We start from the raw sequence: 288,358 nt of genomic DNA, 5'->3' as shown, positions 1-288,358 counted from the left end.
ATCAAGCTACTGCTATATAGCTAAGTTCCTCAATGTCCCAAGAGGACTCGGCGTTTCAGATATTTTATACTTTGAAGGAATAGGCAGCATTTTAAGTGCAATGCGTCGCGTAGCTTTAACCTTTCTGGCTTAGTTAGAAGCGTTACGAACGATTATTAAACCCTCATCTTTTTCCTTCTTACTCTTTCATGCGTGACATATTAGTTTCGCCTGGTGTCCTCACAGAACTAGAGGACGCAGCTTCGTTATGTTTTGTGACTGTAAGGACGAGTTAATGGGTGATGTGGAGGTGAAGTTCAAAACAGATGTGTAACTGGGGCTTTACGCAGAAAATTACGTATGCAATCACTCTAGAGTGTTATGGGCGCGTCTAATGAATGGGGAAGAATTGCGCCCGCTGCCCTGGCAGACCTATAAAAGCCGCCAAGAACAAATTTAGCGAAAATCGGTGGTACACTATAGAAACTGCCTATGCGAAGTTAGATGCGGTTGAATAAAACACAGCCTACGTGAAAAATTTCTTATTCAAGCGTTAGAGCGTTTGATATGATCGCTATCAGCTATGATTCCCAGTGTCCCGACATAGCGATACTTTACATGAGGTTAATATTTCATGAAAAGGGCAGGGGGTAGATGGTAACTGCTATGTGCAACAAAATTTTTATGTTCCTGGTCAGGTTATAAACGTTGAACATAATTAATGAGCCGTTGTTCTTTCTTTAGCTATTTTCGGGCGCTATAACACGTTCCGTCTTACTTTCAGCGATGTCCTCAGTGAACTAAACAAGACGTTTTGTTCATATTTGACGAAAACAAAGGGCGCGTTATAGGCACTATGTAGGTAAACTTCAAAAATAGGGGGCTAATTATGCCATTTGTAGTAAATTACGCATGTAAGCTATCCGGAGCTTTATGAATGTGTTTTGCGAGCAAAGCATTTATCCCGTTGCCCAGGAAGAACTGTGAACTCAAGAGATATAAGTTCTAGCGGAAATTGATAGGCGGGGGGGGGGGGGGGGGGGGGGTAGTTGTAAAGCAATAAAGTAATGCATGCCCCCACCAGTAGTTGTAGTGCCGGTTTTCAACAGATTCGCTGCGCATCCATTGCCGCAGGACCAGTCTGGCGAGTCAATATTTTCTTTTGTGTGTGTGTATGAATATTGTACGTAAATTATGTTGATTGTACGTCGTTGCGTATAGCCTCGACAATATTGTTACCTAACCTAGCGATACATTTATGCTGTAGACTTAAACAGCAAGTACAATTCTTTGTTGAAGTTTTCGAATTCTTTGTAGGAAATTCAGATTCAGTGCAAATTCAAATAAATTTTCGGGTGGCCATGGTTCACCATGTGTGATTGATAAATAGGTCCCTGTCTGTTACATATATATATATATATATATATATATATATATATATATATATATATATATATGCGTGTGTGTGTGTGTGTGTGTGTGTGTGTGTGTGTGTGTGTGTGTGTGTGTGTGTGTGTGTGTGTGTGTGTGTGTGTGTGTGTAACTTTGTATTCTCGAATATTCCGCACGACGACGTCAAAGAAGCCGCGGCTACTATGTTGATATGTACATATGAGGAAGATCCGAAGCGATTATTGCGCTCACAGTATATGTGTCTGTATACATACAGAAAGAGAGAGCGAGAGGTCAGATCGGCTGCGGTGTGCTCTTGACAACCCCCCTTCCCCCCCCCCCCCCAAAAAAAGAACTCTAGAAAAAAAGAAATAATTATGGGGCAGGAAGCAAAGCGGAGGTATACCGCAAAATTTTTTTCAGGGTGTATTTTGTTCTCATGCGGAATACACTAGGTGGCATACTATTGAAACAGGCAGGTGCATAGTATTGACGTATGCGCTTTCCGTACCGGGTTGAGGAGCAAGGAATGCGGCAACGGTATTTTGGTCTTAAATCACGTGCAGGAACATATGGAATGGTGAACTGACTGTAACAGAAATCTTTAAGCACAATAGTTTCTGTTAACAAAGCGTTAAAACTTGTAAGCTTTAATCTTCTAAATTATCAATGTTATTACCAATGGACAGGTCGTAGGCAATATTTTTTAAAAGTAAACGCAGAAGCGAATTCACCCTGCGCTGCCAGCGAACCGTGCAGTGAACGTAAGCAGTGATTCCGTATCTAAGCACACTATAGGCTAGAGCGTGTGTAACACATTTACGGACAGAAAAAGGCACAAAATATCTAATATTATACAGGACGCAAGATACAGCACAAAATCTTTGGCAAACAAAAGAAAAGTGTGAGTTCCAAGAGAGATCACTGTCGAAGATCAGGCCAAGATATTTGACCGAATGCGCATATTTTACTGGTACACAGTTACAATGAAAACAGGAGGAAGTGTGCAAATAAACAGGGTGACTCAACTCAAATTTTAGCTTTGTCTTAGGATATCTCACTTTGAGAGACAAGGCGTAACGATGTATTTTCTTTATTGTTGCGATAGCTGTCCCTTTTAAGGTTGCTAGGCCTAACAAAATACTCCATTAATGCCGCGAATGGGCTTGCGTCCTCATCTACTAGGTGACGCCACGGCGTGGTGGCCATGCGTTGGCGGTGCGGAAAAGTCTATGCTATAAGTAGCCTCCTCGGTGACTTGCGTATAGGCGGGCCGCGGCCTTGATTGCCTACGTGCGCTGAAGTGGCCGCAAATGCTAAAACTGTATATTGCTGACGTTAAAGGAGCACGCACGATGCGACAGTAAGGAGGCAAGACAAAAAGAGCTAAGACTGACCGTCGTTCTGCCACAGCTAGCAGCGACCGCTGGTGTAAGGTCGACCGGTTTAAACCGCGCGAAAGACCCACCCGCATGCGCTAGTCATCTGTATTCCGTGTTTACGTCCTCGGATGCGCGCTTTCTTTTCCAAGACGAGCATCGTTATTCAAGCCACATCGTTGTGCCTGCAGCGCACTGAGAAAGTGCACCGTCTGGTTACTTGACAGTCGGTTTCCCGCCTATGTTGCGCTTGGAGTAATGCACGTATTGCAGCTTGCGTGGGGAAACGGCGGGGCTCCTCTATAGATGATTGCACGGTATCATCTATTTTCCCAATATCGCAGCTAAATTTAAGTCCATCTTTGCCATCGTCTTATCTCTGCCCCGGAGACGCCCACGTGGAGCAGGTGCAGCGACCGACCCGTGAGCGCCGTTGAACTTGCACGATGTTTGTAGAAGGGAAGGGGGGGGGGGGGGTTGAAAGCGGAACTTGCGCGCCAAAATTAAGAAAGAGAACAGCGAATGCGCCAGAGCATAGACGTTCGTCTGTCGCTACAAATCAGCCACTGTAAAGCCTTTGAGCAGATGTATTTTTACGTATGGCAAATAGTGACCTGCAATGAAATGTGCCGGACACTAGCAGACAGCACTGACGTCACCTGGTCACTTGTTATTCCTCAGAACGAACGTTCTCCTGCGCACGGACCTCCGCCGTACCCGTCAACGCTTCCAAAAACACCGGGGTACTGTATGTGGCGTGCTCTCATGAACGAAATTAATTCATGAAACCTGCTTCGGCGAAATCGCCTCTAACTACAGGAGCAGCTGCCAGAAACTGGCTGCGGCCTAGAGAGAACAAAATGCAGGGTGGCAATGTTATCTGCAGTTCGAAGACCCCATCATCGCTAACGGTGTAATGTTGCATGATTCATCTGCCGCCGGGCGCCTCCCTCTGGATCCGGCAGTGCTGCTGACAAGATGTTCCTGTGTTTGATTACTGCCACTGTGATGGTGGGGAAGATAGCAGCTTTGAGCAAAACAGGGCAAAATGCGGGACAGCCCGGATGGCAAACAGGCACACAGAGCGCTGTGTGTGTTTGGTTGCCTATTGCTGTGTCTCCTCGTTTGCGCTGTTTTGTTCAAAGATGTTTCCTCGCCAACTAACTCGGATTCAGTCCTTAGTGGAAAAGCTACAGTCACCTTTCAGTTGTTTCTCATTTACAAGCTTCACATTTGATCGGACGTCCCACCCTGAAGTGCATCGTATGTATCAAATTATATAAAGAGTAGGGGTGCGCGAATTTTCTAAATTTCGTGTACGAATCGAGGATGGACGGAGGGACGGACGGACGGACGGACGGACGGACGGACGGACGGATAGATAGATAGATAGATAGATAGATAGATAGATAGATAGATAGATAGATAGATAGATAGATAGATAGATAGATAGATAGATAGATAGATAGATAGATAGATAGATAGATAGATAGATAGATAGGCAGGCAGGCAGGCAGGCTAGGGTCAATGTGCGTGGGCCATGCTGGTGTACGTAGTACGTATACAAGGCCGCTTATACGTATACGTACGTAGTATACGTATACGTACGTAGTATACGTATACGTAGTACGTATACTTAGCGCCATCAACTATAGCCCCATGCCTACATCTACAATGCACAGAGTCCACCACTCGCTGTTGCCTAGCTCGCTTTGATCAGAGCAAATCATTTTCGAGAGCTGACCACATAAGCCATCGCAGCTGAGGGCACCGAAGGCACTGGTACAGTTTTTTAGGGACAACGGACCTGCACAAGTGGTTGTAGCCCCAATTGATGTTGGCTGCGCTGGGATTGAACCATGATCTGTGATTGCCTGCGGTGATAGTGATCAGCTGTGATCGTGTGCCCGTGCTGTATTTCTCTCTATTTTCTTGTGGGCGTTCCACCTCTAACTTTCCCCAGCATACCGCAGCAAACGGTTTTTTTTTTCGTTCTCGTTAACATTCCTGTCTTTCCCTTTCTTTTTTTCTCTTTCTCTCGCTGGTGAACTGCTGACCTTTATATTGCTTCATTACTGTCACTGTCATCATGTCATGTCATTATTTTTCGCCTTACATTTCCGAGCTTCTCAGCTGACCTGTCATTCAGTAAGTAACGCCTTTGGATATAGAAGATTAGACATAAAAAACTTACATTGCCTAACAGATTCTGCGGCACTTCTATATTTCACTCAGTTTAGAAATTCCGAATAGTCGATATTCGAAGGACTGTTTTCTCGAATATTTGAGTTCAATTTGATTCGTAAATATTGCTATTCGTGTACGCCTAGAACAAAAGCCTTTTTTTTTTTTTAACCAAGCGGGCTCGGTATGGGCATGGGCTCGGTATGGGCCATTCTATAGATATTGGAAGGTCGCGTTTCTCGAATATTCATCCTCGATTCAATTCTGAAATTCGGCTCTCAGGATGCCCTCAGTTTTCAGATTTACTCTCTCTGAAATGAGCGCGTATTCTTCAGCCTAAACTTATGGATAAAATCTTTATTTTTGAGAGCATTATTTTTTCCCGCTTCAGTTAACGCGGTCAAAGGGCTCTGAACATGTGGCGCGCTCTGTGGGAAAGCACGGCAAATACTCCTTTTAGAGCATGGCCTCTGAGATTGGCTGGTGTGCGCACGCGATCATCAGTGCGCTCTTGGGGAGACATCTCCAAGCCTCAGCGGCGCTATGCTTGTCAATTTTAAATATCTAAGAAATACTGTTAAGTAAGACTGAGTGATATCACCTCCGTGTTCGCGTAGTGCAGAGAGCTCGGTCTGCCTCGGCGGGCAGCGCGAAAATCAACGTGTCGCCACCTAGCAAATGTTCATGTATAACCTCAATACATATTCAAATACATGTATTCTAAGATTACCATTTCTTTTTAAATATCGGGTTTTACGAGCCAAAACCACTTTCTGATTATTAGGCACGCCGTAGTGGAGGACTCTGGATACGTCGACCACCTGGGGTTCTTTAGCGTGCACCTAAATCTAAGCACCACGGGTGTTTTCGCATTTCGCCCCCAACTAAGGTTACCAATACGGCGCCATAAGTCTTCGAATTTCCAGTGTCTGGTGTGCGTGTGGTACTTCGGTATTAGCATGGCTCGTCCTACGAGTAAAACGTACTTCTATCCTGAGATCGAACAGATGCTGTGTGAAATTTCAAGAAATTGTATTTTCTTTAAGTCATCCGCACAGACATACGGACGATTGGGATGGAGTATAATTAGGACAAATATATGTGATATATTAGTGCAATTTAGTGTGCATTCAGAGTGAATTACGAAAACAGAAAGAGAGAGAAGAGAAGGGGAAATGCAGGGAAGTAAACCAGAAAGGAAGATCCTGTTTGCTACCCGACGCTTGGGGAGAACAGAAGAGGTGCTGCTGGCAATTGGCGCTCATTCTTCGGTGTTTTCGTATTTCGTCCCACGCCCGTGGTAGCAGGCAATGAATTGCTCATCTTCCCGTCCTTCTTACTTTATGGAAGAGAGAGAGAGAGAAGCAGAGGAAAGGGGAAAGGCAGGGGGGTTAACCTGAGGGGAAGACCCGGTTTGCTTCCCTACGCAGGGGAAAGAGGGGAGGGGGAGGTAAAGTGATAAGAAAGTAGAGATAAAGAAAGAAAGGAGCATAGACATGCAATCACAGTCGGTCACTGTCACCGCATACTGTCACCGAACAGCACAGTAGCACTTGCAGCACTATAAACATCTGTTCAAGCTACAGCCGCTTGTTCAATTCTGTTGCCCTTAAAAACTGCAACAGTGCCCTCGTCGCCCTCTGCTACTATGGCTTGTGATGGCGGCATCTTAAAGTAAGTTCCTCTGTTAGAGGTCTTCGGTCAACGCGCGCTATCGCGATAGCGAGCGATCGTCGCTGTAAATTATAGCGAGGACAGTCACAGATAAGGTGTTGAAGAGTCTCCTCGTCACCACAGTCATCACACGAGGCGTCGTCGGACCGTCCGATTCGGAAAGCAAAAGACTTGGTGAACGCCACCCCTAGCCATATTCGACGGCAGAGTGCAGCTGGAATGCAAAGGCGTAGAGAAGAGTCTAGGTTGTGCAGCCGGTTGTTTTGAAAACTTCCTGCATTCGACAAGGAGAACGTGATATCACGGCGGAGCATTCGAAGTTTTCTAGCGGCATCTGTCCTTGATAATGGTATCGGCTCCTTTTCGTCGCGTATAAGAACCAACCGAGCAGCGTTATCGGCGTGTTCGTTCCCTATGACGCCGCAGTGACTTTATGTAATTACAACGGAGGATAGCATGCTCACGGGATAGCTGTTCGTTCAGGGGTATTTGTAAGGGTTCGAATACAGTTTCTAACAACGCACCTCAGCCGAAACAAGCAAGTTACGAATACGTGGAACTATATAAAATCGCATCGCGCAGTAATTTTACCTGTTTGATTTCAAGTAAGGTTGTGTTAACAGCGCTGGTACTTCAAGTTCTGCAGCATTCATTCTCGTATGCAGGTGAGGATGTCTTCACTGCATACAACGTGGCGATATGTGCTTCGGAAGTTGTTTTTACCTCGTAGCTGTCAATGCGTGTGGAGAAGTTGCCTCTAAGATTGTGCCAGACAGAGAAGCCGATCCACAGAGAATAAAAATCTGAAGTCGCGATAAGGAGGGACAAGCTCAGAACGACTATGTGAGCAGTGACGCAGCACATCCTGTCGGAAACCTTGTAGAACAATAGCCACGAAACAGCTGCTGCTGCTGCTTCTGCGCTCCAAGTGCTCCCAAACGTTTCTCATACAAACGAACATAGCATCTAGCAGGGTGTGATGCCGCTTAAAAGGCGACAGGGTAGTGACGCAGGCGTTGGCTGTGCGATTTACGCCCCCAATGTGCTTCCATCGTGGCAGTTCATGATAGCGATAAGCAGGCGCAGCGGCAGCAAGCCCGGCTAAATGCTATGTTCGTTCGTTCGCGGGGCGTTTAGGGACGCTGAAATCACGGCACGCAAACGGGCATGTCCCGTGGGTTATTGTTTTTTTTTTTTTCACGGGCATCTGCAGTAAGTGGGAAGACACTAATGCCTAATAGATAGAAAGTTAAAAACTATGTAATCGGACGTTTTTCAAAGCGCTCTACCACTAATTGGAATTTTTAGCCTAGCTTCGTTGCTTCCTAAGTTGGTTAATTAATCTTGTCTAATTATGCAATTAGGCAGAATAGAAACAAAGGTAGTGTGACTTACTCCACACAGTAGTTATCAACATGTATTTGGTCGCGTCCTATTAGAGTGCATCCGCATATTTTTAACCTCTGGCTAAAGTTAGCTGGGGCACTCTGTATACAGGTTTATCATTTTTAAGTTTTATGGCGTTTTTAAAGATTACATTCGCACATACCTTAATGTTTGTCTATGAGCTCGTTTATTCGAAGAGGGGACATTACCTGCACGATAAGTCGAAACGCATGTTCAATGAAACACCCGAAATTCACTAATTAACTTCTTAATTATTTACTTTATGGCATATATTTAAATTTACGAATTGTAGCCGGTAAGATTGCAAGATGTATCCACTTGAAATGAATCTCCAGGGTGACGCCAGTTTCGAGGTATTATTTCCCCAAAGTGTAGGACGAAATACGTAGGCGTTCCAATTACTTTGTGTCTCAATACATAAAAGGGCGTTTTGTTGAAAAAGTACGTGGAACAGCGCTTTGTTACGGCGAGTTTGATGGCAAACTTTTTCAAACTGGTGTCATTCTAGAAATTCATTCCAATTAGATATGACTGGCAAACTCGCCGCCTGCAGATCGGGAAGTGCAATATGTGCCGTAAAGTAATTAATTATGAAGTTAATTAGTTACTTCTTAAAAATTATTTGAATCGGTGTTTCGATTTGTCATGCAAGTAATGTCCGCCTCACTGAATAATCCAGCTGAAGGACTAGAATTGTGTTATCTGCAACAGGCGATGTTAAAATTTCCGTAAAACTTAAGTATGATCAACTCGCATATGACAATCGACTCTTCGCATCAGTGAAGCAGACGGGACAAATTCTAGTCAAGCTCCTCACCTTTCCTTCCTCCCTTCTCTGTCTGTCTTCCGCATAAGCGGCCGACCATCTCGGCCTTCTTTGTTCAGCTTCCCTTTCCATGTATACCTACCGGCTTTTTTGAGTTTGAAGATATGTTTAAAAGTAGCTCGGACCGCGCGAAAGAATTCCGCTTGTTAGTTAACTGAAGAGGCCTGCCTTACCTGTACGAAAAATCACTGTGTGGCATTATTAAAGTTACACCAATTGTTGTTTAAAATTAAATTAAATTGAATTGTTTTTTCATTCAATACAGGTGGCATGGCCCAATTGCGGAATTGAATCCAAGCAGTAATGAAGTCACCTTCATTTTCCTAGTGGACTACCTTCACTAGTTTCGAGAAAAATATACGACCTCAATGTCTGTGGCGAAATACATCGATGTTGCAGTTATTAGTTTTCCAAAAGCCTTTTGTTTCTTTATTTAACTTTCTTTTTCACTTCGCGACGATATTAATTGCAACGTTAGAATATGTACTTTATCAGATTTTGTGGACGGATGTATAGGCTGGTACTATAGTCTGTATTTCTTCAAAGTGCACATGACTGTATAACTACTCTGCCTTATTTGCGCAATCGAAACGTGCCCAACATTGAACATTTATAAAGTTAATTACTGAACATTTTTCAATAGATCATCGAAGTTTGCGGTTTATCATGCAGATAATTTCTGCCTTTTCCAGAAATCTACCTTAAAACTAATCTGTCCGGAAAAGAAAAAGGAATAGAAATGCGGTATACATGACGGAAAGAAACAAAATAGGAGATACCTGGACGCCACGTTTTGGAAGCCGGAAGTGCAGCCATCTCGGCGTGCCAACTCCTTTCGCGTCTGCAGTCAGCTCGCCGGAGCGGGTGGGCGCGAGCTTCGAACTTGCATCGCGACGACCGCCGGTAATGCGCGCAGCTGGCGCGTATCAGAACGAAACCTACGAAACTTCTGTCACAGTTTTGATGAAGTAGACACGCCCCTGTGTTTCTCCGCGGCTCTTTGAAGACTACGAGGACCCGCGAAGTGATCGTGTGGGAGCCTGCGTAGCTGGCTAACACTGGCACTTGCAGCTCAAAGACCCAAAACACATTTTTCAAGCTCGCACACCACACTCCAAACTCACTTTGTCTCACGAAGAAAATGCGCTTCAAGAAAGGCCCAGGCTAAAGGAGAGGAGGAGACAAAGGGAAGGAAAGACAGGGAGGTTAGCCAGTGTAAGAAACGGGCTGGCTACCCTGGGCTGGGGAAAGGGGTAAAGGGAATAAAAAGAAAAAAGAAGAGATAAAAATAAAGGAAACCGGAAAATTCACACAGGCTAAAAATGCTTATCGCACAATTCGGAGGCCGTGAGCAACGAGGGCTTCGCGTGTACGGTTGCTATGGAGACGAGTTACAGTGCTTCTTTACTAAACGCAGCGCGTGATTTATACCGCACTCTTCAACACAGACAGGCTGGCCTGAGCCTCTGCTTCGATATTCAATATGTCATTATATATGATGACATTCGATTGGCATTCGATATGTCAATTTCTATATTACGTGAATTCGTTACGTTGTGTACAAAGGTTCTGCAGAAGGTGTATTTCCATATTACCATTTTTTTTAGATTTATGTGTAACATATCAATTTTTGTCCGCTTTAGATGTACTATCACATGCAATTCACAGAATTGTGATATCCTTTTTCCTTGCTGAGTTACGGAATTGTAAACTTGATAGTTTCATTTTCTGAAAATTTTCAGTTCTTGCCAATTTTAATAAAAAATCACTATCTAAATGAGATATTGGAAACCAACAGTCACTAGATTTTAAGTTTTCTTTAAAATACCACAAACTTTCTTAAATTTGGTGCAGTGGTTGCTGAGAAAAACGAATTCTTCTTTTACATGTATTTAGAAAGGAGCACCCGAGCTAAAGCTTCCTCTTAATCCGGATTGGCCCCGATCGCGATCAGAAGTGTACGTGTGACACCGGTATAAATTGTAAACTGAGTCCCTTACTCTCCTTTTCTGTTTTTCTGTTCTCCCTAGCGTAGCCAACCGTGCGCGACTTTGATTCTCACTGTCTTTCCTTTTTCATATGCATCTCTCTTTTCCCACAATCGACACGTTGCATGCAGGGTACAGCCAATCGTGTTCGTAAAGTATGTGCATTGCTTTTGGTTTTCACTGTTGCCGCATTTTACAAAGGTCGGCAGACTCCCATATACTATAGTCAGATACTCGGGCGGCTGTCCATAGAATCACTGCAAACACATTTCCCATATCGCACGCAACGTTCACTCATTCCATAGCGTGTAGTGATGCCATATACACTAAGTAACATATGTTTACAGGCACGGATTCCTCGGCATATGTGAATTCTGCGGTGTAAAGGTATGACGCTTGTAACTTATTGGTTCAGTGTGTTCACTAAGGATACACACTGAAACTCTGAATTTGGGGCTATGTGCCTAAGCGTCGAAGGAATTCCACATTTTCGCAAATCCACTGTCTCTCAATGTATTAGGCTCGAGGCTTGGGAACTTACTAAGATGACATCGACGCGGCCTATTTTCCAACGTCCGGGTGGAACCACTGACGAACATGCATCGGCGTATTTCTGGCGCACCTATACGCGCGGTCGTTTGCGAGCTGACGCACCGGCTTTCACGCGGTCTGCGCGGAAAGCACGCCTCGTTGTTCTTTTTAATGGACCGCTATGGCAAGATGAGATAACGTTATCTGTGGAGCGGCAAAGCATCAAAGGGAGCAGCCGCCGGAAGCAACAGATGTTTCTCAGCGGACATCAAAGGCGATCGCTCGTGCTTAAGGATCGCCCCTACCACTCTAACGCAAGCTTCTCCTCTGTAAGGACAATCGGCCCCTGCAAACGTCTTCGATCATCGATGACAAGCCAACGCCGCCGCCTTTCGCGTAATAATTGAAGCCACGTCCGTTAATGTTTTCGATGTGAACAATGAACGTTGTCCAAGTACACGCAATGAAGCAGAAGTCATCGAGGAAGCGTAAAGTCGTGGAAAGCGACCACCGCAATAGGGACACGTTAGAATGGTAAGTACTGCGTCTATTCCCCGCTTGTGCGTGTGTATGTGTGTACACGCTGGCCTTTAGTGCGTGAACGCTCACGGTTACCTCCAAGTAAAACTATAGGGTCTCATTTCACACTATGCGCCTTATTCTTCTGGTGCCTGAAAAAGACTCTTGAAACCAAGCAACCTTGATAACATTTATAAGCTGGAGGCATCCGTAGATGTCTCTACAAACGCGGCATAGTTCGTGTGGTAATCTGTGGTGTTAATACCAACACGTTTTCTGTGAAATTGTCATCAGCGCTGGGCCCTATAATATACATGTATATTTATACCTTGTATCATTTTAAAACTGTGTAAAAATTCCCCTTATTCTGTCTAGAAACCGGAATTGAAAACTCCGCATTCGGCTGATAGCTTTGTGAATCATTCGAGATATGGGACAGCAACATGCGTGGGTTGTCCGTAAAAGGAAGTTCCCAAGGAGCTGTAGCCTCGAGGAACGCTGTTACGCGGGATCCGGCTATACTGGCGTGTAGCTTGCCTCCCCCTCTCCCAGTCCCCGCCCCGGCAAGCTGTCTGCGATGCTCAGCCGTTAAAGACGCATGGAGCTCCCACTCGCTTCTCCCGCCAGGTGCCAATTACGCACTGTGATTCGCTTTTTGTGTGCAAAAAAAAAAAAGCACTGCGTCGGTGAGTATTCATTCCCAACTGTGTGAAGACTAGTAGAGTTGACTGTTGGGCTAGTTGGTCGTCCATATTTGAAGTAGTAGCTTAGCGCAAATAAAACCACGAACACAAGGAAGACAGACAAGGACAAGCGCTACTCACAACTGTTTAATGGAAAGGAAGGATGGTACATATATATATATATATCCTCTTGTATGTGCATATATATATATATATATATATATATATATATATATATATATATATATATATATATATATATATATATATATATATATATATATATATATATATATATATATCGCCTTTGATGTGCATGTTCAGGCTTCACTTCTGCTTGGTAGGCGCATGCGTGACAAGAGGATATATATATATATATATATATATATATATATATATATATATATATATATATATATATGTACCATCCTTCCTTTCCATTAAACAGTTGTGAGTAGCGCTTGTCCTTGTCTGTCTTTTTTTTTTTATTGATATGATATAAGGAGATGTTGGCGCGCAATTTAAGGTGCCGGCTACTCCTTATCTCTTGGGTGGTTCCGTCATACATCATTCAGGGTTCACGGTTACATATCAAATAATCATTTCACACAAGCACCAGGACTTATAAAGCAACGTTTCCACAGAAAGACTATGGCAAATGTCTCCACACCTATGTAGTCGAAAGTCTCAAAAGTAGAAACGATACTGTCGCCTAATAACACATTTTCTAGTCAGCGGGTCAGCGGGTACATACAATATACATGGCAAATATCTCCACACTTATGTAGTCGAAAGTCTCAAAAGTACAAACGATACTGTTGCCTAATAACACTTGCCTAATAATAAATATATTAACACATACAGTCACAACAAAGTCGAAAGTCTCAAAAGTACAAACGATACTGTTGCCTAATAACACTTGCCTAATAATAAATATATTAGCACATACAGTCACAACAAAGTAGTCAACATAACATAATTCCCAAACAGATGGATATATAGAGTCACATTGAAATGAACAGAACAATGAAAGCACTAATAGCGTCCAGCGATGCCGCTGTCTTCAAAGAAAGTCTTTAGTGCTTTTAAAGCGCTCTTCTGCAAGGCCGTTGTTGGCCAAGGGCCCAAAAGTTTTTTTTAAACTGAAAGGTCTGCGGTCTAATTTACTTAGCGCTGATTTAAGTCGGCATCTTGGTGTATCGTGATGTGGGCAATCTAGAAGGAGGTGATATATATCTTCATCTACAAATCCGCAATCACATTCGGGGGTTTCCGCTCGGCCAATTCTGTGTAAGAAATGCTTTGTGTAGGCAGTGCCTAGCCTTAATCGATGAATAAGCGTTTCCAAAGTTCTATCTAATGACAATGAAAATTTGAATTCAATAAATGGATCAATACGATATAAGTCAGAGCTCTTAGAATTCTGGTCAAACCAAGTGTTCCTAGACATGTTGAAAGACGTTGTCCTTATAATGCAGCGTAATTCATTCTTTGATATTGGGAGTGGAGCCGTATCATCTTTCAGGTGCGCTTGTCGTGCTGCTTCATCGGCTGCTGTGTTGCCAGGAATGTTGCAATGCCCTGGTATCCACTGGAATGCTATTGCATGTTTTGCTTCGCTTGCCTTTGTGAGGTATTTAAGTGTTTCATATATTATACTGTCGCTGAATGTTTTCCCCTTTGTGCTGCAGAGTGATGTTAGAGCCGCCTGTGAATCGCTGAAAATTACCCATTTTTGCGCTTCTGTTGCTGACAATATAAATTTTAGCGCACATAGGATTGCGAACAGTTCAGCCGTTGTGGACGAAGTCGCACGAGATAACCTAAATGATTCTTGTTTGTTGAGGTGCGGTATAATGAATGATGAAGTTGAAGAGGTTGCTGTACTGGAGCCGTCTGTATAGACGTGTGTGTATCCTGAATACCGCATATATATCTGGTATAGTGCTAGTTGTTGAGCAGCTTGAATGAACATGTCTCTTTTGCTGAATATCCCTTCTACTGACAATTCAATTTTTGGAACTGTAAGCAGCCATGGAGGATATTCGATGTCTGAGCTCCAAAATTCATTTTCTGGCAATATGTGAAGATTTTTTTGAATTTCTATATGAACATAACTTCTATCTCGTTTCATTATGTCTAGAGCCAATGGGTGGTTTTTATGCTGGGTTTGAAGGCGGAAATAATGCCGGCATGTTTCTGTAGTTCGCATAACTGGAAATGGTGATTGGCGAGCCTCAGCTATTACAAGAGAACTCGAAGTCGCTCGTGGAACTCCTAGACATAGGCGTAGTCCTCTAGCTAAAAGTCTTTGAAGTCTCTCTTCTGACGTGTGGGAAAGTCCGTGTAAGATGGGCGCGGAATATGCAATTTTTTGTCGTATTAATGCATTGTAAACAGTCAGCATGGACGATACTGAGCCGCCCCATGATGTGCCTGCAAGTCTGCGAAGTACAGTCACTATGGCATTGACCTCGTTTTCGAGTTTTTTTAAGTGGGGTGCCCAGGATAGCTGCCTATCAAGTATTATGCCAAGAAATCGATGCTGTGTGACAATCATTAGAGGGTGTCCTTCCAGATTAAGAGTGAAATTTTTTAACACCCTCCGAGTGAAGGGCAATACAGCAGTCTTTGCATGTGATAGTACCATTCCTCTTTCTCTCAAAAATTGGTTGATGATATTTATGCCGTCTTGCAGTGCCATCTGGAGTAGTTGAGCTTTAGACCCAGATGTCCAAATACACACATCATCTGCATACAGTGAAAACTTTAACTGTGATGGCAGTCTTCGCGTTAAATCAGCCATGACGCAGTTAAAAAGGAAGGGGCTGAGTACGCTTCCCTGTGGTACTCCCTGTTTGACAATATGTTCAGCACTCTTTCCTTCACCCGTCTGAACAAATATTTTCCGACCTGATAAAAATTCAGAAATCCATCGCAAGGACCTGCCAGACAGACCAAGTTCCAACATGCTTAGCAGAACATGAACGTGACTAACGGTGTCAAATGCCCTCTTGATGTCTAGGAATACTGCTATCGTCATGTTTCCACGTGCGCGCTCGTGCTCCACACAGGTTACTATATCTAATATTGCATCCATTGTGCATCTATGTTTTCTAAAACCTACTAAGTAGTTGGACAGCACCTTCGTTTCATTACACCACCATTGAAGTCGCGCGTCAATCATTTTCTCCATTACTTTGCATAAACAACTTGTCAAACTAACGGCGCGGAAGGATTCAAGGCACAAGGGCGTCTTACCAGGTTTTAAAATTGGTATGATTCGAGCGACTTTCCAAGAGTCAGGTACAGTTTCCTCTATCCATAAGTTATTATAGATGTCTAAGAGCGCATTTGTACCTGTCGGTCCGAGGTTTCTTAGCATATTGTACGTAATGCCGTCCGGCCCAGCAGCGGACTTTTGGCGACATGATGCAATTGCACATTGGAGCTCGTTTAATGTGAAAGTGTGATCTAATTGAGGATGTTGGGCCCAGTAGCAAGCAGTAATTTTTCGCTTAGCCAACTCTACTGAAATATCAAATTCTGCACATTGTGATGAAAAGGCAGATCTGGAAATTAGCTCACAAAATTCATCTGCAACTATTATTTCACACGTGTCCCGGGCTACAGCGAGAGCACGAAATGGGAAGCTTTGTGTTACAGGTCCGCTTAAAGAACGAATTACTAGAAAAATTCGTGGGACAGCCGTGTGAGGAGACAGCGTGCCGCAGAAATCGCGCCAGCGCCGTTTGCCTAAGCTTTCCATTCGTCTGCGCATTACATTGTGTATTTTCTGAGCGTTTCTGTATGCTTCTAAACTTCCGCTCCGTCGGTAAGCTCTTTCGGATCGGCGTCGGATGGCTCTTAGGTGTTCATATTCTCCGTCAACTGCAGCATAGTCTTTTGGTATGGGGACCTTCTTTGTGCATATGTTCATATTATCCTGCAAAAATTCTGTAAATTTTTCCACTGTTGCATGTTGGTTAATTTGATCCGGTAGGCGGTATCGAAAAGCTTGCCAGTTGGTTAGTCTGCTGTAACGCCTGATATCATAGTGCATGCTAGGGTGGTTAACAAGAATGGGAAAATGATCACTTCCGCGCGTTTCCATATCTGTTGTCCATCCCACACCATTCACTAGATCATGTGAACACAGGGTAACATCTATGCAGCTTGAGTAATTATATCCACGAAGGAATGTTGGCGACCCATCGTTTAAAACAGTCAAGTTGCATTTATCTATGGCGCATTCAATAACATTACCCCGTGCATCACAGTGATCACTGCCCCAGATGATGTTGTGTGCGTTGAAGTCGCCACATATAAATACATTAGAATGAGCTATTTTGAATATATCCACTAGCGCTTCTACTGAAATCCGGTTTGAAGGTTGTAGATATAGATTTATCACTGTTATACAGAGCTTGCCAAAGGATACTTTACATGCGATGAATTCCGGGAAGTCTGAATCACTGGACTGAATTTGATAAGATGGTAGGTCCTTTCTGACGCACAGGAGCACTCTGCTAACAGCACCTTGACGAGAAGTCTTATATATCACATAATTCGAGAGGCGAAAGTCGTCAGTGATTCCCGCCTCTTGAATGCAAAGTATTGGGAAGTTGTATTGCACAAGCAGTTTACGAAAGTCAGCGCACTTTCTTCGAAGACTGTTGGCATTCCACTGAAATATGGAGACATTTTTGTAGCGGTTATTCATGTAGTGCCTGCCGCAGTTTCGGCCCGGATTGTTGACACAATAGTGCTTCTAGAGGCAATAAGGCTTTTACTTCTGGTAGGTTGTTTGCTTCCGGCAAAGCAGACAGGATTGCCTTAAGAGCTGCGAAAAGCATTGGCAAAATCAGTTGTGTCACCGATGCTGTAGTATGTTCGCTATTAGCTGGTGTTACTTCTGCAGTAGATGCGTGAGGTCGCTGAGAGAAATGTGTGGTAGTACAGGAGCTTTCTTGTGTATTACTTTCTGCCTGTTGTCCTCTGGGTTTCCGTAGTACTGATGCATAGGACTGGGCGCTTGACTGTGATCCTCTTGATTGGTCTCTTGATTGCACTGTTGGTTGTTCTCTAGAGGAGGGATATCTTGTTGGTGCTCTTGGCTGTGGTGGTTCCGGTGCCCGCTGAGGTGGGTGATCTGGCACTGGATGAACAATCTCGAGGTTTGGCGCGGGTTCATTGCGTCGCGGGTGTCTTCCATGAATTAGTTCATGTCGACGCATTTGCGCCGCTGCTTTTTTCTGTGGGCAGCCTGAGAAGGAGGCGGCATGGTTCCCCGCACAGTTCGCACATTTAGGTTGGAGAAGTGACTTGCACTGCTTGTGGTCATGGTCTTCTGAGCAGATTTTGCATCTGTCTTCCTTGTGTCTGTCTTCCTTGTGTTCGTGGTTTTATTTGCGCTAAGCTACTACTTCAAATGTGTGAAGACTGCCGAGAAAAGTGTATGAGCATACAACACGTGTGCAAATGGTGCAGGGAATTCAAAGATGGACGTACAGAAGTCCATGACGAACAGCGTTCTGGACGGCCATCGGTATATCGCACGAAACGATTGCGAAAGTGGAAGAAACAATGCTGAAAGATCGAACGGTGATGGTTCGGGAGCTCAGCAAGATGATCCCTGATGTCCGCAAGACCTGGATTGAAAAAATTTTGACCGACCATTTACGGCACTCCAAGCTTTGTGCAAGATGGGTCCCGAGAATGCTTACGGAAGACCACAAACGGCAACATGTTGAAGTGGCCCGCGAATTTCTTCCGGCCTACGAAACCCACGGCGAGGAATTCTTGTACCCTGTTTTCACTGGGGACGAGGCCTGGGTTCGCTACACGAAACCGGAAAGGAAAGAACAATCCCGTCAGTGGAAGCATCCAGAGTCGCCGAAGCCGACTCTGGTTCAAACAAACACTTTCTGCCGGCAAAGTGATGGCGAGCGCCTTTATGGAAAGGAAGGGGTTATTGTTGTGTGAATTCATGCCTGCCGATACAATCAATGCGGACCGTTACTATGAGACGTTGCAGAACCTTCGCCGCGCGATTAAAAACAAGAGGAGAGGCATGCTCACCAAGGGAGTGCGTTTCCATCAGGACAACGCTCGTCTACATATCGCCCGTGTATGCAACGATCTCATCAACAAATTTGGATGGGATACTGTCACACACTCGCTCTATACAGCCCAGACGGGCATCCATCCCAAAAGTGACTCCCATCTCTTCCCTGAATTGAAGAAACACCTGGTTGGGAAGCATTTCAGAACCGGAGAGGAGCCGAAAGAAGAGGTTTGAAGCTACCTTCACGGCGAAGGGGGGAGAGTTCTACGATTCAGGCATAAAGAAGATGGTACACCGCATGCAAAAATGCGTTGATGTCAACGGCGACTATGCCGAAAAATTGGGGAAAGCCTAAGCTTTTCAAAATGTATTATTCAATGCCAATAAGCATCCCTTTCATCGTGAAAAATCATTGGGAACCTTATTTTACGGACAACCCTCGTAATTTCTTTATAAGATACCCGCAACCGTTTAAGTTTGTGGTCTCGAGCCGTTAATAATCGAAAACCCGCCAAACGCAGGGTGTCGGCCAACTACATTGCATCGCCGGGCGTGTGCCTTCCGCGATGCACCTTGTACCAGCATTACCTGGACCACTGCCGCCGGAGTGCGAAACCGCCGATGGGAGCCGCGGCATTCGGGAAGGTTAGTGAAGGACAGCGATGAAAATGACACCTGGTCTCTCTTCTCGCAATAGTTTTAAACCGTGCTGTATCCCTAGGTGTTGCGTTGAGTGCAATGTGAGGTCTTGCGCTGCCGTCGTTCTTGTATCTCTTAAGGTGTTTATAGCTTGCTTAGGCACCCACCGACCTTAGAACATCTCGGCTTTACTTACTTCTAGTGTTACGGTTACTTGTAGTACACTTCTTACACCGGATTTTCTGAGATATGGGGCCCTTAACGCTATCGCATCATAAAGTGCGTGTTCTTCCGTCTCCTTTGTACATATTTCAACATCATTTCACTTTTATACAGCTCATACGACAGAAGTTCCCGGCCGTTACGACCAGGAGGCTCGGAACGAGGGGACAGTCACGGTGAGTTTCTTCCAGAGCAGTTCGCATTTTTTAGGTTCGTGACATGGGGGGGCCACAAGTACTTTAGACATTCCTGCTTTTCTCGTGTTCGGCAGAAGGATACTCGCAATAACAAAATAAATCTATCTGTCGTGTAGGTATCACTATTACGGTATAGGCCTAAAACCGACGTCCTTCTACTATGATCAAGTGTACTGCGGCAAAGACATTACAAGGTAAGAATCAAAGTCAGTAAATGCCGCGTTGAGCCTGCGTTTACGCTTTTTTTTTCTTTTGTCTAAGAGCGACGCAGGCACCCGTTTGAGTCAGCAGAATCATGACCCGATGAATGTGGGTCCAACGACTACGACTTCAGAAACAATCTTATGTATTTGAGCAACGCGGTCGATATAAAGTTAAACGTGCATGGACCAAAACAAACGGCATATTTCATTCTGGGAATGTTTTTAAAATACGGCTATCTTTACTTAAAATATATCTTGTATACATCCAAAGAAGACAAAAGTTCACACGAAGCAGACGACTTGCAATGATATCAACAGTCGTCTAACAAAGGTGGCTGTCGCCGACAATTTGACAAAGGGTGTGACGTTCCGACGCTTGTGCAAAACCAAGTCGTCTTCTCGAAACATTGGCTCTAGCCTGATGCATCCCTCGTTCTACTACTGCTGATAATTTTGTATACATATTATCTTCGTAACTGCTTTCGTTGATGGTTGAATTTATTGAAAACCTGCAGAAGAGAACTTAATCATGTGGCGATTCTTGTCGGAGCCACGTCCCTTGTGGACGTGACGCTCAGCGGTAGTGAATTGACGACGGGAGCCATCGCCCCATGGATGTGGCAGACACGGCGCTCCAGGAGCAGCCACAGAGTCTAGTGCAGGTCTTCGGGTGATGCAGTCCAGGTCGCCCAGCTGCAAGTCATGGATGGGATCATGATAATGTGGAGTGACCAGGGGGCGCGGAGACATCCCAGTACTTGTGTACCACATTAGGATGCTGCCCGAAGGCCGAAAGGATGGGGTGACTTCATCTACGTTCAACGTGATTAATGATTGCGTCATTAGAGGTTGAGGGTCCAAAAGTGGTCATCATTTTTTATCACAATGCTATCTTGCGCTGATGAACGCAAATTATGAAGGTAGTCGCTTTCGGTCATCCTTCTCTGCAACAATTTACAAATCTACAAATTTACAAGTGCAGCCCCCAGTTTAAGCCTTCTGAAAATTCCACTACGGCTAGCGTTTACGAGTGCGGCAGGGTTTGGTTCTCACTTGCCATTAGCACAGCAATTTCTCTGGTACGTTTTATTAGAGCGCAGCTCTTAGGCGCCCGTTCCTGCGTTGAGCGCCGGAGTGCCTCGGCGTCGTACCTCGGCGTAACCGAGCGTACGAGCACAGCGAAGAATGAGAGAGCGAACGCGGAGCGCAGCGGCGGATGAAATATGGTGAGAGCGGAGAGAGGGCGAGGAGGCTAGCAGAGGAGGAGGGTGCAACACTACACCATGAGGAGGAAAGCAGAGGAAGCCACTTTGAGGCACCACCAAATGGAACTCACGTCCGTGCATCCGCGGCAACGGCTTTACCGGCCGTGCGGGGAAAAAAAAGAAACGAACCAGAAAGCTGGCCTTCGCGCATAGAATTCGCCACAAGCCTTTCCCGGTAAAGACTACGGTTGCATAAGGTGCAGTTGCCGGGAAGTGGTAAGTATGTGGCCGGTCTATATATGGCGCGGCGCGTTGCGGCTCTGCCAGTCGGTGCTTTGGTGGGTGCGAGGCCTCAATATATCGCGAAATAAAAACACGTATAGAGCTGCGTGCCAGTTTCGCATTAGGGAGTATCGCAATAGCCGGTGATTTTTTATCTGATAGCCTAGGATAAAAGTTCTTGGTCGCGAGTATCTTATTCTACGAGAAACTTCGCTGAAACATGGTGAAGGTTGCTTTGGAACTGTTGATATTACAATTTAGTTAATTTGCATGAGTTATAGGTTGTGTTGTGAATACAACAACTCTGTCATTTCACTTATCGTCTCATGTAATGCTATTATGATTGTAACTGCCGATTGAACCTAAACATAGAGAATACGGGAAAAGTCACGTAGTGACTTTTTCGTATTCCCGTACACGGCATTGGCAGAAATATAACCGTTTTCATGAAATCGCTATTGACACCCTGCTTCCTTCATTTAAGGTTTTCAGGCCAGAAGGTCAAGGGCATTGAGGTAAGATTAAAATTGTCCTCCTGGTAACAGCACAGAACAAGTCCTTCCTTCGTACCAGGGCGATCAGCTCAAACAAGTAGAGCCTTACACAAGCCACAAGAAATGGACGTTTATTCCGGACATTCGAGACTTGACTGCAACGGACTGTGTCGATTCAATAAAGGTAGGAGCAACCAAACGCTTGCATAGAGCTCTTGCTTGACGTTGCATTGCCTTTAGGAGCAATGGAGTGCTTGCAACTCGTTTCTACGCTTTATACGGCAGCTACAGCTTCCCTGATATTTAATTTTACTTCAAAAAGTCCTCGTAATCCTTTATGTAGTCATTCCCTGATCTAGTGATAATACTTTCATTGCTCTGAACGATACTTCTCAGAAATAGTGTTACACCTTTAAAAAGAACATTTGCTCCCGTGAAAGGTGCCTACAACGATCTTGTTCTTATAGTATACGTATTCAATCTCGCTTCAGGCGGAGGGCTTTCTTTCAATGTACCGGGCACACTGTTGCAGCCTTCTTGATGCCATTCTGATAGCTGACTTCAAAGCAGTGAGTATAGAGTTGCAATTTCTCTCTCAGTTCTAGTTCATTTGTGCGTTTCTCGTTTCAGTTAGAGTGAAGAATTGTTACCGTAATGTAATGCCGTCACTCTACGCTCTTACGAGTGGTCTAGCTTTCTCACAAGTATTCAACACACTTCGCAAGTGGCGAGATCTGTCGCCAGGTCCTTCAGCAGGGCACTTGTAGCACGCGTGGTGCTACGACGCTGAAGATAGCGAGTAGCCCTGCCTCTCGCACTGCCTATAACTTTATAGTAACAAAAGTACTACAAAACAAAAGTAAAAGAGCAGGCTGTAAGACGTCCGGTCCTATCACGATTACAGAGGCTTCGAAACGTTTAGCTGCACAGTTTAACTCATGTCATAGTTTTACATTATAGGACCTTCAAACCTTAAAGAAAGAAAAGACATCTGTGAACGTCGGCTCGAACTTTTAACCACGCATCACGCGCTCTATCTGTGCCCCTACTCCAGTTCTTCGAGGCGCAAGGTGCTTTAGACCTTTCAGACTTCCGTTTTAAGTTTTCATGTTCTTTCTCTTTTCTTTCCTTTCATAAACTGTTGTTGTTGCTGCCATAGTAGCAGTCCAACTACATGTCTGACTCTACAAGAGTTAGCAATGGTGCTGTGAGTAAGCTTCAGGTTTTGCATGTCTGTTAAAGGTTCAAGATATGGTACTTCACTTCTGGGGCAGCCTTCAGGAAGCGTTCTTGCCATTGCTCCATAGCACCACTGTGTGTGGCCTTATCTCTGTGTGGGACGACTATCTCTACGTGGTAAGCCTTCCGAATCATTTCAACTAATGCTAAGAAACGAATTGAAAAAATAAATGTAGCATGCTTCATTGCGAACACAGTAGCCCTTGACATGTGAACAACCCGTAAGCGTGCATAATTTCTCGTCAGCTCATGCGCCAGTTTAGGAACCGCCTTTCAAACAGACGCAACGACACAAAATAAGACCAGACATCGCACAAAATACTAGTTTTTTTTTTAACAAGACATCTATATCGGTTTATTCTGTAGTAAAGAAGGACATGTAACAAATTACACGTCTGAAACACGTGAGAATTTAGTAAAAGTAAAAAATATTCTAATAAAGTCGAAAAGCTTTTTACTTTGGTAAATGCAGGCGATGCAAGAGATTCTGACACCCAGAGAGATCCAGGAACTACCGCAAAGGTATGGTCCTTGCGAATTAGCGTCGCGAAGAACAAACAGACGGAAGGTTAACGCCGTTGTAATTTTGTTTTCTTTGATAAATTAGTTTTCAACAGGAACTCAACCTTTTCATAAGCCAGCTGCCCGACTGGCTCCGCAATGTTATTCCACCTTCGTTATTACGGCAAACAAAGATTCAAGGTAAATGCCGTTGAAGTCATCACATGGCAAATATGTTGTTCTGCTTTAAAAAGTGCCTGTTTTTCTACGAATAGTGCTTCAGGAATGGACCAAAGTTTTCAGGCGAGAGATGTCGTTTACAAAACTGGCTCAGGTAAACTGTCACTTTCTCGGTGACAATATAATTAATAGGGTTGTGTGCAACTATGTAAATGCTCTTTTTTTTTTCACCTTTCAGTCATGCCGAAGCGTGCTATCGAACGCCTGCTACACCCAGCGCATGTTGGAAGATTTGAGCAAGCTTGTCATGGATGAAACCGTCGAAGAAGCCTTCGCCTGTCTTCAAAACGGCCGAACGGCGTCAGCGCTAGGTAAGATGCTATATGGTCTATGTGAAAATGTATTTCCTACCTCATTGCACCCATGAAAGAGGGATGTGGGGACGTAGTAATGTGTTGACAAAATACCAACAGTAAAAAGAAATGTGGGAAACGTGCGCACAAATTTGAAGTCGCCTTCTCTACGAACAGCTGCAAAGCTGAGCTGCGCAACGAAACATCAGCATAGCCTACGCGAAAAGAAAAAGGACAAGGAAAGGACACTTTTGTCTAAAGGTTTCTGTTGCATGCTAACTTGTAGACTCTTTAGACTCTCTAGATGTCTTTAGAAAATGCTTCCATTTTATTACAGGGCTTTTGTTACACCTATGCATTTTATATTCCGAGCTCAGCGCTTTCGTATATATACTTCACGCAGAACAGCGCCATAGATTTCAAATTAGAGGCTGTGTTGCGCATTAAACAGAAACACCACAGTTAACCCGTAAGTATAGGCTACGTCAAACGCTGGCTAGAGGTTGTCATATTGCAGGAGTTGCTGAGCTGCTCTCGCTCTTGAAAAAGCACGCCTCAGTTGAAGACTTGACAGAATGGATGGACATGGCTCTCGACAACGCTGTTACGGTGCGTTAGCACTTCTGCATTCACGTTTGTAACTCCTAACTCTGGTAATGAATAATCTCGCGCTACTAACAGGTGCCATTTCCCATTATAAAGTCGTGTTTTTTTTTTCCTTCTGGGTTTGGATGCTGAAACAGGATGCAGGATATAGCGGCACCACACATAGTCGTAGCATTGTATACAGAGATTTCATGCTTTCTTGGATGCTGCTTTTCTCAGCCATCATGAGGCACTTGACCCTGTCCCGGGCTCAGAGCTTCGGTAAGCGGTTCAAGTTCAATTATCTTGCATTTTTCCACTGTTAAATACAACCAGTTGTATCTTGCTTTTACGTAAATGTACACGCTATACCTCCACAGAATGTGGTTCTTTTTGTGGACTTAAAGGTCGCGTTGCAACGTACAACTATACCGCGGTCTACCGTCCATCAAGTTCCCCGCGCAAGTCTCTAGACCTCGTGAAAGAACTCAGCAACAAAGGTTTCACAGTAAAGTTTCAGTGGATTCCATCCCACACAGGTATTGCCGACAACGAAAAACTGGTGCTCCTGCACACGCAACGCTCTATCATCCTCCCAAATTCAAGACTCCATGGATCAAGTAAAAAAATCTGACGTTCGAAATCACTTTGGGTCGCTTTGGGTTGCATCACATATGCTCTGCGTAACCAAAGGATTTCGTCGAGAGGAAGCCTCACTTCGCTATCGCATAAGGACAAGATCTACTAGTACAGCGGCATGGTTATTTATGACAAGGTGTATCAATTCTCCAAACTGTGCGGCATGCGACAAGACACTGAACATTAAACACTTTCTGTGGTCGTGCCCGAAATCCCTAGATTAAAGGGACGCTCTCCTGGAAAATGCACAAAAAAGGACCTTCCCTATGTCTGCCTGCAATACCTTATGTTCCCCGAAGGATCAACTATATAGCTCGCAAAAAACTTAAGGTATCCTTATCGCATTCTTAAGACAGACTGATTTGATGGACATGTGGTGAAACACCGCAGTGATATTGTAAGAGGCGCTTGGGCGGAGCTCTTGCCGGCCTTGATCACCAGGCTAAACCAGCTTCTTGCTACAACCCACCACCACCACCACCACACTCATATTCAGCACATGAAATAATCTTTTTACCGCTGAGCATTTCACGCACACACAGTGCCGTGTTTATTAGTCGACAATCATGTCTGATCTAGCGGTCACCTTGCAGCTTGTGTAGATAATAATGTAAATGTCGGTGCCGCGATTTACCCGCGCTCCAATATGCCTATGTTTTCAGGTCATGTCCACATGTTACGCGTCATGATAGAGGAGTACATGCTACTCGCGTTCGAGACGTCCGTTAGCAAAGAAGCCAGACTCCAAAGGCAGGAGAAGCTGCTAACATGCACCAAAGATGCAGGTAAGATTGAACGGCTTGATGCGGCACCATTAGTCATTTCTTAACGTTTAGAACAGGCAAATTTTCATTCGCATGGTCTTCAGAGTAGCATCGACAGGATAGATGAACATACAGGCGCAAAACAGTAACATTTCGTCGTTGATAATGCCCAGCAGGTGTTATATTTATTCGCAAAAACATTCTGTTAGTCATATGATTACACAATTTTCCTTATTCAGGAACGAGCTGCTTCTCTGACGATTCTCTAGGCAGAAACTCTAGGTACTTGGACTAAATATTTACACGCATTCTTCGGATTCCTGTTAACATAAGTGTGCATCACAGTTGGCTTGTTCGAGGTGCCGGTCTTAATGTTACTTTTCAATATCTTTGCCGCTGCTACAGATGCTGTGCGCACGAGAATGGCAACTTCGTACGCAGCTGTGATTTTTCAGCGTGCATGCTGAAATCGTATTCAGCAAGTTCTTTTCGGCAGTGTTGCTGGTATAAATAAAGGCATTTGCATATGTATGTCCACAATGCCTCTACCGTACGCTGTGTCGGACACCTGTGTCGGGACACCCGAGTAAACCGGTGTCCCGAGTGTCGGGACGCCCGAGTAAACAACTGCAGTTCCTCATGAAAGCTAATTTAGTAGGATGTACAGGACCGAACAAAAACCTGGTGTCGTGCTAAGCAGAAAAACGAGAAAGGAAACAAGCAATAAAAAAAAAACTTCACTGCTACACTTGAAGCGCTTCTTTTTTTTTTTAATTGCGCCACGTTTTACGATTTAACTACAGCTACGCCTCGAATAAAGAAAGTCAATGAGACCTGAGAATTATTTCGTGAAATTGAGTATTTCGTTAAATCGAAAGCACTTACACAGTGACCTCGTTTAGTGCGTTTCCAGCTTCGGCATGGAAGCTGCAAACCTTTTGAATGAGCCAGTGGCGTCCATCACCTAATATGACACACGGTTTATCCATATTTCACCCGTATCCCCCATCAAGCATTGTTAAATCAGGCAAGACATTCAATTCATTTCGCTTTTTCTGTGCTTTCAGAGCATTAGATACAATAATCGAAATCACGTCATTAAACCTACAGTTTTGTAAAACGGGCTTCGTTAAGTCGAGGTTTGACCGTATTACCGACGTGACATTTCGTCAGACAAGCGTCATGCCCCTGCGCGCAGGGACATGACCCTTCAAGTCCTGCACTGGCTAATTATATATAATTAGCCTATTAAACGGCATACATTCCTGCCACACCTGTAGCCAAAATTGGGCACAATGCATTTACGGCGTACTTGCGTTCTTTGATTGTCCAAATGTGAAATGCTGCTCAATACTGCAGACAGTTAATTTATGTGACAGAACAAGGTTTCTTCGTGACTGCATTATTGTTTTCTTTGGGTACGTACAATACTGAGCCTGAAGAAACCATAATTCAACACAATGGACCTTATCTTCATGTGACACCGAACAGTTTCGTGACAGAATAGTGAAACTTGACCTTTAAAGAAGCAAGTGGCCTTTCAGTTGGGACATTCATACTAATCTTGCGCTTTGTGTATACGCCACTCACAGATGTTTTTCTTGGTGGGAAGTGTTCAGTTTTTCCGCCTCTGCGTAACAAGCAATGACTAAGCTGCTAAACTTTAAACGTGATCATTCTTAAGTGCCTTCATTTTATGTTGGATTCCTAAACGCCTGAAACGCATCTGCTCAGTTGAGTGCGGGTGGTCGGTATTCTGTAGTGATGCGCCGGTGCCATGACGTCACCGCCGATGTAACCACCGTAGCCGAAGCGTGGCCAACCTTGATATCACATTGTGCTTGCAGCGCCAACCCTCTAAGATTGGTGTCGTAAGTAGCTCCTCGTTAGCGTGGGCAATCTCAAAAGCGGAAAGGTGCCTTCTTCTATAAAGTAGTGGTGGCGCACACGGCGTTAGTCCGGGATCACGCAGTAAACGGGTCGGCGCGCGTTTATCTCTGAGGCTACCAGCAGCATAGTGTTGTTTCTCTTGAGTGCCGTCAGATGCCACTACAATACGCGCACGCTGTGGCAACGAACGTTGGCGCTACCGAAATCGGCAACGGCGCCATTTCGCTACAAATCAATGCTCGGGATTTGAAATATGCTGCTTATGTGTACGGTACTGTCTGGAACTAAAATTTCATGTATCTGGAGCGCAATGCTCATTATGAATTCTCTTTCATTTTAATTTATTTAAGCTTTTTCTTTGGGTGTTATGATTATTCCGAGCGATTGCGCCATCGCACTTGGCGCACAGGCGCAGCAAACATGTGCATTGTCGTATGTGCACTGATGTACAGGTGCCATGCCTCAGCACATATGTCAGGGACTGCTACGATAATGCCATGAAATACCTTCGTTTATTTTGTACCAGCCCCACTAACAGCATTAGGTTGCAGTATTTCTGATATGGAAGGACGAAGTTGTCCGTTGTTTGTCTCACATTGGACGCTCCATATCTTTTCGAACGTCTGATGATGGATCTTCACGCTGCCGCGCTCTCACGCGATATTGTGCTCCCGTAGCGTACTGCATACTCATCGTGAGGGACACATCACAAGCAATCACGACGAAAATACAAGATCTCATTTGAATTTCCACCGTTATTTCCTCACTGACTGCGTCTGATGCTGTTTGCTGGAGCCAACACTGAGCACAGCTGCATCTAATTATATTTTACTTGCGAGGAGTGAGCCTCGTGTTCTATTGTTTGTGAATTGTGATCGTGTTCATGAGACTGAATGTGCCTAGTATCTGCACAAAAGTGCGCTTCTTTCGTGATTTAAACTAAGCCTTGCCCGTTGCGCGAAGATCACTGATAAATATCAATAAAAAATTTTAATGTTGCAGCTTCCGACATATCGACCCTATTACTTGCGCTACGAAACGAACCTTTATACATCCGTGAATTAATAATAGTACAGAAAATTAAAGCTTCTGAAAATTTTGCTTTCGGAGCTAACCTCGCCGCGAGAATGTTCTGTAAGCTTGCAATTAATAAAAGCGTAATAATTGTATTGACAATGGAGCCGTAGCATTGTACGCCGAGTTCGCAAGTATCTTTCTCTTCTACCTTGTTAAAGATGATGGTATCGATGACCTCGGGATATGTCACAATTTCACTGTGGGGCTGAGAGTGGGCTGGCACTTGGTAAATATGTCGTAAAAATGTTTTCTATTTTGGTTCTCGTTGCCAGTCTGATTGTCTCATGCTAAAAGGAAAAAAAAGAACGTGCCAACAGGAATGACATTGACTGGCGACTCAAGTGAGCTTCTTATTAGGCCACTTTCTCGACACGAGGGCAGCAGCTGGCTCCAAAACTCTCAACATATATATATATATATATATATATATATATATATATATATATATATATATATATATATATATATATATATATATATATATATATATATATTGACAAAGGCTTGGTCCACCAGCCGAAGCGTCTGTGTGTGTGTGTGTGTGTGTGTGTGTGTGTGCGTGTGCGTGTGCGTGTGTGTGTGTGTGTGTGTGTGTGTGTGTGTGTGTGTGTGTGTGTGTGTGTGTGTGTGTGTGTGTGTGTGTGTGTGTGTGCGCGTGTGTGTGCGTGTGCGCGTGCGTGCGTGTGTGTGTGTGTGTGTGTGTGTGTGCGCGTCACTCCCCGACGACAACACTATCAGCAACGTGAGAATCGAACGTTGAGCCAGCGTTAAACATGTCGGCGCTCTTCGCCGTACGCTGGTTGAGTCGCGCTTCAAGTAAACGAAACAAAAAATAACATTACGTACTGCTTCAAGTAATAAAAAAGTATTTTAATTCATTCATTGCGTCCCGTCTGTTAATTCGACTTTTCAAATAATTGTACCAAATATTGCGGTCCCACAAGGGTCGACGTAACGGTAGTCGACGGTGTGTACTTTTCAGCTCTAGTGACTCTTGCGAACCAGAGCCCATTCTACTTAAATAACGAGTCATTTCAATTCAATTTAATTCACGACACACATGCAACGTTGTGTAGAAGGCTCCTCTGGAAAGAAAGCTGTAAGTGTACAGCTTGACAGAGGCCAGAGGGGCCAACAATCGGCAGCAGTGACAATGCATTGGTAACAGTATTAAATGACAATACATGAAGTCACATCAATAAGTACCTATACCTATACTATAAGTGATACATCAATATATATACTACCCGCCGTGGTTCCTCAGTGGCTATGGTGTTCAGCTGCTGAGCACGAGGTCGCGGGATCGAATCCCGGCTACGGCGGCCGCATTTCGATGGGGGCGAAATGCGAAAACACCCGTGTACTTAGATTTAGGTGCACGTTAAAGAACCCCAGGTGGTTGTAATCTACGGAGTCCTCCACTACGGCGTGCCTCATAATCAGAAAGGGGTTTTGGCACGTAAAACCCCATAATCTTTTTTCTATATATATACTGTGCATATCAAGATATGCAAATACATGCGCTACATACTAAACGCACTAATAACATAATAACACATGCGAGTAATATATAAGACGAGATGAATACAATGGATCAATGAAATTCATCAAATACGAGCATATGGCGCAATCGCCCTCATGAAAACCCATTTTTATTGGAACATTTTTCAAGTTTATTGAGTAGCACTGGTACATTGTGAGTTGCAGTTACAGCCGTTAGGGCACGGTGCCAACCACCTCCACCGTTCCCTTGTCATACGACTACTGGAACGTTCTACAGGATTAGATACGCTCTGTAAAAATTTAGCAGTTTTTGTTTCTGCAAAATGAAGATTATGCAAAAGACGGTATTTGTATGAGTGCGCGGTATTAACTGTCCTGCTTCTCTGAAATAATTCTTTTGTTGGGTGAAAATAGTCGACAAGGCTTGTGCAGCGAATGACCTTTTCTAACAGCAAGAGCCTACTAACATTACTTTTTTGTTGTTATGCATCTTATGAATAAACAGTATTTTGAATGACATCGAAAGAGTGAATGATAAAGTTGGAAGAGGATTCGAGAGGGGAACATGTGTCTACTTGTTTTATTTATGCGAATACCTGCAGCGCCACAAGGGCATTGCAGCCCAGGGGGAAGGGGCGCTGGCATTTCAGAGATACACTGGTACGGAAAGGAGTGACTCCGTAAAGAAAAAATGCATATACAGAAAGCTCAAAAAAAAAAGAGCAAGACTAACATCAGCAGGACAACATAGGCAAGGGAAACCGAGCAAACAATAAAGCGAAAGGTAAATTATTGCAATGGGCACTCCGTAAACCAAGATACAAGTGAAGAAATGATAACAGGGTAATATGCAGCTATGAAAAATTTAACAATAAGAAAGACTTTAACTCGGAACAGGTTTTACATTGATTAATGTTCGTAAAGAGCCTATTGCACAGAGCTGAAGCGTGCGGGAAAAATTAATTGCGGAGAGCTTCAGTGCGACAGCGCATTTCTAGAACTTTATAATCATGATCACATCGCTGAGAGACAAAGTGGGGAGGCAAAATGTACAGATCTTTGTCTATTCCGGTGACACCAGAGTATATCTGGAAAAACAGTTGTAGTTTTGTGGTCGTTCAACGATGCGCTAATGATTTCCAGCCTAGGTTTTCTTTAATCACTGCGTATACACTGCTGCGAAAGTCGTAACTACCAGAAACAAACCTGACTGCAGGGTTCTGAATTCGTTCGAGGTCTACAACAAGGTACGAGGTCTGAGGGTCCCACGCTGCACGAGCGTATTCAATAATTGGACGCACATTCGTAACGTGAGGTTGTTCTTTTACATTTCTGTGTTCTAGCCAGGCTCTGAACATTGATGACGCTTCGATTCTTTTTAGACAAGCTATTTTCGTTGATAGAAGAATATGTTCCGTCAAAATGTTTATCAAGCAGACACTGAAATGACACACTATGGGTGAATGGGAAATTAGAGCACTTATTAATAAGAAACGTCGACGTAGTAAATCGCAAGCAGTCGGTCTTTAAAACATTGCGAGGAATGGGCAAGAACATTAGAGAAAAGATCAAGGTATCTAAACAAAGTTATATTTCTTCGCTTGGCACGAAGTTAATAAAAACTCTTAAAGAATTTCGGAAATTCCTGAAAGCGAGTATAAGGAGATGACCACAATCCTTAATTTAGTAGTTGGTGAGAATACCGTGTACGATGATTACGAGAAGGCTTGCTGTCTGAATTCTTATTTTAAACCTGTCTTCTCTTCGGCTTGCACCGATGACCTACTTGAAATACGTGAAATGTCTTATGGTTACTGTCACGTACAGTGGTGTCCTTAGGCTGCTTACTAATGTAAAGGTGAAAGCAGCTTGTGCTCCTGACGGTATACCGTCTGAGGTAATAAGTGCTTGTTCTGAAGCAATAGCCCAGTTCCTAGTTGTGTTATTTAATAAATCATTGCATAGCAGTTCATTGCCTGCGTAATCGAAGGTAGTTAATGTGGTTCCAAGTCATAAAGGCCGTCCTAAAAATTATGTGCAAAACTACAGGGGAACATGTGTCGACACCTGAAAAACACGCCAATAGCTGGGGACAACTTTTTTATAGTCATGTGGATGTGCCAATTCCACAGTAAATGGTTCGAAAGTGTTACGCATAACACCTTGTGTTCTGATGGCGCCCTATGGTTAAGTTAACGGCAGTAAGGGCTTCGTTCTTGACAGTGGAAATGATGCCCTTGGAATTTTTAGCGTTGACGGGAAGGTAATTATTAAGCGATCATTCATGTAATATTGAGAGGGCGAAATTGGTGCACAGTACTAAGTCGATGTCGTTATCGGCGGTGACAAAAATACTAGTGTCATCCGCATATAGAATAAATTTAGTCTTGTTGTCAATTTTATTTAGATCATTAACACATACGTTAAAGAAAAGGGGGCCCAGGATGCTGTCATGAGGAACTCCATTCGGTAGATTCTTAGGTGCTGACAAAAAAAAAAAACGTTAATAGCCACGCTCTGTTGCCGGTTAGTGAAATAAATTCTGAATACAAGCGCGAGTGCGTCACTCCACGGATGCCGTATTGTTGTAGTTTAGTTAATAGTATACCATGATGGAGAGAGTCAACAGCTTTACGGTAGTCTATTAAAATGCTAAGTGTTTATTGCCCTTTCTCAATGTCTTGTAGAATTATTTCCTTTTGCACTAGAAGCGCGGACTCAGTAGACCTACCTTTGGTAAAGCCATGCTGGCAGCCGGACAAGATGCCTTGCTTAGCTAAGAAAAAAAGCCAATTAATCGCAATAAAATGATTTTTTCAATGCTCTTAGAAATCACGGACAGCACAATATAGGCCGGTGGTTAGAGACGTCATTCGTGTCGCCACCTTTATGTATCACCGATACCCTTACTTCCAGATATCCGATTCGATAGCAAGATTAAAAAATATGTGCAAAGTATGGACAAATAAGATCGAGCACGTGTTTCACTGGCCTAATCAGTGGACAACCTATGTCGACGGCCTTGCTGTTCATCAGAGACTTAAACGTCTGGTACACTTCCGAGCAATCTGTTAATTGGAAGAACGCTGTGTCTAGAATATTTATATCAAGAACGTAAGAAGAATGAATTAGAGGTGCGTGTTTTAGTGGCAATTAGACATAATGTGCGCTGAAGTGCCCCGACAAAGCAATGCCGGTGAGTGTTCTGCCGTTAAGATGTCATGAGAAGCGAACAAACAGAGAGCAAGTATAACATAGGGGAAATTACTTGTACTTACTAATTTAATTAAAGGAATTATATATTAATGACAATGAAAGTAGATGAAAATACAACTTGCCGCAGGTGGGGAATGATGCCACGTCTTCGCAATACGCGTGCGATGCTCTACCATTTCAGCTACCGCAGCGTGGTTTCCCCATCCACTTTCTTGGGTATTTATCTGTTACTGCTAGAACTAACCCCGGGGGGGTTAGCCAGCGCCACCACTCACAAACCTTGGCGGCGGACGCGGATCATCCTTTCTGCCGCAGGCGTTACGAGTAAGTGATTTTTCTGGGTGAAGGCAACTGGTCAATAGACCCGCACATGCTACCTGAAGGCATCAATGTTGAAAGTAAGAGTAATTAAGAGTAATTTTGTAAGAGTAATGTTAAGAGCTCCGTTAATGTTAATACAATATTAAGAGTAATCTTGTTTAGTTGATTTTGCCGTGAATGCGTCCCCAGTACGTTATTTATAATCACCCACGCACGATCAGGTGTGCGTGCGCTTTGGAAAAGGTGTTCGTGATATATCTTTTTCGCTTTCTTTAAATCCTTGGTCAGTCGATTGCGTAGCTTCTTAAAAGCCGCCAGAATCGATAGATCACGCTTTTCTTAGAAAGCAATGGTGCAGTTTATTTTTCTGCTTAATCGGACACATCAGGTTACGGTTAATCCATACTTTCCGTACTCGTTTCTGTGGTCTAAACAATTTCCTGGGAAAGCAATGTTTGCCTCTATAAGCTACGCTATCGAACAGTATCTGTGACATGGCTTCTAACGCATCACATTTCATTGATGGTCTGTCCGAGACGGCACAGGTTGATGAATGCGACGTTCAGAGGAAACAGATTCTAGATTTTCTTAGGTAATGAGAAGGCTGATGAGATAAGATGGAGTTAATCAAGTGGGGAAAGTGCTGATGAGGCGGCTGATTCCACAGGTAATTGCTATCCGTGTGGGCGTAATTCTTCGGTATTGCCTTTGCTTCGTAGTTTGATACTTATATGGGATTGAAATTTTCTAAATGTGAACTTATGCGGAAGCTAGATTCATTTTTTAGTTTTCACATATGCCACCTTGTCCAGTACTCGTTTGGTATATGACAGTGTGGCTAGTTACATGGACCATGTGGGATGAATACAATCAATATATCTGATCATATTGGTGTTGGTTGCAAGCCCTGTTCATATTACCCGCGCTCTGTTAGAGCCGCTTTTAAATCCATTAAGATTTCGGTATTCGATGTTGGCGTCCTGAAAATGTTGACGAGTTTGCCGAAGGATGTAAAGGATGGCTTTTTTAATACCGTATTTGCGCCAGATCATATTTTTTTATGTGTGCATGTGTGTATTTAAGTTAGGCTTACTTGTAGTGTCATGGTATCTTCAATGTATGCTCAATATAAAATTGCTACCTGCATTTTTACTAATGTATTTGCTGTTTATGTTAATTGTTCGCTTTTACGTCAATTGATGATACTACACCTATGTTATTTACGTTGTTTACATTGGGCGTTTTCACTCATGATTGCTATACATACCTTTCATTCGTCGCCCCACTTACTCTATGACCCATTTCGAATGTGTAAGGTATCTTGAAATAAATAAATAAATAAATAAATAAATAAATAAATAAATAAATAAATAAATAAATAAATAAATGTCTAGCTGATGCGCTCGATGTTAACCACCGGAGATGGCAAGTGAAGCGCCGACAAGTATACGATATGTAAAAACCACATGGTGAACTTGACCCATTGTGAAGGTAGGATTTTTTGACGATGAGACACTTCAGACACTCCAGCACGCTTTGCAGAGACCCTGCTTCTTTTCTTCGTGCTGATACCAGGAATGTGTAACTGGACTCGTACGGATGAGAGTGCCCGAAACGGAAAATTCAGAGGCACGAGCTGCTGCACGCGGGCAATAACTGAAGGAATGCTCGATCGGACGGTATGCTCCATAGGTTGAATAATATGTATAATGTTAACAATGACGCAGTGTTTCTTGAGGGCTTATAAGGCGTCAAGTTGTGAAGGTCTAGCTTCCACCGCTGTTCTATAGCTGAACAATCCACTGGGCAAGCCAAGGTGAACGATATTGGATGCAGCATTGGTAGGCTGTGGCATTGAACACTGCCCATGTAAACTTTCCTAGGGGCACCATTGAGCGGTAATCGCTATTGAAACGTAATCCGATCATGTATCGTAACACTTGCGATATTAGTAAGATGTGCCTACAGTGCACTTTCACCAGCGGTGACCAAGATATGCCTGCTGTCAATCAGCACTCCAAGAAAGTTTTGTCATCCCACATGTGGGAGAGCGCAGCCGCCGCGTATCAATGCGTATATTTTCGTTTTCTTCATGTAAAGCTATGGCGGCACTATTTACTGGAATAATTACAGACCTCTGTGTGCGTAAGAGTAGACAGAGGTGATGGCCAGCGCTTCCTGCAGCCGCTGTTCTGTGGTGTCACATGAACGTGACGTGCTATAAATGGAGATGTCGTCTGCGTATATACATCGTGATTTGAACACCACGGGGCAACTTTTCTTTAGAGTGGATAAGGACAAGATTTAACAATGAAGGGCTGAGCACCGCGCACTGAAGCACGCCCTTCTTAATAGCGTCATACGCAGTCGGGCCGTTTGAAGTGTCCACGAGTAGGGGTAGCCCTTGCAAATAGTCTGCAACCCGGGTGTACACGTCTTCCACCAATGTCAACCGCTAACAGGACATAGTGCAACATAGTCAAATGCTGCCTTGATATCAAAAGAATGGCGACTGGTGGGTGTCCATGCGCGGTTTTCTTTCTTAGTTGACGAAAAGAAGGCTACCACAATGTATACATAGGACTGGTTTTGTCAAGATCCGTTCATCTGTCTAAGTGTATAGATCTTTACGTTCGAGAAACCAGGTTAGTCATTCGCACATTGTGATATATCTTGATGTGTGTTGTTGCTCTGTTTTCATGGAGTGTGTGTGTGTGTGTGTGTGTGTGTGTGTGTGTGTGTGTGTGTGTGTGTGTGTGTGTGTGTGTGTGTGTTTGTGTGTGTGTGTGTGTGTGTGTGTGTGTGCGCGCGCGCGCGCGCGCGCGTGTGTGTGTGTGTGTGTGTGTGTGTGTGTGTGTGTGTGTGTGTGTGTGTGTGTGTGTGTGTGTGTGTGTGTGTGTGTGTGTGTCCGCGCGCGCGCGTTGCATTGCGATCAAGCACTCTTGAAACTTGGACATGCGGTGATGTCCCGGATTCATAAAGAAGGATAAGGAAGAAACAAAATAATTTCACAAGACTGACCCCCTATATGTGTCTAAACTGCAGGTAATGCTAGGGAGGCCTCTCGTGTGAGCTTTCCCACAACTCTGCATGGAGTGAGAACCGCATTTCAACTTCCCTGTTAAAAATAAACGACTTAAGCGTCATTGAGAGTCCGCATGGCAGTTTCTGCTTGTACTGCATGCAGCTAGCGTCAAGAGGAAGCAAACGTGAGAAAGGCAGTCGAAGACCCACCACGTAAAGACATTACCGAGCGAAGGCGATCCTCGTAGTGCGGAAAAAACAGCGACCCCAGGACACGTGTCGCTTCAGGGAGACGCGAACATAATCCCAACGCGAGATAAATGGGAAGAAAAACGCGAGAAAGAAGCGACGCCTCTTTTCTAGTTCTGGCATGGAGCGGTTCTGTGCCGCGGCGGCAACTGGCTCTTCAGGCAGGCCATGCCTGTGGAGGCCTTCCTGTCCTGGAGGCGCAATCTGTTTTGCATGCTAGAGGAGAGAAGCGAAGAAAAGAAGTCAATAACGAAACGCGGAAACAAGAGGCGTCACTCGGTCGTTTCGTCGGCCGATAGCCCGGTCGACCGGCCGCGTCCGACGCTTCCGTACATTTAGTGGATTGGCCACGGTGCGCAAATTATCGATGCACGCGGCAGAGTTGCGCAGCGGTGCGGAACGTGTTGCTTCGAGTCTCGCGTCGGCCGCTCGTCGTCGAGACGTTTTTGAAAGAAGCAGTTTGTCGGGGCTCTTGCTTTGTTCGGCTATACGCACGTGGGGCTCAGAACAACCCGTCCAGGCACAGCCTGTGCCGTCCATCGCGGTCGATTTGAGGGGAGGCAACCACAACCGACAACAGGCTCCGTCGTTAGTGCTTTGCTCGCTGCTGCCTGGCAAGCTCGCTTGGGTTGTTTTGCGCGGAAGCTAATGAGTAAGCACTGCCCTCGAAAAAGACTGTGACCCGAATGTGAGGACGGATTGCTGTGCGTGAGCCGCTGCTGGCTTGCCTTTGGCTTTTGAGCGTTGATCGAGAACAACGTAGGCCGTATAATGCGAAGCCCACATCGGACATGCGCATTGTTAACTCGGGAGCTGAGAACGTTTATCACTCTTAGTGTGGGTGTAATCTCTGGTGCTGAATGTTAGAGAGATAGAGGGAGATATAAAATGGCGAAGCGCACACAACTCGATCATGAACCTGACCAATTCTCCTAATTTAGGTTAGCCTTCTCCAAACGTCGTTTGATACTCAGAAACGTGCTCGCATTTAGCCTCAATACGTCTCAACTACTCCATGCGCTAGGTTGCTCGCGACACCATTTACGTGTACAGGCACCATTTGCGTGTACATGCACCTCTCTCAACAAGAACACAAGTAGCGTTGCAAGTGTGCTTACTTGTCACTGTGAAATTTAGCCGAACTGTCAATATGCGCCATCAAAGACTGCACCCGTCCGCGTTCTGTAGCATCGGTGGTTAACATTTTCATGCATTGGATGAAGTAGCTGCCTTCTAAAACGTTACATAACGAAACACTTTCCTTTTCACTGGCCGTTGCCCCATGCACTCCACTTCGCCGTACGGGGTTTCGGTGCACAACGGCGTTCTTTGCTTCACATGTATTATGAAATTCTAGATTCAGAGTTTATGTTATATATTTGCTGGCCCACCTTACGTATTACAGGATTAAGAAAGCAGGCAATGGAGGCGCATCGTTTTGGTACCTTGGAGATCGGCGAACCGTATACGCATGCATCGAAGGGTGTAGTTTTTCATCTGCAGTCCAAGATTTGCGCGGTCCTCAAAAGTTGATGTAAACGAACTTGTGACAACCAATGTCGGACTGCCTATTTTAGTCAAGCAAATAGAAAAGCAGGAATTATTGGCAAGCTATTAACGGTGGTACACATGTTTTCAAAGCTCTTTCTATTAGAGGTCCTCCCGGTGTGCGGGAAGGCAAAGTGTGGAGCAAAACACATCGCACGTTATTTATGGTGGATGTAGTCTGTGTTGCTTATCTGCAAGACGCGAGTGCACAGGTCATGACTTCTGCATTAACAACTTGAGCGCTCGGGCATTGTATCCCTTTTCTTGCATTAGAAACGAACAAACAGCAGCGGCTGACATGTTACAACAAAACAGCTTATTGCTGCCTCCGAGCGCAGCCTGTTGAAGCACACTCTGGCTCTGAATAGGCCAGCACGAAATGTGAATTTTCGCACCCTTCAATTTCGTTGACACTCTTACTATGCGTATTGTCATTGCACAGGCATGAATTGGCAAACACATAGGATAAATACAATATGCAAGACACACTGCAGACCTATGTACCGGTCATTCGAATTCGTCACGACCCGCAACGACGGGGTTCTGAATCACTCGAGAATGTGAACCAAGCACAAATAGTTTGAATGGACACGCGCCAATGTCAAGACGCAGGTGTGTACTGACGCAACACGCCAAGCAATCGGGTATGTACACCCCATTCTAAAAATACAGGTCATTCGACCGTGCAGGCACAAACTCTTTGTCAAGACAGGGTGTGTGGTATGCCGTGTGTCCCAGCTAACGTTAGCGAAGCTGTTCCACAAAAAGTAAGAGAAAATAGAAAAAACATGGTGCAAGATAAGATCTTAAGACCTGTATACATTGTTTGGTCGTCATACTTCTGACGACTAAACACCGTATGTCTTAGAACTGCAACTTACATCATGATATTTTTTATATTTTTTTTCATTGGGCAGTTTGGCTAGCATTAGCTGGGACACCCTATATAGTGTATACGTGGGCTGCCATTGTGCCAGAGCTTAGGTCCTACCCCATAAAGTTACGTTGCACTGTATTCGCGTCTCTCTGTGTTAAATGTAAACATTCAAGTCAATCCTACTGTGGAAATGGTAAAACATTCAGTGGTAGGCAGATTAGTGCTATTATAGACAATATGGAAATATTAAAATCAGTATTCTCCTGCAAACACTTCACTTCCGAAAGAATGCAGGAAATGGTACTATGAAAAACCAGAGTGTGTTCATCCAACGTGTGTTCGTCCTTTCTTTCCACTCTTATGCTAGACACGATAGGTGTCATTTAGTATCACGTATCACTAGATGAATCGGACATCAGCACACATACGTAGAATACTATAGGCATCCCGGGCAATATTATTATCTACAGTTTTCAACGTGATTCAACCGAGTAACAGTGGATCTATGTGCCAAAAACAGCTACTTGGCAAAACTTCATAGCACCCACATTCAAACGTTCATAGCTCCGACATGCACAATAGACATGCGCTTCGAGCTTTCAGTGTCTGCGTCTGCTGTGTATGCGTGCTGTATCGTATGCATAGGCTTGTTATGTGTGCGGGAATGTATGTCTTTGTGCTCACCGTTTTCATTTTTGCTTTTTCCCAAATGAACTTTTGAAGTATGTTTTTACAACGACAGTCGCTAAACGTACTTCGCCTTTAAAATTTTGGGCTCTATCGCACGTCGCACCTTCATTTTAATATTATATTTAATTGGCACAAATTATTTACGATTTCGCCCGTAACGCGAAGCAGTTACGCGATAGCTGGCGAAATATGGTGCGCGGTAAGCCGTGGATTGCTTCGTGCGTTGTTTGTTGGAGTGAACATTCGCTGGTGCGAGCCAGCAGTATACTTTCGAGAAGCAAAAAGGATGTGAGTTATATTCGTACGTAGAAGCTGTACCCCCCTGTGATGAAGTGGAAAGACTTGGCTATTTTGGTACCCTTATCTGTCCGAACTCAGCCGCTCGTCTCGCCTGAAACAACCCTTTAGATTCTTACTGCTGTATTCGTTCATCTTTTTCTCAAATTTATATTTGAACCACCCCATTAATAAGTGTCTCGCTAACTTTAAACAAAACAAGAATACATCAGTCCAATCCAGTAAACATGAGAAGAAACCGAGCGCTAAAAGAAGAAGGAAGAAGATGAAGCAGACACGCTCAATCATTTTTCTGAATTCGTTAGCTGTGCATACAACCACCCGATTCTTCGCCCATTCCCCATGGGCAATGGGAACCATGTCCAGAAGGCACATCATCATCACCATCCATAATAGCCGTTACGCGTAGAAGAAGAAAACTTAATTTATGATCCCCTGCGCAACTGCGGAGACGACATGCTAGAACACGAAGGCGCGGTCGCCAGCTCTGGCTATCCACTAGGCAGATGTCGAGCGGTCGTCATGGTCAGCTGGTCGCGCCAATCACGCTCTCCAGAATCAATACTCCTCACTGCTGCAGGCATTGGAAGAGTGACTGAGAGTTAGAGTCCTGGATTAGCAATCGGTTGGTCGTAAGTTTGAATCCTCGCGGCACGATGGGAACTTGCGTAATTTTCTCGCGGTAGGGATATTCAGAATTATAATGTAGAAAGACTGAGAAAGAAGTAAAAAATAGACAGTATGAAATCAGTGAGAAGAAAACTTGGCCTAGCACAAGCCAAGATCTATGCACTGAAACACAAGCAAGGCAATATCATCAGCAATTTTGAAGACATAGTAAAAGCAGCGGAGGAATTCTATAATGACCTGCACAGTACCCAGAATGGCCATGATACCTCCATTCGAAGAAGTAATGAGCAAGTTACAGAGGCTCCTTCTATAACTAACGATGAAGTTAGAAGGGCATTGCAAGACATGAAACGTGGTAGAGCGTCAGGAAAAAATGGAATAACAATCAATTTATTCAAAGATGGAGGAGACATCATGTTTGAAAAGCTGATGGCCTTTTATACGAAATGTCTCACGACTTCAAGGGTCCCAGTGAACTGGAAGATTGCCAAGATCATGCTAATCCACAAAAAGGGAGACGTTAAAAATTGAACAATTATAGGCCCATTAATTTGCTTCTATTATTGTATAAAATATTCACCAAGGTAAGTTCCAATAGAATAAAGGAAACACTGGAATTAAGTCAACCAAGCGAACAGGCTGGCTTCAGGAAGGAATACTCTAGAATGCATTACATCCATGTCATCAATGAGGTAATCCATAAATCCGCAGACAACAATTAGCCTCTCTATCTAGCTTTCACAGAGTACGAAAAGGCATTTGATTCAGTCGAGATACCAGCAGTCACAGAGGCATTACGTAATCAAGGCGTACAGAAGGCTTACGTAAATATCTTTGAAAGTATCTACAGAGATTCCACAGCTACCTTAATTCTCCGCAAGAAAAGTAGGAAGATGCCCATAAAGAAAGGGGTCAGAGAAGGAGACGCAATCTCTCCAATGCTATTCACCGCATGCTTGGAAGAAGTATTCGAGCTATTAAACTGGGAAGGCTTAGGAGTAAGGATCAGCGGCGCATATCTCAGCAACCTTAGATTTGCAGATGACATTGTCCTGTTAAGCAACACTGGGGACGAGTTGCAACAAATGATTGAGGACCTTAACAGCGAAAATAAGAGTTGGGTTAAAGACTAATATGCAAAAGACAAATATAATGGCCAATAGCCTGGCATGGGAAAAAGAGTTCAGGATCGCCAGTCAGCCTCTATAGTCTGTGAAGAAGTACGTTTACCTAGGTCAACTACTCACGGGGGACGCTGATCATGAGAAGGAAATTTACAGAATAAAAAGGGGTTGGAGCGCATTCGGCACACATTGTCAGATCCTGACTGGAAGCTTACCATTATCATTAAAAAGAAAGGTGTGCAATCAAAGCATTCTACCGATGCTGACATATGGGGCAGAAACTCGGAGACTGTCAAAAAGCTCGAAAAGAAGTTAAGGACCGTGCAAAGAGCGATGGAACGAAGAATGTTAGGCGTAACGTTAAGAGACAGGGAGAGAGCGGTCTAGATCAGTGAGCAAACGGGGACAGCTGATATTAAGAGCGACATTAAGAGACAAAAATGGAGCTGGGCAGGTCATGTAACGCGTATATAGGTTAAATAATCGGTGGACCATTAGGGTTACATAATGGGGGTTACATAATGGGTGCCAAGAGAAGGGAAGCGCAGTCGAGGACGGCAGAAGACTAGGTGGGGCTATGAAATTAAGAAATTCGCAGGCGCTTGTTGGAATCGGTTTCCTGGAATCAATTACCCCAGGAAAGGGGTAATTGGAGATGGCAGGGAGAGGCCTTCGTCCTGCAGTGGACATTGATGATGATGATGATGATGATGATGATGATGACGACGACGACGACGACGACGATGATGATGATGCTGATGGGATTAGAACGGCGGCGGCGGCGGACACCGTAACGACCAAGATAGGCCGCAGGAAAGTATTCTGTTCCTGTACAGGGTTCGGTCCCATGTCCGCGTCGTCCCAGCCATTGTGCTGTTAATGTTGCCATGCATCATGGTCTTTCCACTGTCTTTGTCCCAATTGAGCTATTGCCGTTCTCGGTGGCACTTATGACTCTTTTCAGAGGATCTCTACAACTACTTTTCTTTAAATTTCTACGCATAGGTACGCCTTTGGCGCCACCGCCTCTATGGTCGCCCAGTTTTCCAGTTTACCCTCTCCTTATAAGCAGCTATGGCGCATACGTACAACCAGTGATTTCGAGGCTTGGCGCGCTCAGAAGGCTATCTTCATTGCTGTTGCTCTTGACTGTATAGTCGCCGTTGTTGTTGTTGTTGTTGTTGCTGTTGTTGTTGTTGTTGTTGCTGCTGTTGTTGTTGTTGTTGTTGTTGTTGTCACAGCCGCTCGTTTTTGTTGCTGTTGTTGTGTCAGAGGCTTTATTCACGTGTAGCCTTGCGCATATAGACTTTCATTCGCTTCGCCCGAACGTCCGTTCAGCACCGTTGGAATGTTGAAGGGTCGAAAGCCAGCACTGCGTCCCCGCCAAGAGTCATCATGGCATTGTGCAGAAATGACCGGACTCTGCTCGCCTCGTCCATGAAACCATAGAATTACGAGGATGGTGATATGGGCTTGTTGGTCGGTCATCATGGAATAATATCTGGATAGCGCAGCTAAACATGAACCCAAGAAGAAACGAAAGCGAAAACAAGCGCTAACTGCATGTCCACAACGAAATTTATTTCCAGGATCGGTCATATCTTTTACTCCCCAATAAACCATGTGCACAGCGACATCAACCTTGAAGATACGTACTCGACGGCTTCAAAACAACCGAAAACCGGTGCATCAAGAATACACCAATAAAACCTAAATAATTCATTTCAAATGCAGTCAGCTTTCATCACATGCGCAAATAATCTAAGCCTCTCGCGGACAATGATAGTGACGGTTTGCTGATGCATTGGTCAGCGGGCGAGATAATTTCCTCAATTTCTACTATTAATCTTACACCAAGGAAGAGTGGTACCGAGCTCTACGCAGATCGGACCTTGTTGCACAGCTCTGGGCTGTCCATCGGGCCCGCGACGCGGCGGAGGGGCGTGGCCTCTCTGTCCCGACGTGGGAGCGGCCCGCTGCGCACTAATCGAGGGCACCGACGGACCTCAAGAAAGTCCGTCCGTCCGTCCGTCCGTCCTTCTATCTATCTATCTATCTATCTATCTATCTATCTATCTATCTATCTATCTATCTATCTATCTATCTATCTATCTATCTATCTATCTATCTATCTATCTATCTATCTATCTATCTATCTATCTATCTATCTATCTATCTATCTAATCTAATCTATCTATCTATCTATCTATCTATCTATCTATCTATCTATCTATCTATCTATCTATCTATCTATCTATCTATCTATCTATCTATCTATCTATCTATCTATCTATCTATCTATCTATCCAAGAAAAGCGTCACCTGACGCACTTTGATACGTATTTTTGTGCTCTCTTAAACGCTTATTGTTGCATCTTCCGGTTTGGCACATTTAGCATTTACTTCATGACAGTAGAATACGATAGACCATTCTTACGGCGCAGCCGACGGACTGACCTTTGTGATTCTTATCACACACCGGATTTTTGTCCTCATTGGGTTAGGTTCGATTATTATATCCCGCATAATGACTTTCTTCTATGTGTCGAGGATTGTAGTGACAAATATGGCACCATAAGGTTTTTCACAGGAAGCAGGTGTTTCAGCAGAAGGGATTTTAGAATTATTGCGTTTTTACCTGTCGTCAATTTTTGTGCAGCGGAACAACAGGCCGCATTTGTAAAAGAAAAACATTTGCACAGGGTCGTGTCTGGCTCCCGTCATTAGCAGCCTATATTTAGCAAAGTTAGATAGGCACATGTATGAGCGCCTCACGTGACTAACAGTTTTTCAGGGAGCTTTTAGATTTGTCGAAGATTTTTTACTGTTTCTAGATTGCCCTAGGAAGAGCTCTCAAGGGAAACGTGCTCATGCCTTCTGAAATTTTCGCGAGTGTTTGAGACCTCTTAACGTGATTTTTGAAGTGCCTGTCGACAATAAGCTTCGGTTTTTGGACGTTCAGTCCATCTCTACTGATAGCAAGACTTGCTGGGCTTACAGCCCACGAGCTAACAAACCTCTTCTCAAAATGCCGTTGATCCCATTCGAAGTTGTTGAAGAGGGGCACAACTAATATGCGTCTCGAAAACGCCCTTAACAAATTATGCCCACACCTAAAGAAAACTAGTTTCTAGCAGCAACCTGCGCGTCTTAAGAAAACTGGTTATCCCAACCACGTGTTGGTGTCGGTGACGGAAAGGCTTCTCAAACACGAACGTGCGAGAAAGTTCCCCCGTGAGAATGCGAATGCTATGCGGCCGCGACGAGCTGAAAACCGTCGTGATTCCGTACATAAACCGTTATCGCATAGTCTGAGAAAGATAGGAAATCGAGGTATCGTGCGGGTTGTTTTCTCAGCTCCAAATAAGCTAAGTACTATGTACAAAACCACTAACCCAATGAGGACAACAAAGCCGGTCTGTGACAAAAATCACAAAAATCAGTCCATGGGATGCGCCGTAGGGGTGGTGTATCGTATTCAGCTGTCATGCGGTAAATGCCACATATGCCAAACCGTCAGACGCATCAATGAGTGCTTGCGAGAGCACAGAAATGCGTATCAAAGTGTATCAGGTGACGCTTTTCTTGGTCTTCATTGCAAATCGTGTAGATGTCGCCCTCGTCTAAAGGAGACTGATATTATAGCCAGGGATAAGCGCTATAGTGTGTAAGATTAATCATAGAAATTGAGCAAATTTTCTCGCCCGGTGACCAATGCATCAGCGAACCGTCACTATTATTGTCCGCGAGAGAGTTAGATTATATTGTCCGCGAGAGAGTTAGATTATCTGCGCATGTGATGAAAGCTGACTGCATTTGCAAGGTATCATTTGGGTTTTCTTGGCGTATTCTTGATGTACCGGTTTTAGATTGTTTTCAAGCCATCATGTACGTATCTCCAAGGTTGATATCGCTGTGTACGTGGTTCTTGGGGAGCACAAGATACGACCGATCCCAGAAATAAATTTCGCTGTTAATAGTTGGCGCCTGTCTTCGTTTTAGTTTCTCCCTTCGTCCGTGTTTATCTGCGCTGTCCAACTACCATTCCATAGAGTTGCATACACTCTGTGCTTGAAACGAGGGCCTCCGCCGGCGGTCGTTTCCGCGCGGGTACCACCAACTTTTTCTCCGCTGTGCGCGTCTCCACTGCTGCCGGTGTGAACAACACGGCTCATTAGGTTCCTACCATTATCGGCGTCAGTGTCCTCTCGACGAGCGTCGCGGCGCCATGAAGCAAGCGAGCACTCATCCGATGGCAAAGTTAAGGCGGACGTTCCAAGCCAAGCGAGAACTTCTGTTTTATTTTTTGAAAATTCCGAGACGTCAACTCGGTTGACCGAAGATTATCTCACCAATACTGTGCAGCATTGTGGAAGCGGGCACGAGCGATAACCACAGAAAATAAGAAATATGTAATAAGCCTGTTTCCTTTGATGCAGTCAGGCCAAACAATGACGTACAAATGCATTACGCGCGTGCAGAAAGAAACTCGAAAGCTTTCAGCTGCGTTCGATCTATTCTCTTTGGGGGTCTTCAAAGGCAGCGCTATTCCGCCAGCAGTGACCAACTTTTTTTCGGGCGAGTTTCGAGAGGTGTTTGGTGCATACTTATTACCCTCATCATCAATCACTTGTACAAGAGCTTCAAAGGCACGGTTGCGCGGTCTGTGATGCTGTCCGTTTCTTCCTGGCAGACGACGAGGAGGTGGATGTGCACTTTGTCGAGGAGTGCGGCGATCTGGTAACCTGGGGTGAGTTCGATCAACTGACGCTATTGTTAGCCATTGCTCCAACAGCGCTGCACCATTTTTTCAAGGCGACGGAGGGCATTAAAACAAACCCCGTGTCTCGTTTCGGAAGACGACATCGTTAGGTGTCGCTCGCGCGACAGGGGCAGTCAACCGCGGCGCCAGACGAGGCTGAAATGGTTCTCTTCTCCTTGACAGCCGCTGCTGAGCTGTCGGTGTGCGATGGCTTTTATTTTCCTTTGTGCACACACGCTTAAGGGTTCACGTGGTCGGAGTACCTTCTTTTTCGGGTAGAAAAACTCATTTCCTGGCTCATACGTGGCTACACGCAGTGGGCAGACGACGGTGGAATGCGATTAGCTTGTACGACTCAGTCGCAGCGGCTACGTTACCTTTCTCTCCTCTTCGAGATGGGGATGAAGATATTCTCGAAGAACCATCGTGTCGTCTGCATGCAGCGCGTACTCGCCGTCAGCGCCAGCTGGAAGCGGCTGGCTGTGGCGAAGACGTTCCGGGGACCTTAAAGTTTGCGCTTGAGGCGTGAGAAAAGAATAAATGCGAGGGAGCGGTTCTCCCGTGTACCAGGTGTGCACGAGGAATCACTACACCGAAAAAGAAAAAAAAATGCAATGGACACTAATGAGCAGTGTAAGTCTATTCCCTAACTTGCCTCGCCACGGCGGCTCCACGGCTACGGCGTACTGTTGCTGAGCGCGAGGTCGCGAGTTGTTCCGCTGCAGGCCACTACAGCCTCGTTCTGGCTGCAACTGAATGTAAAAAAAACGTCCGTATATTTAGATTTAGATGCAAGCTGACTGTCACGCGGCGGTTAAGCTGAATCCGCAGGTCTGTTTTTCTCGGGGCCATCTAATAGAAAACACTAGTTACGTACTTAATGTGCGCTAGTGTAAAGGAGCAGAAACCGTCGCCAACAAGCATACGCACTGCCTGCTCGTTTCTCATTCTTCCTGCTGCCGTATACGTGCACCTTCGCACTGCATCTACACTCCAGGTCTCACTAGTCACTAATAATTCAACCAGACCAAGTTTGCTGTTAAGGAAAGATAAACAAAGTTCCACAGACTCGTCACCGATACAATATTAAACGTGTTCGAAAACGGTGTGGTCATGAGAGGTCGAAACGTATGTGTGCTTTTGAACGGATAATTTCACGCGCGGTGTACATCTCGCCCATGCTCGACTGAACACAACACAATTCCTGTGGTTGCTCCTATTATTAGTGTGTGTGCTCTTTCGCTTGCTTAACAGGTCATCTGTGTGAGGGCTCTATTATTATCAAAATTCTGTTATTAGCTTTAGATATGCGATGTTTTGTATGCATGGTGCGAATGTGTGTGTGTGTTCTGTAGGTGTCACTTCAGTATACGTACGCCATCCCTTTCATCGTGTCCGACCAAGGCAGCATGCTATGTGATCCGTCGAACAGGCAAATCTCTGCAAACTTAATTAAGGAGTCTCTGTCTCCTTCTCTGTCTCTATCCCTCCGATATTGCCCGCAGTTTGCGGGCGCCTAGCAATGCAAGGCACTACTACACACTCCATGGCATCACCGCTACGCAGCAACATAAATGCCAAAGAACTTATAGGGACGGCTCGATGTGTTTCTTGGCCAACGGTCTGTCACCATTTATTCCGGAATATATCTTACTTCAGGTTAAATTTGGTCGCACATGGCCTTCCAAGAAGCTTCGAGACATCGAATCCCTCCGGATAAAACATTACTCAATATATAGCCTGACGTCTTCATGTAACACATAGTTTGTCCCGTCGCAGTCAAGATATCGACATTTTCGCAACCTCTATGTTCTCTCAAAACTAAAAAAAAGCATATTAATTTACTCACATACCCTGAAGACCATTCGAGCATTACATAGAAGGTGGTGGAGGGGGGGAGGGGAGGAGTCACTTTCAGTACCAAACGTGCAATAAAAAAAGAACATTAGTAAGATATAGTGACCAAATTATACACAGAAAACAAAATCATGCCAGTAAGCACTGAACCCACAAATAATCCGATGTTTAGGAAAAGCCTCAACTCGTTAACAAAAACATCATGAATAATGACAGATACCCTGATAGATGTCTCTTGGAAGTTTGTTCCAATGGTACATTGCCAAACATAGTGGCGATTGACGATACAGATTAGTGCTTGCGAAAAAGGATTGCACTTTAAATGTGTCATCTAAACACTCAAAGTTACAATGAGCTGCATTGATGTGTAGATTCGCGAGACAGTGGGTTTACTAGGATAACGAGCTTGAAGATGTGATGATGACAGCGTTATTAGCCTGCGCTTTTCTAGGGAGGGCAGTTAAATTGAACCCTGGATAGCTGTAACGTTGTGGTTGATCGACCAGATCAGTTTGATGCGGGTTCCAAATAATGGACGCCCATTCTACCTTAGAAAGAACAAGCGTAGTGCGCGCTGTTTAGTAGCATGGTTGTCCAAGTATAAGTTGGGTCATTCTACGCCAACAGTCCCAACGGTGACGCTCTAGAAAAATGATCTCTCTCAAATGATTACGAAAAAAATTACACGTATTTAAGCATTACTTGAACAGTATTTCCCCGAAACATATTGTACGGAAAAAATTTTTGGCCACGTGAACGCCATTTGAATTTCACGAAATGATGGAAAACAAGGTGCAAAAAAGAAATTTGCCAAAAATATACCGTTTTTGCGCTTTATTTCTATATTTCGGGTTTTGCATTGTCTGAACATTGTCCTTTGATTATAAAACAGTTTTACTCCTTAGCACGGAGGTGAAGATGCGCAAATTATAGCATTTTTGCAAAAATTTTCCCGAAAGAATGTCAGGGGAATAAACCTGGAATTACTTACTATGCTTACTATGTTCTAAAATTTTATTTTTGCTTATGTGATGCTCACAGGCTCCAAAATAAAAGCCTCAATTTGGCAAGAACGCTATTTTGGCCTATGTTTAGAGGTTAGTAACACACTAAGGTGGTTCATAAAAAAATAAGCAGCGGAACGGATACCATTGAGAAGAAAAACAGATTTCGCCACGAAAATATTAATGAAAGTAATTTGAGTTTTCATTGCGAAAAAAAATTTAAATTTTAGCCCAGTCCTTGCATTAATTTGGTTCGTGCTTCCACTCCACCTGATAGCTTGTTGGCGGGAAATACAAACCAGGGCGGTGCACATGGTGGTCTGTGTGGTGAGGGATAAAAGCCGATGTCACCAAAAGAAGTTCGTAAGAGTTTGAATCTTGAAAGTATAGTTACTTCAGAGGAAGCTTTAGCTCGGGCCCAACTCCGACGCGGCCTATTCAAATACATGTAAAACGCAAACACGTTTATCTGAGATAACCCCTGGACCTAATGTAATGAAGTTTGTTGCATTTGAGAGAAAACGTTAAATTCTAGTGACTGTTGGATGCGGAATTTCGATTTAGAGCCTGAACTTTGTTAAAAGCATTTTCAAAAATTCGCAGGTACGAAAGAAATAGAAGCACTAAGTTTACAATTTAACTCTGCGTCAAAAACAGATATCACGGTTATGTAAACGGCATCCCTCAGGTGAATGAAAGCAGACAAATTTGATATGCCATTTTATATCTTCCGTGAATTTCTTACGTTGTGTACAGGAGTTCTGCAAAAGCTGTATTTCCATATTACTAAATTTTTTCTAGATTAATGTGTAACACATCAATTTTGTCCGCTTTAGATGTACTATTAGATGAAATTCCCAGAATTGTGATATCGTTTTTCATTGCTGAGTTACCGAGTTGAAAAGTTGATAGTTTCGTGTCCTGATTTTTTTTTATTTTTGCCAATTTTTAATGAAGAAAATGTTTGACCTAAATCGAAAATTCGAAACCAACAGTCAATATATTTTAAGCTTTTCTTTTAAATGCAACAAACCTCGCCAAATTTAGTGCAGTTGTTGCCAAGAGAAACGAATTCTCCTTTTACATGTATTTAGATAGCAGCACGCGAACTAAAGCTTCTTCTTAAGGAAGATCGACATTGCGCCCTTCCATGCTACCGGAAGTATATAGCCCTGGACGGCTTCCGGTTTTGCTCGTCGACGTGGCCCGCTAAATTTAGCGAGCAAGAAAGGCATCGACTGCGATATCGAGTAGCAGGAGCGCGTTAAAATATAAGCCGGCAGATTTTCAACGCTTTTCCTCTGTACATAACGACAATTTCACAAGTGAACGTTGCCGTAAGTTATACGAAATTTTTTTGTATTAGTTTTGAGGCGTAATGCGCATCTTTTTTTTTATCTAAAAACTTAGATAGACTTTCAGCACGGTAAAAAAACTTAAGAACGCGCTTTGTGTTCTGGCGCAGTAACCTGATAAAGGCCCGTGACCGGGCCGCATTCTCGCTGCTGTTATCGCGCGAGCGAAACCATCTATACATACGCGGCCGCCTACGCGTGAAGGGTAGAGCGCGCCACATATCAATTTCATGCTCGAGCGTGAACTGGAAGCAGCACCCGCCCCTTCCCTCTTTGAACGAAACACGTTCGGTCACCCTGAAAGCAGTGAAAATAGACCAATTGTTTGGTGAATATTTTTGATAGGGAGCTTTATTGAGCATATTTAACTAGTTCTGGGTCGTCTATACTATTCTTCCTGCTCCTTCGAGCCAGATAGACAGTAGTCGGCAATGTTTTTATTAGGACGCGAACCGCAGGGCCTTTGTGATGTCACGCCTCAGGAAACCATTTTCACAGTATATACTTTCCTGAAAGGTGTCTGAGAAAATGAAAGTGATTTGTGGCCCGCTCCATCACTTAACGCGCAGGAGGCCCCATGTGTATACTTCCAGTACCGTGGAAGTGCAGATTGTCGATCTACCTTAAGCAAGCATACCTTTAAGATTCAAATTCTTACAAACTTTCATTCCTCAACAAACAGACCACCATGTCCACCAACCAGGTTTGTGTTTTGCCTCAACATGTTGTCAGGTGAAGTGGAAGCACGAACCAAAGTAATGCAATGGTGCGACTCAAGTTCAAAAAACTTTTTCTAAATGAAAACGCAATATTACTTTGATTGAAATTTCTGTGGTGAAATCTGTTATTCTTCTCAATGATATCCACCTTTCTGCTTATTTTTTCATGGACCACCTTAGTGCGTTACTAACGTGTAAACATAGGCCAAAATAGGGTTTTTGCCAAATTCAGGCTTTTATTTTGGAGTCTGCGACCATCACATAGGTGAAAACAAAATTTTAGACGATATAACCTTTTAGTTACACTCCTATAAAAGTAATTCCAGGTTTTCTTCCCTGACCGTTTTCTGTGAAAAATTTCGCAAGAACGCCAGAATTTGCGCATTTTCACCTCCGTGTTAAGGAGTAAAAAACATGAAGGTATTGTGTGAAACTATATTATATTGAAAGAACAATGTTGAGATAATGCAAAACCCCAAATATTGAAATAATGCGCAACACGGTCGATTTTTGGCGAATTTCTTTTTCGCACCTGGTTTTCAATCATTTCGTGAAATTCAAATGGCACTCACGTGGCCAAGCATTTTTTTTTTCGTTGAAAATATTTTTCACAAATACTGCTCAAGTAATGCTTACTTACATACGCATAATTTTTTCATAATTTGTTTAGAGACATAATTTTTCTCAAGCGCCACGGTTGGTGCAGTTGGCGTGGACGAGAGAAGACGAGCGCTAACTCTCAATTAAATTTTCATTGAAACTATCAACATATATATAGGTGATTGAAAATACCGCAGCATGTGAACATGACAAGGTCTAAAGACACCAGCTAAACATATCAAGAGGCAGGGAAGCCAAAAAGCAAACAACAAAAAGACACTACTTGAGATTAACACACGTGCTGTGAAGATATTGAAATTCGCATTCTAAGAGAGACAATGATGCGTGGCTAATGCCAGTCTCTCCTAATCGTTTTATGCGAAATGCCTCGATTATTGCCCGTGTGGTTTGGCATTTGTGTCTTGAAAGAATTTTTGTGTCGTCAAACAAACGTTCACAACCGCAATTGAAACAATGCGACGCTAGATGTTAAGCATTAGGGTTGTTAAGTGATTGTTTGTGTTCCTTTAGTCTAATATTAATATGCCTGCTGCTCTACCAATGTGAGTTTTCCCGCACTTAAGTGGAATCTGAAAAACTATACCAGTGTTACAAGGCGCAAGAGGGAACACATGTCATACAGGCATTTTGCATTACGTTTAATGAAGCCGAGCGTTTTGGATCGTTGTGGTATTAAGGTGCTTGTTCCAAGATAAATCAGACAAAAAGCGAACCCCGAAATATTTAAATGTGGATACTTTTTGAACAGGGATTCCCTGAATTAGTAGCTTGGCCCCGGATTATGTGCTCTTGTGAACGTCATGGCCTTAGCTTTATAAATGTTGATTTTCATTTGCCACAGGCGACACCGAATTAGCAGATTCTGGGGTCTTACGAGCCAGAAATACGATCTGATTATGAGGAGCACGTTAGTGCGGGTCCGGGATTATTTTTGCGCGCGGGGTCTCTTAACGTGCACCTAAATATGAATACTCGCGCTTCTTTTGCTAATCTCCACAAAGGGCGGCCGCCGCGGCCTGGATCAAGCTTGCGGCCTCGAGCTCAGCAAAGCAACGCCGCAGCCGCTAAGGCCGGTCTCCGCGTGTTGCACCTGTGATTTCAAGGCATGTTGAGCTGCTTTCACGTCAGCGACAAGGTCTCGCTCTGTTCGGCCAATAGAGATAGAGGATGGCTAATGACATTCGCTACACGAAGCGCACGCGCTTGCACTTGGGCAACGGCTGCATTATCAATATGTATCTATCAACTCGGATACCAAGGGAGCGGGCACGGTTTTAAAGCCGCACGAAAGGCCCCCGCTATTACACGCTTTATTATCTGCGTGGCGCCGAGATATAGGCCGCACGCAGCATTAAATGCGAACCCCTTAAAAGCTGCTTGATTGCACAACCGCTTTATCTTTTCCTGATCGATCGACTTCCGGGAAGCCAGACGGGCTTGCCTCAAAAGTATCCGGTTCTGTCACGCGCTACACACGCTCCGTCGGTTAATGGAGCCTTCAAACAAGCGCCGAGGCGTTGGCTGTCATCTCCTTCTATTATAATTGCGGTGTAAGTAAGCAAGACTCTGTTTATGAGTAACTTGTTTCATCCGGTACATTTAGTACTTTTCGGCGTATCGAAAACCTACAGCTTCATTTGTGTAGCGCTGTTATTCTAGGGAACAATCTACACAGGTCATCGACCTCGATGTACGTAAATGTCTGCACGCGTGTCCATGTCCGCGAATATAGGCATGCACACAAGAATTCTTCGAGACATGGACTCGTGTGGCTCTGTCGATTGGAAGTGTGTGTGTGTGTGTGTGTGTGTGTGTGTGTGTGTGTGTGTGTGTGTGTGTGTGTGTGTGTGTGTGTGTGTGTGTGTGTGTGTGTGTGTGTGTGTGTGTGTGTGTGTGTGTGTGTGTGTGTGTGTGTGTGTGTGTGTGTGTGTGTGTGTGTGTGTGTGTGTGTGTGTGTGTGTGTGTGTGTGTGTGTGTGTGTGTGTGTGTGTGTGTGTGTGTGTGTGTGTGTGTGTGTGTGTGTGTGTGTGTGTGTGTGTGTGTGTGTGTGTGTGTGTGTGTGTGTGTGTGGCGGGCAGCGCTGATTTTAGCCAAGACTGTAGCTGCCGTGAAAAGAGGCTCAACTTGACGTAAAATCACGCGCGCGCGCGCTCGCGTCTGTGTGCGTGTGTGTGTGTGTGTGTGTGTGTTATGGTGCGCCTGTGTATATGTGGCGTATGGTTTTGGGGCCAGTTTGCATGGTTTATTTTCTCTATTTTGCTGCGAAGCTGTTTATGGATAGGGTTCCGTGCATTTTTCGTATCCGTCAAGGAATCAGCGTGAGAAAAAAGCTATCATCATCAGCTGTGGCTCGCACCATTGCTCGCGCGTTCGTCGTCGTCTTCTTCCCCAGCTGGCTCCGTTGCCCATGATCGTGCCAGCGTTCTCATGCCGTCCCTCCCTCTTCGAAGGCGCTGGCCCACTGCCAATCGGTGCGATGATTTCGGTCTCAAATGGTTTGCCTCAATATATCACGAAATGAAAACACGAATGTATACAACAAATGTATAACCCGAATGAACGCGAATGTAAAAAAAATAAAATAGTTGTGTGGGCGTACCTTTCGTCCCAATGACCACCGATCAAGACAATAAATGTGTTCGTACGCTTGTTTAAATTCTGTGTCACCTCTTTGTCGTGTGCTACAAGCTTCGCTGGTCATCCACCTTCACCGAGTGGAATGGCTAATGATCTCTCTTTTTTTTTTTCTAGTGGGGGCCATACATATACAAGAGCACTCCCCTCCCAGGGGCTAAGCCGTGAAATGCCTGCGCGTACACACACGCCGTGCGTGACCCTTTTATGCGGCATGTTTACACGTCCCACGTAATCCTCGAACGTGCATGGACAAACAAGGACACGTGAAACTGCCTTCTGCCGCGTCGTAAACATTTTACCGGCCACCCGCCGACGTCGGACGGTGCCCCGAATGGAAAGCCTGCGCGTCGTCGGACGACCTATATATCCCCGAACGCGGAAGGCCTTCGTGACCAGCGGATTGATGCTGCGGCTCCGCTTGACGGCTTCATTAACTGTGTACACACTCCTAACATCATTTGCTTCCCAATGTGCGTTCTTCGCTCCTGCCAATGAGGAATAAGCGCTCAGTAAACCATCATCCTGCCTTCAGACAACAAGACGTTCCATGTTCTCTTCTGTTAAACTCGCGTTGAAGGAGTCGAGGTGACGTTATTTTTTAAGTGCGTCTTTCCAAACACGAAAATTATTGCCGCGTACGAACAAGCAAGCAAGCAAGCAAGCAAGCGAGCGCAGTTTTTCTGTAACCCGCTTTCGGCGTGCCCGTTATCCCTCGCTATCACTCGGCTCTATTAGGAAGCAGGGCGCCGAAGGACTCGTCTATTGCCACAGCATTAACACGTTACCGCAGCACGCCACTTGGGAACCGTGCGATGCGCGATGTTCGAGGATATCGCTAATCGTAACGGAAATTTCGGTGCGCAAACCAATTGCGCTGCTATATAAACGCAGCACTGCCGCGCGGAATGCGTGGGCAACTGGATTAAGTAGGAGGGGGGGGGGGGCGATGCATTGGCATCGGGCCACCGTCGGGCGTACTCGGCGTACGCGAACCACTCGCCGGCGAACGAACCAACGGGTTGCGATGATAAATGCGAGCGAGCGAGCCGAGGCACGCCGCCACGGAGCAAGCGTATCAGCGCTTCTCATCCGCGAGAAGAAGAGCCATCGCTTTTGTGTGTGTGGCCGGCGAGCCAGCAAGAAGAGCGCGCGCATAGCCGGACACCCAGCAATTAGAGAGCTCACCGCGTCCTCGAGTGTGTGTTGTGTTGCTACACTTGTTCGCGCTGAGCCTCCCCCGAAAGACGGCATGGCTGCAGCGGGGAATGCGGGACTGGGTGAAACGATATGCGTAACGTAGCCCCCCGTGCAGGCCCTTAAAAGGGCTGGGAGGATAAATAAACGAATCAAATATCTTACGGGAGGGGTCCCGCTAATCTGGACGATCCCTGCGATGCCTCGTTTCGGCTTCTTGGCCGAGTTCGTTTGCATAAATGACTGGCCGCCATACTTCATCGCGGCTCTCTGCATATGCACACACGCCGTCTGTACGCAGCGTCCCAGAGAAGCAACGCAGTGGAAGGAGTTACGGTAGGGTGGGCAGCGAAGATGCTGAGCAACTCGCTTTGTTTCTTGCTTTCGGCGCTCGCAGTTGCAAACAAGCTCCGGCTGCCGCCAGGTTACCCCACGCAGACAAAAGGCACGGACCGCCGCCGTGCTTTCCTGAAGGCGTTATCGCGAACCAGCTGCACCAGCAGCTGCTGCTGCTGCAGTCGTCAGATGAGCCACATTACCATAGAGGCCCACTTGTTAGCGGGTTCTTGTAACCAAAGCGAGCATCATCAACCGGTATACGCACGCCGAACGCCGCCGCGCAGACGATCGCCGGGGGTCACGAGTGAACGCGAACTGAATTCCAGTCACGCGCCCGCGTTGCGGTGCTGTGCCGTTTTGCGGTGGACGCTGGTTCTCGCGAGCACGCATACCCAATGCGGTGGCGTGAGTCAGCGCCGGCGGACCGGCAATCCGCCTGGCATCGTCGGCGCACTTCCAGGGGCAATGTCTGCGCTAATGTTTGGCCACCTCTGTATTTCCCTTCCACGCTGAAGCCAAGTTCACAAGTGCACCGAGTGGACTCCGAAAGATAGTGCTATCGGTGCATTGCCCACGGTAGGTAGGTCATCCGCTACAGTGCATCATTAATTTTTTTTCTTCTTCGTTTCTTTCTTCTCTGGTATTCGAATGGCAAACGTACCATATCAATGCCAAAGCGACCGCAATCGAGCAAAGGAAGAGATCAGCCGTGACTCCAGTGATTCTCATGCCACTGAACTCATTTACTGCGAGAGCAGCGAGACCCTCCCGCTGAGCAGCACCATCTTCTCGAGAAAAACTTCAATGATATGCGAGCAACGCCGTCCTCGTCCCCGGCAGCACTGCCTCCTGTGGTCCCCGAAATACTTGCACGGGCGCCACCGTTCTCAGAAGGTACAGCACAGCTTCTTAGGCGCTTAGCGTTGCCGCCAACTGCACATACATTGCTGCAGTTCCATAGGTTCGATGCCCAGTAGGGTCGCGGGCACATTTTAACGCGAAAGCTATAAAGGCCCCGTGTCGCAGAGAATCCCGCGTCGGTGTCGGCGGAGTTGTCCGTGAGCGAAAAGTTTGGTATATATTTAGGTGTGTGTATATGCAACGCCTTGCCATACGACACGGGGTATATGCGGGTTATATTGCCACACCATTCTATCGCTAAAGTTGCTCATACCTTGTCTTACATTCTTGACAAAGTTACTTCCCTGAATTTTGATAACGACAGGCCACAAACAAACGACGTCATGGAACAAAACACCAACAGCGCATGCCTTTTATGTTAAATATTCTCAGGCTTAAATATTAAAAGTGCGAAACAATAACAGAAACCTGAAAATTATGTCATTTTTTTAGCGACGCCGTGCAAAACCTCCGGGATCGGCCCACGCAAGAGGCCGCGTTTCTACCAGAAAGCTCGCCTTCGTGCATAGCGTTCGCCACCAACGTTTCCTGGTAAACATTACTGTTATGTAAGCTGCAGTTGCCGGGAAGCGTGAGAAGCACTCGGGGATCTTTGAATGCTATCGCGTACCACTCTTAAAGGCGAAACTTAAGGGTCCTCAATTTATTTTCTTATTTTTTTCCTTGCCATATGGCCAAGGTGAATCTGAAGATGAGAAGGTGACGTAATGACGACGACGACTGGAAGATCATTATTAATATAATTAATTAATTAATTAATTAATTAATTAATTATTAATATCCGAAAACTAATGTGTTATAAATTTAATTAATGTATTAACGTAAATGTATCACCTTCTGTTTTCTTTTTATTTGTTTTGCTTCTGGCTCCCTTTCTTTTAATTCTGTAACATCTCACCTTAAGTAGAATATCAAGCCGGTTGCTATGCTAACCCGTTAAGTCACCATCTCTCTCCCTCTTGCGAGGGAAAAAAATGGCTTTCATCGTTTGACGTCACCTGGAAGCTGGCGTAGGAACTCCAACGGGGCTTCGCCCCATCCACCCTCCGTTTTCGCGTGTTACACACACCACGGTAGCCCATGGAGTGACACTGGTGTTGCGCTGCTAAATTCGAGGTCGCCAGTTTGATCCCGGCAGTTGTGACCGCATCTCAGTGGGAGTTAAGATACCTATAAAGAAAGGGGCCAGACAAGGAGACACAATGTCGCCAATGCTATTCACTGCGTGCTTGGAAGAAGTATTCAAGCTAATAAACTGAGAAGGCTTAGGAGTAAGGATCGACGGCGAATATCTCGGCAACCGTCGGTTTACAGATGACATTCTTCTCGCGTGTTTAGCAACACTAGAGACGATGGAACTTGCAGTGAGAAATAAAAGATGACCGGGAAAAACCTGCATCACCGCTTCTTGATTGGGCCCCACCCACCCATCGGCGGGGAAAGCAGAGTACAGCACTCGGATAATATTTAGCATATGTTATTTAGAGCGGTAGAATAAACACAACATTATAATGCGTGTATTACACCAGTTGCTTAGACAGTCGCAGATTCGTACGCCATTGGACGCACCGCCAGTACATGTGTGCCAGTGACGTATTCACAAGGTTTTAATGCGGTTTGTAACGAGAACCTACGCTGGAGTCAGTGCAGCCAAAGTCATGGTGGGCCATTCCTGATAAGGCATCGGTGCTCGTCGAGCATATTTAGCGGGGTACGGGGAGGCGCGGAGGCTTCTCTCATACAGCTGAGTCGCAGAGAGGGAAAGCACAGAGAACAGATCTCTATGACGTGAGCGTGGAAAAAGGTTTGAGAGGAAGCACTTGCCTAGTGGTGTAGGTTTATACCTCGCAAACCAACTTCTTGAATGGGAGTTGCAATTGCGCTCGTCCTTGCAAGGTGTGTAGACGTGTTAAGCTTCAAGCATCACGTTTCGCACTTCTCAGTACATAGTCTGCACCGCGAGATTAACAGCGTCGCAGTACTGAGAGTGTGATGGGGGGCCATCGCCAAGAAGCTTCGCGTTCACCGATTCCCACAGTGCTTGGGATCCGCGCACACAATGTTTTTTATTCGCAATTCTGAAGAAAGCACTAACAACTCGGCGTTCCTCTTGATAGTGTCCCCCTTAAGATTGTCCGTATTTCCGTACGCAAGTTGTGACGTCACTTCAAGGTCGCGCCACGTACGGCGCGCAGCGCCGAGAGCTTTCGTCCCGTCCGCGCCAGGAGGAGAAAACTCAGCGTCGAGCGCGCGTCTGACCGCGCACGAGCGTCACGAGCGAAGCGCTGCCGGCGCCACGAAAAGCGCGCACCGTCGCGGTCGGGACCGTGACCGGGCGCCCCCCCCCCCCTCCCGACGCCGGCGCGTGACCGTGACACCCGGCCGCCGTGGGCACGAAGCCGTCTGGCAACCGGTCGGGTGCCTAGTGGATCCCCTCAGAGTGGGGGACTAAAGCGAGGCATACCGCTCTATAGGTCGACGCGGAAACCAGGAGCAGTTCTATAAAAGCGAAAACGACGCTTCATACATTTTAAATGCCTATTGTTTTTATCCCGCGCATTATTTTGAGCACGACGATATGCTTGACGCCGCATACACTTTTGATACCCGTCAAGCACCGTTGCCAGAGGTCCCGGATTTTAATAAGTTATAATGACACCATATTGACGATGATTTACTGATTTACACTGACGAGACAAAGAGTTTTGTTCAAATCGGAGAATGGCGGAGAAGCGTATGGTAAATATACATATATTTGTCTTTTCCTTTCTGGCTACACGCCTGCCGTGCCATAAGTAAGCACTTTTCTGAGTGATTGATGGAGTTTAACGTCCTTAAGAGACCGATATAGAGACAACCGGAAGCAGAGAGAGAGAGCCCAACTAAAATAAAATGCTCGGTTCGGTACCTTGTACTGGTGCATATATGGGACAGGCACGCATGGACAGGCTAGAAGGAAACTGGGAGAAGAAAAGAGAGAGGCTGTTCTCATATACACAAGGAAGGCTGCCGCCGATGCAAGTTAACACCAGTAGGCGCATCCGTTAGCAGGTTGCGGTGTCGGCTTGTCGGTTTATCATCTTCGAATGTTAGCGCAGCGCAAATAAGACGAGGACACGAGAAGAACACGTGAGCACGCAGAAACGGCGCTGACTTCTAACAGGCTGTCTTTTACGAGGTACAACATAGCGTATTTATACCATTTGTCTAGGTTATCCAGAAAGCTTTTACTATACCAAAAAAAGTCGTCTCGCTCCCATTTACGCCTATACAGTAACGGTATCTTCAAAATGGGAACCACAGCTATGCATTTCTCGCAATCAAGAACACAAATCCATCTGGCGCCGTTGTCCCTCCGTTGCCGGAAATGTAGCTGCCGTCCCGAGAGGGAAGGCCGAAAGCAATATGAAGCCAAGCAACATTACCCGGTCACGTGAGATATTGTTTTGGGGACCCTCCTTTCAGTATCGACGGCATGCGATGTTCTGTTGTGAACGCAGGTGCAAGTAAACAAGACGCCTCCGCATTTATCTCCCGTCGGAATGAGGTCCACGCATCAGGGAATCATACACACGACCTCGTGTTCAGGTGGCAGAGAATTCGTAGCACTCTCCAAGTCAGCGCAACAGGTAGCGCCCTTCTACATACATGCGTCGCAAGCCCTCTGTTTACAAACGCGTAGCCTGGCATGCTGCCGGCGCGCCGCAGGAGGAGCGTTGTTGCGACGCACAACCGCGGTGGTGAATGATTGGTTGTACGGCGAACAATTTGTAAGTCTTGCCATGGGATAAAGATTTGTATTTTGTTGTACTCATGACCTTTGTTTATCTTGCTTTTGTTGTGCGGACGCATCACGTAATACAACCTTGCCGTAAGGTCAGCGCGCTCAAGCGTGATCTAAAAGAGCACCCCGCTGCGTATCCCCACTTCTTGTGCATAGCCATGGAACGCGCAGCAACGTTTCGGTGACAGATGCTGCACCAGTGCCATGTCAACTCCGATGTACTGGCGCGTTGCTCTTTGAGCGAAATGCACCAGTGCACTGGCAGCATTCCACTATTGTATCGTGCGTCAGGCATTAACATTAAATATAGGCGTATCGGTCCGCGTAAATGCAGCCGACAGCACAGGCGGCGGCTACGCAACAGCCAAAGAAGGAGGTTATTGTTCTGCTTCCGCTGACAGAAGCTGGTTTGCCCAGATACGCTCTTGCAACGTTAGCTCGGTCGCGGACCCAGTACCGAACACTGTGCCTTGCCACCTCTCCCCACCCCTCCCCCCCTTACTCTCCTTTACTTCCAATCTCCAAGCGCGCGGGTCCAAACAAATCGGCAGGGAATCACCCTCGCACGGCACGCACCACCACCGAGACGCGAAAATCACAGCGTGCCAGCGTTGACCCGAATATTTCTGGCCACTTGTTCGCCCCAACGACGCTACTAAGCAAGCGTCAACGCCCGGCTGTAGCTCGAAAATAGGAGCGGCGACCGCACGCGCGCACTCGCGTGAGTGGCTGTGTGCTCCGTGCAGGCAGCAGCCAAGCCGAAAAACGACAGTCGGCCCGCTGTCGACGACAAAGAAAGAAAAACAAAAAGAATAGTTCTAAGGCAGTGAAGCATTCGAGACGGGACGGGTTCTCAGCTTACGCGCCGAATTGTAAAACCGAGGGGAGTCGTCCGGCGGGGCGCCGCATCAAAATTTGTTCGGCGGCCGGGGAACTGGAGCCTACAAGAAAGAAAAAAAAAAAGAGACAGACAGAAATAAACCAAACGAATCCCAGCTTGCGCATGCAGAGCGAAAGAAACGGGATGATCGCCGAGGACGCACCTCGTAACGGCGGGGCCAGCAAAAATAAGAGGGATAAAAATGCAAGGTAAACCAAGCCGAAATGCACCTGGAGGGTTAGATGCAGAGAGAGAGAGAGAATATGGGGTGTTCCACTAAAACTGTGCTGCGGTGTGGAAGTTGTGTGATGGTGCCAGCGAACCAGAGGCGCGACTGTTACGGATGCACGGCGGTTCGCAGAACGACCATTGTGGCACCTACTTATTTTCACGACGCCGAATGCGAAAATCGGCCTCGAATATTCGGCCATCTCTTACGATCTCCTTTCTGGAGATATTAACGCTTGCTCCGAGAAAATAAATAAATGAACGGACATTGGCCGGCCCTGCCGCCACCATATATCTTCACATGCATCCCCGAATGGCCGTTCCATTTGCTATAGTTCTTTCTCTACATTCAGCTCTTATACTCCTTAGCCTTTGTAATGCTGTACTATCGTGCTTAATCAACCTTGGCCTAGTATATGCAATGTTATCTAAAGACTCGACGGATTGTTACCGCAAACCATGTGCCAGTCTTTGGTGCCAAGATGGAGTATAGAAAGATAAAAACGGGCTCATACGTGTATTTATAGATGCAGTCACCATGGCCCCACTTTCCAAAGGATATTTTAATAATGTGCTTCACGGGCGGTAGTGCTAGGTGACGCGTAGATGAAGATACGATTATCAGTGCGGGGATGGCCAAGACAACAATGTAGCGGCTTGGACACGCTTGCGCTCATACTACACTGGCTGCAGTGTTGTGCTGCGTTTGAGATCTTGCCTTATAAATATAACTTGTGCACACGATAGTTCCTCGCCCCCATAACAAAATAATTTTTTTCATCCATACATTCAACAAATCGGGACGCCGGTTTTTGAAACGTGAGCCCTTTAAGAAGCTCTGAAAATATCGGATGATGAGTGCGGTGAAGACGCGGGAGATGGGGAGGGGGGGGGGGGGGGTGTGAAGCCACCGTGCGGAAAGGTGAGGTGGAATGGGGAATCCGCTGCCGCAAGCAATGCAACGGACTCGCTCATGGACAGCACAGTGCGCAAGCCGGATGAAGAGCCTTCATCACTCGGACTTCCCACGGAGGCAACCTCTCCTATAAGTGCTATCAGGGCGTAGTGTTGCTTCACTTCGGTAACGGCATTTCGAACCTGGCCAACAGCTTTGGAAGCTCACAAGTGAGCAGTCCTTCAAGATGTCCCCTGCTCTCAAAAACATAAACGAGACGACGCGACGAAAAATGCGCACTGCGAAGTCGCAGTAATCTTACGGGACTTTGGTAAAAGAGATCGCCTGCGCAAGGGAGGCTAGGTGCTGCCTTCTAGATCCATTATTATTGGTGCATAATTTCCTACCTTTCCTCTCGCCCATTACAGCGGAATTGCGAAAGCCTAATTCTTTATTGAACTGAAATAATTTGCTTGCTTCGCTGCAACTATTTATTGTCAAGTTTCACTTCAGTTGGCAGTGAAGTTTGACAAGAAAAACGGGTTCAACAGTGAAATGAATTGCACCGAAGACTTTTAAAGAGTGAAATGCTCAGACTCCGTACACTTTGTCCATGTCTGTTGCCCAACTCATTGCTTCCGCCGATGAAAAGACTGCTGAAGAACAGCAGACGCTCCGGAGGTAGCAAGTACGACGCCATTTTGAAAAGGCCGCATGACGACGATTTTTTGGCTTATCTGATTGGCTGGCGGAGTAACACAACCACGCGTGGTCCGTGTGCCTTGGTTGACAACTGCTGTTCTTTTTTTTCAGTTGTATTCTACTGTAGTAATCTTTATTTTACACTTTCGCTTGTTTACTTGTTCTTGGCAGCAATCCATTTGACGTGGTTCCTTGTTTTCCAAGTAAGGGAGAGGTGTATCTCACAGGCGTACCTGTGAAATACACCATTGTGGCTTTACGCGTCTCTATGGCGAATGTTGGGCGTTATTCACATTTGTACTTGTAATCGTACCCCCCTCTCCTCATTTGCATAGAAATGTTATCTTGGCATGCCTCTCCCCCCCCTCGAAGAATACTCTGGGTACGCGTCTGACAACAGGGTTCAGTTCTTGCGGTGAGCGTACAGAAGGCTTGGAAAAGAGACAAGGACGAGGCCACGTCGACGGTGGTTTTGCGTTTCGTTGGCACCTACCGCACATGGAGTGATCAATTTTAAGTTTTACAGAATTTTCAAGAATACCTAATGGCAGGTAGCACATAATTCCTTTCCTTGAGCTGTATTTTTTTCAAATGGCGGACAATACTATCACGCGAAACCTAAACACATTTCCAACTAATTAACAAAAATGTACTGATTTGTTTCCTAATTATTTACCTTACGGCACATATTGCAATTGACTGGTTGTAACCGGTGAGCTTGCTAGGCGTATCCACTTAAAATGTATCTCCAGGAGGACACCAGTTTCAATATATAAACTCCCGAAATGTCGGACGAAATACATGGGCGTCCCAGTTGATTTTGCGCTTCAATGCATAAAGGTGCATTATTGTTAAAAAGTAAGTGGAACAACGGTGCATTTTTACGGCGAGTTTGATGGCGCATATCTCCGAACTAGTATCATTCTCGAAATTAATTCCAAGTGGATACGCCTTGCAACCTTACCGGTTTCAATTCGTGACTTGCAAGATGTGGCGTAAAGTAACTAATAAAGAAGTTAAGTAGTGCGTTTTTAATTAGAGACAGAAATGTTTCGATTTTTCTTTAGAGCACTGTCTGCATCCCTGAATAATCCAGCTCACATACTAGAATTATGTTATCTGCAATAGGCAATCATTAACAGTTCCGTAAAACTTTAGAATGCTGACCCTCTATTAATATGTACAGAGCTCAAAAAGAAAGCTGGCAGAACGCGAGCGTATATAGTATAATTGGCTGTTATACGTCTGTGCGAGAAATACAAACAAAAAATATGGGTCGGTTGTTCATACTTTAGCAGCGGTAGAAAGAGAAGCAGAAAATGACCCCCGGGTATAATGGAGGCGCGAGGCCAGGAGTGAAGAAAAATCGGCCCTGTCCGCCCAGAGGGGAAGCACTGCGTACAAAACGAAACGCACGCGCGACTTTAGCACGCCGCTCTTCCCTTTGTGTAAATCCCGCGCGTAGCCCTTTATACACCGGTCATCTCTTTTCACGCACGCATTCACACAGCCCCACAGGACGCGTGTGTAACTTCAAAAATTTTTTATTCGATTCTAGAACCGACGGGATTCAAGGTGCCGAAGTCCATGAGCCAAGCAAAGGAAGTAAAACGGCATATATATAGAAACATAAACGCAAGACCGAGACAGTGATGTCCCGGAACTGTTCCGAACGCCCTTCAAAGTTGAAGGCCCGGTCGCCTTATACAGCTTTGGGGAAGTCAGTCACTTTGAAGCGGATCCATTAGGCGGCCCTTTTTTTACGGCGGGCACCTCTCCTAGCTTTCTTTTTTTTTTTTGCTTCCTCTTGGCGTGTGTGCCAGCAACAGTGTTATATTCTGCGCTCTGTTCCGTCTGACCCCCCCCCCCCCCATCTCTCTCTCTCCCGCCGCGTTACCTGTCTGTGTTTTCTGCTCTGCTTGAAGCCGACCTCCTTGTGCCATGGCGTGGAGGATCGAGATGCACTTTCGTCGTCTGCATTTTGCTTGGTCAGAACGGGGGCAACACGATAGTAGTAGTAGTAGTAGTAGTACTAGGAGGAGGAGGAGGAGGAGGAGGAGTAATCTGTTATTTAGTTAATGGGCCCAGGGTCAAATTTGAGATATGAATACTGGCGTTCGGGTATGGTAACATAAAAACTAAGCAAGAAAAAGCAGCAACCAGAGAATGGAAGTAAAAACTACTAGGAGATCACCAAGAAACAAAGGAAGAACATTTGGTCGCAATACAAGGAAGAATACATTAAAATTAATATGACAATTATGAAAAGAAACTGTGAACCTTCAGCAAAAGGCACGGCAAATAAACAAAAAAGCGAAAAAGACACTTAACTAGGCCCAAGCAGGCGGTCAAAATCAGTGACGTCACGGCGAGCAGTTGCGGGAATTTCAGGGCCGTATCGTGTAACCTGTGTTTCAGACCTCCTTTCGCGGTAAATGTAGTCTTCTTGGTGTGGTAGTAGCGTAGCCTACTAATACAAGTCAACCTATGTATTTGTTTAGTGTCCTTTTAAGGGATCATGCAACCTGGAACCGAACGTCACAATAGGACTTTGTCTCTGACCATCGCGAATGACTTCCAAGTTCGACGCTGCTTGCGTTGCCTGCGAAGAAATTCGGCCTTTTCACGATTCCGGTAAATTCGGTACGCTCGCGATGCGTCTGCGATAGTATGCACCTGCCCAGATTGCCGAGCGATATATCTCGATTAAGGAAGGCGAATAATTCGCCGAACTGCTCCTGCATCCGGCTAGTTGAGAAAACCAGCACGTTCGAACATTTGTCAGCATTACATGCAGTATTACGGCACGTGCCCACACACACAAAAAAAAACATTAATTTTCTTCCCTCTTCCCCTCCCTGCCCCCCTACGCGCAGGTGAGCATACCATAGCGTATTAAGTGCGACCTTTCACTGTAAGAAGAGCGTGTATCGCTTCAAGTGCGTCTTCTTTGCTTGTTTAGTACGTTATGTTATAGTTCTATCATTTCTAAGTTTGACAGCCGTGATTTACTGTAGAACGGCACGTCCTTAGCGTTTCCGTAGTGCTGGAGGTGAATACCCTCAGAAGGCGCTACAGAGACCAACAGTGCAAGTCGTAAGTGAGGTTCGCACTGAGGAGGGCGAAGTGTTCCGTGACAACTTTAAGTAACACAGCATAGTTTGAACATAAGTGATTGCTTGCTGCTCTGGGCACACAAAGTAGTAAATATACGGGTAGTTCGCGCTTTCATTTCAGAAAGAACTTATTCACTTATTACCCTATCTCCTTTCCTTGTCGTTCGCTATAATTTTGGTCTTCTATAGGAGGAAACAGTGTTTGGAGCATTTGCATTCATGAAGTAGAAACATATATGAACGAATCTTGTAATGACCGGCTCATTATGAACGCGGGATGTGCACAGATCTCGAAACGTCGATCTTCGTGTTTTTGACAGTGGTCAGTGACGTGTTGCACTAATGAAGCAGAAGATAGCGACGTATTAGTTCCTCAGCGGAAACAACTCGTTTAACTGCAATGACAAAAATAGAAAAACGTCAGTGCATCTTGTCGGTTGTATAAACGATAAACAATGAGCACCAAGAAAATGTCCTTAGGCAAGAATACGTATTTGAATTTGTTTCGAGGAAAGGGCAATCCGCGTTACATATATATATATATATATATATATATATATATATATATATGTTTGTGTGTGTGTGTATGTGTGTGTGCGTGCGTGTGTGTGTGTGTGTGTGTGTGTGTGTGTGTGTGTGTGTGTGTGTGTGTGTGTGTGTGTGTGTGTGTGGCTGCGCGCGCGAGCGAAAGAATAAAAGGCTAAATGTAGCCACTGTGTGCATGTGAGCCGTAAGTTAAACAGAAGAGACGAGAAAACTCAAAAACTATAACGCAGTGTAAATTGCACATAGTACAAAAATATTAGAGTGGACTAAATAGACTTCGAATGACTTTTCTTTTTTTTTCTCTCTTTTTTTGCCACAGAAATACGTGTGCTCAAGCGTCTAAAAGAGTGTGCAGCGCACAGTCTGCGTAGCTTCACGTAACTGTATAAGTGCATATAACTGAACCCTCAAAGGAACACCTGACGCCGTGAAGAACGTGCACGGCGTCGTCCTCTCGGGGCATTCGCCGAAGGTCGAATTCGGTGACGAGTCTCAATCCTCGACAGGACGCCTTCAGCTTCTGACGCGGCTGTCCCTCGACCCGGTAAACCTGCGCGACGCACAAAGCCACGGAAGCGGCTGCTGCGAACTGCACCATTCCTGCCTTTCTTCTCGGAAATTCCGTGCAGTAGAAGCTGGGCAAGAATCGACATATATGCGTAAGCGCCATCCGGTAAGTTCAACTATGACGGCCTCCTGTCATGGCAGTTCCTTTATCGGACAAATTGCGAAAGACTATATAAAGCCTCTTGGAGGAAATGTACACTTTGTTCTTCCACTGCCATATATATATCACATTAGTTGTAGGGATGTTCTACGCGTTTAAAGGACTTCACTGAGCGACATCGGACCTTGCATTACTACAACCTTTCAGTATTCTAAACGTTGAATTGAAAATTTTTGTTTATATATTCTTAAAACAAAGGTGCGAAATTCCACCGCGTTAGGTTAGTGGAGAAATACGCAAGTAATTTGCGCGGTTTTAATAGCTATCCTCGAGTCAGAGCCTTGTATGTGACTGACCGGCATCCTTTTTTCATATAGCTACAAGCCGCTTATCTCGTTTACGAAGCGCTTTATGAATTTTTCACCCTCTTATCTGACGATCGAGAGGTAGCTTTAACGACAGTGCGCATTTTCTAGTTAGCAGCGCGTTATTTTGTTCATCGAAGAACACGCATTCTAGAATTTTCTGCGCACATATCCGCTTGCGTTGCACCGAATTCGCAGGTGGGCAGTTGTCTCCTGCGGGCCTTCGGCGCCGCGCTTAAGATACGGCGTCAGTTCCGGCTGATTCTTGAATAAATTCGCGCTCTCGGAGCGACCAGCGCTTCTCAACTGCTGTTATCTATTACGCGTTGCGAAGTGCGCCAGCGCTTGAGGAAGCTCGTTTCTGGCCGCTGCCTGGGAATAGCTTGACTGGCGTGGTCCTGAAAAACGACCATGGCGAGCAAACAAATGAGTTTTCCGCCTGCCTTAGAACAAGGCAGCAGCAAGAACGGTCGAGCGTGCCACAACGAGTTGTTAGGGCCATACGACAGTAAGGATTTACATTCAGCGCGAACAGAAAAGTAGAGAAAAGAAAGAAAGAACAACGGATAGACTAAAGCAAAAAAGGAAAGGGTGAGTGACACCTCCTCTGCTATAATGTACAAAGCTTGGTTTTCTATGTGGGCAGCATGCCAGTGCACGTTCTTGTGGATTTGCAGTAGACGTACGTTACAGTCTAAGCTTGCGATTTATCAAGTCCGTGTAGCCATGCATGAGTCAGAGTTTGTATAAGAGTGAACTTTTTTTTTCCCTGCAATGAACACCAACAGGCGCCGCGCCGCAGGCCCAGTAAGGTGCTTTGTGAATCCATTTTTACTCCCACCTACAGAACCTCTGGGATCCCAATAAAGAAAAGAGAAATGGAGATAGGGGAGAGATATGTAGGGGGTTCGTTCGTTTCGAAACATTAATGATTTTTCAAACTGTCGCTTTCGAGCCTCGTCTGACATTCCCTGTCGCTTTATTATCCGCACATAAACTAGAGTGCAATAAATAAGCAAAATCATCCGAAAGGAATATTTTGAAGACAGACAGGGAGAAAACCCCTCTCACGAACACGTGCCGTGTAGTGTACTGTACTCAGATTGCGTGCGTCGATCACGTGACTGCGCAGGGTTCCCCCAACCAGCAGCCGCCCACAATTCTTGCCGCTGCCGCTTGCTTAGTTAACGCCCTGCCGTTGTCAATAATAGATGGCGTGCGGGAAGCCGCAGGTTCCGTTATTGCTCCCACGAGATCGGCAGGGCGTGAGGGCGGTGTGGGCCGCGAGATGTGGTCGGCTGGCGACAGGCAGGCGCCGATGCCCGGCGTAGGGCCGGCACATGTAACGCCAGGCTGCGGATGGAAAAGGAACCATGCCGACACGCCGTCGCTGTGCGTGCAACGACGCTGAGGCCCCGAATGTTCGATTACAAGGGCTACGGAGTGGAAAGAGAACTGACTGTCGGCTTCGTTTTACGCTGTCAATTCTTTTCCGTGGCCCTGGACGTCTCCTTTGTTTATGTGCTGTAGGAAAAGTGGCGACAAATGAGGTAGTCGAACCTCGGCTCCCATTAGCTTGGCGCTGTCTGGGTCATTGTCACGTGATCGATTTTCCTTCTGGCAACAAGAGAGGCCAAGTGTCCCCGTCATAACTGTTCACCATGCTGACTGCAAACCACAAACCAGCCGAACATCGTTCTCTAGTGTTTTTCACTTTGTACAGGATGAAGACTTGGTAGAAATACGACATCCTTGCCCGCTTTCCGACACCTTTTCTTGGAGTGAGTCAGGCGTAAGACACCTATGTACTCTTTCTTCAAGACCGTATACTCTTCCTTCAAGAGTGCAGACGCTTTACATTGCCGAAGGGCGCAAGCCGGGCTCTTTAAGGCAGCTTCTGTGGTGCGCCATAAGTTCGAACGTTTCGGGGAAGTGAAATAACTCTCGTATTCACCACCTAGAGGTCTGGAGTATGGGGAACGCCGCGGGGACTGAACCACAGAGGGGAACGACATATACGGTGAACGCGCAGAATATCCTGTAAATGTTTCACAAAGCATTTAAGTACGTCGGCGAAACAGCAACACCATCGTCCTGAAAAATTGAGGCAGGCGTGGCAGTGGCATTTTGAATGGTTGTCGAATGCCCGTGCTTTGACAGCGACCGAGAGCGCCACCACCACTGACAACAAAAACTCCTCCTCCTCCTCCTCCTCCTACTACTACTACTACTACTACTACTACTACTACTACTACTACTACTACTACTACTACTACTACTAAACAACAACCACAGTGACGACAATGATGAAGACGACGATGAAAACAACAATTTTTGACCATGTGGTACTTCTCGGTGATAAGGACCTCGGATAAGGACCGAATTCACGAGACCTTTAATTCACAAGAACTGTTTTCACTAGCCGACTTTCTTTGCTGCTGATATATTTGCACATGAGTGCTATTTGGAGCTAGTTGGTTACACATACACATACTGAACAAACATTCAAGCAAGAGGACTACTAGAAGACGACAACACGGGCGCTGTCGCCTTCTCGTGTTTCTGTTGCTTGTGCTGTTTGTTCTCTAATACATTCGCTTTCCCCACTGATCAGTGGGTGTGCTCTTGAACCACTCCAGGTACTAATCACTTTCTGAATAAATGCCCCAGTGCCGAGTAGTAGCCAAGATGTTAGTTCATCTGGGCACGCCTTCGTTGGCTTAAAGCGACACTTCTCAAATATTTGCGTGACAACAGTGCCATCAGAACCGAGGTCCCTCGCTCACCCTTACCTCCCACCTCGTTCATTCCCTCAATGACTCCATTAGTCAACCATCCAATCAACCAGTCTATCAACAAGGGAATTGCCGTTACGAATACAAGCGAGCGTATTCACTAAGTACTTCGTACTCAGATCAATCTAGCAGACCGTGAGTGAAGTTATTAGCGCTTGCGGAGCCAATTACAAGCACTTTTTTTTTTCCAAACGAAAGAAAAGATTTGTGAAGTGGGTCCAAGTTTTCTTTCCAGGGAAAGCGGCTTACCGACGATTTACCAAAAAAATAATAATAATAATAATAAAAAATAATATAACTCAATAAGAAATTTTTGCAACACTAAAATATATCGGATATCTTGTGCAACGCAGCTCCAAGAGGACCTTATGAGTTGTGTTGCTCTCTGACGATGCTTCCGATGCACATAATGAAGCTGTGCGACCTCCCAATAGACGCATGCGAACTATCGAGGTTAGACGCTCCGTTGATTCCGAAGGCTGCTTTATCGGGACGAGCCTGTGGGTACCATGGAAGACAAGATCGATTAGCTCCAGGGACCTGCGGTGTCAAACCTATTACCGCGGTGACATGCGCGCAGCTCAAATTCGCGGGTCGCAAAGCATCTGACTACAGCCCGCCTCGCAGTGGTGGTGGTGAGTCACGTATGCGACAGGGAGCCATATTGCGGACCTGAGGAGTGGGCTACGTTTTTATCTCGGGAGGGAACGAGGGAAATGCCAAAAGGGGCGGGCGGGTGCGGATCAGCTCGGGCAGCGCAGAAGTGCTCACGTGCCGGTGCCTGCGTTTTTTGCGTGCTGGCGTCGGCGGACTGAATAGCACAAACAGCCAGAAGGGGTTCGGGCGAGAGTGAAGCGTTTTGTGCTGTCGTACATACGCGCACCTGGGCACCAAACCACCGCGCGCTTGTTCCCACACTTTGAATTACGGTCGCTTCCCTCGCTCTCGTGACTCTATGCATCATCGTCCGCCGGGTGGCGGGTATCGATTTTCAGCGTCGGTGTTCTGTGTCCCTCTCGCCGACGTCGACCGTTGGTTGCTCAATGCTGTTACACGAGGCGGGCGGATCATCTTGCTCGCACGATTTGCAGCGTATCGCTTTATCCTGCGACATAGCTTGGGATTAAAGAAAAAATCCAAACTTCGTAAATGTGGCAGTCGTGAACGTTATACACTACCAGTGCGCCTGATTATCCGCCCTTCATTAATACTGCCGTTATATACGCCATACTGCGACAGGCTACGGGGCTAAGTGAGATTTATTAACTGTAAATAACTTGCAATATCTGCGCGGCGCAAAATGACATAGTTTGGAATTTTTCTATACGTGTACCATGTCGCTTAAGTTGCACGGCTTGTGCCTCACCGTCGCTGTCGTGATTATAACTGTTAATGTGATAGTAAATTAAGCTATGACAGGAGCTACGCCTAAACAACTAATTATCGTCATAGCTTTAATGAATGTTTCTTGGATGACAATAATAAAATGTAATATGGCGACCCCGTAATGAATCGCCGGAATGAAATGATACAGCGTCTGGCCTGTTCAGGCATGTCGCGCCTTCCATTTACTGGCATGCGTTCTGCATGCCTGTACATCATTTGCGCTGTGCGCGCCATGTTACCGCCGCAAGCAATAACTCTTCTGCATACAGCGGAGATAGGACACTGCCGGAATGCCAAAAGACGACGGATAAGCTTGTCTGCTCGAGACCACACCTGAAAAAAGCGAAATATTCGAAACATTAATTAATTAATTCATTCATTCATTCATTTACAGAATACTGTAGACCGATCCTGCACACCCAAACATGCTGAAGTAGAGTACATGTCTTTACAGTACAAGCCTTTACAGAAACAGTACAAGCCTTTACAGAAAGTCTGGAAAGTCAAAATGCTATACAAGGGCTTTTAGACACAAGATAAAGTATAGTACAGAAAACGCAACGTTATTACACCGAAATCAGAGCAAATCATCAGTTGTAACCCAAAATTGTTCAATTGAGCAAAGAGTGTCGTCAGTGGTAAACACGTTGCGAGTCAATGAATTTCAGTCAGAGATGTGAGGCACCGACTCTATCTCCGACAAGTGGGAGAAGACCCTACGAAGCCCGCTACTCCAAGACCAGCGATGGGCCGTCCAGCGGGCTCGCGCAGCGGCCGCCAGGTACTCCCTGTCGGTCCCTGCGTGGGAGACGCCCACTCTGCGCTGACGTGCGTCCTGCAGGACCTTTATTAATGTTTGCTCAGTCCGATATGAGGCGCCATTCGCTAATATACTTTGCTACGCAGCCGCGCTTCAAGAATTTTTTTGTCGGGGGTGTGGTTGCGCAAAGCGCGGCGAAGATCATGAATTCTATCGCAATTAGCAAACGTGACTCCGTAGTGTTGGACGCGACAACAACTTTCGCGAAAAAAAGCAGCTCGAATGTATACTGTATAACAATCGTATAGAGAGCTTCCGCAGCACGGCGTAAACTCCCATAACTGAGCAGTTTCTCTGCTACACAGGAAAATACTGGACAGTGGCTGCCAGGCACGTTCGGTCCCATTACCGTTGCCAAGTACCATTCCACTATCTCCGTTTCCCATAAAACATCGTATAACGGCCGGTATTCTTCGTTTGGCGTCGAGATGTTTTCCATATTACCGCTCTAGCGCGAGCACTTATATGGCGCGATTAACGGACTCGCTACGTTACGGGGTGCGGTCGCCGTAACTCATGTCTGCAGTTTCTAATTTCAATCAGTATATATATAGTGTACGAAGCAGACATTCCAAAGCTGCACAGTGCCTTTAATATAGTTATCAAACGGAAAGAAGAAAAATAGAAGGTTGTCATATTTTATACGCCCCGCTATGAGTTCGATGAGCTATATAAAGGTATACGCATCCATTTGTCATAACCATATACTTACCGTATGCGCACTGAGAATATTTCATGTGCCTTATCAATTGTACAAAAAATACCTAGAAACTCGGCCGGACGAAGCGCGTCCTGTTGACTGCTCTTGAAGCATATCCTGTTCGCCGAAGGAAGTTGGAAATGCGATGAAGAACCAAGAAGTGATAAGTGGCAGCGCCCTTACGAAACAAAGTTTTCCGGACCCACAAGCGCTGAATCCAATAAAATTTAGAGCGAAGGTCTTGTTCTAAATCCTTCCTCTTCCGATACTAAGGTCACGACCTTGTGGCCGGCGAAAAATAAAATGGCGAACTAGGTGACCAGGATGCAAGCTTGGCTTAGTTGGTTCGACGTTCTCTAGCTGCGGTAGAGCAGCACGAAAGACGTGCGCCAAAAGAAAGACGTAAGAAGCGTTTGTCCAGCGCTTTCTTTTCTGTCCATGTCTTTCGCGCTGTTTTACGGTTCCTAACTGCAGGGTGCAATGGCTAAGAAGGACAACCTGCACGCAGGTTCACTTGAACATGGCCAAATAGAGGAGACGATGCGCCCCGAACGTGAAAGAAGCCCGCGAAGGAATACACGCGAAGTGCCTCGAGCGGCCCGTCATGCGGCACTTTTGCGTGTATTCGCGGGCTTCTTTCACGCTCGGAAAAACACCTTTACGTAGCGTGCATTGAGCAACAGAAAGCTGTATCGGCAGTGCTTCATGTTGCTCTACAATTTCCTTATTGACACTTTTAATCTACTTGTAATACTTGAGAAGTTAATTAATTAATTAAGACTAATAATATAATTGGTCGGAATGAAAAGAAATAATAAACTGGGTATCTCCAAGCGACGGCAAGCAACATGACCGTGGTTCTGTCCAGCTACGTGGCATTTGCATATCTTTAATCTTCGCCACAAGTTACGTGGGACGCCCTGTATAACCATATAAGTTCTGTAGTTGCCGTTCTCCTTGAAGGACTGCAGGAAGTAGTGCCGCTTCCTTTCCCCAATTGTTCTATCTTTCTCCCTCACGTGGCAATTAATGAGCAAAAGCATGTCCGCCAGCGGCGCCCTGTGCGAGAGGGTCCTGAACTTGCTACCTCACGTCGTTTGAATCGCGGTTTTGCGCAAACAGCCTGTATACATTGTAATAAAGATAACTAATAACTAACTAAAGCTTTTATGCGACCAGGCTGTTCGCATAATAGCTTTCGATAGTTATTAGTTATTGTCTCCACATTGGCTGCCAGGGCCGGTCGAAGCGCAAGAAAGGCTTTCGCCCTGCAGTAGACTTAAAGATAATGATTGCGGTGACGTATAACGTTAAATGGGGCTATACATATATTGCGTGCGCACACGCCTTTTCTTTTCTTTTTTTTCGAACAAATGTTCAGTTATAGTCGGTGCTTTGTGAGTGCCCTCTTTCTCCGTTCGCGACTGCGCGTTTCACGCGTGGTTTCGGCGGATAGCCGTAGGACCACAAGCGAAAGACAACTTCCTGCGAGTCATCCGTCGTCTGACCGCAGCAATTACGCGCTCCACGACAAGTAATGGGGCGGACCACCAGCCGGGGTGGTGGTGGTGGTGGTGCTGCAAGACGGCGACAAACCGCTGCGACGTTGCGAAGAGCGTTGATGGAGAGGGGGAGAGGACGCCTCCAGCTAGAGCAATAGACGTTTCAAAGACCGAAAATTAAGGCGCCTAATGAAGGCGCCCCTTTGAGAAACGCCCCGCAACTTATTCGCGGTAATGCGGCAGTCGATTGGGGACGCCAGAAGGGCGCTCCCCGCTCGCTTTCCGCGGCTGGGACATCGTTCATCGCTTCGTCCGCGGGACTCGGCGCGGCGTCTGTGCTGGACGCGTCCGTGCATGGTTAGACGCGCTAAGGCATTCCTGCTCGTTGTCTTCCTGCACATAAAAAAGCTGTACGTATTATTACCGGCAGCGGTTCGCGGTGCAAAAGAATACTATACTTGTGGTAAATCATATGTTATGGGAGATTGATTTATGTCGGTTAAGTCCAGGGCTGCAACGCTCCCTTGATGGGCTACATAGCCCTCAGCTCTCATACAACTTTATTGATATTACCCCCGTATTGAGAAATGCGCCTTAACCTGAAGTCCGTGCTCGTCTTGGTCAAGATAACGCCTGGCGTGAGCGTACTCAAGATGCTCATTGCTTTTTCCTCGGGCGACATAAGGTGAGGCGTCATCTTGAAAAAGTGAAACATCGGCTTCAGGTTATAAGGCACATTACTGAATACGAGAGTTAGTGTCCTTAAATTTAATAACCTCACTCGACTTAAATGGAGGCGCAACTTGCTGCCTCATATCTTGCACTACATGATCTGGACGAGTGTTACTCTGTCGTGGGTATGTGACATGTTTTAAGGACTCGACATTCACTTACAACTAAGCTAAGTGAGAGGAAACACAAGCGTCAGCAAAAATAATAAAATTGAGGCTAACCTCTTTTACCTGACGTCAAGTTTATAGTGCCTACGTGTTTTCCTGAATGTAGTCTTGGTTGAAGGTCAATAAGCGGCCCGAAATGACGAGTACAGTAACAGAGTGACAGTACGCGTGGTTTTTGTTCCTGTGCTCGTCATATTGTTCCGCTTGTACCCCTTCGACAGGAATAACCAGCTAGGTCAAAACAATATTTTGCTTAGCCTCGATCATCATTCGTTCTTTCCGCTGGTGCCAACGTTGCGCATTTGCACCCCGTTTTACAGCTGAATATGACTGTCGTATTTTTTCGTTATTTATTTATTTTTATTTATTTATTTATTTATTTATTTATTTATTTATTTATTTATTTATTTATTTATTTATTTATTTATTTGTTTGTTTGTTTGTTTATTTATTTGTTTGTTTAGTAGGTTTCGTCTTTGCGACGTTCGTTTGAAACAGACTTGTACGAAACTGCTCACGTGTAACTCATCACTTGTAATCAATCACATATTACAATAATTTTGTTAATTAGCGATAATTTTGTTCGCTCGGCAACGCTCACTGTAATGCAGTTACTTTTTGCAGTAACCAAGTGCGTGTAACCAGTTACGTTGTTGGCGAGAGAAGCGACGCAGCTTTGAGAGCCTGAATATATGGCGAAAACTGCAGCATATAACGCCCGAGATCGTGCCACGGAGCAGCCACATGCGAACGTGCGTGTATTTGTTTCCTCACCTTAAAGGGACACTAACGGTTGCTATGAAGTCAAATTAAAGTGATAAAGCAATACTCTAGAACGTCTAAGGCGTCAACATAATCGCAAACAGAGCTTTAGTAACCGAGAAATTGAGGTAAATGCATGGCACGATTTGAGACCCCCCAGCGACATTCCGGTACTAGCCCGATGACGTCACTTGTACTCCACTATTCGTATTAGAAAGATCATTTCATTAGGTTATAAGACGGAAGAAAATGCTACTTGTCTACTTCTGTTCGATTATACGAAAAAATAACATTTTGGCGTTACCTTCAGTAGTATGGGTGGTCGAAAGGTTTCGGTCTCGCTCGACTCTGCACGCTCGACTCTTCGCCGCGCGCACTTTGTAGTTGCAGTGGATTCGTTATCGCGTCGTGCTGCGGTGGTTCTGCTGGCTCGCGAAGCTTGCATTTGGAACAAGCAGCGAGAATACCACGACCATGTGATGTCGTGGGATGCGCGAACGGTCCGCGGAACTTGGCCAAGGGCAGTTGCAGCGGTGAATCCAACGTTACTTATCACTGTGTGCCAACGAGTGAACCTCTCCGTTCGAAGTGGTTGAGTGCCCCACCTATGCCACAGCGCGCTGGCAAAGAGCCGAAAAATCAGGTATAGTGTGCTCGCTGCACTTTCGTCCAGAGGATTACGAGTTCAGCGCCGACTTACTGAAGTCGTGTGGAGTGCCTTTCAAAGCAGGCCGCCGTCGTAGTAGTACGCAACGACGCCGGCAGCGCGAGCCCTCAGTAGCAGGTCAGGTCACGTTCATCAGCGCTTAAATCACTGAAGTAGAGCCCAGCATCGCGAGCCAATGTGTCGTTGTCAGGGTCGTCCATTGCAACGAGCGTCAAAGTTGGCGTCATAAAATAAAGAATCAGCTTATCGTCGCGCGCTTTCCCTTCCGCTAGCCACCATAGTTCTGCTTTCGCGCTGTTCTCGGCTCTGTCTTGGCTCTGTTTCTGGCCGCGCGTTTGAGCTTTGCGCAGAAAAGCCGTATAGCGCCGTCTGCGGGCGCCGTTTTACTCACGTACGGCGCAACGTCACTATGAGACCATGACGTCACCACTCCTCGATCGGAGGGCGCGCGATTTGAACTGCGCTAGAGGCACGCGGACGCTACAGAACGCATTCTCTCCTAAAATAAATCTCTTATGCGCATGAAACAAGCGTTTCGAGGTTTCTGGGATGGTATTTCAACAGTCCACGTTGACTTACTATTAACTTTTAGTGTCCCTTTAACGCTCGACCAGATGCTGACCAACAAGTTGAACAGGTTCTGGTATGTCTCGATAGCGAACGTCACTTAATTAGGATGTTGAGGCCAGGAAATCGCCCTACAGATTATTTTTCCCCCTTTTCATTGGCTCAACAAGGAGCGTCTTCTCCAAGTCCCAGCAAGAATGAAGCCGCTGCGCTTCATGCAGAACGCAAATTCTGAAAAACTACAACCCTGTACGCAAAGTCACGTTACAACACCGCACTGCCCTCAAGCCCGAACATTGAGCGAACTGGCTAACTTTCCTGCCTTTCCTATCTTTTCCCTCCTCGAACAAGCTTCCAGTGTCGCTGCTGATGTTTTCACAACAACGACAAAAAAAAAAGAGCCCTGATCACCGACGAAACATTTAAAGTAATTTTTATTGCAGATACGCAATGTATGAAGGGCTGCGGATAAGGCACCAGAAGTGCCAGGCCAGCTCGTTTTGTTTGCTATAGTTATGCAATGTTAGTAAACGTTCGGAGGAAACTAACGCAGAAGTAATTAATTACTATCGAGTAATTCCGCAAATAATATTGTGGTGCAGTAATTGGTACCTGTAATCAATTACACTTTTTAATGGAGCAGTTATATATGTAATCGGTTATTTCTTGTTATGTAACGTGTACAAGTCTGATTCAATAAGCTTTTTAGTTGGTTCATTATTCCAAATGAAAGAAGCAGCACAACATATACAAGGACGACAAGGACGAACGGATTGCGCCACTCAAGATACAAATGCGTAGTAAATAATAACTAAATAAAACAGTAAAAAATAAAAAAACAATAGAGAGAGTAATTAGCGTGCAGTGCTTCTTGTCCGTACACAAGATTGAAAACTGCATCATTAACTTTCCAGTGGAATTACTCTTGTCTCTCGCAGAAAACTAAATATGGCATGAGTAACGGTCATGTCGCTCACCACAGGAACGCTGCCCAGCTTCTCGCCTTCGAATTACACGAGTAAGGAAGGCTTCATAACGCGCTCAAATGTCATGGGGCCAGTTTTTTTAATGTGTTCTACTTAAATAATTGGCGTAGGTCGCTTGCACCTCATGTTCTTGGTTTCTGCTGCGACAATAACTATAAGCTGGAAAGTGTGTCGGTTGCATCTGCGCTTTCCTGAAAGCCGTCCTCATACCACTGCGTTCCAATCCTCGGCTTCGATCTCGCTATATAGCAAAAAAAAAAAAAACTTGCCGATCACCCGCCATTGAAATCATGCCTGTGCGGCTATGTGTCATTGAGGGCTGGATGCAATAACCACTCTTTCTATTTTTTTTTCTCACATGGCATTTATTGTATAGAGTGTGACATTATATGCAGGAACTACACAAGCACTATAGCCAACGCACGGCGCATCGATAGCCGGAAAGAGCCCTGTAGAAAGCACGATGCGCACACCTTGCAGCACAAAAAGATATTCGAAGTCTATGCAGCGTGAACGTACGGTCGCGGTGTGGCTACGCACAAGTGGGCGCAATGATCTAATGCCGCGGTCACTACTTTGCTTTGTATGCCCTGTCATTGTCTGTAATTATAGAAGAAAAAAAAACGATGGGACCGGAAATTTTGACTAACAGGAGCCTGGCGCTCGGACTGCCTCATTACCATGAGCGATGGAGCAATACGTATCTAAGCGGTTGCACCAAAGAAAACCATTCGCACAAGACGGGTGCATTAAGGCGGCAAATGATGGTATAGGAAAACGTAATATCGCCGTCCTTTTACAGATCTCCTGCTGCATCATCTCCGTGTCGGCGCACTCACCGCAGGTGGCAGCTACCCACGCACAGAACGCAGATTCGTGGACATGTAGCTTTTATTTTTCTGCTGCTGTTCACTGTGATATCTGCTTCCGCTCCTGCCTCTGCCGCGCCCTATCTTGTCGCCGCTGCTTCGTTCCGGCTTCTATTTTTCCGGTTTCTCCACGCACCTCGCGCTTGCTCATAACCCGCTGCTGTACATTTACGCCCGTGGCGCACAAACCTTGCCACTCATCTAACGCGCGCAAATGCAAAGGCCAGCGCAGTACAGCGAGGCACAGAATGGCCGAAATGAAGCGAGGAAGAAGCGGTCCGGAGCGCCATGCGTTTCCCCTGATCGCTACCACGCAGTGGGAAATCGCACTGGCCGCTCCTTTGCACCGCCACGTACACATATCCACACCCACTTCGCTGCAGAAGCTAAAAGCTTGCGCAGACAAGTCGTAAAGAAGGGCGATGAACTGCTGCGTTCGAGTAGTAGTAGCGTGCAGACTGCGCGCATTGGCATCTGCATAATAAACGCAACATCACCACTTGCGCACTCTCGGTCAGAACGAATTCTTGAAACGCTCGTTCTTGAACGACGCTTCCCTCTCCCCCCTTGCCCCCCATGTAAATTTACAGGCTCGCAACTCCGAGAAAGAGGCTCATTTGAATACTTCGTATATCCACCATATTTATATTGAGTACGCCCCCTTCCTCCTCTCCCATCACTTCATACAACCTGCCATGCGTGTTAGATTTCTGCCTGGCTCTCAGGCCCGTCGCATCCAGGTATCCCAGGTAGGTAGCATCCAGTGGGTTAGCATCTGTTGCCGATAACGTGCGACCCATCAATTTTCTCGCATCCGTCTTCGCTATATACACCTGTGCATCCAGATCTCGCCAGCATGTACTCTCTGCTTCTTTTTCTCATGCATCTACGTCCGTACGTTTGCGCCGGAGAAGCGCACTCAGATTCGTCACTCGTTGGCAGATACGGCGTTGCCACTGGCGCGACACGACCACCGGTGTGAAAGCATATAAAAAACCGCGCCCACGACAAACGTAACTCGCGTACTATCCTCGAAAGTGCGAGCACCCACGCGCAACGTCGTCGGGTAACGAATGCGGCTTTCTGCGCTCTGGTGGGATGTCGTATTTCACGAGTGACACCTGCACTGCATCATGATACGGACGTGTGATGAACGTGGCATCGAACCACTTGCAGCCGTTCACTCGTCTTGCGGTCATACCAAAATGCGCGATGCGTCCTACGCGTTACGCTCGATGCGTTATAATCGCGACAGCCTTGAAACACTGGGAAGCGCTGCTGCGCGTTTACCTCGGGTTCCTTTCTTTTCCTTTCTTTCTTTATTTCTTTCTTTCTGACCAGCGGCCGTGAAGTTGCCCGTGCGGGTCACGGCCGAAACGATACGCGCACAGATTTCACGGGAATGTTCTGGTGGACGCTCGTAATCGTGCCGGGCATGTGTTCCGGGGCGGGCTGCGAAGGCTTGCGGCGTTGTTTTCGTTAACTCAAGGCCGGGGGACTTGCGCACTGTTTAAACAAGTTCGGTGCCGTCTTTGACTCGGTAGATGCCCACTGATAAAGAACACAGTTATTTGTCTCATGACATACTTTTGGAAAGCAATCGCAAGCTGATTTTCCGTTAACTTTAGTGTCCCATTATAAGCGGAAACCAAAAATTATCGAATCTTTCCTCGTACACTACATTTCTGAAAGCTGATCCTGGCGTACGCGTCTTGGCGGTATAAGATGCGCTAGACTATACGCTTTTCGCCACCTTGACGTTCGATGCCATGAGCACATTATAGTTGACATATAACGGCCAGTTCCTTGTTATCAACTCCGATAAAGTGCTATTGGCTTTTTCGAGGGAGGAGAAGGGAAAGGAGAAAGAGAGAGAATAAACAGACACATCTGGTAGCCTTCGTCACACACAGACAGGGTTTGCGTTATTCTATTCCCCAAAATGATTTGGTAAACACTTCGTACAGAAGAGTGCACGCGTAAAAACAATCGTTGAAGTTAGCTTTATTATTGTGAGCGAAAGGAAGTTGGATAAGCCAATAAAGGAAAAATGGAAAAAGAAAATTAGGCCTTAACAAAGATCCAAGAGAGATGGTTTCCCAGCACTTTTATTACGACAAAAGCTGAGGCGTGCTTCGGATCAGCATCGGTGGCTCATTGACTATGGCGTTTTCCCGGTGAGCAAGAGGTCGCGGGTTCGATTGCTCGCCGATGTGGCCGCATTCTGACGCAACTGGGGGCGGAATGCGAAAATGCTCATGTACTTAAATTTAGGTGCACGCTTACACTAATTCATACACGGGGCTTCACATCCACGAGCTGCACTGACGCTATGAGGGTCGCCGTATCGGAGGGCTCCGTATTAACTTTGACCCCCTTCATGGGCTTGTGTACCTCAAACTGATTACACGAGTGTTCCTAACTGTATTCCACCCAGTCGAAATGCTGCCTCCGCGGCCGGCAATCGAAGCCTCGACCCTTTGTTCAGCAGATCAACGCTGTAGCCGCAGAACTACCACGCCGGATACGGCTACACTGACGTATATTGCATACACCGCCGACTGTCATCGCCTCGACGTGGCATTGTAGCGATGGGGAAGCTAGACCGGAATTCCGGCAGCAACAGTGCGCCTTCGTGCGGGTTTTTCTTCTCTTCCATCTACTTTTCTTCCCCTCCTTCTTCTTCTTCTCGTTTTGTTCGCCGACCGACAGCGATGCGGATCGAAGCGATGAGGCCCGCGAGCGAACCGGCTCCGCGTTTTACTCGCATCCCGGATGCGGCCTCGAGAAAACTCTCTGTATACGTCTCCGAACGGGCGCAGCACAGCGGCTCTCTTCTGGGAAGAGCAAAAATCAGCGCCACTGCACGACGACGAGGACGTCGAACCAGAGCGTCAGAAAATGGCCTCTCTCCAGTGAAAAGCACTTCGGGGATGATCAATGCACGGACGGCGTGGTGCAACCAGGAAGCTCGTTGGCGCGCATCAGGCCAAGCGTGACGGAATTCGCTCGAACTGCGGCTGCCGCCGACGTCGCGCTCGCGACGCGCACGCATCTCGCTCGTGCATGCACGCACGCCAGGCGGGAGTCGCCCGTTCGGAGATGCGGCCCTCGCGTGCCCTTAGAACGCGCGCACAGGGCCCTACGGATAGCGAGTAGAAAGCTCCCTTCGCGAACATCACGCCCGTTACGTCACGTCCGCGTGGTGTGTGTATTCTAAAACGGATCGAAAGCACGAAACGTGACATCAAAGGAGCTATATATATATATATAGACGCACTCCCCTCGCGCTCTCTTGGGCGCGCGATGCTGCTATCGCTGAAGTCAGTATTGTTCACCGCAAGTGTCCGCAACAGCGTTGCAAGGCAAGAACCCAAATGTGGCTCGCATGCTAAAGGCTTCACTGCGTAATTAGAGAGCGAGAACGAAGAAAGCACATAGGCATATAATTATGTCGTAATTAACACACAACCGCGGATACCACGCCTTTTCTCAATCTACTTACACCTCGCTCTGCCTTTCGTTTCACTAAACCATTTCTCTTTCTCTCTCTGTCTACATTTTCCTCCTCCCATTTTTCTTTCTTTGTCATGTCTCCGATGTTACAACATGTTTCGGCCCCCTATTCCAGTGAGCGAAAACTTACACTTATATACATGCATCGTGTTAGTATATCATGCACCCTGCTTGTGTTGCCTCGTTGAGTTATCCCAGCAGCTTTCAACAGGTACGCGCCAGGACCTGACCTCATTACATACCGTGCCCTGTGTAACCTAGGAGACCAAGCTCGGAAGGCACTCTTGCTCCTGTACAACGACTCCTGGCAGACGGATACGGTTCCGCAAGAATGGAAGTCAACTCGCCTTATTCCACTTCTCAAAGCTGGCGAGCCGCCTTTGGACATTTCCTCATACCGTCCGATCGCACTTGCCAGCTGTGTCGGAAAAATAATGTAAAGAATGATTTTAACACGTCTGGAATGGTACTTAGAGTACTATGAAATATACCCAGATGCTATGGCCGGATTCAGACGTGGCCGTTCGTCAACAGACAACGTTGTTGACTTGATAACATTTGTGCAACACCAAAAGGCCTGTAAGCGAATATCTGCTGCTATGTTTCTAGACGTTAAAGGGTCTTATGATAATGTCTGTCACCCATAAAGCCATCCTTAGCACTTTAGAAGCCGTCGGACTTGGTGGTAAGATATATATGTGGGTGTGCAGCTACCTACAGAGGAGACCATTCTACGTGCCCACAGAAAATGGCCCGACATCCTAGTATTACGGTACCCGAGGAGTCCCTCAAGGCGGAGTGCTTAGCCCGACTCTTTTCAATCTCACCCTCTGTGGATTAGTTGACAACCTGCCAAGCACCGTACGACTTTCCATCTATGCGGACGACATCTGCATTTGGGCATCAGGTGTGACACGAATTCAGCTTCGCGCTCGGCTTCAGAAGGCAGCGACAGTGACATCTTGCTACCTTCGTGAACAAGGACTTGAAATTTCTTGCGGGAAGTGCGCAATGGTGGCATTCACGAGGAAGCGAATGTCTGCTTACGGCGTATCTATTGACGGGCAACTTATACCATACAGTAGGAGTCACAGGTTCTTGGGAGTCGTAATTGACAGAGACATATCTTGGACTCCGCACGTGAATTACGTGAGAAAGCGGCTGACGGCTATCTGTCACCTGTTCAGGTTCCTTGCAGGAAAAAGTTGGGGAGTATCAATACACGCCATGTTACAGCTGTACATGGCGTTGTTCGTTGGTTTCCTGCGATACAGCCTGCCTGCAATGTCCAACACCTGCAAGACTAACCTGCGTACGATTCAGGGTATTCAAGCCCAAGCCCTTAAGATATGTCTTGGCTTACCACGCAGTGCATCAACGGCTGAAACCATTGCCCTTGCGCAGGATTACCCAATCACGACGCACATTACGGTTGAGACAATGCGTATGCATTTCAGGCATTATGCTAGGACTCCTTCCCACCACTTGGCGAGCCTCACTGCTGCAAGGCCCTGCTCGACATTTAGCGGCATTGTCAGTGCACATCGTGCGTCGTTTACTTCAGGGTACGCACCTGCGGCCAAGCCAGCGTTTCCTCCGTGGTGTTTGAGCCGTCCACAAGTACATATAATGATTCCAGGACTACAGAAGAAGACAGATATACCGGTCCCTGCTCTAAAACAGCTGAGCTTACTTCTTTTGTATGAGAAGTACAGCAACCACGTGCACATCTATATCGATGGATCGACTACGTCGTGCAGTTCTGCTGGTGCCGTGGTTATACCAACGCGAGAAATGACACCGCGGTTCAAGACATCGCATGTCACGACCTCAACGGCGGCAGAACTAACGGCCCTGCGTCGAGCACTGGAATTCATTGATTCTGAAAGACCTACAAAATGGGCTGTGTTCTGTGATTAAAAACCGGCATTACAGTGCACGCAGTCAGTTTTCTCCGACATGGATGACATGACTAATTGACATACGAAGTCGCAAAACTTTACCATCACGTCGAACAAAAAGGTCACGAGGTCGTTTTTCAATGGGTACCTGGCCATTATGGAATCAGTGGCAATGATTCCGCCGATAACGCTGCAGGACATCAAGAAGAGCACAGTGTTCCAATTCCGCTTTCGAGGACAGACGCCGCAAGGCAGCTTCGACACCTGGCACGCAGTCTCACACTGACCGAGTGGAACTCGCCAAACTTACGACTTACACAACTGCGTTGACTAAACCCCTCCTTGCAACTCCGACCTCCACTCGGACTTCCTCGACGTGAAGCTACGCTTCTCTGTCGCCTTTGGTTAGGAGTTGCCTTCACAAAGGCATACTCTACATTATGTGGAATGACTGACAGTGCAGCGTGCGAGGTCTGTGGCACCGAAGAAAACATCGACCACCTGCTGTGCCACTGTCCACGATACACCCCAGAGAGACAAGAACTTGCCAAAGCTTTCCAAAAACTGGACAATTGGCCGTTTTCAGTGCAGGTACTGCTGTACACCGCCCCCATCGCCCGTACGTCGGCCCATAAAGCGGTGAAGGCGCTTTTGTGCTTCTTAAGGACGACGGGCTTGTGCGACTATTTGTGACTATTAATGCAATTTCTGTAACAACACACACGTCAGCGAACTCACCGCAATTTCCTTCTTTCCTTCCCTCCTCGCTCTCTCTCTCTCTCCCTGTTATCTTTGTGCTCCCTTTCCCATTCCCCCGGTGTAGGGTAGCCAACCGGACGTTATTCTGGTTAACTTCCCTGTCTTCTGCTTTTCTCTTTCCCTCCTCCTTTCGATAGCTACACTTTGAGGTCGCGACGAGGGCCTGCACGAAATAAGTTTTTAGTACAAGTCGTGCCTGAGTCAGGTCTTTCTCACTGGAAGGCTGAGCGTGCTCTTATCACTTGCCTCTCACTGTCACATGCGCACTTTCATCTTCTTGTTCGGCATGCGCCTGCATATGTATACGAAAAGAGCAAGCGGCCTAAGTTTAGCATGCAAATAACTCCCCCCTTCCGCGTCTATTCTGAAGCGCATTCGTTGCCCGCAGATACTTTGGAGCGATATAGTACACCGTACGCAGCACGAGAGCAACACGCGGAAACTTCGATGTAAGCAGCTTTGCACGAGAACGCGTGTAGATGCAAGATGAGATCGTATACGAACACATTCGCAGGTCAAGTTCCTATGCAGACCGCGCATATTGGTCGGCGGCAAAGGATTGCCGCGTGCAGGAGCCCTTAGACTTCGTTCCTTTTCTTCGTCTTTCTTTCCTCCTTTCTTTCTTTTTATTTTTCATTCAAAACTGTAGGGCCGGTTTCGACTTTTGCCTCTTAAGAAATTGAGTACCGGCAGGGCTTAAAGTCTCCTTTCGGTATGTGAGGGGGGAGGGGGGGGGGTGCTCGTAGGCGGCGAACAGTGTAGCGGGCGCACAATCACACACGCTGTGTGTACACACATCACAATCACACACATGTGTCTACGCGTGTGTTTGCGTGTGTGTGTGTTATACATGTGAGATATGTGTTATATTTTGACTGGATTTTTGATGGGTCAAACGTATTTGGAAGAATGAGAAGCACAACTTCGCGGTTATCTTCGGTTTGTTTGCCCAAAAGTTTTGGTCTGTGGACCGACCTTTTTCGAGGGCTGAGGTTTAGGGAAACGGGCGGCAAACAAACTGAAGATAACCACGAAGTTGTATCAGGTATCCCAGCGTGTAATATATATGTGTGTGTGTATGGCAAAATTAACTGGTAACCTGAGAAAAGCAATGTGACTGTTCACTAATTCACGAGCCGGTAGCTTAACGCTCACGTGGCTCATTAAACGTTATGGTGTGCCAAGAATCTGAGTCGAACAAGTGTGGTTACAGGGGGGCCACGTCCCCCCCCCCCACCCCCCGCCTGATTTTAAGCACTGATAAGGTTTCGAAAGCCCCGCAGTGTACAGAGTAGGGCTGTTCTGTTCCTTTCTTCTCGGTTACAAACTAGCTGTTGTCGAGAGATTGATGTACAATGTGCGTGACTATTTTATTTTTCTCGTTATTTTTCTATTAATAATAATAATAATAATAATAATAATAATAATAGAAAGATGAATGAGGAGCATGTGAAAATTTTACGAAACACACAAGCTTGACACGACACATATTACAATAAATACATAACCGGCGTTAATAGTCCTAACTCTTTGCGAAGGCGCCCTGTATGCACTGGGATAGATGGACGGTCGAAATGCACAGCTAAGTTCGAATTCAGTACACAGTAGGAAGCACATAGAAGACTTCATTGCGTAAACAGTTCTGCAGCCACTGCTTATCAAGGAGCCTGCGTTGTCCACTAGAAGGCTGTTAAGAGGATGTTAGCATGCATTTGGTTACTATTAAGTGTTGTGTACGGAAGATACATGCCGGTTAGTTTTCACGAGTTCTTTCAATGTTTATTTCCTTCTTTACCGCCCATTTGGCGCATGTTAAATAATCCCAGGTGGTCAAGATTAATCCAGAGTCCCCCACTACGGCGTGCCTCATAATTAGATCGTAGTTTTGGCACCTAAAACACCAGAATTAATTTTAACTGATTTCTTTAATGAGATGTACGTGTACTCTCGTTTCTGTGTATTTTAACAGGATGGTCAAAAAGCAGGAATCAACGATAGTAGCATGCAAGGGCATTAACGCCAGTGCCTAATTAAAATACGAGGCCCAAGAGTACCTTGTCATACACAAATATTACACCAATCAGCGATTACGAGTGGAATATTCCACGCAGCAATGAGTGCAATAATAAAAACTGAGTAACCGTGACGTAGCTATAGGAACGATAATGCCAATTATTCACACCTGGACAGCATGCATATTAAACGTGAACATCTGAGAGGGTCGACAATAAAAAAGCGAATGAATCTGATTAAGCTCCAACCAGAGAGCCTAATTGGTTAGCCGTCGTGCCCGTAGCCGGTTCGGTCTTTTCTTCAGGTAATATGTGAACCGAACGTGTCCAAAGCGCTAAGACTCTCTGGATACGAAGCCTTTATGGCGTCGACGTGCGGGCAATCCAGCAAAGTAATTGTTTACATCCGTACAGAACTGACTTACATTCCCCACTCGGTGCAGCCTCATGATGGAAACCAATATGTGTGTCTCCGCATTACAAAGAATAAAGTGGCCTTCACTCTTATCGGCGCCTACATATCCCCATATAGTCGGTTCGACGGCGACCGATTGCGAGACATCCTGACGGCGACTACTGGACCCTGGATTATCACGGGAGACTTTAATGCTCATCACTTGGCTTGGGGAAGCTCCAGAATAGATTCCAGGGGCCGGAAACTTGTGGAATTTGCTTCCGACCATGAACTTAGCATTATGAACGATGGCAGTCCGACGTACTTGCGTGGTTCGAACTACAGCAGTTGCTTAGACTTGACCTTGGTGTCACGGCAACTTGGTCAAAATGTTCGATGGTTCGCTGACATCGAGACTCATGGTAGTGACCATCTTCCCACCTACTTAAGTATCACTGGATTTGGAAACTTCTCCTCCTGTACTTCCCGACAAGCATATATAAGGTGGTCAACGTATAAGACAAAGGTGGAAGAGGCATGCAAAGGAGGATTTACCGGCACCATTGAGAACCTTATTACAAGTGTACTGGAATCGTCTAAGTACACATTTACATCCGCTAAAAAACGTACGGATTTTGACATGGAACTTGAGCGACTTCGAACGATTCGCAGAAGAGCCGAGAGGCGATACAGGCGCACGAAGTCAATTCATGACCTTAGAGTCGCTCGACGTATACAGAAGAAAATCCAACGTCGTATGGACAGGCTGGAGGAGCAACGGTGGAAGACGTTCTGCGAATCACTTGATGCCCGCAAGCCACTGTCTATCATATGGAGGACGGTGCGCGGCCTTGGCTCGTCTCCACAGCAACGACACCCATTCTCAGCCCTAGCCCTCTATCAAGGCCGCTCACAGGTCGATATAGCCGAAGACTTCTGTGTGAAGATTGCAGGCAGTGTGGTCACCATCAGTAGCGAAATTCTGGGTGAGGTTCCTGCGACACGCTTCCCAGAATTGAATGTGTCCTTCTCACTTGAGGAATTGGACGCTGCTCTGGCCTCCTGCAGGCGCTCATGGTCGCCAGGACCAGACGGCATCACCTACGCTGCTTTATGCCACCTAGGTGAAGATGGCCGAAGACTCCTGGAATGTTATAACCAGTCATGGAATGATGGCGTCGTTCCTGAGCGGTGGAAGTCCAGCCGCTTGATACCACTCCTGAAGCCTGGAAAGTCACCACTTGACCTAGCGTCCAACCGACCCATTGCGCTGTCCAGCTGTGTTGGGAAGGTCATGGAAAGAATGATTCTCACCCGCCTAGAATGGTATCTTGAGCGCCACAACGTATACCCCGTTGCCATGGCTGGTTTTAGAAGAGGCCGTTCCTCTATTGACAACGTCACCGACCTAGTCACGTCTGTACAACAAGAAAAACACCACAAGCGTATATCGGTTGCACTATTCCTCGACGTGAAAAGCGCCTATGATAATGTAACGCATGAAGCCATCCTTGATGCCCTGGAAAATAACGGAATTGGTGGACGCATGTTTCAGTGGATTCGGAGCTATCTATTCAAAAGATCCTTCTTTGTGCACAGTGCAGATGGCCGAACTGCTGACCATTACACTTACCGTGGCGTCCCTCAGGGTGGGGTTCTTAGCCCCACTTTGTTCAACCTTGCAATCCTTGGCCTTGCCGACGTTCTACCACATACAGTAAACCTTTCAATATATACTGACGACATATGCATATGGGCCTCGGCAGTTACACGTCTCCAGGTGCGTGCACGGCTCCAAAAAGCAGTGACCCTAACATCATCGTACCTGAGTGCGCAAGGCCTCAGCATTTCGACCGAGAAGTGCGCCTTAGTCGCCTTTACCCACAAGCCCATGACCTGGTACCCCATTTCTATAGACCACCAACCAATTTCCTACGCAAAAACTCACCGATTCCTAGGCGTTATTATAGACAGAGACCTTTCATGGAGCCCCCACATCTCATACTTGAAGAAGAGGCTTACTTCTATCTCCCATATACTAAGGTTTCTTGCCGGAAAAACGTGGGGCACATCTGTGGCATCTATGCTTCAACTATACAGGACGCTCTTCCTAGGATACTTGCGATACAGCACACCGGTGCTGTTCAATGCTAACAAAACTAATATCCATGTCCTACAGAGCATTCAAGGCCAAGCCCTTCGAACATGTCTGGGGCTACCTCGAAATGCTTCAACCGTGGCAACAATTGCCACCGCGAGAGACAACCCAATAAGGACCTATATAGATATCGACGCACTCCGGGCGCATGTCCGCCATATATCCAGAGTCCCTGACCACCATCTCGCTCACTTGCCTGAGAAAAGACCCAAGGCAGCGTTCTCCAGATCAACTGCGGCTAACCGGCACTCTTTGTCTTTGAGGCACTCACCCGCAACAAGAACGCCATCCCCTATGTGGTGTTTGAAGAAGCCTCCTGTGTACCTTGCTGTTCCAGGAATAGTGAAGAAAGCTGGCCTGACCACCGCGGCTCTCAAGCAGATCACATTGGAACTTCTTCATTGTTCATACGCTAACCGAATTCATGTTTACACGGATGGTTCCGTCTCGGAAAATTCTACGGGCGCCGTTGTTCTACCATCTCAATCGGTCGTCATCAAGTTCAAGACTTCACACGTAACGACATCTACAGGTTCTGAACTGGCCGCTCTTCGCGCTGCTGTCGAATATATTGAAAAAGAACCGCCCAACAGATGGGCAATATTTTGTGTCTCGAAAGCAGCCCTACAGAGCTTGCGAAGTTTACGACGTGGCAATTATGAACAGCTGGTGTCACAAATCAACGAAACCTGCCATTGCGCATCTGAAAGAGGACATGATATCATATTTCAGTGGCTGCCGGGACACTGTGGCATCGTTGGTAATCACCTCGCCGATGACGCTGCCCGACGTGCCCAGGCTGGCTCACCGACACTCCTTATACCTTTATCCAGAGTCGACGCTGCAAGAGAGCTTCGCAGTCTCGCTCGTGCAATCACGTTAGGTTGCTGGCATACACCACAGAACTCTAAGTGTCGTTTACACAGCCTCGACCCTTCACTGAAACTTACATTACCAGCGAACCTTCCACGACGTGACGCAACACTGCTGTGTCGGCTGTGGGTAGGAGTAGCATTCACCAACTCCTACAGCTACCCTATTGGAATGGCGGATTCACCAATGTGCGCTAAGTGCAAGTGTGAAGAGACCATCAGTCACCTTCTGTGCCACTGTTCTCGCTTCGATAATCAACGTGAGACTCTCCAGTGTGCCTTAAATAGACTGGATGACAGGCCATTTACGGAAGCGAAGATCTTGGGAGCCTGGCCTCACAGTTCCTTGGCCCAGAAAGCCGTTCGAGCGCTTTTTCGCTACCTGAGGGCAACAGACTTGAGTGCCCGGCTATAGACATCCTACACTTAAGTTCTCTCTCTTCCTCTTTCACTCCCCATTCCCCTCCCCACGTGTAGGGTAGCAAACTGGACTCAGTCTGGTTAACCTCCCTGCCTTTCCGTCTTCCCTTCTCTCTCACTCTCTCTCTCTCTTCAGCAGCAAGATTTCCTCCAAACAGCAGAAAGGAGTGTGAACCGAGAATGAAAAGGCGCTTTTGCACCTCTACCAAATCTACAATATTGAAGTTTTGCCATGACCAAACGCCATAAACGTCGGGAAGCTCATTACAGGTTTTTTTTTTCTTTCTTCTTCTTTAATTAAGCTTGTACTTTGTTCTTGAAACTTGTTGCTGTTCAAAATACATATTCATGAAAGCCCTCGTCAATGTACCTTAATTCCATGCCGGCGGCATTTCTCGTTTCATTGTTTTCGAAAGCATTAAATGTGGTCGCGTATATTAAGAATTAAAAACCAGTTACGACTGTACGTGCCAAAATTCCGATCTGATTACGAGGCCTGCCGCAGTGGGGCACTCTTGGTTGATTTTGATTTCTTCGGATTCCTTAACGTGCATCTAAAGCACAGTGCATGAGCGTTTTTCTATTGCGCCCCGACCGAAACGTGGCCTCCGCGTCCGGGTTCGAACCCACGACCTCGTGCTCTCAGTGCCACGCCATGACCACTGAGCTGCCGCGGCGAGTAGGTCGCGGATGTGTTCTTCAATCCTCGGTGTGATATGATGAGAATTTTCAGCTCCCCCAGCACTGTTCCGTTTCAGTTCGACCACGTGTAGACAATGCGGGTGCTAAAAGGAAACGGGTGCGGGTGCGGGTGCTATAGGAGGAAACGTGGAGGGAACGTGGAACCGAATTCCACAAACCTTCTCGTTCGTATATTATCTTTTCTATTAACCGGTAGCCTTCTCTAATAATATATCAGGCATTATGATTCACTGGCGTTTGCTCTTACGAGTAATTCCAGGGCAAGAGCTTTTTAGGGAGTGAGGACCATGCTCTCTAGCGAAAAATGCCACATGATCTTATTCATCGCACTTGCATAAGTGTAATGCGAACAGAGAGTCTGTCTGGTAACAAAATCACTTGTTGTGGTTTAGGTGCTGACTTAGCCTCCGCACGCAAAGAGACGACCACTTTGGCGGACCTTAGAGATAGCAAGCGACGTTGGTAAGTGTGATGAGCGTTGTACCTGGATTCCAAAGAGCGACGAATAAGAGGGATAAACCACGAAGAAAAAGTTGCGGCAGATCCAACCCGCTTCTTGGAATCAACGTTAAGCAAAGCATTCTTGAAATGTTTAAATTGAACAATATGCAATGTGTGCGGGCAATGTGGCGACGTTTCACACATACTTAGAATCGCATCTTTTTTTAGTTACATGAGTTACATACAGGAGTTGACGCAACTGGTTGTTTATTGAACAAAGCTTATTTCTCGGCCCCCCACGTATTTGTCGCAAATAATATGCTCCGCTAGAGCACGTTTTTACAAGAATAAGGCGACTATAATTATTGTGGACCATAAGTTTGGCTGCTATTGGGCTTGCTTCTTGCAATGACGCGCAACATTCCTCGATGGGCAAGTCTCCAAGCGTGGCATCAAACCAATCGCGAAGGCAATGTACGGCACTTTTGGTTACAGTCTCCGAGCTCAATGTGTACATTTAACACGACTGACTGAACAACTCCAATATATAAAGACTATTTTCTTGGTCTTCTGGATTCTGGATTTCGTCAAAAATGCATCTTTCATATCAGACATGCGCATTGACGGTGCCTTTCGCGCTATTTATTGTGCATGCCACTTCCATTATCGCGATATTTCGTATATAACTTGCCATAGAGAGCAACGTGTTTTTAATACATTAGCCATTGTATACTGGAGTTGTTAAGTCAGCTTTATTAGATAGCTACTTCGCGGAGACTGTATGTAACCAAAAGTACTGTACATTGCCTTCGGGATTAGTTTGGTGCCTCACCTGCGAGTCTAGCCCATCAAGGAATAAGCACTGCTTGAAGCAGACTCAACTGGAAGACCAACTCAGGCCTGTACTGGTTCTTCATAGGGGACACTTTGGCACTATGTTGGTCTTACATTGGTTCTGCATTCGCGCTATACTTGAGCTATTTTTGGGTTGTCTCTTCTTCCATGGCGACGGCTTCACCATGCGTTCTCGCTGCCATCCTGCTTCTCGGAATCGTCTTTGAGAAAGCCCTGTACGCTACCTAGAACGCCCCAGCTCTCTTTTCTTGCCTGGATGACACAGTCCAGGAAACACTGCGATACCATGCAGCCCGACGCAGTGACTATGCAGTGACCGGCCACGCCCATCTCAGCTAGCGTTTTTTTCTGGTTCAAACACAGCTGTAGGATAACACCTACAAACAGCGAGAAGAGCATGTGCATCCCTCGCGGACGTGTGAAACGCTCGTGACAGCGCCCGATGCTCGCGTGAGCGGCACGTGAGAGAGAGAGAGAGAGAAACAACTTTATTGACCAAGAGGTTCGGGCACGTAGGTCCCAGGGTCCCCGCACGACCCCACTGCGCTATATGTTTGTGAGTTCATGGAGTTCCATGACGTGGGCGGCCCGGTCAGTGGCGATCTTCTGCCTGGCCGGGTCCGTCGAGCGCAGAAGGGTCTCCCATTCCTCCCATGTAGTCAGGAGCTCCGGGCCCCGCGGGGGAGGGTCCGCCGGGCATTCAAGGAGAATGTGGGTAAGCGTAGCATGGGGGTGAGTGCATTGAGCACACGAGGGGGTGTATGCTCCCGGGCGGATGCGGGAGAGGAAATAGGGGGAGGGAAGGGTGCGGGTCTGGAGGCGGCGCCATAGTATTTTGTGATAGTTGCCAAGGGATTGGTGGGGCGGGGGGTATAGCTGACGTTCGGCGCGATATGCCTGGGTCAGCTCGCTGAAAGAGTGCATGCGCTCCCGGGAAGAGCTCGACTCCGATTCCGCCGCCGCCCGGTTGATGAGACCTCGGGCGTGGTCATTGGCGGCTTCGTTGCCGGGGTTCCCAGAGTGCGCAGGCACCCAGATCAGTTCCACCTGGCGGGGCGGGTTTGCGGAGGGCGAGCTGAGAATGCGGAAGGCGGTCTCGTGGACTCGTCCTCGTGCAAAATTTAGGAGTGCGGTTTTTGAGTCGGAAAGGACGTACCGAGCATTAGTGTGTGTAAGGGCAAGCGCGATCGCCGCTTCTTCCGAGGATTCCGGGGTGGATGCGCCAGGAAGGTGGAGAGTTGCGATGGGTTGTAGAGTATTGTCGACGGCTACAGCTACCGCGTCGTCGCCCGTGCAGGCCGCATCCACCCATACGGCGTCAGCTTCGTTACCGTAGTATTTGTGTAGAGCTTTTGCGCGGGCTTTGCGGCGGGCCGAATGATAGGTGGCGTGGGTGTTCCGAGGTAGAGGTTTTGCTGTGAGCTGAGTGTGTATGGGGCGGGGAACTGATAGGAGTGTGGGGTCGGCTGCTGGTATGTGAATTCGGAGAGCGTCTAGTATGTAACGTCCTGTGATAGATTGAGCTAAACGAGTGTATTGTGCTTGCCTGTGGGCCTCTATGAGTTCGTGTGTGGTGTTGTGGAGCCCAAGCTGGAGAAGTTTGGTGGTTTGCGTGTTAGGGGGGAGGTGTAGGGCCACCTTGTAGGCTTTGCGAAGCATAGCATCTAGGGTGGCGATTTCTTCTTGTCTAAGTCGAAGATATGGTATTGTGTAGAGGAAACGGCTAAGTATGAAGGCATGAATGAGACGACACAAATCGCGCTCCTTCATGCCATAGTGTTTTCCGGAAACTCTTCGGATGAGGTGCGACAGCGCTTCCGTCACCCGCTTGAGTTTCCGGATAGTGAAAGTGTTCCGGCCGTTGCTCTGGATGTGTAGGCCCAAGATCCGCAGTGTGTCGACCTCCGGGATGGAGTGTCCGGCTAGAGTAACGGTGATTGGGGCTGTGGGAAGAGTACGTGGTGAGGGACGCATGAAAATTATCTGAGACTTTTCCGGGGAACAGGATAGACCAATGCTTTGTGCGTGCTGTTGTGTGATGTTTGCAGCGGTTTGTAAGGTTTCCTCTATGTCACCATCACTGCCGTGGGTGGTCCACAGAGTGATGTCATCTGCATAGAGGGTGTGGTGAAGGTGAGGGATATCTTGAAGAGCATGGGCTAAGGGAATGAGTGTGGAATTGAAGAGAAAAGGGGAAAGGACAGAACCTTGCGGAGTACCCACTCCGCTGAGGGTGTACGGAGGGGACGCATGGGAGCCCATATGAACCTCGGCCGTGCGTCCCGAGAGGAACGCTTGTATGTACGCGTACATGCGGACGCCTACATCGAGGGGGGAGAGAGCCGCCATGATCGCTTGGTGTTCTACGCGATCAAAGGCCTTGGACAAGTCCAGGGCCAAGACGGCTTTAGTATGAGCGGGGATGAGAGGGTCAAAGATGTCGTGCGTCAATTGAAGCATTGCATCTTGGGCGGAGAGACCTGGGCGGAAGCCCACCATGCTGTGCGGATATAGGTTGTGGTCGTGCATATGCTGATTGAGTCTGTTTAAAGCAACATGCTCCAGAAGCTTCCCGAGACATGATGTGAGTGATATGGGGCGGAGGTTTGATATGGTGTGGGGTTTGTTCTGTTTCGCGATGAAGATAATTTTGGCATGGCGCCAGGACTGTGGCAGGGTGCCCTCTCTCCAGCATTGATTAAAATATTCTGTAATCTGTGTGATAGATTGATCGTCCAGGTTACGGAGCATAGAGTTTGTTATTCTGTCCTTTCCCGGTGCAGAGCTTGTGCGGATGTTTTGCAGGGCCATGCGGACCTCTTGTTCCGAAATATCGGTGTCAAGGGCCTCATTCGCGGCTCCTGTGTAGGGTGGTAGAGGGGGGGAGGTGCCGGGTGCCGTGTGTTCTGTCCGGAGTTGGTCCAGAAGGGTGTCGGGGGAGAGCGTGGAGTTGTGGATGAGGCGTGTGATGTGATGTTGTGATGCTGTGCGCGAGTGTGTGGGGTCAACAAGATGCCGTAGGAGTTGCCATGCGTTCTTGGTAGAGAGGTTGCCAGATATACTGTTGCACACCTGACCCCAGTTGGAACGGCACAGCTCCTCGGCGTGTGCAGCGATTTGTGTTTGTAGCGTGGCCAGTCTTCGTTTTAGCTTTCTGTTATGTTTTTGGCTTTTCCATCTCTCTAGGATGCTGTGGTGTGCCTCCCAGAGGTGGGCTAGGCGCGTGTCCAGTGTTGGGGTGTCGGGTGACGTGGTAATGTGTTGTGTGTGTGCGGTTATATCGTTTAGGAGAGATGCGACCCACTGATCAATGTCTTGTATCGGGGTGTCTGGGTGTTCTTGTCGTGCGGACCGGATTGCATCCCATTTGATAAGATTGTGGGTGAGGAGTCGAGGGCTGTGTTGTGTGTGAGGTATTTGGATGGCTATCATGTAATGGTCGCTTCCGAGTGTGTGTTGCGTTCGTGACCACGAGATACCTTTGAGGCAACGGCTAAGTGTAAGGTCCGGACTAGTATCCATGGTTACACTGTTGCCAATTCGGGTTGGTGTGTGAAAGTTGTTATGTGTAGTGAGGCGCAGGTCTTGGACAGTAGTCCAAAGCCTGCGACCCCGTGCTGTGGTGTACCGATAACCCCAGTCTGTATGCTGAGAGTTAAGGTCGCCTCCTATGAGTAGGGGATTTCGGCCCGCGATGCTATGAATTTTATGGAGTAGAGTATCGAGAGTGGTCATAGCTTGGCGCGGGGTGTGGTATATGTTGGCAATAAAGATCGGAGGTGTATTACGTTTCGTGGGGATGATTTCAATGAGGACACACGGAGTGGTGGAGGTGATTGTGTGTTCTTGGTAGGTAATAGTGCGATGTATCAGTGTGGATACCCGAGGGTTGGCGGTGGTGTCTGAGTGTACTGCGTGGTAACTGGGAAGTTTGGCTTGGTGTTGTGTGTCCTGCAACAAAAGGATCTTAGGTATGGCAGGGAGGGTAGGTATTAAGAGCTGCAGCGGCGCGCGCTTGCCCCGAAAGCCGCGGCAGTTCCATTGAATTAGTGATAGGTGGGTAGAATTATCCCGGCCCGCCATATTGGAGCGTGGGTGGGGCGAGGATAGGTTCTCGTGGTGGTAGTGGAATAGGAGGAGTAGGTAGGTGTAGGATGGAGGAAGGGGAAACCTCCTGTGAAGAGCTGGTGTTTGTCTCTAGCCTCTGAAGGCGCGTCTCAAATTGTGCAAAAGTACGTTCGAGAGTTAGGCTTAAGCGTGTGAAAAGTGTGTCCATCTGTTGCTCAAGGCGAGAAGATAGCTGTTCGGCGAGTGTGGTGAACTTGGTTTCGAGGCGCGTCTCCAGAGCTACCAATTTGGCGTCAAATTTGGATTCCAAGTCTTTAAGATCAGCCTGATAATCGGCATGCGAGTCCGATGTGCGTTTCTTTTTATGGGGGGGTGAGGCGGGTATGGCAGGTGCGGTGGGTGATTCTGCAGTGGGTGGGAGAATTCGCTCTGGGGAGGGATGCTGGGGTGTGGAGGGGGGAACGGGGTTCTGTGTTAAAAGTGTGGTGAGGCGGCTTACCTCCACACGCAGAGCCCGAAGCTCCTGGTCGCGGGGGTCCGGGGTATGTGGGGTGTTGCTTGCCAGTTTATGGTTCACGTTGGGCGTCTTCAGCTTGTCCGCCCATGTCGGTCGGTCCGAGCTCTTAGAGCGCCCTGTTTGTTGGCCGGCAGATGGTTCCGAGCGTTGGAATCCTGAACTGCGCGGTGAGTTGTGGTCGTCTTGTCGCCGGGATTGTGCTTCGCGTTCTGGGGTAGGCTTCGTTGTCCTGTGGAGGTGGCGGTGCTCGCATTCCCGGGTTCCGGACAAGTGCGGGCCTTGGCAGATGATGCAAACGGGAGTGCATGTTGGATTTGGTTCCTTCGGGTGTGACTCGCCGCATCTGGGGCACTTGTGTGTCCTAGGTTGGATACAAACATCTGTGCGGTGGCCTATGGTCCGGCAGTTGCTACAGGTCTCGATCCTTGGTGTGTAAGGCGTGCACATATGCAGTCCTCCGCCATAAACAATTTTTCGGGGGACGATGGCTTGACCGAAGGTGATAAGTATCGAGCGTGTAAGACCCATCCGTCGAGCATCTAGTATAGTAGCATAGGGGTTGCGGGCGATCAGGTCTGCTAGAAGCTCTTGCGGCGATTCTTTCCAGTAGGCATTCGTAATAACTCCCCTAACTGAGCCATCAGGGGGTGCGATATATGCCGCCATGGCATACTCACGTTGGTCGTAGATGATGTGCTGGAGTTGCACAAGCTTGAGAGCGTCATCTTGATTCGCCGCAGACACTATGCAAGTGTTATTGACCGGGTGAATTCGAAGTGTCAGCGTGGAGGGGTCGGTAAGTGCAGCGGCCTGCATGAGAGCGGTGAGGAGGTAGCGTGGCTGGAGCATCGTCAGGTCAAGGCCTCCCTGGGAGCGGAAGACGACTTTATATTCGTCTGGCGGAAGAGCCGGCAGCTGCTTGATCTTTTGTGCAGCTGTACGGAGCACGCGTAGCTGCGTCGAGGAGCTGTGTGGTGCGGGAGTTGTGGCAGTATCCCGCGTTTCCCGCGGCTGGCTCTGCGATTCCCGACCGGTAGGATCGGCGCTTGGATCTTGGGTCGCTTTTCTGGTTTTCCGGTGATTCGCCTGTGTTCTCAGGACTTGGGTCCAGTCCCGAGGGTCATACTGGCTCGGGTCCATGTCGGTACCTTGCACCTGAACCTCCATGCTGTATGAAAGCGTTGGTGTAGTCGTGCGCACTCGAGATAGCAGCGACCGGCAGTTTCGCCGTCGCGGCGGCCGAGCGTCTCGACGGAGCTGGGGAGCCGGAGTCGCCGGGGTTTCGAGGCGAGCCGTGCCGCTCGCGGTGCCTCGGGGGCCCCCGGCTGGGGGCGGCGGTTCGGGCCGAAGTACGTGCCGTGGAGCGGTGTTTAGGCACGTCTGACCTCGGCAAGCGCTTGTGGTGTTCCGGCACGTGAGACTTCTCAGACGCTGCCACGGAGCGGAGACCAACCGATGGCGCAGACAGACGCCTCTCGGTTGCTGTAATACGCCGCGTCCGCTGACGTGTCCCTGGCGCGGGAACTGTGTGCTCCTCCATGCGTCCATGCCGCCTTCTCTGCAGAGGCTACTGGGTCGAGACAATTTGCTTTCGAACGAGCGTCGCCTGATGGGCAGGTCTCCGTTATTCGGCCTCTTCGCTGTGCCGCGAAGATGAACAGGTGGGCGATTGGCCAAGCGGAAAGAAAAGGGGCGACTCGGTTTCGTTGCTCGGCGAAGATTGGTGACGTTTCCTGAGCCTAGTAGAGTCGTTGATCGCGAGGATACACGAAGTCCCACGGCGGAGCTGCAAGTGCGAATAGCGCTTACCTAACGGTGCGCACTTACACCAATTTGCCTCATACCATGCGCACAGGTGGCTTATCAGTTCAGTCCTACTGGACTTTTCAGGCATTTGTGCAATGGACTTGGCGGAGTAGAGGCATTTCATCTCAGCTCCGTCTAGTCGCCTTGCTCATCCCTCTTGGCAGCGTCAGTGGTGCATTGCAGGATTGCTACATATTCAACACTATGGCATGTTTAGCACCACACGGTTGCCGGCATGCCTTTGCGAGGCTGTATACGTGCAGCTAGCATCCCCTTCGTCCTCCGGCCAGGTGGCTCAGTGGCAAGCACTGGAACTATATCGGCAACGCAGGCTTATCCTCTGATTTTTCACTGGTTCAACCCCCAATTATGGCACATAACCTCTACACTCAGCTCACGCACTGCCGCCCCACCCCCACCCTACGCCAAACATGCCTCATGGGTACACCTAAACACAAGGTGTTTCAGCGAACACTTTCAAAAAATTCTTTAAATTGTCTGTGGCAGATATCACAATTCTAGTCCATGAGCTGGTCTACTCGAAGAGGCGAACATTACTTACACAAAAAATTGAAATGCATAATCGACTAATTAACGAGAATTCACCAATGAAGTGTTTCTCTACTTACCTTATGGCATATATTGAAATTTACAAATTCTAGCGGGTGAGACTGCAAGGCACATCGCTTGAAAAGAGTTGTGTGGATGACACCATTTACGAGATATGCATCGTCAACCTTGCGATAAAAATGCCTGACGTTCCGCTTACTTTCTTATATAAACGTCGTTTTATGCACTGAAGCACAAAATTAACTGGAACGAATTAATATCTCAAAACTGGCGTCATCCTGAGAGTTCATTCCAAGTGGATCCGCTTTGCGAACTCCCTGGCTAGGATTTGTAAATTGCAATGTCTGCCATAATGTAATTAGTTAAAAACTTAATTCGTGAATATTTGTTAGCTAGTGAACTATGCATTTCCATTCTTTGTGCAAGTAATGTCTGCCTCATTGAGTATACCAGCTCATGGACTAGAGTTGTGCTATCTGCCACAGGTAATTTTTAAATTTTTTTGAAAGTAGTCGTTGAAACGCCCTGTATATAGTGCATAGTGCGCATTACGCACCCATCATCGACACCGCAAGTCCGCTGCATAAAGACCAAGAGTCGCCCGACAACAATTGAGCCTACTAAGAAGTGTCACCTTTGAAAGAAACCCAACTGTCGATTTCAAATGCGATCAACCAGCTTTACGCTTACCATGCAAATTGCCTCGTGTAGCGAGATGTGCTTTATTTGCCGTGAAAAGCTGCCCGGAAATATATAGATGAAGCACGTCAGACATTAACGAAATGGGCGGCCTTACTTTGAGGCGCACCCATTTCAATTCGTGCTTTACACATTATAAGCACGAATTGGTTCAGGCCTCTGTCGGGGGGGGGGGGGGGGGAGGTGATTATTTATATATCTGCATTGGAGGGATACAACTGCATTCAGCGGTCAACGGACTAGCACGAGCCCGAGCAGCAAACATTGCGCAAATCCAAACATTGAAAACATCGAAAACCATTCGAAACCGTTATCACAATATGCGGCAGAACCCATCTTACGATGACTGTCGATGGGTACACCTACCGGCGCGTACCCAGTGCTTCAAGTCAAATAGGTTCTTCGAACTGCGCTGCGCACCCAGTGCCGCATCTACATTGACGTGAAATAGATTCGTTGATGAGCGGCACGTATGTACTCATTGGCACATACTTAGTGACCCAAATTGGTCCCTTGGTTGGTTTCGAATACTGTTACCTTATCACAGAAACCCGATGCGCTACGCATTGAAGCAAGTGACCCAGGTAGGTGGGAAAAGCGGCTAGGTACAAGCAAGCATAATAGATAGCCCCCGGAAAGTGCGCTAAGTATCTTAAGAAAGCTAACGCATTAAAAAGAATCGTTGGTTAACTGCGCTGTAATTTTTTGCACAAAGGACAATAACATACTGCGCACAAGTTCGTCCATGTGTATATTTTTTGTGTTAAAATTTCAGTGAAGTTAACCGAACGATGCCGTACCAATAGCCTCCATTTAAAGCGTGTCAAAAAGAAGAGCAGAAAGGAGGGCCTCATTATAAGTGCATCAGCCATGTTTTGAGGCGGCAACAACAACAACTCCAAGCTCTTCTTTAGCGGCGTTGATCCAACCAAGATGGAGGGTGCCTGCCACGCCGACTCGTTCAGTTCCGTAAGCATCCATTCAGAAATCGGTTATCATTCTTCTCCCCCCCGCCTCTCTCTCACTATATTAGAGTAAATTAGGCACTCCGTTCTAACTGATGAAAACATTGTTTGGCGTACTATGGTGATTATGTTAAACAACCCCACAATACCTTTAGCACAGCATATAGCGTGACTGTGTGGTCTTCTTCTAGGATGTGTACCGAGTGCTCCCACTCACTCTCCGCGCTCAAATTCGGAGGCTGATTGCGCGCGCCCCAGACTATAGCCAAATCAAGCCGAGACCGAGAAAAAGAGAGCGATAGTTCGCCAAAAAAAAAAAGGAAAGAACGCGCGTGCGGGCCACGCCACGAGGGGTAACGCTCTCTTATCATTTGCATTTCGCCGAGCAGTCAGTTCTGCGAATTCAGGCAGCGCGCGCGTGCTCGCGTCTGACGAGAGCGTCGTCTTCCACTGAAAAGTCGTCGCCCACCACAGCCGGCGGCAACCACCGTTCAGTCAAGTCGACTGCGCCAGTTTATCTTCGCGTTGATGCGTGGGACGACGCCTCGCCACCACGGCGCCCGCTGTTGCTCAGCAGACGGGAGACGAGCCGTCTGGAAGGGCCTCGCCGTTCACCCGGTTGATGAAGGGGGAAAGCACGGGCGAGGTGAACTTTCTCCTGCCTTTCCTGAAGCCCACCCCCACATCGCGGCGAGCATCGTACGAAGCTTGCATGCTCGTGCTCAGTGTGCAACATCGTCCAAGCCTGAGAGATGTGTACAGGATCGCTATACGCTTATGCCATACTAAACGTACTGCAAGGCACTGTTCCATTGACATTTCTTGGATATTGTGGGGGAGTACAGTCTATGTTACGCGTAGCGCAGATATCCTTATGTAACAAGTTAATCTGAACGCTTTTTTGCCAAACCAAGGCTGGCACTTCTGTTAAGAAAAGATGGCCCGGCTGCATAGTTTGTACTCCATCCCAGGTGACTGCTGACACGTGTAACAGACGCCTGCATAAGCTTTTTCTTTCTTTCTTTCTTTCTTTCTTTCTTTCTTTCTTTCTTTCTTTCTTTCTTTCTTTCTTTCTTTCTTTCTTTCTTTCTTTCTTTCTTTCTTTCTTTCTTTTTATACATGTGTGGCTAATGCTTCATATCAGTTACTTTTGCTTGACAATGTTGAATAAATGCTCCATTTATACTGAATTCATTGCAATTCAGGTGTTTTCTTTAGCAGTGAGCCCTAAATTTCAAAACGAACGCTAGTCAGAGTAGATCCCTTCGACCGATGTAGTTCGGCTGGTACATTCGGTCTATGGCGCTGGGATTGCTTGGTGAGATCCCGTGATTGAACAAAAACGCCTTTGTTATTCTTTTGAGCACAAACTGAATTGATACTTTAATGGGGGCGTGAACCTAGCGCCCTGCGCCATAAGGGGACGGAAAGCGGAGTACTGATACATAGCGTTGTTTAACCTACAGCGTGGCGTCAGTTAATCGCGAACCGAATCTGTGAAGCTGTTCGCACGCGTCATGTCGTTAACTGTCAAGCAGTGCGTTATAGACATCCATCCAGCATAGCCTTCACGGGAGCTAAGATTTTGTTATAAACATCGTAGCAGGCATTGGGGGGGGGCTACTATCTGGACACCTGGCTCTTGTGCAGGACGCCAGTCAATCAGGAAATAGTTCGAACTTCCTTAACTAGAGCTCGCTGACGCCAGCTCTAGTTTTCACAGCGTTGCACGGATTTAGTGTGAAATGGGGTGCAGGCTTACAAATTCAGCTGAAGTGCGTCGAGTTCGAACGGGGCTGGAGCACAGTAAATTACCAACTTGAATACGCACGTATCAGTGTGAAGGGTGAAGTGTGTAAGGGTGGCAGGTTGACAAGACAGCGCTCTACGAAAATATACATAAAACTGACATGCATGAGTGCGTGCGCACGTGCGTGTGTGCGTGCGTGCGTACTGAAAGTGTGGGCAAAGAAAGGTAGGGTTGAAAAAACACTGAATTACGAGGTGAACATCTGGCACGAAGCAACCGTCTTGACTTCGTTTTGGGTGCTAGCTGCCCCAAGCGAGAGAGAAACTTCGTGGATGACAGAGAAGAACGTGACACTTCACGTCACCATTTCCATAGAGCCTTGAGCGGGGACCCATGCGCCAGTCTTTTGAGCCACAGCAAAAGGCGCACTCCTTAACTGTAAACGAGGGATGGGTCTGTATAGTGCGCGCACGGCCAAGTAAGTGCTCACGCGTAATCTGGAAGCAATCTGCATGAAGGTCGTAAAGCACCCGGGCATTTTTGTTTTCGCTCGCATTAGACACACACATGCTAGCGCAGGTCGTTGAACGAGGCGTGCCTCTAACTACTGTTGCTTCATTAGCTAGCAAGTCTTCTGAGCAAAAGCAAGAGTGAGAGAGTGGTAAAAAAAAAAGTACAAGACTAGGCTTTGTCCACTTGGTTAACACGTGGGGAAGCGGAGAATTTGGGTTGCCTGAAAACGCTAACAGCAATGAATTCGAACGGAAGAAAACTGTTGACGTTATGCTGCTCATGGTCGACTGGCTTGCCCTACGAACTCTGATAGTGTGCTTCATATCGGCCTGTGCAGCCACTGCGTAGCCCCTTGCATGGGAACTAAGTTCGCTGTGTACAGACAGATTAATGTTTTTATTTATTTATTTATTTATTTATTTATTTATTTATTTATTTATTTATTTGTTATCTAGTGTGGTCTCAATTCCCTAGCGGCAAGGGGGGGGGGGACAATACAATGAAAAATAACACAGCAATATGACCTGAATTGTATTTCTCCTAGCGAACGAAATAGCTGAATTACCTTAACGACAGCGCGAAGTTTGGCTAGTTTTTGTGTAACATTATGAAAATGAGCGCTACAGCTACAAGATCACAGAAGCAAGAAATGCTCATCCGTTGTTCGTCTTCATGTTGCCCTATAAATAGCGGCTTTCTTCTAAATTTTAATTGCTTTTTCATGGGCATAAATCGAGCTTTGTGATGTATTCAACTGATATAGAATGAATAGCCCATCACGCAGTGATTCACCGGCAAAGGTTCCGAGCCACTTAAGATGAGTTCTTCAATGGCTGTATTTGCCAAGCGCACTTTTGCGCAAACGGATTCCAGGTTATATATAGGGTGTTTCCGCGAACACTTTCAAATATCTTTAAAAGTTGCCTGTGGCAGATGTCACAATTCTAGTTCATGAGCTGGTCTACTCGAAGCGGCGAACAATACTTGCACAATAAATTGAGATGCAAAATCGACTAATTAATAAGAATTCACTAGATAAGTTCTTAACTAATCACATAATGGCCCATATTGCAATTTACAAATTCTAGCCGTGAAGTTCGCAAAGCCGATCCACTTGGAACGAATTTTCAATATGACACCAGTTTCGAGATATAAATTCCCGAACTTTGCGGAGAAATGCATTGGCGCTCCAGTTAATTTGTTAACAAAACGTTGTTTCATGCACTGAAGCACTTAAGTAACCGGAACGCCAATGCATTTCTCCGCAAAGTTCAGGAATTTATATCTCGAAACTGCTGTCGTACTGAGAAGTTGTTCCAAGTGTATCCGCCTTGCGATGTCCACTGCTAGAATTTGTAAATTGCAATATGGGTCATAGGATAATTAGACAAAAAGTTAATTGGTGAATTCTTGTTAATTCGTCAATGTTGCATTTCAAATTTTTTTTTTGCAAGTAGTGTCCGCCGCTTGGAGTAGACCTGCTCATAAACTGGAATTGAGTTATCTGCCACAGGCAACCTTTAAAAAATTGTGAAAGTGATCGCTGGGACACCCTGTATATATTGTAATGATTTTCAAGCAGACAAAGAGGCCCACTCGGGCTCGGGCGCGAGGAGGAGGAAGAAGTAAACCAGGCGTTCGGCGTAACGGCCCTTTATGTGCTTCTCCCCATTACAATATATATATATATATATATATATATATATATATATATATATATATATATATATATATATATATATATATATATATATATATATATATATATATATATATATATGCAAATTAGGGAAGCGTGGATTATTAAATGATTCCCTCTGAATTACTGTTACCGCAGAGGACCACATTTGAATATGATCTGATCAAATAATTGCACAAGTAATTATGCAAGAAATCAGATTAACTGTCCAAACCAAATGGGCATGTGATTGGTCGCAATGCAAGACTTGAAGCACACCATGCGAGGAGCTCATAACCGTTTCCAGAAATGTGACATAAATGTTTAAGCTGCTCATTTTCGCGGCGGAATTAACGCCGGCCGATTTCAACTGAAAAGCGAAACTCAACAGCCGAAGAGCGCGACTGTCACGCCCTCGTGGTAGACGCCCGTACACGAATTACTTGCTGCTTGCGCGCCACCATCGGGCGAGCATCAAGAGACCCTCTTTATCAAGCCGCGAGCGCGCTAGCTTGAAAACCTTCAAGTATGATTCGACTAATCGTCCAACAGGTTCTCAAAAAAAAAAGTACAATGTGCATTTTAAAAGAACGCATTCGAAGTCGCAGAAGAAGTTCATGTACTACTCACGATTACAACGATAACTTAACGACTGCAGCGCCTAATTTTCATCTATAGGTCTTATAGTACTCGTACAAAACTCTGGTTAGTTCCCCATAACGTTCCAGCACTTTGTGCGAAAACAGGATATGAAACGTAGCACAGGGAATGGCACGCCGTTCCGGTCATTTCATTTTTATCGCCGTCTTATCGGTGTAATTGAGCGAGGACTTACTTTCGTGGTGACAATGCCACAATGAACCCCGAACGCGGAGTCATTCGCGCGAATCGCTGCCGCTGCCGCTGTGGATACAGAGACGCCGCAGCCGCACAACAGGCCGGCCTTCGTGGCCGAATCAAAACGGCGCTCGGCTCGTATAAAAAGTAATCACGCGTATAAATACATACGCTGTAGGGCATCCGCGTTCACGCCACATTAAGCGCCGTAACGAACAACTACCACCGCGTTTTTCTGTGTGTGAGCCAGACTAGGTCATGAACAACAAGGATGCCTATAAGTGCGCAGCTGTGTGTATTTCTTTCAATGTATTTTCCTTGATCTGGCTGCCGAAAGATCGAACGCGATAACAAACCATTGAGGCTTATGAAACTCCGCATTTCTTGCTTAACGTTAAAGAAATGACGGAATGTGGCAGCGCACTTCGATACAAGGACGCAACGCAGTGAACAAACACGAGCGCTGTGCTTGTTCGTCTTTGTTCCCTGTGTTACGTCTTCATATCGAAGTGCGCTGTCATATTCCATCATAATTAAGCAGCTAGCGCACCAGTATGTCTTAACGAAGAAACGGTGGGACTCCTGCATTGCTGGTGTTTGAAAGGCAGCTGGAAATGTAGCGACATTATTTATAATGGGTGCTGGAGATGTTTCCCTGGCCATGCGCCTGGCATGGTACCCCTGACGACAATGGTGATGCATTTAGTGACCCACACAGACACACGCGCACGACATGCGCAAGCAAGGAGCAACAAGCACAGGCAAGATGGATGTCTCGGTGGGAGGCTAACTGCGGCTTCATTTCGCGCCACGCACTAGTAGTGTGCTGCTCCTTTCAGCAATGTTTTCCTGAAAGACAACTAAGCTCTCCATGCATGTCTTGGGTGGCGATCAGGAAAATAGGAACCAAAATTAAATATCGGAACTAGGTTCGTTGTTACAACTATGCGCATACGTTTGTCTATGCGCTGCTGCTTAACAACTTGTCAGGTTATGATACTGTACAGGAAGCGCAGATAAAAACAAAATAAAAACAATAGTGCAGAGCATCTATCTTATACTTGAAACTTAGCTGCAAGACATGTGAAAGAACAAACGAAGTGCTAGCGTCTGATGCTAAAATTTTGGCAAATAGCCTAGAAGCGCAATACTTCAGAAACCGATAGGTATGAACGAAAGGTAAAGCAATCACTTGCATTGCATGAGTATATACGTGTGACGTATATGCCTAAATATCAAGAGTAGAGACTATACAATATTTTTTTTATTTCGTTTCTCTGCCTTTTACGTGTTCTTTCGTTTGTAGCGTTTCGATGCCATGTTACATATTCTTGGGCTGCCGAAAAAAGAAACAGCAAGAAAAGGCGAGTAGGGATGGGAGGGCAAAGCTGTCTCAGAGAAGCTGTCTGGGACTGCAGCCCCTCTTTCTGTTGACCACGCATAGAAATACCCTATTTGATCTGATTTCGTAAGGGAAGAAAGCAATTCCCAGGACAATAACTCAATAAAACGTGCATTACAATATAATACACTATAGAAAACATATCGTCTATGATACTTCTGTAACCAATGAACATAATGGAGCTTCGACTTCCGCAGAGGCTGTTCTGGAAAGAAAAACAGAGAAAAACAGTTGAAGAACACATCGTCGAATTCAGTTAACATGTGCAAACCTAAAATAGAGCATGTCAAAGTTTGATTTTCAACAGGCATATCCGGCATGCAGGCCAACTGGCTTAGTGGGATATTGAGCTGCTTTTTCGGCGTAACAGTTTGCGACGTCAAGCGTTCCACGGCAAGCGCGTTAAAGGCACAGTGGCCGCGTGGATACGTAGATCTCGGGCACCGTTGTAACTCGGCAACGTACAGAGCCGTTATCCAGCGGCGAGACGCGATAGTCAAGCGCCGTTAGCCTAGCAGTAAAGTTTTCTCGTTCCATAGAAAACAGCGGCGAGGTCGGCCGAGGGCGTCAATGCGGTGGCCAGCAGTAAAGCACGCGAAATAAAACGACGCCACGCCATCGAGCGGCGGGTTTAAAGGGAGCGCCATAAAATACGGAATGGAGTGGGTGGTTGTTGGTCTATGTCATTAAAGAGAATGAGGCCTTAATGATAGGCTACACCGCCAATAAAGCGCAATGAGCTGTACTGGACGCCCTCATTTTTTCGTTAACCAATCTCCTCCGGTCGGCCTATGCCCGCTGCATTGCGTTCTAAATTTAGAACACACACGGGGACTTCCGTGGCGTAATTTATATACTGTGGTGGCAGCAAAAGGACGACGTCGTCTAATGGAGCAACCATTTTCTTTACTTTAGAAGTTCGCTTGGCAAATTAGCGACGGCACTGACTGATAAGCCTAACATTTTGCACGTCGATCACCAAGGTCCCCGTGGTGCTGCAAAGTCAGCACTTACGAGTATCTCTAGCCGCGCTGTAGAAGCTGTGAGTAGGAAGAGAGGGAGAGATAAATAAGATGCGAAAATAAGGGAGGTTAACCGAAAGATAGATATCAATTTTGCTACCCTGCACTGGGAAAGGGGTAAGAAGAGACTGAAAGATTTTAAAAAATACGCACGCAGAGAAAGAGAGGAAGATGAAAAAAAAAAAAGAAAGACACCACACACCACGCAAAGGAACACGGAAGTGTTACAGTCATTCAAACAGGTCGATGAACTTCAGTAGTGCCTTCGCCGCCTTCTGTAGTGAAGACCGCATCTGCGGGCGCTCGATTAGGACAATACACTGCACGTGACGTCACGTGAATGCTGCCCATATCATGTGGCTGCGATAGTATGAGGTAGGGAAAAGTGGGGTAGCTAAAAGAGGAAGAACTAATAAAAACACAAGTAATTTACTTCTAAGGCCCTTGGTGTTGAATTTTCATTTCGTGTTCTTCAAAAACGCTACCAGGGGACAAATTACCGAGTAGGGTGAGGTAGTCACTGCTAATCTGGCTCTCTCCCGAAGCTCCCCCCCACCCCCCTTCGAAGTCAATAAATTTTAATGAAGAAGGGCCCGTATTCACAGAAATGTCTTACGCTAAAATTGTTCGTAAACGAAAAGTTCAGCCAATCTTGTGTCCGGGACGTATAATTAACGAAGGCGGCCAACCAATGGCAAAGATCACTTATAAACAAAAAATTTTGTGCCACGGCAATAAACTATGTTTGCTAATGCTAAGAAATATCCCGGAAATGTAACCATGTGGAAGTGTGTCGTGGTGTGGTACACGATGCTAGCACTCCAAGTGAGTGTCTTCCAAGTATAGAACACGTAATGTCGGAATCTATCAGAGGGCGATGCCGAAGTTATTTTTCTGCATTCCCCCATGCAAAGTTAACATTGTTGGAACATGGCAGCCGCTTGGCATTCTTCAAAGAGTATGCAATGATTCACTCTCTCGCTACCACATAAGACGCACAACGCTTTCTCCTCGGTCCTAGCCCACCCTGGAACAGCTTATCGTAGCACCACCAAAATAGAAGCAAAAAAATTAAAAGGATTGTATGAGGCACGGTTTACACGTTGCAATAAAGACTTACCGAGGAAATATGCCCGCGAGCATTTTCCTAAGTTTGCGCGCTTCGTGCTGCACATGCAGCAATGCTATGGACAATAGCTGCCCCCGAACAGCGATGGATGAGCGCACACGCATTCTCCCCACTGCCCGCCCAACCGCCGTCCAATCCAACCCGCCCCGTTCTTCCCCCCAAACACATACACGTTTTCCGCCTCCCTGAAATATCATTTCGCTGGCGCCGCCGTGGCTACGAAATGACAGAGGGTTCACGCGGCACGGCAGAACACGTAAGAAAGAAAAATAAAGGAAAAAATATCAAACCGGACGAACAGACGAAGCGCAACGGCCACCACAGCTCGCCGGCTGATGCCAACAGGCGGCGGGGTATACGCCATGAAACAAGCAGAGAGCGAGCCCACGAGCACGGACTCGCGAGACGCAACCGGGTTCGCGCGCATGAAAATCGAGCAAAAAGTACTCGAAACGAGAGGATCGTTGGTCATGGCGCACCTCAGCAGCCATTAGCCGAGCCTAATGACATTTTCCCTCTGCCATCCTCTTCTTCCTCTCTCTCTACGCGCGCGCTATTGAGTTCAGCGATTGCCAAGTTCGCTGCCTCCCATGCCCGTCGACCCGCCGTTGGGGTGCAACCGGTATGCAGACGCCGCTGTCATAAGCCGGCTCAGCCGAGTGGTAGTTCGAGCCCTACGACCGCGGAGTCGCGAAGGCGTAGAAATGGAGGCGAGGCGAGCGGTAGAACAGCGCGAGATGAAACAAAAGGTCGAGAACGACCGATGAAAACGACGGCCAAGGTCGTGGGGCACTCGCGGGTTCTCGGGGTGCGATGGATCGCGCTCCGCGGGCAAAACGTGCGAGCGCCACTCGTGTCTACGCACACCGGGCCCCCTGACAGCGCTCGACGGCGCTTCTCCTGCGAACCACACCTGGCGGCGTGAGCGCATAGCCAGTGACTCAGAGAACGGATAGTGCCTCGTCGAGTGTTTTCTTGTCGGGCCGACGACACGGTTGTTGTAGGAGCAGCTACGGGCGTCTTTGTGCGTGGGAGGAGAGCCTGCGCGCTTCGAAGCGAGGAGGCCCTCGAAGTATTCGGGGCCCGACGTTGCGAGGTGGGGCCACACACGCGAGACGCTGGCTCCGGAAAGTGGTGCTCGAGATCAAGCAAACAGACGAATCAGGGTTAAGAAAGCTGCGTCATCGAGACTCGTTGCACGTGGTGTCGTGTTCTAGGATAGTTGTAGAGAGACGCCGCTTCTGGAGGTGACCGAGGACGTTCAGAAGTGACCGTTAAGCTTACTCTCCAGTCAGTGTTGATGGGTGAATAACATTAGTCATCATGAAGGAGTACTCACGCAAACCGTTTAGATGCGTGTTAAAGTCGACTCGGCTATGCCTGAGGCGTGACACCTTCCTAGAAAATGATTCAGGAGCTGTCGTTATCACAGTTGGGGCATGTAGGCACTGGTTTACTTACACCATTACGTGTGCATAGCCCCGTCACCCTGCTGCAGCCTAGGTCTGAACCGAGCGATGCAGCAGCAGCAGCTCGGTTTAGGTATCCTGACCTTAAGAAAAATGCTGAGTTGTATGTTGAATCCGACAAGCTGGCCGTTAGTCCGCGAAGAGGCTAAGTACATGAACGCGGTTGAGGTGTGAAAACCTTGAGAGGTACATGGTAAGATTCCGCATGCTATTCGCTGTACGAATAGCCGTAGCAATAACCGCATCCTGCAAGTTTCCAACATAATACAACCGATTGCAACATGTTCCTACATATTCCGACAGGAGCTGCCATCTAAAGTGTTAATTACTCTTCTGATGTATTCTATGAATGCAGAAAACACAAATGGTGCGACTACGTTTTTGCAATTCGTACACAATACAATACGCGATACTATGCTCGGCTGCAGCGTGGTTCCCTTTGCCTCTGTCACAGTTCTTCACAGCGTGTCAGGTCATGTACTCAATTAACTCTGTAGCATGCGTAGTCAAACAGTATATTATTTTTTTAATGACACCCAGAACGTCAAACGGAGGGCTCATTTTTCTTTAATTGTTTCTTTCTTTCTCGGTGTGTTGTTCGCATTTTCGGGTTGTTTCTAGTACTTCATTAAGTTTTCTCACATATAAGCTGCGATTCGATGCGGTGCCGTCACAAAACAAGCCCATCCTTTACTTTCGATTTGTTCTCCTTCCGGCATGCTTGTTGGTTAAGCCATACGCGTACCTTACCGCTTGTTTTCTTACAAATGATGTTGCAGCGAAGAACATCTCGGCCAGTATGCTCAAGAACCTTTTACACTAGAATTGTCCGTAAGAGCAAATTCTAGCTAATCCTGATGCTGGACTTATTGTTAGCGAGTGCCGACGACCGGTGGCAAAGCGCACAAAAGAAAGCTTCGCAAATACGGGCCTGGTTGTCTCCACCGTGCTCACTGCACCGAACGAAGCGGGCCGCCCATGCGTGCACCGTCGAGACTAAGAAAACTCTTCCGAGGAAAAAGCGCCAACGTTACGCAACGGAGCCGCCACCGTCCGGCGACCCACTCACGCGCCCCGCCAGGGTCGGGCAGCAAACGCTGTTGACCCGCGTGAGTTCGACCAGATTATGAGCCGGGATCCCGGCGAATCTCGAGTCTCATTCTCTTCGTGCCCAGCAGTTGTACTCAGAAGCGAGAACGTCTCGCGTGCAGGCCTCTCGCACTGCCATTAACCGGTGTCAAGGCTTTCCGCGTCGTTAACGCGCACAAGTTTTCACAGGGCTGGAGACTCGGCGATTAGACTCGACGTTAACGATAAACGCCTGCGAAACACGCCCGCGCCGCTTCTATATAGCGGCGCGCTCTGAACTCCAAATGCGAGGGATTAGCCGTCACTTAGATGTGAAATGCTCGCGTCGAAATGAAAGTTATGTCCTCTTTTCCTTCTTGCTATATAACAATTTGAGAGGCTATACGGACAGGGCACGTCCCTCTTAGCGGGAGACAAGTGTTCGTCGGGAACGAGGGCTGTTGCGCGTTCCAGAAGGACAGAGATCCGCTCATATATTCGCGCAGTAGGCGCGCACCGGCAAGAAAGAAAGAAAGAGATAGGCGCCCTTTGAAGGCTCGAGGTTAATTACCGTTCTTGCAATTCAGGAGCGATCTCCCGCAGCTCCGCTCCGTGACCGGCACGAAGGCCGCGCTTCTTCGCGGGGAGCGCGATGCTAGCCCAGCGTGTGCTATGCCTGTGCGCGCGCGCGTGTGTGTGTGCAGGCGCGCGCGGCTCGTTTACCACGCTGGACGCGCGCGTATACGTTCGGCGTCCTTTGATGACTTGACCGTGAATCCCCTGCGCGAAACAACGACGACAAGAAGACAGAATCGCACACACACGCCCGCGCTTTCTTACCTCTCGCGCGAGGAGTCACCTTGCGCACGAGACACTATAGAGCGGCGGCGGCAGGAGCGTCGCTTTGCATCCGCCGCATACTCACTGTACACACTATGGTTATTTGTCTTTCGGGAAGGGCTTCCTCGTTCCTAATAGGCCGACGATGATTAATTCTGCCTCTCGGCGGCTCTGCGCTCGGTGTGGCCGTCGTGTATATGCACGCTATACAGGGCAGACGTGCGAGCAGGAAGCGGCTTACGATAAGGCAACGCTAAGCGCGGCCTGATTCTTCCAAATTCGTCGCCGCCGCGTCGTGTACACAGCGCTAACGGAGAAACGATGGTGCGCAAGCGGCCCACTTAGGGGACACGGCCAACTTAGTCGCACCTTCCGCCCCCCTCCCCTCCTCTTACAGGCCGCGAGCGACTCGTGCGCTTGGAAAAATAATTACCCGCTCGCTGTCGATCGTGACGCGTCGTTTCTTCGCTCTGGCGTGTGGCGACACTTGGTCACGCCGTTCATACAGCTTTCTCGACGAGGCCTAATTTAATATTAGGATTAATCTTACGAATTGCTTGCCTCTTCGTGTTCATCTGGAAGTGGGATCCATCACACACACACGTGCACGCACGCACGCACGCACCGCTCTCTCTCTCTCTCTCTCACACACACACACACACACACACAGATGTACGTTTATTTGCACAAACGTTTCTATACATTACGCCGATACGCCTCCATGATGTTACACCTGTCGACACTCGATCAGTTGCCACACATTTGGTAACAATTGATGTATAGCAGATGTTGACACAAGGAAATAGGTCCGCCTTTAGCCTTACTTTCTGCACGGAGAAAATTAGGTTAGTACATCTATATATCAAATTCAATTAAACGCATCGCTGCAGCACGTACTGGCACGTAAATGCCCTGCGGGGCACTTTTGCTTGATATACGTGTACGGGTGTATGTACATGTGGCCAGTCGAGAACCGACAGGTGACATACCCAAGTGTAACATTGGCAACACATTGCTCCCGGTACGCCCCCCGTCAGCTAATAAATCCAGCAAAAGCCAATGCGTTCGCACGTGGACACAATCCATATAAGGCGACTCGTAATCGTCACCTCTCCCGCCTCAAACTCTCTAGCACGAAAATTTCATGTTGATGTTGATGGTATGTTACATGCGCCCACAGTGTGGATGGGCCATACAACGACAGATGAAGAGAGCAGCTACAAATAACACAATTGGAGAAAACGACAAAAATATAGTCTATGAGTAATTAATACGAACTTGTAATATACTTGCGTTCAGACAATAACTGTTCTTGTTTTCCCTCCAGCTTGGGAGCTCCTCTCTAGATACATGGGAGCGGAAAAAATGTTTTTCTGGGCATCCACTGCAGCGTTACTGACGAGATGTGTTGCACTTAAAAGAAAAATCATCAATAAAACCGATATCACAATTCTGTAAGTTGCAGCTGATAGTGCATCTAAAGCGCAGCATTAAGTTAATGTGATATGCACCTCTCAGAAGTATACCATTACGTTGTGGGCAAGCTGCTTCAGGAAAGGTTCACGTGAGCTGTGGATTCACATATCGCATTTCTCCGCTTGAGATGCTCTAACAGATGCAGTTTACGGAACTGCGATATCTGCTTTCAGTGCAGAGATATAGGTCTAAATTTTCGCGTTTTTTTTCTTGTGCAATACCTACCGCATTTTGCAAATTATTGTAAAAATTCGGACCTTGAAATCACAATTCTCCTTCTAGAGTCACTAGAAGTTAACTTTCTTTCTCAGTTGCGACAAATTTCATTCAAGTCAGTCAGTAAAAACATAAAAAAGCATTTCTGCATTTTGCACGTATTTGAATAGGGAAGTCGGAGTTGTCTAAGAGCTAACGCTTCCTCTTACACTGTTCTATACATTCTTGCATCCGTCTCTCTGTCCCACAATGCTCTTCCAGTAGCGCAAATTCGACCCTAGCTCACTACTGTTCTGGATGCTATATAGTCGGGCCCATTTGTTTCGTCGATTCGTCCCCCTCCTCGTCGAACAAGATGAACACTCGTGATTTGCCGACTAGGCCCAGGCCGAATCTCGAGAGAAGTTGACGCGTGACTTATGCGCGTCCCCGCCGGTCGAGCCAGCCAAGCCGAAGTGTGCCCGCGCGCTTAACGAGGACCAATGCTGGCGCTCGAGGTGGGTGGCCGCGACGTCGAGACAAGCGCGGCCCCAACAGCGCATCGCGGCTGGACAAGCGTGAACCCGGCCGGCCCGTCGAGCGCCGGCCCCGCTTTGCCCGCCTGACGCCAGCGCCGAGCCGAGCAAGGCAACGCCGTCCCGTGCGAGCCGTGTCCAATGCGCGGCCGTCCCCTCGAGGCCGGTCCTGCACCGGCCGACCGTCCCGTGACGCCGAGCGCACAAAACCATCAAGCGACACCAGCCGGCGGTCCGTGCCTGCGAGCGATGAGGCCCGAGAAGAAACGAAAAAGGAAGAAGAAAGAAAATGATACTGATGCCGCCTGGTAAGGAGTCGTCGGCAGCACCGAAAGAGGCGTGCAGCGAGATGAAAAGAAAGAAGGTAAGAAAAAGCAGGCCACACGGCAGCACACAGTGTTACGTTTCGTAAGCTCTCCGCAACGGCGCGAAACCCGAAACCGGCTTTCGTTTACTTCTGCGCCAACAACACAGCACGCACCCTCGGCTGCAACGGAGACGTAACAATGGGTGTCAGTGCATTCCCCCCACCGCCTACTCCAACCCGCACACGTACCAAGATCCACCGGGTTCTGTTCTCAGCCTCTTTCTGTCGCTTTTGCCAGAGAAGAGGCTCACGCTTCGGACCCTGACTGAGGAGTCTCGGCAACTTTGCGCGCGGTCTGGCAGGCCGAAAGAAAACAACAACCGGGACGCGGAAAAAATAAGGAAGAAACAACAAGCGTCCCGCCAAAGTCATTTACTCCTCAGCATTCTGCGAACGGGCGTATATTTAACGACGTGTCTTTTGTCTGGCATTGTTTTCGCTCTTGCCAAGCTCGAAACAGCGCCACGGCTTCCCAAGATCGTCGCTTCTACAGGTAGCAAAAAATAAAAAAATTAAGTTGCGCACGCCGTTGGAGAGATCCCCCACGCCCAAAGAACGTTCGTCCGTGACAGACTACCTTGATTCGGCAGCTACTGCTGGCGCTGATTCTCAAGCGCGAAACTATACACAAGAAAGCCCCGAGCCAGGCGGGAGGAGGGGGCGACAATGTATCCCTTTACAATGTATAAAGGGGGACGTTCTTACAGCCGAGTCGCTTTAAGCATCGCTATCATAGCATCGCGTCCGTAAAGCACACAATAGTGTCGTCATTGTTCATCGCATAAAGAAAGGAACCGATACAAAAAGGAGGAATGTCTAAGACGAGCCGTCTCGCTGCCGTCTGCTCGGAGATGCAGCTCCTCCAGCAGCACGCAATGCCTGCAGTCAGAAGAATGCATAGCGGAGAGATGCGAACGGCTGAATAGAGTTGCAGGCGATCAAGAGCAGGTTTTTGTGTCTGTTCCGCTCAGAGACATACATGGAGTCGTCGGCATGGGCAGAATGTTGCTATTGTGCGGCAGACGGGAATCCTTGATATGCTCCTCCACTCCGCCGGGAGACATCGTGCACGACAGCGTGTCCAGTTGCATTCGTAACTGAGTTTGCACAGATATCAGAGCTAGATGTTAGTGGAAGTAAGGCAACGGACACTGCAGAGGTTTCAGGTCATGTGCAAATGAATGCAGGGCTCGAATAATGTGTTCCCCAGGGCAGTATCCTTGGGCCTCTTCTGTTTAATCTTTGCGTCAATGATCTCGTTAATATTGATCCCGATGCCAAATTCATAATCTATGCCGACGACACTACTGTCCTGTTTTCGTCCAATGATGCTTCGGAGCTAGTGTCAGGGGCTAACTCTTGCTCGGAAAAAATATATTCATGGTCTCTAGAAAATGGTCTCAAGATTAACGCTTAAAAATCAAAGGCAGTTTTATTTCAACCGAAGAATAAGAATACCTGTCTTTGTAGGGACGCGGTGTTAGGATCTTCTAAAACTGAACTCGTCCCTTCTGTGAAAACACTAGGGGTCTTTTTTGATGAAAATATGAGCTGGAGCGATCATATTGATTTTCTTGCAGTCAAACTCTCCCAAATTACTGCACGCGTTTTCTCTATTCGCTACATGCCTCGGAAGATTAAAATGTTAATTTATAATGCTATGTTTGCGAGCCACCTTCATTATTCCTGCCTTATTTGGGACACCACATCTGTTACAAATATTAACTGTTTGCTTATAATACAAAAGAAAATTGTTCGCGTAATTAGTGATATGCTCTTTGACTCCCCATCTGAACCCCTATTCAAAGAACTTCGGGTAATTAAAGTCAGTGACATGTTTAACTACCGCCTTGCTCTTGGATACCTAAAAGAAACCAAATAGAATTTAAGCCTTGTTTCATATAGTAACCAAATGGCTTGTTACACTCTCCCCACTCTGCTGAATAATATCAAATTTGCGTCCATCAATGTACCTAATTGTTCTGGCAGAGAACTGTATAATTTCTATTGCCCCAAGAATTGGGTTTAACCATGTACCTAATGTTTTTCTCTTTAAGAGCCTTGTGTATCTATATATCCATGTTGTTTATTTTTCCAGAGCTGTTTCATGTGTGAAGTAAATTGTTTAAGGGATATCTATGTACTACATGCCATTGCTCTCTTTGCTTTCTCCACTTTCGTTGTTCCTCTTTCCTTTCTTTTTCTTCTTTTTTTTTCTCGCTCTTTACTGTCTGCTGCCTTTTGGACCTTCGGGTTAGTAGGACCAGTCAAGTTGCTTTTGTAGCAACTTTTTTCCTAATGCCTTGGCACTTTGTACCACTTGCTTTTATGGATAAAGGTATTATTATTATTATTATTATTATTATTATTATTATTATTATTATTATTATTATTATTATTATTATTATTATTATTATTATTATTATTATTATTATTATTATTATTATTATTATTATTATAGAAATAGTCCCTCAATTTCATAAGATTGTTATCGCGATCGCAATTTTAGTGGTAGTCCCAGTGCCTCCAGCATTTCCGACAATAGGAAAAATATATACGAAGTATTCTTCTTCTGGGTTTTTCTTTTTGTTTTGCAAATGAATAAGCCTATGCTGCACCGCGCTTAAGAATGTAAGACTAGTGAATATACTTATTCTTGTATGAGTGACCCTTTGTACATATCAGAATGAAAGCCTTTCGTGCCAGCCTACACCAATGTAATAATAATAATAATAATAATAATAATAATAATAATAATAATAATAATAATAATAATAATAATAATAATAATAATAATAATAACGAGAAGAAGAAGAAGAAGGAGGAGGAAGAGGAGACTGGATTTAGCTAACGCGCTCAGAAACAGCAATGCAGTCTGGGCGATAGTGCACAGAGAAAGGAAAACAAGAAAGGTAGAAATGTAAGACAACTACACCAAAGATTTCGAATAAAGAAAATAAAAGGGAATAACAAAAACAAAAGGCTGCCTGTAGCTACATATTGAGCTACAATACAGCAATGCCACGCAATTGATAGACGGAGAACATGAAACAGTGAAAAGATTGGAGACGACTGCAGCTAAAAAGAAGGCTCAGGAGAAAGTGCGAAGCTCGGAACAGAAAAAAAAAGAACGCGCTTTTTAAAAAATCAACATGGAGAAAAAGACGGCTGCATAGTTGACTGCATTCTGTGTATAATAAATAAATAAATAAATAAATAAATAAATAAATAAATAAATAAATAAATAAATAAATAAATTTGACGCGCCCAGGAACAACACTGAAGTCCGAGTACTGGGGCCCTATAACGTAAAACTATTCCAATATGTTTTTATTCCAATCTCCTGACGTCAAATTTGCGTAACCACCGACGCAAGCACCGGGCGGTCACCCGCAGGGTTGTCCGAACAGACAAATCAACCGCTCTCCTCGTTCATAGGAGGTCACTTTTGTTTGCTTGAAATACGAATAACATTGCCTACACTGACCGCCTTGTCGTATCTAATTGGCTGACAAGAGGCGAGTAGAACGCTTAAGTGGAGAGGGATTCGATGGGGCAGAGCCAGTGCACTGAAAATCTATAACCGGATGAGGAGGGTGGTGCCGGCGTCTGCGATTGGTCCGCTTTCCCTTAGCTTGCGATGGCTGGTCGAAAATCACGGCGGCATGCAATGGAAGCTTAAGAATGACGCTAAAACGGATCCTCAGCAAAGAAGAATTGGGAGAATGAGGTCGTAAACGTGCCGAAAGTGCTCGGAAACGTTACACAGCCACGCAAGAAGCTTTATTATACGCAAATAAAGCCATGCTCTCCGGCAGGTGCAAGTAGCCAGCGCCTGAGCGATCGGTGGCAGCCATCTTTTTATTCCTTTCGGAACGGGGCAGCCTGCGGCTATTCAGAAGAACATTCAGTTTTCTTAGGCATGTTAATGCATCTTTAGTGCGTACACGTCACTTTGACGCGGTGAGTTTTCGCGGTTTGGTGACGTTGCGTGAAAGGCAGGTGAAGTGGGTGCAGCCTGAAAACTGTTGACCAGTAGCCAGGGGCTAATGGCAAAAAGGCGTCGAATCAGAAATAACTGTTTTTCATTTTTTCGGTCAAATCATGCATAACAAGTGTGTACACATCATATCAGATGGGGACGTATCACGATTTTCTTGACGTCGCGTGACAGACAGGTGAAGTGGGGGTGATCCAAAATAGCTTTTGACCAATCGCGGAGGGCTGATAGCAGAATAGGAATAGAAAAGTTTGGAATAGCTTTACGTTATAGCGACCCTGGTGCACAGAGCAAACAAATTAAAAAGAAACGCTGTTTCGGTCATGCTGCCGCCGTCGTCGCGCCGTCATCTCCATCGTCGTCACGCTGTCATGCCGTCAACCAAAAAGACGTCAATGACAATTTGTGCTGCCACCATAAAGCCCGGTTATCGACGCCATCAGTTTTCTTCGGAAGTATTGCTATTGTGTCTATTTGATTTCTGTGGTGCGCATGTGCCATTCGCTTACTTTGACAATTATCCTTGATTGCTGTGCAACTTTTTTTTTCTCACCTTAGCGCACAAGCAGCTGCGGCCATAAAGTCTAGCGGTGCTAATCACGCCCCTTGCCTACAGCATGAGAACGCCCGCTGCATATGACGCCTGGTCCCGTTGCGCATTGCGTCACACGGCGCCAGACAGCGTCGCTTATAAGGCAGGTGATCACGACTGAATGGGACTGCAGGTACCGTTGGCACGTTCGCCTAAACTCATCCTTTCCTCTTGACAGACATGACGTTTTCGAGCTCGGGTTGCCGGCATAATTATGAGGTTAAGGTATCGGATACTCGATATATCATAATATGCAAAGGAGAAAGATAAAGTAAGAAAGGCCCTTTGCGTGTGATTATACTGTATAATATGCGACACGCGTTCACTACACCTGAACGTGCCGTAGTCCGTAACATCTGCTGTGGTCGGCGAACGCGAAAACCCAAAGACGCGTAATGATTGATCGTGACTTCGTGCTTCAATTTATGCGGCTGGTGCATTTAACACCTTAGTGCATCGTTTTCCCACGCAAGGTTCCGAAAACATTGAACCTATCATAAACCGGCTCCAAATAGCGCTTTTCCGTCACCGACGGATAACAGAGACGTGCACCTGACACCTTCTATCCGGACCAAGCGATCGCCCGGCTTCACTGTGGGATGATCGATATGACTTCTTCGTCATTCAAAGGAAAGGAAGAAAGAAAAAAAAAACGTTGTTGAAGGTGTAGCTATAGCCAGGAAGCCAAAGAGGGCACCGCAAGCCAGAAATCGTTCTATCTGTTACCTATGTGTGCAGGCACGTCATCGACACCGCCAGGTGTGACCTTTTACGAGCGCGGTCGTAGCGGCTGCTGTTGGCGTCGAATCCTGTTCCGGCAGGTCATGATTTTTCCTGACCGCGTGAATGTCACGACGTCCGTTTTCTTTTCTTTCTTTTCTGTTTTTTTCTACGGCTCTGCAACCCCGAAAACTCGTATTCGAGAGATAAAGATTCTGGGCAGAAGCAAAGAAACTTCTTAAGAGAGAACATTTTCAAGAAACTTGACAAGTTAGCTTGTGCGCTTGGGATAAACTCGTGAGATATTGCGTCATAGAAACTCCTGTGCGTATATTTGGAAACTAGATGCGGTTTTTTAAAGCTTTTTCTTTGCCGAGTTCAGCCTGTGTGCATGCGCATTTTATTGTAGTTTTCTTCTAGTCTTCTATTTGGTCTGTAATAAAGTTAGGGGTATGCGAATTGTATTTTTTGTGATAGAATACAATACGATCCGAATAGTGTCAGAGTCGAATCGAATATTTTTTTAATGATAAACAGCCGTTTTCACAAAAAGTATATGATCGTGTTTGTAATGATGACGTTATGAAGTTCGTCATTACATTGCACGTTTTGAAGGGCTGTATAAAATTAAATTCTTGGGTCTTACGTGCCAAAACCACGATATGATTATGAGGCATGCCGTAGTGGGGACTCCGGATTAATTTAGACCACCGGGGGTTCATCACTGTGCACCCCACGTACGTTACACGGGTGTTCTTGCAATTCGTCCCCATCGAAAAGCGGCCGGGATTCGATACCGCGACCTCGCGCTTAACAGCGCAACAACGAAGCCACTAAGCAACCATGGCGGGTATAGCGTTTTCTTAAAAATGTAAGTGGAGCAACACTGCATTTTTGCCACAAATTTGACGGCGCATATCTCGAAACTGGCGCCGTCCTCAGAATTTGTTCTAACTTAACATGTCTTTCATACACACTAGCTACAATGCGTAAATTGAAATATGTGTGGTAAAGTTATTAGTTCAAAAGGTAATTAGTGCAATTAGGTAATTATTCCAAGTGATTGCCGCTTCATCAAGTAAGATATATCAAGCGTTACAAATGTGTTATTTCCCACAGGCATTTTTTTCTGCTGAGCATTGCCCTCAGTATTGTCATGCTGAGGGCCTTCGATACGAGCAAGGAATTCGCGCGCAGCTGGACTGTAGCCAACCACGTGTTACTTGCGCGACGCCAATTTGGGATTACTGTTATTGTTCCTGCAGCGCTCACCAGCCTGAGCGAGTCCATGGTAACTGAAGAGAGAGAGAGAGGACAGGAAAGGCAGGGAGGTCAACCAAAAGAGCCTCCTGTTTGCTGCCCTATACACTGGGGGTGGGGAAAGGGGAATAGAAAGAGGAAAAAGATGGTCACTGAAGTTAATTCAGAAATGAAGTAGCTCTGGATTTTTTATCTGTCCTTTGTATATATACCTGCAAAAATTATTTTACCTTCGATTGTAGTTATTTTCTTAGTGTTGTTCCTATGTACGTCTCATATTTTTGTACGCATCTGCACGTATTGCTATTTCGTATTGTCGGCGTTTATTTTGTTAAATTTGATGAATTTGGTTATGTGTTCTAGTTATGCAATGCCTAGTGTTTGGCCCCTGCTCTCTGCTATTCATTTTGAACTTGTACCCGCCCTTACAAAATGCCCTTTGGGCCTGTGAGGTTCAGTGAATGAATGAATGAATGAATGAATGAATGAATGAATGAATGAATGAATGAATGAATGAATGAATGAATGAATGAATGAATGAATGAATGAATGAATGAATGAATGAATGAATGATATCTCATGCTTCTTTCTTTTCGTTTAGATAATTTCTGTTTTGACGTAAAGGTGCTCTAAAACTTCTGAATTGCTCCAAGGACTATACCGTGCGTCCAAGCTAATGTTAACCAAGCTCCGCCTGCAGCTGCTTTCTTTCTCCTATGTGTGTGCGCGTGTGGTAGTATATGCGTGTGCTGTCGTTTTTATGTCGCTTGCATTCTTTTATTGCAGGTGCCTAGAGTAGCATGCCCAGCTTGTCAGCAGAATATCGCCTTCTGCTGGTATCATTAAGCTTTCTCACGAGAAAGAAGAAGTAGAAGTATACAGACTTTGGAATCAGCCAGAATGCCGACGCAGTAGTATAGTAGTAGTATAGTAGCAGGTGTAACAACTTTATTTATCCTTTTTTAAAGGAAAAGGGCAGCGGCGTAGAGGGGGAGGGGGGGGGGGGTGTCGAGCTAGTAAAGTATTCTAGAAGCCAGTTTGCTTTATAGTAAGTAATTATGTATGTTTATCTGCAATAATGCATAAGGACAGCCATCGGCTGTAGCTGAATTGGTAGATCACTGCCCGCCGCATGGAGATGCAGGTTCGGCTCCCACCAACGGCGAAGTTGTAATTTCATTCACTTCGTTTTCCTTTACCAATGATAGGAATACTGACGCAATTTTAACCCTCCCTTAAAAGAAAGTCTAATTCCTAAGCAAAATTTAGTACTGTTCATGTTCATTATGCTTCCGTTGGGTTTCCTCGTTGTTTCTCGAAATGACTGCAAGTGAAGGAGGTTTAGTCGCCTTACATGTCAAGCTTCTCCTTTCTTACGCAGCGATAATAGCGGAAGATAACTCGCTTCATCATCTGTTGGTTTCGTGTGGGTTGTATACCTGTGTATGCAACAAATAATTGGCAGAGTCGGCAACGGCTGTTGTTACCCGGTTTCCGACTCAAAAATAATAACGAATCTCAGCTGAGCAGCAATGAGATGTACACCCGAACGCCTCGTAGCAGGTGTGCCGTCACTCATCGAGTGACGACTGTACCTCGCCAAAGACGCGGCACTTTAGTCCCGCGCGGGAGCTTCGCGAGCTTCCTACCAGGTTCCCGTTACGGAGCGCAGCGAGTGCCTCCACCATCGGCCGGTCTCGCCGTCGGCTGTCGTTGGCCGAGAAGGACGAGGCGTCCAGGGGCCGGCCATGTCAAGTCCCTGGCGAAGAACCAGGCGGCGGCCGGTGGCCACCTCTGGGTATGAACATGACCGCCTGCGGATCGTAACATGTACAAATAGTGTTGGCCACTCGTGCGTCGGTGCCCAAAAGCTCCATCCAGACGCCTAAGGCCGGCTCAACACGCGCTAGTCTCGATTGTCCCAACAGACGCCGTGACCAGTCTATGTGCGTTGGCCAAGTACCATATACCATCGTGTCACCCTTGAGCCAGGACCCACAACAAGCTTCCATAGCGGCTGCCGTTGAGGGCCCCGATAAGTCGCTACTCAAGACTCGGTCGCAACACTTCGTCGGCAGCGTCTTCCGCGCCGTAGTCTTCCGAGACGAAGCCGGCAGCCGTGCTCGCCGCAGCCGAGGTGTAGCAGCCGACCCGGCGCGGATACGGCGCACACATCCGGCAGCCCATTCGGCTCGCGCGCCGCATTCATTCAGGCGGGAGCAGTTCGAGCGCGAATTGCATCAGCAGGCATCCAGCGACCATCGGCCCATGACATTCCTCAGCCAGACACCGCAGGCGGATTTGGACAACGAGGCGTCGCGTACCTTCTCGTAATCGTTCCTGAAGAACAGCCTCATTATGCCGAAGCGGGGCATCGCGACCGCGAAGCTCATTTACGCGATCATTGCGAACCATAACAAGCCCGAACGCAGAAACAAAGCAGAACCCGGTGGGCATCAGGAACACAATTGTGTCGCCGTACGGCAAACCCAAGGCTGCGTCGCTGCTGGCGCTGCTCAAGGCACTGCTCAAGGCACTACACCGCCTGACGACGTGGTCACAATCGAGTACGGGCCGCCCGCTCATGGGCGTCCACCGCCACCCACGCGGCCATATGAGGTCATCATGCTCAACCAGCACACCGAGTCAATCCTCTCCAAGAACATCAGCAGCCTGAGCGAGAGTGGCGGTGGCCCGCTGTACGGCCAGATGCCCGTCAGTGTGGCGCCCTGGGAGCGCATGCTGCACAGCGGCGGCTACTCGTCTCCGTCCGAGCTGGCAACCATGGCTCCTCGGACGCCTGCGGAGGCGCTACAGTCGGAGGAGTAAGAGCCAAGCGTCATCCAGAACCCGCTGCAGCAGCACGTGGGGCTCTCGGCGCTTGACTGTATCGTTGAGGGCGTGCTCATTACGGACGAGCTTGCCACTCACAGCAAAGGCTGCCGCGGGGTACGATTACGTGCAGCGACAGCCCTCATGAGCGCCCGCTCAGCGAGTGTGGGCCAGCCGGGCCAGACCCGGGCCAACCGAGCGATTCGACAAGGAACCCGGGGTCGGACTGGCTCGGCAAAAAGTTCCGTCCCAAGTCGGTGCCACCCTCGAACGCCGGCCCTCCCGCCCTTCCCTTGTGGCCGCATCACCACAACCAGCAGCATCACGACGACGATGGGTGTCGCAGACAGCTGGAACCCGTGTCCTCGCCGCAGCCGCTACCACGGCTATTCCCGACTACGTGCGCGCGCCTGCGTACGTAGTCGTACGCAGGCGTCATCGTAGGAGATTACGATATCGATGTCATACTGTATGAACGAACGACTGGTTTGTTGACGAAATTACCTCTTTTGGAGTACGTACATTCTTACTGACTCCAACAAATGATGTGCATCGTGCAACAACGCAGCACAACGATCTTTCGTCGACTTTGTGTTTGTAATGAATGTGAATTAGGCTACGTCGCATGGACGTAACGGTTATTTACCTAATCACAAAATAATTTTAACTACCGTATTATATGAATGAAGAAGAAAGAGATAGTATTTGCAATCCAATAAACCGGTGTGCAATCACACCTTGGATGCGTTGACTGAAGTCATTCTTCTGCTTCGTTACTGATCATGTATGAAAGCATCATAAAATAGAATACACAAACAGAGCATATCCACGCAAGGCCAGGCAAGGGTAAAAGGAGGATTGAAGGGCGCATACAGTGCGGCCCACTGGTAAAGGGAACACTGTGCACCTCTCACTCTGCTGGCGCCGTAGCTGCAAGTGGCAGCTAAAGCTACGTCAGTGCGCAGCTCAGGTGTGCAGAAGGGTGACAGCGTCACCAACCACAAGTCATGCGCTGCAAAGTCAGACACGCTTATAAGCGTGTCTTATAAGCGAATGTTCCCTTCGGTATACTGAAGGGAACATTCGCACATGCGCTGCACTCATCAGTTCCCTTTAACTGTGAACCATGCTGTATATGGACAAAGTAAACGAAAAGACAGTACATTCAATTCTTTATTTATCTTTCAATGAAAAAAAGGTACACTTACAAACAACCACTATATGCATACTATATTTATTATTGCAGTGTGAACGATAGAAAGAAGTAAGAGATGGAGACGAGAATGAACAATAAGTAGATAGCAAAAAGGAAAGGAAGAAGAATGAGAAGGTTCACAGGATGTCCTAGATTAATGTTTCCTGCAGTTCTCGCCCGGCAGTCATCTATTGATGGAAAGGCGCCAATGCTAACACATCACAGTCGATCAACAACTTGGAGTAAGCGCTTCTCGTGTCTTGGGTTTTCGTGTGCCATTTGCATGCACTTTAATACCATGAAAATATACCAACTAGCCTAGCTTTCAACCCTTCCGATCAAGTGTGGCAGTATGATGACGACCTATTAAGTATTCCTTGCACGAGCACAGTTGCCCTACGATAGGCGGTCAGTCACCGACATCTGTTACTAAGCCATATTTCCAAAGGAGGCCGTATCCCGGTTGGCTATGAGATCGAAAGCGCCCTCAGTTTCAGTATGTTCTACATGCTAATAAACTCTAAGGCTGCACAAACAATCGAATAGTGCCTGTCGCTGCGCTTGTTTTATATTTAGAGTGCCCCTTCAGCATAGTCGAAGCGGCATACCGCAGTTGGCTCCTTTTCTTTCCTAACCGCGCCACACACTTCCCAAGCGTGCTGCCACCCAGCCGGCGGCACACTTCGGGGGTGTGTCCAAGTAGTATACAGTGTGCTATGAAGAAGCGGTGAAGTTGTTTTTCCTTGTTCAGGGACGTAAAACTGGCCTGCCACCCGCGAGAAGCACCAAATCTCTCATCAGCCGAAGCGTGTATATAGGGTTTCCCGGATAGAGAGAGGTCTTAAGCGGTGCTCCCAATTACAAGGCCGCCAAGCCGCCGCCGCCTTGCGCACACACGCACACACACACGCGGAGAGATCTGCGGCGCGGAGGCCTCGAAACATCCTGGATTCTGGCGTGGTGCGCGCGGCACTCGTCTCCAGCGCAGCCAGCTCGTATAGCTGCAGCGAGGAACGTCGCCGCTGCCTGATCCTCGAACGTGACCGCCATTCGGCCATCACTCACGCGGCGGACGCGGCCCCGCGCGCTTCTTTTTGGGACGAAGATGCTGCGAGCGAGACGCGTGCAACGCGGACGCCGCCACGATCACCGCCCGCGAGGAGCTGCAGTGCACGGCAGTTGCAACGCCGCCCGCGCGATCCTCGGGACGACATTCGGCGTCACCTCGCAACCCTATGCGCCATGCGCCGTACTTTGGACGTTTAGACGCGGATCATCATCAACCGAAGGCCCGAAAAAGCGGGGCCGAAGGTGGTCACCGTCACGACGACGATGACGACGGCGAACTGCGGAGCGAGAGCCGCGGAGGCCACCGAGTTTTGACGCGTTGACAGGAAAAACGCGCGCGTGGACGAGCTTGCGCAATCTTGCTTGGAGAGCAAGAAAACGGAGAGAACTGGCTATACGGGCTTGAAGCGGGCGCTCTACTTTCTTTTTCTTTTCTTTTGTCTCGCTTGCTTTTTCTTTTTATAGTCGGTTACTTTACGTCAGGCAAGGCAACGCATTCACCGCAAGAAATGCGGAGCGATGGCAGCTTTCAGCAAAAATCAAGAACCCGAAACTGACGGGGGCAAAAAAACCTTCACGCTGAACCGCGAGATGAACTTGAAAAGGGCGCCAAGCCGTCGCACGTTGGCAGATGACCTGCTTTCGTTATTCTTTTTGATCGCCCTGGTTGCGTAACGCTTATTCTCTTCTCATAGGTGACAGGGTGGGAGTGTTAGAGGGTTTGACAGCATTTCAGGCTTCTTTAATGCGCGTCGGGTGACTGAATTTTTTTTTTATATGACCCTACTGGGTTGCGCGTACTGTCGCATCGTTGTCAACCTGGAAACTGACCTGCATTGGTAATTTGACTGAATGAGTACGTAAAGAAAAAACTAAAGTGCCTTACACATATGTGCTATTTTGAAGCAATTGTACTTATAAACAAGGTCCCTGATGTATTGTACATGGCAAGCGAAGGGCTTCAACAGCTTACAGATGAAATTACGACATCCAGCAAACTTTCAGTCATCGCCAGAACTTTGTTATCATGATCGGCTTTCTTTCACTTAACGTTATCTTTCCCGCGCACTTGTTCATCTGTGCCATTTACTTATTTAGTTACCACGTTTTTGTTACGCTTACTCTACAACAAGCATTGAGATTTTTTTTTCTTTTATGCCAAGCATACTTTAGCCTCATTATTGGTACTTTGCAGTAGGTAAGTAGGTTTTTGTTCTTTCTTGCTTTCACAAAAAGAAAATGATCCGTGACCGACGGCGGAATAGAACCTCTGCCGTCGAGCACAGCAGCCCGGTGCACTAACCACGATAGAACGCGTATACTTCACTCGCTTCAAATGCAGCCAGCCCTTTGAAACACTCGTCACGTGTGCCACGCGCCACTTTCTCGTCTTCTTTGCTCGTGTGACAGCTCGCGGATTGAGGCGCCGTGTCAGACTGCAATATCGCCGGGACAGGCCCACTTTCTTTCGTACTTTTCTCGCAGTAGCTTGCGCTACGTATAAACTGTGCGACGTTGTATGCCAACTTCATGATCGCCCAAAGTAATGCTTAGACCTTTCTTCGTTGGAGTACTAATGCCATTCGTCGTTTTAGGATACACTATACGACATAGTCATAGGTATACGTAGGATTGCATAACACGTAGTCGCTGACGACGTCACAATCCCCGCGTTTCTCTCGCTTAAGCGCTACCCACGTAGAACCCAACGATCGTCATGTCGAATCATACTGGAGTAGAAATCGTGCCTTTACTGTCATACGATCGTCTTCGGCGGGTTCGTCGTCGTGCCGATTTCGTCACACACACGCACGCTTCAGATCCCACGCTACACAACTACTCAATTTACACAAGCATGTTGGTTCACATGGTAGTGGTTTGCGGAATGCTAAAAACTACTCGGTAGCCAGGTACGTGCAAAATGCTTCGCATAGCATCGATTCCCACTGTGCGGGGGATCTGCACAATTTTTTTTATTTGTGCTTTTTGCTTTGCCTTACGGAAAGTTACTTTCTTAGTGTTAAGTACGCCTATTGGTGCCACCAATACTTTCGCTTTGGTTACTGTACAGGATTTTGTTGTGGATCCAAACTAGCCTATATCTAGGTACTCAGATGCCGGTCACTCACTCACTCACTCACTCACTCACTCACTCACTCACTCACTCACTCACTCACTCACTCACTCACTCACTCACTCACTCACTCACTCACTCACTCACTCACTCACTCGCTCGCTCACTCACTCACTCACTCACTCACTCACTCACTCACTCACTCACTCACTCACTCACATATAATTGGCTTCGATTTTGCACCCAAGAACACGCTTGCAGGCGGATCTGTGGATCTGTTCTAAATCTACCCGGCGATCCACTTAGCGCTGAGCCGGAGCTGTATTTTGCAAATATCTATTTCCTATCCAATTCTTTTTTGTCATTGGCCCTGCCGCCGTCGCGCCGCTGTTATCCCCGCGGGATCGCCCACTCGGCTGATAAGAGAACAAGAAGGAAAGAATTTCATAGGTGATATGGAAAGTAAACGCAAAATGAAGTGAGAACATTGCAAGATATCGCCTTCGGCTTTCAGTTCCCTGTCTCAACGTTTTGATGTATATAAATGGTCATTGATGTGTGATTAATAACATGCCATGCAAGCCATTTGAGGTAGGCTTATCTTAATTTTAATCATAATTTTAAGGCCACGGCGTCTTCATGATTCCGTTTCGTGTAATGCTCGCCAGAACCTGTTTTCCCAGGGCCGGTCTGCATGTATACTGGCTAATTCGCAAACGCTTTTCGTTCGCAAGAACGTTTGTCGGCTTCCTTCTTAATCCCACGTTTGCCGATAAGCCGGCGCCCCTTCTTACTAGGCGGTCTAAGAACCGATTCGCACTTGTGCCGCATTGACAAAAATGAAGGCATTGAGGTCGGATCTGCATGCAATCACGGTAATGCCAACCTGTGGAACACTCGCCGCTGGGAAATGTTATTGACTGTAAATTCTCTGTACTTCTCGGCATGCGAATCTTACGATCTTTTATTTTTACTTCATTAGCATCGAGATAGAACATCAGGCTTGTTTCGTGTTTGTGCATGTTGTGTGTTATTTCTAACGTTATTAATCGCCTCTACGTGATGCGTTTAATTGATTTGGGCTTCACTTAATTGAGTCACTCGTGACGACGAGTCGATGCCATGCGATAATCATTTCGAAGGCGTTTTTTTTTTTTTCAGGGATCTTTGGAATGTTCCTAATAAATGGTGTCGCTTCAGTGGGTCCATTAATTCTTAAAGGCTGTATATGTAGATTATCTCGAGATGCGAAAGCAACCGGTGCGACTTCATCGCTGTACTCTGGCATTACGGGTCTCTTTTGAACACAGGCAGGGATCTTACATAAGATCTGTAGTTCGTCAGTCGTGACCGGATAATAAGGGAAGCTTCGGGGTCCTTTTGTATAGAGTCATGTTCTATTTATCGCCATTTCACATATTATTAATTACGTGAAGTACCTGCATATGTACGCAAAAATAAAAGATGATCTTCAGATTAATAACATAAAAGGGCAGACCAGTGGTCTCAAGAGGATGTCAGAGATACGCGGGTAGTTCCGTATAGAGACAGCCCTTACAGACTAGACTTGCACCCTGAAAAATAGCTTCCTCTTTTCTTTCTTCGGTGGCATTCACAGCCCCACTAAAGACGCCCAGATTACAATTTACTGCGGGATTAGGAGAAGAGGCTCACGAACCGTAAATGCGTGGTCGTTCGAGACGCAGCTCAAGCAGCAAAGCGCCGCAATCGGAATCAGAACGAATTACCTAAACGCGAAGCATAACAAGAAGCGCCACGTGATGGAGGCTCACGCACACACCCCTTCCCCTAGGGCCGCATGTGCGTATACGCGCGCGGCGGGCGCACCGGCACATATACGCAAGCTACCGCTGCGCCTTGCGGCACACAGGGGGCGGCAAACGTATGGTCAAGACCGTCGCCCCGCCCGCTGTCCCGACGCGGCAACAAACGGGCGGCGGCGCGCAATCAGGAACAAATCAGGGGCAGGCTTCGATGTACATCAACCTCATGAGCCCATCTCTCACATACACGGGACGAGCGATATAGTACGTTCGCCCGTTCGTTTCGCAACGCGACCACCACCGCTGATGCTGCGGCACCGCCGGCAGCCGGCTTGAGCGACCGCTTTTCTCTCTCCGTTTTGTCGAAGACCCGAAGGGGCCCGCCGACACACGCACACGAGGGACAGGCGAGAGAGGGATGGACTCTGAAGAGCACGGCGTGTTATGGTCTGCTGGCGCGTCGTTTATTTGCCCGCGCCCACCGCGCCAGGGACCGCGTCGTTCGGCAACAGCGTTCCGTTCGCTTTGCGGTGACCCGTTCCACGTGGAAACGGCGCTGGCCACTTGCTCCGAGCTCTGATCTCCCGCGCCCAAAATCGCGAGACCGCGTACGTATAGTGTATGCCCACGGCGCAGTCGGTAATAGACCACTCCCACGCCGCGGTGAGTGCGCGCGGCGTTCGACAGCAGCCATTCACGCACACGCTGCTCGGGGGTTCTTGCTCAACGCGTACCGACACAAGCACCCTCGCGCACGGGGGCACACACACGAGCGCACAAACTCGGCGAGCACAGACAGGCTGCGGCAATTGGCAATCATTCACGGACGGCAGTGACCGCGAGAGCCGCTGCCAAAGATGGATCTGGGGCTCGTGCTTTTCTGGCGGCCCGGGCGAGCGCGCCAGAATTGGAGCAGGCGCGCCGCCGTGAGCGCCGGGACCCGAACACGCACGCGGTGATTTGAGCTCTTCCAGCCTTCTTCCCCCCGACACCCCCTTCGCCCTTACTCCGCACTCGTCGGCAGTGTGGCTTTGTAGAGACGCTCGCCGTGTGGCACGTACAAACACTCTACCCCTATTTTGCTCCTCTTTACGCGCTGCACGAGCTGCGCATCGAGAAGGGTGGTCGGACGATTGATGCCGTTCGACGACGACGTGTTTACAGTGCGTTCCGCGATCGAGACAATGATAGTAGTTGAGACAACGATTCTTTCGAGGCCAGCTGCTGCTCTGTGCAACAGTGTGCCAGCAGTTGGGGGCCAAAGAGTGAATTCACTTCGCGTGATATGCGAGGAAGTGCAATAGAAGGATGTGCTTCGAAAGTATAAGGTTGGCACTGAAGGTGCGGTTCGAGAATCTCAACATAGCAATGAATCGCGAGAAATAATATTCGGACGATGGAAACTTGTACAGGAAACGTAGAAGGAGAAGGTAACGGGAAACTTCGATCCAGTGCCAACATTTAGACAGGAGTTCTTACATTAGGCATATGCTATCAACAAATTTTGCCTTCGTAATGACATTAAGAGGTCCCTATATAAGCTTGGAGTGCTACAAAATATGCCCAAGCAACCACGGATATCCGTAGGGCGTCATAATATCCGTGCGACGTCCACCACAAATCCGAATGTCCATTAATCTAAATATTCCTCACGGACGTCCAGAGGACGAACAAGAAACATCCATATCCCGTTTGGATGTCCGGGGGACATCCTATTTTGAACGCCCCCTGGCTGTATACATAGGCCTGCTGTTAGGGCGTTGATCAATGTCCTGATATGAAAAATATAGCTGTAAATTCTAAAGACACGTAATTGATTTTACATTTTAATGTTTCCGCACTCTACTGAACACATAATCTGAGTCATTTTTGCACGGCAAAACGAGTAGCTGACGTATCCTTGCAACTTAAGACGACTGTTAAAGCGTAGCAGATCTCAAAGGCTTGGCTTTTTTATTTTGGCTGCGTGAACGATTACAGAAGCAAAAAAAAAAAAACCTCATAGGTGACATGTAGTGGTAGGCAATCTCTAAGCCTATCGAGAACTTCTTGCTGGGCGAGTTGGTATTGATTCATTACACTAAATTTTTAAGGCACCAAAAACCACACACAACACACAAGAGAAAACAATGAAGAAGCTTGGAGGCGTGTGCTCTCGGATAGAAAAAGGGAAAGAAAAGGAAAGAGGCTGCGCAGCCAAGCATGAGCGACAGTTTATGAGATGTGCCGTAGGGGTTGTGTATGAAATTCCCCTCTCCTGTGGTTGTTTCTATATAGGACAGACTGGGCGCTGTGTAAATGAGCGGATCCGGGAACATGAACGAAACGCTGAGCAAAATAAAGCGGGCCCTAATATACCAAAGCATATTAGAAACTGCCCCTGGCGTTCTTGCGAAGCACACTTTTCTGACGCGCGGATTGTGGCCAGAAGCAAAAGTACGAAAGCTAGGAAATTAATGAAAGCCTTTTATATCAGTAAGAAAGGTAGCTTGCGTGTTAGTGAACCGTTGTTATCGTTGTATAAGTCAGAGAAACTGCCTCGTGCCCAACGTATGCAAGCCAAGACAATCCATTACCAACCATCCTATTGTTTCTATGCCGACGCGTCTCGTTAGGCCTACGGGCGCCGCAATCGCCGAACGATCTCAGAAATTGGACGCGCTATGCGCTCATAACTAACGTTTCAGGTGAGTATAGAGAAAGCGAAAGCTTACTTCAATAGTTACTAGCGATCAGCACGAGTCAGACCGCAGCCATCATGAGAATTCACGCTGAAGCGGAAGCCATGGGTGCCGCCATGTTCGACAACGCTATTTCTTAGCCTACGTAAACATTTGAACATTAAACTCGCCAATAACCTGCTTTATCATAGCACACGCAAACCGCAGGAACCCAATAACGTTCAGAGCATGCGCAGTGATGACAACGCCATTTCTTTACGTACGTAATGCGTTTACGTTTGGTTGCAAACGCTAAACTAAAGCTGTCTAATAATGTTCAGAGCATGTGCAGTGATGACAACGCTAATTCTTTTCGTGCGCAATGCGTTTACGTTTGGTTGCAAACGCTACATTAAAACTGTCGATTAACTTCTGAGCTAGCCTCTGTAAATCGGCAAACATCGCAAGGCACATAAACGTTCGCGTATATAGGATAATACATGTCAACGCATGTGTGCGGCCTACAGGCACCGCTGCGCCGCTCTGGACTTGCGATTTCTCGAGAGGTTGACTGCTGGTTGCCGGCGCGACGTCCTGAGTCCTTATATATGGCCTTTGTTTGCAGTGACGCTTTCTTTCACGTGTACGGCTCTCACCTCACTTAAGGGATTGTTGTCACCTGTGAACAAGACACGTTCCGATATTCTAACGGTTCAAATAGAGATAGATGTAGCTGTCACACCTCAACAGCTGAGAAGGTGACTTCGGGCAGGTTGTGAAGACATCAAACGAACCGACACTGCATCGGCGCTTCGCCGCCATTAAAACGATGGAACGATAGCTATAACTTGGATTGGATTGGATCGCGGCAGGACACTGTCGTCTGCAGCATGCGTTGCTGAGCCTATCTGACCCGTCAGCGTACATATAAAAAGTTTTATTTTTATTGCATATAAAATTAGGCAGTGAAATAAATACTTGTTTTGGCAGTAAGTGCTGCCCGAAAACCCAAACGTCTATGCCGTGTTTCCGGCTCCTGAAATCACTTCCGAATAATTCAAATAGCAGCATAGCTTTAGAGACTTCCTACCACTACATGGCTTCTATGATGTATTTCTTGCTTCTGTAATGCTTCATACAGCCAAAAAAAAGTCTAGCCTTTGGGACCCGTTATGCTTTAAAAGTTGCAAGCATGCATCAGCTACTCGTTTTGCGTGCAAAAATAACTGGGATTATATGTTCAGTAGAGTGCAGAGAAATTAAAATGTCAAGCAAATTACGATGCTTTAAAATTTCCAGCTATATCTTTAGTATTAGGACATTGATCAATGTTCTAACTTATGTGGGCATACCCATTTATGTAGAGCCAGAGGACGTTCAAAAGAGGATGTCCCCGGGCATCCGAACGGGATATGGACTTTTCTTGTACGTCCTATAGACGTCCGTTAGGGATACTTAGCTGGATGGACATTTGGACTTGTCGCGGACGTCCCACGTATATCCGTGGTTGCTTGGGTGCAGCCTTAACGAAAAGCGTGCACGCCAGTGTGACGGAAGTTGTCGGTATTTAAACACCTATAAGCCATGCATGGAGCTTCTGTGCTCCATATAGAAATCACTGATTCTCAAGTTTTCCCAGTTCAGGAGCAGGCGCACCCGCTATACACGGCAAGGGTGCAGCTGCAGCCTGGCGCTTAATGGTATTTGTGTCTCTGACACATGCCTTTTTTGAATTCCTAGGTTCGTATTCACTAAGAGCTCTTACATTTAGAATTGTTCACAACAGAAAATTTCAACCAATAATGGTACTGGACTTATTATAAGCGAAGGTGGCCACCCTATGTCAAAGAGCACTTACTATCGAAAAGCTCTGTGACTTCGGCTCTATGGTTATTCGTGCCACGCTCGTATGCAGGGATATATAAACCTTATGGGCTATATACTTCGATGCAAGTGTAATTTCACGAAAAGACACAGAGTTATAAGCATATCAACAGCTCTTTCGCGGCACTAACAACACCATCCGCATCAATGAAGTCATAATATGCGGCATTTACACACCCAACAAAGCGAGCACGATGTGTATAAAAACGCCTTTGATTCCTAGACCTTCACTGATCAACAACAAAACAAAACGCCCCGAAGCGCACGCCCCGCTACTTCGGCTGTGCATTCTTCACAGCGGTGCACGTCTCGCGTCTCACGGACACAGCGCGGGGCAGCGTTCTGCCGCCCTTAATTGTTTCGAGGAGCTTCACGCTTGGCCTCGACAACTTCACACGAACCGACGCCAGGCGGCGGGCGCGAAATGGTCGCAGGTTCTGCGCGTGTCAGCACCTTGTCGCTTACGCGCCTGCCATGTATCGTCCAGATATGCAAATGGCCCGCGGCTACGGGATTAATGAGGCGCCTCCGCTGCTCGAGAAACTGCGCGGCAGAGTCCGCGGGAGGCACGTCGGCCCACTACACGACGCACCGACGCGCAGTGTACGGTATAGGCGCACGCAGGCTCCGTTACGCGATCGCGCACGGAGGAGGGGAAAAGAAACGAGCCGGCTAAGCCTTTCTGTCCTAGGGTTGCCCCTGACAAATGTAGACGTCAACTCCCATAGAGGCAGGGCAGCAATAATGCGTCTCGGTAAATGCGTGCAGTGCTATCGGCGCTACGGGACACTGCGGGAACTAAATGGAAGACAGATTCCGTAAGGACCTTCACTGATAGACCACCGGCTTTGAAGGTAAAGCGAACCTGCTGCGTTACTTAGAGTCCAGACTGTGCGCCATATATTGTGACTGTGCGACACTACGCGCTGTGTGACGTCGGATGTCTCCGTACATGACATTGTCTCTTCGCTTAACTATGAGCCGCATTGATGCACGGTGCGACATCGCCCACACAGGTTGTTTTATATCCTTGATACCTACCTTCTTTACTTTCTTTTCTTTCTTTTCTCTCATCTTTGATATTCCTGTTTTTCTTGAACCCTCTCTAGGGTAGCCAACCAGAAATATGATCTGGTAACTTGCTTGTCTTTACATTTACCTCTATCTTTGTCTCAGTATATAGTGTAATCGAAATTTCGTGTTGCGCGATGTTGCTTAATTTAGAAGGCTCTTGCGACCATGCGTGATCGCACCAGGGCTGTCATACCGCGGGAGTGATGACGTTGCATCTTCATCGCGCGAACTCAAATCACACTGTTTTGAACTTGTTTGGAACTTGAACTTGAACTTGACTATACCGTGTCAATACTAACTTTATATCGGCCCACTTCACTGTTGCCATCTTGCATTTTACCTGTCGTCGTCACTGGTACCGTGACTCTGACATCCGCCAACTTGATTTCACCATAACGCTCTCTGCTCTCAAAAACATCGGCCAGCTTCTCGGCAACACCGTTAGCTATCGCGACTGTACGCCGCGTAAGCCCCGGCCAACCACGAAACACCAGGCGTGAGCTGATTGGATGACCGCCTGTTCTGACCTCGATAACGCTGCACGTTTTTTATGAGACTCGGCGTGGTCCTGCGTGCGGGCGCTGGCGTAGACTCGAGGTAGCCTACCGACGGCTCCGAGTCTGCGCGGGGACACTTTAATTATGTCTCGCGAGCGCGGATATATTTCATGCGATCTGGGCCAGACGTAAATTCAATTTGGTCAGACGCGCAACTGGTCTTCCCGGAAGACGTGCGCCGAGTGAACCAAACGAGTCTCTTCTCATTTTTCCTTTGCCGCGTCCGCGTCAGATGCTGCTCTCGTCGTTGAGCGTGCTTGGTTACGCGCCGTGAATGCAGCCCTCCAGCAGTCCTCTATTGGTCCTACCTAGGATTCGGGTGCGAATGTCCTTTCTTTCTTCTTCCTCGGTTGTTGCATGGCTGTCGAATGACCTGAGAACCGCGCGTAGATGATCACATATTTTGTTATTATTTTAAGGTACTTCAATCGCTTATTATTTTTTTTTTATGACATGCGAGCTCGCAATGAAGCCCGACGAACCGGTCTCTGGTAAGGGACAACGGCTCATTGTCCGGTCTCTAGATTAACACGTTAAAATTAGCCGCCTCGCTCACTGCGGGCAGAAGTGGCTCGCTGGTGGTGTCCCTGGGACCCGAAGTCGTCCTCGAAATTGAGCTTTGAGACTTCACCAACAGAGTGTTTGCGCATGATTGCTGCAACTGATGACTGTTTCTTCGGTCATTAAATGGCGCTGTTGTTAAGCAACGCTTTTATTGCGAGTTCTTTATTGCCGGGGAGGGGAACATAACTGATTTGGTCGCTCGCAATATACGTGTCCTGTATAGATCCCAGAAAATGGTATTTAAATTTAAGCCTGAATAATGTAACGATTATATTCCCTTTCTTTTCTTTTTTCCCGCTATCTTTGTCACTGGTTTTTTTTTTTCAAGCGCGATTATTCGCATGTGTAATTACCAGAACTGGCGAGTACCGAGCGGTAATTAATAACAATTGAAAGGAATCATGTGAAAATAAGCATCACTTTATTTCAGCTTACGTGTGCTCTGCCCTCTCGTTCATAGCATTCTCGGCTCAGTCCGCTATTTCGGCTGCAGCGGGACATGAGGAATTGGTGGGAATTATCCGGTTTTAGAATAAGGAGAACTGGGCCGCGATGTTGTAGCGATGTCTTCCGCTCGATTCTGTGCCACCATTAACGCCTACCGTTCACGACTGGCTGATGCCTTTGATAACGCGGGCGAAGCGTTGTGAATAGAAGGAATACCATCAGAAGGTGCTTCGATACAAGGTTGCGGCCTTGATTAAAATACAATGTTTATTGTGACGCCGTTCAACGCAATCGAAAAATATGGGAGGGGATATTCGAACGAACCGATACCCATCGAATTAAAGGAAATCTACTGAATACCTTCAGTTCTGCTGGAAGCCACCAAAGCGGTAGTCGATCTTGAAATGGGATCGAGTGTGCACAGGTGCAACATACATGAAACAGCTTAAAAACGTCATCCCCAAAGTGAGAGATGTCAGACCTGGCCTTCAATACATCAGTTTAATTAATGGGCATAACGGGCACGCTTTTTCAGAATTCAGATTTAGCCGTTTGCTTTCCGCATTACTTGTTAAAGCTTCCCCAAAGCTCTCCTTTATTCGTTGGTTTTGTTATACGTTTTATATCACCCCCGTATAGTTTCCTTAGTCGCAAGTTGCGCGGGATCTTGCTTACTTTATATGAGCGTCCAGTTTACGAAATTGCCGGTTCTCGTTGATTCACGGTTTTTTTACATCTCAAAGGTGACACTGGGGCTATGAGAGACCACGTAGCGAAGAGCCCCGGATCAATTTTGACCGCATTGGATTGCGTGACGTGCAACTAAAGTGCGTAACGCGAAGCGTTTTCACATTCCGCTTGCATCTGAACGCGTCTGGGAAACCGCGACATCGTGCTGAGCAGCCGAACGTCACAGCTATGCTGAGCCACCGCGCTGACCAATTTCCGATTCCAAAGCAGCCTCGCTTCTCATCTCATCATCGCGTAATAGACAAAATTCATTGTGCAGTGTATGCACAGTATTCTCAAACACACTCGATGAAATAAATCTCTACAGATAAGACATGGCACTTCAGGTTCGAACGCGTACGGAAAAGTAGGCACGTGGAAGAATGTATCCACTATACGATAACTTGATCGCCAGAGAGACAAGAACGTAAGCAGCGTATGTCTATAGAATTTCAAACCATCTATATACGGTGGAGTGCAAAAACTGGGGGGACGTCGGGGGGAAGAAGAAAAGCGGCAACAAGGGCGGCACTCGACCGTAAAAAGCCTCGCGCGAACGTTGCGATTAGCTGGCGACCTAAAAGCGCTGCGCTTTTCTCGTACGGCGGCAGCTGTCAGCGGGGAACCGGAGATTTTGAGGTTGATCGTGTACGCGAGAAGAGAGGAGGATAACAACAGACCAATCTTTCATCGCACGAAAGAGTTCGATAGCCACTTGTGTATCTACGTGCTTTGGTTTCTGCATTTTCTTTTTTTTTTTTACCCGGCGTGGCCCATTTTGGTGTTCTCGAAAGTTACATGATATGTAGCCAGACTAATATATTTTAAGCAAGGTAATGAGCTAAAGCCGCTGCTTAGAAGCAATAAATGCAGCTATAATATGCGCCGTCCTAGTCGTTATGTATATATATATATATATATATATATATATATATATATATATATATATATATATATATATATATATAACCGGCACCATATGTCTAGCAGACGAAATGTCGGAACTTTAGATTAGTTGGCAGCGATAACAAAACAACCACGGGATACACGCCTGTCCCATCGCCGATGCGCTGAGAAGCTTTCTTGCATGCATCACAATATGGGACATATTCGCCCGACTAGCCACTCTGTTTTCGAATCCTTAAATTCTTCCACCGTTTGATTTCTTTACGCAGTGTGACCCTCGGATAACTATCTGAACGAAGCGTGGTGCAATTATTATGTCCTTATAGGCGACAGTGAACAATGCGTAGTCGAAAGAACCGCAATATCCGTGCAAGGCGCTCGTCTTAAGCAAGAATTACTTCCCACCCTTCATTCATATCATCTCGTATTGACCATCGTTATAAAGTCTTTGTTCCTCGTTGTCACACTAACCCCCCCCCCCCCCCCCACACACACACACACTTTCATTCTTTCATTCCTCAAACTTGTAATGATTGGAACCACTTGCCCACCGCCGTTGTACCTATCACGGGCCCCAGTGATTTTAAAAATGCGCTTGAATGTGTTACCTAATATTTGCTTTGTGTTTTTTATTTCCAATTTATTGTTACCACTCCCTTCTGTAACGCCTTATGGGCACTGAAGGTATTCAAATAAATAAATAAATAGAAAGAAAGAACAAAGTAGGAACCATTCGAGCGAAGAACAGGCCGTTATGCAGGGCATGAGGTATGAAAGAGGGCGGTTTGAAGTGGGAGGAGCTGTATATACAAGAGGGGAGGGGGGTGCCGGTGCAACCATCTTCGGCGGCGAAAGATGCCACACATCGCGATGTGACGCGAGGTAAAAGGGACGGCGAAGGGGCCGTACAGTATACCGCGGACGGCACAAAGGGGCAGCCTTATGGCTATTTTTGTAGGTCATCTACCGGCCGAGCTCTTTTGTCTTTTACGACGAGCCCCGAACAGCGGCGGTGGCGGCGGCGGAGTTGCAGCCGTGCCGCACACACACAGACGCGTCTACTCGCGCCGAGCGACGACCCTGCAGACGGACTGTGTGCGGCGCTCCTATGCATGCTGCTGCTGCTGCAGCCGCCGTTGCTAGCGGCGTTTGTTTGCGCGCGTACACCGCTCCGTTTCCCTAAATAAAAGGGGGAGGCCTGCTCGAGCACCACTCCCCGGCGATGATGGCGCGCGGTGGACGTGGAAGAGGCTGCTGGACTCGGGGCCACCGCCTGAGAAGAAGAAGAAGAAGACCAGCGCGTTCGCAGCGGCATAAAGGACGCGCGTGCCTCTTGGGTGTGACCGGGATTTGGCGGGGAGCGCCGTGTGCCAGCCCACCTTGGCGGCACAGCCACCGCTGTTTCCTCCGCCGTGCCTGGCCGAGCCCATCCTTTATCTGCCGAAGAAGCGCGTGTACGACCGCAGTTTCTGTGGGCGAGCGCAGCCCGGGGGCCACCTTTTATTTATCCCGTTAGCGGTGTCTGTTATTTTCGTTTCTCTTTCTTTTTTTGCCAGAGGCAGTGCTTCAAGACTGCCATGCGACAAGCACATGCAAGAAGGATGACACTAATCGTCTGTGTTTTCGTGTGAATTTTCTTTTCTCTCTCTCTCTCTCTCGCTTATTGGGAAACGTTAACTGAATGGTTCGGTGCGTTCACTATCACCCTTTCTATAATTACCACTCAGCTGTGCCCATTCCCTTGGTCGCGGAGTGAGATCCCTCATTTTACCTTGTTTTTACATTTATAAATCACACATTCCTTTCATTGAAAACCGTTACTCTCTGGCATTTCTTTTTTTTTTCATTTTCCTGCATAAGACACGTTTCTCGTATTGCGGAAATGTAATTTACCACTCCACGGAGCATGACTCAACATACGTCGCTTATAATTTTGTCACTTTAAACAGCTTGCTTTTCTTTGGGCCGTTCCTCTGCGTGCCATTTCAGTCACCTGTGACCCAAGAAAAGTCACAAGCGAGCAGGACTGCATGCTGGCGGACGTATTTCGGCGGAAGGTAGCACGCGTGTACGTCGGCGTGTGAACGCGCTGCTTAGAAGATGAGCTCGCATTCACGCCGCCCGGAACGAGCCGTGGAGGTGAATTCTCGCTGTCCTTGGGTTCCTTCTCGACGAAAAGAGCCACTCGCTCCGGGAGGCCCGCAATATGACGCAACGCTAGAAAGTGCCGCTGTATTCGCCGTTTACAAAGTCCTGCGACTGCACGTAACGGCGAGGGAACCACATCGCCCGGCGGCGCCTGGCACAACAACACAACTGCTGCACGCGTGTCCTCCATACGATCGCGGCTTCTAGCGAGCGTTGCCACGAGCTTGCGGCTGTTGCGCGAAGCGTTGTCTTCCTCGGAAACCTTCGCGGTGTTTATAGAAACCACAATTAGCGATGGCAGAGACGCTCCTATCGTGGCGTCTGGCGGGACGAGGGTTTCCGGGCTTGACTCGGAAACCCTCGTAAACCCTGTATCCGAGCGGAACCGTCCAATTGAGCCTTACCGATTATGTCCAAATTAGAACCTTGTTTATTCTGTCGTGCACAATGTATTAGCGTCATCTTTTCAAATGTAAGGAGGAGGGCTCGGAGCCAACACATTGGTTATGCCTCATTGACGTCGAGAATGTTCATTCATTCGTAGTGCGTTGTTTCTTTTGTTATTGAATAACTTATTCTCGAACCAGGTATTACCTACGAACACCACTCATTTTATTTAAGGCATGCTGTACAAACAATGAACAGTATACGGAAACAAAGACAGGAACGACCTAGAACATTATATTTGAAATTATACTTATTATTTTAGGAAGCACATACTTACCGTACCTATATACACAGCACAGCGCCCGCCGATTCTTTGGCTATCTGTTCGCTCGCTCATTTGTTTCTCTGTTTCATTTATGCATGTATTTACTCGGGCTATTTAGCCTTGAATAAGACACCACAAAATTACCGCATCGAAGCTATTGTCTTATTAAAGAAAACAAATAGACGACATAGTTAGTTGTTGCGACAGTAATAACATCATTTAGCAGTGTGCGTCCGTGTTTGTGTGTTACTAAGCGTAATGTTGCTGAGCTATGAAACCGCATGTTCTCACATGGTGCATGATGTCTGGTGTATTGTGGAAGTCTCTCAGCTCTCTTTTCCCCCACTTTCTTACTTCTTTTTGTCAGGCGGCTTGCATTCGATCAGCTTGTGAACTCGTGGCTTGTGTGTAGGTTCCACAACATGAACTATATTTCAGGAAACTATTTATCCTTGAGGCTTTCCGTATTTTCTAGGCTTGCTTCTCCTTTTATTGGACGCCGGAGCAGAGGGGTAGCCGGTGCCCCAACAAGGCACCAGCATCTCTTCACACACATTTAATTAATAAAATCTGCTATCACAGAATACTCCACACCCCTATTAACTATATACAAGTGATAAAGAAGAGAGAAAAAAAATACGCAGGCATGCATCGTTTGAATCCCTCTGCCACGATACCCTGTACTTTCCTGTTGAAAGGGGGGAGAGGCCGGAGTGCGCAGATGGGCGTGGTCCCGTGTCTCACAAACTTAACGGATGTCGCGCAGAACGGAGATGAATTGCGTTTTAATGTGGAATAAGATGTACGTTTAAGCGTGCGGACATGTAAGGAGAGACTCGTAATCACGGGACATCTTAGTTCGCCGACTGCTCGCCGCGAGGTCTCCACGCGACCACCGCGCGCCGATCGATTCGGCGAGTCCGACGAGAATCGGCCGCGGAATGTCCGTCGCACTGGCGAAGGGGCAACGGCCGAACGTGGACGAGCTGCCCCTTCCTCTCCCAGTACGGCACGGGCTGCGGGCAGCGGTCGTTCGTTGTGCGCCACGCTGGCCCGGCTGAGCTCCGCCCTGCTTGTTCAGCGTAAGAAAGACGTTCCAATTGGCCTACATGAGAAAATGTAGACGCGCACGCAATGGTGTAGCTAGGGGCAATGTATATGTTCTCATTAGGTCACACTAAGCAGACCAACGGTTATCGTTTGTCTCACGTCTGCCGGCCGGCTTGCAATCAGCCCGTCAAGCCATTAGTGGTATCAAGATGAGGCAACGGGCATAGCAGTACGCTGCCTTGATTGCAACTATGCGCTTGATTTATGCCGACGTAACGGCGCTTCTATTTACATGTCATGAATGTTGTTTGTCTTAGCGACAAGAGAGGTGGTAACGTACGCTGCTGAGACAGGAAGGTGCGGCGTCGGATGAGCTTGCCCTGCAGAAGACACTGTACTCCACACACGATGCCAAGCAACTTTGCGAAGTGACACGTACGTTTACTTCTGACCATTAATGATGCTAATGAGGACGACATCGTGCGTTCGTTGCGCTGCCGTAGCGACCAGTTTTGATGTAGGCGCATGTATGGCGGTGCATGCCGAAACACCCGAATGGCAAATTAGTTCTGCGAAAACGCGCAATGGAAACATTTTCATGAAATTGAATTTTTTTTATTTCCCCTAGGAATAGCCTGATGCATAATAAAACAATGATGTCCTCAGGTTACTCTAAGGTGGATGACTTTTTTTTTTCCTTCACGGAACACCCGTATGCTGATGTTTCGGTATGCACGAAGGGCACTATAATATGTGAAAATCAATCCGAATCTGTTACCTTTAAGTTCTCACAGAACGCGCAAGCTTTCGAGCCTATAATCAGTTTATCAAATCAAGTCTTGCCTTCTACAATGATGCCGTATGTCTTAGCATGTGCTAACGCGATTACCATTCGTGTACCTGCACCACGCCAGACGTGGAAATTCTGGCAATTGCTCCGCGGTGTTTAAAACTGCCACAGGCCGTACCAACGGCAGCACCTATACAGGAGGCCGCTGAACTGCACCATTACCTATGCAGGCTTCATTACAGAAAAAGTTCTGACCTATAATAAGATGCTGAAGTGACTAGCGCAAGAGTGGACACGGGACACTAAATGGGTGACAAGGACAAGTGCTCGTCCTTGTCACCTTCTTTAGTGTCCCGTGTCCACTCTTGCGCTAGTCACTTCAGCATGGAATACCAACTAGCCCAGTCTCATACCCTGCTATAATAAGATCTTGCTAATTTTGTTGCTGATTCTTATTCTGCCCGAAGTGTACCTATGGTTGGCACCGACAGCCTATAAACCGAGCGGCTTTATTTCAATATTGCGTTGCGTTTCTCACTCCTGCAATATTTGAACGAGAAGACTGCGAGAATCCCCCTATATCTTTTGTCCCCTCGTGCGAACCAAGAGGTGTCTTCTCAGTGCTCAGTATCTTAGCTAAACTGCTTGCCCTCCTGCGCCTTAGCCCCACTGCAAAAAAAAAAAAGAAAGAAAGAAAGAGAGAATTGATCGACACTCAACAGTTTGACGGAACGGAAACTGAACGTCACATTTAAGGCAAGCATAAGCACTCTTGCTGTCACGCCAGACACGGACGGGAATATATATATATATATATATATATATATGTGTGTGTGTGTGTGTGTGTGTGTGTGTGTGTGTGTGTGTGTGTGTGTGTGTGTGTGTGTGTAATAGTGCAGAAATACGAAAAGCACAATGTGAAGAACAGTGTGGGGGCTCCTCCACTCAAAGGTGCAATCCCCTACCGCACACTTCTTGTCAGCGGTCGCGGCTATCCATTACCACGACTGGAATGTGACGAGAAGTTTATTACTCACATGCCTCGTAGCTGGTATCTGCGAAGCTTTGGCATACGACTGCGTACACGCTGCTTACTGGAAACACGCCAATCGTAAAACTGAAAGCTGCCTAGCATGCTAAGAAATAAAATACTAATAATAAAAAGAGCAACTCCACACTCGAATTCGACGCTGAATTCGCAATGCTGTTTTCTTGTCGCGCTGTATATTCACTTCCGCTCGCGCGAAGGGAGAAGTCGGCAAGGTGGTATCTATAGCACATGAACGGGGAACATTACCTTAGCAGTGCCTTTATGGGCGCCCTGTACCATACAGACAGTGCTGCGACTTCGTCAATAATGACACCGGTATCCCGGATACCAGTCGCTATAGATATGCGTAGGAAATGAAACGACAGTGAAAACGCTAAGAGACGAGTCCAAGCTTCATCGTTCGTCTGACTACATGTTGCACGCCGAACTCGTGTTCTTAGATTTTGGTACTAGTTACAGAAAATAAAATAAAATTCTGGGATATTAGGTATTACGTGCCAGAACCCCGATCTGACTATGCATGGGTCAGGCCAAAGTGGGGGACTCCGGATTAACATTTGACTGCTAGTGGTTCTCTAACGTGCACCTAAATCTAAGTACGCGAGCGTTCTCGCCCCCATCGGAATGCGGCCCCTGCGGCTGGGAATCGAACCCCCCGACCTCTTGCTATAGCAGCGCAACGCCATATCCACTAAGCCACCACGGCGGGTCATGATAAACTGTTCAAAATTAAGTCGTAGCTAATTTATCCAAATCGAATCCAGGTAAACTAGAACTATGGTTGTTTGAGCTAGTTGATTAGGTGCAGCTACGCATCTAATCATAGAGCTGAAAGACACGGACAAGAGCGCGAATACAGGACGAGCGCGCTCGCCCTGCCTCGCTCTTGTCCGTGTCTGCCAGTGCTATGACCGCCATTGCATGCAAATTAATCCGAAGCGAATCTACTGCGAACACACTTATCACGTAGCTCCTTCTTATGGCTTCTTAGGCCTATCTTCTCCATACGTTCCGCTCGTGAAGTGCGTTGGTCGGTGCACTAGCGCGGTTCTGCAAGATAGCTTGTACGCACGTTGTACCTCTTCACTTAGTGCGCGGTTCGTTGTCATGGGACTGGTATATCTATTACATGTGCATCCTGTCATGATTAACATATTATGACGAGCCTGTCACGATAAGCCTGTCGTGTTGATGTGCGCCGTTCAACGCACCGAAGAAAAATGGTTTCCAGTCCCGAAATCTATCCGATCTGGTATTCTTCCACGCAACCAAGGGACGATTGAAGTGGGGAGAAAGATGCTCTGCTGCGGTGCGTCTGCTGCCAGATTTTCTCAGCAGCTCTCGTTAAATGAGCCAATAGTAATGCGCCTGTTAATATGTGCCCTGCAGGAAATATCATGCGTTGCATGCATGTCAGTCTAAGTTCTGCTGGACAGTCCTACCTGCACACAACATCGTAACCGCCATCACCACCACCAGCACAACCACCATTACATCGACTAAATAGCAGCGACCACGACTTCGGTTGTCGTTATTGCAGGGTGCGTCGATGAAGTCTACTGATGGCCGAATTCAGACGTCTGTCTGTTCGGAACTCCTCAGAGGAAATAATCATAGAAGCAGGGCTACAAGAAGAAGGAATAAAATAGCGACGGTCTTGAGCAGAGTCCAACCGTACCTGAGCTGTATTCTGGTCCACATCCCTTCTTTCCGTTCTCCGTCTCTCTCCTTAAACGCTTGACTCGCGGTAGAAGCGGAAAGAAAGGAAGAAACAAGAATGGGAAGGGCTAGTTCGAGCGCGACGACTGTCAACCAAGAGCTCTATAAGAGTACTCAGCGCCCATGATGGGAGCGCACACGCGCAAATACAAATCATTACCGGTACCAGCCGGCCGAACGCTCCAGTTTTCTCTGTCTGGACTGACCACTGCGCGCGAACACTGGACATCCCGCTTGCTTCCAAGCGCGCCTGCTTATGTATTAGGTAGGCGGCGAGGCCGACAGGCGCGTATTAGTTGGGAGACGTGACTAACTGTGAATGCATTACAGGGAGGGGGCCAGTTGGCGGTTGTACGTGACGCCGCCGCCAAAGAAGAAGGGGCCATCTCTCCTCACAAGAGAGAATAAGCTGGCGCTCTGTGTGTCTGGCCGCACGCACGTTCCCAGCCGGTATAGAGCAGAGTGAACGGGGGCGTCGGATGCGTTCACCGCGTGAACGAGACGGCGGGCTGCTTCTCTTTCTCTCTCCTCAGGAGCCGCGGCCCATCGGTCGGAAAGCGTCGGCGCGACACGCGCGATTACGGCCGGACCCTGTGGCGTGGCCGAGGAAACTCGTTCCTTTTATAGACGCTCTCCGAAGCAGCTGCGGCCGCTGCGTCTTTCCAAATCTCAGCGCGCGCATACGCACACACTCGCACGCCCCACGCGAAAGGCATCCATTAGCTAGGGCTGCTGCTGCTGCTTCGAGCGACGCGACTCCGGAGAATAGCAGGCTCGCGAACGTGTGTTTGTCCGGAGTTCTAGCGCGCAATCGACGCACGCAGCAGCAGCGCCGTGAGCCGCCGCCTATGCCCAGCATGTAGTAGAGGAGCTGCAGGCCGGAGAGACCCATGGAAGGAGCGGAGGGGGGGATCACAAGTGAGGCGGTGTCTGTGTGCGTGTATATTTATAGAACCCGCGGCAGCACGGAGCTCTTTTAGTTAGCATTATATACGCGCCACGCTGCCCGCGTGCGCTCTAGAACAAAAGCGCGCCGTGCACTTTCCGGGCGCGACGAGTGTTAAAACGGCGCGCGCGCAAGCGTTGAAGCGCCGACGTGCGCAGGCCTTTTGTCGTCCCGTTCGCATAGATACCTGCCGGCCGCAGTTTCGTGACCCCTTGGATGCTATAGGTAGACGAAGGAGAAGGCGGAGGCAGTGACAGGCGCGCGCACGGTGTTGACTTCTTTGTCTTCTTCTTCTTGCCCGAGTGTCAGAAAGAGTTGCGATTGGGGCTACGCGGGGAGGCGGAGAAACAAAACGGTCCAAGCGCTCTCTCTCTCTCCTTCGAAGTGAAAAAGAAAGGATGGTGTGGCGTTGGCGAGCCAAGCACCGCGGGCTCACTCGGAGCTTCACTCAGCTGTCCACTGCAGCTTCTCCTCCACCCGTGCATGCTTTTATTCCTCCGAGCCTCGATCGGTCTTCCGGCAAGCTACAGGAAGGAAACCTCGGCGGGCGCCATGCGAGACATACGCGAGAGACATCCACACCGTTGTAGGCCACGGTACTGCTTGCTGTTCTGACTTTATAATCGACATCGCTGTGGAACGATGGCTCTCTGTTCGCTGCCTGTGCACATAGCGCACCAGGAGGAAAACGAAGACGACAAACGGTTCGATACGCCTTGCGCGCAGGTCTCCACTGAAGAAGGAAATGAAAGGAAGGGGGTGGGGGGAGAAGTGATGACGGATGGCGCCCACATGGGTGCCCCGGGAAGTGAAAGTGGCGATAGAGAAAGAGGCGGCATATCCGGGAACGGTAACGCCTGGATCTGTCTGTCATTCGCTCCGGAAGCAAGCGGCATTCGAGGCACGCCTGCCACGTTCATTCGTCATGGAAGCAATCGGAAGGAAGCATGTAGGGCAGTCGGCATTTCATGCCGCCAACACTACTTTGGGGTAGGCGTGCAACTTAGGTCGCGTGCGCATCTTGGCGGGACATCGCTTTGGTTCTATACATTTGTGGATCTGTATTGAATCCATAATGGCTGCACAGCGCAAGAGTACACTACACGGAGGGCAAAAAAAGACGGGACAGACCTTGTCCTGTCGTTTCTTTTTTTCCGTGTACAGTGTTCCCTTGCGCTGTGCCGTAATCATGGTTTCATGGCGAGTGGTTCAATTCTCGTTGCTCCTACACTGTATTGGTTATTGAGTATTGAATATTGAATAGGACAGGAAATGCCGCAAGGGATGCCTTAGTGGAGGGCTTCGGATTACTTTTGAGCGTCTGTGTTTCATCAAGGTGCACCTAAATCCAAGCATTCGAGCGCTTTTGGATGTCACCCACACCGAAATGCGGCCACTGGGCCCGATGATCGAGCCCGCGACCTTCTGCTAAGCAGCAGGACGTCATGGCCACCGCGCCGAGCAGGAGCTTTTAATAAAGTTATGATTAGGGCAAATACTAGTGATGAGACTATAGAAGAAAACATAATACAACGCGATTACATTGATACAGCGAAGAGGTACAGCGATGTAAGCCTGCATGCTTGCAGGAATTAATGAATGAATGAATTAAGGGTTCTGTCCCACTTCGCGCTAAGACCCTATACGTGAAAGCGTGTAGAAGTGGTTAGGACGAGGGAAGGTTAGGCCGCCTAGCTAACCAGACATACTGGACGTGCGAGGCTCTTGCGGTTTATACGCGGCGGTGGTCCAGAATACTAATACCACTTTGCGTATGATTACAGTTCACTATGACAGCGAGGCGAGTAACTTCATCCACGGAATAAACATTCACATCGGCCTCAATTATTCGTCCTTCCGTCTCGCATATCTTACTTAGGTCAGCGCCCCTTGTCCCAAGCAGCCACATTTTTCGCCATATGTCGTTTTAAGAGATGTCAATCCGAATGCATTGTGAAATAGCGTTGATCACCATCTCTTCTAGTAAAGCTGCGACATAGTTGTGTCAAGCAATATGGAAAGGAAGAATGATAGCTAATAGAACAATCGCAAGGCCTAACTAGTCCCGCTAATTTTAATGCAAGGTAGTCGTGTATACTGCATGCAGTGCTGCATTCGTTCATTAAAGGAAGTGCGTTAGCCTGCTATGATTCAGTGTGGGTGCCACTAAACAAGTAGACAAAATATAAACGGTCTTAACGAATGAGTATAGCTTACGAGGCCCATTGCAAGCCCGGATTCGCGAAGCTTTTTGTACGCTCGATGGGCTTGTGATATCTGGCGCCGGCCAATAGTGATATCGAACATATTATTAGCAATAGGAAGGAGTGCTCGGCGAGTTGATATAACAGCATTTTGTAACAACTGTGCAAAAAAAGACAAGACACACATACATGTGGCCTTTTTCACATTTATGTCTTGTCTTTTGCGCTTTTGTTACAAAATAATATTAGCGTAGTGGCAGCCGCTGCAGTGTGGAGCAGTTCTTACGGGCGATTTCAATTTCCTGGACCCTCTTTTGTTAGTCTATGGATACGTAGACCACGTCAAGACCCAGCGGGACCACACTTCATGAGGGAGCGTCAACTCAAAGACATGGCTCCTCTCGGTCCGATGACGCAGCAGAAGAAGCGTGCACGCTTCGTCAGCCTTCGTGCACGTCAGCCAGAGCGGATGGTTGGGTTTCCATAGAGCAACGGTGACATGAGCCAGTGCAATCGCCGCCATGGGAGGTTGGTAGGGGTGCACGCTCATCTCCAGCCGAGTATCAGAAAACCCTATTCCTCGCCTCTTCTTCTTTTCCCCGTTATGTGAGAACCACGCTGGGTGGCACACACAGAATGTCGGAGGAGGGCGAGGAGATAGTTGGGAAGAGGAGCAGGCAGACGTGTCTGGGGCGAGAAGAAGGCCGCTGCAGTTTGAAGAAAGCGGCCGACGGCTCGCGGGGGCGGCGGGATAGTGCGGGGGACGTCGCCGACGCCAGCGCTACACTTTTTTTCGGCCAGTCCTTTTCTTCGCACGCGCTCGCGGAAGAGGCGTCTGGGCGAGTAGCGACGCGCAGGCGAAAAGAAAAAGGGTTCAGTGGCCTTTTGCCCCGTCTTCTTCTCCTTCTTCTCCGGAACTGAATCATCTCGGAGCAGTGCTCGCGATGGGCCCTCCTGAGTCGAGCGGACATGCCGCAACGGCTCTCCTTTTTGGCACGGATCCTGGGCCCCACCCGTCATGCGGCGTCCAGGATCGCGACGTCTGACGGTTCGCCCGGCTGAAACTCGTGCCTCGTGAAAACCGTGCAGCGGGGCCGAAGGCGAGCGCTGGGCACTCCGAGGCTGTTGCCGCTGCGCGAGAGGGTAGGACCAAGTTTACGGGCGATTTGTACCGAAGGCGTCGTCATCGTGGCCTTCCGGTGAACGGCGTAGACACTCGACGCGTCTCTCCCCTTAAGCCCCGTAAGAAGCACTAAGCAGAAACGCTAAATCAGTTTAGAGTGATTAAGTATGCCTTAAAAATTATATTTTTGGTAATGTAGCATTACGAGTTTGATTATACTACAAGGTGAAATAATTGCCAAACTGCCATTTTTTTTTCACTTTCGCACCGGAAACCCAGCGCCAGTACGTCAGCGTGACGTTAGGGATTTCAGTCTATATACACATGTAATTTATTTTTTCGTATTGGGACCGTTTGTAGAACCGCAAAAATTATCGAAACTTGCTAAGTTGAGCCGTTGGCAATATCAAAATACGATTTAGTTCATATTTATCAATAAAGTTGAACTTAGCTGGAGCAGACACCGTCAAAATATATGACGTCATGGCAAGCAGCTCCGGTATGGATGGATGGATGGATGGATGGATGGATGGATGGATGGATGGATGGATGGATGGATGGATGGATGGACGGACGGACGGACGGACGGACGGACGGACGGACGGACGGACGGACGGACGGACGGATGGATGGATGGATGGATGGATGTTATGAGCGTCCCCTTTGGAACGGGGCAGTGGGTTGCGCCACCAAGCTCTTGCTATTATACTGCCTAATGTCCTACCTAGGTTAAACAAAAAAAAAACACTATTATCTACCCCACCCAAATTTTCTGATCCCCTATTTCGAATGAGAGAGAGAGAGCAAATAATAAAGAAAATGTAGGGAGGTTAACCAGGACCGGGAAGTTCAAAGCGGCGCCGCCACCTGCGTTTCGTTTTGACATCTTTTCTAGCCTATTAAACTTTCTCTCACGCAAAGGCTCTCTTTCTTTCTCCTTTCTTTATGTACTGTAGAAGCGTTATTTACTAATGCAGTGTAACTTGCCTTACTGTTTGGTGTCCCTTGCAGGAGTTTCAAATTTCACTGAAATGAACAAACGCAGCGAGAGCCTGCTGGCAGCCATAGAAAGGGCGCTCAGTTGCATAAAATTGTGCGCGACAACATGAAGCCAGCTTGCCTCTCATATGGCGCAGTACGTTTCTACATTTTTCATACTAGACGATGCGAGTCTCCCAGACATTCGCATCCTCTTCATGCAATAAGTATACATTTCTTCATCGCCACCACCTTCACCCTCCAAAAGACCAGTGTTTTCGGTATGACAACATCTCACGCACCGAAACCCAAACGGCTCGAATGACGCTTTTGTATTAAGCAGTGGCGCAAAAAGCCGGCGGGAGAACACGGGTTGTAGCCGCCCCCGTTCGCATCTCTCATGCTTTAGACAAAGACCTTGACTCCTCAGTTTAGAGCCTCGTCTCCCTACCGAATTAACCATACGGATTCCCACTGCAGGGACGAGCACCAACCCGCCACAAGAAACTATATTCTCTTGAATAGCGAATATATATATATATATATATATATATATATATATATATATATATATATATATATATATATATATATATATATATACACTATACACGACTTCTGTCCTGCACTTGCACGATTTAATCGGCATCGGATCTAGTGCGAACCGAGGCAGCCCTGGTTGCAAGTCATGTATACGTAAGTGCGGGGGCGTGAGCTCTAACACAAACGCGCCGTCGTCGTCGCCGTCTGTCTTTGTCATTTCATCACCTTCATTGCATTTTGATCATTGCTTCGTTGCCACGCTGCCATAATAGTTCCGCCGTCTTTATTCCCCCGACGCTCCTGCGTTGTCATCTCGTAGTCATCACACAGCCGCAGTCTCGCCGTCATTCTCACTCCGTCGTCGTCATTCCATCGTCATCGCGCAGCTGTAATCATGACGTCATCAGTCCGTCGTGATCACGCCACCGTTGTCATGTCATGGCAGCCGAAGTGTTGTACACTTATTGTTTTCCTCTCTTGAAATTTGATAGCGATGGCTGCCCTTGTGTTTATTGCATCATTGCTTTGGAATACGTATACGTAAACACATTTCCGAATACGCGGGCGACGACCTAATCATTGCATCACGGCAGTCGAAGCGAGGCGCGGATGACTTGACTAGACAGGCCTCTGGTTTATCTGCATACTCGTCACTGTTCAAACGCAGTGATCACCAATGGATGTGCTTAAATTTTGCACCACTCGTCTTGGGCCAAGGCGTCTGCTTAAGCACTCTCGACAGTTCTTATTCGACGCTGCCGCGCGTGGAGCCCACTCCCCTGAATGCGCACGGCAGCTCTAACGTGCAGTGGTCTGCTGCTGCACCGCTTCGCTGAGTCAAGCTATGCTCCCTGACGCGTGCGCATTCCTCACTTGTGGCTTTCTCTTGCTTTACAAGTTCGAACACGAGAAACAAATGGCCTCATAGGGGGCGACTTGCCCTTTCCGGAAACATCGTCGTCTCGCTTCCGACTCTCTTAATATAGCCGCTAACCGATTCCTTAACAAGATGTTCCCTAAACGTGTCAGCTGTCTCGAAGACCACCGTCTCGCCTTGGCTAAGCTTGCATATATTTTCTGCTTTCAGGCAACTAGAGAAACAGGGTAGTGATGTTGGCTTAGTTATCGCGGTCTCTTGTTTGCCGTGGGCCCTTTGTAGCAGGTTGCGTAAGGATGAGCCGCAGATTGCGTTGGTTTTAATAAACTGTCGTACAAAAATTTACTTAACAACTTGCGTAAGGAGGCGCGGCCAAAGGACCAAAGTTTGCTTCTATAAAACGTTGTAAAAAGGATTGACGATAATGTCAGTTGATTGCAGCACATATTTGACCTGCAATGCAAGGAATTGACACGACCCAAGGAACAGGAGACCATGATTTCTCACCGCTGGTTGCCAAGTTATTAGAGATACGGGGCGTAATTCGCAAAGATTTTCGTTCGTAAGTGCTCTTTGCCATTGGTCGCCCGCCTTCGCTAATATGTTCAGCATCACGATTGGCTGGAATTTTCTCTTACGCACAATAATAGTTATTTGCGGATGCGGGCCTGTATCAACAATAACGTCTTACGCTAGAAGTGTTCGTAAGAGAAAATTTCAGCCAATCCCGATGCTGGACATATCATTAGCGAAGCTGGTCGGCCAATGGTAAAGAGTACTTACGAACAAAAACCTTCGTGCATTCGGCCCATGGGGCCTGCGTTGTTATTGTCCTCTTCTCCCGGTTGCGTCGCTCAAGTCGGTGTCTTATCGCTACAAGTTTAAGTATGCGTTACTCTCAATCTTTGCCATTTCCTTATCTATCCCTTTTCCTCTGCCCATCGCAGGGTAGCCAAATGCGTTGCAGCTCTGGATAAGCTTCCTCCCCATTTCCTTCCCTATCCACTTCCTATCTTTATTTCCGTCTTCATTTGAAACGCCTGGCATCTCCGGGGCACAAAGATGTACATTGATTCGCTGCTCGCAGAATGAGTCGAGCGTATTTTGCGATGTCTATTCGAGACGTTTCGCACTGAACGAAACTCACTCACGGCTGTCACAGTAGAGCCTCAAGCAAGAGAGAAGAGCACGCGCAGCTCGCAAACGCGGAAGAAAGCACCCGGACACGGGACTGGCCGGCAGCGAGGCAACGGACTCGCGGCCGCACAAGCCCGGCGCTTGTTGTCGGCGACACCAGGCGGCGGCTTCTCGCCACCGCGGCCGTGCGCTCGGCTGTCTGCGAAAGGGTTAATTAATAGCCGTACTTAGAACACAACCGCGACTTCTATGCCGGCGCCCCCTGGTGACAGGGGACGGAGTGGAGGCGCGTGCGGCGCTCATATTTCCTCGGTGTTAATGACCTCCGCGCCGAGTGGATCGCGGGAAAGACGCGCAAGGAAAGGGGCACCAGCGAAGCGGACGCATGTAGTGTGCATGCGCGCACGTTCCTCCCCGCCCTTCCTAATTGCCTTGAGACCCGTTATCTGGCGGTCGATCGCAAATCGTCCCGACGAAAATGCCGGGGCCGTGCTTTTAGCGTAAAAATAAACATGGCGATTTTTGTGCCTCAGCGGCAGAGGCGGCTGGCGCTCATCGTGGCGGGCGTCAACGAGCTCTTTTGTGCTTCCATCAAGAAATGGGCGCTTGTGTGCGCAGGGGCTTTGAGCACAAGCCGAAGACACTGTGCGCCGCTCTGTTTCGATCCCTGAGAATATAGTTCGACGTCTCACGCGGCAATCCCTTCAGTTTCGTATGCCGACGGAACCTCTCTCAAAATGCGACAGGAATGCATGCCGTATTGACTATTGCTTTGTTGTGACGACTGTATCTTGCGTCATACAATAGCGATCGCCGTCGCTACGATAGTAAACATTTTAGTAAACAGTACTTTAGCGCGCAAGAAAGGGGGCGGTGACGAAACTGGCTGTAGATACAAAAGTGTCTGACTTTGCTGCAAGAAGCCGTCCCGAAATGCGATAACAATGTATGCTGCGGAGTCAGCATAGTTTGTTCTTTCTCATTTGAATGCAATGGTGTATGGAAGGGAACTTTCCACAGCCTGCGCATGTTTGAGTTTATTATTATTATTATTATTATTATTATTATTATTATTATTATTATTATTATTATTATTATTATTATTATTATTATTATTATTATTCGTTTTAAAACATATATAAATGGAAGAGAGAAAAAGGAAGCAAGGACCAGTCTGGCAACTGCCAACAGAAAGGGCACAACGCCTCCCTACTCTTCAGGAAGGAGGAGAAGGAGACAGAAACACAAATGGAAGATAGGGGGAAGGAGAGGAAAGAGGTAAAAGAAAGAAAGATCGAGATGACTGATCACGAAAGACTAAAGAAAACAGTAACAAGGGGTAGAGTATATGAGGCAGAAGTAACAAAAAAAAATCATTGCAGATCGCGCTATTAGAGTAATGTTAAAAAGTAGAACTATGGCGCCCTATGTCGGGCGAGGCGAATAAATAAAATATGGAATGTCAGGCACGTCTTACTGCTCCCACAAGAAGAATCCACCGAACTTCTTGCTTTGGTTGTAGCTCTACCAGTGCCCGCGGCGTCATTTCAGCCAACAGTGATTCAGCGATTGCATAAGTGAACCGTAGGCCGAGTTAATATAAAGATTATATTCCACTACTGCTCCTTCTCGATGTTCGTCTGTGGTCCGAGCGGCGCTCGATCCGCACTCGTCACTGCGGGAATCGGCCGGTCGTGAAAGGCGGACCACAAGAAAGGAATATAATTGCGCAAAATGAATCCGTATATTATAACCGATCATTGTATGCCCTGAACAATACCCCCAAGGGCCGAAGGCCAAGCCCATGCGGCTTTGGGAAAGGGCGGACCACGCACGGGGACCACGGTATACGCAAGGCGAAGGCTGTGCACGTCGCCTGAGGTTTTAAACATGTTTGGTCAAACAAACAAACGAAGTGGACCGCGGCCGTTCGATCAAACCGGCCCTTCGCGCTTTGATCGAGTGGCGATGGGCGTGTGCCCGTTGAAACGTCGTCCCAGCTTCCTATATGGCCCTTCACCCTATTCCGGCCTTATTGAGCTTCACTTCCATTGTCCGCGATTTCTACCATTTGCCCTTTAATATCAGCACTCTGCGCAGCCAAAAATAACTGGGCAGTCACCGTTTCCGTAAACGTCACCGTTTTGACCTTTGCAGCGGGTCACTGCTGTCGGCCTCAAATTTTCTTCCTCAAACGTTTAACGCACAATGTGGATAGTCTGACATCCTAGGTATACTTGACTGTGGCGCGAAGTACATTTCGTGAAAAGGGACAGAAAAAAGAAGACAGTGAAGTGCCCAACTACCAACTGTTTAATGACAGCTTGGAAAACGTATAGAAAAAGAAAAGGCGACTTCCGCACATGCGCAGAGAGCCAAGGTGGGGCATAGAACAACATGGTCATGATAATATACTTTGGATAAAGCACGTTTCTGCAGAATACAATAGGATAGATGTATAGCTGACACAATCAGACCCTTTCTTTTTAGTATAAAATGCTTGCAGTTTGGAATTCAAGCATTTTGCACCTAAGTACACAAGCGTGTTTGATTTTCGCCCCCCATCGAAATGCGGCGACCGCGGCCGGTACCGAAACCGCGACCTCGAGCTCAACAGCGCCAGTGCCGTAGCTATACTGACCTACCATAGCGGGTTGTTTCTGGGTATACATACGAGGTTTATATATGCGCCGAATTCTAGTACTTGCAAATGGTCTTAAATAACGGATGTATTTTCACCGGCAAAGTAGTACGAGTAAGTGCGCCTCTTGCCGCGCGACTGGCCGCTCGAGGCACTTTCCGCGTATTCGCAGGCTTCTTTCGCGCTTGGAAAAACACTTCTATTAAGCGCATATCGGGCAACAGAGAGCTGTTACCCGATACTTTTTCATGTTACCCGCTAATTTTTCATGTTACTCTACAATTTTCTCATTGACACTTTTCATCTAATTGTAATATTTGAGAGGTTTATTAATTAATTAAGACTAATTATATAATTAGGCGGAATGCAAGAAGTAATCTGAGTACTTCCAAGCGACGGCAAACATTACCTTGGCTCTGTCCAGCTACGTGGCATTAGCATACTTTTAAGTTTTGGCGCACGATAGTTAGGACACCGTGTATATCTGCGCGTAGAGATGTCACCAACATTCTTCCCTCCACAAGCGTCATACATCGTCATCGTCCTCGTGACATTACTGCGTAGGCGCCTCACACTGAGCTTCCACCTGATTTTGTGTTTTCATTTCGGCTTCGCTTGAGTTGTTGTGCTTCAACGTGAAAAAACTCCATGCGTTGCACCTGCGCTTTTGTTTTGCGCACCAGATTTCAAACAATCTTAGGTGGAACAAACATATTCACTACGTTACAGCGAATGCTTATAGAAAGTTATTCTTTTTAAGAAGAACATTAACTTTGGCTACCCCTGCTGTAAGAAGATTAGCATGCACATCCATTGTCCTCCCAGTCTTAGACTATGCTGCTATAATATGGGACCCCTATACAAAAGGTAATATTCTGAAACTAGAGAATGTCCAAAAAAAAAAAAAGCCGTACAGTTCATTTATAAAAACTTTCGACGTAGCTCAATCACTGAACTACAAGCTCGCGCTAACCTAATCCCGTTATCCGATAGAAACCGCTCATCGCGACTAAAATTTTTATATCAATTAGTTAAGGGGCACTATAAAGTCGACGTTAGCGAATGGATTACATTTTCTTCCGGTTATTCGACACGCCAAAGACATGAACTAACAATAACACCTTTTCGTTCTCATAATGACTCTCAAGTATTCATTTTTTCCACGAACAGTCAGAGACTGGAATAATCTCAGCCACTGTATCGTTCAAGCAGACTCTTTGTCAGCTTTCGCATCCCTTCTTGATGGCTGAAACAAAATTGGTTATATTATAGTGACTGTCTATATGATTTATACGTTGAGTGTTCGTCTATTTCATTTGCACATTTGATAAATGTTTTGCTTAATTTTTCTTTTATTCTTTCTTGACTGTGACCTAGGCATGTACATATGTTTCGTTTGCCATTATGTTGTATTTTCTCTCATGTATTGTAACCCACCCTGGTAAAATCCCGGTGGGGATTGCAGTATCAATAAATAAATAAATAAATAAATAAATAAATAAAGATATTCAGCGTTTCGTCCTTTCTCGCACAGAAACCTAACCTTCCCGCAATTTACTTTGCTTTCCAAGGAGGAACACAAGTTGGAGCTCTACAGGTGAAGGTCTACAGGTCCTTGGTCGGCAGCGCTCACACAACTTCAGAATGAGCCCCCCACGTCCCCCACTCGCGTCTATTGCGCCTCCGAAAATTCTGTCCGTTCTTTCTCTTCCCCTTTCGTGACCGCGTCACGTGCCCCAGCATCGCTTCGGACAGCCAGCCCGTGGCGTCCGCGCTCCACCAGTGATGCGCGCACCCGGGACATCATCACCCAAGGCGCCGCCGTTCAACGGGCCACTCACGGCAGAACGCGGTGCAGCTATCCGCGTGGCGGAACGGTGCAAAAAGAGCGCGGCGAGATCCTTCTGCAACAGCAGAAGATTGTCGGGAGGCTAACACGACACGCGACGTAAGTCTGTGCATGCAGAACTCCCTGCTCGGCCCAGATGCGCGCACCTTCCGCGCAGGAAGCGCGGTGCATGAAAATGAGCCGTGATTGTGGCACCACACTGCGCATGCGTGGAGAAAGGTTGCGTTTCGGCACGTCGAACAATGTTTTGAGTGTCGTCCCATCCTCGCAGCGCGCAGCCTTGCAAAGCCGGTACAACAACGAGTTCACTGCATGGCGGTTACGCGCTGCCTGGTCCCATTTCGTAACGCAGGCATGGCGCATCACGATAGGAAGCCGCACGTGTGCGCCAGAGCCATACAATCCGACCGACGACGCGCCGTAAACATGACTGCTTCGAGGCCAGCGGCGACTCTCAGGTAAAATACACCCTGAAGGCAACAAGCAAGCAAAGAAAACAAATTGAAATTACTTGCAATTTGCGCAAGTACGCACTAACCTTGGCGTCCTTTCTCCATCTTTAGCGGTCCGCTGATTATATACACACGTTTGGTACAACTGTACAGCCTAGCACAAGTTTGCATGTATAAAAAAGAGCGTTCCTAAATAGTAACGCAGAAAAAAAGAATTTGCCCTCTGCTTTTTCTGTTTTCCCTCAAAAGACAATCCCAAGACTATCATGTTGTTGCGTCTCGTAAACATTCGTTCTTTCCGAACATCTCTGGGCGTAAAACCAAAAGAGAACGGCAAAGGTCGTGACAACCTGCATGGCCCGCATTTGCTAAATATGGCAGAGAAAGCTCTTTTTGAAAAGCATAGTGCTTAGCCGGCGTATATTTGCCTACATGTTACTGTGCAGGGAATTGGACGAAACGAAAGAAAAGCCCTAGGGGTAGAAAGGTCTGCCTACGCGTTTACCTTGTTTGTGCTACGGAGAATGTCTTGCTGCAGACTGCATGGAAAGAGAATATCCCGATATAGAACCCTTAAAGTAGACGGGTCACCAAGGCTTCGTCCTGAAGCCATAGTGTACCGGGAAAGTGGTAGACAAAGCACATAATCTTAAAGTGTTTGCTGGTTGATCACGTTGATTTCTACGAAGTGGTCGATCTAAAATATGGGTTGACCTGCGGCGTACGAGCGCGATCGCCGCCAAATGCCGCTCATGTAGGCAGAAGCAAAAATTAAGAAAAAGCGAGAAGGCACGTGCTTTATTGGGCTGACCTCCACTCAGGAAAAACGACAGAGTGAGAAACGATGTCGAAGATGACGAAGCTTTCTTACAGCTTCCGCTGTTGATAATAATACAAGGGATGTTGGTGCTCTAGAGTGGGTACATTTATATTTTTATTTATTTATTTACAAATACTGCTGTCTCAGTTTCTGAGACATAGCAGGAGTGAGTACAGAGTAACAATAAAAAAAATACAATTTCAAGTACTTTTAACAAAATTCACCAGAATACTAGAAAACATTACCAGAATACATAATTACGTAATTCTTTTTCAAAATCCTCAGTACCGAGTCTGCGCAGAGACCCATCAAGTTTATTCCATAAATCCACCGTCCGTGGAAAGAAGGAAAACTTAAAAGAATCAATATTTGATCTGAAGGGCACAATGTTCAGGGGATCAGATCGTCGAGTACAGCGTGCAGAAGCTGCAACAAAAGAAATCGGCGCCACAACACTCAAGCCGGTGTGAACTATCTTATGAAGAAGGATAACGCGATCAGAATTACGCCGATGTTCGAGAGATTGCAACATTAAAACGTGTGCATGCGAAGTAGGCGAGAATTGCCGGTCATAGCGACAAAAAATGAACATCAAAAATGAAATGAAAAAATGAAATTTGACAGCTTCATCGGCGAGGTGGCTACCGCCGAAGCCCAAGCGCAGGTGGAAGGTGCTATAGGGTAAGGAACCTAACTAGATGAGTGTCGTCTTCACTACTGCACACTGTAAGAGAGGACATATAGTAGAAAAGAAACCATTTTCGAAGGCTGTAAGCAGCAAACCACAGTATTTTACTGTGATTGATTGATTGATTGATTGATTGATTGATTGATTGATTGATTGATTGATTGATTGATTGATTGATTGATTGATTGATTGATTGATTGATTGATTGATTGATTGATTGATTGATTGATTGAATCGGTCTGTTTTCATACTAACAAACTCGTGTTCTCTCGTCAAGAAGAAGAGAATTCTTCAATATAGACCATTTGTAGCTGTACTCGGACGTGCAATTTTGCCGCCAGCGTGAGAACAGCCGCGTGAATCGGTGCTTTTCCTGGAATTTGAAGTGTGGCCACGTCAGCGTTCCCACGTGACATGTCTTTCGCGTTTGATTATGGTGTGCTTGCGTACAACTGAATATTTAGTAGCGCAGCGGCGAGTGCGCAGAATGTCATGGTGCACAAAACCCTTCACTGTTTACGAACGTCCCGCGGTGCTGACCTTGAGCTCGGAGGGGCGGAACCCGTCACGCATCCGCTGAGAGCTTCCGGTCGCTGCTGCCTTTGATGTGGTGCCAGAACGCTCTTTACGCCATAGTGGCGCTGGGCTACTGAGCATTTTTGCCACTATAGTACGAGTAGCACCGCCGTGAAAAAGTAAACTTTCGGAATTTATTCTACAGAAATGGTCACATGCCAGAAATATTTTAAGTTCTGCGTTGACGTGGTTTGTGGGCTTAATTAGGCTTTGCGTTTTCATGAGGAACATAGAAGAGGCCATAAATAATGCTGTCCACTTAATTTTTGACACTGCAGCCCATAAAAGAACTGTTAATTCGGCTGCCTTACAAAACTTGCGCACTTTTCACAGCACCAACATACCTACGTATGCATGGGCGAAGCATTATTTCCTTGTTCCGTGTTTCAATATTTAAACAAAATTTGCCCGTGCCTGCCAGTGGGTGTCGAAAAGAAAAGCTTGGACCATCGCGAGCTTTCAAGTAGCCTTCAGGTAACACACTCCGTAGCACTGCCACTAACTTCGAGCCCACAGACAATACGAAGCAGCCTGGCTTATGATCATAACATAAAAATGTTGCAAAAGTTGCTCTTCATAGTGTACCCATATTAAGACTGCACGCTCAGCGCTTCTCAGAATTTGATTAGCCTGCAACCTCACGGGAGCTTCGCATGTGAAGTCCTCATAGTAAGCCATCTCCCTTCGCCTTACCCACTTTTCCAAGAGCCTCGAGTAGTCGTTTAAATATATTTATCTCCTTTTCTGCCCGTACATATCCACAACTTCATCTAGGTATTCCCATTAAAACCCATAACACCTCAACCACATCCATATGAGACAGTTCACGAGCCATGCACGGACGGAAACAAAGCTTCGATGGAGGCACAAAGTCGTCATCCAAACGCTACTGGCGCTGTCATCCTGCGCTCGCAGATCCTTCTCATCCTCTCTTACCGGAAGTGTACATTACCGCTTGAGCGCCGCTAATGTGTTTTTGCCAGGGGCACGGCGCCGGAAGCGTCTGGCCTTTAATTATCTCGAGTGCTATAACCGTACGCAACCACGCGTAATACGCGTTGCAAATCTCCACGCATTAAACCCTCATTAAGACCGGGAAAGCTGCATCGGGGAGAGCTATAACATCTTGCAACTGAACACGCCGCAAATAGCTTTGCTGGCTAGAGGCCAGGCAGCATTGTTCGAGAATAGCTTTTAACACCATCTGTACACAATAAGATCTATCTGCCCGCTGCTCACCGTGCGCCACTGCGCAACTAAAACAGAATGTGAGACTTCAAAAAGAAAGAAACTAAAGAAATCAATTCTTAAGTCGATGAAAGTTGCCGTTGACGTACAGGTAATGTATCAGCCGAATTAGACACACGTGTAGTCAAGTCCCTCTCGTCGCCTCAACGACCTAAGTGTGGTACCTCTTCGCATCCGGGGCTATTGCAGTGAAGGAGAAGACTTAGGCAGCGCAAGACTGCAACTCGTCCTTCTGCCCAAACTACGTTCATGAGCGCATAATATTACACGTGCACAATAATACTCGTAGATGAAACGAGGAGTTGCCGGCGCTGCACCCGCGCGTCAGCATCACCTAGCTGTGATGTAAACAAATTATGAAATTGTGCGGAAACCATCGGCAGTGATCGTCAATTAAGCGAATAGCCGAACGCTTTCAGGAAGCTATTCACTTTATTAAATGAATGATGTGCTTGACAAGCGTATATTTGTTGTACCGAGGCTATATATATATATGTAGCGTTTGTTGCTTCACTGCTTAATCCCGTGCAGAACTAAAACCGTTAATTAGCACATCTGTAGCGGTAGTATAAGTGGCTATACATATAGGCCGATTCGCCACACATTTGCTGTCTCCAGTGGCGCTATTCACTTCGAAACTACAAAAGCAAAGATTATTTTTACTGGGAGGCCGCAAATGGTAGCCAGCCTGTAGTGGAAAGGCTCCAGACTTGGTCGGCCGAAGAATTGACCGCTGCTCGGCATCTGCAGGCGTCGCACCACTTGCGCTGCTGGTGCTAACACGGAAGGGTAGCCAATGGCACGCTGGGTGCAATATTTCGCGTGATTTAATGGTGTCTCACGTGCTCATAGAGCTCACTACAATAATAGTACAGAAGAAACTGGGGTCCTGTGATCGTTTAGTTACGATGGGAATGGTAATTAGCCTATATATTTATCTAATCTTCACACTTGTGGCTTTATTTATTGCGCTTTGTCTCTCTGAATTCCCATGCAATCACACTCTTCTAAACACAAGGCAATAAGTATTTGCGCATATGCACAAATACTGAAAATTGTTCCATTTATAACGCAATATTTTGTTAAAAGTGATCGATTTGCAAAGTCACGAAGCCGTTCCCAGCCAGAAGGCCGTAGTTTAGGCAAACCTGTGCATCGCCTATCGTTCCCGCGCTTGCTAAACCACACCTCCCCTAGACGCTAGCAACATAGTTTGCTCTAGTAATTTTTTTGTATTGTGGGAAACACTATTCCATAGCTACAGTCTACAAGGCTCTCGCTTGTACTTTCGCTCCAGTGTCTACGACTGACCACACGATGCAAACTATTACGTGGTCGCATGCCGCACGTATGGCGAAACGAGCGGCTTTGGGCGATATGACAATAGGAAGAAATTGTGTAGGTGGCTATGCAAATCATTCTTTTGCATATGGTGGTCAAAATTAATCCGGAGTCCCCTACTAAGGCGGGACTCATCATCACATCGTGGTTTTGGTGCGTAAAGCCAAAGACTTTTTCTTCTCTCAGTCGTTGCGCTCCGTCCATCGTATATAGAAGAGCCCTCTTAACTGCCAACATAACTTGGCACAAAACGCTTTGAAAGCTTATTCTAGACTGTATAATCATGCATTTACGTCTGCCAGTTGCTCGTTTATATTATTTTATGGTTTACAATTTCTGTTCACAGAACCTGACATCAAAGGGCTAAATGCGCTTCCCTCCACCTGACAAAAATTCTGATGAAAGTATTAGACTAACAAATCTTTTTAGGCTCCAACGTCGCTTTATTTATTTATTTATATATATATTTATTTGTTCGTTCGTTCGTTTGTTTGTTTGTTTGTTTGTTTGTTTGTTTGTTTGTTTGTTTGTTTGTTTGTTTGTTTGTTTGTTTGTTTGTTTGTCCTCAAAACCAAAAGGCTTTAGAGAGGAGGGTGCGTGGTTATGGTTAGTACAAAAATAAACATACAAAACAAAACCGTGCAAGTGACAATATCCTTACTTACGTTGCCATCAAAGGTCCAAGCAGTACATCCTCCCCTATGGTCTCTCGAACAATTTAGTGGTAGTACAAATTTCAAGCCTCTATGAACGCCGAATGCAAGGACGGACGCAATGCACACAGCCGCGCGCTGCTTCTCGTGGTCAGCTACTCGCACGGACATTGACATTGAATTCGAAAGGCTTCGTGCAATATGTCGGCACACCACGAAGAGATATAGACGTACAAAATCAATTCTAGACCCTAGGGACGCAAGGCGCAAGCAGAAGAAAATACGTCGTCGCATGAACAAATTAGACAACGAACGATGGAAATCATCTGCAACTACAGTTGGACCCCCGCAAAGTGCTCTGTCGCGTTTGGCGAACTCTCCCGGTCCTTCGCTCTGCTCCTCAGCAAAGCCACCCCTTTAAGGCACTGGCTCTACGCCAAGGCCGTTCGTCGGTCGACAACGTCATTGATCTTGTGTCTTCGATCCAGCAACAGGAATCATCCAAACGCCTCATTGTAGCGCTATCTTAAGATGTGAGGCGCGCTTACGATAATCAAAATCAAAAAATCAAATCAAGATCACTTTATTTCAGGGCATTTCCTGCGGAGACAGAGTCTAAAGGCTGAAATAGCCTGACTGGGCCCCTGCCCCCGTTCATTTCATACAGCATTTACGCGTACAATAACATATACGATAAGGTGCACATTATATTAAAATTACAGTTGCACTCAATGTACAGCCGATGAAGGAAAAAAAGTGATTTCTAATACATCAGATATAGGAAGTATGAGATGCATACATGTGCACACAGATCACGTAGACAGATATACATATAGAAAAGGTCACACAGGATTCATGTGTTAGATAGCTAGTAGACCTTTTATCATGTTACGGATGTGTAGAAAACGATTATGTACTAGTACATTGTGCTTACAAAACAGAAAAAAAAACAGAAAATCAGAAATGTTATGGATATAGTAGAAAGTAATGTAAAACAGTCTACAATACACAGGCTGTTCTGACAAGGAACGTTTTGTACATTCTTTTAAGTTTACCACGGCTGTCTGTCCAATTAATTACGTCTTTCTGTTTATTTAGAATCTGTATAGCTTGATATGTTACCGATTGTTTCCCGTAATTTGTCCTAATCTTCGGAAGCCTCCTCCTATGCTGCCTAAACCCGTACTTATGTTCAACTACCATATCACTGTCTTTGTAAATGTTTGTGGTGTGTATATGTTGCACTAATTTATAGAGATAAACTTGATTGGCCATAAGCATGTTGTGTTTCAGAAACAACTCCCTGGTATGTAAGTCACGAATATCTCCTGCATAATTTTCAAAAATACGTAGCACGCGCTTTTGTAGTACCGTTCATCTATTATAGTTGCGCTGAGTGGTGGTACCCCATACCTGCGAACAGTAGGCAATCCTAGAATATACTAGAGTGTAATAAAGAGGTTTTTTTAGCCGAAGAGGTATTCATGTAGACATCTTTCTAATACATCCTATTGATCAAGCTATATCGACTACCAAATCGCCGACGTGACATGACCATGCCAAAGACTCTTGGAACCAAACGCCTAGGAATTTTTGCTCAGGTGTTTGCTGAATAATCTCGGTTCCATACGTAATATGCATGACATGTTGGTCGTGTTTATTTGGAATAGAAAAAATGGTGTATTTAGTTTTAGAGACATTTAATTGTAGACAATTATCATTTAGCCATTTGGGTAGGTTTTATAGATAATGATGAGTCTTTTCTTGAAGTTCACGTTTCGTCCGTGAAGTAACAAATACGTTAGTATCGTCCACAAACATTACTATATCAAGGCTGTTGTCAATCTGAGTTATGTCATTATTGTATAACAAAAACAGGGTAGGACCTAATACTGATCCTTGGGGTACTCCATTTGTTACATTTAACGATGTCAAGGAATAATTATTAACTTCTGTAAATTGGAAGCGTTTCTCAAGATAGCTGATTATTAATTTTAATGACATGGCACGTATTCCATAACATTGCAGTTTTAGAAGTAGAATATCATGACTCACCGAATCAAATGCTTTCCGCAAATCTAGAAAGAGGCCTAACGTAAAATCCTTATTTTCAATACCTTGAATGATTTTCACCATTGCACGAAGTAGTGCTTGTTCAGTTGACTTGTGTTTTTGAAATCCAAATTGCGAACTAGATATGATATTATATTTCTCTAAAAACTTTGTTATGCGATCATTAATTGCCCACTCAAAGAGTTTTGATAAAACAAGTAATACCAATGTTTCTCACGAAGCCATCTTTGACGTGCTCATGGCTCCTGAAATCGGAGGCTGCACTTTTCGGTGGATTCGGAGCTACCTGACCAGAGGGAGCTTGTTTGTATTCACCGAGAATGGCCAAACAACCGACCACTACACAAGCCATGGAGTTCCACAAAGTGGCATTCTAAGCGCAGTTTTGCTTAAAATCAGGGGTACAATCAGGACTCGATGACAACCTTTGGTTGTCATCGAGTCCTGAGCGCACTTCATGGTTTTCTTGCATTACAGCACTGCGGTGCTATCAAGCACCAGGAGGACAAATATCAGAGTGCTTGAGAGCATGCAAGCTCAAGCGCTTAGAACCTGTCTTGGTCAACAACCGCAACAATTGCCATCGCCAGTGAACGTATATCATCAGTAGGCCCGTCGAAAGACTCGTGAGCACAACGCAACGCCGACCATTCTCGAGGGGAAAGGAAGAGTCAAGTTCGGTGGCCCACAAAGACGTGTCGCTGTGTCCCTGAGGTCGGGACAAGCCACGACGACGAAGTCAAACGTGCGCCGTCCCTCGGTGCGGGAGCCCCGCATCATTGTGTCAGTATGTCGCCACAGACACCCTTAGAAATCATTTTCGAGACATTTCCCTACTCCAATCTCAACGCGTTGCTTCTCTCTCAGAAAGTATAGAAGAGGCAACTTTTTCGGGAAGAAATGTAGCCTTTTATACTGATCCTGCCTTCCGTCTGATTTCACATCTCCAGCAAGATCACCTGGTCCTTTGTGGTGTCTACGGCAGCCATAAGTACAGCTTTCTATTTCAGGAGATGGAAAGAAGTCCGGCTTGCCAACTTGTGCCCTGAATCAAACCGTTCTATATATATATACTGCGTGATTCTTACTCTAATCGAGTTCACATTTATACAGATGGCTCTTCTACTCTAACCAGCTCTACTGTAATTCCGGTAATTATTCCGTCGACGTCAATCTGCAAGTTCAAGATCAGTCACGTCACGACATCGATAGGGTCCAAACTTGCCGCCCTCCGTATCGCAGTGCTTTCCGGATCACGCGGCTATATTCTGTGACTCAAAAGCAGCCCTGCAATATTACTATTATCAGCTGTGCACTTCAGCCCACATGAACAGTTGGTAGCAGAGATAGGGTTACACTATACCATCAAGCGGTGGACAGCGGCGATGACATTGTATTTTAGTGGCTACCTGGGTACTGCAACGTTGCTGAAAATAAAAGTCCCGATAAAGCTGCCCGCGAGGCAGATGGTGAATGTGAAAGCACCTCGATACCATATTGTCGAGCACGTGTGCTGCTTCGCACCTCAGAGGTCTTGCCCACATTATTACTCTAAGGAAATGGAACACACAGTAGTTCACCAACCGGCGCCTATATGCCATAGACCCACATATATGAGATTACAACTTTTACCTGGTTTCAACCGACGAGAAGAAACGTTTGCCGCCTGCGAGTAGACGTTTCCTTCACAATCACCTACTTATTCCTAATTGGAATGGCGGACAGTGCCAGTTGCATGCAGCACATGTGGTGTCAAAGAAACGACCAAATACATCCTGTGTGACTGCCCCACATCCGAAGATGAGAGGAGTGCCCTTCAGGGAGCTTTGGGGCACTTAGACGACCCGCCTTTCACAGAGGAGATGTTGGGCCCGTGGCCTCGCACGTGTGCTATGGGCAACGCCGCAAAGGCGCTGCTGCGTTACTTGAAATGCATCAGCCTGCATTTCAGACCTTCAAAAGAAGGTAGCGACGTAGAACTCTTCGTTGCCTATGCGCGAGCTAGAAAAAGAAAACAAGGAAGAAAAATTAACCAGGAAGTAAAAGCAGCGGGTGCATGATGGTCGATATTACCGTGGTCGACGTTGTCGACGCACACCGTAATAGCCGCGTTTCGCATGCCGCGCTCTGTCTCTCCTCTTCCTATATGTGCACTGCCGAGCGAATGGCGTACCGGGAGGCCCGAAGTGCCGAGCTGCAGCGAGCGCGCATGCACACGAAGTGAAGTACTAACTTGCTCGGGCAGGCAGCTGTCGGTCATGATCAAGCACGCGCGCCAGGGCTAATTTCGACAACGATCAGCAGTCACGCGAACGCAGCCGCATTGCAGCGTGCTGCCGACAGACAAGCGTGCGAGCGGTTTTTGATATCGACGATAACGGGGCAGCATTTCCCCCGCGGGCCGCATTAATTTAAAGGCGTTTCTCGGGCCTCTGCGGAGCGCACTCGATCCATGATGTCGATAAGCGCGCGTACTGCGGCGGGAGGCGAACGTCGTGCGGGGAATGAAGAAAAAGTGCCGTTGACTCCGTCCGGGAACGCAGCTCGCGCGGGGTGGAGAGGTGCGAAGACTCGACCGCTTCCCGGTCTTTTCGACGTCCCGTACGCGCACTTTCGTTCCTTCCCGCGTATCTTAGTTTTCCTTTGGACCTGCATGCCAACAAGAAACAGGACTATAATCGGTATAGTCCAGCGTTCCGCAGCGAAAAGCGTAACTAGAACAATGAAATTGCACGGGGCAAACGCTGTACTGGCCATGCCTGCAGCCGACAGCCTAACCACGTATTAGGACTTTCCTATGTGCTTGATGGCAAATAAGGCTCGGAAAGAAGCGGCATTGCACAGTGAAGCTGTTACCTTCTAGTTGGTCCGGATTTTTCGTTGACTCGCGCTCATCCAAAGAGAGAGAGAGAGAAAGGCAAAGGAAAGACAGGGAGGTTAACCAGAGATTATCTCCGGTTGGCTACCCTGTACTGGGGGAGGGGAAAGGGGAAGCGATAGGTGAGAGGGAGAAGGATTAAAAAAAAAAGAAACTACACACACACGCACGTACACACAAACTGTTTCTGTGGGCACTGTCACGCAGCCCGCAAAGGCGTTCCTACTGTGATGCAGTGCACCGTACAATCCTGAGTCACACAGTGAAGTCACAATCTGTCAGAAAGTCCAGTGTCTTTTAAATACCGCAGCAGTGCCTTCATAGCCGATCGCGCTGATGTTCGCGTAGGCCAGTGTCCAAGGATCTTGTTTTCTGACAGTGGGCGCTTGTCCAGTTTGTCTAGGGTGGCTGAGAGGACTGCTCTTTGCGGGTTGAAACGAGAGCACTCACAAAGAAGGTGCGCGATTGTTTCATTGCATCCGCAGAAGTCACAAAGTGGGTTGTCGGACATGCCGATAAGAAAGGAGTACGCATTTGAAAATGCTACTCCAAGCCATAGACGAACTAGAAGGGTACAGTCGCGTCGTGGAAGTTCGGGCGGAATACGGAGTTGTAAAGTAGGGTCCAGGGTATGAAGTCGTGCACTTCTGAAATCGGATGAATTCCACTGAGCTAATGTCAGGTCGTTTGCCAGTACGGCAAGTTTTTTCGCTGCGTCGGCTCTCGAAAGAGGAATGGCAACGCACCTGACGCCGTCATGGGCAGATCGGGCAGCTGCGTCTGCTCGATCATTGCCGTGTATGCCACAGTGACTAGGCAACCACTGATATATGATATCGTGTCCTTCGTCAACTGTGCGATGGTGTACTTCTCTGATCTCTGCGACGAGCTGTTCATGTGATCCATGGCGCAGTGCTGAGAGTACACTCTGTAGGGCTGCCTTGGAATCACAGAAGACTGACCATGCATGCGGTGGTTCCTCCTGAATGAAATGGAGAGCCGCACGCAAGGCTACCAGTTCAGCAGCTGTCGTTGATGACACATGCGACGTTTTTAGCTGTATTTCGATGGATCTTGTTGGTATCACCACAGCAGCAGCTGAACTTGCAGATGTGACTGAGCCATCGATGTAAACGTGTACGCGGCCGCTGTGCACCTCATGTATAAGTTGTAATGTGGCCTGCTTCAGGGCAAACGACGGCATGTTAGCCTTTTTAGTGATTCCTGGGATGGTGAGGCGTACTTCAGGTCTGTGCAGGCACCATAAAGGTGTGGATGGTCTTGCTGCAGGCATGTAGTTCATTGGCAATGAGGTGCGATTGGCAACAATCATACGACTGATAGCTGCGTGTGGCCTTTCTGCGGGTAGAGCGGCAAGGTGGTGAGAAGGTAGTCGGGCAACGTGGCGAATATGCGCTCTGAGAGCGTCGGTTACCAAGTACGTTGTTATTGGGTGATCTCGAGCTATGACAATCGTTGCCGCTGTAGACGCACACCTCGGAAGGCCGAGACACGTCCTTAGGGCTTGAGCTTGTAGTCCCTGGAGTACACGCAGGTTTGTTTTGCAGGTGTTTCCAAGCACAGGGAGGCTGTATCTTGCGAAGCCGAGGAACAAGGCGTTATAAAGCTGCAGCATTGATCGCACCGATGTGCCCCATGACTTTCCGCCGAGAAACTTGAGGAGATGTATTATTGTCAGCAACCTCTTCTTTAGGTACGAAACGTGCGGGCTCCATGATAGGTCGCGGTCGATAATTACCCCTAAAAAGCGGTGTTTACGTGCATGTGCAACTGCTTGGCCGTTGACACTTACAGAATAACGCTTCATTTCCTTCCGAGTGAAAGAAACAAGGCAGCATTTCTCTGAAGACAGCTCTAAGTTCTGTTTTCGCAAGTACAGTGATGTTAAGGTAGCTGCCTTTTGTAGCCGTGCTCGTACCTGCAGTCGTGTTACAGCAGACGCCCAAATGCAGATGTCGTCGGCATAGATTGATACTTGAACTGTGTTGGGCAAGCATCTGACTAGGCCAACGAGCACTAGGTTGAATAGCGTCGGGCTCAACACTCCGCCTTGCGGTACTCCACAGAACGTTTGGTGTTGAGTCGTGGTGCCTTCTTCGGTCATCACGAAGAAATGTCTGTCAGTCAAATAACTGCACAGCCACTGATAAGTGCGGCCACCGATTCCTGCTTTAATCAGAGCCTCTATAATGGCATAATGTGCTACATTGTCATAGGCGCCTTTTATGTCAAGGAATAATGCCGCAGTGAGTCGTTTCATCCGTTTTTGATGTTGAACATACGCGACCAAATCGATGACATTATCTATGGATGAGCGCCCACGCCGGAAGCCAGCCATAGCATCTGGGTACACGTTGTAGCTTTCCAGGTACCATTCCAGGCGCGTCAAAATCATTCGTTCCATTATTTTCCCTATGCAGCTGGCCAGAGCGATGGGGCGGTACGATGACAAGTTTAACGGTGATTTACCAGGTTTGAGAAGTGGAACCAAGCGGCTGCATTTCCATTCACGTGGAACCAAACCGTTGCGCCAAGACTCATTGTAAAGGTTTAGCAGCATGAGGCGTGCATTCTGCCCAAGATTGGCGAGCGCCGCATAGTGTAAAGAACGGCGGGTTGCACAACAAGACTGCCACCTTGCCACCTGATTACGACAAGGGGTGCAAGACGCGCACCTGCACCTCTCCGTGCTGCAGCTGCGAGGCGTTCAAAGAAGCGACCTTTGCGCTGGAACCCGCCGCCTTCCTCCAGCCCCTTCGACATGGTGACGGGACGAATTCGGTGTGTGGACAATGATTCCAGAGTTCCTCAACGCGGGGCTGATTTGACACGCCTGGAGAAGCTACCGCGGGAAGACTTATTTTTGTGCTTCTCAAGGTTTGGAGTGGCTCGGAACAATGAGCGACGCGCGATCGACAACGTCGATTTTCCGGAACGGCACCACCTTCAACACCGTCGCTTGGGCTTCGGAATGTGTGTGCCTTTGTGTCTGTAAACTGGTCTTCAGAGCAGCTGCGAGTTGGTGATGTGTAAACGAACAGCCGCCGCGTCGTGGACGGGCGGATCGAGTGTATAAAAACTGTGGTTGTGCGATTGTTGGACGCACTTCTCTTGAGCAGTCATGTTAGACTGGTTCACTTCTTTCATGCAGTCCTGTTGGACTAATACTCTTTTTCTCAAGCAGTCATGTTAGACTGAGTTAATTTCTGTAAATAAACCCCTTTTCCCTCGTTCTCGATGAGAAGCAGTTCTTCACTTCATCAACGATCTCAGCGTAAATAAGTTGGGCGACGGCATGGGCCAGCTACCTTCGAATTCATGCCGTACTCCAATCTTGGCAAAGGACCACGGACGAAGGGATTGAGCCCCCAATCCTGACAACTGGCTGACAGCGGTGGGATGGACTTTGCGACATGGTGCTGTATCTGCGGTGAGTGCTTGGTTTTTGCTTTGACTCTCTAGGCTTCATTTTGTGGTTGTTCTGTTTAGAACAGTAGGGAAGCTAGATTGTTGTGTGTTAGCTAGGTTGTGTTTTCCTAGCTAGATTTAGAGAGCAGAATCAAGGCAGTAAAGCAGCAGTCATGGAGTTAAGGACATTGCTGAGAGACGAGTTGTTGATTGTTGGTGAGGAACTGGGCCTAAATGTACGCAAGGAAATGCTCAAATCGGAATTATTGGAGCTAATTTCCAATCAGGCCAGTGAGCAAGATATTGAAATGGGATTGGAACTTCTCAAAAAGAGAGAGAAACGGGAAAAAGAAAGAGAAGAACGGGACAGAGAAAAACGAGAGAGAGAGGAACGGGATAGAGAGAGAGAGGAACGCGATAAAGATCGCGAGATAACAAAAATGCAACTTGAACTTGAAAACAGACGTTTGGAGTTGTCTCAAGGAAGTGAAGGAGCTCTGGGTCGATCAAGTGAGGCAGAATCGTACCGCATGGACAGGCTATTAAAGCCATATGAGGTCGGGACCGACATAGGCTTGTTCCTAAGCAATTTTGAAAGGACTTGCGAAAAGATGAACTTCGGTCCGAGTACATGGCCACAGCGGTTGCTGTCTATGTTGCCGTGTGAGGCGGCGGAAGTAATCGCCAGATTGAGTGTGCAGGATGCATATGATTATGCGAAAGTTAAGGCTAGTCTCCTGAAGAAATACCGCCTTTCAGCCGAAGCTTTTCGGCAAAGGTTTAGGAGCACAGGCAAGAAAGATAGCGAGGGCTATCCGGAGTTTGCATATAGCTTAAAGGCCAACCTAGTCGAGTGGCTTAAAAGCGCGGAAGCGTACGACAGCAGAGACATGATCATTGAATGCATGTGTCTAGAGCAGTTTTACAAAACCATTCCCCAAGCTGTGAAACTGTGGGTGCAAGATAGAGGTAATGTAAACACTGTGGAAAGGGCGGCTGAATTAGCCGAAGAGTACGCAACCCGTAGAAAGTTGAACGCCGAGGAGGGAAACTGGGACGGTCGAAATGGACCGCGGAAACCATTTCCGTTCAAAAAGGGTGCGCAAACTAGACGATCGAAGCCTGTAGACATGGCGGAAAAGCCCGCAGAAAAGAGCGAGGAGAAAGTTAACGGAGAAACCGCACAAAAAGAACAGAAAAGAAAATTCGAATCTGTCAGACCAATTCGCTGTTACAAATGCCACAAACTGGGACATATAGCTGTAAACTGCGAGAAGCCAAGCGTAGTTTTTTCCTACGTGGAGGAAAAGGATGAGAATATGGAACTTTTAAGTCCATATCTCCACGACCTGCAAGTTAATGGAAAACCATGCCGAGTGCTAAGAGACAGTGCCGCCACGCTGGACATTGTCCATCCGTCTTACGTGATGGTAGAGGACTTCACCGGAGAAGTAGCATGGATAAAACAGGTTGTAGAAGAACACAGCGTGTGTCTGCCCATGGCCAAAGTCAAAATCAGTGGACCATTCGGGGAGCTAGAGACTGAGGCTGCAGTTTCCAAATTTTTGTCACTGCAGTATCCCTACATCTTTTCGAATCGTTCGAATCAGTTACTGCGTGACAGAGGGCTCAAACTGGGAGAGGGCATAGTACAGGCATTGACCCGAGGCCAAGCTCGTAAGATCGCGGCGCTTTCGGCTGAAAATGCTCAAGCTCCTCCAGCTGAAGCAGAAAAGGGGATAGCTTCAATACCCGAATCCGAGCTAGGCCCGAGGGACAAAAGAACAGTTGAGGAGAGCCTGCCAGTCGACCAGCTCAATGAGAGCGTAGCACTAGAGTGTCAGAGTTCTAGCCTGCAGGAAGAGCATGCAGACGCGCTCCCAAGCGAGACAGGGTCGTTGTTATCACCGGCCTCAAAGAACTTTGATCAACTCTTACGCGTGGATAGAGAGTCACTGGCAGCTGAGCAAAAGAATGATGAGAGCTTAGCTAAATTACGTGACACAGCTAAAGAAGGCATTGCTAGGCGCAACGTAACGATACATGAGAGAGGAGGATTGTTGTATCGGCATTACAGAGATCGAAAGGGTAAGATTTTAGATCAGTTAGTCATACCTACTAAGTATAGGGAGGACCTTTTGAGTCTTTGTCATGGAAATGGGTGGTCCGGCCACCTAGGCATAAACAAATCAAAGGAAAGATTGCTTATGGAATACTACTGGCCTGGCTGTTTCAAAGATGTAGAAAACTTTGTAAGATCATGCGACGCCTGCCAGCGTTCTGGTAAACCAGGAGAGACTTGGAAAGCTCCACTGAAGGTAGTGCCCTTAATAACAGAGCCTTTCAGACGACTTGTAATAGACACGGTAGGGCCTCTTCCAAAAACAAAATCAGGCTACAGGTACTTGTTTACCATGCTGTGTCCGGCCACCAAGTTTCCAGAAGCAATCCCTTTGAAAGAGCTCAGCTCCACTGAAGTAGTAGACGCGCTTTTGACAGTGTTTGCACGAGTTGGGTTTCCAGCCGAAATTCAGGCAGATCAAGGGTCAGTATTCACGAGCGCACTGACTTCCACATTCTTGCAAAAGTGCGGGGTAAAGTTAATTCACAGTTCTGTCTATCACCCTCAGTCAAACAGTGTAGAGAGGTGGCATTCGGTGCTTAAGCGAGTTTTGCGTGCGCTCTGTTACGAGCACAAGGAGGACTGGGAGAACTGTCTGCCGGCAACTTTGTTTGCTTTGCGAACGGTTCCACATGAAGCGACAGGGTTCTCTCCAGCAGAACTAGTGTATGGGAGGACACTCCGTTCTCCACTGAGAATGTTAAGAGAGATGTGGGAGGAAGGAGGGGAGAGCCCAACCGTGGTTGAATACGTGCTGAATTTATTGGAACGGCTAAGCGCAACCCGAGAACTAGTCGGAAAGAACATGGAAATAGCTCAAAGGAACACCAAATTCTATTACGACAAGAATGCGAGGCTTCGTACGTTTAAAGTTGACTTAACGACGAAAGCGGAAAAGTGTAGGTTTGGATGTTCGCAGGTTACTTATCTGGGCCATGTTGTCGGTCAGGACATGAGACGGCCTGCTGAGCTGAAAATAGCTACGATTGGAGATTTTTCTCAGCCGCGCACGAAAACGGACGTTCGTTCATTTTTGGGACTTGTGGGGTACTATCAACGGTACATTCCGAATTACTCACAATTGGCAAGTCCATTAACAGACGCCCTCCGAAAGGGAGCACCGAGTAACGTACTCTGGGATAAGGACAAAGAGAACGCTTTCCAAAGTTTGAAAACGCTATTGGTTTCTCGCCCTGTGCTTCGCGCGCCAGACTACACTAAGGAATTCATAGTTCAATGCGACGCAAGCGACAGAGGTATGGGCGTGGTACTTAGTCAAGTCGGCGACGATAACGAGGAGCATCCTATCCTCTACGCCAGCCGTAAACTAAATGTAAGAGAGGAAGCCTACAGCGCTTCAGAGAAGGAATGCGCTTGTTTGGTTTGGGCCGCCCAGAAGTTGTCGTGTTATTTGTACGGAGCGAAGTTCATCTTCGAGACCGACCACTGTCCTCTGACGTGGCTCAATCAAATGTCACACAAAAACGGCCGCTTGCTCCGATGGAGCCTCACTCTCCAAGAGTACAACTTCTCCGTTAGATATAAGAAGGGAAAGTTGCATAGCAATGCGGATGGTTTGAGCAGGCTAATTTGAATTCTGCGTTTGGGGGTCCCGCCTAAATTTTAGGGTTACCAGTGTTAATTTTATTAAGCGAAGAAGATCCCCTCTCGTTTAGCAGGATTCCCTCCATGATTGCTGAATTTGTCAGCAGGAATTTGCTTCAGAAATTGGCATAGTGAAATGCAGCATTTTTTTTGTTTCTGCACTTATGTTGTTGTTGTTTTTTTTTGAAGCCTAGCGAGTCTAAAGTGAGAGCCAATGCACGTCATCTCGGCGCAGAGCCGTGTTGTGGGGTTCATTTTGCAGTTGCCTGTCCTTGTTGGATGTTTTGGGGCGGTGACATCAATGCACAGGTGGTCGCTGCGAGCCAAGACATCAATCCCCCCCTGACCAGCAGCCATTCTCTTCCTGCCTAGCGGTTGTCAGCGCTAGACAGTCGAGACTTTTGGGGCCATGGAGGCGCTGTAAAGAACGGCGGGTTGCACAACAAGACTGCCACCTTGCCACCTGATTACGACAAGGGGTGCAAGACGCGCACCTGCACCTCTCCGTGCTGCAGCTGCGAGGCGTTCAAAGAAGCGACCTTTGCGCTGGAACCCGCCGCCTTCCTCCAGCCCCTTCGACATGGTGTCGGGACGAATTCGGTGTGTGGACAATGATTCCAGAGTTCCTCAACGCGGGGCTGATTTGACACGCCTGGAGAAGCTACCGCGGGAAGACTTATTTTTGTGCTTCTCAAGGTTTGGAGTGGCTCGGAACAATGAGCGACGCGCGATCGACAACGTCGATTTTCCGGAACGGCACCACCTTCAACACCGTCGCTTGGGCTTCGGAATGTGTGTGCCTTTGTGTCTGTAAACTGGTCTTCAGAGCAGCTGCGAGTTGGTGATGTGTAAACGAACAGCCGCCGCGTCGTGGACGGGCGGATCGAGTGTATAAAAACTGTGGTTGTGCGATTGTTGGACGCACTTCTCTTGAGCAGTCATGTTAGACTGGTTCACTTCTTTCATGCAGTCCTGTTGGACTAATACTCTTTTTCTCAAGCAGTCATGTTAGACTGAGTTAATTTCTGTAAATAAACCCCTTTTCCCTCGTTCTCGATGAGAAGCAGTTCTTCACTTCATCAACGATCTCAGCGTAAATAAGTTGGGCGACGGCATGGGCCAGCTACCTTCGAATTCATGCCGTACTCCAATCTTGGCAAAGGACCACGGACGAAGGGATTGAGCCCCCAATCCTGACAATAGGTAACGCCGTCCGGCCCAGGTGACGAAGAGCGCCTGCAAGTCGCTAGTGCCGCTTCAAGCTCCTCCACCGAAAACATTACATCCATGCGGGAGTCCCGTGGCACAGGAGTGGCACATGGTGTAAGGGCGCGTTGAGGCTGCGAGCTGGCAAGTCTTGAGCAAAATTCTTCGGCAACGTCTAATTCGCTGCGACCTTGTTGTAAAGCGAGGGACTTAAAAGGAACACGCTGTTGCGGTGATACACGAAGTCCACGCACAGTTCTCCATATCTGAGATAATCGCTGACGTGGATCCAACGACTCGCAGAAACGTTTCCATCTTTGAGATTGAAGTGCGTCAATGCGGCGTTGAATCTTCTTTTGCATCCGCCTTGCCTCTCTGAGATCATGGATGGATTTGGTTCTCCTGTATCTTCTTTCAGCCCGCCGGCGAACTGCTCGTAGTCGCTGCAGTTCGGCTTCAAATTCTTCGTATTTCGGGAAGGGCTGAAAAGCACGCGTAGTATCTTGCATGGCTTTTTGAATTTCGGTTTCCAGACTTGAATGGTTCCCTCGCTGACATACTTCCTCCATGTGCGACCGAAACGCCGACCAGTCAATTCTCCGGAGTGTCGTGGAGGGGCATTTAAATAGTCCCTTGATCTTCAGGTACGTCGGAATGTGGTCGCTTCCACGGGATTCGATGTCTGGAAACCATTGCACGTTTCTTTCAAGACGCCGAGAAACCAGGGTCAAGTCTAGGCAGCTGCTGTATGTAAGCCCGCGTAAATATGTTGGGCTACCATCATTGAGGCAGTGAAGGTCGTGCTGTGTGGCAAAGGATGCTAGTCTCCTTCCCCTGGAGTCCATCTTCAAGCTCCCCCAAAGCGGATGGTGAGCATTAAAATCTCCGGTGAGAATCGTAGGGTGGGGTGTCGCTGATAGTACGTCGTGCAGTCGTTTAGAGTCGAATCCGCGTGAAGGAGCAAGGTAAACAGCAACGAGTGTGAACGTAAACTTGTTCGTTTTCACAATTAAACAAACGTACTGGTTGTCGTCGTGCGGCGGGACTGGGTGCAACACGTATGTCAGATCACATCTAATATATACGATTACCTTGCTTACATCACCACAGGTAGAGGACATGAATGCCTCATAGCCAGAAATGCGTATAACATTCTGCACGTTCGGTTCGCAAATCACAAGTATGGGAAATCGGTTTTCGAAAACGTAGTGTCTGAAATCTGAAATTCTCGATTTGAGACCACGGGCATTCCACTGCAGTAAAGATGCTTTCTTGACTTCCTTGTGGAAGGGCAGCGAGGGGCGGGCCATGGTGCTATGCGATGCTTTCAAGTACTGGAGTCAGCGCGTCCAGCACTTGCAGTGCGCTACGAGCAGCCGGAGTGTCCATGTTTGTCAGTAGTAGACGCATGACATTCGTGAGGGATTTGAGCATAGCAATCACCTGGGAATCCTTGTCTCGCACTTGGTCAACTGAAGTGACATTTGACGTTAAGTGGCGAGTCATGTGCTGTGGCTCTGGCGCGTGGCATGTCTTCGGCAGTGCTGGCCACACCTCACTTGATGAAGCAGGAATAGCAGGGCCGCTTTTATCGTTGACATTCGTGCTGTTACTGGAGACAGATGGAACAGGAGGTGGCGTTGCCGGACGAGACTTTTCCCTTGAACCGAAAGAGGATGTCGTAGACTTTCGTTTCCGAGAGTGGTGTCGCCTAATCGCTGCAGAAGCATCTCTGTGTGATGATCCGTCTCTGGCCATTTTCCGCAAGATTTTCTGCTCTTTCTTTAGGCGTGGACAGTCTTTTGAGGATGCGACGTGTGGGCCTTGACAATTAGGGCACTTGAGCTCCGTTGCACGGCAGGTGTCCGTGTCGTGTTGTTTGGAACATCGTGGGCATGTCGCTGTATTTCGGCAGACAGCGCTCACATGTCCAATTCTTTGACACCTTCTGCACATAAGTGGTTTGGGCACGAAAGGTCGTACCACATGCCGAAAGTGTCCGACCTTTACATGTGACGGTAGACAGTCACCTTTAAACACGAGCCTTACACAGGTCGACTTGCCGAGGCGCCGAGCTTGTAGTAAGGCAACACCATCAGTGGCAGGTTTGATTAAAATTGGCAGGTCGCTGTCGCTAATCGATGTGTCAATATCATAAACGACACCAGCCGTAGTTTCGTTGTCCTGTGGAATGAGGTAGTGGACGTTGATGTTGCCCAGGAGCTTTACTGCCATCAAAGCATTGATTGCGCTTTGGTTATGGACATCAATAGCCAGGACGTTCTTTCGAGTGTTAATTCTGATATCCTTGATTTCTCCTGGGACAAGAGCCTCCAGAGAAACGGAAATCGCTTGTCTATTAAGGCGGTTGAGGTTGTCGGAGGGTGTGTCCGGCACAAAAAGAATAGTGTGCGCAGATGGCCTTCGCTGTGGCATGACGGTAGACTTACTTGATGAAGACCGTCCGCTGATGTTTCTTCTCTTGGCCTTGCGATGTACCACTCTTTCGAAGCCTTCGTCATCTGAGGCGTCATCACTTGAGCAGGAGTACAGCGCAGTGTCCTCGCTGTCAGCTTGACTCGGTGGGCAATTTCTCTTCCTCGGGCCGGTACCTGCCGAAGCAGTCACGTCGCGGCGGCATTCTGCCGACTCCACTTCCATTGCCGTGGCAATGGGAACGGCGTCACCCAGTAAAACACGGGAAAAAGCCGAAAATACTGCAGCGCGAAGGAACAGTGGTCGCTACGAGAATCACTTCGTCTTCCTCTCGCGCTCATCCAAATACAGTGCTTGCACCTAGCGGCCGCGGCTACTCGAACAGACCTCACGTGGCAGCTGGGAAAGGACTTTGTCCAACTCCAAGTTGGACTTTGTCCAACTTTGTCGCAACAGAGTTATGTTTTCTCGCATATTCAAATTACAATCCGAAGCTATCATGTATACGCAGCTTGTGTGTAAGGTGTACTTTACGACATTTCTGATTCAATTTACTTTGAAAAATTCAATCAGTTTAATAAGGCGCACTTGCACTAGGTGGAGGGCCTAGAAGAATGAGAATGCATGCTGCACTTCTAATCAGGTGCGTGCGAGCGTGACGTACGTGTGCACGCAATGTGTCTGTACGATGCTTCGTTTTTTGTATATGTTATCGTCCTGGTGGAATTATGCCGTGATTGAGACTCAGTGTTCGTATTGTCTCCTTTTGAAATAAACTCTTCCTGAACACATCTCTCCTTGATGCGTGGACACCCGTTGAATCTGTCGCACAGTGTGTGTTCGACTGTAGTCGACATTATGGCAAAATGTGCACAAAGCCAGTACTAAACCTGATGACCGCGGCCACTCAGACAAACCTCAAGCTGCAGCGCGATATACATCAACAGTATACGATGTGCATCAACCCAGGCAAAGGCAAAGCAGATATCGAAATCTTCATGAAAAAGCACTTTGCCTCAGTTGAACAACACACAGCGGTTGAAATAGCGGGTGACTTTAATATAGATATGGCTCAAACAGGCAAACAGGAATGGTTAAGGATTGCAAACAGGATGGTTTTCTAATCATTATATGACGGGAGTCACAGGCTTAACGCCTCCACTGCCTCGGTATTACTCACTCGGTGTTATTGATACTTTGGCTGTCTCATCGTATTTCTTCCGTTGATTTTAACCTTGCGCCACACATCCTTCTGAAGTATCACTGATACGTTCATTCAGTAACGCATGTGTAGGTCTTGCGCGGCTCCCGGAAGGATCGGCACGAGTGTGAGACTATAATAGATGTGCGTTTTCTACTTACCTTTTTTCGCGACACAGTTTGCTCGATGAGCTGCGACAGACTCTGTGTCTTGAGCATTGTTCTCCTACCACGAGTGTTTATGAAAGTATGTCTCTTGGCCATCCCAACGCGTGCGCTAAGGTCGGTCCTTTCAAGGATTGCCAAACGCTGCAGCAGCTACCATAGCAGTTTGCCGACCTTTAGCTATAGCTCGCAGCATATATTCTATATGTAGGTCGCCGCCCTGTACACAGCCCAGCGCACGCGTCATAACTTCACCGCATACTGGCGTGCTAACTTTTGCCGTATTCCTCTGTTGACGTTGTCTCACCACGGTCACCACTCAACTCGGCCTCCTTAAGTGACACTTCTTTTCCACTTGAGCGACAGTGAGTTGTCCGACCCGCTTTAAGCGTTGCAGACCGTGTGCTCATGTATATGTCGTTTATCATCGCCTGTGTGCACATCCAAAGGCACGCTCGTGGAACAAACCGCTCAAGAATGCTTTCTCAGTAAGCTTGCGCTCGCTAGTCGTGACCTGTTGAGCGAGTTCTTCAGAAGCGGCACACCACATGGGTTCGAACGTTGGCGTTTGCCATTGGTGCAGAGCGTATAAGGAACGAACACGCTGCAACCAACGCCGTAAGAAAAAAAGAAGGGAAAAAAACGGGCCCGCAAGAAGAAAGGCGGCACGAAGTAATTAAGCGTGGCATTCGGTGTACAGCCCAGAGAGAAGTGATCACCGCAGCGCTCACGGAATCCACTACCGAATCGCTCTCGGGTCCCCCGCTCGCTGCCGTGTCGTCGCGAGCGTTGTTCACTCGAGACGCTGGCAGAGTCGCCCCGCACAGCACGATCGCGCCGTTATTTATAACGTTTTCTTTCCCGCGCGAACGCGCTTTCAAACACATAGGCGCGCTAGCTGGCACGCGCACCCACATGTACGCACGCAAACATGAGCGCCGAGCCTTCTCGGTCAGTCGCCGCGCGCTCGAAACGGGGCTACCGAAGTCCCCGCGCCGTGCCTCGCTCGCAGCGCGAGATTAGGGGCTGCGATTGCGGGCCCATTATCCCAGATATAATACTAACGAACACGCGCGCCCTGCCATTGTGCCATCGCTTCTTCTCTCGCTTCTTTCCCGACACTGATTAAATTCGCCGGACTCCAGCGAGGCGGCGTCGGCGCGCGTATGGTGCAAGCGCGTGCCTCGTGGCTCAGCCGGAACGCTATGCAGCGGTGGAATGAGGCCTCCGCGTGGCTCAAGACGAGGCGATGCGGGCGCTCGGTCGGCAAAAACACCTCGGCGCCGGTCGGTCCTCGGCGGAAGAGCGGCGTCCGGACGAGTGTGGCCGGCGCGTTCTGGTCGGGCGGAAGACGCGAATACGTGTTTGCACAGCCCTCCTTTGGGTGTGCGCGGATTGCGTGAATTGAGTGGGGCGGTGACCGACCGTGTTAATATGCCGCGAGCTGCGGCTGAGCTGAGGCGTTCGTGCACCGCCGACGGGAGGAGCGAACACTTCGTCGTAGGAGACGGTGTTCACATAGCTGCTCGTAAGCAGGAACGGTTTGTTATAACTGGTTTACTTGGGGTCTTTAACGATGTGATGCCAAGAATGTGTCTGATGAAAAAGAAGCAATCTCCGCGAGTTTTGATCCTTGTTGTATTGCACTAGGCTGAAAGAATAGAAGACAAGAAAGTTTCTTACTTTCCTTGTCGCACAGTTGGCAGACGCGACAACTGTCAATAACAAATTCGATGCTCGTTTATAGAATTCTCCTTTCTTAACTCAGTTACGTAGGCTGGGTTTTAAGGTAACCAGAGTCTCCGAGTGACGGAACAACTCACACAATATGCAGCAAGTAGCACAGGCGACAGCACAAGCCGTCATCGCATTACACGGGAGGCAACGATTAGCCGGCCAACACAGTGCTGGAACGGCGTCGGCCCAATCACAAGCCGGAGCGTATACACTCTAGAGCGGGAGTTTGCGAACTCTTGACAGCGCATCGCGTACGCAGCGGTAGGCGAACGACAAGCCAGGTTACGCAACTATGCCGGATCTGTAAATGAACGCAGGCTGTCTTGCAGCTTCGGCTCGGACAAGGCAGCTGTGAGTCGTGCCCAACGAGTGACGCGTCGTCGTCCAGCTAGGCTGCGCACGCAGCAAGACGGACGCTCGGTCAAGCTCTCTCGGACCAAACAAAAGAACCAAATAGCAAAGCGCCAAGCGGCCGCTATTCGGGCGAACGCACCGAACGGGTCTTCGAATGCGACGGCAATCGCTGGACGTGCGTTCGTCTGTGAATGTGTGCAAGGCCAACAGCAGGAGGAGCACGAGCGCCATCTCCGACCAGCGCGTAGCGCGGCGGCGCCTCTGCATGGGACACGTCGTCCCATCATCGAGGGCGTGTTTGCGCGCTTTCAGAGCGAGCGTCTGTCCAGGCCATCAGACGGCGGGGAGCCGCCGCCGCCGACCTGCACGTGTGTTCCAATGCAAGCAATGAAGCTACGACCCGCTGCCGACAATCGCTACTGTACACAGAGGCGTTTTGCGAGTGTAAAAAGCCCGCTGCCTAGCTGTCCTTGCCACATTCTCGCGCTTCGAACGGTTGAGGCTGAAGGCTTGCACGGGGGTTTTCTATACGCCGGCTTTCGCGGGTGTCGTCCGCGCGCGCTCATCGGTCTTCGCATGCAGTTTATCGACGGGAGGAGGTGGAGGCGCTGGTTCTCTTCTTCTTTACTTTCTTTCTTTCTTTGGAACGAGGCGAGGAAGGGGTTACTGCTTGGCAAAGGTGGACAGAAGGAGAGACGGAGGTTGCACGACACCTGCCTTGAGAACGCAGAAGGCGCCCAGGCCGTGGGTCGATGGGGACCTCGAACCTGTATCGCAAGCATCCGCAGCGGTCAGGTGACGGGAACGGTCAGCGGCGCTCCGTTAACCCGCCCCGTAGCTCCCTGCCCCGCCTTCTATTTGAAACTCGTTTCTTTTCATTCGCAACCTCACCTTGTTTCTCGAGCATCTGTTCAATCTTTGTTCGTCTGCGCGGCGAGTGACCGTGAAGGAAAACAGTGACAGGGCGGAGACCGGATGAACCCCAGACGAGATATGAAGCCCGCCCGCATGAGACACTTATGACGCTACCTTTCCTTTGTCCTTCCTGGTCGAGGGAGAAGAACGCAAGAAAATTTTATGTATATGCAAGACACACAAATAGACAGATATATAAATTTTATTTGCAGGAAAGGCAGAAAGGGCGACCTGGGCTGATCCGCTTCAGTCTGCTACTCTTCACTGGGAAGGAGGGAAGGGGAGTGAAAGTACATAGATTAATGACATGAAGAGAGGAGGAGTGAACGCTTATATACGTGTTTATGACAGCGGCCCTACCAAAGCCGCTCGTCCAGTCCTGTGATATTCAAGACAGGAAGACAGATACTGAAGTCGGAATACGCGAGAAGTTATGCCAAAAGCAGTTGAGGCTACAGTGCCGTTATTCTTGTTGTAAAGAAGCGAAGGGTGAAATACCGGCGGCAGCTAGGAATCCTACACGAGCAACAAGACCTATATGCAAATGTTGTAGAGGTCTGAGGGATATATTCGAGAGAAAGAGAGCTCTTTAACGAAGGCCTGGCTGCATGCTTAGTATATTAGAATGAAATGGCACGCACAGTGCACTTCTCAGATACTCAACAAACACAAAACACTCCACAACACTCAGCAAGGTGAGGTATCTAATTGGGGCCATTGACTCTGAAGAAGGTTTAACGTTCGTTCGTTGCGAGAGACGCACACGCAGCGTTGGTCCATAGGCCAAAGTGCGTGTCGCAGCTCAACGGATGACAGCCTTTGGTGAATATTCAATGAATATGTTAGGGCTATTATTTTTCTTGTATATAGCCTGTCTTCTCGACATAACCCACTTACACCTAGCGTTTAGTATACTACAAGTGTCAGAAAAAAGCATTGTAGGACACTTAAGCTTCGTATTTAAGAGTGGACGCGATAGCATTCAAAGATCCCTGACTGCTTCTCAAATTTCCCGGCAACTACAGGTTATGTGTAACCGTAATGCTTATCGGGAAACGCTGGTGGCGAACGGTATGCGCGAAGGCGAGCGGGCGAGCTTTATGGTAGAAACGCTGCCTCTTACGTGCACAGTTTCATACAATAATTACTACAGGGAACTCTGGCGCTAGTATCTATGGGAGCTGCAATGAGAACGGTTGTACCAGCATGGGAAGTACACGGGATTTGCCTAAACTTCGTCATTTTGGCTTAAAATGGTTTTGTGACTTTGTAAACTCGTCATATTCAACAATGTACTGCCTAATAAATAAATAAATACCATTAAAATTGTCCGATGGTAGGATTCGAACACAGGAACTCATGCACAGAAGCCTAATATTGAAACCATTAAGCCACGGACTCATGCATCGACAAGCGAATGAAACGCCCTTGTGAATTTATCACGGGCATGCCAGTGCCTTGAGATGCTTGGCGTGTTTCAATTTGGCCACCTGGACAAGCTAAATCGTTGCAATTAATAGCAATTGTGCGTGTTCGCGGCGTCCTCCGCACTTCGAAGAGTATAGCTTGCGCTGAAGCTTACGACATTAAGACTTGTATAGCGTAATATACAAAGCCACAAGAACGTCTGAATGCACAAGCGCGAAGATCAGCCAAATCCATGTGCTTCCCGTCGTTCCCATGGTGGTATAACGACTGCAGCGCCAGAGTTCCCTCTAGAAATTATTGTATGAAACTCTCTGCTTGCGTGGGCCGCGGACGCGCGGAGGCGAGCGCCATCTGGATGGAGGCGTTGCAAGGAACCGAGCGGGCCGCGCCGCTCTATGTATGGTAGAAACGCTGGAAAAGAGGTTTGTGTTGGAGTTGCCACGTAACAGAATTATGCTTTCTGGTATATTCAAATTACAATCCGATGCTATCATGTCTATAGGTCGTGTTTAGGTCGTACTTTTTTTTTCTGACGCGTTTTACTTTGAGCAATTCAATTATTTCAGTAACGCCTCTGCCCCACGCAGAGGGCCTGCGTGGTTGTGGTTCGGAATGATTTTTCGCGAAACGACGTCCGACACCGACGCTGGATTTTTCGCGACACGGGGCCCTTGACAGATATCGTAGTTCTGTAAACTGCATCCGTCAGAGCATCCAAAGCGGATAAATTTGATTTACCAACTGACATGTTACGTGAATGTGTTACATTGTTTGCTATGGTTTTGCAAAGTCCTACTGGCATATTAGTGGTCTGTTTGAGAGCCATATATAATGTATCAATTTTGTTCGCTATAGATGTACTACAAGATAAAATTTACAGAATTATGATATCGCTTCTCATTGCTGACTTACAGAGTCGTAAACTTCCGAGTTTCATTTTCTCAAAATTTGCGATTTTCAACAATTTTTATAAAAATATTGTCAGCATACCTCAAAAATTCGCTGCCAACAATCACTAGATTTTAACTTTTTCTTTTAAATGCAACAAACCTCATAAAATTTGGTGCAATAATTGGCGAGAAAAACGATTTCTCCTTTAGCGTGTGTTAACATAAGAACCCCGAGCTAAGGTTTCGGCTTAGGTTGCAATTCCGATTTCGTTGTCTATTGGGTTTCTTTTAGTTTTAATTCACAAATTATCCGAAATTCCGTATTTACCGCTTTGAAGTTGTGAGTTGTCACTACACAATGCAAGCATCCAAGCATTGGCATCAATTGTTCTCACGAGTATCTTTAGCTGTCGGTGAAGCTGCCCACACAGACAATCGCGATAGTTTTATCTAAAGGCAGGACATATTTATAAAGACAAAGAAGTTGTCAACATGCTATATGGATATCCTGAAGGCTAAACCACTGATGTAGCGCTCTATGGTTCTATAAATAACGTTAACATGTCCCTTAGCACAGGTTCTATACATTGTAGTCGATAGATACTGCCGATTTCTGAAGACAAAGCCGCCTTGCCGTTTTAAATAAAACTTAATTGTTTAACAGAAGAAAATTAGCAAGAAGGTATCAATTGGTACACCGTAGCAGTGTATAAACTTAATTTCATAAATTTAGCTGAATGTGGTCGACGACACACTTTCTTATCATCATGATTCAGTACATCTACATTTTCTGCCAGAAAACTTGGGTTGCGGAAAATATTATGGACAATTATTATTCAACAATCACACAGCCTATGTTCAAACATTAAACAAGTACTCAAGCTAACGCAATGAAACTGGCTGCTGTAACCTGTAAACGAAATGTTACAGGTGGTGGTCATGTCTGTTTTCAGTGTGCTATGTATTGGAACTACCGTCGTGCTTAGTTTGTAACACGATTGTCCCTTTATTGGACGTTACAATCATCATCAACATTTAGCATGTGGCATACCCCTGCTGCGCCACCAGGCTTGCATCTTATTAAAGGCGGCAAATGCGCTATATCCCGACAATGCAACCGGTTGTGCGGCAGGTTCTGGAGAAGAATAGGATCGGGCTTGATCAAGAACGAGATCAGCTTCGATTACCATTTATTCCTAACCACGATCACAGTTGTCATGGTAATATTTTCGGTTTGATGCGTTATGCATAAATACGTACTGGTTGTCACTTCAAATACGAGTAAAGCGGGCTTTTCCGCACAAATTCTTTTGTTGCAGTGAAGCCAGATTTGACGAAGGTTCATTAGTAGGAGGGAAAGAGATAAGTAGAAGGAAGGGAGGTTAACCAGAATAACGTACGGTTGGCTACCCTACGCCGCGGGAATGAGAAAGGGTAAAACAAAGATAACAGGGAGAGAGAGAAGGGAGGGAAAGAAGGAAATTGCGGTGAGTTCGCTGACGTATGTGGTCTTACAGAAATTGCATTAACAGTCACAGATGGTCGCACAAGCCCGTCGTCCTTATGAAGCACAAAAGCGCCTTCACCACTTTATGGGCCGACAGGCGATGGGGGCGGTGTTCCAGCAGCACCTGCACAGAAAGCGACCAATTGTCCAGTTTTTTGGAAACCTTTGGTAAGTTCTTGTCTCTCTATAGGGTGAGCTACGCACATACGAATGCACGTAGGGGCAATGATTCTGGCGCTTCGCAAGTACATTATACAAAGGCATTTACCTTTGTGTGAAACGTTAACAATGAGTAACATGTGAACACGTATAAACATGCATAACAATGTAAATGCCTAAGTGTTCTTCGGCGCATTTCTTCAATCTTTGAGGATGACTGTAGCAAGGTGTGGCCTAACGAACCTGCAGGCATTCTTGTTGCTAGTTGTCTGTCTGCTCATCAAGCAAGACGGGTTCATTTGTTCTGCCCTCAGTATTTCACGCTAATGAGCATCTGAGACTCATGAGTAGTGCTATTACCTTCGCCGCGTGCGAAATTTGGGCCCCAAATGCGACATGCCCGCCGAAACACGATCCATGGTAAACGTCAGCTTTTACGTTGATAGGGGGCACGATAAAGCAGTGGAAACCAAACGCGCCGGTTTAGAGATGCCGTATTTCTCTCGCGTGCCCCTATTGCGGTCCTTATCTCCGAAAGCTGCGGCCATCGCACTTGCACGCGAAATGCGAGCCTAGCGGTTCTGCGCTTCGAATAAACAGGCCGCGGTGCCTTAAGCGATTTTCAACGTGCCACCGTGCATATCATTGTGCTAATAACACTGAAACACGCAGCTTATAACGAAATATCGCTGCAGTGCAGCACTGAGACCGCGTATTCAGCGCACATTTAAAGTAAGGTAAGGTAATCGTAGGGAGTTACTACACCTGCAACGCTAACAGTGAATTACACGAGATACCATTACCAAACTCACTAACATGTAAACATTTTTCTTCCTTCATGAAACCTTGTCCGTTTTGTGGATTTCCACACAACTTATTTCCCATGTAGGCAAGAACTCCACGCTCCACTGGCGAACAAATATTATTCCGCTTCTTACGATGTATGTTGCCCGTGTACTGTTCTTAAAATTAAACTCTGAGGTCTTACGTGCCGAACGCACGATCTGATTATGAGGCGTGGCGTAGTCGGGGGCTCCGGATTAATTTTGACCACCTGGGCTTATTTTACCGCGCACCCAATGCTCGGAACACGAGGGTTATTGCATCCCGCGCCCATCAGAATGCGGCCGCAGCGGCCTGGATTAGATCCCGCGACCTTGTGCTTAGAGCACAGCGCCATAGTCACTGGGCTACCGCACCGCGTGATGTGTAATGTTTCGTAATACTTCAACATATGGCACACTCCATACAACATGACATGTGTAGAGTACGCTACAGTGTACTAGTTTAATATGGTATATTTTAATACACTTGTGTTGCGCACCATACCCTATGGCATGAGATACAGTATACCGTACTAGACTAGAGCATAGCATGTATAAATATTGTGTAAATCAGGGTGCAGAGCCTCCGATTCCTCAATAACAGGCGCACATTCGAGGAGTATTTAAGTCATAGATCATTTAAACCTGCGAACCCCGTTAGCTGTCTTCCGAGAGTTCGCACAAAAGAGCCAATGAAGTGATGAGGAAATTTCGGTGGCCTTGATTTCGAAGGTTTTTGAACGCGAGCGTATGACGACGGCTCGACAGGCTGGCCAGTGTCGCGATAGGTGGGCGTAATCATCGTCGCTGTTCCAGTTGATGGTTTGCCCTAGTGGAGTGTGCGATGCTACAGTGTAGTAGAGACGTTTACGTTATAATGTACTGCGCAGTAATCTACTATAATGTAAATCGTGAGTGACCGGCACGCTGGCACCGACCAATCAAACACCGTGCGAACAGCTTTGTGGGATCTGCCCTTGACCACCTGATGGCCAACTGCGGCGTCTACACGCTGCACACTTCTAATGACATCGGCTTGCAGGAAAACATTTCCTTTTTTTCTCCTTTTTCACGTGTCACGTCGTTTATCTGCAGCTTCCTGAAGTCACCTAATGCGTTACTCTGCTAATTGCCCTCTGCTATTTAGATCGAGACCGACAGGAACTGCAAGGAAATCGAACCCGGGATTACAATGTCAAGGGCGTATCAGTGTTTTAGATTAAACTAACCAATAAAAAAGACAACAAACACGCTGCGCCGGCAAGCTTTTTAGGAGATTGCCAGTCGTTGCTCCCATTTTACGCTTCAATCGGGAAGTGCTTGTACCGCTTTTATCGGCTGAGCAATCCCGCTCGGCAGACTGAGCTCCTTATTTTTAAATGCTATACCTTATACGTATATATCTCCGCGCATGGCCGATTTCTGCGCGGCAGTTCTCTCTTTGCCCCCCCCCCCCCCTTCCCCCGTTAAGAGGGTCTCGCGAAACCGTTATCTATATCCAAATCTGCGAAGAAACGAAGCACCTTATCGCCCGGTTGTCCGTCGCCGCGGCCTTTTCTTTCTTTCATTTTTTCTCGTTCTCCTTTCTTTACGGCAACGTTTTATTACATCTCCAGCGATGTTCGCCGTCCGCAACGTGCTCGCCGAAGACTATCCCCTCTCAGGAACAAAAGCCGGCAGCGGTCGGTCGACCCGGCTCTCGCTTGAACGCGAAACAAACGCCCGTATATCCACGTACACAACAAAAACACAGACAAATGAAAAAAAAAAAAGCTGGCGCTCACTCGTGCTTAATTGCGAAGGACAAGCCACGGCGACCATATATATATATATATCGGATGGAAGTGGGTGAAGAAACGATGGGAGTAATGAAAAATAAAAATAAACAGAGATGGAGCGGGCCCTATAGAGAGGCGACCGCCGCTACAGCCAGCTGCCGTAGCATTTATAAATAATAACAATAATAATAATATACAAACTAAACTCGAGCGGAGACTCATGATAACGGTCATCCGCTGCCCGATCTCGCATACAGGAGCGCGTCCAAAGTTAGAGCGCATGATCGAAGAGCTGCGTGTAGCTCGCGCGCTCGTTCTGCATAGACTGAGGAGGGAGGCTGTGCGTCTTGGCGAGAACAAAGACCGTCGACCACACCCCGTGCCGCAAGCACATAACGAAGAAAGAGCAAAACAAGCTAAGCACGGCGTGGTTTGTCGGGCGTAGGAAAGGAGGAGGGCGCACATGGACACCCCACTCTGTGAAAGCGTGTTCAGTAATGTCATCCCAGTCAGACTTGCGAGTTGTTAGTAAAATGATTGGGAAGCTGGCTAGAAACATGTGCAAAAGCGCTAATGCCAAGTAGAATAATTGCTTAATTGCTTCAATCTGTTGGGTTTAACGTCCCGTAACGGCGCAAAAGAAATGAGACCCGCCGAAGTGGAGGGCCTCAAATAAATAAATAAATAAATAAATAAATAAATAAATAAATAAATAAATAAATAAATAAATAAATGGCACAAAACCTAGCGCACGAGAGTTCTTGCGTTGCGGCCCCCAATAGGAATGCAGCTGTCGTGGTTGGGAATCGAGCCCGTCACCTCGAGCGCAGCATCAGAACGCCATCGACACAGCGCCCACCGGCGCGTGTCACAATAATAAGCATAGACGAAAAAAAGGGAGATATATGCAACAAATCGAAAAAAAATATAGTGAAAGGTATTCAAAAACAAGTAAAATCGGAGATAAAACTGCGGATGTGCTTGATGACTAATCTGGCACAAAGATTACTGCCTTGGGAAGTCTCGCATAAAATGATGCCATGGACAAAATCGATGAAGCTCCCCCAAAAATAAAAGAGGCACCCAAAATTACCGTAACAGAAAAAAAAAGAGGAACACTATGAGCGAACAGTTGCTCGACAACGCTTCTGATTTACTTTGTTATTATTATCGTTCTTATCCTATAGGCCTCGATTTTGTGTTCGTTCACTCTATTTCGGAACCGGTTCAAAGCGGCTATCTGGACAAAAGGGGACATTCGGTTTATATGATTTGCATAAACGTGTTTCTCTGACCGCACTGTGGATGCACAATGCGAGCGGACGGGAAACAAAAAAAAAGAAAGATAGCATAAAGAAGAGAAGACAACTGGTTTTTCGCGACGCACGTGGCCAAGCGGTATCATCACGGGACATCTCCCTGGTAACTACTTTTAATTGGACGCAACAGGTTGGCCCATAGGCTTTCAGGTTCGAAACAGTAAAGGAAACGTTTTAAAAGCATTTTCTTTTTGTTCCTTGCCAACCTCGTCCACCAGCGATTACGAAACAAGAACAGAAAACAACGCAGTAAAGTTTGTGCAGAAATGATTATAAGCGCTTCATTTCTTCTTGTCACTGATTAGTATATACATTCGAACTTTTGTTTTACGGGAGTTTTACAAGGCAGCAAATTGAGTTACGAGCCCGCAACTTCGTTGAAATTTCTTGATATTTTATTTGGTTTTTTTACATTATAGCCTCAGCGAGTTCTTGTTTTCGTTTCTTCTCTTGGCGTGATATTTTACACAAGCAAACAAGCGAACTCATCGATTGTGGTGTAAGCGTAAATGAACGTTGCGAGAACTGGTTGCTGCTCAGCAAATATTGCTGGAGTAATCGTCGTGGCGGTGATTAGTTCCGAGGCATCGCGCGGTTATTGAACTTAAAGAAAGGTATAATAATTGCGTGCTTCATTGTTCTTTCGTTTTTCTCTCTCTGTCTCGCTTTCTATATACGCTTCCTGTACGGCATTTTTCGAACTTTGTGTTCCTGGCATTCTCGTCAGCACCGAAAGCTACTAGAGTTATATTGTATGTGCATCGATGCTAGCCCAGTGGAGGTTCGCGATATCAGTATTTGCTTCGACAGCTAATATACGATTATTATTACTACGCCCTTAAAATTTCGGGCCCCGTGCAGTATGCGTACAGTTAACCATAAAGCTTTACGGAAACGAGGAATTTGAGAAGAAGCTGAATATACGCGCAGCCTCGGAACGCAGCCAAGTATTCGCACTTACAGCCTCTGCCAGTATATCTGAACAACATTGTGGTGTTCGGTTTTACTGACTACTGTTACAGGCTGCTCGGAAATTGAACGTTTTCTGAGATCTCGTAGTTCGTAAACTTTCGTAGTTGACTGTACTTTCCACTTTGAAACTGTCTGGAGAGATGATTGACTGCGAAGCTAACAGCGCCTAGCTGCAGCAACACCACCAGCGCCACAACAAAATCTAGGGCCCTCTCACTGAAATAAGTACTGTCAGGTGAAATTCACGTGCGCAGAAGCGACGATAAACTTCGATAGCAGTGTGTCCAATGGGGCTGGTTGGTTCTTATATAGACAGCGCTCTGGACAGTGCTCTGTCCTGTTTACTCGCTCGTCCTGCGTTGCGCTGTTCCTGTTTTTATAAACTTCGAGGACGGGCAGCCTTTATTGTGTGAACTTGAGCCCCCAAAAACAGAAAACAGAAAAGACGATTTCTGCTCTAACGGAGCGCATAGACAAAGTTGATAAGCAACTAGAAAAACCCATGGCGCTAGCCGCCAAAGTTCAAGAAGTAGAAGCAACAGTTACAGGGTTAAACAAAGAGATTGTATCCCTGATTAGCAAGGTAGATGAGCTACAAAATAGAAGCCGCCGAAACTACCTGGTTATATATGGCATATAGAAGAGCCACGTGGCGAAACTGCAGATGGCTTATTAAAAAAATATAAAAGATGAAATTTTCAAAGACACACGCTACAGGTTACAGTCACGGGAATCGAAAGGTCATCGGATCGGGCAGAAGGCCGAAAATAAATGCCGTCCTGTTATTCTAAAGTTTCTGGACTACCGAGAGAAGATAGCTGTATTAAAGAACTGTAAAGAACTTAAAGGAAGTATGGTGTCGATTTCGGAAGATTTTTCCTAAAGGATAAAAGAAATAAGGAAAACATTGTGGGGCACATCAGCCGATGAAAGGAAAAACAGATCCAAAGTGAAACTCTTTTTTTTGATAAACTAAGCGTGGATGACGTCATGTTCGGGTGGAACGAAACTACCGGTTCACGCTATAGGTTAAACGGAAAGGCTAACTGACGGCAAAAGCATGACGTACTGTCACTGAAAGTATTTAATGTAAACTGCAGAATTGTCGTTAACAAGGTTACTGAGCTAGAGGCGTTGTTGTTGACCTATAGCATTGATATAGCCATCCTCACTGAAACGTGGTTAAATGTGTCCATTTATGGCAGTGCATTTGTGCCCGCTGGATGCAGCGTACATAGAAAAGACCGTGAGTGTAAGCGTGGTGGCGTGGCTATTCTTTTTAACAAATCCTTAGGCATGAAAAAAAAGCCTGATGTGCCTGGTGTCGAGGCTATCTTTTGCAAAGTGTAATGTGGTAACACCGGGTATGTTATAGGCGCTATTTACAGGCCTCGTGGTTCTGATGTTGGCATCCTCGAAAACCTAAGAAAGTATCTAGACATACAAGTCAGGCTTGTGTACAAAATAATCCTATCAGGTGATTTCAATCTGCCCGAGGTGGATCGGTCAACATTCACAGCTCGAAAACGAAATGATAATCACTGTGAAATAATGATAGATATGGGCTTCGCGTTCTACTTACTGCAAGTAGTTCAAGATTACACCAGGATTCTGGGTAACTCAAAGTCCATACTTGACTTGTTTTTTGTAAGTGGTTCAATTACAGCCGAAACTTCCTAAGAGGTAATACCTGGTATCTCGGACCATTCTGCAGTATTGCTAGAATTCACTGGTGCTGCAAACAAACGTAATAACCCAACGTCTAGTATCCCTAACTTTTCACGAGCAGATGATGTATCTATCAATGACATGCTTTCCTTTAATTTCGGTATTTTCTCATCCTATTCTGGAGATATGAACAGTCTTTGGCATCAATTCAAAATAATTGTAAAAGAATGCATCGATCAATATGTTCCCCGGATTGTAAAGAAGTGCAAGCGCAAAAACGCTTGGATCTCTCGGGACTCATTGCGGTTACAAAGGCAACTCAAGAGACTAAAGAAAAAACAAAAATCTACAAACTCTTCCTGTACTGCGCAGAAAATAGCGGATATTGCATTACAGCTAAAAATACAAGTAAGAACTGACGAACAACGATATTTCGGAGAGTTCGTACCAAATTGTATACGCACGTCCCCCTAGAAATTCTGGCGGCACGTGCACCCGACTTCTAGCGATTGTGATGTCTTTGGTATCGAAGGTGCAGCAGTAAATGACGCAAAAAAATCTCAAATGCCTTCAGTGAGCAATTTAAAAGCATTTTCACTGTTGATAACGATGTATTACCACACTTCGACGCAAATTTCCAAATATCGGATGTCATAGTTAGTGAAGCTGGAATTTTTAATATGCTCTTAAAGGAACACTAAATGTTAATAATAAGTCAACGTGGATTGTTGAAATACCATCCCAGAAACCTCGAAACGCTTATTTCGTGTGAAGAAGAGACTTATTTTAAGAGAAAATGCGTTCTGAAGCATCCGCGTGCCTGCCAGAAAACAGAAGGGCTAGCCATAATAAAAAACCCGAGTGCGGAACAGTGGGAGAGGATGCTATCCAGCGACATCCTGAAAGTCCAACAAGGACTAGTAAGGCGTGCACGCAGGGCAGTTACCCTCAGCGGTGCCCTGGACTAGGGGAACCGACCCTGGAGAGAAGATGGAAGACTCCATCTGTAGCCGTAAAAATCACTGCAAAATAGAGCAAAGAAACGTTTTTCATCATCATCATCATCATCTAGCGCAGTTCAAATCGCCCGCCCTCCGATCGAGGAGTGGTGACGTCATGGTCTCGTACTGACGTTGCGCCGTCGGTGAGAAAAACGGCACCCGCACACGGCGCTACAGCTTTTCTGCGCAAAACGCAAACGCACGGCCAGAAACAGAGCCAAGACAGAGCCGACAGCAGCGCGTAAGTGGAACTGCGGTGGCTAGCGGAAGAGAAAGCGCGTGACGATAAGCTGGTTCTTTATTTTATGACGCCAACTTCGACGCGCGTTGCAATGGACGACCCTGACAACGACACATTGGCTCGCGATGCTGGGCTCTACTTCAGTGATTTAAGCACTGATGAACGTGACCTGACCTGCTACTGAGGGCTCGCGCTGCCGGCGTCGTTGCGTACTACTACGACGGCGGCCTGCTTTGAAAGGCACTCCACACGACTTCAGTAAGTCGGCGCTGAACTCGTAATCCTCTGGACGAAAGTGCAGCGAGCACACTATACCTGATTTTTCGGCTCTTTGCCAGCGCGCTGTGGCATAGGTAGGGCACTCAACCACTTCGAACGGAGAGGTTCACTCGTTGGCACACACGTTGTATTCGCCGCTGCAACTGCCCTTGGCCAAGTGCCGCGGACCGTTCGCGCATCCCACGACATCACATGGACGTGGCATTCTCACTGCTTGTTCCAAATGCAAGTTTCGCGAGCCAGCAGAACCAGCGCAGCACGACGCGATAACGAAACAACTGAAACTCCAAAGCGCGCGCGGCGTAAAGTCAAGCGCGCAGAGTCGAGCGAAAACGAAACCTTTCGATCACCCATACTACTCAAGGGTAACGTCAAAATGTTATTTTTTCTTAGAATCGAATAGAAGTAGACAAGTAGCATTTTCTTCCGTCTTATAATCTAATGAAATGATCTTTTTAATACGAGTAGTTGAGTACTAGTGACATAAATAATAATGAGGAGCGCCTTCGTCATCGGGCTATAGTACCTGAACGTCGCTGGGGAGTCTCAAATCGTGTCATGCATTTACCTCAATTTCTCGGTTACTAAAGCTCTGTTCGCAATTATATTAACGCCTCAGACGTTCTAGAGCTTTGCTTCATCACTTTAACTTGACTTCATAGTAACCTTTAGTGTCCCTTTAAAACTCGATATAAAGAAGTCCCCAAGGCCAGATGACCTACCAAACGCATTCTTTAAGAGATACGCAGAATGAGCCTCAAAATACTCGTGTGATCTGTTCTCTTGATCACTATCTGAGGGGCAAGTTCCGGACGACTGGGGAATCGCCAGAGTGAAACCTATCCTTAAGAATGGGAGGAAAGACTGTATAAAGAACTATCGTCCCATTTCCTTAACCTGTACTGCATGTAAACTTTTAGAACATATTATACATAACCGCATAACACAGTTTCCTGACAAACATAATATTTTAACAATGTATCAACATGGATTTCGACAGTGTTATTCAACGTGTACCCAGCTAGCAGAAAGTATACATGACTTTGCACTTTCAATTAACAACGGAAAACAAACCGATGTAATTTTTATGGACTTTAAAAAAAGCGTTTGATAAAGTATATCTCATAAGACGTTATTACACAAATTAGGGGAAATAATGAATAACCACCAACTTTTAAACTGGATTGCCGCCTACATTAACAATAGAAAACAGTTTGGAAGTTGTTCGAAAACTTCGGAAGTTGAAAACTTTCGGAAACTTTCGAAATTTCGGAAAACTTCGAAAACTTCGGAAGTTGTTGGTGTGGGCTGAGGTGTTCCCCAGCGGTCAGTGCTTGGACCCCTTCTTTTTTCGTTTGTTTATTAATGATTCTGCAACATTCCTGTCAAAATACGATTGTATGCCGATGACTGCGTGATTTACACGGAAGTGAACAGTACAGCTGAACAAATTCCTTTAAACGATACACTCAACAAAACTGTTCAGTGGTGTGATATGTGCAAAATGTGTATTAACTATAAAAGAACAGTGTTCTTGAGAGTTACTCACAAAAAAGTCCATTAACTTTTATCTATTCTGTCAACAGCAGTGTTCTTCACGAAGTATCTCATTACAAATACCTGGGCTTCTCGATAACAAATAACGTAGACTGCATGGGCTAAACACATAATTATATCGTAAGAAATGCAAACTGCAAGTTGTCCTTTTGGGAAGAGCTTTAAAATTTACTACTCCTGATGTCCGCATGACCGCATATAAAGCGCTTATTCTCCCATCATTAGATTATGCAGCCATAATCTAGGACCCCTTCACTCGGTCCTATATTATATTAACAAGATTAAAAACGTACAAAAAGGGGTGTGCAATTTATATATAACAGCTCTGGACGTTTTTCTGTTTCTGCCCTTTTAACCAGATCCAACTTGCCACAAATAACCCAAAGAAACCGGTAATCTAGGCTAAACTTTATGTATAAAATTGTAAAGGGGCACTATAAGTTAGACACTTCAGAGGTAATAACCTTTTCATTCGAGTATACCACTACACAAAGACACCTGTTAACAATTGCCCCGTTTCGCACACGTAACAACTCCTTTAAATAATCTTTCTTTCCGCGGACAATAACTGAAAGGAACCAGCTCACTAACACCCAAATTCAACAGCCTTCACTTACCTTGTTTACATCGTGTCTTGGTACTTACCATATGCCTTCTCTTTTAGTTTATATTAGTTTGTTTACTCTTATGTATCTATGTATTTGTTGGTTGCTTTGTTGTGATGTTTTCAACATTTGTACCCTCCTGCGAAAATTCCCAAAGTGGAATTGCAGTAACAATAAATAAATAAAAATAAGGGGCCAATTTGACGTCAACTGCGTTGCCATTCCTCTTTCGAGAGCCGACGCAGCGAAAAAAAATTTCCGCACAAGTGCACGCCTTCATACCCTGGACCCTAATTTACATCTCCCTATTCCGCCCGACCTTCCACGACGTTAACTGCACGAGTCCGTCTATTGCTTGGAGTAGCATGTTTCAATGCGTACTCCTTTCTTACCAGAATAACCAACAGCCAACTTTGTGACTTCTGCGGGTGCAACGAAACAATCGCACACCTTTGAGAGTGCCCTCGTTTCAACCCGCAAAGAGCAGCCCCCTCAGCCACCCTGGACCATCTGGATAAGCGCCCACTACTTGTGACACTACTGGGACTATGTGACAAATTGTGACTGCACACTGTGTAACGTAGGATAGGAAGGTGACAGTGCGTAACACTAGGAAGGCCTTCGCAGACTGCGAGACAGTGCCCACTGAAACAGTTCTGTATCCTGTGTGTATGCGTGTGTGCGTGTGTGCTTGCGTGCGTGCGTGTGTGTGTGTGTGTGTGTGTGTGTGTGTGTGTGTGTGTGTGTGTGTGTGTGTGTGCGCGCGCGTGTGGGTGTGTGTGTGTGCGTGTTTGTGTGTGTTTTCCTTTTTTGTAATTCTGTTTCTCTCTCTGACCTATCGCATCTCATTTCCCCTCCCCCGGTACAGGGTAGCCAACCGGAGATAATCTCTCGTGATCCTCCTGTCTTTCCTTTGCCTTTCTCTCTCTCTCTATCTCTTTTGACGACAACGACCGCTACGATGCTGACACAATTGCGGTCAGTCACTTAAATAATGCAACTTACAATGTGCCCCGTACTTATAGGTCGTCATTGCGCATCTGCATAAAGCGGTGATAATTCAGGCAATGCGCGAGTGCACTCATCAGCTGCGTTTGGTAAGCACGCGACCGTTTGGCGCAGCCCAAACCATCGTTATTACGAGCGCAAAAGCGAAAACGCGCTAATAGACAGTTTTAGCAGAGCGTCTGCTTGCGCTCCGCTCCGCAAACGTTTCACGCGCACCGGTGGCTGCATAGAATGCAGTGATTTCGCTTATCTAACAAGCGCGTCTCCCAGAGACGCCACTGACGTGCTCTCAGCTTGGCGGTAAAACGATTACGAAAGCATCTACACGCCCCCTGACGCACCGCTAAATCAGGTTCCTAGCGGAACGTGGTCAGCGTCCCACGTTCCGCTGCCGCTATGTGTGCTGTGCGCACGCGCGTCAGTGTTCTCGGTAGCGTTTTGCTGAGCGCCTGCGTGCCAATTGTTGTGATAGGCCGGTCTGAGCGAAGCGGACCGTAAACGCTTTGCTAAAACTCTCTAATGCTGTTAAACTGGTTAATCTCAAGACACCGATAAGGCAGCGATAACAATCTCAAGGCCTCCATGACATAAGCGTGCGTGCACAAGACGACAAGGGCTTGAGGACTCGGGTGTCATGCCCAAATATGGCACGAGCTGGTGCAACGTGCTGGTGGAGCTCGGGGATGATGTTGCTACAGGAGTGCTTAGCCTGGCTGTATAGGAGGCCTTATCTCCGTTCGAGTGTCTCTCTCCGGGTTACAGAGGCATTCGACCACGTCATCAATTTCACGTGCAAACATGACTAGAAGTCCACGAGACTTTCTTTAGAATAATTTTTGGTTCCTCGCCGAGCACCGTAGTCGGCGACCACTTGAAGATTCAGTCCCAAATACACGACTGTTCAAACGAAAATGAGCTAATTACGTCAGCTCATTTTCGTAACGTCACAGCAAACACGAACATCTTTCAATGACGGCGTCTCTCGGGATATACGTAGATTTGGGAGCGAGGAGACCCATTGAGTGCGCTTTTATGGGTGGAGCTTGTGCTGAATTCTTAGACTGTCACCCAGTACAATTGTTTCGGAGCCACAACATGTGTAAATCATCCTATTTTCCGAGTGCTCTGTACTAAAGTCTTTCCGCTCGGTATTCAAGCGCCGCGTAAGGAACAAGACGAAATGTCCCGCGTCGCCCAACTTCCACGACAAGCACCCTGCTCCAAAAAAAGAGCTCTCGCCCGTACGGGGGTCGACATTGAGATAAAAGCTCTCCAAGACGGCGTCCGCCCAGCTATGACGACGGCACTTCCTCGCGACACCAGATGCGCCGATCCTCTGCCATGGCACGCATGCACGCTCCGCCGGCGGAGCATCGCGAATGCCACCGTCTCGGAAGGAAACGGGCGTCCAGCTAAAACTGCCTGCCTACCGCCAGTGCATGCGCGAGCGAGCAAAAGAGATGGCGTGCCGAGCGTGCTCCCCCCTCCTTCTTCGTTTAATTTATGTTTTCCACTAAGTCCCTGCGCTCCCTCTTCTTCTTCGCCCTCTCAGCCCCGGAGAGATCACGTTGCCTCACTGAGTGCCCATGTCTCGAGCCTTATGGGGAGGTTTTTGTTTGGGCACCGGCGCCGGGGGCGCTCCGGAAAGAGAAACTGTGTCTCCGGCCTCAAGCAGGCGACGAAGAGTCGCGTGATTTGAGATTTTGCTTGCGCGCCCGGCTCTCAACATCGCTGTCTATCTGTTTTTATATAACTGTCCTCCTCTGTCTCTTCGCGGGCAACGTCAGGCCAGAACCGTAGAAAAGGGAGCGAATCTGGTTTTCTCTTTTATCACTTTCTCTCTCTCAGTCTCTCTCTCTCTCTCTCTGTTGTCAAAATGTCGGCCGGATGCAGTGCAGACACGTGAGACTGTCCCCGACCCGTCAGCTGGGCACACACGCGCAAGCAGACCGTCACTTGAAAAAGGACCGCTTTGCTTTCTTTCTTTCTTCGGCGATTTCGTTGTTCTTAGTGCGTCTTGTTGCTCTCCTCGTTTTTATTGTATCTTTTTTCTGCTTTCCTGTGTTTGTCTAGCTTCTAAATTGGTGCCAACGTTGTTGTTTTTTCGTTTACTTTGTTTTTTTCACACTCTGCACATTCGAAGCAGCCGGCCAAAGAGAATACTAGGATACTCTTCATGCATACGCTTTTAACACAACTGGGAAACTCAACTGGAGTCCGACAGCGACGATTCGAACTTGGAGTCATAAAAAAAAACTGCTTCTCTTCCTCTTCCCAAGACAAAGAGAAGGGCGTCGCTTAAAAAAAAAGATAAAATTAAAAAGCAGACAGAGAGAGCTCGTTCGAAGCACTAAATGTGCAACTAAGCGGCGGCACCCAAGATGCGGAGGTGCTCTTTTCGGTTGCACGCGTCAGCGCTCGGAGTCGTTCTCGCACCAGAAGCCGGCACGGCGCGAAAAAGAAAAAGAACGAAAGAAAGAAAAAGAGAACTCGAGATAAAGGAGCCCGACCGTCGTCAGAAAAGCGAAACGGCGCGTGTTGTTGAACTCGATCTTGCGCGACCAAACTACGACTACTATAAAGCCCGGCGTCAATCAACCGCGATGTGGAATGCTGCGCGGCGACCAGCGAGGCATTGACGCACACCACGCGTGCGCGACTCGGCGCGCTGGTCAATAGCCCGCCGTGCCGGCCTCTGGCTTTTAGATTTCCGGCAAAAAAAAAAAAACAGGGGGGGAATATAAGAAAACGCGTTTCCAGAAGTTCTGTTGTCTGTCTCAGTTCCCGCTCTTCGGGCCAGCCGCGTCCGATCGTCTCTTTCCGCGAGAGTCCCACGGTAAACATTGGCGGGTGTGAGTAACCAGCAGCCACTGCTGCAAAATGCAATTTTCTTTTTCCTTTCTTCCTCTTTCTTTTTTTTTTTCTTTTGCGACAACAAAACGAGTGCGGTGCCCTCGTGGGTGGCAGCGACGTTGCAGAGTGTGACGACAGGCGGCAACCAGCGTGTCAGGAAGCTCGCCCTGCGTCATTCAGTTAAAAGCCGGCCCGCATTGCGTGCCTGTGGAGAGCCAGAAGCAGCGTGTTGAACGACTGCTCCTTTTTCTGTCAATTTCGTGCGGCCATAACAAATAAACAGTAGAAAGAACTGAAATAATGGTAGTCTGCACATTGTAGCAGCACACCGAGGGAAGGTGTGCATAACGTGTATAGTGTCAATAAGCAGCGGTTCAAAGGCACACGTTGCACAATGCCCCACATATAAGTACAGTACATGTATAGCACACACACACACAGGTTCACGTACAAGTCGTGCATTGTATAATTATGCACATCGTACTACAAACAACATACTTTTATTGGTATCACGCGTGCAGTTTTGAAGCGGTTCCAATTCGCACAACGCAGCAGCCCAGAAGGATCAAGTACGTAACGTTCACTAGTAGTTCTGTGCGATTTCTCACGCCTCGCCTTTTCTCGGATCCCCGAATAACTCGCCGGACCCATCAATGAAGTTCTTCTTTTTCTTCTTCTTCTCTCTTAGTGCCTTTAAAACGATTTCCCTTCTAATTGTGACTTCGCGTCCGCAATACCTGAGCCCTCGGTAAATTACGGTGTCCATGCAGAGTTGGCAGTCACGGACGCCTTCTTGCTTCCGTCTCCGTCTTTCATCATCAGCAGCAGCAGCAGCAACATTATCATCAGCATCGGCGCTGTCGTCATTCTTCTTCTTCTTCTTCTTCTTCTTCTTCTTCTTCTTCTTCTTCTTCTTTAATGTGCACTGCAGGACGAAGGACGAACTGCAGTTACCCTTGCCTGTCATGATATGACTTCATCTTATGCTAGCAAATTGCTTAATCTCATTACTTCTTCTAAGCATGTTCTCCTGCCACACATTATGTTACTTTACCACATCATCCGTTATCTGACATGACCTTACCCCACTTTTTCTCATAATATGAACTACCAGCGAACTGCGTTTCATCTCTCTGGTTCACACTGCTGCCTTCGTCTGTCTTGACTTAACGCCTACAATTTTTCCTTCCGTCACTCGTTGCGCAGTCCTCATCTTATTTCAAAATTTCTTTGTTTTCGTTAAAGCGTCGGTTCTGTAGAGAAAGAGATAGGAGGGATGCACGTAATGGCAGGCAGCTGAATCAGAGGTACTTCCCCATCTTAACTAGAAGGGATCTGGTGGGGGAAGGGGGGGGGGGGGGGGCATGGAAAGGAACACAAATGAATTAAACTGCATACACAGTCCAACGATAGCAGGCAGGGCGTCTCAAAGTTTATTACAGTTTTGGCCCGATCGGTCTTAGGAACTGGCGCAGCAGAGACGTAGATTTATGCGCGGAATTATTTTGGAATCAGTGGCCTACAACTTTTTCTTCTGATAGTGAACGATTGTCCAGTCTTTCGAGCACTGCGCAGTTGTTTAGATTAGTACTGGAAGAATGCGTTCATTACGTCCTTTTCAACGACGTTGGTAAGCTGCCGTCCGCAACCGGAGTCTCCACCGGCGGTTCCCGCCAAACACCGTCCGCATTAGCGCGGTCATTCTCTTCGATCACCGCGACGTGCCTTCTCACAGGGAGAGCGCCAGCGCTTCCGTCGGCGACGGGTTTTTTCGCTCGGCTCATGTCGCGTTGTGCGCGTGTGTGTATATTTATACATGCGGAAGCGCTGAGATCATGCCTTACCCCCCGCGCACCCTGCGTCCGCGCCCCCTCCTCTCGTAACCCGGGTCCGCGCGGCGTCGAGTGTCCTGTTCGCGTCACCGTCTTTGCACTGCCACCGTCGCAGCTACCCAGAATAGGTAAACCGGCGCAAACGATGCTGCTGGTGCTGCTGTCGCCGCCGGGACCTTCCCCGACTGCGGGACCTCGCTCGAGCGCCCACGGCGAGACCCCGCGCTGCAATGCTTATAGTCGGCTCGGCGGGACGCGTGAGTGATGGTGGGCCGGGTCGCTCGACTGCCTCGGCAAAGCTGCGGATAAAAAATGGAATGCGTTCGTCGGAGGAGAACAAGCGCCCTAATGAGAGCCGCTCGTGGGTTGCTTGCGCGCAGAAGACGGCCACAGATGGAGGAGGGCGAGACTCTGTGCAATAATGGAAATAGTTGATATATATATATATATATATATATATATATATATATATATATATATATATATATATATATATATATATATATATATATATATATATATATATATATATATATATATATATATATATATATATCTAGCATTATGGAATGGAGGGTAAGCGAGTACACACCGTTACTCTAAATTCTTAGGTCTTATTGCCTAACCTGGTGGCTTGTTAATTGACAGCACATGCCGCTGGGCCAGCTGGTTCTTCGTAGCAGGTTATGTACACACAGCCTAGATGGAGGAAGGGAAGGAGAGAGAGAAGGCAGATCACGCAAACGTTCTTGAATCATCCATCTTCTGAGCTCACGCCGAAACGTGTTTGTTGACATTTGTGATATTAAGTGAACGCACTTTCGACGACGGGCGCAGTGGAATAATCTAAATTCCAGTGACAACTTGAGCAATTGGCGCATTTGCCTCGTGTGTGGTCAAGTAAATGTGCGCTTGTAGCACTGAGTGTAGTACGTAATTAGATTAAAGCTATGCACCCCTTCCGTTGTGTCCACAGGGGACTTCAGAGATAAGTCGCTCGGAGGTGGTGCATCAAAACTGCAATTTTAGCCTGCGGTGGTGTTGACTCGCCATTGCAGTCAGACTTCGGCCATCTTGGTTTGGGCAAGTATGACATGTGGGAAAGCACGGTCGTGGAAAATCTCGTATGCCTTATACTTGATAAGTTACTTGATAGACGAGAGTAATAATGCTTTCTGTTGCCTCCTGTTATCTATGCATGACTATGTCGTTGTGATGCATATGTTGAATTTCTGGTCGGCCAATGACAATTCTGTACGCCCGCTCTGCTTAATGCCTGGTACCAAGCTAGCAGTACAGAGTGAGTGAAAACATTACAGAAGATTTCCGGCGATTTGGGCAGGGTGGGGTCACAAGCACCCCAGCCTATCTGACGGTCTCGAGTCCTTGGACACGGGCGGCTTCCTCGGCGTGCCGGACGGCCCGCACTTGATCGGCGAGGTCGTGGCTGAGTGGGGCCGCCTTCCATCACGCCCCGCGAATCGAGCAGTATGGAATAAACAACAACTAAAATAAATAAAGAATTCGTGCAGAATATATTGAGATGCGCTAATTATATTGAATAAGCAGAGGTTCAATGTGTTCTTCTGCCTTTTCTTCTTCCTTTTTTTTTTACTTCGTGCTTTCTTCTTCTGTCACATACATATTTTTCAGCCTTTATCAAGATGATAACACTCCCACGGCTGGAGGTTCCTGAACCAAATTCAGCGCCCTGTTCTACACTCATTACCAAGATGAACTGATCAAGATCACAACGTGGAGCCCACAGGGTTAATTTATAGCAATTTTCTATTGCTTTATGCACGAGTGTTCAACATATTGCTACAGAGCGACCAAGACGAGAAATTAGCTACTCAACGGGACGGTTAACATAATAGTCTTGTTTATTCTTCGAAATTCAATTTTCAAAAAGTTGTGAATGGCCAAAAAAGAACATATAAGAAGGTGACGTATGTCATGTTTCCTAGTAACAAAGTAGCACCAATGGACCATTAACTTAGCACAGCTCTATTTACTTTCATCATGATGCTTAACACACATGCAAAATACGATACTATCACTGCGACTCATCCGTGGCCTCATGTTGTCGGCAAAAACCCACAACAGTTGCAGTATGCTCATGCAGCCGAAGTTGAGCAGCGCCAAGGGCAGGGGAAAAAAATATTAGCACCTGGGTGTCCGCACAACAATAGGTGCTTTTGTACAGGCTGCAAAATTACTGCTGTTCTCAACGCAGCTATGCGGAACACCTGGTCGCTGCTGCAGTGTCTCACCAGCGCTAGCATAAATATTTATGCCCAGCGGTCACTCGAAGCAGCGCTAATTCCGCCCGCTATACGTAGCGTTTCGTCGTTCTCTTTTCGACGACCGAAGATAAAAGGAAGAAATAAAGTGTACTCCAACCCCTCCGCCCTCGTTCCCGTACAACCAAGAACAGGACCAGCACAAGCGTCGTTTCGGAAAATGGGTGCAGAAAAATGCGACGCTGACACAATGTACGCGCCCCAGCGGGCAGGAAATCTGTGGTATCTGAAGCAACCCCGCTGCCAGGGACACCCAAAATAGGCAAACACCAGCTTCTGCTACTGCATGCTGTCTCTGCCGAGGTAGCAAAGATACGACTCTTGTATTGGTTCGCGGCGACGCATGGGGGCATAGGAGAAGTCTTTCGCAGCGCCGTGGGACGTCTTAACAATTAAAACCATGCAGTGTTATGGAAGCTGAGAAATACACTGTTCTGAAGAAGTCACTGGTGCGTGGCATAGAACACAAACAGCATAGTGATTCAGTCGTACTCATGTCATGCATATGTACGCTTCAAGTTTTTAGTCCATCGGTCCGTATTTCGTGCTCGACGACGGCCAAGAATAAAACATAAATGTAAGTTTTCGATCTGCGCGGCGCTTGCCAACTGTTCAGGACCTCATTAATTCAAAAGCTGCACGGTAGTCTTTGTCGACTGTGGCGTGGAAGTTTGTAACTTTGAGTAAACGTACCTTTCACCATCTCCTTTTTTTACTGAACATCTTACCGAGTATGTGCCCGCCTGAACTGAGCGTCGACGTGTTCCTAATCATTATCTTGGAATATTTGCTACTCTTTGGCAAGAAAGGCTAACCAAAGAAGTAGGGACGTCGTGCGTGCGTGTGCGTGTGGTTTGTGGGTGCGTGCGTAAGCGCGCGCGTGTGTGTGAAGGGAATCAATGTTGATCTTGAGTGCGAACTAAAGCTGTCACACTTGCTGTTTCTGATCGGGACACTCCACAAGTCTTAGATGCCCGCAGAGGTGTTGGAGGCGCTACCTTCTTTACTACTGCACAGCTTTGGTGACACGAAGTGATGGGAAGGAAGAGAGGACGAGAAAGAGGCGGATGACTGTCGGAAATGGCATGCCCTAGCGAGAAAGCCGGGAGGTGCCATTGCGCGCTCTATGGGCAACGCCGGGGACGCAGACAAGCCGCGGTCTCGCACGCCTGCGCAGTCAGCACTAAAGAAAGGCGCCCTGCGCGTGCGTCTTCGCGAGTCTCTTCGGAATCACCGCCATAGGCCTCCACGCGCGCAAAAGAAACATCTCCACGGGAGTCGCTGACTGGCGCGCCAGACACTCCGCGGAACGAACCAAATGAAGCAAAAATAGGAAACAGGAAGTTGCCACTAGAGTTGTTGACGCTCACTTTATTTCTTTACTTTTTTGTGACGCGAACTGACAGCAGCGCCGTAGCGTCATGTGTGGCGGAATTCCGAGCAGGGCGCGTCGAAAGAGCATGTAAAGCGCGCGACGGGTTTCAAACCGTCTCTGGTGCCACTTCGTCCATCAAGTGGCGAACGTTTTGGCTTGTTTTCTACCTGCTTTCCTTGCGGTCCTGTGCACAATTTTCCATACCCAGCAGCCGCGGCGGCTTCTTTGCCGTCATTAATTGCGCGGTGTTACTTAATTTAGTCGATGCAAAGAACTTTAATGGTTGCTGCAAATGCTGGCGTAGTTGGCCAAGACGCCAGGATTGCTATTCTAAGCTGAAGAGAGACCACAAAAAGCAATTATCCTGAGGCACACGCTTTCCTCGGTGCTGTGTGGCCGCTGTATAGGTTTACGTCCGCAGTGAGCTAGGGGTGGCTTGCACGAACATTTAATAACGAAAATAATAACGAATTTAAGAACGCCTTCTTAAATATTCCATATACAACGCCTAGTCTTCACAAGAACGCTTTCGTAAATTCGTTATTATTTTCGGTATCAGATGTTCGTGCAAGCTGTCCCAGGAATGCAAGTGCACGTATAGCTGTGTCACAAGCTCCGCATTGTCTCCTTTTGAACATCAGCCGTGTAAATGGATCACTTCGGTGCGTGCATTGCGACGTAGACTGCGGGTCCACGCTAAGACGACTTGCACTTTTGCGACTAGCGACAAGTTCTGGTACTTTCAAAGAAGGCTGTATAGCTGCGTGGGAACTAGACAAGTAACCGTTTCGAATAATATCCTTGGACTGGGCTGTATGAGTTCATGTGCATACGTTTCCCCAGAAACTGCAAATATATGGGCGTATATACTTCGCGCAAGGACGATAAGTACACAAGCAACAAACAGTGCTGGTGACTGAGCAAGCTGTTACTACTACAGTTCTTATAGTGGACTGTTTTGCTTCCACCAGCTAGCCGATGCACCTCGTTCTCAAGCCGACTACATATCACTACACTTATATCGCATCCATTTTACTTATGAATCGAGTAAATAAATTCGCATAGATGAGTGGTGGCTGGAAAAAAGCGTAATGCTATACATCATTAGAATGTGTGTTCAGGAAGAGAAATCCATGGAGATGCGTGATCAATATATTCTCGAAAAAAAAAGAAAATGACACGTCTGATTACACTTCATTATCTCCAAGAAAAAGTCGCCATCCACAATTCATTTTTTGCCTCTTGTTGCCTGTATTTTGCCTCTATGTCTCCCATCAGAATAAGAGTGGCATTTCTGCTATTCTGGAAGCGTAATTTACCAGTTCAAACCAACGTGGTGCTATTCTCTGCATAGTACCCTTCAACGGAGCACGCAGGACAAGGCGGGACGCGTATGGGCGCCACCAACCCGTACATGTTTGACCCGCATTTACTGTTGGAAACAGTTTCAGCAGCTAGATATGGCTATAATCCCACATTCCTCACGAACCCACCGTTCACCATGTGGCGAAAGTTATTTCATCGAGAATTGCAGTGCGTCGTAAAATAACAGTAAAGCTTACTAAGCAAATGTTCAGCATTAGTTGCTGCCACTGTCGAGAAAATTTCCGACGATCCGTCCCTGCGATCGCCCAACACGGCCCGCAGAAAACGACGCGTTCTATACGCGCGAAAACGTTTCCTGGTGAGCGCCAGCGTCTCAGACCGGAGTTCAAACACGCCGGGTCGTTATCGCGCAGCGCCGCACAAGGGATAGGGAATCGCACCAAGAAAAAAAGAAAGGAAAACAAAGAGAAAGGAAAGAAAAAGACAGGAGAGCTGCGAATAAAAATAAAGGTTCCGGAAGGGATACGAAACGGACGCCAAAATACGCACTCGAATTGGAAACACGTGCGCGGCGTCCCTGGCGCATTTCAAACGCGCAAGGCGTATTTCAGGGCGGGGTCAGCGACCCCCTCGGCGCGAAGCACGGCAGCGCCGCTCGAAGGGAGAGGAGCCGGCGGCACGGTGCTGATGCTGCACTGTTCGCTTTGCAAAGGCCCGCACAGCCGATCGTGTCCGCGACAAGCTGGGTCTCGTCATCCCAACGAGTAGCAGCAGCGCGGTTGCGCCGTCGCGAAGCAACGCTACCGGCGGCGACCATCAGCCAGCGTCCAGCAGCCCAGACGCGTTGCGGAACGTGCAAGAAGGGCGAGAAAGTCGGCACGCACCGAGTCCGAGGAAAAATTGCTCGCCTTCGCACCTCAACAAACGCACACGGAACGCATCCCCCCTTCATCTCAACCTCTGGCTGTAACCTTTGCACTCAGTGAACCCCGTTGCTTTTTTTCTTTTTTTACCACCTCGAAGACGTCGTCCAACGAACCTTGTTTATTCACGAGCCGCACGCACCTGTGCACACAAACACATACAAACGAGCCCGCATGCACGCACACTAGAAGCGTATACCGGTCTGCGCGTAACCCTTCTCCGTGGGAGTCGTAGATTATTTCACCTTTCTTTTGTTTTCTCTTTTTCCTGGTTCGCGCATTCCGCTCGCGCCGTGCACCTCCCGTCCACTGGAGCGAAGAGAAATGAGCGAAGTGTCGAGGCAGTGCGACGAGGAATAAAAACAACAGTAAAGGTAGAGCTAGCGACATTTGGGCCAAACGCGGTGACCCTTGAGGCCGACCCGTACGAGTACGCACACGCGGTATTTCCCTCTCCCTTTTTTCCTGGGTGCACGAGCACGCCACGATGTTGATATCCGGAAATAAAGAAGCGACAGTAAAACAGTCAAGTATCGCCCTTGGAGCCTCGTTGGAGGTGCGATGTTTGGTGGGAGCCTGTGAGGTATGCGTAGCCTGCCTGCGCGCGTATCTGTCTGCGAAGATGTTCGCGTTCTTGGAAAAGAAGAGGGGGGGAGTCACAGCAACTAGTGCGCGCCGCGCTAGCTGTCGGCGCGACTCCTGATGCAGCGCGCGCGGCTCGATTTATGCGTCGGAGTATAGAGGTGTAAGGAAGTTCCTGAGGGCGGAGCGATGTTTTGATAGGTCTCTGTTTTGCGTCTTCTTTCTCTCTCTTGCGATGAGCTCCGAGGTGGACGCCCGGTGGCGTCGTTCACAAATCACCTCGAGAAACCTGCGCTCTTGGTTTGCTCCTTCGTGTGTGCTTTCGGTTTGTACGTCCACGTGGCGGCCCGTGATCGAGAGAGCGAGTTTTGTATGAAACACTCTTAAAGGGGCCACGAAACGACGGAGGCAACTTCCCGAATCAGTTGATAAAGTGTCGCAGTTCATATCGCGCGGTTATTTGAACAGGGCCCAGCAACCTTCCGGTGCTCGGGAGGAACTCATTTGGCGTTGGTCCGGAACGGCCACCCTTGTCTAAAGAAAGCAAAAAAAAGGCTGAGTTGTATTTAGGAAGCAGACGTATGCTTGAGACTCCACCCAATTGTAATAGTCAAGATATTATTTTCGAAAGCGGCTATGCAGTCAGTGACAGAAGGCTCTGACGAACAACAAAAGAAAAAGAACAAAAAAAAAGAACTGCGAATTCGGCACGAGACAACAGATGTTATATTTAGCGATGGCTGAAAGTGATGCAAAAAAAAAAAATAAAGGGTCCTATTAGGGGCTCGTCTTCGTCGTGACGAAGACGAACCCCTTGTCGACATCATGGCCTCAGGCATCTCTTCTTCAGTCAATGTGTGTGTCAGCTAGAGGGTTGGTCAGCTCCTTAAATTAAGGCTGTGTCAACATTACTGAAGGCCTTCGACGCTGGTCGACATACGCGACAGGCCATGAGAGCGACGACATCATCTGGACAAAAGCAACGGCGAAGCGCAGCGTAAGTAGTTCGGCAAGTGCTGCCGGCTCAAAAGAAGGAAAAGGAAACTGCGTGATATATGAAACGCGAAGCCTGATGTTCCCTTTTCATCACCATTATCGTTAATATTCCCGAAGCCACCGTCAACGACTCTTCAGGGCAACGATGTAATGGGAGAGGGGAGCTCCACAAAAGAAGCGAAATGGTGTCAGCTAATCGAAGCGCAGTGGCGGCTGCTGTGGATATCGTCGCCCCATTCACAAAATCAGTCGATCGCAAGGAGGAGGAGGAGGACGAAAAGACTCCTCCCGTGTTGTGCGTGTGTGAGTGTGCGTGAGGTGCAACACGCGCGTGCACCACGCAGGTCCGTGATAGACTCTTTCCGCAAACTACCAGCAAGCAGCAGCACCGAGCGGGTAAGCCGGCAGACGACGCCACGCTGCAAAAGGGCCGCCGAACCGCTGCTGCTGCCGCCACGCGTGCCGTCGAACTTGGTGTTATCTTTGTTTCTTTCCTTCCGAGAGAGGGAGAGCGAAAGAAAGAGGGAGAGGATGCAGCATTGGGAGGACAGCTCTCTGAGAGGGCGCGCAGCGGAGGAGGCGCGGCAGAAGGAAGGAGAGGGAGCGCTTGTTTCCCTCGCCCTTCATAAAAGGGCCCCGGAGCGGGCAAGAAGAGTCTCGAGGAAGCAGCTCGGCGCGTTTATTCGACTCTCGGAAGGCAAAAGCGCCGTTACGTGCAACGCACACACACGCACACACAGGACACCGGCGCCGACGTCGTCGCCCCTTTGGACATCACCTCGTTCTACGGGACAGAGCCTGTGCGCAGTGCGTTTCTGCTGCGGCATTGTTCCAAACAACCCCTCGACAGAGGCAGAGTAGCTTCCAGTGACGCCCAGGAAGAGCCTGAAACACACACCCTCCGGCGTACTTTCGTCGCAGCAGCACCAGCAGCAGCAGTCATGGCCCCGGTGTACGATTTTCGCCACGTTGAATTGGATAAGATTGGCCGCGGAAAGAGGTGAGACCCGGTGCTTTGCGCCTTGATGCCGACAGTAATGTTGAGCTGTGTGGTGGTGGCGACGAGCCATTTTACGGTGTTGTGCTGCTGCTTGCGAACTGAGTATAGAGAAAATTCGGGATCCTGGGAAAGGGATTTCGGGAAGCTGGGTGCGTGGCAACAAGCCCCGGCGTTTATGTAAGGGTGTCGCGTTTTCTGAAAAAACAACGTGGTTTTGTTAGCGAAGAGTGGTAGACAGCGTGGGTCTTGAGTGCAGTTAGTTTCAATTGCGCAGGTGCACACTTTGCAGGTGGTGAATGAGAAAAAAAAAAGACAGATGGATATTTATCATAGTAGCGCCCTTCACTTGTTCTCTGCGGTAGAGTTCTACTAAGGGCAGCGTTTTTACCGTCCAGCATACACTTGTGTGCCTTACTCAACCCACCGATCGTTCGGAAGAAGATCCTTGTGGCTCGGCTCCAACGACAGGCAAGATATGCCACATTTAAATGCGGCACTACAGTTCGTTTTTGAGACTGCCAACATAGTGATTACGAAAAAAGAAGAGAAGGTACGATTGCGACCTCGTAGCTTTGCCTTGACCAATTTTGAGTGCGAGATAAGGAATATGGAAGCCGAGCGGGAAATCGAGGTGATTGAATGCGCTACTGGTCCTGGCTGTGACGACGTTGGCTAAAGTTTCACTAGTGAACGCCCTTGGACTGAACTGCGACTATGGCGACACTTGCAGTGGTCTCGCTGTGCTGTCCGTGCATATAACTCATGTTTCATATAGCTTGACTTCGGAATGACAAAAATGTAAGCACATTTCGCGTATGAGCAAGAACGAGTGAAGGATAGCGTTACCTTATCTCGTTATATCTTAGTTTCAAAGGTGTTTGATGGATATTATCACTCGATTTTATCCTCGTGACCTTTTTTCATTATTAATAATACTATTACTTTATTATTTTTATTTATTTTTTGCAACTTCGGCTTTTACCATGCCACAGACTATGCGGCATCTCAGTGATATATCTACGTAGCAGTATTTGTTGTATCGAGTTACTCCTGCTCTCTATGTGTGGATATGAGTCGTTGGGATAAATGAGACCTAAACTAATTGCGCGACGTAGCTCGCAATTTTCTTTTTAGGCTATGGCCCGTACAATGCGTGATTGAGTAGGACATTTTTGTCTGAAATCCATCAGTGGGACATTCTGAACGATGCCCGCCACTTTGACGTGTCGCACGTTTCCGTCAACGCCTGCTTGATTATGGAGAGCGTCACGAAGCAAAAGAGAACCACAGAAGCTCGGCAGCTTTTCCAGCCAAGCTGGCGGTGTTCCTGGCCAAACGCCCGCGCGTTCCTTTCCGCTTTGCTTCCCGCCCAACTTGCAACACTGCGTCTAGAAGCCGCACGTCCAATGTAGAGGCGCGCAGCGCCACTGTCAATTAGCGCGCATCGCAGGCTAATTGATGGCGCCATGATGCTGGCGACATAACGCAAGCTATATCTCTTTACTCGCTTTCCTTTCAGAGGGAGATAAACAATCTTGTTTAACGCAGTCTCCGGGCGCTCTTGGCTCGTAGTCGCTTTCATATGACTTCCCGTTAAACGTGCCGAACGACGTCGACGACTTTGGAATTGTAAAACATTGAGCGAGACGTGGCAAGCGGGGGCCATAGATTGTTGTCTCCGAACCACAGCTTTCTGCTACGTCGACCGTTAACTTCCAAACCACGCTGTTTATCATTTAGCTTCTTCACTAATACTGTTGCAAAACCCGTTTCATTCCCTCTCCTTTTTCCTCTCGACCAGAAAGTAACTTCCGCGTGCACGAGGAAACCGAAGAAGAAACGTCGGGTCCCTTGCATCTCAGATTATCGAAGCTCAACGTTTATTCCCGTATACGCGCTGAGGTTTTAAAGAGGCTTTCCAGATATGAGTAAGGCTTCGGCGTTGTCGGCACGTGGTACTACAACGTGTTTATCGCAGAAACACGAAACCGCACGACGGCACGGGGACACAAGGAGCGTGAGAACGCCACGCGTGTACCACCGGCACCAAGGGCAGCGCTCCGCGCATCCGGCAGTGCCGTTATCCACGGGGCCGCCGCGGCGCAATCAACCTTGCAGCGGCGGCGACGCTATGTGGGAAAGCCGACCGAAGCGTGTGCATGCGCGCGCGGCAAGAAAGCCGCCGCAGCGCCGGCAGGTCAAAGTACGCTGCGCGGCGCGCACTCGCCGCGTTATGCGAGGGGTCAGGGCATAATTCCTGCCTCCCAAGAAAAGAAGACGCCTCGCTAGGCTGACGATCGCGCGTGACGAAACGCAGCCTAAACATCATCGTCGCCGTTGCCAAAGGCGCCACTCTCCCTCACCTTCCCTTCCTCTCTCTACGATGTACCCCATTACATTATGCAGCAGGGAGCCCTGCTCGTGAGAATGGCGCAGAGCTCAGCGCCTGATAACAACAATACGCGAGAGGCGGTCGGACGACTCCGTACGTAGTACATACATAACGTTACGGAATGCCGCCCTCCCCTTCCGCCCGTTTAACGTTACTCCCGTGTGCGGGATTGCTTGTTCCGTTTCGTTTACTCCGCGGTAATCACGACGCGTCAGGCTGCGATTGATGCGAGGGGACCTGAGAGCCACCGTAAGCGCGCCTTCCCTTGATATCAGCGGGGTGTCCGTTGCATGGACGCCCAAGCCGCAACAAGCAAACGCATTCCAAGAAGCGCCAGGCACGCAGGCAGGCGTCCCGAGGTGAGCGGTGTCGGCGAACTCCAGCGAGCGGGTGAGGAACGCGGCGCGCCGGCAGACAGCTACAAGGAGCGACCTGCTGCGGCTTCGCGTCAGTTGCTGCCGCAGCCGGCCGCTGCAGAAGCCGATGTGCGCCGTCTGTTGCTCGCCTCTCGGGGCTGCCTGGCGGCCGGCCGTGAGCAATTGTGCCCACGGGTGGAATGGAGGTAGCCCGGCGCTCCTGCTGCGTGCTGCATATGGGGGTTCGACTAGAGGCAACAGGAGCAGCAGAAGGAAGCGTTGTCTCGTCTCGAGCGATAGGAGAAGACCACTGCTGCGCGTGAAGCGGGAGGCTGCAGGGGCTCCCCCCGTGGGCGCGCTAGCGGGCATACAGTCATTTAGCGGCCGATTCCTGCTGCTCGCCTGCAGAAAGCAGCCAGCGAGTGTAACTTAGGCTTGCCTCTTATTTTCCTCTTGTCACTGCACGAAGAGAGAGCACGCGTTCGAGCCTGTGCTCTCTCCTCCCACCCTTTATTTTCTGCACTTTTCCGGGAGGAAGCGTGCAGCGGTGACGCAGGGGAAGCGCTGCAACAAAGCGACCTGGCACGGCAGTTCTTTTCTTCCCTTCCCCTCGGCGTAGAGTTCAGCTGTGCACGGAAGACCGCGGCGCAGAAAAAAAAAAGGAAAGAAAACGCGAGCGCCCAGAAAGAAAACTCGCGGTGATGATCACGAGCGACGCTGGTCGTCTGCCGGCGACGGCCTGGGGTTACGCGAGAAAAAGAGTGAACCTGTTCTACCACTCTTGCCGAGTAGCGCGCGCGCGGCCACGCACGCCGAGGATGCCGCTGCTGCGCCCCTTTGCAACGGAAGAACGCGCAACCGCGAACTCGAGCGAGCGCCGTCGCGCACGCTTTAAATGAAGAAAGAACGGTGGCGAGAAGCGCGAGGAAGTCGCTTCTGTTGCGTGCCAACAAGATCAGGGCGTGCTCTGCCTCCCTCCGTGGGTTTCGTCGCTTCCCGGTCCTCTCGTTGCCACATGTCCCGAGGGATGCGATCGATTGAGTGGTCTAGACATTGCCGCCAGAACGTCTCGGAAAGTGGTGGACAAACGGGGTGCACCTGTCACTGGAGGAGCGGTCGGACGGACTTTGTGTCGCTGAGGCGAGGCCATTCAAACAGTGTTCGTTGTAATAGCCTGACGTTTTCGAATTGATGAGCATTCGTTAGATAGCACGCGTACTTGACACTAACTCTGCACAAGTGTGGAAGACGGAAGGATAAAAGCAAAAAGGAAAGAAAAAAAGAAAATTGGTCCAACTATCGGAGGATGATTGCCTAAATAAAAAATATCAAGCGATAGCTTCCCGGCAGGTTCTACTGGTCAATGTTTTGAGGCGCGTGGGTGTTGTGACAGGATCGGCCCGAGTTGCAAACCATGGTAAAACTATTGGGGGGACACGCACATAATGCACTGGTGTCAGACCGGCCTAGCTTTGATTACACACTATCTCCAGAATCAGCCCTGCAGTGTACTCGGCCGTTCACGCATTGTGGATGGAAGAGTCAAAGAAGGCTGCGCTTTAGTAATGAAGCATCGTGTACCGTGTTGAGAATATGGTGTCTACAACTCAAGGAAGCTCGACCGAAGGATGTAGCGTCTATTCAAAAACGCGCAGGGCTACCGTAGACGGAGGGAACTCAATACCGTTAGCATTGTGTTTGGCGTTTATGTTAGTGGGACGACACTAAAGGTGATGCATAAGCCTCAACAACTTTCTTCAGCTTGTAAGTGGGCCAGTGCCAGGAATGCAATAGCACCACTATAAAGATTGGCCTTAGATGCGCTGGGTTCGCTGTGGTTGTTGACTTTCGGAACAGGCGAACACCGTATTGCACAGTGTGTTAGAAATCGTAAGCACCTTCGCCAGCAAGTATCGATCCGTTATGTTAATCCTTCAAAACACAGTAAACCGCGAGGCGCTGTCACGGTATAGGCCGAGCAAAAGAGGAAGTGTGTAAGCTTCTAATGGAAAAAGCACGTGTCCCATGTGCATGACAGGACGACAAGCGAGCCGACGCTTGCCCATCGATTCTCCGCTTGGCTTTCTTTGACGAGGCAAGGCGTCCAGCTTGCGATGAGCGAGGGACTGTGTGATGAAGTAGATTTAGGCTGCACCTAAGGATGCGATGGTCTAGACCTCCCCGCGCTTACTATAAGCATCGTGCGCCCTTTAGACTTCGGCGAAACCAAAATGGTTGCTGCTGAAGGAATCCCAGCTCCCACGTGATTCTCATCATAGATCAACACGTGTACGGAGGCTCCGAACCAGTCAAAGCCAGCAGTTTTCTGCATTTCAGACGCACCTTCAAAGCGCATTACCATCAGGGGCACTATTCCGGAAGCTGTCTAACTCCGCCATATTGTAAATAATCGCCATCTTGTCTGCTCTGATTGGCTCACGAGGCTGCTACGGCTTCTCTGGTTGGCTCAAAAGGTCAACATGGCTAAGTTCGGCAATATGGCGCAATTTGGCAGTGCAGAACACAGTTACTCCACCGCGGCTCGGAACGCCATCTCGGCATCATCATTTCCGATGGCCGAGGCCTAGCTCTTCAGACACAGAGAGCCACAACTCTCATGTGCGCCGATCTTGAAACGACACTGTCAAGCCAGGTGACAAACGGGCTCACGAACCACATTACATGACAGCACGTCTGGATGCTGGCCACTGCAGCTGAGAGAGCGTCTCCCGAGAGTTTTATGGGCACGCAGCACGCATGGCAGGCGGATACCGACGGAAGGCTCCTCGATTCGTGCGCATGTGCGCGCGTTGTACCCCCGTCGCGCAGGAGGCTTTTCACCTCGCTGTGAGAAGAAAAGGCGCAGAAGAAGCCGGGCTCCTTCGCTGAGCGATGCGCCGGAAACCATCTGCTCCGCTGCCGACCCCCCGAACGGCGCCGCCATTGTGAGGGCCGAGCCCGAATGGGAGCTCGCCTGAATGCGGATCGCGGGCGCACGACGCCCGTGCAGGAGCGCCGGCGGCAAACAAAAACGTACGGTTCCGGGAGACGGAAACATTTGCGCCAGCGATGAGTGAGAGGGGGCGCAGTGAAGGTCCCGCGGTGAAAGAGGAAGCCAGGTGCTGCGGGGCGACGCCCCGGTGCTTCGACGGCCGCCGGGAACAAACGTCGCTGTCGATGTCGCACGTCGTGCCGCGGCCTCGCCGGCCAGCCATGCCCCGAGCGAGCGTCGCAAGGCGTGGTGCCGTCGCGCCGGGGAGCGCTCGTTAATGGCGTCGCAAGACGCTGCTGTGGGTCTCGGCGCGGCTCGCATCGAAAGCTTCTTGTTGGGCTAGTCGATGTATTCGACCGAAATGCACGCCTCTAGCGCTGCAGGTGACCAAATTAATCATCATAAAAAATCCTGATTAGAGCACTTAAGCTATCAGTCATTTCCATTCATTCATTCATTTGTAATATATGGGCTGTTGCAAACACAGAAAGCACTAAGTCCATGAGAATCGCTTGCTGGTCCTCGTCTGCTCCGTCATCTTGTGTCCCTTATCGCCAGCTTGTCGTATAACCGCCAAGGCAAAAGACAATTATGCCTGTTTCAAATCCGTGTTCCCTTTCTACGGGCTTTCCACGTCATGATGTAAATACAAGTTGAAACACTGAAGCTGCGAACGTGCGCGCTAATATACCCGCGGGCGAGCGCTACACCTCTTAACCGGCGCGGCTTGGTGTAGTCGAAGCGGGTCGATGATCTCCGAATGACGTTCCCACGACTTTTGATTTCGTTTTTATCTACACGGACGCTTGAGTTCAGGTTCAAGTGAGAGAATCGGCCTGTTGTACAGGTGCATTGTCTGTAAATATATGATCACTTTGCGTGTATGCGGGTGTCTCCTGTGTCAGGTTGGTCATTTGAGATATGTCCTTATGCAAGTGCCGTCGTATTGCGCACAACTGTAATCTCTCTGCGGTACGCTATATTGTTTCTTGGCAGTAATGTCCAATGTTGAGCGTATATTCCCCACAGCAGCGCTGAGATCGTGTTTCAGCGTTTGTTCACTTCACTGCCTTAAAAGGATTTCGTTATGCAAGAGGCCTGTCGTACGGTTCTTATGTTACTCTGTAACTTCTTTGAATTCGGTTATGCCTGTCGTGTAGCGCACTTTAGTGGTTCTTTATTTTTCAGATCATTCAACACTGCTTTAGTTGCTGTGTTCGAATAGAACAAACCGCGAGAATGTCGTAAATTCGGACCTAGCTTGCCGTGTTTCATCGTATCTTGTCGCACTCTCCATCGTCCTTTGTTGTGTCTGGTGTAATTCTCTTCTGGTGTATTCTGTTCTATAGATAGGGTAACGAGGTGCGGTAGCGTTGTTCCTATATAAGTCGAAGGGGGTGAACACTCTCTAGTTTTTTTTTCGCGAGGCCGTGCAATCTATAACGCACGCGTCCTTATATATATACACGGCAATTCTCGAATGCGGAACGGACATTGCCTACTTACTCGTCTTAGGCTGCTGGCACATCCTGTAAGGCGCCTTGGCAAGAGCTCTCACGCGCTACTCGTCGCTCGCACGTCTGTAAGTGGTGCGTGAAGGGGCGACCTTAAAAAACGACAGGCCCAACGGGACAAAGCAAAAAGGAAAATAAAGAGAAAATAAAAGCCAGCCGTAAGACGAACAAGACAGACAGTAGATGCCTGCGGGGAACCACGAGGAAAGCGAGAGAGGGGGGGGGACCTGCTGGCGCACGCCGGTGCGTGTGACCTTTGGCGAGCCACGCATATGTGACCCCGAGCACGACCGCAAACGCGCGGGCAGGGAGATGATAGTCGTGGCGTGTGCGGCTGCGCGCCTCGTGGAGAAACTAGACGAGTTGTCGCAACGACAAAAAAAGCGTGCAGCGCTGTTGCGAGGCTAACGGAGGGAGCGCGAGCGTTCCAGCGCACCACATATCTCTCAGTGATATAGCTATCGACTGTCGCTGTAAGACCATTGGCTCTTCACTTGCTTGGATGTGTCCGGATTCATCGCCGACGGCGCTTGTCGTGATACATTTGATACATATATAGATTCGCACCTGTATGTACATAGTACACTTGCAGAGGCATCGATTCTGGCGAGCGCCCTTGTATATCACGGCGAAGAAAACTCGAAGACGGGACAAAGGTCTAGGGACACAGAACACAGCGCAGTTAAGCTTGTTGTCGTTCTCGCTCTGTTTTTTTCGCGCATGGTAAGTCGCCAACCAGCTCACTTTAGGTCGGAGCTGTTTGTGCCTTTATGTATGTGCATGTGAGAGGCAATCACCCAGAGCTACTCCAGCTTACGTCTAATGGTTTTGTGCTACACGTGTCAATTATTCAAAGCACGTCCTCTACGCCGAAAGCGCAGTATAACCGCTAAGCCTCGACAAAGACAAGAAATCCTTTACTGGGCTAAATAAGTCCGTGTGGCACAGACTTCGATTAGTTACTCCGGAGTAATTATAATTGTGCCTTCACAATGTATCCACGCTATCCTTCCAAAGTTTGGAAGCCTATCGTTACGGTTATTTGGCCAACTCATGCTCAACAGCTGCTCATTATCAGGATTGCCAGCGCGCGTCCACTGATACTATATGAGCTCACCCTGTCCGGCCTGCCCGAACTCGCTACTAAGTGTAGCATGGGCCACTTGCCACTATCCTCTCGGCTGCAAGAATAGTGACCGCTTCGGCGCGGCTCGCAGCGTTCTCGATAATGCACGCTTTTAGTAGGAGACGGCTCGTACAGCGCCGTAGAGCCGTTTCGCAGGTTTGCCTTGACTCCGTACCACTTGTCTTCACTTCGTCGTGCTTTGATGTGTTCGCATCTTTGTTGTCTCACGAGCCTCGGTGGGCGTTCAACGCCACGCTCTGTCCTTCGTGTCATTTCAGTCGACTTAGCGCCTGCTTGCATGCAAACCATGAAGTGTCCTCGCATGCTTGTGTCAACGAAAGTGCCGCAGAACGACATTGACTTTCGCCCACTCTGGTAAGCGCGCGCGCACAGAGACTTTCCGTTGTTCCGAACGCGTACGCAGCTTTTGCGCGCAGTGCGCTAAACGTGAATTAATTAACTCGGCATATATAGGCGTACTTTTGCGACGAGGCGTATTCCGGGGCGTCGTGTTTCACGGCCTATTGCGCATACCCTAAGCATGTCTGAATACCGAGAAGAGATGAACACGTGGACGTGGTAGGCACGTTTGTCCGCATATGGGCATTCTCGAATTTCACTTGATGACAGCTGTGACGACCCAGTGTCACTAACGGCAACTTGGCCGGCCCGTGCTCTAGCATTCAGGGTTACAGTTCATTGCGTAAATGGTCGATGGCACGCGAATCATGTGTGTCAGCGACAATATCAGCGACTTTGGTTGAATATACAAGAACGCATGCTAACGACTAATTTGCCGACGCGGTCTTGCGACGCACGCCGATTCAAGCTGCAAAATGAACAGGAATTCGTTGTCTTACTGAAACAGAGGCATCATACTCGGCTGTCGGCTCAGTTGCTTAACAAAACAACGCATTTCTCATTTTGTAGGAGCCTGTATATATATAGCACGCAACCAAGACAATATTTCATCTCGCTGTGCGGGGTCCCCATGGAGCTTCGCTTGGTTCTTTCGTCGATGCGCTGACGAGAAGACACGACCGGGTCTCTGTCTTAAAAAGAGGTCATAACTGCTGCTCGATTCAAATATGACAGGCGTCAGTTTTCATTACTGCCCTATCGTTTAGCGCAGCGCCACCGGAACAGATAATCGGTCGCGTGAGGCCTATGCATCGGACCTGAAATGTAATCCTATATATTTACCAGTTCAGACATCGAATTGAGCCCCGGTTATATGCTGTCTCGTGCGTATAATATGTATCGTGCGTGACGACTTCGATACCAAACTATACATACACGCTTTGACATTTGATGATCGAAGCCAAACAGCGTGAGGAAAGACGGTACCGCAATGTATATCGGCTGGACAAGACCGGCACTGGCCTTGTCAATTCTATCTTGCGTCGTGGTCCTTCTTCGCCCTGTTAAGTTTTTCACTGTGCGATTCTACAGACCTGACAAACTTGCCGTTCTAGTCAGCCTTATACGTGTTCAGTTCATCGTGATGTACGCTTCGGCCGCTCGCTATGCTTCTGCTCATATTCCGTTGTCGGCGGATCGAGCTCGCGCCTGTCATTCAGGGTCATTACGAAAGCGTGCCTCTCATGCATGTTCGCCTGATGAATAGTTCGTAACGCAATCACAGCGGAAGCGAGCCATAGCAGGCCATATCGCTATGAGAGGCTGGCCGTTAACGAAGGCCTGTTTTTAACTATATATAGCACTCGTAAAGGCCGCGCTTTTGTAACACTTGATCAATGTGCACGCATCCAAAGCTTCTCGTTCTGATGAGCCCGCTTCCGGTGTGTGCGTATATACATGCACTCGGAGGCGCCCACGCACGCATGAGTGGAGCGTTGTTGTTAAGTGTCGTCGTAAACACGCTCGCCTGTTTCGTGTCCGCTTGATGCTCGCGTGTAAGCGCCAGCCTTCTTTACGACCTCCAGACGACAAGGATGAACGGTTCGCTAATATAGGCTCCACACGCCCTGACTAATGCCAACGCTGACGTCTGCGCCATAATCCATGTTACTGTTCGCCTGTACAGACAGTCTCTAATTTCTCTACATGTACCTCCTCAAGTACGAGCGACTCTCACTCGCTCGCCTATTTTCTTGTTTCTTTTTTTCGGGAGGAGGGGCGGGGGGCTGGTTGTTGCACGTAGTTTTTAGCCAAGTATCCGTATACGGAAATTTCGGCTGGTGGAGGCGGGGGGGTGAGGGGGTGGGGAGGGTAATAGCACCCAACATACCCTACCCCCATGGCTACGCCCCTGTTTAGCGGGAGTACGGCTGCAATTGCACTCATACAGACAGCAGAAAAGTATGTGGCGAAAGGAAATAGCACAATTCCCAACAGCGTTATTTTCACTTCGCGTAGTTCTCGACGCCATGTCGTCCGTCGCTCCAGTCAGGCGATACGCTGGGCGTTACGACGAGGAAAAGTCATGTGACATCCCCTAAAGTCACCAGTCGAACTTGAACATACGGCCCCTGGTATATATGCTATACACTCGAAGTCGTGCACGCCCTGACTCATCGCCGCTCACTTGCTCTTGCACTTGCATAATGTTAATACTCGCTGGTACTCTCGCCGGAATGAATGTGAGTGAGTGTACCGACCAACGAATACAGCTGACGCCTGTAGCATCCCTGACGCTCCAGTTTCCACGGGTCGTGGTTATAGTAGTGCCACGGTGGAGGGTGAAAGAAACCGTTAAAAAAGTGATCAGCGTACCGAAAAGAAAGCAAAACGTTACATCTAGCGGGCCCTGCAGCGCGCGTGAGTCGGCGCTCCACAAGCGATGCTGCCGGCGCATTGGTATGCACCGCGTCTCGGGGTCGCAGACCGACGGACGCTGACTCGGGTCGGCGGGGCTTCGTCCTAAGCCCACTTACAAAATAATCGCCCCCGATCCCTGCGCAACCAACGGCGGCGGGGCGGGCAGGTCAGCAACTTGCGCCGAGACCCCTGGGCTTGCTCCCGCGTCTGGGGGGCTGAAGACACGTCATTGGCTGCCCATGACGTCATCATGCGCTTCGCTGAGCGTAAAAGGCTTCCTTTTCCTTCTCTGGCTTCCGATACTCGATATGAGCTTCCCTAATGCGCTGCAGCACACTTGGCTTGCTTCCATTCTTGGACAGCTATAGTTCGTCCGGGCTTGCTGTACGTACAGTCCTGGGAGACGACTGACTCGACGGTGCTTCTGTTGTTTGAGAAGATGCGCGGGACTCTGACTGGAACAAGATCAGTTCTTGTTCGACTTCTCAGAGCCCGCTGAGGTGCGAACTTTTGGATGTAGGTTCTCTTCGGCGCTTGTATAGAAGGTCAAGCTTGCAGAGGCAGGCTGAGTGGAAGGCCTTCAACACACAGGTACATAATCCCAAAACCCACACAGAGGTGATCTCAAAGCTCTCTTTCAGCTATTGTTTAAAAGAAAACAGATGAATCATCGAGACGGCTGGTTTCGGTCAGATGAACAAAAGAATCCCCGGCGAAGTCTCGCGCAGCGCTGGAAAGAGGTCACAGCCACGGCCATAGAGATGCAAATACGGCAGGCGTGACCGCTGAGGCTGGCGTATTCGCACCTCTCGATCTATACCTTAACACGAATATTCCTCGGGGCGTTCGCTTCGTCTGGCTTGGCAGGCGATAAGCATGCCGCGTAGGCAAACGAGTCCAATGCATCCAACATTGTTGAAGCATTGATGGATGTGGCCTACAGGCAGAAACAGCGGAGAACTCATTATAGGTGTGGAGCGATATAAAACGGCGTTAATGAGACCTGTAGAATCGGTATGCCTAAAAGGGCTGCCCTTGTTTCGCTAGGAGCAGTGGAGATAGATTGCATGAACACGTTACACGGCCAGAAACGGGTGCACACAAAGGGTTATTTACGGAGCCAGATCGCGATTACTGTTTCCTGTGGAAGACAAGCATGCAATTGTCCAGTGCAGCGCTGTGCTGCCGCCCAAGCTCTGACCGATTACGTATTGTCCTTAGCGTATAAAAAAGGAACTATATGAGACATACAGCACATTTGATATGGCGATCAGGACAATAGCTCATTGACGGTCTCTGGTAGCCTTCGTCCTGCAACGGGATTGATTGATTGATTGATTGATTGATTGATTGATTGATTGATTGATTGATTGATTGATTGATTGATTGATTGATTGATTGATTGATTGATTGATTGATTGATTGATTGATTGATTGATTGATATAATTTCTGCCCAATGTACATCCTTTGCGAACAAAGACACTAGTGCGAAAGTTACACCTGCTGCGCTTATGCAACTAGGATCAAGAGACCTTGATTTACGGTAGACTTAGGTCAGAAAGTGCTACACTGAAAAGTTAATGACGCCGCATAATATGCGAAAAATTAAAATCATGTTGTATGCTTACGAAAAAATGTTCAAATGTCATTTTCGCTGCTGAATCTGTGCTTTGGCTCCGAACATACCGACAAAGCGTCTCGCGCGACATTGAAAAATGAAAAACGTTTATTAGTCTGTTGCACTAAAAGGCGCGTTCTAAAGCTTGTTCGCGTTACTCAATATGCAAATAAATTGCAGGATAAATTAACTTATCACTCCGCAAGGAAAAGCACAAATCATCAAACATCACTCTGAAGAATGCAACGAACACAACTATTCGATGCGACAGAATAGCGCGGACATGCTCCTCATTCAGTTCCAAGAAGCGTTGACGTATGCTGCCAGAGACGCTTATCTCCGTGACAGCGCTTTAGGCAGTTTGACTCCGCACGAGCGAAACCGAGTAGCGTAGTCGACGCGTATCGACTTCAGCGTGGCTACGCGCGCGTCGAATTCAAGGCCAATGACATGACAATGGCGTCAAATCATCGAGAGTCGCGTAGCAACGCCGACGCGAACACAATTGATCGCTGGCCGGCCTCCCCTCCCCTCTAGACTCGCCGTGATATGCCGGGAGAGCGAAGAAGAAGCAAAAAAGAAAGAAAGAAATCTAGACCCACCCACGCCGACTGACGTTACACGCAAAGTTCGTTGAACCGTGAGGCACATCACGACGCTGTTTTGATTCTGTCTTTTCCCCCGAGTTTGGGCTGTCTGCGTTCGTCAACGGGGCAACCGCCGCCCTGTGCGGGCGTCGAATCGGCGCGTAATATGCGGTCGCGGACCAGCGTTCCATATATGGGTGGGACCAGTGCGGCGAGTCGCTCTTTAGCGGGTAGCTCTCTCTTCCTCCGCGGGAAATTGGCCCGCTGAAACCCATGATTACAATGAGTGATAAAAATAAATAAACGAAGCGTGATCAAAGTCTAGCAACGGGGCGCAGACGTTTAAAGAGACCACGAAGACACGTCGCATGCCTTTGTTATGCGGGGAGAAAAAGAATGCCTTTAAGGTATACGCCTCATTCAACTATGTCTATTCTCTTTTCTTGTATATTTGTGCCCAACTATTAAAGACGCCGACCACTGCAGTCATTGATGATGTGGATTAGGTCGAGTGCCGTTAACGTCTGCAGGTCAGTATCAAAAGCTCTACCTCAGCCGATTTGCTAAGGCGATGGCAATGCGCATTCTTGAAGAACGCATACGATGGCTCTTTAATCAAATTGATGTGGGTGAAGAGGAAAAAACCTACGGATGCAAAGCACGGTGTGGAGCGACATAATGGCTCAGCCCGAACTGGTTTCATATCCTACGTCCTACTATCGGTCAGACACCCTGGTCACTTTTTCTGGCACCTCTATGGGCGCGCCTCTTACCGTTCACTTTTTGCGGACTTGTATATCTTGAACCATTGTGGGACATCTTGTGTTATCTTCAGCTCTCTGAAATTTAGTTCTCACTTAACAGCGCTAGGGGGCTTAATCTACCATTATTAATGTTCCATGCACCGCAAGTGACACGGATATAAGGAGCGGCAGAGGGATAGAGAGAAAAAGCAAGGAGATTAAAGGCAGGGAGATCAACCAAACGAGCGTCCGGTTTGCTACCCTACACAGGGGGGTACGAGAAAGGCTGAATAGAAAGAGGAAGTAGTGAGCAATGAGCGTACGTGATTGTTTATCGAAAACTGTATATGTAGCTTAGCTACAGGCTTCGTCGCATACAATATGCTCTAAACGTCAGGGCCACATACGGCAAACATGTTCTTCATTTAGTTATCAATAAACATTGATACGAGTAACCAACACCCGTCGTCGAGATAGGCCTGCACTTCCGCCTCCGGCACATGTACATGTGATGTCTTACACAACTTTCCGGACTACACCATTGCAGCTCAATTTATGCTCCACTTAGCAGATGCAAAGCCTAGTCAAGTGCGAGCTGCCATTTGTCGCCGCCCCTATGTACACTATTCTGTATAAGGGCGCTCACTCAGATTGAAACATCGATCGAGGGCATGCTCGTTCTGCCGTAAAGCGCGATTATGTGCTATGACCGAAAGTGAGCTCATAAGGTATCCTGTTCGACGACCTCACCGCGTCAAATAAGTGGCCACGCGTGACACCACTTGTTTTGGAAGGCTGTACTGTGGTAGCACGTTGTATATGAGCGATGGTACTTGCTGTGGTTTAAGTCGTAACATTCCGTCGAAAGCTTGCTGTAGACCAGCCATAGAACTCAAGGAAGTCTGATATGGTCCCGCCACCTTGCATGCCTTCGCACTTTAACCGTTCATTTTACGTTTTCTTAGCGCACGTCGGGCAAACAGGCCTGCTTGGTTTCTCTACATAGGCGGCAGCAGACACGTCCGCACCATGCATGGAGGAACATTACCGTGCGCCATACCCGGCTCCTCTTCGAGTTAGGTGATCTTCGCCTTGAATGATGACCGATGGGGAAGCCTGCTCAGATCAGCGCGTCTAGGAGAGCGGTGCCGTCGAGAACAACAAACAAAGTAAGCCAGGGAGCACACCCGGGAACATCGACCAGGGCTTTGAGTTTGCCGACGGCAAGGCGCCAGCTATTGGCGAGATTGGGTTCAACGCTGGTTCGTTCAGCCAACGAGGCAGCGCGGCTGGCTGCTGAGTCTTGTATCCTTTGGGGTGGCCGAGATTGGGAAGAGGCTTTTCGGCGCCCCCCCCCTCTTCCAACCCAGCCCGCCCGTTATAACTCCGCTTCACCCCTCCCCCCTCTCCCCAGCCCCCATGGCGCGGAAACTTGCAGCACTGGGGCAAAGAGACGGCGAAATGCACTTCGAGACCCTCCTCCCTGAGTCACGCGAGAGGAAATCGACTCAGCAGAAAGTTTCCGCTGGGAGCGCGCTCGGATGGATGGTCTTTGATTCCGCGCTTTGGGTCGCTGTCAACGGTTAACCAACCCCCAAGGAAGTTTCCTTTCGAACAGCCCGCCGTGGAGGCTGGCTTTGTGACGATGCCGTTATCCTGGACAGAAAGCGTGCCCCTAAGCGACCCGGTGCTTGCTTAAGCCATTGTTTTCGCGTTAGTGACAACGATAAAAAAATAATAATGATAACAACTTGGCAAGGTGATACTTCGCAAATTTGTGTTCTCGGTCCGCAAAGCGGATTACGGGATTAGGTGGCAATGGCATCCCCTGTCCTGCAGAGAAGGCCGAAAACCAGTTACGTGACTTGGAAATAAAAATTAAAGAAAGCGCATTCAACCGGATAGAAGGCCAGCGACGTCTCTCCCTGAATCATTAACCAAAGCTTAAACACTGCTTTAGTCCGGCAGCTGGCGCGACACGCCTTTGCAATAGTCTGTTTCTGTGAGGGTCAGGAAGGTTTTGGCTTTATTTTTAACGCAGAAACGTTTCGTGATCAGGTCTGCCAAGTGACATCCTGTAAAACTATAGTAAAAACCGCTGGCACATATTTGAGTAGTCATTTTCTTTTCTTTCTCTTCTTTTTCCGTGATACATATTAGTTGCTTCGTGGCGACCAAGAAAGTATGATATGCTGCAGTTTGTGCATTCACATATCTTTAAATACATTATCACAAGCGTTTTTCTTATAGTTTATGTTATTTGTCTCAATTTGTGCGCTATGTAGCAGAATATTGTCTTTGTATAATTCTCTCGCTCTCAGAAAACCATTAAAACGGGGGGAGAGGAACACCGGCATGTTTGAATTGTCCCTTACGCAAAGACAAGTGCTGCCCCTTGCTCATGCCCCATAGGACGTATGAAATAGCATTCAAAATGACACCGCGCTCGGAAGACACCGCACATTGTCGCATCCCGCAGAGAAATTAGAGCGGACCTTGTTGCTGGCGCTCGAAACTCTGCACGCTCGGCGCCCTCGACGTAATCATTCCGCCCGTGTCACGAGCACAGCGCACGCGAATTGCGTGGACGAAATGCTGTTTCAAATTGTGCCGCTTTGCGCCATCAATTATTTCTGCTGCAGTCACCATTTCACGCTCGCTCAACAGCGTGGAACGCCAGACGCCGTTGTTTGGGCCTGCAGTCGGGGGCAGAGCGTTTTGTCATCATTACGCTGTGATGTAAGCTACAAGGCACCCTGGAAAGCAGCTCCGCTCCCGTCTGGGGTGATCTTAAGAACGGAGCCGTAAACGCTCGGCTGACAGAGTGCTTCGGTGCTTTGGGGCAGCGCTGTTTCTTCATAACACACACAGAGCAAGACATCGTCGTTTATATAGTTGACACTTCGTAAGCATACTTGACTAGCGCTTCCAGAACTTGGTGAGGTTTGTTAAGACTCGGTCGGACAACCTGATGACGCAAATAATGTCATGGTTACCTGCAGTTGTGTACTAGGACTGGATCATGTAAATAACCTCTGAGGTGAGTGATCCAGTGCCATACAGTAGAGTCCTTGTGAACCAAAATACCGCAGAAAGGTTAAAAAAGAAAATTACAGAGCAAATTATAAATGGAAGATGGATGAAATATCTGCCCTCGCTTCTCCGTGGTATCGTGTTGCCGATCCAGCGTATACGCTCAGAAAATACAACAGCGAGATTCCTTTGGGAGTCTTTTTTCTTTTTTACAGTCCATCCTCACTTCAGACGACCCAAAGAAACGGCTTTCTTTTCGCTTCATTCGGATTAGTATCTCCTAATAAACGCACGTACGTTAGACCGGAATTGTACTAACGACTGCAATTAAAATTATGTCTTGACTTTTACTCCGACGTTACAGTGCTAATCAGTGCATCGCGTATTCCTGCAGTGCATGCGCTCCACGCATAGCACCGCAAAGCTGCAAAATCAGCGCCCCTAAAACGAACATCAATCAATCTGTTCCGTTACTCTTCCCTTCTTTCCTTTTTTTTTCTATTTTGTTCGCCAAGCGATGCACGGCGTTCGGAAAGGGGCCTATTCTGAGCATACTGGCCTTGGGCGTATGATAAACCATGGATAAACACGCAGCTGCGCGCGTCCCTTTTGGCTTCTACCAATGTTTCCATGCGTACAGCAGCAAACGCTACGATCTTTCGTCTGTAGGACGCGGCGCACAAAGCCGCCCATTGTGTCCCCCCCCTCCCCCCTCCCCCCTAGTGAATAGCTGCCGGAATGCGTCGAGCGACAATTATGTGCTCCCATTTTGCTTATGCCGCACCCGATGACAACGGTTGATGAGAAGCGGACGGGCCCCGGGCTGAGCACTGCGAACGCACTAATTGCGTCAGCCAGACGCCATTATACAAGAACGCACGCAGGCGACAGCGGGTCAGTGAACTTGGCGCGTAGCCCATTCGAGTTAATTAAAGCAATGGGATAAAGCGAAGCGGGGGGAAAACAGAAAGAACGACGGGGTGGCCTGTGTGGATTTTGAAACATTAGTTTTCGTTGCTTCCTTTCTCACATTGACAGTTTAACCGAGCGGCGCTGCTTTGTTTTGGGGGCGTGCAGGGAAAGAGTGCAGAAAAGGGAGTGGTATACGTTGCACACACTTTTATATACACCTTCCGACTTTTCACTCTGAACTTCATGACATGTCAAAAAAAAATTTTTTTTAACCGGGAGAGAGAAAGGATGGTAAGAAGAGGGTGAGGGGCAGTGATAAGCAGTGACAGCTGCACACATTTTGAAACGTACGGTACGCTCACGTCACGTGTAGATCGCCATCCAGTACTCATGGACAGCGCATATGACCGCAACATCTATGGGTTACGTAGCAGTTACGGCCGGAATGTAACAGACCAGCATTTGAATATCGGAATGTAACTGACCAGCTGACCAATATCTTTAGAAGCAAAGTCCACGCACTGAAAGTCCACACACCTGGCTAGGCGCCAACCATCTGGGTGTGCACACGTCGTCTGCCACCAGCGTACACGTAGTAGGCGCGAGTCATCAACACGCGGTTTGCGAACTCGCGTGCAGCGATTCCATTTGGAAGAGAGACAGACACCGCCCCACGCACGCACAGCTATACGTGCTTATTATACGAGACGCACAGACCGTAGTACGCGCACAGACCGGCTTGCGCACACCTGGATGGTTTCGCGGAGCGCAAAAGCGCGCACGGCAAGGGGGAAAAAGGTCGAGTGTGTGTACGCTACAGAGCGTGGTGGTACTGAAGGCGGTGAGGGCACGTTATAGGCGACAGGATGTGACGTCATCGCGAGATCGAGTGCCGCTCTGCACTCTGCCAGACAGTTTTGCCTCCCTGGTCAGTCAACCAGCAACTGCTCGTTCCGGTGGGCGGCTTTTCAGAATCCAGGAGAGTCCTCTCCCTCCACCTGACGTCACCCACCGACACGTGACCGCCGCCGGGGCGCCGGCCGCTGTTTCTCTCCTCTCTTTTCCGCCGACACAACAGCGTCGGGGAACGAGTTTTTTTCGCCGTCGAGAGACAGGAGGAGGGCATTACGCGCGCGCGAGACGAGAGGCGTACAGGCCGCCGCTAGCGCACGCAACGCACACTGTCGGCCCGTCTCGGAGCGCCTAGGCCGCACACGAGTCCGTCATCCACCACCACCACTGCGCGATGTCTGCGAACCACATCAGGTACGGAGCCGATCTTTGGACATTCCTCGACTTGTGCGGGCGGCGCCGCGTGCTCGCGATTCCGTCACGGCGGCTTGATCCGCTTTTCGAGACGCGGATTGAAGCCGCCTACTGGATGCGGGAAGTGCTCCTTTTATGGCCGCTTCGAGGCGTTCTTGCCTTGGCATGTGATCACCTACCTGCCCCGACTTTTGCAAGCCGCGCATTCCAGGCGCTGCTCTTGGCGCATGTGTCACTTTGTCCACCTGTCCGATGTCTTGTGTTCGCTTCTATATTGGCCCGGTAAAGTTAAGCGGTGTGATCTGAATATTTTGGCTGCGAATATTTTGCCTGGCGTAATCTGGGAGTGCCCACTGGGCAAACTTGAACGAAGCCTGTGCTGATTGTGGAACACGGCAGCACGTGCCAGTTTTGAGCGAACAAACATGCTCGCGTAGATCGCTGTACGCAAATGCCTATTTCACTCACACCGCAGCGCCAGTGCTTAACGGGCAAGCTGCCTTGCCGCAGTACCCTGTCGCATAAATCGCCCGAGTCGTCGTTTGCAAGTGGACAATGCCGAGATCGAACTAGATATAAGTAAAACTAGGCTCGGTTCATGTATATGTTGTTTTACTACTACTAGGACAAATGGCATAGATGCACGAATTACTTCACTACGTTGTAGCATATGTAGGAAATAGATTTTCCAGCCGGAGGATAACCTGAAACTTAGACTTCAGGCTGGATACTTTGTTCAAGCTGCAGCCGTAACTAATGTCCAGTAGCAGGTGCATAGTTCGTTCGACGCAGGAGTTGTTGCGGTGCAGACTTAGACACCAGAGCGACTAAGTTATGAGGAACGAGAAGAAAGGGGGTTAACCGAGGGGTCATAGCATAAGCGTAAGAAGCCAACAAACAAAGACACCAAGGATAGCACAGGGGGAAATTATTTGTACTTACTAATTGAATTAAAGAAACGATAAATTAATGGAAATGAAAGCGGATGAAAAGCAACTTGCCGCAGGTGGGGAACGATCCCACGTACAGTTATGATTCAGTCACTTTTAGCGCCATAACACGCGCGGATGCCAGAAAGGGCGTTTCCGGTGGTTGAGTCGTCTATTTAGTCACATCCACGTACACGTTCCAATTATGGTTCAGAGTCGAGCGGATACTATTCACATTCCGCGTGATAAGCCGTGCTCCCACTTTAATGTTGATCGCATCAGAGAAAGCAGACCACCCACTCTAGACACACACGCACACCTTCTGGTGACCTTGACGCACAAATCTAAACGCAATCTGGCGCCTTGTCTTCACGTATACGCCTGCACCGTGCGGCCGAACGGGTTATCAGCCGCATGTGCATTTACGCGTAGGCAATTCCTGTTTACAAAACGTCTCGCCCGCCTCTTGCCTTCTTTGAGATGTATAGAACGTCACCGTCTGCATGCCATGCATACGATTATATCGGTTTATCTCTGATCATACTGAATTATCTTGCATATGGCATTATCATATTGACGAGAATGATATTACACATATAGAAACCCATTTAAAAAACTGCGGGTAGTTCTATTTATGGTAGTGAAGAAGCTGAATCTCTTTTCTCCTAAAAGTTATGCTTTCAAACCTTGACAAAAAATAATAATAAAAAGGTGACCTTCGTTGCATTTATGAGCAGCTTGAGTGAGGGTAACCAATAAGAAATGAACACATTACAGTACTTTCATTAATTTCAGCTGTTCTTTTTTTTTATGTGTGTGTCTGTGATGAGGGTCGACTAGCTGAAACACTGTCAATGCAAAACCAACCCAAAGGAAACAAAGGTTTACGATATTGTGCGTGTATCGGGGTTGTTTCGGCAACGTTTTTCAGAAGTAAAACACTTTTCTTATCGTTATTGCTATGACAGCCGTCGGGGAAACTTCTCGCGTTTCGTCGAATTCCTCTTCGGCGCTCGCTGTTTCCGTGATAACGATCGTGTGCGTGGATTCAGAAGAAGACCGCCAAGTTTAGGGAGCGCCAGCGCTGAAAAACATTCCTTGATTATTCCTCACGCCGCCAACCGTTTCGTCGGCGTGCAGCCATCGTGACGGCCCTCGACGCACGTCGAAGCCGTCGAGGAGCCAGAGTAGGTCGCGTGAGTGCGTTAGCTGCCCGCTTCTTTCATTCTTTTCCTTCGTTCTTTTTTTCTTTCCGTTGGTCCATCGCGCGCCAGCTGTGTTGGTACACGTTAGGTTTTCCAGGTCGCGCTAACGTTTCTCCGACGAGCTCCGCTGAAGCGAAGGACGCGTTTTAGCGAATACAACGACTGACGCGGCAGCGCAACAGCAAAACGCCTAAATGACACTTGGCGCTCTGATCACGCCGCGGCCTAACAACGGCTTTGCGAGATGTAGCGGATCTCAGAGGGTGTTAGCCGTGACGTTTCGGGTCCTCAGCCTTCGCTGGTTTTGTTCGTACTTTCTTCTTCTCTCGCTCCTAATTCGAACTTCACACGCGTGCTGTCGTTATCCCCATTGTGTTTCGAGCATCAATAATGGGCCTCGCTCTGCCTGCTTAGAAAGCTAACGTATTTCTTTCACCACTTTCGCTAATCCCGTCGCACACAAGGTGAAGGTAAATGCATGCCTGCTGGAAGGAAGCAACCGGTGTTGCTTCGCAGCGCTCTACATATGTTTAGAGGGAAACCTTTTGGCATGCGGTTCGGAACTACTTTCTGATCTTAGCCAGCTGCCTTACATCTACTAGCCCGATCTAAACTGCGTTTTTCGCATTGGTGAATCGAAGGCATTTGCGACGGGATGCAACCAAGATATCCGTGAGACCGACTATAGAAAGCGGAAGCGGCCAAAGAAACTTGATAAAACTAAAGATGGATCTCAATTAGATCTTTTTTCCGCAGGTGATTTGTACATTCCACAAGGTAACCGATAAGTGAATGCAGTGTGTCTGCTAAGCACGCTTGAGCGCATTGTCCTAGGCAAACAATCGTGAGGGTCCGCGAACGGCACAGATAAGCACATCCTGCGAGGAACTCGGGTAATGCAACCCGCAGGGCGTGCTCCGCGAACTGGCGGCGAGACGTCGCTTGTATATCGCCACGCCAGCAAGTCATCCGCAGACCGCAACAATTCCCGCCGACGTTCACACTTCGCTCGGCGGGATAATTTGCGCGGTGATCTCCCATGCGGCCGATCCGGAGAACAGCGAGCCCCTTTCTCCCCTCGCGTCTCGCGCACTGGGTCGCGCCGACTTTCGTTTGTTTCTTCAGTTCGCCAGCCTCGCACAGCGAAGGCGCGGCCTAGGGTGCAATGCCCCGTGCTGTTTATAAATACGGCGGCGGCGGCGGCTACTTGGATGTCTCCGCGCGCCGTCTCGAACCAGGAGCCGCTGTCCCGAATAGGAAAGCCGGGCACGACCGCCCGGAGAGAGTACGGTCGCAGACCGCGAAGCGCAGATAACGGATTTGGGAAGAGGACGACGCGCAGGGGGCGCGAGGCGACACAGCGCGCTTGAGGAGCTGCAGAGCGCGCGCCGCCGCTTGGGTCGGCGCCAAGTCGCACGCCGCGGCGGCGGCTTCTTCTGAGCTGTCACGCCGCAGTGGACCGCCCGGCTGTGGCCGCCTACACTGCGGGCTGTCGTGGAAGCCGAGCGTGTACGCGGCACTGTTTCTCATCGGACGACTTTCTGTATGACGAATAGAAAACTCCGTGTCAATGAATTCGAGCAGCTTTGAATTTACGTACACCCATTGCCAAAAAATATGCCGACAGAGGGTTCTGCGAAAGAGAAAACACACACAAATTTCCTTAATTCATCGAATGTAAATAACCTGAGACTGAAGAATTCGGGAGGAGGACGAGGGCTGCTGCTTGCTGTGGGCGGCCGTGCAAGAGTTGCCGGCCATTTTGCTCCGCCTGAACGCGATGCGGTCCGAAACACTTCGCAGTCCAGCTAGCAACACGATGCATCACAATCAAATTGACACGGTGCCCAACACGTTGCGCGTTTTCCAAACCGTGCACGATGACCCGCACGGTTTACCATTAATTTTCCAACCCTGTATCACGCAGGAATTTCAGTACCATTGCAAATATCTAAGTGCATTGGTTGGCTTCATGTTAACAGCCTCAGTTGACGAGAAATTCTTTTTTTTTTTAATGCAGACCCATGCCCACATTTAACGTGTACACAGTTGGCCACAAATCTTTGCTGTATACGGGTTGTACGACAAATGTGAACGTGTAGGTCACAGAAACTACTAGATTGAAACTTTGTACTCGAAGCTATGTGCTCAGACTTCATGTGAATTCATATTTATCGCAAATTCCCTGTTCCATACCATCTTGTGGCCGACTTCGAGCATTCAATGGCAGTGAAGCGAAGGCAGAATTCCCTAAAATGCTCGCATATGCATGGACTCGCAAGAAAGCTGGCACCTTTCCCACTGTCATTGGTCGGTGAAGCCATACACTGTTCAGTGACGAAGACGCTCATTTTCATGCCTTGAAGCTGCATTGAAGTGATTCTAATGTTGATTGAAAAACTTGGGTCACTGACCAAGTCAGATCCTGATGTCTCGGTTATTTTTCTTGAAGTATAAATGTTGGGTCGAGTGAAGTAGTGTTGCGCGTGCCTTACAATTTTTAGGTGCGAATGATATGGCGACGTGCTATCTTCATTATAAGTGCCTGTGGCAAGAATGTACGTCAGAGCACGTCTGCTCGTTTGGCTCTCCCTAACCAGGTGGTACCTTCAGCTCTGGCTTCAACGATGCTGCACACTTTTAAGCGAACCAGACGAACTTTAGTTGGTACAAATCTTTCTTCTGCAGTGTTATCGCGAAGAGGAAATAAAGAAATATAACTGCAACTGCCGAGAGGCATTAGGCATACCCTGACCACGGTGCTTGCCTTGTAATCGAGCAGTCATTTGTATAAGTGGTCCTGGATCTTTGGCATGTCTACGAGGAATAGCCGCAGGCAAGAACGCCAGCTCGCGTGTTTTGAGCGTGCGTACACGTTTTAAGCGCATGTATAAATTTAGCTAAACGACAACTGCAAATAGCCGCGCGTTCAAAGGAAAGAAATGCCGCCAATAGGCGGCGTGTGTGTCGCGCCGGTGAATAAACGGGGGTGCGACGTCCGAGATGAAAGGGCACCGCCGCTGTTGTCGTTTACGTTGTGGTCCCCGACGAGCCATTCACATATAGATGTCACGAAAAAAAAAAAGACAAACGCGAAGACCTCCCTCTATAAAGGCGCCAAACTTGAATGCCGCGTGTCCGGTTTCTTAACATGTGCGCTCAATAAGGATATGAGAGTTTATGCGCCGTGTGCCATAGAAACTTGTATGTTCGAATAATACAGTGTTCATTTGAAATAGCTAGCAGCCGACTATAATATAGAAAGAGCTTCGTCTATCTCCAGATGTTTACGCCATTCGTGAAACCCTATACAACCTAAGCATCCGCGCCTTGTTAATATATCTCAAAACAGGCGTGGTGGGGGGGGGGGGGGGGATAGATAGTGAGAGAGAGAAGGAGAGAGAGGAGAATCACCTGCCACAACGTTTATGCTTTTCAATACATAAAAGCTTATATACGTGCAGCCGGCCGCAGAAGCTTTCGGGACGCGGGATTTGCGCAAAAGCTGAATTGCCGCGAAGCCTGGGTACAGAGCCTCGATTTCGAAGTTTCAGTCTACAGTGGTTTTTCACTGCGGCATACGCAGTGGCCAATTAAATTATAGGCGCCATGTCTTGACAGGGCAGAAATTCACATTTGTCGTAGAAACCGTGTCTCGTAAACTTTTGTGATCGATTGTACATGCCGATGCCTGGATATAGCCGAACAGCGACTCGTGCGTATACGGTCAGACGAGTATAGTTACATTCACTATCTTCTTTAACGAAGAGAGGCTGTTGTGTAGACGCGAAATGTGCCGAGCACGCTTAGAGCTGTCGTTTCCTGGTGCTGAAAACGTAAGGAAGGAGGGCCGGGACTTTCAAGGTGCGGAAGAAAGCGAATGAGGTCAATCCTCTGAACGATCCATAGACCTCAATGCACAAAAGGTTTTCTTTAATGTCCATTCCAGTGCCGTCTCGAGCGGGAAGCCGCTGTTCGTTGCTCCTCATGCGACACAAAAGTGTAGGATGTAAACGACGTGAAAGCTCATAAGGTGCGCGTAGGAAATTGCACAAATGACGGCTAAGAAGTACACAGTGCGTTTCTAAGCGTCGCTAGACCTTTGGTACACTGGAACGCTTTGCATTACTACACTCGTGGACTTTATTTATTATATGGCCGGTCTTCCAACGTAAACTCTGGAACATTTGTGGCAAGTTCCAATATTTATCATTATTTACGTAATTGTTATGATTTGTTGGTGCCTGTGAATAGCGCAGGCTACTTCTTGTCACACGAAAGAAATGCACAAAAATAATGCCATTAATACAGCAGAGTGCCTCACGATTCATTACGTGTAGATTTAGTATACAAGCACAGAGGTGAATGTGACACAAGCGTATGATTGACAAAACATTAAACAGCAGCAAACCAACAATGCGAATGCGCCTGAAGAACATAAAAAATTTCAGTTTGCACACCAGCAGATAAACAAAGATTTCGGGCTAAATGTGAACAAGCTTATAGTAGTAGTAGTAGTAGTGGTGGTAGTAGTAGTAAATTCGTGTACATACCAGTGGAATATTTGATGGAAAGAGAGAGAGAGAGAAGAAAGGGGAAAAGCAGGGAGGTTAACCAGAGGGGAAGATCCGGTTTGCTACCCTACGCTGGGGAAAGAGAGAAGAGAGAGGTAAAGTGATAGCAAAGTAGAGATAAAGAAAGAAAGGAGCATAGCCACACAATCACAGTCGGTCACTGTCACCGCACAGCATAGTAGTACTTGCAGCACTATAAACATCTGTTTAGGTTACAGCCGCTTGTCCAATTCTGCTGCCCTTAAAAACTGCAACAGTGCCCACGTCGCTCTCCGGCGCGATGGCCTGTGATGTCGGCATTCTAAAATCAGTTCCTATGTCAGAGGTTGTGCTACATGTAATAAGACCATTAAACTCGTAGCGCATCCTCTTTCCAGAGGATGCCGCTGTGATAGTCGTTTTATATAGCACATGCCTCCAGGCCCTTGTGTCGCAAGGGCTCTAACGAGGCCATGGTGCTCTAGTTAATTTTAGAAACTCAAGCAATTTTTCATATCGTATCATTATTTTGAAATGCACCTCAATGCTCATAGTACGCGTCATTTGTCATCGCCATAATTTTATTACACATACATTTTACGCACTTTACAGCGACTATATTTTAGGCCCCTTTACAGCCACGTCACATCAACTCCATAGAACCCATCACTCCACAGCGAAATCATTAACACTTGCATGGCGCTCTTTGGCCATACCTGGCCCTTGCGCCAATAAAAACCACACATTCATTCATATGTCAGAGGTACTTGGTCAAAGCACGCTATCGCGATTGCGCGCGATCGTCGCTGTAAAATGTAGCGAGGACAGTCACAGAGAACGTGTTGAAGAGTCTCCTCGCTACCATATATAGCGATGTTCACTCTGCTCGCTATTAATCGAAAATAACCTCAACCTGTGCCGCAAGGACATAAAATGTTTGCGAGCGCATCAGTTGGTTGCGCACCCTTTGCCGACCGCGTCGGCTACGCAGCCCGCACGCGTGCACGCGGCCCACGCTTGCAAACGTGTCGCGTGCGGGCTTGATTGCGAGGCTCGTTCCGCGAACTCAGTCGTGCCCGCCAGCGTCGATCGCCGGAGCCTGTAAGTATACACGCGCGGCGGTTCGCCACGCGAACTAACACTCCCCATCTGGGAATGAACGTGCGTCGGGCGTTTTCGGCGCGCCTCCAGCGGGGCGTGCAGTTGTTTCAGCCCGTTGCCGGTCTCACGCTGCGCAACCGGTAGTGCTACACGCCGGCTTCGAGGATTACAGACCGAAACGAAGGACGAGGGGGGGATTGACGCGTACAAAACGTGAGCTAAAAGCACGCGAACGCGCCACACACACACATACGCCCTGCGTATCCTCGTATGCAAGCACTGCCTGTGTATATCCTCTGTGTATATCTTTCTGTAAACGTGTTGAATCAGAGAGCTGGTGCTGGGCTTATTATTTTTTTTTTTTTTAGTTGAGTGGCTGAAGAACGAGAGAATGGATGAGGCGGCGAGCAATCGTTTACGCGAGAAAGGTAAAAACGGCAGAGAGAGATAAAATTTGGGGGGGGGGGGGGGAGGACAGAGTTCAAGGACAGATTCGGATGGACTGGAGTGTTCATCACTGCCTGACAGCCGGTCACTCGGTCCGCTTGACTTCAGAAACCACAGCAGTGCTTTTGTGGCTTTATGAGTGAGAGGTTTCGCCAAGTGAAAAAAAAAAAAAGACCGGTATGTATAACAAGAAGTTTAGGGGTGTGCGAATAGTGATTTCTCAAAGCCGAGTTCCTTGCTTATGGAATCCAGAATGACGACGAATCCCAGAAAGATGGCATTGAGTCGTAGCTCATAAAAACAAATAAATTATTTTCCGAACATGATATGTCCTCCGGATTACTTTATGATTAAGCTGGCTCGCTCTACATTACCGGTCCACCGACTCGTGGCTCCACTGGGGTAGCCCGCCTACTTGTTACTAGTATGCTTGTAAATCACCTCCGTGCTGGTGCGGATTATTCGAAAACTAGATACGCCGAATTATGAGACATTCTCAATAGTGACTGATCAATTCTACACAGTCTTGTATTACCTACGACCTCCTTGAGTCTTTACGGACTGAACTGTTTCTCTGTAGACTTTTTTTTCAGTACATGCCTTCTATATAGGCATTGTGCACACAATAGTCGATTAAAAGCGCTGGAAGAACGTAGCTGTCTGTAGGCATCCTGTGCATATCGAGTACAAAATGTCTACTGAAATCATCTGTAAACATTCTAAGGCACTAAAGGAAAATGACCACACACTTTGTTCAGACCGACGAAATAAATGCAATACGAACGTATAGACGGTGGAGGCTGGGACATGTTTAACTAGGTTCCGACGTGTGACTGACCTTTGCATTCTTGTTTCTTTTTCTATTGTTATTTTTCTTCTTCTTTTCTTTAAATATAATTTAAAATGGCTGGAGGCTGTCGTGCCTGCTGCGAAGCGCAATGGCAATTACATTGAGCTAAAGAAAAAAAAAACTGTCTGCCCACGGTGCAGTGCATTCTTAAGCCCACACAGAAAAATAACGATTCTCTTTTTCATCCCACCTTTAGCGTTATAACGACGTGTAATAAGGCGTGTTATCTATGAACGCGTCCTTCGGAGGCGTTATGACCGCTACTAGTTTACCCGTGATCTCCGCTTAAGGCGCAAAAGCTGCGGTCATGAGTGGTCTTAAAGCAAGGTCTCGTACGCAACATAAACTAAACACGAAAAAATGAAAGCGAACTTCCGGTTTTCTCGCACGCACAACAGCTGGTCTCTCGAACCGGTCGGTGCACGGGCTGGCCAGCTATAAGCACTTGTCGCGCCTAAATGGAAGAGCATGCAACGTGCTGTTACCCGCCATAAATACGGTGCACCCTGCGCCTCGAACGTACTTGCTTCTTCTCGTTTGCATGCTCGAAACTGTCGGCAGTAAGCGTGACTCCATTGAGGCAACGGTGCATAGCCCGCGTCGCGTCCAGGGGGGGTGTGTCTTACACGAGGAAGCGATTATACCCGTCTTTGCAGTGCAGCCCCCACATATGCAGAACACGTATGCCTCCATTTGGCACAGCTTCAAGTACTCGCCGTATAATGACTCATTTGCTTTTAAGTGGACTGTGCGCGATGGCATAGTACAGCCCTCGGAGAGTGTAGCAAGAGAGAGGACGTCAATAGAACGACGACCACAGGAAACAACTTTGCGATTATGCATGTCTTAAAATAAACTTCGCCCACCTGACCACACCTGTTGTGGGGAAGAATAACACGAGAGCTTAGAGAATTTTTAGCGATGCGCTGCATCTCCCACACTACCGCTCTTGCTTCGGCTATCTGCAAGCTTTTCGCGTGCTTGCTAAGCTGCGCCGATATTGCGCGGCTTGGCTAGCACGCGCAAAGCTATAGCTGGCAGCGGAGACAGCAGCGGTAACGGTAGAGCAGTTATAAGGTGTTCTAAATCTCCCTATTAACAGATATAGTGCTCCTCATCCATGAAATATGTTATTGAATCTTTAAAGCTTTTCCATTCTAATCACCCCCACTTTCTTTCACCTATTATATATATATATATATATATATATATATATATATATATATATATATATATATATATATATTGTTATTTTTTTCTCGTGCACGATGCCCTTACGCCGATGCAGTTTGACGTGACCTAACTATATAGCAAAGCTGTACTAGAAAAAAAAAACTGCTAATAAAGAACATGAAGGGGGGGAAATGCCTTCGTAAACCTAACCATGGTTGTTGTACTGCAGCGACCTTGCGTAATCTGGGTATGACAACTAAAGATGAGAAGAAGAAAATATACGGGCAACGACGCAAAGGGGGCGCGCTGCGGGGAAGCCCGAATGGCGGAACCATTGTGATCGCGACGCACTTGCTCGGGGAGTGCCACCCGCATATGCGGCCCTTTGTGGGCGCGAGTCGCTTTCCCAGAGAAGAAACCCCGCGCTAGCAGCAGCAGCGACGACGGTACAGCGCCGCCGAACGTGCTTGTCCCGTCGTATCTCTCGCCCCTGAAACACCGTATGTGTATCGCGACTGCTCCCCACAACGGGGCGCCACCCACCTGCCCCTTCCTTCCCCCACTTCTCGGTCTATTCATCGACGCAGTCTGAATTGCACCATTCGATGGTCGCGCCGGGCGAACGACTCCCCCCGGAGATCTTTTCTCTCGAGATAAGCTTCCCTCTCCTCCATGTATGCGCCGCCGAGTTACGTGTTGCGTCGGCACCCCCGTGTGCCTCGCAGAATACGCAACAGGTGTGCCAGATATCCTTCATGGGAAGGCCTTGGCCTGCGCGTCTAACGGCGTTGTTGGGCTGTTTGCTTGTGTTGGTTGCGGTTGCGTTACCCGCGCGTTAGCCTCCCTCCGGTTTCGTGTGAATTAGTCCTTGGACAGGCTAAACTTGCGAACCACAGACTTAGCGTTGATTAGATCGAGCTCGAACTGACTTGGAAGCCTGATGACCTGCAAGCGAACCCGCGCGAAAGACCTCGTTCGTGAGTGATAAGTTGTGTTCCGTTGACCTCAATGGGGCGGCGCACCCGTTGTATCGGTCAAGCGAAGTTGAAATGTTCAGTTCATGTTGACAGACGTGCACAATGTAGTTACGGTCGCTGTAGTGTGCATAAACCTACATAACATGGAGTGAATCGGTACCTGCGCCCTCACTCAGCATATTAAATTTGTGCTGCCTCAATACGGGTAATACAGCTCTGCCTTTATGGCGAGTCAGCGTGCCCCCGCGTCTCTCCCACCTTACCTCCGCTTTCTTTCATCCTTTTCTTTGATATTTCGACGTTTCTGTGTCGTTAAAGCTGAACGAGCGATTTTGTCATCGAAAGTGTTTCGACAGTACTGAGACTTGTTCCAATATGGATTATAAATCTTGTCGCGACCGTGCCGGAAATTGCATTTTCTCAATTTTTCTTCGCTTGCTTTTTATTGAGAAAGCTGCATTAGTATCGTTCTTGAACGCCGTTTTTCCCGTTGTTTGGTCATTGAGTCTCGTGTTCACTGCGCCTTAACCAACCTTGCCATACAATCCGATGTGTCCCTTCCGTCGCTGTCTACACCGTGGCTACGGAATACCATGCCGCACAGAAACGACCACAACAGGCTTGATTAAGTAAGGACGACACGGGAAGTTGTAAATAATCTGTTACTCTTCAAGGGGCCGCTGCTGTGTACAGCCAAAGCTGCCTCAACGGGGCACTCTCGCAAGCGCCTCTTTTTGTGAACGCACGGCTGTAGGCGAAGAAACACCCGCCTCTCACACGGACGGCTATATCGTCATCGCGAGCGCTCCTCGTAATCCGAGCCTATATGGGCGAGCTGGTGAAAAGGTCTCCTCGTAGAGCGCCGTCTTTGTGCGTCCGGCGCGTTGCTTCGAGGGCAACTGAGCCTCCAGCCGTATCTGCCAGCCTCAGTTTTCTTAGGCGAGATCGTTTATCATTCCGTCTTCGGGAGGAAACGTATACGACAGCGCTCGGTGGCGCGGCGAGAAGAAAAGAGCACGTATTCTGTACTTCACTGGAAGGCGAGATATAGCGGCGTCCCGAAGAACGAAGTTACAGCTCCCAGCTAAGGAACAACAAAAAGAGACCACGCGAACAAAGATCGGAGCAGGGAAAAACAGACCAAAGTGGTCCGTCATTTTGCGTCGTGCACGAAGTTCGCAGCCATCTGAGCGTTATACATAGAGTTCTCAAGAGCACCGGGAGGCTCGAAGTCTCTCCTCATTGCTTGCTTATAAATTTGCACAGCCAGGCGACGTTGAGTTTGCTTACGTCTATAGTGGACCAAATAAAGTTGTCTCACTCACTCACTCACTCACTCACTCACTCACTCACCGCTGCCCGCTTTCGCCAATGTTCGAAACATTAAAGCCACTCTCGTTGGCTGAATGGCTGAATGTAAGTTTGCCTTTGCGTGCTTGCATGCGTGCGCGCGCGCGTGTGTGTGTGCGTTCAATCTCACGGTTTGTCATACCGCATGTTGTGGTTGGAGAAATGCATGCAGCTGCATAAGTGACCTGCGGAACTTATTGTCCCTATTTAACTGTGCGTAATCTGCGGACTCTGTCTGTATCCCGGTAACTCCGAGCACTTTCTCTTTGGCCTTTGCCCCTGGAAACAGCCACAACAGGTGACGCGCATCCGTTGCAGACGCGGGGGTACATCACTCTGGGCACTTCGCATGGGTCTTCACGTGCTGGGCCCCGTGCGGGCCCAGATTACAGAAGGGGTAAGGGCCGCCCCGGCTAGAAGTCTATGAATGCTGAATGATATATTCCTCGAGCTCCCCTGCTAAAATTGCAAACAAAGCGATATCGCTTTCATTTGCAGTTATTTTAGTAATTACCACTTACCATCCTCGTTCTGAGCACGTCTCCGGCACGGAGTGTCGAACGTTCGAAGCGCGCAGGTAAGCGACCTGGAATTCCTTCGCTCCACGGACTCTGTCACGCAGGTGCTGCGCCCCACTAATCTCGCGCGTGCCTCGGTGAAGGCGCGCCATTCGTGCGGCGCCCTCGCACGTTCTTGACCCCAGGGCTCGCAGGGCGTCTGTGTTACCTCCCAGGATGTGAAGTCGCGATTTCATGACGTGTAATTGCTTCCGCGTAAAGAGGACATGCGGATGCATTACTCTCGAGTTCGTTCGCCGAACCCTTGAGCGTGTGTCATCGCCGTCGCTCCCGCGACGAGGCGATTCCGAGGCACTTACATGGGATATACGGCACAAGGCGTGTTCTAGGCTGCTTGGCAGTCCGCATTCGCTTGACGCTGTGCCGACCCCGTTCGTTCAGCGCCGTGGAGAAAGGCGATTCCTTGAATGCCGCTGCGTCCGCATTAGCAATTCTGAAGACGTATGCACCGAATAGCCGGCCTTGAACCGTCAACGAGAGGCAGACCCAGTGTCCCTAATGTACCACGCGCCACGTAAAAGGCGTGTTCGAATTTTCTTTCTTCCCCATTTGACTACGACATGCAAGATTCGCTGCGCTCGATGCCCGAAACATGCGCGATACATTTATCGTTTTATTGCGAACAGTTCGATCTTGACAGGTTCGCGATAAGCCCTGAAAGAGAGGGAAAGGAACCAAATGCACAAAGCGGTGCCACTTTCAGTGGCGTGACGTACGAATGCTACAAAAATGAGAATGTGTCTCTGTGCGGAGAAGATTAGATTGAGGATATATACAAGAGGAAGGAATACGGGAGCTCAGACGGCTTTGTTAGCATGGCACTCAGGACTGCAGCTAATGGTCGTACCGTCAGAGCCGCGCGTAGAATGCGCTCAGCCGATAAGGTTCTTAGTTCTTAAGGCGCCAGTTCGGATCGGTTCTTTGCTCTTTATATCTCGAGCTCGGCTGGTTGCGTGCCTCTGAAGCTGAGGCGCCAGCCCGGAGGGCATTGCCTTCTTGACGCCTATCGTGGCCGAGTGCCAGAGATAACTCCGTGCAGTAACTGTTACGTACGTGCGTGAAACACGTGTGTAAACACGCGGGGATAAGTGCTCTTAGGGAGGCCGACAGACACAGCAGGGTCGTGTTCACGACTTCCGCGGTCCGCGCGGCATTTATATAGCGTGTTGTGTCCTATAGCGGCGGCAGCAACAGCGCTACAGGAATGTATTCGCACTAATGGTACGTTCACACTGAGGAATCCGGCGTCTACAGCGAATGGAATTCTCCTGCCGCCGAAAATCGCGTCGTTCACACCGCTTGCGCACCGCGCCGCCGGAAGGACATACAGCGCCATCTGTCCCATAAAATGCTAACCTCCATCAAGCGTGGGATGTCCCGGATGTTCGCGCGGCTCGAAATTGCGCAGCAGTTGTCTCCGCTCGCGTCGAGTTCGTGTGTTTATGTTGCGCGTCCCCACCATTGCTTGAAAAGACAATGATGAACCCCGAGCAAGAAGAGGCAATACTGCTCGGCCTGTCGGCAAACACCTTTCTGGCGATGCATGACGCGCAGAAGCATTCGCCGAAGAGACGGCGGCAGCGGCGTTGGTGGGTTCGCCCACCAATCTCGCGACCGATGTTGTGCCACAAGTCGTCCTTCTGCACGTTGTCTTTGTGCTTCAAGTGGCGCTTATCGTAGAGGACTGGGTGGTTGCGCACCAGTTCGATGTGGATGTCGCGGCGGACTTCGATGACTGCGACAACTGCGACATGACGTGAGACTCGGCCGCCATCTTTGGAAGTTCTGTTTCGCGCTCCCCGATTGGTCAGCGCCGCGCGGCGGCGAGGCGATCCGGCGGCAGCTGCCGCAAAAATCGGTACGGGAGCGATCGGCGCGGAAGGGGCTTTTCCGGCGGATCTCGCCGCCGCCGAACTGGGTTCCGCCGAACTGGGCGCCGCTCCAGACGCCGAATGCCTCAGTGTGAACGGGGCATAAGACTGATGGTCGCAGCGGCGCCTCAGTGACGGCGCCGCGCACCTGGACCGAAAAAAAAGCGGCACGTGAAGTTGTGTGGCCTTGAAGCCGGGCGTTGGTCGTCACGAGCCGAAGAATGCTGGCGTGATTGGCCCGATTCTCGAATGATCGTTGTATGCGCACACCGGCCGTCACGGTCGTATTGAATGCAAGAGAGCTTTTGTCGGAATGGATATGTCTCACGCGATCTCGTTCGCCGTCTCTATCGGGTAAATTGGCTCGAACGACTCGACGTACTACGTATAGGAACGCTAACTACGCATTGGAAGTTTGCACGGTGTATACGAGCCGTACACAAGCACGCTCGATCGTTGCGCAACTTGCGCTGCACCCCGAGAGGAGGGATCGAGTCTTCCCTTATTTGGGGCGCACGCACGCACGCACGCACGCACGCACTCGCCTTCATCATATCCTAATGCAAAATAATCGAGTGACCGCTAAGCTGCAGGCTGAAGCGAGCGCCCCACTCTCGTTCACCGCAGTATAAAAACGGGGCTCAGCTCAAGAGATAGCCACATCGTCTCCGTTGAAAGACGACGCGGGGGCAATTACTCCTCACTGTCATATCACTTTGCTTCAGTCGCCACTTCATGTATATTCATACATCTCGAGCAGGGACAATGAGATGTCAACGCGATATAAGGCGCTGCCGCTTGTTATTTGTGCGTGTGTTGTAAATGGGAAGGGATATGGGGGGAAGCAGACGTCTGTCCGTAGCGTCGGGTCGGGCGATGTTGACGTAATAATGACCCAGTGGCACGCGAGACAGCAGACCCCGCTGCGGTGGTGACAGGCGGGAACGACTTCCCCGTTCGCTATATCGAGCCGTGGCGCGCGACCTCATTAGGTAGAAAGGAAAGACAAGCGACGGACGGCGGCATACTTTCGTCATCCCTCGAGGCGCGCGCACGATCGCCCGGCCGGGCCGCGAGATAAAAACTCGCGTCGCAGTCGCGACGCCGTTGAACGCAGGAAAAAGGAAGTGACCGCCCCGATGGCGCTGAGAGAGACGTCGGGCCACCACCACCCGTCGCGAGCATGCGCGGCTTCGTTGGGCCTTTTCAAAGCCGAGGGACCGTGCGAAGATTTACTTCCTCCCAGCCTCGACGGCGGGAGGGAACTTGATTCGTATACGCGACTGTACGCGCACCGCACGCACACGTGCCGACGCAGACAGGCTGACGCTAGCAGGAAGCGCCGCGCGTGCATCTAAAGAGGTGAGGCTCGTCTAAGCGTGGAGCCGAAACGTTGCTGCGCGAGCGCGAATCCCCTGCGGGGCATTCCAAGCGGCGAACACACCGGAACGCGTATTCACCGCGCATATTTCCGGCGCGGCTTCGCTCGGCGTACGTTCGTTTTACGCCTTGCGACAACTACGCATTCTCTTATCGTGGACGAAATTAACTGCGACGACGATTCGACCAGGATAGCGGCGCATGCGTGGTAAAGCGGACACACCGAATAACGCGATGCGGAAAATAAGCCGGAAGTAAGTTGCACGTGCTTGCCAACGCACTCTGGTTCTAGTATTGGAAGAGTTAACGCGGACTCCATATATGGTGATTGCGCCGAGTGCATATAAGGCCTTTCAAGACGTGCGTTTCGCGCTCGGGATAGGTCTGTGAAGCTCGTCACACAAATCGACTGTCGAAGGAATTGAAAAGTGGGCAAGGTTTGCTTCACGATTAAAGGCTGCCGAAATGTCGAACAGCGTATGCGATGAGCGGCCGGAGGCGCCAAGATACGTGCCCGACAACGTCGGCGTGCTTCGCAATGAGGTTATAAGTATGTGACATATAGAGACGTACGTTCGGCAATATTTACTGAACTGCGACGGAGTCGTTATAGCGGCAGGGCCGTTAACGACTCTCTAGTTGCCGCCATCTGTTTCGCGAGGACTTTGCCATGGCGAAAAGCGAGCATGTATATGCCTGTCACACGACCAGGCCGCGATATGTCACACGACCGTCCGGAAACAAAGCATAAGGGCGCGAGCAAAAGCAACAGTATACGCACACCTGTGTGAACCCGTTTGCGCTGCTGCTATATGTTTCTCCTCCCGAGGTCTAACCGCACGCGCTACGCTCTTTCCTTCTCAATCTATTTTAGTTCGGCGCTCCTAAGAACGCTCCGCGTGGTGCCGCATTCCGAGGTCCACGGTAGGCTTCTCTGACCGGCCACTACTCTTATCCGTTCGCCGCCTTTCGATCGGCGCGAGGAGGTGTAACAGAAGGACATCGACAGTCGGGGCACTTAGCAGACGGTTGCCGCTCCCATGCCGATGAGCCGGCTGGGGAACACGCTCTCGAACGACGGGCGCTCTTGACCCGCGGTGGCGCGGGCAACGCTGCGAAGCGTGTCGCGCCACCGGGCCCCGCGCAGGCGCGTTGGTCATCGGCAATGCTAGCTCGACCCGGCGGCCGTGTTGCGACGCACGCTTGGAGCCGCAATCGGAATCAGTCTTCTTCGAAGACGTCGCGCATAATTGTTGCTTACTAAGTAACATAAATCCTGGAAAGATAGTCCACCGGAATGCCGGTTACACCACTGTCGTCAAAAATAAACATAAGCGGCTAAACAAAGGGAAGGAACAAGGTCGCAAAAGGAAGGTGTCCTATAAGACAGACAGCTACTGCTGTGATAGGAGCGCAGGATAAAAGACACCTATCTCGCCAGTGCCACAATTGCATAGCAGGTATAGAACGGGTTGTTCAGAGAGGTACCACGTAAGCGAACTGTAACGTGCGAGGTTCTTTGGAGTGTTTTATTTCACACACCTGGACAGTGAAATATCAGCGAAACTTCATCTTCCCGCGTTGGCCACGTTGACGAGAACGAATCCTTAATCGAGAAATCCCGGTAACTAAATCCCACTCTTGATCACGTGACAACGGCACACAGTGAACTAACAAAACACATGCGTCACACCTGTAACGATCGGAAAGTGTCTTGTGTTTCTTGTCCAAATACTTCGTCTTATTCTTCTTTTTTATTTATTATAATTTTTTTTAATTTCGCCTAAATTTCTTGCAGCGCGTATAGGTTCGGGTGGTGACACGTATGGTATGACACGTATTGTGCGATGTTCGAAAGTTGGCTGCAGCGCAATTTTCGCATATAACGGTGTTCTGGACCGGTATTTCGTGATGATGCATCGAGCTTTCCATTATTCAATTCGTACTTGGAATAGCAAACGATCTACTGAAATCGTACCTTGTCCAAAGAACTCGATATATCGATGTAAACAAAAACAATAATAGATCATCCTTGCAGTCAATACTTGCTGGAGTACCTCAAAGCAGCATTTTGGGGCCGCTCCTTTTCACAATTTATGTAAATGACATTGTATTCTGCTACGAGGAGACCCAACTTATTTCTAAAGCCGATGAGCCGTCTGTTTTTATTACGGGTATGTCGACGGCTGATGTCGAACGCAGAACCAACTGTGCGCTTGCAAAAATAAAAAAATGTGGGCTGATGCCAATAGCCTTAAAATAAACTATAGTTAAGCAAACGTTGTGCTATATGCATCTAAAGGCCATACTATCCTAAGATTGTATAGTATAAGCATGGGTAATGATAAAATAGAAGTTGTTGACAATATTGAGATCCTGAGTGTTTTCTTCTCAAGGGATTTAACTTGGAACAATGACGTAGAGTACCTCTGTTCTAAAGTTTCTTCAGGAGTTGGTATAATTAGTAGACTAAGAAATATACTCCCTGTACGGATTAAAATTTTACTCTATAATTCATTGGTGATTTCCTTGCTTCAGCATTGCCATATTGTATGGGACACAACAGGTATTACTAACATGACTAAAATACATCTATTACAAAAAAAAAGAAAGCTATGACATCTATTGCAAATTTACCTTGTAATGAGGACACTAAAGAGTTGTTTATACAATATAATATTTCTTCTGTGCATAAGCTATAGAAATATGCGTTATTGCTGGATTATAAAACGTCTATCGAGTATAATAAGACATACATAGCTGATCTCGCAAACCTACATACAGATAAAAGTATACCACACACAAGAAACAAAGAATTATGGCTTGTACAGCCCCACGAGCTAACTACTCTAAGGAATATTTATTCTATACCCTTCCGCATTTATTAAACAAGTTACATAAATAATTATTTGAATTGTTTTGTTACTCAAATAACGAAATCGATCTTTTTCTTATCAATAATGTTAAAGTGATATGTATCAGACATAACATCTATTATTTGTGCGATCTCATAAATTATATTGTAGTTGAAATTATATTATTATTGCAGTTGTGTTTGGGAAGTTTCATTATTTTTCTTTATTCTGGCATGCAGTTTTGTTTGTATGCTAACTTTATTCTAAAAACAAATATGTTCTAGGCAATGTGCAATGTATCAGTTGTGTATCTTCTGTGTATATTGTCATGCCAAAAAGTAAGTTGGCAGCGACTTCTGTCAAGCCGTACTCACGCCTTTTAGTCCCACCTCTTCCTCTCAAAAGCAAATAAAGTTTGATTTGATTTGATTTTATGTCATCCGTCGCTCCAAGTGGCCGCGATCCCAGAGAAACAGCAGCGCGGCGGCGTTCGAGCCAATCGCGAAGGGTGAAAAGAAGGGAAAATTTAGGGAATCGTAACAAAGTATACGACCAATGGTTTGAATTTTCCTGTTCCCATTTGTGTCGGTGGTGTAAGGCATTTGCCGAGGTACCAGAAACGACACATCACTTCCGATGCCAAAGTCGACACGATGCGCGTTCAAATGACTTGAATAGCTGCGCTTTGTATAGGCCCCTTTATCAAAGCACCTGCGAAATTTCTCGTCGATTTCATGTGAGACAGGCACGCTACTGATCCGACGTTTGGTAACCTGAGAGTTGTCCGATCGCTTGCCGCTTCGTCATGTACGCTAAGAGTTGTAATGCTTGTTTGCTACAGAGCCACCACCGAGGTTATTAAATGAAAACAACGGCAATGTAAGCCATATTTCGAGCCGCAAAGCGACTTCTATTTCCTTTGACAGTCAGCACCCGCAGCAGCAGCAACCCACTTAACGTTCACCGAAGAACGCAAAAATTCACCCAAATCTCTCGGAGAACTCCTGAAAGGGCAGTGGGGAAGGGTCGCCATATCTAAGGTATATATTGCCCGCCATAGCCGGGGCCACTGTGAACGTGCTCCATGGCCGCTAAAGGAAGGGGCGCCGTGCCGATCATCTGATCGGCAAGATGATGATACATCACGGACTCGCTGTATATATACGGCCAATGCTACACACTATATACTGCCGGGTTCCGCAGGTGGGTAACGCGGATGCGCTCTCGATCATGTTCCGCACTCGTGACTGCCATAGCGATCATTTTGGCAATCGGCGCACTCTTTCGCGGCCGCCGCCTTCGGACCTGTCTCTGATGCCGCTGCAAGTAGACAGGCTTTCAGCGGCATTTTGTTTATTTATTAATCCATTGTCGTCTGGGAAATTGGAGGTGGGGGAGGGGGGTTCGGACCTGTCAGATTACAAATGAACTGGTGCACGCTATAGTAATACATGTGGTAAAACAAGGGCGTAGCTGCCTGGGCTTGCAACGACACATAGCTGGCAGTTTTCTTTTGAGATTCGGCTTGTATAGCTTCCGTTTAGTCCGGAGTAATTATTTTGGGGGCCGTCTCGAAATGAGTTTTTTCGCGTCAGGCTTGCGTTCTGCATCCGTGCAACTGCGTGCGGGCTCTGTGCACGCAGCCGAACAAACTAAGTGGACTACCGTGTGAGCATTCGTGATTAATAAGCACTGAGTGGGCGTTCTATATTCTAGGGAGCAGACGAAAAGTAGTTAAGAAGCGTTTAAGAAGGCTAAACGACCTTGTCTTTATACGTGAGACCCTGTTCAGTGTTAGCCTCTGGGAGCGGCCGGCGGCACACTGGAGATGTAAAGCTCGCACCCTCTCCGTAGATGGTAGTTCGTTGATTAGATGTAGTTTTAATAGATCCCGGCAATGAATGGGGACTTTTCATTTAAAGCTCTTTTTGATGCACTGAATTAACATGCAACGCTGCAATCGATTTGCTTATTGTATGTGAGCAATGTACGTAACTTGTTTCGGTTGACTCGCGGGATAATCGCTTATATTCAGAAAAGTCAAAACTTGCCTCGTGCAGCCTTCTTGCCGCCCGTGCAACTGGCATAGTTACGCATGTACACTCGCATATGCTTGTTCGTAATTAGCTATAGTTCATAAGTGTTATCGGCATCGCGATCTGCGGAAAAAACGATTCTTGAGCATTTCATGCGTGATATTTTTCCTTCTCTTTTTCCTCCTCCTCCTCCTCCTCCTTCATGGGTGATCGAGCATTCCTTTGGACTGCGAATATGTCTGCATAAAATATGCGATAGTGGTTCTGACGGCACTGAGTCTATATGTGACATCGCTGGTAAGGAAGAGGCTGACAGATGGAATATCACACTGTGGTATAAAGATTGCCGTTGACGAAGATAGGTCCTCCTATCGAAACGTTGGCCAGCCTTTCTGAGGCACCTTATCCCTGTTTACAAACTTTATACCACATCGCTGGTAAGGGAAATTTCAAGTTCATGATCAATAGTCAAATCTTGCATGCCGATAGAACCACTTCAGTTCAGAAACGTAAGAAAAGTAGTTGCACCCGCGACACGATATTGCTAGATGGTCGGCCCCACCAGTCTGGACAGTAATGCTGCCACGTAAATCAAATGTGGGGCCCCGAGAAATTGTTCGGAATCTTTCATAGCTGTCAACCTGAGTGGCTCTATATCTGCAGATATCAGGAGCTTTTATTAAAATGACTGCATATTGTTTGTCCAAAAGCTTGCGTTATTCCACCGTAAATAAATTTGACAACGAAGTGTTTTTTTCAGGTGATGGTGTTCTATGGCGCACGCTGGCGAATACAGACGGTTTCAGATGTCCGTTTAGAAAAATTTTGACTGTACAAACGCCGGTGACGCTCGGTCCATTGTTCTGTTTGGAGGACGAATGCCATATTTTGGCATTCCCCTCCCCACCTCGAAATCGCCTTATTCTGCTTTTCTCCCACGCCACGCTGCTGTTGTCGTTGGCACTCCTCATGCTTCAACTGCGATGTTCAGAGCAGCCTGCAGCGCCGACGTGTCATAGACCTCAAATGCGCAGTGAGAGGTGACGGACGTACGCGACAAGACGCGCCATCTGCAAACGGGAAGCTCTCCGGTTCACCATAACGTAACTGAAGACGTTTGAAAGAATACGAACAAAGCAAGCGCGTACGAAAGCACTTCGAGGGCGACGGACGACGATTCCGACAAAGCACCATCTGCGAGCCCGCGGATTCGCCCGTGCAAGCCGTGCCTCGCAGGGCACGGCTGCAGCGATGCCGCGTCGAGGCGCGAAGGAACGCAACACATTTTTCCAAGATTTTGCGGCCATTTCGTTGCCTCGAACGCGCCAGCCTGGCCCCATCTGGCACTCCGCAACGCAGGAGGAAGTGGAGGCGAGGCGCCTACGCAGCGTCTCGTCTTCATCGCGATGCTCGCAATCCTCTGTTTATTCCTTCGTCCTTCTTGAGGCTCTTTTCGCCCGTCGGCATTCCACACTTCTCTTGCGCTCAGGCAGGCAGGCAATCAGGCGGGCAACCACCACGCAACCGGCCCGCAGCACAAAAGGAGTTGGGGAGGGAGAGGGGATGATGAAGCGGCTCCGTCTCGGCGCTGCCTTCTTTTCTGTCTGGAGCCGGATGGCTTCTCCGCAGTCGGAAGGACCTCTCCGTATCCGATCGGCCCCGGAACGCGACGCGCGACGTGGCCACGGACCAACGGTGCCCAGCTACGCCGGCGTTGCGTCGTGGAAGGAAAACGACCTCAGCCTTTTCTTCCGAGCGTTTCCCTTCGTTTTTATTTTTCTCGTCGTAACTTTCTTTATTCATCCATCTCCGTCTCTCGTCGTATTGTGGGCAACGCTGCGGGCAGGCCGCTCGCATTGTGCGGTTACCCGTTTCGCCCAGAATTACGCTCTCCTCTCGAAGCCGCGGCGGGCCGTGGCGGCCGAATGCGAGACGGGACCGGCGGCGCGTCGCGCTCTTTCTCTTTCTTTCTTTCTTTTTGACTTCTCCTCGCTCCTTCGTCGGGTTCTTGCACTTGCTGCGCGCACGCATCAGAGGTCGCCATTTTCTCTGCATCTGTTGCACAGATCGCTGTACGCAAGTTTTTTTGCGGACCTGGACGAGACTAAACAAAAAACGAAGAATAAGATGAGTGCAAGGGTGAATAGGCAAGAATATAAGAGAAAGAGCAGGGGGAGGTAGGTGGGGGGGGGGATGAGGCGCGAAGGAAAGGAGGCAGCGGGCGCGAGGAAAAGATAGCTTCCAAAGAAAAAAGGAACATCGCGAGTGTAGTGTTCTGCGAGAAAAAAAAAATAGTAAAATCGTGGAAAGAAGCGGCGCACATGCTGGAGCTCGGTGTCTGGAGGTCACGCTCTCGTGCGCAGGCACATCGGAGCTCGTTGCATTGTTGCACCCCCGCGCGTCTCTAGAGGAATCCGTCGCAGTAACTGCAGTGGAAGGAGAAAATGATTCCGCGGGTCCGAATGGAGAGCCAAGCGCGCACTGCATGCAAGGGATGACAACGACAAATAAAAGCTCGCAGGCCGCTTATACGAGAGTGAGGAAGAAAGGGGGAACTAATAGTGTGTTGAGGGGAGAGGGGAGGAACCGGTATTTTATAACAGTGATGAACGCCTTAAAATGTTCCACACTGTAGCTGTCTCGAGGAAGCGACCACACGACTAGTAATAAAATCGTGGGTGCGCATTTCGTGTAGTGCGCAAGTGAAAGACCTCTAGAGCAAACGGCCAAGTTGACTTTTTTGCAGCAATGTAAAGCTGCCCCCGCATAAGGCGGCTAGCATGTATATATTGTTAAAATAGCGATTGCTGGACAGCTTTTGCTGCCCTGTAATTTTGCACACTGACTATGATTTGAAGGAATGAAGAAAAGCAAGAGCAGCGCACTAGCCGCACATTAATCCTCATTTTAGCGATGCATCGGTGACAATATGTTGAGTTATGTGCATTGCAAGAAAGCCAGCTCAGCAGGTTCGTTGGAAACGGTGATCACAGATGGGAAAGAAAGATAGCTTTGACATCGCTCGCCACACCCGAGAGATCGTTTATGTTGTTACGTTGAGGACGCGCAGTGTCTCGTCCGGCCAACTGGTTTGCGTTGTACATTGTTTCGTTTGCCTTACGATCGACAGCGTGGTTCATCCCTTCTGCCGTAACTGGACGGACACATCTTGGACGTTGATGACGCGAGCACTCTGAACTCTCTCTAAACGCGGCTTTGGATGACGTGCCGTCAGCCATTTTCTCTTTCTCGCAATTTTGCATGACTCGCTCACATTACTGCAACTTTTCGTCCTAGCGTTTTTTTTCCTCCCCAAGCGAATAAGAAATTACAGCGGTGTTCCCTCCCCGTTTCCCTTTGCTCAGTGTAGGGTATCCAGCCGCGCTTAGTCCTGGTTATCCTCCCTGCCTTTCATTTATAATTTGCTCTCTCTCACAGCAGTGAGAGAGAGCAAATGAGTGAGATGCATGAGTGAGATGCGGTAGCTACCATGTGCGAGCTTCGTGTCAGCTACATTTTCAAGAGATGTCTGCGAGATATGGAAATGTGAGCTCATTTTTGCCACATAACTAATGTTCGTTACTCTGGCTAGCTCTACCATCTGAGCTAACCAGGCGGCCTTTGTAGCAATTAGCTACGTTTGGATGGATGTCTCATTTTCCCTTTAGCTAGCCGCCTGGTTAGCTCAGATGGTAGAGCGGCTACCCCGGAAAGGCGGTGGACCCGGGTTCGAGTTGCGGGCCAGGACGAATTTTTTCTCAACTGCGAAGTTTTTATTTCGAGGAACCCGCATGGTTTTCCCTTGTAGCGATTAAATATGTTTGGGTGGATGTCTCATTTACCCGTTTGTTAATTACTTCTCTCCATCTTACGGGTTTCCGCAGAACTATAATCAAGGGAGGCCTCAATTTGTTAGCCTGGAAATATGCAAGAAATAATGACGAGTGGCGAAACCGTCCTGAATCTCTCGCCCCATCTCACCGTGACGTCTGAATTTCGACAGTGTCTGCCTGAACCTAGTTAATTATGCATCACCAAAAAAAGGACTACGTTGCATTCTAAAGGAATCGAAGTCTCAACTTAGCAATTATCGTGACTTCCGTTCCAAAACGGCCCAAACACAGGAAAGTAGTCGCGAGATGTGTGACCTCATATTGACGTGCCAACACTGAAGTCTAGACGCGAAATTTAAAAAAAAAAAAAGTTGAAAAGCGCCTTGCCCTGTCGTCTTTCTTGTGTCTATCGTTTTGCGCTTAAACAAAGTATTCCCGAAAAGAACGTTAATCAACATTTTCCCGCAGATGAATGAAAATATAGTTTTTTTTAGAATGCCGTGTCTAAATCGATTTATATTGTTTCTATTTAGCGTCGCTTTAAACAACCTAGTAAGGACGTAGACACGTGCGGAATCCCGTAGCGACCTCCGGACATTCGCGTTGGGAAATGACGGCCGACCACGGCCGCGCGACTGCGTCAACCTTCGTCAGAGACGGCACGTACTGCGTCGCCGTTGCGGGAGACGTGGCCGCGTCACCGCACAGAGGTCATGCGTGCCTGCCGCCTGCTCACGACGGTGCGCACGCGGGAGATGTGATCAGGGCTGGGCGTGTGCAGTGAAGGGCGTCGTCGAGGAGCGCGGTCGGAGGAAGAGGGGGTGGTCGCGCCCGTCGAGACCGGCCGGGCGGGCGGGCGGATGTGCCGTCAAGTGACGCGGCCCAGACGTGTGCTCGCTTCTTGGCCGCCCCGCTTTCGGGCCGCGATCGCCGTTGCAGTTTATGCCACTGCTGTCGCACCACGAGATATCGGGTCACGTGGCTGCTCACGTGTCTGCCCGAGACGAGCTGCAGCAGCACCCGCGGGGAGCGCGCTGAACCTCAACCGTTCCGCGACGTCTCTGACTCTCGGCCCGCTTAAGCTGGGGCCCCGGAAACGGAAGACATCGAGTGCCTGGTTTCTGTAATGGCCCATCGTATTTTCCATACGCGGACGCGATGAAAGAAATCGCTTTTACACGCGAGGCGTGCGTGGGGCCCGGGCTCGTGTTCTTGCGGAGAACGGCCGTTACCTCCCTCACGTTTGGGTCTCCCAACGGAGCGATACTGCGCAAATCGTGTAAATTGTGCTTTCCGTGCAGTGTTCGAGCTTCGTATGCACATGCACAACGCGGTGTGTATGCACGGCGTAAAACGATGCACGATGCAACGATGCAAAACGAGTGCAGACAGTGCACTGAGTCATCGTATGTATACCACCACCTATAAATATAGCCTACACCGGCTATAGATACTGTCCAGACGGCATTGCCCAAGTTCTCATCAACGTTCCCTAATCACCATGGTGAACTCGTGTGGGACATACGCGTAGAACGAGGCCGCGCGCGACTCGAATTCTTGACGCAGCGCGACCTCGCGCTCAAGTGTGTCGGTGGAGAGAACAATACTCCGTTAGCGACCGCCAACTAATTACAACAGATTATGCAGGCGGCGTTGCCACGAGGCCCAAGATCAGATGGGCGCGAAACACCTACGGAGAGGCGCCCGTTCGGGACAGGAACGAGAAAGGACTTGCGGAGGGGGCCTTTCGTCACATAAGGACAAGGTCTCTCGCCGCGTGCACACACAGTCGCATGTGGCCCTCTTCGAAATATCACCCACATCTCCGGGTTGCACTGTTGTACTATGAAAAAAATAATCGCAATTGTTTTAGTTTCAACTCTTTCTGTTTGTGTAGTTCAGCTTTTGCAGTAGGTGTGGGTGGTTTGCATTGACGCCATCGTGAACATCGAGATGCTGAGTAAACAAGAAACGTGACATCACGACATCACGACAGGCGCGTCTTGCACTGTGCGACAAATAACAGTGACAATCCGGTGAAAAAACGGTCACCTTCAAAAAGCAGAATGATGTGAGCGTGAGGATATAGTGTATTGACGTCATCGTGGTCACTAAGTTCAGGTTGTGGCACGGTTAGAAGCTGCACCTGTGACATCACGTGCAAACTATCACCCGATGGAAAGTAGACGAAGCAAAAAAAAAATGATAGCGTCGCTGCAGATACATCGAAGCAGTGGCTTGGTTCGCTGGACCACCGACGACACGCCTCCGCTCGCGCTACGAGCCAGTTATGCAAATTGGCAGCGCTGGGGCGTGTGCCCCGCGACGAAAACGCGATTGCAATTCTTCTTTCTGTGACAGATATCGAGTGCGTCAGGCGTTTGTCGTGCAGAACGAGACCAACTGTCTGAGCGCAGCTCGCGGAAGTCAATGACTCGCACGCAGGTCGATCTCGGACGCAGTGCCCGGTTGTGCGCAAGGCGGACATGCGGGCCCGGCCGTGTTTCGCTTCCTGTCCTCTTGCTACTGCCGAAGCTGACCCCATATCGGTTGTACCATATAGGATCGTTAATGGTGGTCAGTTCAGCTGGGCGTTATAAATGACACGAGACTTCCTTATCAAGTCGAAGCTCCCAACAATCGCTTAATGGAGAATCTATATGTGGCAAAGAAAACTGCGCCTTTCAACGGGCTATTCAAATGAAGCGTTGCAAGCAGGATCGACCCGTTGTTGCTTGATTAGCGCTGATTGTATACCAAAGGTGTAACCTATAACCTAAACTTTGATAACAAACTTTGATACCTATAGCCCTATTTTTTCGCAAATTTTGTTATTGTGGCTATTTCGTTGTTGTGGTTTTTCATATTTGTAAAATCGCATTATTCATTCTGTACTTGCCCCTGCTAACGCCTTGCAAAAGACAGTATAGTGAGCGTCAATAATGGTCACGTTTGCGTGATCATTTCACGACCAAGCGCTCGGAATTTTGTGACGCGATATGCTCTCCCCCCTCTTGACGAGGGGATCGACATCGCAGAGATGGTGCGTCCACTGTGTGTTTGCGTTGCCGCCATTGTAGGCCTCGAAAAGGAGAGAGAGAGAAAAAAAAGAAAATGGTTATCGCGACCCAGAAAAATTCCTCCATCGTTCATGTTAGGGACGAACAACCTTGCCACGGGCGCAGGCGACAACCTTGGTCGTGGTGGTGCGCCTGCATGCGTGTCCCGACTGCCTTGGACGCAGATAAGGGCGGCGCGCAGAAGCGGCGACGCGGCAGCTTGTAATGCGGTAATGCGGCGGAACCGGCGCTAAGTAAGGCAGAAACTCGGGCGCGATAATTAAAGGGCCCGTTCGGGCGAGCAGCACAAGACGCCGCGCGCTCCGCACGAAAAGCAGCGGGCGGGCTAGAAATGTGTTCAAGGCGCCGCCTCTTCCACGCGCGTCGACGTGGCTGCGAGCGAACCATCAGCGCCGGTTTCCTTCTCCACTTCGCGTTTACACGGCGATATAGCTTCTCCCAAATCCGGTGGCGCCGTTATGACTGTCTTCTTTCCTCTTCTTTCGCAGAATCTATCCTCAGCTGCCACATCCTCCTTCGCGACTCGCCTTATCTCCGTTCTCCGAAGACATCCTTCGCCATCGGCTGTAGCGTGAAAGCCGTAAAGCGTCCGCGAACAGGGCGGTGCAGCGCGATCTCGAGGAGCGTCGCCCGCTGAGCTGGCTTATTACATAGAGGAAGCCGTGACGGCGTTATATTCGAGGCGAGCGAGCCCCTTTCCCCACACTGCCGCTCACCCGACATTGTCACGCGTGTGTTGTCAAGTGCGCTTCTTCGCCTCTCCCGAAGCCTTGATCGGGCGCCCCTTCATGTCTGCGAAGGCAGGTTGCACGCGCGCCGGTGAATCCGAAACGGAGGAAGGCGCGGCCGGATGCAGGCGCGACGCATGCATCTCTTCGCACCTGAAGAGACGACAGGAATCTCTTCGAAAAGCCAGCGGCGACGTTTCTCGAACTGCTATCACTATGTCTGCACCCCGCCTCTCCTATCCTTGCGTTGACTGATTGCAACAGGCGAGAACATACTGCGAGGCGAGTGAGTCTAACGTATCACTTCTGCGAAAGGACGAGACAAACAAATCGAACTGCCAATACAGGGCGCTGGTGTTTCGCGTCACAAAGCAACGCCCGGGCTATACGTAGTTCACGAGATACAGCCTCGGGGACGGTTCCAGATGACTTTTGGCATGACCTTCTTCGATGTGCACCTAATTTAAGTACACGAGCATTTTTGCACTTCGTCGCCATTACACTGTGCGGCCACCGCGGGCGGTAATCGAACCCTTCACTTAACAGTACTCAACAGTACTCAACACTCAACAGTATTCAACAATACTCAACAGTAGAACACAGATCGTGCGTGACGCAAGAAATATCGCTGTCGCAAACTTCTCTAACGCAACCAGAATGCATGAGCGCCGTGCTTCTTTGCTTCATGTACGCCGTTGTTGACGTTACGTTACCACACTGTACCTTGACTGCACATCATTGCATCCCGAACTCGCCTGCACATGCATGATCCGTTGCTATAGCTGCACGGATGGACACCCACATTTCACGCAAAAGCTAGTTAGCTGTCCTGTAATGCCACTTGAAACTCGGCAAGTCTTTATAGCAGATATGAGCCTTCACAAGACGTCACGGAGCAGTGATGTCGCGAGGAAAAAAAGTGCACGAAAAGAACGGGGCTCCCAGTCACGGACGATATCCATGTGATCACCTGCGTTACGCCAGGCCAACTTGCGTCACGAATCACTTTAAACCAGTAAAACTCTGCAAAAAACTGTCCCTACTGAAGCAATATTGCTGCATAAAAATCAACAGGCGTACGGCTGTATACAATCGCTCACACAATCGCTTACGTCGTGGCCAGAGCACAGTCACAGTTTGCAGCTTCTGCGCTGTCGCGCGGCATTATGCAGTCGGTTACAGGGCGTGTGTGCACGTGGCATGGAAGCGCGCTGAGCGACAAAGAATGCGGAACGCGTCCGCAAAGCCAGCTCGGAAAGACGCATTTGACAATGCGTTGCTGTTCCGGCACAAGAGAGGGGCAGTCACACCGAGCTGCCTATTCGCTGCCGGCTTTCTTTGATCTCGCAAAGTACAACTACGCGTGCAAGTGCGCCTATGTTACATACGCGAGTCGTAATCCGAATGACAGCCGCCTTTTTTTCCGCGGTCCGTTAATCTCGAGGAGCAATGGAGCGCGCGCGTAGACAGCTAGACAGCGTGTGCGCAACGCAGCGTCAGGGGTCGGCTGTGCGTGGGCATGACGCACGAGTATATTTTTTTGCTTTTGTTCCGCGTTGGCTCTTACAGCTTTACGGTCGGCACCGAAATCGCGAGGTACGGTGGTTAAGGCGCGTCGGCAGCTGCCACGCTCTTCCGTTTAGTCAGGCTGCTGATTGTGTTTACCGAGCGACCGGATTTCCACATGGAACGAACACAGAGGGGCTCTAGCGAAACGCATTTACACCTTCATAAGTTAAACGCGACAAATGGACTGGTAGTTTTAAACGTTGAGACCCCTGTCACGCGGGAACAAAAGGTATACGACCCTTTCGTTTCAGTACTCGGCCAAACAATTTTTGCCTTTATTGTTCTGTCACTTACAATAAACCCTACTGCTGCGGGAGTCTGTGAACTGCGCGTGAGCTGGGAACAAGTCGCCACAGGTGCGAGACAAGTCGAGCACTAATTTATATCCGAGCTGTCCTGCAAAATGCTGAAAGAGGCCAATTTAAAGTGGACAGCTTTAGACGTCTCTGCGATTCTTCTCGTTTGTTCTATCTTTACAAGGTGGAGCTAGTACAAACGAAAATACACCAACAGCTTCCAAGCGAAGCTCCGTCTTTCTCTACAGCAAGAGTCATGAAAGAGAAAGAAGCAAAACACTCAACATTAACATGGTGGGCTGAAGGCGTTGTCGCGCAAGGCTTTTCGAGTGTGTGGGTTGTGAGCGCTTTATTGTTGCCGTTTCTTCCACGTACGTTTGTTTCGCGGGAAAAGTGAATGTGGGTGGTCACCGTCCGCCGCTGGATAGCCCTGACAGCCCCGCATTAGAGAAAGGAATGGGCGCGGCAGAGTTCAGAGTCCCGAAAATGCGCGGTCTATAGGAGGGAGAGAGAGAGAGAAAAATAAAGAAGCGCTGTCGAGAAGATGAAGAGCGGGCATTGTTCTCTCTCCGTCCGAATGATTCGCTACAGTTTCGTTTCCAAACGCTCCTCCCGCATCCACACCAACTAAAAGGAAATAAAAGAAAGAGTAGTTTGAACGCGTCAACGATCCAAATATGTAGATGGGCGGACTGCCAGGCATTGTTCAATTGATGTGCGGGAAAGAAAGCCTAACGAGCATGGAGTGTGGGGAACACATGCGCCGACGCTGGGTGCTTGTATGAGGTCGGATAAGCTTTTGATCTCGTTCATAAAAAACCTTGTCCCGAGGCTTCTTTTTCTTTCTTTCTAATTTTGTGTGTGTGTTTGTGTGTTTGTGCGCGCACACCCACACAGAGCAAAGTTAAGGCTCTCTGAATAGCAACAAGGCAACAATGCAGTTAAGATTTCGTATGTTATATTGCGTCCTCAACAAGCCTGCCCCGCGTAAGACATGTGACATTGAGCGCCTCATCTTGATGATCGTAAATAGAAAAGGAACAAATTAACTAAATGGTAGCAAAGATATACATAATCTGTACAGACAATGTACGCAAACAGGATTTTTTTGAAAGCGTAGTTAAATTCCAAAGTACAGCGTCGGCTTCAATATAACGCTTATAATTCACTGAGGTAGGATAATTTAAGTGCTGTCAGAGATAGTATTCATAAGAAATCGCCTATTCATAAGAACTCGTTGCCTTTAATAAGCATAATCAATATAACTCTGAGAGCAATAAATAAATATTATGCTCGTTTACCACAGCATGAGCTCTGTTTGTTGCGAAGTAAGCTGGGGCGGTGTTGTGCACGCACCGGCTCTTCTGATCCGCGAAATAGGGATGGTCGACTGATTTTTTTATGCGATTAACAATTAATCATTCATCATTTTAGCATTTAATCGATTAATCGCTTTCGATGCAGGGTTTTCCATGGATTAATCTAATTTGTGGCCGGAAACGTTAAAAAGGTTGAAACACAGTTATCTACTTCAGTAGGACTCTACTTTAATATTTGAGAGGTGGAACCAAGTGTATAAAGTTTGATAAAGAATAATCTTTACTTTGTTAAAGGCTAAACAGAGTTGGCACCAGTGGCCTCTGAAAAGATAAACAGCAATTCCGCCTCCGTTCCATCCTGTGGGAGTGGATGTACAGCGAAGCTGTTGCGGACGTTAGACGACGTCACACAAGCACCACCGCCACCACAAGCGACGTACGTCACACGCGCACGCACGTGCGCGGAAGTGCGGCATATACATCCTCGTTTTTCTAGGCCCTCCGCTAAGCATTTATGTGCATTATTGAACTAAATTATAGCTTTAAAAGTAAATTGCGCCAGAAAAATGGGTAAAGTATGACTTAAACGCAAGCTGCAGCAGACACGACGGCTTCGAATTGTTATTCGAACATTCGAGAAAACGTGCATCTGTTACGCGGAAACTGAACGACAAAGCCCCTTTTCAAACTGCCGTTTCAGCTGCCGTTTGAGGTCTGTCTGATGCCGAGGCCGCTAGGTGTTGGTACCGTTAGCGCAGCATACAACCCTATTCTTGTAGGCCCTCCGCCTAGCGCAACTGCGTTATTAAACTAATCGATTTTTTTTTCTGAAAGAAAAATGCCTCATAACATTCGTAAAGTATGACTTAAAACCTGCAGACATGGGATAGCATCGGATTGTAATCCGAATATACGAGAAAACATAATTCTATTACGCGGGGACTCAAACATAAAACCTTCCAGCTGCCATTTGTTTTTGTGTGAGCACCGCACCCGCGGACACGAAGAAGAAACCCGACCAACTAAAGGCTAACAACTTCGCTGTAATCTATCTTGCAAAATGGCACTTAGAGCAGAAATAGACAAAATACGTGGCATATATACTGAATCCGTGTGCAATATTGTTAAATAAGAAACAGGCAGAAGTGAAAGCTGAATTCCAATTAAAGTATGCAAGAAATTGCAATATACACGGGAGAAAAGAAAATTGACGGTTTAGTATATTAAGCCACATGCTCTTTTCTGCAGAGCTAAGTAATTTAAATTGGCTGGGATGTTTGGGCGAAACCGACACCTTCTTTGAATGGCCACACAACCAGCCTGCGAGAATAGACGCTTGATCGGAAGCTGTAGATTTGCTGGAATCGACATGCACGAGCTCCATCGCTATGTCGCATACATGCTCCAAACCGACGCGGATGCTGGGCCACGTCTTTAGTGGACTGGGAGTGACACGACGGTCACTGACAGGGCTGCTGTAGTATGCCTCGAATTGCGAGGACATTTCAAGACGCCATACGGACGGCGTCTGGGAAAAGAGAGGACAAGCGCTCGGCTCGACATCGCTCGGAACTCGCAAAAACACTCGACACTCGCTCGACCACAGCCGCACGGTCACTGCTCGTGCTCCGCCATTCTGGTACGATTACAAAATGTTTACGCCACTCCTGTCAAACTCTAGAAAACGGTTAATCGAACATGTCTAATCGATTAAGCCGGTCAAATGAAAGGTGGGCATCGATGAAGATTACTCGTTTCGAGGGATATTTTTAATCGATTAATCGTTCATGGATATTGCCAACCCTACCGCGAAAGTGCTCGGCGGTGAAGGCGAAAGAGAACGCAGCAACGCAGAACTTCACCGCGCCGTTCGTAAACATTCGCTTCACCGTATTGCATGAACAACGTACGAAAACCCACGATGATATTCTAGGTGGTTATTACCGTGTGCGAAAACGCGGACTACGTCGGAGACAATCGAAGCAGAAGACTGTCATAAACCTGTACGTAACGCCTCTCTGCGACGTCAACCGTTGCCCGCAATTTATCTTCGGGCCAATTTTCCTTCGCGGAGCTTTCTACAAGGGCGCGTAACCTCTCTTTCTCTCTCTCTCTCTCTGAGAGTCCCACGTAGGCGTTCTATCGTGCTGGCGCCAAGCTTTGCCCGAAAATGACATCCTGTTTTCGCGACCGAGACAAATCCAAAACGATAGCTTGCTCGAACTCACTACATCACGGGTGAAAGGGGGAAACATATATATGCCCATGGTTACCCATCGCGCGAGCCAGAGACAATGCACTTCCATTGTTGACGAAGAACGCGCAAGAATACAAATTGCGCATTATTTGTCCCGCAAAAGTCAGGAAATCGATGACGAAGTGTCGTGCGCCCTTTCGCGAGCCTAACGCTCGAGGACACGCACAAGCAGCGCCATTCGACTTCGCTCTTCCAACAATGGCTCGGTGCGCGAGCAAAGCCCGAGCTCTCGTGTATACGCAGGGGCGTGTAACGGTCCGGGCTGAGCTGGCGTCGCGTGCGTGCGTACTTCGTTCGCCGTGGTAGCTCATTCGGGAGTGCGCACCCGCGCCTTATCAGATTGGCGCCGCAGGAAGCCATTTATCTCCGGCGCGCCGTGTGCGGCGGCAGGCCGCGCGGAGGTTCGAGGAACGGCGCCTCCGTGCCGCAGCATGCGCCGGCTGCCGAGGCTCCTTATTCGGGCTGCCACGCGTAGGTTCTCTCTTCTTGCCTGCACCGCAGAATCCTCTTCTTTTGTCGAGCCAACCGTGGAGCAAGTATACTATAAGCCCGTGATCCGTGAGCACGCACGGGACACTTTGATTACGTTGCTAAGTTGGGAGCGTCCCAGGAAAGGAACGAAAAATAGAGAACGGCGAGGTTTTCCTCCGAGACTATTAACCGGCTCATCCAGCCAGCGCTAGACAGGGCATCTTGATTTAGCTGTGGAGATAAGATGGAGAGGTCAGAAGCAAAATGCTTCCGACTACTGTATTTCACTTTTCAGGAAACTAGATGTGCGATATAAAGCACAGGTACTAGCCCCTGTAACAGCTACAACTGTGGGTAAATAAAAATAAATTCGCAGCAATTCATAGCGAAGGAGGCTGTAGCGTCACATAGCTCAGCCGACGAATAGCTGAGCGTGAAAGAAGAGCGTAGTGAACGAAAGGCGAGTGTTTCTGGAATAGATAAACAACGCTCGGAGCAGAAATCACGAAATCAATCTCGTTCATACAGACAAAGAAGTGGCGTCTGCACTGGTGGGTGACGACGCGACCGACACTATCGAAACGATTCTTGATTGAAAACTAACGCCAAAAGAGCGACATATTTACGAGTCCACACGGGACGCGTAATGATATTAGGAAGTTGGGAGATAGGCACGGAGACATCAATGCGAACTTTGCGCGGGCGTCAGCTCTCTGAGTTAACGGAGCATGTAAGCGGGCTGGGTCTTCAATCTCATGAGAGCACCAAGAGCGAAGGTTCCCCCAGCTCGAGCGAGTTTGTTCTCCCCCAACAGACGGAGTGCCATGCAGCTACGAGTATGCGTATTTGCGGGTCCGCAAGATTTCGGCGTACGTCAGTGGGGAAGAAGCCATTAGCAAGGGCAAAAGGGGAGACGCGTGCTCACTGCAAGATGAGATCGTCATAAAAAAGTACTTGCGCAGCGCACGCTCCCGCCTCCCAACCCCGTACCCCACACACTCCTCCTACAGTGCGTGTCATTAAATCTATGCAGCAATATGGAAGATAGCGCTAAGATTAACCTATCAATATCTTAGAAGCATGGCACATCGGACTAGTTGGCGACTTTCCATAGTGTTTTGGGTGACTGCGCAAATGTGAGACACAGGGCAGAGAAAGACGCGACGAGGACAAGCGTTGTACTCGTCGTGTCTTGCATATTTGATCTGGTCGCAAGCACTTACCAGTACTCCTATGAGATACCGATGCACAGAGTTCTTCAGTCACGCTCACCATTCTATCTATCGAACTGCGTATTCTGCCATCGCTTTCCATGTACGCTGAGCTGTGAAGAAGACCATACAGGGAATTCTGTCTTGGTGCAATTCGCGGTACTGACACTGTTCAATCGCGCATGCGCAGGCGAGCTGCGTGCTTGAACGATCGTCACGCATGCACCGCCCGCATTGTATTTACCGTGCCTTACAGGAGTTCCAAGCCACTGCAGCCATTTAGCGTAAGCGTCTCTTCACTCTTGCCTGCTCGTTAAGGCTCATTTGATGCGCTCGTGCGCAGCCAAACTCGTCTCTTGCAAACATTACGACGTCGAAAGGTTGGGCGCAACAGCGAATTGAGCAGTGCAGATAGCTTCCATTATAGGAAGCCGATGTAGAGGCACGGACGAGCAGCGATCAAAGCCCTATCACCTTTGCTACGCAGCAGATGCCTTGCGAATGACTCCAGGCCACTCCAGGCGCGCAAGGAGTGATAAACAAACACCATTATTTGAGATGCGTAAACAGTCGCGGACGCCTTAATTTCTCTACGGAAATGACCGTCTACTGCTAACGTCGCCGAAACTCGACACCAATTTCTGCAGCGGACCATAGCGATTGCCTCAGCACGTTTCGGAGTAGCATCCGCAATGCTGCACCTTTCTGTACTACAAAGCCGCCGCAGTCCTCGTGCCGCAGCTCCCCAGAAACCCCTCTGCGCCCGCCGGCTGTCAACAGGGCGCAGAACTAAATTGCCGGGGCATCCGATAGAATCAACAGGAACTGGCGCTGTTCCTCTCGCTCCCAGTTTTGGGGCAGTGACTCATGCTGCCTGCGTCACTATGCGGCGCTGACGACTTGCTCGTGGCGACCGTAACTCGCCAGCCCACCCAGAGCGTCCCCGATTTCGGTAATGCTGACGCGACCCACTCGAATGCACGGGCGACCATCAAGCGAAGCGCGCCCGCCCTCCCTTCCGACGAGGTCTGCCGATCGGGAGGCAGTTTGCGTTCTGGCTTTCGATATATAGTCGCGAAGCATTTTGTACGTGCCATCACGATGCCGTGTCGTTGGCGTGCCGCTTACTCGTCGGCAGGACTGGTCGGAAAGCTGGAGTGGCTCAGACAGCGTGAAAAGTTTGGCATATATGAATGTGATTGGGATAGTACAGATCTTCGTAAGAAAGCTTCACCGCAAAGCAAGACGAGCGCCCCGTTTTTTGAAGAAGCTCGCTTACAGAATGTAGCAGTTGATTTGTTTACATATATAAATATATAGCTTCTTATTTATTTATTTTTTTACTTTTGAGTATTTGCAGCGTAATATATGTACGGCAGGCTGTTGGCTTATTTACCCTAATATTACATATACCTGTATTGCTTTAACTCTACCATGGCAAGTGACATCAACAAAAATGAGCAAGCCAGCTAAAAAGCGGCGCCATCTCTCGCAGCGCACGAAGCTCTACAGAAAAGCATGCACGCAAAACGCCGAAATCGCTTATTTATATAAAAAAATGCCGTTTGTGATCGTACGAAATGTACCACAATAAATAAAGGTATTCACTTTTTCTACAAGTCACGTTATAGTCACCAGCTCCGGCATTTTGCCCCAAAGTGGCCCATAATCAGAACTTTGATCTACTGTCTCTGTTATTTGCCCGCGCACCTCTTCGCGGACAATTTCTAGCTGAAATCAATTTACATGGAGATGAGAAACGTTAGACTGGCGCTTTGCGGCGAGTTTTGTCCTCAAGTGTCGCGATGTAAACGCAGCCCCGCTTGCACGGAGGCGTCAGAAACCACTTCCTGGAACTCTTCTAATACAGCGCTGTAGGAATACCGCTGTAAAATGAACTCAGCCTGACCTTTGCTCTCTTTCTCTCTCTACTTAATCGCTATTTCTTGGAACAACGAGAAATATTCTACACGGGACGCTTGAGCAACCCATAACACCCATAATGCTTTCCATTTAACTTTCGCTCAGCTTTTCCGCCGCCTCAGGCCGCAAATATACTGCGCGTTCCCGGCGAAAGCCAGTGCCAACACATGTTTCCCTTATTCTTTCATAGTTAATTTGATGCCTTATCCAGTCGCCTCTAGCTAAGGCCACCGCGAGAATAAAAGAAAACAAGAAATAATACCGACGAAGCGAGCTTTCACAGTTCAAGAACTCGTTTGCAAGCCAGATAGAACAGCAAATCGGTGGCGTATAGAAGCAGCGGACGAGCGAGGATGCCCGCATTATCGCACACGTGCCGCTTGCACACCAGCAACCCTTCGCCATTTCCTCCTGGCTGGGGCGTGCACGGCAAAGCCAGCGGCGGCGCAGACTTGTAAATTTACTGCGGCAGCACGCAGGAAGAACGGACTGAGAGGGCGAAATAAGCGTTCTCGATTGCCGCTGTCCCTCGCCAGCACCACCTGTGGAGCGCCGTCCCTTCCTGGAACGGCAGCACCGGACGCTGCTGCCGGCCCTCCTTCCTCCTCCTGTGCCCGTGGTTACCCCGCGCGCCACGGCGTCGGTCCCGTAATAATCGAGTCGGGCTGCTGCAGCCGGGCGACAACACCCCGCTGCGCCTAAGTCAGGCTTAAAAGCCGGCCAGCGCCAGCTCCTGACTCACATGATCCCCCGGAAGCCAGGTTGGCTCACGTGCGCCTGTAATAATGATCGACCCGTTCACCAATAGAGGGGCCCCCACGGTCTTCGCCCGCACCTACCTCCCCCCCTCTTCTTTTCTGTTGACCGCCTGCCGCGACCGCATGCCGCTCGCGCCGGCGGCAAAGTATGAGTCAACCACGATGGTCTGGCGACACCAAAGATTTACGCGCGTTTCTCTCGTCGTCGGACCCTTCCTCGAAATCTAATCAACTGACGCTCTAGGGAAATCAGCTTTGTGGCGCTGGGCTTCGCAACGCGAGAAAGAAAAAAAAAGAAACAGAAGCTAGCGCAGGATTTTAAAACAGGCGCGAGGGTGTGACAAGGTGATGACGGAAAGCGTAAATATTTCTGCTAAATGTTGGCTGATCACCGTGTCGGCCGTGAGTGCCAAGCGGCAGCCACATGGAGCGCATTACCGGGCGTATTTCCACCGTCGCGTCGCCCAGCACCCATGAATACTGTTGGATATCTGCTTTAACCAATGGACCTCTTCGATCATCCGTCCCTGACAGTCGCAGACTGCCCGAGACGCTGCACACGCAACGCTCATTGCCTGAAAACACCACCTCGGACAGTCCTGAACTGTCAAAAACGGATAATCGAAGAGGCCCACAGTAGACGACATTGGACCATGGTCATCTTGCAGCGTAATGTGGAAGCACCGATGTCCGGTGACGCCGCGTCAAAATAATCCAGTATGAACTTTGCCTAGATTATCTAACACTCCTTGCTTAGCGGTTTTCTTAGCTGCTGGGCCGATACGTTATCCTGCATATGATTATTATGATTATTTTTTGCCTCTTCGCAAAAAAGCAACAAGACGTTGCTTTAAGCAAAGGCAATGTGGTATCCTTGCTTGAAAAGCTTACTGAAAGTAATGCTCTGGCCCGTGCAGGATGCCTAACTGTGAAGGAAGAAATATTGTACATATTTAAACGAGCGCGACAGAAAGGTGCAGCATTAATATAGAAGGCTTGCTAGAACCAGCTGAATTTGGTGCAGATAAATCTGTTGATATTCTCATTTATTGGTGTATCTTGTCAAGGTAATGTTATACTATATGGCTTTCATGTTGCCATTAAAAGGACTTCTTGACTATCTACCAAAAAATTCTAGTTTCGATTATCCCGCGGACCGGACGAGGCTAATTCCAAGTTACTTGATTTTTCTGGGCGAGGCCCATCTGATCCTAAGCACCACCTGCATCTTGCCTTTGTTGTTGCTTATAGTGAGCCCCTTTGTGAAATTGAACCCGTGAATTATGTATCAGTGTTGGACCAAGCCATTATATCCGGGAGAGCCACCATGACCGCCTAGTTTGCAAACCGTAGCTTATAGCAACCTCCTAGCTTATAGCAAACACTATAGCGTTTGTTATAACCCATTTGCTACGACCATTTTCGCCGTAAGAGAGTGGCGTTATATAGGGGCGCGGATATTAAGTTATCGTCCATTCCCAAATTGCATACTTCTGAGCATACCGTTCAAGTAGCTTAATCCTAGCGCGCGCAACGCTTGATGACAGAGCCGCTCGTTCTTATGTGATGCGACCCATTGAAGAAGAGAAGACATCAAAAGGCTGTCAAGAAAGAAAGAATGAAAAGGACGACGGGACTCCCAAGCGTGCGACGAGAGGAAAGCGCTCGAGCCGAAGCTTCGTGTTCCACTTGACTCAAGAACCCTTTGAGCACAACCGTCTGCGTGCGGGCGAAAGCGGCTGCCGCAAGCTCCAGACAAAGGTTTCGTGTAATTACTGGCTCGACTCACTGCGGGACCGAGGAAAAGCGCGCGCGCGCGCGCTCCAGCGAGCGCGCACACTTGGGAGTCGACTCGATTGTGTGTGCGTATACGTCTTTTGTCTTTGAGGACGAAGGACTTGGGCGGTGAGTCTCTTTTCTCCGGAGCGACAAGCCCGCCCCACTCCTGCAGCGGAGGAGGACAATGGGGTATGGCGTACACAGGCACCGGAAGCCCATTCTCACTTCCTTCCGGAGACGCTGAATCCGTCGCGCCCTTTTCAGAGGGCCCTGCCCGTGTCCTCCGCTCCCGCCGCGCCGCTAGGGACCACAGCGCCCGCGCGACAGCGGGGCGTCCCTGTGACCGTCAGCCCTGGACGGGCGAGCAGACCGAGAATGAACGAAGAGGCACGCGACAATAGAGTCTCTGTGTCATTTCTACATTTTGTTTCTCTTCTATAACAAGCTTTCCGAAGAAGAACGGGCGACGCACGTTCTGTCGGCGTCGCTTTTTAATCAGCCAAGGGGAAGATGCGGCGCTGGGTGCTCGCGCGAGGCATGTCATTTATGAATTTGTCATCTAGCAAGTCGTGTAGGAGGGGCCTTCCATTGTGTGCCCAAGTTGCACAACTTCAAAATTCGGTGCCTATCCTTCGCTCATCAATCACATCGCTGTCTCTCCTTGGCGAATATTCCTTTGTCCTCCTTGCGTGCGCACAGCACGAAGCCTCTGTTTACGCTGTCCAGTGATTATGTAAAGAAAGGCGCAAGTCGACCCGCGCAACCTGAATAATGCGCCTCTGGATGATACAGGCGAACCGCGACGCGCTGTTATAAGGTCGGATGACGCTTTCATTGTAACGCTGGATGAGACTGTGATCTGTCCGCGCACTGCGAGGAGCATGCGCACGCATTGAACCTCGCGCTGACAATGCGACTCCGGTGTTGAAATTGGCGTTGTGTATTCTGCTCTACGCTGTGGCGTGATCAGATTCTCTAGACAAGGACACAAGAGAAGTGGACAACACGAACGCCGCGTTTTATGAATCCTTACCAACTAGCTCAGCTTTCTGTCGTTCTAAGCTTCAGATTCTCTATATAGTGTAAGCACTATTAACGTACTTCGTCGTTTTCATTTGTACATAACCATCGTCATCTTCCCTGTTCTTCTACTTCTTCACGCATGAGCTGGGGAATTGCCTTTTTTTTTTAAATAAAACGCGTTTGACAGCTTGACAGTATATATCTCGGCAGTATATATCGAAGACTGTAACAGTGAAGCATGTTCTAGCTTTTGTTTTTGCCACGAGTCCCTACAGTAATGCTCCAGTGGAGTGGGTAGCGTAACCGTGTAGGCTGCAGTCAAGCAGCCTAGATCTTTAAAATGCACTATTGAACCCGCCTGGTTGGCCTGATGCTTAACTCACCATAGTGCTTTACAGCTTTTGTACCCGTACTCCCCTCCAACGCTGCTTGTTGCTTTACAATATGTCCGGACTCACTCTGCCTTGTTCTCGTTCTTTGCGCAGGGTGATCAAGCCCCCTGGCGGCGACGACAGTGACATTTTCGGCGTGCGCTCCCCGCAGCTGCAGTCGGGCGCCGAGCCCAGCACGCCGCGCAGGGTCAAGAACTACCAGCAGTCGTCCATCTTCACGCCCTCCGAGGAGGACCTGACGCCGACGACGCCTTCCAGTGGCGCCAGCACGCCCACGCGGCGCCGCATGAGCGACAACAGCCAGGAGCGCCTGTTCGGCTCGGAAGACGTGCCCACCCCACGGCGCGTCGTCGACCGCATGAAGTCCAACATCTTCAGCGAGCTCGACTCACCCGCGCCACAGGCCCCCGCCCCGGCATCGGCCTCCAAGAAGTTCGGTGAGCTACCTTGCAAGGGACGCCTCTATAGGCATTCATGGGGTCTGCAGAAGCGTTAAGTTCGTGGCCGAGCTGGTAGTGAGAAAGAAATGAGGTTTTAATGAGACACAGGACTTATTCATGGTTGTCTTGTGATTGCTTTTTTCCTCTCGCAAATATTTTACTTTCTAATTTCCAACGTTCAAATGGTTAATTTACTTGATTTTTATACACCTAATTTAACCATCCGATTCATGGCCAATGCCCCACTGTGGGTATGCGCCACAACCACTCAGGTCGAAAAAAAAAAAAAACGCCTGCTTCTTGGCCAATTCCCGTAGTGGGTAAGAATCATAGTTGAGAAACAAAACAATAAATGCAGAGAGAACGATTGGTGCACGTGGGCATGCCCCACCACCCCATTTCAGAATGGATGTTCACATCATCATCATCATCATCATCATACGTCGAGGAACTCTAATAGCGCCGTGAGACCGGTATGAAGATATACTATCAGTGGACTATTCTGTGGAAAAACTCGATATGATAGTGCTAAGGGCGTTTTCTTTCGATACAATGTAGCTAGTTTTATTAGCAACCGTTCATTTTACAATCTGTCAAACTGGGACAGTGGATACCGTGCTTTCAGTGAGGACACCATTGTAGCTCTACCTTACATCATTTTGTCCTGCGAAAGGACTTTTCTTTGTAATAAATTCGGATTGACTTAATGTTTGCCTTTACTGTACCTTTAAATGAAACTAGGTTAGCCGTGTACACTTCTGGACTCTGGATTTGAAAGTACCACCTTACCCTCAATACGGCTTACCCTCAATAGATGCGTGGTATATTAGAAAGGACGGGTGATGCTACCACAGTGAAAGTTTCGCATCAGCTTTCTGCGGCGTCATAGATTGGGGCATGATTTTGCAAACGCCTGCTCAGGACTAGTTATTTGTTAATCAATAAGAATAGCTTACGTTGCATTAGAAAGTAAGCAAAGACAGTACCTGTCTTTACCTAATGTTTCCTGCTCAAAAAAGGACCCAAATTCATGAAAATACCGAGAAGTTCGCTCGAATGCAAAGAAGTCATCATCTTTCATCTACAAAAGGTTTTGATCCCGATGAACGCAGTACAGTACACTTGCTCCAAGGGTAGTTTGTTTTCAGCTGGGGTTGTGGTCGAATGTGTGGTTTACTAAGAGTGTTGGAGCTTGTGTTGTCTTGAAAACTACATACCATTTGACTCCCATTAAATCAGTCTCGGTTAATTCGGCTTATCGCTTAAATTGAACGCACTGGAAAGCGAGAACCATACATTGCTATAAAAGGAAACCTCGTTTACTTCCAACGCTAAAGCATGCCTCTTCGGTTAACTTGACCCCTACGGTTGCCCCCTCATGTGCGCAGCGCCTACTAAACGCTCGAAAACATAGTTCAGCAGACGGTGCTGTCACTTCCCTATAGGTGTGAAGTTGTTTTATTTTTACCTTTTCGTGGTCGACGCTCCTTCCACCCGTGAGCCATCTATTCCCGCTTGTTTCGTGTCGTGTCACTCCCCCCACATTCAGCACTCTGCTTCATCAGTTCAGCATGATTTTTCAGGATGAAAAATCATGCTGAACGCAGTCATGAAAGTGATTTTGCTGATCATGCAGTCAAGAAAGTGATTTTTCAGGATGTTGTCTCAGTAGGAAATAGATCAGCAAGAAATGAGACGTGGAGAAAAGCACTTTCGCGACGCGCGCAGTGAACGAATGAATTCATTTAGTCACTGGTAATTCGACCTTTCGGATAATTCGACCTAACCTTGCGGTCCCGCAAGGGTTGAATTAATGGAAGTCGACACGTATGTGGCCCACCATCTGCCTTACGTTCCCATCGTAAGCCAATCGGTACACGTGATGATGTTCTACTTGCTAGTTTACAAGCTCTCCAGATGAACGAATTCCAAACACCATAGCGTGCGTTGAACAAAAAAATAAGAGATGATTTTTTTTACCGCTTTTGTCATGTATATTTTCTTTTAAAAGAAGAAAAAGCTGGAGTATTCGGCATTCGAAGTCTATATTTTTGAACATTAGTATTAGACTCGAATATTCCACTAGGAGAACAGCCCTATCTTCGGCGAATTTGGTTTGGCTACGCCGTGTTGAGCAGGCAGCGCGCCTTAACCCACGTAGCGTAGGATTTGGCGCCGTAGTGCCATGCCAATCATGAGGCAAATGTGAGCACACGCATGTGAGCATGGTCATAGTATTATTAACTAAATGTTCGTGATATAATTGACGACGATGACAAGGTATGAATGTTATTTTAGCTCTAAGCAGAGAACACTCATCTGCCATGATTACAAGTTGCATGAAGGTGGTGGCGTATGTGTGACGCGCGTGAAGCGTGGAACCTGGCAGAAAATGCGTCCTTGTGTGCATTGCTTGTACACGCAGCGCACAGCACGCGCGATTACTTGTCTTTGACCATGTTTGCCTTTGTGTGGCATTATACATTTTTTTGTTCGTTTGCTTTGCGACGTTGTGAGCTTCTTTGCTGTTCTGGATGCGACGCTGCTAAGAAGAAGCAACTCGCTTTTAATGCGTGGTAGTAGACTGCATACATTTTTTTTTTCTAATGGCATCGTCGACGTACTGTCCGTTTGAGCGCTACATAGTTGTGCAACACGATTCTAAAGCTATGCTGCGAGCATAACCGGGCTCTAACGATCAGCAGGCTTCGTTATCCATGTTGGAGCCGAGTTAGTCTCGTAATAAGAGTTCAGTTTCTAGTTTATGCGACTATCTTAGCGTTCTGAAACAATCAATCCAAGATGTCATATAATTGGCATATGTTTCAACTGTTGCTGAACCTTGTCGTTCATGTGAAACAAAATTAAATATAAAGAAACACGTATGATTAAACCTACTCAAACGTAAATTTGCACAAAATTTTCCTATCAGCTACTTATCGGGCTTTTTTCCGGTATATTAGGACACACGACGTAGAAGCACATCCGCAAAGCACATTTTTACGTCATGGCTCTTGGCAACATCTTGTAACCATATATCCAACCATAGTAGACTTCCGTTAATTAGAACTCCAGTGAAATCAATTTCTCAGTTACTTCGATCCACATCAAAGGTCCCGGTCGGCGGCCATACATTTCTATGGGTCCAAACTTCCGTTATTTAGGTCTCAAAATTGGCCTTCACCGGATAATTCGAACTTGGTCAGCTTCGTCGCAATACAGTCGTCAATACAGTCAATACAATGCGGCGAAGAATGCGCAATTTGTTGTGGTGAAGTATACTAAGAATGAAAACGGGCCACTGTCATGGTACATCGTACGCGTTTCTTAATTATACAGGCGCGTACGCGCCGTCTACAGCCACGGTGCGAACACCTGGATGCCTAATAAGCCTACTGGCAGCGATTCAGAGCTGTTTCTGACGTTGCTGTGGCGATTTGAGCCCTCGTTTCTCCCGCCGTGAGCGTCTCGTATACGAGATCGTTAACGGGGCCCGTTCCTCAATTATATACGCACGCAAGCGCTGTGCACCGAGAAGCGGAGAAAACCCATCTGTGTTTTGGGAAAGCTAGCGAAAAGTAAGGCGGTAAGAAGAAAAAACTCGGGAAAGTCTAGGGGACGTTTAAAGCCAACAAAAGACCGGAGGGGTCTGTCTAAAACTGTGAAGGCCTGCCGGAAAACTTATTAGGTGTCTAGGTGTTTGCACTGTGACCGGATACGCCGCATGTGCTTGTGTAAATTAAGGAACACGCACTATGTCCCGTAACAATGGCACCTTGTCCCTCTTAAAATGCGTCACTGCATAACAAGAATATATTGCGACGAAGCTAAATTTACAGTCAAATACTGTCAAATGAATCAACGGCGTGTTCCAGCTTTATTTTCTGCCTATTTCTTAATTCGGCTCGCCGGATAATTCAACCAGTTTTGTCTGTCCCGTCGGGATCGAATTAACGGAAGTCAACTGTACTGGGTGTCCGAAAAGTAACTGTGCAAGGAAAAGGGTGGCCTTAAAATTCGAAGCTTTACTTACAGTTGTGCAGTGATCACTACAGGAGATAGTAAAAATGTCCACCACAAGCATGAAAACACGTCGGCACACGACACTGCATATTGTTAAACACTGGACGAAGAGTAGCTGGAGTTATCTGTGCAATGTGTTGGGTAACGGCTGTTTGCAGCTACTGCAATGTGTGAGCATTGTTCTCGTACACCTGTCCTTTGAGTGCACCCCACAGACGCTACCAGACGAACTGCAGGGCTCGCGAGATAATATCGCACGTGAAAGTGCGATGTCATTCATAATTACCATCATTTTTTTTATTTTCTCACTGCACAGTTACTTTTCGGATATTCAGTGTAACAAGCTAGAAGCGTCCTAGTGGCACCACAGCGCATCACAGGCAGGTTTACGCCAGCAAATAAGTGGGGCTTAGTCGCTCATCGCATTGTGAGTTTCGCATGCTTTGGTTGACGAGGCGGTGCGGGACGTGGCGTACGGGCACTGCTTTAATATTCCAGTGTGCGTCGACATTTACGCTATGCTGAAGCACTCTAATGGCGCACATGCATGTTGCGGTTTGAAACGGAGCATTGTTTATCCTTTTGTCTACACCTGCTGCCAGGCAAAAGCGACCAGGAAATATCACGTATGCTCCGCATCGCACTTGTGTATTGCGCGAAGGCTGCATGCATTGCAACGCTTACGGTTTACAATCGCGGCTGCATGCTGAGCTTCCTTTTTTTTTTTTTGGCTGGCCTGGCTGCAACGAGTCTTGCACGCTTTCTTGCAGTGTCCCGCAACCCGATCACAGGCGATGTGTACCACGTCAAGCAAAATGGCCACGGCGGCATGAGTAAGTAATTTGAGCGAAGCACACAATCGCCGAAAGAACAGAAAGCGCATCGATGCACAGTTTTCTAATTGCAATTACTCGAGGTGACTCGCACACACAACGGCAAACACACGCGCAGTATCAGACTGTCAAGTCTTACACCCACCTTACCCGCTCCTTCCTTCTTTCCTTTTCTTTTTTTTTCTTTTTCGTGGATCTGCACGATGACAGAGGAGGCGGGAAAAGAGAATCGACACCGTGGACGCTATCCTGTTGAATAATGTTGTCCCCAGAAACTGAAACAAACAAGGCCTCCTATAGGCACAGTGTGTGTGTGGGGGGGGGGGGGGAGAGAAAAATTCAAGTTCACTGGAATCATACCATAAGTGAAAGAATAAAGAGAGTAAGGGGAAGGGTATATGTCAACGAGTAATGACACCCCCTTCCAAGGGCAGAAAAAGAGAAAAAGGTTCAGGGACAACAAAGAAAGTAAAGAAAACGTTAGGCGGGATATCACACGCTTTCTGTTCCATATTAAGAAATATAGGAAAAGGAACAAGAAATCATGGGTTGCTTAGAAGAGACGTCAAATTAGTGAAACATTAACAGGGTAATCCACGTATGCTTGCCCTGTCGATTCGCGCGTCTTTTCCTGCACTGCTCTTTCACCGTAAATGCTCGAGAGAGATAGAAAAAGCAAGAAGCAAAGGCAGCGAGGTTAACCTGGTTGTACCTGGTTTGCTACCCTACAGTGGGGGAAGAATAGGAAGCAGAAAAGGGATAGGAAGTGATGCGCGCGCGCACTCATCGCTCTCTGCGTGTTCAGTGGTATTCGCGCAGCCCAGATTTCTTTAATATATGCGCAGGAAAAGTCTAATGGCTTCCTCTGCGGATGACAGTTGAGTCCAAAGTCCTCATCTCTGCTTCATCGATCTGTCATCCAATCGGTTTAGGATAGCACGCAGATACCGTGTTTGGCAATAAGTGCTGCGTAGCACATGGTGTGTTCAGTGGTCTGGTCTCGTCTGAACTGCAGAAGCTACACGAGCCACTGTCCCTGTCATACCGACCATGTACCATTAGGGGTTTGTAAACGCATCATCCAGCCACACAAGTGACACTGTGAAGTTGTCTCCTGCGAAGTTGACCAGATAGCAGGTTTAAGATGCAAAGAAAGCTTGAGGTAGCTACCTTAAACCTTCCTTTGCACATTCGCCCTGTCAGGTTACCGGAGTATGTGAATTACTCTTGCACCAGTGCAGACGTAATTCACATAATGAGGTACGGCAGTACGATTACAGTGCGCTCAACACCCTGCAGAACGCGTCACGTCCAAGTTTGCGTATACAAAGGCATTGTTCGAAATCGGTGGCTTACTAACCTGGGGCCACATTCGCAAAGTGTCCTCTCTTCATTCATTTGGCCTGCTTCCCATTGACTGCCGCGCGCTTCACTCGTTAACACAAATCGTGCGGCGTTGTGAATACAGGGGTGGCTTGGACAAAAATTTAATAACAAAAATAATAACGAATTAAAGAATGTGTTCTAGTGCGGACTAAGAGTTGTCTAGGGTTCATTTATGAACCCGTTCTTAAATTCGTTATTATTTACGTTATTAAACGTTCGTGCAAACCGCCCCAGGTCTTATCTGTGCGCACGTATGCTTATGGCTGCGCTACTTACAACGCTGTTACAAGGTGGTATCATCCCAAAGTTAGCAGAGGCAATACAGAGGACACGATTACTTTCTGTTATCATACTGTCGCGCAAGTAACATACAGCCTTAGGCGTTGTTGCAAAAGTTTAACCAATTCGTCTGCGCGTGGCAGTTGAACAAACTGCCTTACAGAAGTCGCAAAGCTAAAGGTTTGTAAGTATTTGTTTCTAGGATGTCGTGGCTCCCGCCACTAGATTTCGCTGGCATCGCAATAACGCATCGGTCCACGGCCGTGTACCAAGACCTCGGCGCCCATGTATCCTATGATGTTGTTGCAGGTGACGGTAGGGCTTCCAGACGCCGTGTCGACCACATGGAAGCATTCAGTCCACTCAAAGACAGGAGCCCGAGGCATTAGCCGAGTGCTTCGTTGTATTTTGCTTACCCACCTACGTGTCGCTGGCGTAAGACAGTTCTGAAAAAGTTGGCTAGGAAAAGCTGGTGGAAGAAAGATGCTCATTGTGGTCAACAATTAAGACTGGAGCTTTCCAAAGCACGGGTTCTTTCAGCTCTACTGAAAGATAGGGGCTTGCTATGGGCGTGTAATCAAAGGTACAAGTTTTCCGAAAATATTTAGTGGACTGAAAAGTTCTCCCCATTTTTTTTTTTCAGGAAAAATTGTTGATGAAGTAGATTTCACACTGTCCACTACAAATATTCGTAGCAGGCCGATACTTTACCCTATGCAGGTAAAAAAATAAGAACAGAGTGTCAATATGAAGTTTTATAAATATGGAAAATCCACCGGGCGTCGCAAGCAGCGCAAAGGAACGCAACTGGCCGACAATGAAGTTTGGGTTCTGCGTACGCAAAGTCGCCTTAAGCATTCGATTTCTTAAACTTCATAATAGGGAGTTTTAAATTTGGCACATCTATAGTTTGGGGACGCGAACCGTCGGGTTTATAAAATATGCAAATTGTGTACGAACGAAAGCGAAAGCCGCAGAAAGAAAAGAGAGAACGCAGGGCGTGGCGTTTCGAGTGCGGAAAGGTCTCCTTTGGTACCGAAAGCTATTTGGGTGCGCAAAATCTCAAGCTCCCTAATACATTTTATTCGCTTAAAAGATTATAAAAGATTATAAGCGGATCCGCCGCGCTCAGCATAACCACATCAAAGTAAATTTTCTACGAACACCGTAAAACACAAACACGTAAAACAAAAATCTAGCGCGCTACCTGTGTCGGTATCACTACTTCCGTTTGGGGACCTCACGTGGTCCCCTTTCTGCACGCAATATTGTTCAACTTTTACGGTTGTTTTGGGGGAGCTGGAAATTCTGGCCAATTTTTTTAAGTGCTCAAGACATAAAGCATAAAAAAATGCTTTTTTTCGTAATATTTCGTTTTCTTTATTAAACTTCATTTTCGTTTCAGCCATTCGCATGTCTGCGTGTAATAAGCACACATATAATCAACGCTTCGTAATTGAGCGAGCGTAGTATACGTGTAACGTTGGCGTGATCTCCCCGCCGTGATATCATTTGGAAAGGCGTACCGCCTACAGCTTGCTCTTCTTCTTTTCCCTCCCGATGCAGACGGGTACAGCAGCAACGGATCCACTTCACCCGTGGACTCGCCGCCCAACGGCCACGTCCAGTACGCTCCCGGGGGCAGGCCGTCGGGAGGCTTCTGAAAAGGCTGCGCGTCTGCGGCGACGAACACAGCCTCCGAGCTTCTTTCCGCGCCTTCCTCTCAGCGACGTGCAGGCAGCGAGGGGGCCACAGTCGGTCGGCTGATTAGCACCGCCAGCGTGTTCGAGCTTTGGCCAGTCTCTTTTTTTTTTTTTGCCGTTCTTGGGCGCGGCGGGGTCTTTCACGGGGACAGCTGAAAACTCTCGAAGAGCATCGTCCGCTATAATACGCACGCCTAGCGTCTCTTTTCGCGGGGATATCAGGATTATTCTACTATACGCCGTCACGCTGCGAGGTTTTTTGCAGAAGCAGTGAAGTTGCGCCACCTGCGCGTAGCCCGTGGGGCGGGCCGAGCAGTGTGTAACGGGGCACGCTTTCTGTGTGTTTTGCTGTAGCAAAAAAACGTTCACTGAAAGTCCACTACCGAGCGTGTATATGCGTCGTTCAATCCAAGGCGCGTTCCTGAGGAAAACGCGCATAGCCTCGAGGCAACGAAAAAAAAAACCAAAACAAAGCAAGCGGTGAAATAAAAGCCGCGATTGGATACAACGCGCGAACGCGGCGCAAGCCCCGATTGCCCACAGTTTTAACGGCGCCGGTGACAAGATGAACGGGAAACTGGAGTACAAGGAAACGAACTCTATTTTGTGTACATATAAAGTGGAGTGGTAGCGAATGTGTGTCCACAGCAAAGTGGTGAGAAGTTTCGACGCGTTTTTTTTTTTTTTAACCACCTTTGCTTCTCGACTCAAGCAGTAAATAAAAAAGGTGACATGCGTGCTTTCTTATAGTCTCGCCCAAAGCTATGTAGTGTGGTCGTTTCAAAGTAGGCATAGAGCTTCTTGTACTAAGAGAGAGCCGCGCGCAAGGTATACTGTCTGTCCACTCCATTCATCTCACGCTTTTCTATGCACTCCCGAGGTTCTCACTGCTCACGTCAAGTGTCGATGATGGCGGGAGACCTCGGCAGTTCTGCCATGTGTACACCGAACCTGTATCGCAACTACTCCTCTATGTCTATTTTTTCGGCTCTGTCATTCTTCTTATTTTTATTTTTTAATATTTTGATTCGCTGCGCTCTCTCCTCTCAAAATGATGCCGCACAAGAGTATGTGCTGTACTACGATTTGTATCTCGCAGTATTTTTAATAAAGTATTGAAACGCAATCTTCGTCGGAACTCTTTTGATTCGCGATTTCTTCCACAGGAGCAGAAAATATGAAAAGAAGCTTGCGTGTCTTCGCCCTGGGATACAATCAAGGTTGGTTGTCTGTGGCGCAGATGGCGGGAAGCCGCATAACAATTGTACGGCCGCTTTGCAGTCCCGTCACGGTATGCAGTATAATCGAAATATTTAAAAGAGCACCAAATTAATGGGCACGAGGAATGACACAGGACGTGTGCTCACGCAAATTGGTGCTTACTGGAACCATCAGGTCAATAACAGGGGGTGCGGATATGGAATGGTTTAGAATATTTCAGAATGTCGACCGCGCGCAACCAAACATGGAATTGGAGCAAAATATCCAATAAATTTGACCCCCCCCCCCGGCCCTAGTATACATAAAACACGAGAAATTGAGCAGTAGAGCAGCCTATGTATGTCGCTCAGGAAGCCATACTTTACCGTCTAAACGGCGATCATTCTGACTCTGCGAAGAGTCCCGAGTATGCCAACAAGTTACATATTTGTCACTAATGTTCCATTTGTGCTTTCAATAGACAAGGCTTCATAACGTGCAGTGTGATGACAGAAACTTGCTAACGATGTTGATGCGAACATTGTTATAATAACGGTGAAAACACCTATTCATTATTCGAAAAGTGTTCAATCCGGTCGCGGAAACTCCAATTGGCCACACCCCCCTACTCTTCCCCAGGTCGCCCTTCTTCGTTCCTGTAAATGTTGCTCTCTTGTATATCTTTCGAGCACGTACCAACTCAGACAACAGCGGCGCATTGGTATTATACG

The 288,358-nt window shown here is 48.0% G+C and overlaps 2 protein-coding genes and 1 long non-coding RNA gene across 6 annotated transcripts; all 3 read left to right on the top strand.

Moving 5' to 3' along the window:
• The first annotated feature begins 11,468 nt into the window (after window positions 1-11,468).
• On the top strand, window positions 11,469-26,663 carry LOC139057126 (DNA-binding protein RFX6-like). Its single transcript, XM_070534900.1, has 16 exons — window positions 11,469-11,894; window positions 19,151-19,274; window positions 19,605-19,666; window positions 19,804-19,881; window positions 21,862-21,892; window positions 21,951-22,055; window positions 22,363-22,440; window positions 23,114-23,227; window positions 23,583-23,632; window positions 23,718-23,812; window positions 23,887-23,945; window positions 24,030-24,162; window positions 24,662-24,753; window positions 24,888-25,011; window positions 26,031-26,153; window positions 26,538-26,663. Exons 1-16 carry the CDS (start codon window positions 11,800-11,802, stop codon window positions 26,597-26,599), a joined length of 1,425 nt encoding a protein of 474 aa, XP_070391001.1. The 5' UTR covers window positions 11,469-11,799; the 3' UTR covers window positions 26,600-26,663.
• Window positions 26,664-47,235: 20,572 nt separating this feature from the next.
• Window positions 47,236-192,042, top strand: LOC139057257 (uncharacterized). 2 transcript variants are annotated; one of them, XR_011512658.1, is made up of 4 exons: window positions 47,236-47,328; window positions 68,458-68,811; window positions 94,250-94,319; window positions 191,923-192,037. It is a non-coding gene; the product is annotated as an uncharacterized lncRNA (long non-coding RNA). The 2 variants fall into 2 exon arrangements; XR_011512659.1 differs by lacking the exon at window positions 94,250-94,319 and having other exon boundaries at window positions 191,923-192,042.
• A 24,101-nt stretch (window positions 192,043-216,143) lies between these two features.
• Window positions 216,144-287,553, top strand: Jupiter (microtubule-associated protein Jupiter). Of its 3 annotated transcripts, none has more exons than XM_070535138.1 (4): window positions 216,145-216,498; window positions 277,857-278,200; window positions 282,997-283,059; window positions 286,291-287,553. In XM_070535138.1, exons 1-4 carry the CDS (start codon window positions 216,440-216,442, stop codon window positions 286,386-286,388), a joined length of 564 nt encoding a protein of 187 aa, XP_070391239.1. In that variant the 5' UTR covers window positions 216,145-216,439; the 3' UTR covers window positions 286,389-287,553. The 3 variants fall into 3 exon arrangements, with proteins under 3 accessions (XP_070391241.1, XP_070391239.1, XP_070391240.1); XM_070535139.1 differs by lacking the exon at window positions 216,145-216,498 and adding an exon at window positions 235,479-235,819; XM_070535140.1 differs by lacking the exon at window positions 282,997-283,059 and having other exon boundaries at window positions 216,144-216,498.
• Window positions 287,554-288,358: the final 805 nt, after the last annotated feature.

Source organism: Dermacentor albipictus, chromosome 3 (assembly GCF_038994185.2).
Source record: "Dermacentor albipictus isolate Rhodes 1998 colony chromosome 3, USDA_Dalb.pri_finalv2, whole genome shotgun sequence".
In the NCBI taxonomy this organism is placed as follows: Eukaryota; Metazoa; Arthropoda; class Arachnida; order Ixodida; family Ixodidae; genus Dermacentor; species Dermacentor albipictus.
Note: the sequence above shows the minus strand (reverse complement) of the source record. Positions and strands in the feature narration are given on the sequence as shown.

Bases quoted from the DNA above. Each gene is read 5' to 3' on its own strand.
- Jupiter (XM_070535138.1), top strand. From the start codon at position 216,440: ATGGCCCCGGTGTACGATTTTCGCCACGTTGAATTGGATAAGATTGGC. The intron at 278,201-282,996 runs GTGAGCTACCTT...GCTTTCTTGCAG, and splicing joins ATCGGCCTCCAAGAAGTTCG to TGTCCCGCAACCCGATCACA. The intron at 283,060-286,290 runs GTAAGTAATTTG...CTCCCGATGCAG, and splicing joins AAATGGCCACGGCGGCATGA to ACGGGTACAGCAGCAACGGA.
- LOC139057126 (XM_070534900.1), top strand. From the start codon at position 11,800: ATGAACGTTGTCCAAGTACACGCAATGAAGCAGAAGTCATCGAGGAAG. The intron at 22,441-23,113 runs GTGAGTATAGAG...TGTCTGTTAAAG, and splicing joins TGATAGCTGACTTCAAAGCA to GTTCAAGATATGGTACTTCA. The intron at 25,012-26,030 runs GTAAGCGGTTCA...CTATGTTTTCAG, and splicing joins GTCCCGGGCTCAGAGCTTCG to GTCATGTCCACATGTTACGC.